Source organism: Doryrhamphus excisus, linkage group LG9, assembly GCF_037039965.1.
Source record: "Doryrhamphus excisus strain RoL-2023G ecotype Guam linkage group LG9, RoL_Dexc_Guam_v1.1, whole genome shotgun sequence".
Taxonomy (NCBI): domain Eukaryota; kingdom Metazoa; phylum Chordata; class Actinopteri; order Syngnathiformes; family Syngnathidae; genus Doryrhamphus; species Doryrhamphus excisus.
Genome location: NC_136365.1, coordinates 22,075,969 through 22,362,563, shown reverse-complemented (window position 1 = coordinate 22,362,563; position 286,595 = coordinate 22,075,969). Strand labels below are relative to the sequence as shown.

Here is a 286,595-nt window from a genome sequence, read left to right as displayed (position 1 = left end):
CAGGCGGCGAACGAACCCCAGCTGGTGTCCACCGTGCCGCTCAAGGTCACGCTGGAGGACATAAATGATAACCCCCCTAAGTTCGTCCCGCCTAATTACCGCATCAAAGTGAGGGAAGACCTTCCCATTGGTACGGTTATAATGTGGCTAGAGGCCCACGACCCCGACGTCGGCCCATCTGGTCAGATCCGCTACAGCCTGATCGATAACGGGGACGGGAATTTCGAAGTGGACAAACTGAGCGGCGCCGTGCGGATTGTGCAGAACCTGGACTACGAGGCCAAACAGGTGTACAATCTGACGGCCAAAGCCAAGGACAAAGGGAAGCCCATGTCCTTGTCGTCCACCTGCTTCATCGAGGTGGACGTGGTGGACGTCAACGAGAACCTCTACAGGCCGTCCTTCCGGTGGTTCGTGGAAAAGGGATTTATTAAAGAGGACGCCGCTGTGGGGACTTCGGTAATGACTGTTGCAGCCGAAGACGAGGACAAAGGCAGAGATGGAGAGATTCGATACTCCATACGGGACGGATCCGGCCTGGGGATATTCGCCATTGATGAAGAAACCGGTGAGTTACTTAGCTTTTCCTCGGGTTTGTCCCCCGTGTGACGCCTGCCTTTGCATCCGCTTCGAGTGATTTGCATTAGAAAAGTTTAATGAAGTGGAGAAGCGGACTTGGTTAATTCAGCGGTGTGGAACAATGAGGGAACGGAGTGTTCCTGTAAACCTGATTCCAGGCTTCTTTTTTTCTGGGGGTGCATGGAGGGCAGGGGGAGCAGCTGTTTCTCAGACCTGAGTGGACATTCTTAGCGGTCGCTGTGGAAGGACGCCTCTCACTGGCCTGACCTCTTTTCTTATTTTCTCCTCCTCTGTGCTGCGAAGGCTTGAAATATTCCACTGCAGGACCAAAATATGTTCTTTGAGCATTCTTGGCTCGCCAGAAATCATTTTAATCGTTGATTCAAAGCAGACTGGAATTCCAGGAAACTAGCAATCACCTGATGTTCTTGTTTTGGTCTTGGTTCCTCGCTCCCTCTGTCCCAGTGCAAGATACTTCACCCATCATGTTGGTTGGTGGTAATGTGGGGGAATTTACCATTTGCTTTGAGAAATTGAACAGTGTCAACTATAATTCTAAATAATATATCAGTATGTAACTCATTAACTGTTTGAAAAAGTAACGTGTATCGACTTTAGCCACGTTTACATGGACCCAAATATTCCAATGTAACCTTTGTATACACATCATTCCCAAAGAAAAGTGCCAATCCCAATGAATATATAATCAGATTCACAGGGGTGGAATATTCCTTTCCCCAATCCGATTGAGGTATCTTTTCCTGTTCCCGGGTGCGTTCTTTATATATGACATAACACGCAGCTCAAGACGTTTTTCGATTTAATAAAAAAAAAAAATAAAAAAAAAAATGGAGGCGAGCAATCGGCACTGGACTGCTGCGGAAAGTTTGTTTTTGATTCAAACTAAATTTCAAGACTGGACGGAGGAAAAACTGGCAATACGGAGTTATTCTAACAAGTGAAAGAAAAACTTGGGGAAGTCGGTATCACGTGATGTTGGTGTTTACGTTTCACTGGGCATGCCCCATTGACTATTCTGGTTGATTTATAGCGGCGCATGGAATATTTCCATGTATACCATTGTTTTCGGAAAGGTCATTCGGAAAGATTCTATTCGGAAAGAGAAAAACTCCTCATGTAAACGTGGCTACTGTTTGCTTCTTTGGTGGGAGCTCCAGATCAAAGTCTTGGGCATCTTGTGTGGGAATTTCAGATTTCTGGTATTTCTGTCCTGTCAGGCAGCAACAGCTCCCATATGAAGGAGACAGAAGTTGCTGAATTGCACTCTGACAGAGGAAATGGTTGCAAATCCAAATCCAAAAGCTCATTTTCTCAGTTTTTTGGTGAAAACCAGGTTTTGGCTGTTCTACTTTATAAAGACCCAAAAAGGCTAGAAACAAACTATCTTTTTTGTGATGAAAGAAGTGTTCCTTGACATAGTTTCAGTGTTGAAAAAAGTCGATATTCTGTGGGTCTTGGAAGTTTGCCAGTATGGAGCTCTCGTCTCTGAAGATGGCTGCCAGTCAATAAGGTTAGAAAAGTAGATGACTCCTGCCGGGGAGCTTATAAGGTGAATTAAGAATCCAGTACATTTATCTCCAAGTGCTTTCCTTTCCTCTCGGGTGCTATATTTAGCATGGGATGATGATGGTTGCTAGCAGGCTGTGTTTTTGTTTCTGTGGTGATGTGCTGATTACTGACCTTCGCAGCTCCGTCTCTTACCGAGTGGTTGCTGACCTGACTGGGCCATTGTGGACCCGTCAGGCGGGACTGTATTGTAGCGTCGGGTCATTTATCGGGATGACCGGCATTCCTGCTCAGCTCTAAATCCAGATCCATACAGCCCGGTTTCATCTTCATGCTAATCCCCAATGTTCATATTGTGCCATTGATAGGATTGGGCCTCGTTGTCATGGATTCTAAATGCAGCCAAGGTGGTAAAGCCTCTCCTGGGGTTTCACTAAGTGACGGGTGTGGTTTGTTTGCCGCTTGCGTTATTACGGCTTTAGCGCGGAAAATAAAACAAGTGGTGTGCAGCATGCTATATACGGGGCTGCAGCTGCAGCTCCAGAATGTTTTTAAATGGTTCAAAATTAGAAAACCAAACAAAAGACGTGCCAGGACCCACACACCTCCTCACGATGGTGGGGGTATGCTGGAGCCTATCCCAGCCAATCCCAGGGCACATATAGACAAACAACCATTCCCACCCACATTCATACCTATGGACAATTTGGAGTGGCTAATGAAGCTAGCATGTTTTTGGAATGGGGGAGGAAACCGGAGTACCCACGCATGGGGAGAACATGCCCAAGCCGAGATTCCAACCCAGGTCTTCCCGATCTCCTGAATGTGTGGCCAACATTCTCACCACTCGTCCACTTGTATTGAAAAAGTGTTGAACTGAATCGCACCATGAATTTTGTGTATAATTGCACCCCCTACTGTTTTAAGGTCTTTCTTAAGTTTAGAATATATAAAATAAACAAGAGGCTAACTGGTTTGCTTGCTACTTTGCTACTGGTTAAAGCCATGGCCTTCTTGTGTCCCTGCCGTGATCCCATAGCCTAGCATGTGCATTACAGTTCAGCAATGTAGTCTAATCAAAGAATAACAGGATGTCAAGGTGAATATAGGGGTGTTATCTCATGCTTACAGGGCTCTAATAATGTTAAAGATGGTATTTAAAAAGTCAAACAGTTTTCCATGCTTTGAATTTCAAAATGTTCCATCATCTATGCCGCTTATACTCTCATGGGGGTATGCTGGAGCCTATCCCAGCTGATGACCTTGGATTGGCAGAATATTTTTTTGTACCAAAAATGAATGAATTTCCGTGCATTACAGTTTGGCAATGTAGTGTAATCAAAGAATAATAGGATGTCAAGGTGAATATAGGGGTGTTGTGTCATGTCTACGAGGCTCTAATAATGTCAAAGATGGTATTTAAAAAGTCAAAGTTTTCCATGCTTTGAATTTCAAAATGTTCCATCATCTATGCTGCTTATACTCTCATGGGGGTATGCTGGAGCCTATCCCAGCTGATGACCTTGGATTGGCAGAATATTTTTTTGTACCAAAAATGAATGAATTTCCGTTGGTGTGCCTGCTGGTGCCCGGACATCTGCTCAGGATGCTGGGGAGGTTTTCAGGGCATGTCTGACCCAGTAGGAGGCCTCGGGGAAGACCTAGGACCCTTCTGAGAGACTCTCAACTGGCCTGGGAACACTTTGAGATCCACCAGGGGAGAGGCAAGCCTCCTGAGGCTAAGCGGAAGAAGATGAAGTGACGTATGGGGAATGCTAAGTCGCCAATATGCGGGGCGGTTTCCACTCTAAGGGTTTGACCCCATTTCTCCCACTAATGATATTCGAGTCCCTCAATCGTCCATTAGGTGATATTTTCTTTTTACTGCCACTGACTCGCATTTGAGTGGCCCTTCCACTAAAGAACACCTTTTCATCCCAAACCCTGGAAACCGCCAGACTTTTCCCTTGTATTCATAATGAGCACACAAAAGGTCAGTGGAAAATAGAGTTGTGCATCTTTAATAACCAGGAATGTGGAGTTGAGATGGCTGTGTTAGATTGGAGCGCCCGGCGGTGAGAAGCGGCTCGTGGAAGCGGCTCGTGGAAGCGTGTTGAGGACGTGTGGATTTATCTTGTGTAAAAGGTGACGAGAGCGGAATGGGAAAGAAACAGATGCTGACTGTATAATGTATGCATTGGCCTTTCTTGTCAGATAATGTATGCATTGGCCTTTCACTCCACGCTGTGCGCAGAAGACGTTCTCGTGAATGCAGCACTTTGATAGAAAATCAGGCTATTGTATGTCCCATTTCTGCCCCCCTCTCCCACCTCATAGGCGGCTGTGAAACTTAGCACGATGGAAAGACCCGTGCTTAAAAGAAGGAAAGCTTTCCCTTCTTTTAGTTTGCGTTCGCGAGATAAAAGCAAGAACGGCAAAGTGGCACCTGAATCCAATCCAAACAGTCCTCACGCTTGAGCGCCGTTACTGTGGAGACGGACGCAGGAATGTGCAACGGGACAAAGTTGATTGTCTGTCGCTAAACGAAAAGCACACTTTGGCCATTAAAGTCAGGATGCTGTGCTCCGCGCTCTCATTAAAGCCGCTTGAGGAACTTGGGAAGGGTTTGTTCATTTACCTGTTGCTTGATAAGAAGTCATCCATCTAAGCTTCTCCGTACAAAGAATAAATATAGCAGATTTCTCCTTCTCGTGGGTACTCGGCCTGGGATGATAAATAACTTCATTCATCCCACAATAATAGAAAATGAACTGCGTCATTTTTCCGGCCGTTTTTCCTCAAAGAAGAGGTTTCGCTTTGTGCATTGGTTGCAGCGCATAGAACAACAGCATGAACAGAGTGAGCCCTTTTTGGCTTGGTGGCTGGGTGCGGGGCTGATATCACACACACATTGCAGAAGAGTGTAACGTAGTAGAAATGAAACCAATATATTGTCCTATACTGTATAGTACTTTTCTTTAAAATCGTGTATCGTCTTGTCTCATGACACGCGGGCGATAAAGTGATGCAAGCGGATGCCAGGTTTGACAAGTGAGTCGCTGTATCTGTATCGGTAGCAGCCTCCCGGGTGGCTAAGAATCAGCCATAAATCCTTAGATGAATGGATGGTTGCCGGTTTGATCACCCGGTCACTGTTGTTGTGTCCCTTTACATTCATCAATTAGCAGTTTTATATCTTTAAATGCGGCTGCACGGCGGATGAGTGGTTAGCACGCAGACCTCACAGTTAGGAGACCAGGGTTCAATTCCACCCTCGGCCATCTCTGTGTGGAGTTTGCATGTTCTCCCCGTGCATGCGTGGGTTTTCTCCGGGTACTCCGGTTTCCTCCCACATTCCAAAAACATGCTAGGTTAATTAGCCACTCCAAATTGTCCATAGGTATGAATGTGAGTGTGAATGGTTGTTTGTCTATATGTGCCCTGGGATTGGTCCAGGGTGGACCCCGCCAGCTGGGATAGGCTCCAGCACCCCGTGCGACCCTCATGAGGATAAGCGGTAGAAAATGAATGAATATCTTTAAATACACAGAAAAAAGAAAGGATTAGGATGGTGGATGACGGGCCCTTGTGCCCTTTTCCTTGAAACAAATAATAACGGGTGCACCCCGACCAAAAAGCTTTTCAACGTGTTAAACTACACGAAAAAGGAAAACCAATCTCCCACGGCCTCTGGCTGAATAGTTTATTAACAAAGCACATGTAAGATGAATCTGAGGAATTCCGTTGCCGCACCCAGTCCCCGTGTCTACCCTATCCTATCCTGTCCTGAACGGGCTGTAAAAAAGCAACAATAAAACGCTGCCCTTGGGCCACAAGAATGGAACTACTAGATTTGCTTTCCGCTTGTTTCACCTCCACCTGTGCTCCTTTCTTCGCCCTTAAGGCTTTGTTAGTCAACTTACTGGGAGCAGCCACCATGCTAACTGTCATGACCTGAACGTTTACTTTTTTACACACACACACACACACACACACACACACACACACAATGGGCCTATTCAAACAACCCACATACGTGTTATGTTTGCTTGGGTTAAAAGGAACTCGTACACTCGGGGTGGCCATGAGGTGGCCCCGCCCTGGTGTGCACCAAACAAGCGTCCTCAGGTGGTCTGGGTCGGCTTGTGAGTGGGCACGGGGCCGGTATGACATCTCCATATTTGGTGGGTAATATCTGGGCACGCCTGTGTTAGCTACACCTGACATATGGCAACAAGGCACACGCCTGCGGTTTCAACACACGGACGCCCACTTCCGACTGCGTGGAACAACACGGGGCGTGACGAAGTATTTCCACGTCCTGGCCATGCCGGACCTCCACTTTCTTGGTGTGACGCAGAATTGTAGTGGTTTTGAACCCGCGACGACTAGCCCATGCCTCCTTGCGAGTCGACCTTCATTCATTCATTCATTTTCTACCGCTCTTCCTCACAAGGGTCACGAGGGTGCTGGAGCCTATCCCAGCTGTCTTCAGGCAAGACGCAAACAACCATTCACACTCACATTCATACCTATGGACAATTTGGAGTCGCTAATTAACCTAGCATGTTTTTGGAATATGGGAGGAAACCGGAGTACCCGGAGAAAACCCACGCATGCACGGGGAGAACATGCAAACTCCACACAGAGATTCCCGAGGGTGGAATTGAACCCTGGTCTCCTAGCTGTGAGGTCTGCGCGCTAACCACTCGACCGCCGCTAGTCAACCTGTTGTCTGAAATATGGCCGTCGCACAGACCGGTGTTGAAATGACAGCAAAAAGCTTGGCGAATAATAAGAATGGAAGAGAAAACTGGGCTGCACGGTGGTCTGGTGGTTAGCATGTGGGCCACAGGAAGACCTAGGATGTTTGTTCTCCCCGTGTGTGGTGGGGTTTGCTCTGGGTAGGCCGCTTTCCTCCCACCGTCCAAAAACATGCATGTACATTGTACTTTGGTCACAGTTAATTCCTAGTTAACTCAAAGTTAATTAGTTAGTTGATTAGTTGCCAGCCAGACAGGTGGCCATGTTTGGTGATCAGTACCAAACCGCTGCTGTGTGTGCAGCTTTAAGGTCGCACCAGAATGGATGGATGAGCAACTGACCCCCCCGCCCCCCCTAAAATGTCCAATGTGAAACACAAAAGTGCTTCCTTGTCCGGGTTGTCTTTGAACTAGCCACTGTTCTCATTCCACTCCCCGCTAGGCCGCATTCCCCAGACTTCTCAGGCCTCTCACATGCTTCCATAAACTTTCACAGCCATTCTCTTCCCTCTATTCCGCAGACCTGATGGAATGCTTCAAATTCCTCACTGGGCAAGAGCAGAGGGTCCTCGTGTTTAGAGAAAAAAAAAAGTCCATAACCGAATCTCCTGCGTTACTCGGCAACTTGACATAAGAGCGGCCCAAAGTTCCCAGACGTTCCGAGCCAAGATCCGTGCTTCAAAGATCTTAATCCTGTTGGGATTAACGCCCGTAATTCCAAAAGATGTGATCTTAACAACCAAGAACGTTGTTGTTATTGCCCGAGGTATCTCGGGGGCAATCCTTTCAAATAGTTGCTATCCCAGCGCAGGAACATCTTCGGTTTGGGTGGTCAGATTCTGGTCAGATCCAAGACCGTTTCGAGTGCTCGTGAGACCAGATCCACCAACGAGCTGTCATGGATAAATACTTTGGCACCCCCCCCCCACATGTGAGTCTCTGAACCTCCGCCATCTTGGCTGTGACGCCATTCCGGTCGTGGAGGCACAGCCGAGCGAGGAAAGAGAGCGATATCTTCTGACCTTCCAGACTGTTCTTCCGCAGTTGAAGACTTGTTTTGAAGTTGGCACCCCCGCCCCCTCACCCCCCGCGCTCAAACAGCTTCTTGGTTTTGGACTTTTGTATTCCCGTCTGCGCCGCAGCTTTCGTTTTCCCTCGGCAAAAATAGTCAAAGTATTTGCTTATTATATTTCTTATATTTCATCACACTGCAATTTATTTTCTTTGCTTCCTGCCTCCACCCCCCCATGAATATATACAGTATGAGTATATACAGTATATATATTTGTCCACATGTCCCTGAAAGCTCTTTTGTTTGCTCAGCTGAAGGTTGCTCCCCCCCCGCCCCCCCCTTCCCTCCTGGCTAATGTAAACAACACCGCTTGTTGACGTCTTTCACCTGGAATCTCCTCCCGGCTTCCGCTTCTGAAAACCCCTCCCATAGTTTGTTACATGGTATACACGGTATTTTGGATGGGGGGGCACAAAGCAAACCGTGGGTCACATGACTAAGCCGGGGGTGTCCAGACTTTTCGTCCAGGAACGAAAGGATGCCAGGGCCACTTTGATAATCTCATCTCAGCTTTGTCGTATCCCATATCCCAGCTGTCTTTGGGGGAGAGGCAGGGCCAATCACAGGGCACATGTAGGCAAACAACCATTCACACTCACATTCATAATAATCATTGTAAATTTTTTTGTAATATTTGGACTTTATTCTTATAAGTTAATATAACGCACCCTAACTTTATCTGGTTTTGTTGGATTTTTTTTTCAATATTGAAAATAATTGTTGAATAATTATAATAATAATAATAATATTTTTTTATTCTGGTAAAACTTTTTTCTTGTGAGAATCTGACTTTTTTCTTTTCATATTTTCACTTTCTCTTTGTAAAATGTTAGCTCTTTTTTAATTTTGTAGTTGTTTGAACTCACTCCTCCTTGTAATTATTTAAATTTATTCTTAGAATATTTTGACTTGATTTTTGTAACATTCAAACTTTTCAAAAAAATACAAAAATGAGATCAATGAGTCCCCATAATATTTTGTATTATAATACATAATACTTGTTCTCGTTATGACTGCGGATTCATCCATTTTTGCCGTTGTAGTGTTTTATGCTTGTTAAATGATATTTTTAGAAATAAAAAAAAAAAACCAGCAGCGGGCCACACATGCCCCCCCCCCCTTTTGGACACCCCTAACCCTCCAAAAACTGACCCTCTCCCGACTGACTGCGCACTCTTCTTTCCTCAGGCGTCATCCGGACCCAAGAGCCGCTGGACCACGAAGCCACACCCCACTACTGGCTGACGGTCTACGCCATGGACCGCGGCGTGGTGCCGCTGTCGGCCTTCGTGGAGGTCTACATCGAGGTGCAGGACGTCAACGACAACGCGCCGCAGGCCTCCCAGCCCGTCTACTACCCCTCCGTGATGGAGAACTCCCCCAAGGATGTGTCCATCATCCAGATCGAGGCGGTGGACCCGGACGCCAGGGCCAGCGATAAACTCTCCTACAGGATCACCAGCGGGAACCCCCAGGGGTTCTTCGCCATCAACGCCAGGACAGGTAAGACCGCTGCTTGACGTCTTATTAGTTGACGTGGCTTGGCCAGCTCCGTGTTTGATTCCCAGCTTCTGAAACCTGGGGCTCATCCACGGAATAATCAGGCTCCAAAAGATGAGCTGTGAATCTGTGAAATCAATGATCCCAGGAATGAAGGAGTTCCGCTGATGTCTAAGATGATAAAGTATGTCACAGTACTGCAGTATTAAATGTTATCATGAGTGTACCGGTTACTGCATGCATAAAGACCCATAAACCTTGATGGAGGTTCGTTAGCCATCTTTATAGCGGTCATACTAGGTGTGTCCCGTCATGCTTATTGTTGGCCCTCTTTCTTCCGCTACAAAAGACGGAGACGGGAAAGGCGTGTGCTCATGTTTCACATCGAGATTGTGGATGACTGGCGTTCTTCCTTCCAAAGAACCACACTCTTTATTGCTATCTGTTTCTACCATACCTTACTTATTGTGTGAAATATGGGATAATAACTATAAAAGCAATCTTCACTCGCTAAATGTACTGCAAAAAAGGTCAGTAGGGATAATTCATAATGCCGCCTACAGAGAACATACTAACTCCTTATTTCATTTCCGGGATTTCAGTATGTGGAATCAAACTATGGAATGGATTGAGTCCTATACTGTACTTCCTATGGTACCCATTATGTCATTGTATGGGCATATCACCTTGTACTTTGGTACGTGACAAAAAAATGTAATTACATTTTTTTAAAATTAATAAAATAAAGTAAAAAAAACAGGAAAGCAGGAAGTGAACAAATGTAACAGTAAAATAAATGGATAAAAGAAAACAGAATAAAATAAAATAAATAAATAAATATAAGAAAAATTGAAATAAAAACATTTTATAAAATAGTTTTAAAAAACTACTTAAATTATACTAGGAAAGCAGGAAGTGAACAAATGTAACAGTAAAATAAATGAATAGAATAAAAGAAAAAATAGAAATAAAAACATTTTATAAAATAGTTAAAAAAACCCAACTTAAATTATATTAGGAAAGCAGGAAGTGAACAAATGTAACAGTAAAATAAATGGATAAAAGAAAAGAAAACAGAATAAAATAAAATAAATAAATAAATATAAGAAAAATTGAAATAAAAACATTTTATAAAATAGTTTTCAAAAAACTACTTAAATTATACTAGGAAAGCAGGAAGTGAACAAATGTAACAGTAAAATAAATGAATAGAATAAAAGAAAAAATAGAAATAAAAACATTTTATAAAATAGTAAAAAAAACAACTTAAATTATATTAGGAAAGCAGGAAGTGAACAAATGTAACAGTTAGTGATTGTAAAAGTACCAGATGGAGGGGTAGGATTTAATAAGCTTTGCTTCTTCCTACTCCTTTTGGACATGTGGAACTGGGAACTGATTATTATGGGATGCACTCAATTGGAATGTGATGCATGTTCAAATGAAATAGAACCATTACCAATACCATTACCAATACCATTACCATTACCAAAGAACGTTAGCGGAAAACCGGCAACGCTGCAAAAGTTTTGTGGTGCAGGAATGATTTGTTTTTAATGGCACTTTCCGCTACGTAGTTGTGCGAGGATATTTGACTAGCAGTGGGCTGGTCCTGCTCGCTTCCCTTCCATTCCGTGTGGCACGCTGGAGATGCTGCCATGATTCATATTTCATGTGCTACTGATGAAGTTGTCCATGTTTGGCAGCGTACAAAGTCAAGCAGTCCTGGTCCCTGGTCCCTAGCAGACCTCTGTAGTCCCGCCTATGTTGATGTTTGACAGTCCGCCAGCGTAGGCCGTAAAATCATGATGGAAAACGTGCCGCTTCTCCGACTTATCCGAGAGCACTCTCTTCCGGCTGTGCATGCGAGCTCTCATTAATGTGAAATGAGGAACGCTAAGTGAAGCGAGCGAGCAAAGCAGTTGCTCCAATTTGCCCGCCGCTGATGTGTGTGGTCCTTTTTTCCCTCCCCAAGGTAGTCGACATCAACAAGCGAGGTTATTTTCGTTTAGAACTGGCGCTGTCAACTTTCTGACCAAATAAGGATTCGGCCTCGCAGCGAGCCGACCCCCAGAAGCAGCCTCACACAGCCCGGCAGGCTGACTTCCCAAATGAATGCGGGACTTGCATCTTTTCCGTAAAGCGGGAATATGTAAGGTTGAATAAAGGCAAAGTAAATGGCGTGGAATTTGGGTGCTTACGGATCAGTTCGGTGATAGCATGATTATTCTATTCTTTCTCTCTTAGCGTAAAGAGCTAAAAGATGGACGACGATGATAAACGAGATGAAAAAAGGCCAAATGTGTCTCCGTGCTATCAAGCCAACAGGACCCAGGACCGCATATTGCAGGCTTTGCCGAATGTTTAAATTTACTACACGCCAGCCTCTGTAATTACACCTTCCAAAACGGCGTCGGACGCACGGGCCCCCGTCTTGGCGCGTCTACAAAGCTCCACCAAAGGGTGGGAAAAAGGAAAAGAAACCAAAGCTTATGTTTTGCGAGCTAACAAGCTAGCCTTCTGCCATGCTTTCCTAAAAACGAAGCCCGTCAGGCTCCAAAGACGTGACGGCTATGCTCGATGCCTCGGATGCGGTTTTATTTTCTTCCCCGGCCTCGGGCTACGGGATTTCTGCAGAGTAAACAAGGCAGGCCTGCCTCCTCTGACATAAGTTTGCTGTTAAATTGCGAGAGAAGCTCTTCTGCTGAGGGTGCTCTTTTGGAAAATCAACACCTGAGAGCTTACGACATAACGGCTGGCTTTGGGGGGGCGGGGGCGGGGGTTTGATTTATTTGTATTTACGGCATGTGCGGACGGCAGCCGTGATAAATATGCTTGGCTGGGAAATGTTACGGCCATATAAACTGGTATATAAACTGGCATATAAACTGGCAAGGAGGAGATACCCCCCCCCCCCCCACCAGACGGCAGATGACGTCCATGAGCGTGTGGCCTGGCCTTATAAGTAGCGATGGAGGATCAGTTCATCAATTCTCCAGATTTATTCATTCATTCGAATGGGGGAGGAAACTGGAGTACCCGGAGAAAACCCACACAGAGATGGCCGAGGGTGGAATCGAACTCGGGTCTCCTAACTGTATGGCCTAGAAAGTAAAAAAAAAAAAAGTACACTGACAAGGAACTCTCTCAACGTTAACATGTGAGAGTCTGTATTATGTCTTATTTATGTCTTATTTTCTCTTTTTGTCTACTATCTTGGGTAATAGGAGGGTAAGGGTGACTGTAGGGGTGTTATGTCATTTATGGAGGGCTCTGATGATGTTAAGAAGTGTATTTAGAAGGTCATAAAAAGTAAAAAAAACAAACAAACAAGGGATTACTCTACTGTCAATTGAGTAATGAGGTGGAATTGAACTCTGGTTTTCAAGCTGTGAGGCCCGCGCGCTAACCACTCGTCCACTGTGCAGCCCCTAAAATGACATTCCACATAATGAGTTTATTCTTGTAAAATTGTGACTTTTTTTCTTGACTTTTGCCTCTTAATTTGACTTTATTTTGCAAAATTTGCTTAAAAGAAATATTTGTATTACAAAAATATCCATATATTGTCCAGTAAAAGTACTCAATTTCAGTACAATAGTTTGTGTTCATCCAAGTTGTGATCGTCCAACTCCCCTGGTGCATATTTGTGGACTAGAGGATCAGAAGCTCCCAGCAGCGTGGGTTAGTTGGCTGATTGTTGGTGATTTGTTGGTGGACGCATCCTAGCATATTTAGTCCCACACGCACTTACTGACACTTAAAGACACGCAGCCCACTCGCTGTCTGCTGTTTTCTTCCACTTCATCAAGGATTTGTTATTAAAGCTCGTGCCGCCCACCTGCGGCTGTGGGAAACTCCGTCGTGTGCTTGGACTTTGAACCGTGCGCTTGTAAATGGAACCCGAGCACGACGTCGACGCCAAACAAGGGACACGTTTCGCTTTGCCAAAACATGTGTTGATGGATCATGACAGGAAGCCTTCGTATCTGAGAAGTGAAGCAGTGAAGAAGCCTTTGGGATTGAAGGTAAAAGAAGAGTCCAGTTGCCTCCATTCGGCCTTTACGGATCCCGATGACCCGGATGACTGAAACCACAAAGATGTATTACCTGCTACTGCCCCCCCGCTAATCTCCATCCCATCCACAAGAATCAATAATGGCCGCTTGCGGTTGTTTAAAGCAAAGCAAATAAAGATACAACAGAGGGGATTTCATTACACTTCTTTTTTTTTTTAGAGTTCCGCATTTGGAGCCAGAAGCTCTTTGTCAGCAGTGGAAAAGAAAGGAGCCAGGAATGCTTTGCTAAGCACGGTTACTTTTAAGGCTGTTTGCTCGCCAGTCGCCCCGGGCGGCGGCGATATAAAACCAAAGCCATCTGGATCAGGAGTCTGCTTCAGACGCACGTTTATCAGGGCTACCTTGAAAACCAAAGACCACGTCCGTTGTCACGGGAAGTGTTAGAGGAAAGGAATACTTTCAATGACTTCCTGGATCTTTTCCGGAGGACAAACGGCACTCATTCATTCTTGCAGGACCACAAATGAGGCCTGCGGCACGCCCCCCCCCACACACACAGCAGACGATCCAGATGATAGAAATGATCTCCAACAAGTGGGCGTCTTGAACAAGCTCGGGGACCTGAGCTGTCCGGCACGTTCTGGCTGGTCTGGAAGCTAAATCCGAGCAGCAACCCAACCACGTCCTGAACTCTTTAACTCCCCGCAGCCTCCCTTTTGGAGCCAGCGGACCGAGTCTTGAAGGACATGCTTCACAGCTCCTTCCACCCCCCCCACCGCCTTCTCCATCCAAAAGCCACAGCTGTAATTACTGTCAACCCGGCGCAGCCCACGCCTCTGGACGCCTTTTGTGCGAGCGCGCATCTGTGCTTCGGGGACAAAGGCCTGGTGTGTTGGAAGGGCGGACGTCCTTGGCGTCCCAACCAATCATTTGACAGAGTCTTAACTTTTCAGGCGGCGATGGACCATCGGCCGCACTGACATGCGAAAGACTATTCCTGTTTCTCGCAAGTAGTCATTTTCAGACAAATAAAGCAATATGGAAGTCAAAGGTTTTGAGGAGGATGAGTTGAAATAGATGAAAGTGTGGTCTTCAAGTGGAACGGGTGCTTAGATGTTGGGGTTGGCCGCACATCCTGTGGCAGACGATCTTATGGTGGACATGTTGGACGAAGCGAGGACTCCGTGCCGTTGACATGCATTCACGCGGTGCTAGCATTTGGAAGGTCGGTAGCAGCCAAGCTAACGTTTAGCTCAACATTTTCTCTAACGTTGACTACACCGGCCGTTTGTCCAAAGCACATCCAAAATAGAATTTAACAAAACGAAAAATAATATGTCAAAATATTAAGAGAAAAAAAATAGTAGCAGTTTTACAAGAATGAAGAAAAACAACATTTTAGTAGCACAAACCTATAAGGACAAAGAAAATAAATTTTTTCAAATCATAATATACATATTATGAGAAACTAATTTCTGGCAAATTAGGTTGGGGAAAAGTTATGTTCTGGGAATAACTTTTTCACTTTTTTCTTTTCTATCCCCTCCTGCTCCGTAAATATTACAAAAAAATAAAAATTTACGACACTAAAGTAAAATGTGAAGAGAAGAAAAAAACAATTTTACCAGAGCAAACTTGGAATATTACGAGGAAAAATCACGTCATTTTAGTCGCATTAAATTGAATTGTTCTGGATTGAAATATTATGCTAATATTGATATGATATGGTGACATTTTATTCATTTTTCAGGATGTGGCCCTCCTGGGAAAACCTTTGTGATGCTGTTCTAGGAGTGTTGTAATATAATTATAAACAATATTTAGCATTGAAGCAAAGTTGATGAATCATATTTCAGCCCTAAAGTCTAACCTTTGACCTGGTGGGCGGTCCCTTCCACGTTCCTTCTGGGGCGGAATGACCTACCGTCCATACATTGGTGTGCGTTCACAAGTTCTGAGGCGTTAGGGGCTGAACGGAACCAGGAACTAGGAACGCCATGCTGGGAACGCTGACTGGCGAATACGCGGCGATCCAGCATATTGCTTAAGTATGTGGTGATCTCACGCTGAGATGTGCTCAGCATTCAGCAGTTGCTTTTTCTAGCGCTTTGACTGGAGGTCCGTCGGCGTAACCGTGTCCTTCCTCACGGGCAGCAACCGCAGTTTGGGGGCCGGCCCATGCGCTGCGTCCAGAAAGGGAACAAACAAAAGCAAGAGAAGGCAGTAAATCAGGACCTAAAATATCTCCACTCAGTCCACACAATGTTTTTTTGCAGCGCTTCTATATTTGATCATAACCAAAAAGCTTGGCTTTCATATGTTTTTCATAGTAGAAAATAACAGCATGGAGGCCGCAGCCTGAGCTGGGGTAGTAGTTTCCCATTTTTGGGCGCCTTAAAGGGAAACGGCATGTGGGCGGGGCATGGCGACTTTGATGGTCGGTCTGAGGATGTGCCGCCAAAAAGATCAGGGGTCTCATCCGTAAAGTGACGTAGAAACACGCAACCCTTTAGGGAGACACGCCCATTTTAAGTGGCGAAGTGAAATCTTGGTCAAAGTCGACCAACGATTTTTCCATCGTTGCATGAACACATCACGCCGTCATTGACTTCAAAGAAAGTGTTATTCGGCATGACACTGATGTCATTTATCCCGACTAAAAGACAAGTAAACACATCACACCCTTTGAGTAGTTCACCATTTTATTTTAATATTCCAATCACATTATGTGATTGATGGGGGTCGGCCATGTTGGTTCGGGGAATAATGGTTTCTTTTTGTTGACTTTTCAATGTGACAGTCTTTCTATTTGTCAGCTAACGCAGCAGTACTAGCGTTAGCATGTGTAGTAGCAAAGTTCCATTGTGGCTGTATTTTGTTAGGAATTGAAAAAACAAACGCACTAAGGGGATGAACGGAGTGAGACCAGTAAAGTGTTTGCATAGTGACGCTACCACCCTAGTGGCCTTTCTAGGTACTGCTATAATGTGTTAGACATTCTTTAGCATGTATTTGTCTGTTAAAATTAAAATGTGTTTGGTGCAACTCACTTCCTGTTCTATGGTAGTCATCACACTTTCAGGTTGCACTGTCCACAGTGTTGAGGGTAGGGTTTGTTTTCCTAGAATATAAATCAGCGGCGGTGTGCGGGATGAAAAAGGGCCAGCAGAAGAGGAGAGGAAAGCATGTGCGAGTACGCCGCCTAAGTGGCTGTCTTCTGTTTCCTAATTGCAGTGCCGTTGAGCAGGACTATTTCGGGCCTCTGTAAGTTGTGGCCCCCGTCTCCTCGCTGCCGGCATGTGCGCCACCGGTGGCTTTGGGGTTTCGGAAATCCTTTGCTTTTTATGCTAATCGGGCAGCCGCGTGGCGGCCGGGCCGCTCTGGTGCGGTCCCAGCTTGCCTGCTCCTCTCGGTGTGTTCGATGTCCCTGCGAGCCTTGCAATTATACGCTGGCAGGCGGGACGGGAAGCTGCTTATAACGCGTACGTTCGCTAACCATCCCGTGTTTATGAATGGTGAATGCCAGCGCTGCTTGTTTTCCTTAGCATTTGGTTTAACCCTGCGAAATCCAGGCAAATCTCACACTTGGAACACCCCCGTTTCTCTGTGATTTGGTTTGGTTTCACACCAACATTTGAGCTAAACATTTTTTTTGTTATGCCCGTCATCCACAATGCTAATGTGAGACAAAAACACACGCGTCTTTCTCGTTTCTCTGCATCCTAAGCGGCGAAACAGAGGCAGCTGGGAATTTACCCATCGGCCAAAAAGCCTCAACTACCCTCCATCTACACCACCTGAGTTGCATATTAACCACGCTACCAGGAAAGGGGGGGGTCGGAGCGTGGTGATTTGGACATGAACACTACTTACACTTTAGGGGCGTATGTATGCGGAAGTACCAAATTCCCTAAAAAAAGCAGTCATGGAAAAACTGATTCCAGCAGCCTTCTTTCTTCAGTGTAGTTCTTCAATGCCTGGAAGAGGGAATGGAATATCGGGATGCGTTTCAACTGCAGTAACTACAATAATTCCTTTAACTGTATTGTTGACTTCAACGCCACCGCCAAAAATTCCCAGAGTGCCAAATTTGCTTTCTGCAATCGGCAGCCTGCACTCTGACCATAATTAGGCAGTTGAATGTGACTGACACATGAACAGCCCCCCCCCCATATTGTTATTCACACCAAAATAAAAATTTGCATCAGTTTTGGATAATTGGCTGAAAATGTTAGACTCCTTTTTAAAAAAACTCCAGGATCCAGATGGCGTTCCTGATCACCCCAAAATCACTTCCATATTCCATTTCTGACAATCCCTGAAAATGCCACCCAAATCCATGAAGACCTTTTCAGGTTCTTTTGAACACAAACTAAGTCTAACCAGGTCTAAGAGATCCTCTGGTGGACTGTGGTCTCCCAACCTGAAGGTTGCTGGTTCCATCCTTCATCCTTCCATGACCATGCGGAAGCATCCTCGGCCAAGAGGCTGATGCTACTGATGCCACAACGGTGTCCAAGTGGAATCAATGCCACCATGGAGGCGTTGGCGGCAGTTTTGCGGCCGGAATGAACCATTGGCATCGTGAGGAGGGGGGGGGGGGGGTGGTTAGCACTTTGACTCCAAAGAGAAACCATAGAAACTACGGCATATGTATCCATTCTTTGTTTGTCGTTAGCCTTTTAGTTGGCAGGGTACCATTGGTATTTAGCTAGCTAACGAAAGCAACCACAGGATGTTCTTGTGTTCTTGTGCCTCGTTCTCCGACTGCGACCAGCGTGGCGTGGTTTTCCATGTCGGTCTGTTGCTTCAGCTTGCATAACAGGAATGAAACGCTAGCCAAGCCGAAAGCCGAGCCGAGCTGGAAGCTATTTGGGCCTCGTCTTTGCGGGACTTTGCTAAATTTCACGTGTGCGAGCTAGCATCAGTGACCCTTCTGGCAGTTGGTGCGCCGCCCCGAAGAATGGCGAGAACTCGCCGGGAGTTATTTCCACAGTTGGCTACAAGCACCGGCACCTTGACTAATACTTGCTGTAAACCAGGGGAGCTCCAAAGTGCGGGGTGGGGGCCATTTGCGGCCCGCAGCTGTTCTTTCATTGGAAGAAGTAAAAAATAAATTTGATGGAAAAGTGGTCTCAAAAGAATGTTGACAATAATATTTCTTCATGGGCCTTGCAAGTACCGTCCATGGAGACCGTCAACCATCCCTGAATGTCCTGAACTCCTGTTTACCATAGGGCTCCTTCAGGCAATATCAACATTGACCAATCCAAATTTTTGGGAATGATTTAGGAATGAATGTTTAACGTTTACTGAACGGAGTTTAACGCTGCTCGTGTCCTGCAGGTCTGGTGACCACCACGTCCAGGAAGTTGGACAGGGAGCAGCAAGACGAGCACATTCTCGAGGTAAGCACCCGCTTTTATTTTGAAAAGGAAGCCATTTGGGATGGATGTCATGTGTTCCCGGGATGGAGAGTGAGACCTCTCCCATCCTTTTGAAGAGCAGGAACAGGAAGCCGCAATGTTTTAAACGTGTGGCTTTTAATTGACCTCCACTTGCGTTGGAGCCCCGCCCTCTCGCCGCACAAGCCGGGGTTGGTAATGGGGCCTTTTTTTAATTGCCTTTCCCGGGCTTTTAATTACAGTCATTAAGTGCTCGCCAGTTAATCCCAGTACATCTGGTGCCAGAGCAGGGATACTTTTCATCACTGGATCTGATTTCGTGGCCATCGTGGCATCGTGGCATCATTGTCTTGTTCCTTATCATTTTCCAAACATATCATCTTTCTTCATAAATAATCTTAGAGTTTTTGGTTAATATTAATTAACTCTATGCTACTAAAATGACATCATTTTTCCTCACCAAATTAGGAATTGATTCATCTAAAACCGAAATGATTTTCTCCTCATATTTTGACTTGAATCTCCTTTTCTGTTGTTTCTTCTTGACTTTATTCCATATCTGCAACCTAATTTTCCAACTTCATTTCTTTTTCACAATATGACTTTTTTTAAAAAAAGGTCTTGCCAGTGTTAATATTTTGACAACTAAAATAACTAATAATTACTTTTTTCTCTATATTTCTAATATTTGTATTTCCTCTTCTCAAACTACTGCAGATGTTCCACTTCCATTTTCTTTTTTTAGTCTTGTTGTCCAAAGAGATCCTTAGACCGAGGCCTCCCGTAGTCCTGGCTTTGATGACAACGTGAAGTTAATGTTATAGAAGTGATACAGGTGGTAGAAGTGGTAGTGTAATAGAAATGATGTCGATGTGGTAGAAGTGTGATGGAAGTGTGGTAAAAGTGGTAGAAGTAATAGACGTGGTAGAGGTGGTCGAAGTGCTAGAAGTGTGACAGAAGTGGTAGAAGTGTTATGAATGTGATCGAAGTGATGGAAGTGTGGTAGAAGTAATAAAAGTGATAGAAGTGGTAGAAGTGATAGACGTGATAGAAGTGTGGTAGAAGTAATAAAAGTGATAGAAGTGGTAGAAGTGATAGACGTGATAGAAGTGTGGTAGAAGTAATAAAAGTGATAGAAGTGATGTTGATGTGATAGAAGTGGTAGAAGTAATAGACATGATAGAAGTGATGGAAGTGTGGTAGAAGTGTGGTAGAAGTGTGATGGAAGTGCTATAAGTGATGTTGATGTGGTAGAAGTGGTAGAAGTAATAAAAGTGATAGAAGTGATGTTGAAGTGCTAGAAGTGTGATAGAAGTGGTAGAAGTAATAGAAGTGGTAGAAGCGTACTCCAGGTACTGGTAGGAAGTACTGCATATGTAACTACCAATAAGGTCCTTGTCCCAAGACCGAAAGGTTGAGTGCAGTCATGTTGCCAATCATATCACATTAGGCAACACCCTGTTACAAGGTGGCGTTGCCATGGCGATGTAAGGTGTTTTCTTGTTTTGGCATGTGATGCTTATGTGGAATCCGGAAGCTATTATCACAGTCTGCACTTTCCATGGGTGGTGGGGGGGGGGGTTACACTCATAAAACACCCCTAGCTAGCAGTGTGTCCCGAGGGCAGCTGGCTGAAGAAGAGGAATGCTAGCACGTGCACGTGCGCGTGCATGGAGGGGGTGCAATCACGGCAAAGTGCCCCCGCATTGTTTTGCCACTAAGCTAGCTCGCTGAAGATAGCCAACATGCACGTGCAGCCATTGGGACCATGTGGAGCAATTAGGGTGGGGGGGTGGGGGCATTGTTTGCACCAAATGCCATCAGGGGGTTGTCGCTGGTGGCAGGGGTCGTAGGTGGTGGGGGCTTACTGGGACCCAGGGGGCCTTCGGCTTTTACAACGACACAGACGTCTGTGGTGGGGGCTGGGCTTGGGGGGGGTGTAAGAGACAGATAGCAGAAAGGCCAGAGTGGGTTGGGGGGGGTGAATGAAGGCAATGTGGGACATGCCTGGACATGCAGAGGAATCTGGAAGAGACGGAGTGGGGGTGGGGGTGGGGGGGTAATGTACTGTAGCATTCTTATACATTCTTAGTAATTATCTTTTTAAAAAGTTAGCATATTTTCCGCACCATAAGGCGCATGCTAAAATATGCGGCCTGAGCGTAAAGTGATCTTTATAATCTGATTGATGTTGCTGCTGCCCCCCCCCCCCAAGATACATATTGCTGTGAAAAGATGTTTATATAAGATGTCTTCTTTGTCCTGTGAATAGCATCCAAAACGCATTTCTAGCATACTTTCAGTCCAAATCCTTCATAGCAGTCACCAGTGAAATGATCACTGCGAAGACCAGACCTCCAGGTAGGCGTCCATCCGTCCCTCACAGTCTGCACTTGTTTCATCCATTTTTGTGTTAAATTTTCCTCTTTTGGAAAAGAAAAGAAACTTAGAGTATCACTCCGACATCATGAACATCCAGCAGCAACTCAACATTTTAGCATGGCTGCTATTTTGATGAAAAACATAGTGAACCAAGTCTACCATCTACCTGGAGAAGCGTTTGTTTTATGTGCTGTAGGTGAGAGGTGTCACCCTGGTGATCACCCTGGTGATGTCACTTCCGGAAAGGAGACTAAGCAGCGAGAGCTAGGTCATCATAGCTAGCGCCATCAACTACAAATGTAACATTTGTGATTCCGAAGAATATCTACCATATTTAAGCCAAGTTGATGAATAATTGTAAGGAAGATTCCAGCCTCTATACTAGTCGGACACGATGGCGCAGTGCTGGAAGAGGAACCAAGCCTCCTTCAGAGAGACATTTTGCTTCCCGCAGTCTAATTAACGGCGCCGGTGCGTATTGCGGCGGACATCTGCAGACGTGGCAATAGAATGAAATAGTCTAAAAACACATTAGGAGCGTAATTGAAATGACGCCAGCGAATGTTGCGTGACGGCTCTTCGCCGTCTTTATGGGCGGCGCTCAGCAGATGGTTTTTAATGACGCCGACGTTTGTTCTGCCCTTGCCACACCGGAAGCTTAAAAACGCGTCACGTGTGTGGGCGTTCTTCCAACACCTTGTGCTCACGGTGTGTTCAAATGTCCAAAGAGGCCGGGAATTTTTAGGTGGCGTAATCAGTCGGGGGGTGTTCAAACTTCTTCCATCTGCATGCCGCAGGCCACTTTGACATTTGGTAGAAGGCATTCAACAGTCAAAAATGATCCATTTAACTACAGCAAAGCATGCTGGGAAGTGCATAATCTGCTCATTCCACAGCTTGGAGGCTAGCCTTGGGTTTTCTTTTTCTTCTTTTCTATCCCCTCCTGCTCAGTTTCATTCATTCATTCATGTTATACTGCTTATCTTCACAATGGTCGTGGGGGTGCTGGAACCTATCCCAGCTGTCTTGGGGCGAGAGGCGGGGTCCACTCTGGACTGGTGGCCAGCCAATCACAGGGCACATATAGACAAACAACCATTCACACTCACATAGGTTGTCATGTCAACATTGAAAGTCTTTGTTGCCCGCCAGATGTTGGACACCCCAGGTCTCTAACATATCTCCACGTTCTCCTCTTCCGTCTTCATCCCTTCAGATTACCATCAGCGACCACGGCGTCCCCGCCAAGTCCACCACCGTCCGCGTCATCGTGCGCGTCCTGGACGAAAATGACAACCGTCCGCTCTTCCTGGAGAAGATCTACAAAATAAAACTGCCCGAGCGCGAGCGCCCGGAGAAGGAGCGGCCGGCCAGGCGGGACCCCGTGTACCGGGTCATCGCATCCGACCGCGACGAGGGCGCCAACGCAGAGATCTCCTACAGCATCGAGGAAGGCGACGAGCACGGGAAGTTCTTCATCGAGCCCAAGACGGGCCTGGTGTCGTCTAAGAAGTTCTCGTCAGCGGGGGAGTACGATATTCTCACGGTGAGTTTTTCATTTATTTTCAATCATGTGAGGAATCCTCGCTGGCCTCGCCGTGAGATTCTCTCGGGGAGCGCTAAGTCAGTCCAGCACTTGGTGGAATATTTCTATTCCTGGTTGATGGCGTCCTATGTGCTGCTGCTGCAGCTTCTAGAGTCCCTGGACTAGTTCTAGGCTTTATTTTCAATGCCCAGCTTCTATGACTTTATGGAATAGTTCTGGTCTTATTTGGGGTCATTTTTGGGATTATTTTCTTTAAGGTTGGCACGGTTACTCATTTCCAAGAGGAGTGAAAGCGTCATTAAATGTACGGTACTCTGCTATCCCTACAATTTCTATGACTTTTTGGACTATTTCTGGTCTTCTTCTGGGTTATTGTGGTTATTTAGTGCAAGGTTGGCACTGATCGATCATTAAATGATGGTTATATTCTGCTATTGTCAATTCCATGCGAGAGGAGCAATTGCATAATGACAGGACTCATTCTTCTATGGTCCTGCTATCATTTCCATTATTTTGTGGACTATTTTGGCCTTACTTGGGGTCATTGTGATGATTTTGTGCAAGGTTGGAGCTGTCATTAGTTCCATCCATCCACCAAGAGGAGCGATCGCATCATTAAATAACCAAATGATGGTTGTATTCTGCTATTGCTGCAATTTCTGTGACATGGTAGAGTATTTCCAGGTTTTTTTGGGGATCCACATTCACTTCTTGCAAGAGCAGCAATCACATACCTTCAATGATAAGTTGTATTTTGCAGTACTACTGCATTTCTATGACTTGGTGGACTATTTCCAGTCTTATTGGGGGGTCATTGGGATTCTGTGTTTTGCACAATGTTGCCTGCTTAAACCTCAGCAATAGGAGAAATTGCGTGAAATGTCAATTTTTTTTATTGTGCACCTGAATATTGATTCATAACTTGGGCTATGACTAAGAATCTGGAAGGAGTGGAACCATTCCGTGGAATGGTGCCGCTTTCCAGATACGGGACTCTGTATTGGGAGGGGGACCCCAGCAGGGCGGCACGGCATTACCTTTGCTTGTTGCCAGGAGGGGGGCGGCATAATGGGGGCTTTTTGTAACAATGTTGTAGCGCGACCTCTTTCACAACAGTAATTGAGGGGTTAAATCCCAAAAGGGGAGGGGGCGGGGGGTGCCGCACAATGGCTTTTTTGTCATTGAAAATGTCAGGTTGGAGTCTTTCATCGCATAAAGTTGAAATATTCAAGAAAATTATCTATTTAAAAAAACGTAATCTTATGAGGAACACAGTGGTTATAGTTCAATTTAATTTCCAGGTATTCCTAAAAAACATGTTTTTGATATTATGCCATTCACATTTTTAACTTACATATATATTTATACTTTTATACTTTTTAAGAAATTGTAGTTTTTGTGTTACTACCCCAACCTTCCATAAGTGGGTCAAAAATGACCTGCATGTATTTTCTATGAAATCCAATAGGCACCTTTGATTCTTATCAACTCCTAAATATAATACTAAATATCATACAAGTGATTATTCCTAACCAAAAAAGGCATTGATTCTAGCATGGGTGATTTTTGAGCCACTTATGGAAGAGTGTAGGGTCCAGTCACTCGGGCATCTAAGGGTTAACTTGTGATTTTAGGAGAATAAAATGTAAATATTATGAGAATAAAATCCTAAAGACTAGCATCTCCTCACGTTCCGCCGTGTTCTCTCTCCAAAGATCAAAGCCGTGGACAACGGGCGCCCCCAGAAGTCGTCCACGTGTCGCCTTCACATCGAGTGGATCCCCAAGCCCGAGGTGCCGCCCGACGCATCCCCGCTTCTCTTTGAGGAGTCGCCCTTCTCCTTCTCGGTGATGGAGAGCGACCCCGTGGCGCACATGGTGGGCGTGGTGGCCACCGAGTCCAGCGACGTCCCCGTGTGGTTCGAGATCACAGGTACGCTCGCCGCCAAACAGGAAGCTGCTCGGCGCTAACCTCACTTTCTGGAGTCTTTTCTGCTTCTATTGATCTGACCTTGAAAATCCTTGCCTGGCTTCTCCCCCCCCACCCCCCACCCCTCTTGATCAATGACTGACACGTCTTTTTCTTCTCTCTCTCTCTTTGCGCTTTTTATCTTTCCCTTTCCGCCACTCTGTGTTTGCTCGGATTTGTGAAGCCGGCACAGAGGATACGGAGATGTTTTACATCCTTCAGATGGCTTGCGACCACAACTGTACAGCAGAAGGTAGCTGCTGTCAACCGCTCCCCAAAATCAATAGAGGCCTTGCTGTGTGACAGAATCATCCCCATGTCGCTGCCTTGATACTGGGACCCCCCCCCACTTCAGACATTCTCATGTTCTTTTACGTTCTAATTCTCTTCTGTGATGTTCCACCTTGCCGTCACCGCGACGACGATGCGACACAAACACGGAATTTCCTGACCAAAATCACCCAAAATGGCGTTTGCACGCCAGGCTAGTAGTTGGCGACGTCGCACTTTCACCAAGCGCTATGCAAACGTACAGCTGGAAGTCGTTCATCCCAAAGATGTTCCATACTTTTTACCCTTTAAGGTCTCAATCAGGGTGTCCAAAGTGCAGCCTGGGGGTCCTTGTTTTTTTTTTTTTTACTTATTTACTGAATTAGATACACAAATACATCAGCGGTTTATGCTAGGACGTTAGCCGCCGCCATTGTTGTTGACATGAGAAAGGCCCTTTAACAACGTTTCCTTTCAAATTCCCAATCAAGAATTATTTTTGATAACTTCTGATACTTGAATGTTCTTAACTCCTGTTTCCATGGCAGCCTTTCAGAGTCACGTTTAACGCCACCTAGCTGTCAGTTATCTTCGTGTGTGTTTTAGCCGTGGGGAACACGAGTATTTCGAGCCGAACGTTGCGAACTCCTGTTTCAATGCTAACTCTGCATAGCTAGCATCATGGTGACATCTCGTCAACGCCATTTGGTTCCAGTACACACGTCGTCAGCGATCACTTCCACATTTTCACAGCAACTGTTTTTGTTGAGCATTGTCATGTTTGTCATTGTCATGTCAAGAAATGTCCAAAACAACTTTTTTTTAGTCTTTGTCAGGGAAAACGGATTTTAAGCTTCTTGCTGTTTCATGACCTGTGTGGGTGTTGTTGTTGTTGTTGGTGTTGTTGTTGGTGTTGTTGTTGTTTGTGTGGAAAGCAGGGGTGGCCCAACCTTTCATTGTTCTTCACCTTTTTGTCAAATATGCTAAATCCCATCTGGTGTGTGAGGAGACATGAGGGTAGACACTTGAGGGTATTTTAAGAACAAAACCTCCGCCGGCCAACTGGGACAGACACGCGGTAACATCCAAACACAGGAATGATCCAAAATAAAACATCGTAAAAAAAAAAAAAACACAACAGGAACAATGCAGCAAACTGAGAAACAGGAACAAAAAACAAATCCGAAAAACACACAAAAACTCGCAAAACAAAACAGAAGTTAGCCACGCCAACTTCTTGCTAGCCTGGCTAACCACCTGGTAGCCTCGTAGCTTGGCTAACTACCTGGTAGCTAGTTTGGGTAACTAAGTGTTAGCTTGGCTAACTAGCTGGGCTAACCACCTGGTAGCCTGGCAGCTTGGGTAACTACCTGGTAACTTGGCTAATCACGTGGTAGCCTGGCTAATTATTTTGTAGCCTGGCAGCTTGGCTAATTACCTGGTAGCCTGGCTAACCACCTGGTAGCCTCGTAGCTTGGCTAACTACATGGTAGCATGGCTAACCACCTGGTAGCCTTGTAGCTTGGCTAACTACCTGGTAGCCGGGCTAACCACCTGATAGCCTTACTAACTATGTGGTAGCCTGGCAGCTTGGCTAACTACCTGGTAGCCTGGCTAACTACTTGGTAGCCTCGTAGCTTGGCTAACTACCTGGTAGTCGGGCTAACCACCTGGTAGCCTTGTAGCTTGGCTAACTACCTGGTAGCCGGGCTAACCACCACTAACCACCTGATAGCCTTACTAATTATGTGGTAGCCTGGCAGCTTAGGTAACTGGCAGCTTGGCTAACTACCTAGTAGCCTGGCTAACTACTTGGTAGCCTCGTAGCTTGGCTAACTACCTGGTAGCCTGGCTGTTTGTAGCTTATGGATGTTCCATAGTGTTTGCCCCCGCTAGCCGTGGTAATAATGGTGAAGCAAGTAGCTACCCTAATATTAGCTGGATTTCTGGTCCTGGGCTTTTCTCATTCTGAATGAACGGCCCAATAAAAACCAAGCTGGCCGGTGTTTGGACACCCCTGTTGGACTGTCAAGCGGCCATCTTTCATGATAGAGCGCTAAAGTGTTGTTTGTGTTGGTGTTCAAACTCCTCCACTGAGCCACGACTCCGTCACTCATCCTTTGCTCTTTGCTTCCCAAAAACAACAAAACCCGCAGGTGGGAATTATGACAGCCGCTTTGACGTGGGCAAGGCCAGCGGGACCCTCATCGTGGCGCGGCCGCTGGACGCCGAGCAGAAATCAAATTACAACCTGACGGTGGAAGCCACGGACGGGACGCGGACCGTCAGCACCCAGGTAATTGAAACACTCGCCACGCCGTGGGGGGGGGGCTGATGAGGAGAGGAAATGGGCGAGCAATGAGTGACGCCGCCTTTGGCGTCAGTTGGCGGGTGATGATGATGATGATGATGATAATGAGGCCATGATGGTTTCGTGGCACGGCCTCATGTGATTTGCTATGGCGGTTCATCAGCGCTGGTTTGATGACCAATTAGAAGGAATAGGAGTGCCTGCTAATGCTAACATTTCACCTGCTCTGATTAGCGCCAAACACAAATAATCACGATGGACGAGGACGTTTGACCTTCCATTGCCTGCCAATCTAACCTTCCAAGCCATGGAAAACCAACCGACGTCTATTCTATTATTATGTCTATTTTCTATGATATTTATCGCTACTGTATTGGGTAATAGGAGTGTAAAGGCGACTATAGGGGTGCTATTTCATGTCCAGAAGGCTCTAATAATGTTTTAAACAGGTTTTCTGTGCCATCAGTTCAAAAATGTTCTATTAATATGTGGCTGGAGGAGGTTGCCTACAGCCACAGCCAACTTTTGAGACAGGCTAGCTTCTTTTTAGCCGTGTATGGTAGTTAATAATGTTGAAATCAGACCGTATGGGGCCACAGTTGGACCCTGGAATTGTGTATTTTGGTATGGAAATGTACGTTTCTCCACTTTGCGTTGAAGCGCTTTGTTTCCGTTCACACGGTCACGCCTTGTCCGTGAGATTTCAGCATGTTTCTCCATGGCGGCTTTGGTCGGGTGTATACGACACGACGCCGCAGCGGCTCCAAAGGTTTGCCGTCCTTTTGTCCTCAAAGGGGAGGAGGGGGGGAGGAGGAGGAGGAGGCAGCTTCGGCGGAGCGAGGCCGCGAGTGAGAATCCCATTTGTTGTCGCCGGCTATGAATGCAGCCTTTCATCATGCGGCTTGTATTCGCCGCTCCAGCCGCCTCAGATGAAGCGCGGAGAGCCGTCCGAGCTGCGGAGAAAGAAGCGGCGGCGGCGGCGGCGGCGGCGGCGGCGGCGGTAGCAGCAGCGCGTCCTTTCATTTGGACTTTTAAGCTATTTTCACAGCCGGGATGGTTTTTTTCACCCTGGGAGCATTCGCCATGAACTTAAACGCTCCTGTCGTTTGAAGTCCGAGCTTTCACGCCACACTTGCGCTCACGTGTGTCGGGCACTTCACTTTCCGGGTCGTTTTCAGCCTCGGTGCAGTTTTTCTCGTGGCGATGGGTCGTCTATTGACCGATGAACGGCAGCAGCACTCGTGCAGCCCCGGCCTATGCAAATGTATACATACACTGGAAAAGATACCATTCTTAATATTTTCACTTTATTAGAATATTACAACTTTTTCTCCAATGTCATTTTTATAAAATTACAACTACATTTATTTTGACTTTATTTTTGGTTGTTTCTTATATTATTATGGCTTTCTAAAAAAGCTGTATTTTTCTTTAATATCTGAAGTCTGTGCTACTAAAATTCGAGCATTTCCCTCGTTTAAAATTTTGTCTTTTTTTCTTTTTTCTCTTGATATTTTGACTTTGATTCGTAAATTTCTGCTGTCATTAAAAAAATATATATTTCAACTTTTTTTTTGTGTAATTCTTACTTTATTCTGGCAATATTTTCACTTTTTCTTCACCTTCATTTTCCAAAAATAAATGCTTTTTTGTTTTGTTTTTCATTTTTTCTTCCAGATTTCAACTTTATGCTCCTCAAATGACATTCTCTTATTTTTGTCAAATTTTACCTTTTGTCCTTACATCAACTTATTCCTCTTTAATATTTTGTATTGATTCTTGTGAAATTACTGCAGATTTTTCTAAATTTGTGCTGCCGGCCCCACGTGGCCCCGGGCCACACTTTGGACACCCCTGCCATGTCCAACCCAACACGTTCCCGTTGAGGAGAATGGAAAAGTATGGAAAAGGTGTCAAATCCAAAGGTTGTTGAAATGAGTCCCTCGTGGAGGTGGCTGGTGGCTGTTGATGTTCCAGTTTGTACGTTCCTCGGAGAACATGTGAAGAAGTTTTCCATGCAAGCGGGATTTACTAATCCGGAGATGAGGAGGCGAGTCGAAGCCGACGGCAAAATTGTCAGTCGTCAAACATTGTTGTTTCCTGGGGGGGGGCGCGGTGTTGGCGTTTACCTTCTAACCATCTCGCTGGTGAAACTTTCCTCAAATGTGGAAGCTGTGCCGCCGGATGGGATGGCCTATTTTCCTTGTCGTTTGGAACGCTTGACGTTCTCCCCCCCGTTGGCTTTTAAAGACTAAATGTCTCCGTGTTTGCCGAGATGATTGCGTCCGACGGGGAACTTGTGTTTGTGGTGGGGAGCGGCGCTAATCCTGTTTTGGGAACATGTGTGCGTGCTCGCCGCCATCGGGCCACAAGCTGCCACCTGGCGGGGGGGGGGGCTTCCTCTCCAACGCACGGCACCAGACCCACAAAAGGAACGCTGCTTCTTTTCCATCAAAACCGCCTCATCACACCGACGGTTGCTTCCTGCTGGGGTGGGAAACTCGTCATATACTGTAGTACTCCTACACATATGATGCCCTGTGGTACTCCTACACGTGATGTACTGTGGTACTCCTACACGTGATGTACTGTGGTACTCCTACACGTGATGTACTGTGGTACTCCTACACGTGATGTACTGTGGTACTCCTACACGTGATGTACTGTGGTACTCCTACACGTGATGTACTGTGTAACAGTGGTACTCCTGCTTACACGATACCCTGTAGTACTCTTACACATGATGTACTGTGGTACTCTTACACATGATGTACTGTGGTACTCTTACACATGATGTACTGTGTAACAGTGGTACTCCTGCTTACATAATATCCTGTGGTACTCTTACACATGATATCCTGTGGTACTCTTACACATGATGTACTGTGGTACTCTTACACATGATGTACTGTGTAACAGTGGTACTCCTGCTTACATAATATCCTGTGGTACTCTTACACATGATATCCTGTGGTACTCTTACACATGATATCCTGTGGTACTCTTACACATGATATCCTGTGGTACTCTTACACATGATATCCTGTGGTACTCTTACACATGATATCCTGTGGTACTCCTGTACATGTTATACTGTGTAACAGTGATACTCCTGCTTACATGGTATACTGTGTAACAGTGGTACTCCTGCACACAGTATGTACTTTGTAGCAGTAGAGGTTGGTGAGCCTGTACTGTATCGGCTGTACTGTAGAGTCGCTCCAGGTTGAAAAAAAAAAACGGTGTCATAATTGTATCAATAATCCTACTGTAAAGTTGGGTGAGACACACAAGCACCAGACTCAACAATCCCTACCAGGGATTCGCCTCTGATTTGCTGACCTGCACAGTACGTCTCACCCACCCTCGTTAAAGTATGGGTTATCTCAGCCATTTTTAATATGATCAGATTTATCATAACATCCCATAATTATCATGTACTCCTAATTGCCCGCCTCCAATGATTGTCCCGCCCCCCTTTGATCAAATAAACATCCCCCTTAATAAGTAGAGCATAACCAAAATGCTACAACGTTTAGTTTAGTTTGCAATTCTGGGTCAGCGGAAGCCCGATCAGCAGGGGGGGGGGTGGGGGGTGTTGGGGGGGGGGGTTGTTAGCACGCGTGTTGCATGGTGAGCATGAGGGATGCTGTCTGATGTTTGGCGAGACATGAGAAGACACGCCTGGAACGCTCATGCCGTCAGGCTGCTCGGGGGAAGCAACCCTGCAACAGAGGCCCACCGCTGCTCGCCCCTTCTGGGGCTAAAGCATGTTTAGCACCCCACAAGCGCAGGCCCCACAATCCAGCCGCACGCTATCGCTCTTGTCAGGTTGGGGCGTCGGCGGCTTTGGAGTGCTTGTCATCTCTAGTCCGCCCCACAAGGGATATCACCCCCTGGTGTCTGGTATTCAGGTGTCTAATCGGGCCTGATCCCTTTGTTCCCCGTATTTGGCCACGCTGGAAACACCCCCAACCACCCCCAAATCACCCCCGCTCTGGGAAGTGAGAGATGGCATTCCAACAGCTCTCCATAATCCTCTGACGGAAGTCCAGTAGACGAGTGGCTGCTGTTGATAAAACATTCTCCCGCTTGGTGATGATGTTGGAGTGTTTGTGGTTGGGGGGGGGCGCTGAGGGGGGGGGGTCAGCTGCACTTTTCTGCTGATCAGAGTGAGTGGAAAGACGTTTGGGTCGCAGGTTTGACTTCATCCATTCAGCAGGACAAGTGATTGGCATGATAATTGTCTTTCCTCCAGTCACGCACGAGTGCCGCCGACACCGGGGAGCTGCGGTTCACAATGAAGAGAAACAATGAACGAGGCCAGAGAATAATTATAATTTGAACATGTCCCACCCCGTTGTCCCCGCAGGTGCTCATCCGCGTCATCGACACCAACAACCACCGCCCGCAGTTCTCCCGGGACCGCTACGACGTCAGCGTCCCCGAGGACACCCCCGTGGGGACCGAGGTGCTGCACATCGACGCCGCCGACCAAGACGAGAAGAACAAGCTGACCTTCACTCTGCTGAGCAGCACCGATCCCTTCAGCCTCAAGAAGTTTAAATTGGACCCGGGGACGGGGACCCTGTACACCGCCGAGCGACTGGACCACGAGACCATGCATCGCCATATCCTCACTGTCATGGTAGGGAAGGACTCGCGTCCGATCACGTTCATCCTAGCGGTAACGTTCTACACTATATCGTCGACATTTTCTTTTCGGAGAAATAAAAACCTATTTCACAGCAAATAAAATCATTTTTAGAAGGCAGCTTTCGTGCCAGAAAAGTCCAAAATCACTCAAACCTTGGCCAGTTTTGGAGGAAAGTGTATTTCCAGACATTTAAATTTCATTTTATGGAATTTATTTTTGACAAAATTCCTTGAGTAAGTACAGTAGATGAGTTATTTATTATCCCCACCACCGTACAAATGTTTTTACGCCATGACTGTTCAGCATATACAACATAGTCAAAATTATACAATAAATTTGCATAATAAATTAATCATTTTTTATTTAAATACATTGACAAATAATTTAAATAATTGTTATTAAAATATATTCATGACAAATAATTTAAATAATTAATAATTACTTTGTTATTTAAATATATTAATGACAAATAGTTTGAATAATTAATTTTTTAAATATATTAATGGCAAATAATTTAAATAATGAATAATTACTTTTTTATTTAAACATAATGACAAATAATTTAAATAATTAATAATTACTATTTTATTTAAATATATTAATTAACAATAATTTAAATAATTAATAATTATTTTTTTAAATATACTAATGACAAATAATTTAAATATTTAATTTTTTATTTGAATATATTGATGACAAATAATTTAAATAATGATATTTTTTTATATTTTTCACTTAAATATATTAATGACTAAATAATGCTGTTTGGGGGTTGACTACAGCCGATTATTGGTCAAAAATATGCCCATGTTTTTGTGCCTAAATGAAGCATAAAAATGTCTAAAGGAAGCAAAATACAAAATGTACGGCATTGCACTGGTTACTCATGGTCAGTCATGGTACTGTATTGTTGGCTGAGACACACAAGCACCAGACTTGACCGCCAGAACAGCAGGCACACTAATCCAAAACTCAACTCTGAAACTACGAGGTCACTTCCTGTCCGTCACGTGTTCAGACATGAAGATACCCAGACAAGTATAACACCTCGTAGTCGTCACGTTGCAGCAAAGCCTGTTCTCATTGGTTCTACACATCTTGGTGCCAAACTGGATTTGGGGTGTCTTTCATTTCCAGGTACGAGACCAGGACATCCCCGTAAAGCGGAACCTGGTCCGTGTCATCGTCACTGTGGAGGACGCCAACGACAACGCGCCCTGGTTCATCGACACGGCCTACTCGGGCCGCGTGTTCGAGTCCGCGGCCGTGGGCTCAGCCGTGCTGCAGGTCAGCGCCCTGGACAAAGACAAGGGCCAGAACGCTGAGGTCCGCTACAGCATCGAGTCAGGTACTGGGGTCTCCGTGTCACCTTTACTGATGGCCTTTGACTGCGGAGGACCGCCAATGAAGTCAGCTCGCTAAAATGCATGAGTCACGTCCACGTCTGCATCCTACTGGATCTTCTTCATGAATGGAATATTTGAGTCCAAGCTGGGCTTTGTCTGGACTTTCCAAATATGTCAGCCATTTCATCCGCCCTCCGTCTTCTCCCCTACTAACCTTTTGAGAATGAAACAAAGGCAGCCATTGTTTGGACGTCTTATTCTCCACACTAGATGATCAGACCCAAGTCATTTGTTGTCAGTATCATTATCAGTTGGTATCGGTAAGGAAGTAGCCAGTATCCATCATCTCTACTTCGATGGCGTTGTGCCTTCAGATTATGTTTACTAGGAACTATTCATTCGCTTATCCTCACGAGGGTGCTGGAGCCTATCCCAGCTGTCTTCGGGCGAGAGGCGGGGTCCACCCTGGACTGGTGGCCAGCCAATCACAGGACACATATAGACAAACAACCATTCACACTCACATTCATACCTATGGACAATTTGGAGTGGCTAATTAACCTAGCATGTTTTTGGAATGTGGGAGGAAACCGGAGTACCCGGAGAAAACATGCAAACTCCACACAGAGATGGCCGAGGGTGGAATCGAACTTGGGGCTCCTAGTTGTGTGGCCTAGAAAGTAGTGTTAGTCAGGCAGGTGAAAGAGTTGAACCGTACCAGAGTGCTCCCCGTACCAAAGCCGCCACTAAACTCTGGTCTTCTTGCAGGAAATACGGCGAACTCCTTCGCCATGGACCCCGTCCTGGGGACCATCTCGGTTGCCAAGGAGTTGGATCGCAGCAGAAAGACTCAGTTTGAACTTGCCATCAAGGCGACGGATAAAGGAACGCCCCCGCTGTCCACCACCGCCACCGCTCACATCCTGGTGACCGTGTCCGACAACGCCGCCCCCAGGTTCACCCAAAAGGACTTCTCCGCCGATGTCAGCGAGTCGGCCGTCCCGGGAAGTTTCGTGAGCTCGGTCACAGCCGTCAGCCAGTCGTCGGTTTTCTACCAGATCAAAAGCGGCAACGTCAACAACGTGTTTGACATAAACCCCAACTCTGGCGTGGTGGTGACCCAGAAGGAGCTGGACTACGAGACGGCGGCTCAATACAGGCTCGTCATTCAAGGCACCAACATGGCCGGGCTCGCCAGCAACGCCACGCTCGTGGTTCACCTGAAGGACGAAAACGACAACGCTCCCGTTTTCGTCCAGAGGGAGTTCAAAGGCGTCATCAGCGAGTCCGCCCCCGTGAACAGCATCGTCCTGACGCAAGAAAACACGCCTTTTGTCATCCGTGCCTCGGATGCTGATCACGACCACAACGCCATGCTCATCTATCAAATCGTCGAGCCTTTCGCTCTCAACTATTTCGCCATCGACTCGAGTACCGGCGCCGTCAGAATCACGACCTCTTTGGATTACGAGCAAAGGAGCGTGTACCGTTTCAGCGTCCAGGTCCACGATCTGGGGATGCCACGCTTGTTCGCCGAGACGGCGGCCAACGTGACAGTTGAAGTCATCGACGTGAACGACTGTCCGCCCGTGTTCAGCCAAGACCCGTACGAGGCCAGTATCGTGGTGCCCACGTACAAGGGGGTGGAAGTGATCAAAGTCAACGCCACGGACTTGGACTCTGGACCCAATGCCAAACTTCTGTTCTCCATCTCGGAGGGTAACATTGGCGAGAAGTTCCAAATGGACGCCAACACCGGCGTCATCTCCATCCAGAACGTCACCCAACTGAGGAGCAGATACGAACTGAAAGTGAGGGTTTCGGATGGTAGATTTGCCAGCGTCGCCACGGTCAAGATCAACTTAAAGGAGAACAAGGAGAGCAAACTGAAGTTCACCAGAGAGTCCTACAAAGCCTCGGTCCTGGAGAACTCATCCGAGAAGAAAACCCTGGAAGTCATCGCTGCCGTCGGGAACCAGGTGAACGAGCCCTTGTTCTACAAAATCCTGAATCCCGACAGGAGATTTGAAATCGGCCAAACATCCGGCGTCGTTTCAACCACCGGGATAGCGTTCGATCGGGAAACCCAGGACACCTTTGACATCGTTGTTGAGGTTTCCAAAGAGGACGCGTCTGAAGAAGCCGCCCACGTTCTGCTAACCGTGACAGTGGACGATGTCAATGACAACAAGCCGACTTTTGTCAACCTTCCCTATCACGGTCTGGTTCAGATGGACGCCAAGGAAGGCCAAGTCATCCGGCAGGTCACGGCGGTGGACAAGGACCAGGGTCCCAATGCGGAAATCCACTACGAGCTGAAGGGACAAGAGGAACACTTCCACGTCAGTCCGTCTGGGGAAATCTCCATCAAAAGGACGTTTGAGAAAGAATCGCTCGACACAGACTTTGTCGTCGTCGTCCTGGCGAGGGACAACGGCGACCCGCCGCTGTCGGCAGAAGTGCAAGTCCCGATAAGAGTGGTGAACAAAGCCGTGCCCGTGTTTGAGAAACCTTTTTATAACATCGAAATCCCCGAGAACATTCAGGTGCACACGCCCGTCCTCCACGTGCAGGCCAGCGATTCTGAAGGACCTCGCATCGTTTACACCATCTCCGAGGGAGATCCCCTCAAACAGTTCTCCATCGATTTCAACACAGGTGTTCTCCACGTTGGCCAACCTTTGGACTTCGAGACGCATCCCGCCTACAAATTAAACGTGAGAGCCACCGACTCGCTGACTGGGGCGCACGCCGAGGTTTTTGTAGACGTCATACTGGAGGACATAAACGATAACGCCCCGGTGTTCCTGTCAAAGTCCTACCACGCCAACATTTCCGAGGCCTCCGTCATCGGGACATCGGTCCTGCGAGTGGCTGCCAAAGACATGGACACTGGGAACAATCGGGAAATATTCTTTCAGTTGGTAGAAGAAAAGGGAAAGAGCTCGGATTATTTCACTATCGACCGTCAAACCGGAATCATCTCCACAGCCCAAGTGCTCGATCACGAGGAGTTCCAACAGCACCGTTTGAGGGTCCGCGCCACCGACGGGGGAGTCCCCGCCCTCTCCAGTGACGTTATCGTGACGGTCGATGTCATGGACCTGAACGACAACGCTCCGACGTTCGCGGAACCAACGTACCAAGCCACCATCAGCGAGTTAGCCCCACGCGGACACTTCATCACCCAGGTCCAGGCCTCCGATGCCGACGGCTCCGACGCCAACAAGCTGGAATTTGCCATCATCGCCGGAAACGAGGATCAGAACTTTGTGATTGACAAGCAGAGGGGCGCCATCGTCGTTTCCAACCACCGCCGGCCGCACATGCAGCCGCTGTACCGCCTCAACGTGTCGGTGTCGGATGGCGTTTTTAGAAGCTCGGCCCTCGTTGTGGTCACGGTCACTGGTGCCAACATCCACAACCCCACCTTCTCTCAGGTGGAATACGTCGTGGAGCTGGTGGAAAACTCCCCCGCGGGTACCTTGGTGGCCGAGGCTAAAGCCACCGATGACAATGAAGGCATCTACGGCCAAATAACGTATCACATCGTCAACGACGTCGCCAAGGACAAGTTCTCCGTCAGCGAAATCGGAGAGGTGTTCACCTTGGAGAGCCTGGACCGTGAGAACTCCATCGACAAAGTCATTCCCATATCTCTCATGGCTAAAGACGGCGGTGGAAAACTGGGCTTTTGTACGGTCAATGTGGTTCTGACGGACGTCAACGACAACGCCCCGCAGTTTAGGGCAGCCGACTACAAAGTCACCATCCCGTCAGATGTCCCGAGGGGAACGTCGGTGGTTCAGATTGCCGCATCGGACATGGACGAGGGAAGCAACGCCGACATCGAGTACTCCATTGAAGCAGATGTGGAAAATGTGGCGGAAAACTTTGAAATCCACCAAACCTCGGGAGTCGTCGTGACCAAAGAGAGTCTCATCGGACTGGAAGGCGAGCTCTATGCGTTCTTCGTCAGGGCCAAGGACACGGGGAACCCACCCAAGCATTCGGTTGTCCAGGTTTACATACGCATCGTGACGCCCGAAACGCCAATTCCCAAGTTCGCCGAATCTCATTACCGCTACACCGTCGCTGAAGACCTTCCCATCGGTACAGAGATTGACGTGCTGCAGGCGGAGAGCGAGCAGCTACTCCTGTACAGCCTCGTGAACGGCAACACTCCGGAGAGCAACGGGAACGAGGTGTTTGTTGTGGACAGGGACACCGGGGCCTTGAAGCTTCAGAAGAGCCTGGACCACGAGACGACTAAATGGTACCAGCTCACCTTGCGAGCGCAGACCAAGCACGAGAGCTACGAAATTGGCGCATCTGTCAACGTGAACATCCAAGTGAAAGATCTCAACGACAACAAGCCCGTCTTTGAGTCCGACCCTTATGAGGCGGTTGTGGTGGAAAACCTCCCGAGCGGGGCGCAGGTCATCCAAGTCAAAGCCACCGACTTGGACTCCGGCGCCAACGGCCACGTGGTCTACAGCCTGGACCCCAAGCAGGACTCCCAGGAGATCTCTGAACTCTTTGCCGTCAACGGCGAAACCGGCTGGGTGACCACCTTGAAAGAGCTGGACCGTGAAAAGCAGAGCAAGTACACCGTCGTGGTCTTCGCCACCGACCAAGGCGATAAAGTCCAGCACGTGACCGACACCAGAGTGGTAGTGACGGTCGCCGACATCAACGACAACCCGCCTCGTTTCACCGCCGAGGTCTACAAGGGCACGGTCAGCGAGGATGACCCTCCGCCCAGCGGGGTGATCGCCATCCTCAGCACCACCGATGACGACTCGGACGACATCAACAGACAAGTCAGCTACTTCATAACCGGTGGGTTTTGATGCGGATAAAGTTTTCCTTTGGTTGTTCCCAAAGCCAAAAGGTGTCATGTTGATATTTCTTTGTGTCCAAACAGCGGGGGACCCTCTGGGCCAGTTTGCCATCGAACACGTCCAGAATGAATGGAAGGTGTCGGTCAGAAAGCCGTTGGACCGCGAGACCAAAGACTACTACCTCCTGAACATCACCGCCAGTGACGGCATCTTCACCGCCAAGGCGGTGGTGGAAGTGAAGGTGCTGGACGCCAACGACAACAGCCCCGTGTGCGACAAGGTATGTCTGCGGCGTTAGCTTTAGCTTTAGCTTCAGCCAATCCGCCCGTGTTGTCTTTCTCACTCCACCGCCTCTCCGCCCCCAAGCTCCTCTACAGCGAGAGCGTCCCCGAGGACTCCCCGGCCAGCCGACTCATCTTGCAGGTCTCGGCCACAGACGCCGACATCCGCTCAAACGCTCAGATTTTCTACGAGCTGCAGGGGGCGGGATCCGAACTCTTCTTCATGGACTCCGACACAGGTTAGCATTTGTACAGTTCCCCTCGGACTACATCAGCCGTGAGGGAAATGGACGTACAGTGGCGTCTTGGTTAAGGTCGCTAATCAGACTCAAACCAAGACGGACTTAACTTTTTCATATAATATTTCAATATTATGCTCATAATTTAAAAAACTATATTGTGGTTTTATTCTTGTCAAATGACTCCATTAGAAGTTTTCTGAAGTGTTTTCTGACTGTGCCACGGGACGATAAAAGAACCGCTGCATTCCAAATTTGGACACCCCTGAGCTAGACACATTCTTGTTTTTTGTTTTTATGTTTTTTTTATCAAAACCTCCAACGCTAGCCCCGCCTTTCTTTCTCTGTGGGCATCTTTTCTTTGTTTGTCTTTGAGATGTTCCACACGAGGCCAAATTAGCATCAGCTGCCGTGGAGCCAAGCACAACACCCTGGTGCCCACTTGTTTATTTACTACTTCATTCTTTTGATTTATTGATTTTTTTCTGCATGGAGCCAAGACTATTTCCCTGCAGGGCCACTAAGGGGGGGCGGGGCGTTCGGGGGGGACTGAGGCTGGCAAGGCGGCACTGAAATACAGACTTGCACACTTAGCTCGAATTTATGACGCCGTTGCTACTTGTTGCCTGCAAATAACGAGAGAGAGTCCCTAAGTTGCATGCTCCACCCGGCTACTTGGAAGGGTGGAGGGGGGTGGAGGTGGGGTTGGGTGGGCTTGGGTGGGGTGGGGGTAAAAAGAATAACAATAACAGCTCCTTCATCTGTTTGGGTTTTTGTCTGGAAATGAATGTCGGGATGTCGGTTCATTTTTTTTATTAATTATTAATAATTATTTTTTAGTAATGTATATATTTTTCATGTATTTATTTTTATTAATTATAAAAAATAATTATAAATTATTGAAATTAATCAATATTTTAAAAAATCCTGAAATGAATACATCAAACAATCAATACAAATGCAGTGAAATAGATCATTACAATTGAATATAAAAATGAAATAGCAAAATGATAATAATTTTTTATTAATGTATATATTTTTATTTATGTATTAATTTGTATTAATTATAAAATAATTATAAGTTATTAAAATAAATCAATATTTAAATTATTTTAAAAATCTTGAAAAATGAATACATCAAACAATCAATACAAATGCAGTGAAATAGATCATTACAATTGAATATAAAAAAATTAATAGCAAAATAAAATCCATATGAATATAAGAAATATTAAATTCAAGTTTCAATGTGATTATTTATTTCACAATTAGATGAATAAATTGATCATTTCAAATGATTTCATATTTAAATTATTATTAATTATTATTCATCAATCCATTTTCTATATCACATGTCCTTATATTTCCATTTTTCTTTATATTTCAATTTAAAACTTTACATTTTTTGCACATTTTCAATGGATTGGTGAACTGAACTGAACTGTTGATTCCTGATTCTCCTGATTTTCCTAATTCCCGTGTCTCCCATCCCAGGCGAGCTGAAGACCTTGAAGCCGCTGGACCGCGAGGAGCAGGAGGAGCACAGGTTCAAAGTGCGGGCGGTGGACGGCGGCGGGCGCTACTGTGAGGCTGACGTCCACATCGCCGTGCGGGACGTCAACGACAACGCTCCGGAGTTCTCAGCCGACCCGTACGCCTTCAGCGTCTTCGAGAACACGGAGCCGGGGACGCTGGTGGCGAGACTGCTGGCCAGCGACGCCGACAGCAGTAAGGAGCGCTCCTCGGGACAGGAAGGAGGCGGTGAAACGCCTTCTTTTAAATCTTGAGGTTACCACAGCCCGTTATCGTCATAAGCAGGAGGGAAAGGAGCGCTTGATTTGCTTACCTGCACAGTACGGGTAGTCGTGCCTCATTTAAGCGTTTTTTTCACAAATGGTCGATCCTTTTTGGTCTTTGATTTTTAATGTTATGGGGTTTATCGGTATGACATCATAATTCAGTCGGGTGATTATCGTGAACCCCACATTGCCTCAATGGCGCCCCCGCTGCCTGCAGCCCAGTAGCGCACGCTATTCTTCCTCCATGTTGGCTGCATTCTTCGTTCTTGTCAGTTTTCTCAGTGCTTGCTTCTTGATCCTCCACGGGTGTTTGACACACGGTCTCGACGTGGACGACTCCTCCTCGGCTCGGGCCGCTAGCGTCTTAGCCTCGTGGGCGCAGTTAGCGCCTCTGACAGACAGACGGCACGGCTGGCCTCCATCGCGGATGAAGTTCAGCGAGTCCACATTCCACGCCTTTGGCTTGGTCCTTTATCGCTCCTCGCTCGTATCCCGGGATCTGACTCGCCCTCGGTGCGGTCTGGCTCCGCTGATATCATGTTGCTGTGTCTACCATCGTGACTTAGGAATACTCTGGGGGTCTTTATCCAAAGACCATCTTGTAGGCTGGCAAGGCTGGACAGCTTTCTTCATTATTTTAGTTGTGGATGTTGTTTGGCACCCGCTAGGATTCAATTCTTTCGAAATACATTTGATTCATCTTTCATCTTTTATTTATTTATTCTTTTTAAACGATTTCTGTCCCAACATCATAGTGCATCATGCAAACATCATGCAACATATTTAGTCGCAACATCATAGTCCCATTATCTTCATGTTTGCGGTTTGGGATTTTGGGGAATTTTCACCAGATGGCGACAGTTTTCCTAAAATGCACGTTTGGGTTCATCATAGCCTCCAAATTGTCTTCATTTTGTACCAAAATTTTGGTTGCATGTCTGAAAACAAATGTCATGAGGTGTTTTAACACGTGTTAGCATAGCGACTGTTAGCATATTAACATTTCGTTGGACTTTAGAAACGATACATGGATGCTCGGATTGATATCAAATCCCGCGTTATTCAGTTGTGTTGTTATCGTGCTGCATGTTAGCTTAGCAACGGTTAGCATGCTAGCATTTCAGATATCTTACCCCCGTGCCAGTGTTCTTGAATGCATGATTAGGAGCGAAGGCGTAGCGTGTGTGATGATAATAAATGGCGGCGTAATGGCGTATCCCAAAAGCACCTGCAGAGATGCATTATGATTATTATCGCCATCCGTCTGTGTCTCGTTGCCAGCGGGAGGACGTGAGTGATGGCGATATCGTTGGCGGGCATCACAGCTGCTGTTTGGAAGATGATGATTTCCTCATGATTGATGTTTGGGTGTAAGGGGGGGGGCGGAATGGTTCAGGAATCAACGATCAATGTGCACCACCACGTTCCGCGTTCACTCCTTTTTTTCTTTGCCTCCCAGGCGTCAACAGCGACATCGTGTACTCATTGGTCGATTCCGCCGAGGGCTTCTTCTCCATCGACGAGCTGACGGGGATCCTGAGCCTGGAGCGCCCCCTGGACCGCGAGGTGCAGTCCGTGTACCAGCTGAAGGCCCGCGCCAGCGACCAGGGCTCGCCCCGCCTCTCCTCGCTGTGCCACGTGGTCGTCTCCGTCCTGGACATCAACGACAACCCGCCCGTGTTCGAGCATCGGGAATACACGGCCACCGTGTCGGAGGACGTGGCCGTGGGCACCCAAGTCCTCAGGGTGCAGGCGGCCAGCCGCGACGTCGAGGCGAACGGGGAGATCGCCTACAGCATCGTCAGCGGCAACGAGCACGGCGTGTTCAGCGTGGATCCTCGCACGGGTAAGATACCTCCTACCGTCTCACCTGGTCCGCAGCAAAGGCAAGTGGTCGGGAAATGGATGTTAGATGTGTTGAGGACTGAACCATCTTTGGTCTATACGGAACAGTGTGATTATTTTTACTGAAAACCTCCAATTGTTGTTTTTTTTTGGACGCTGAGTCTTTGAGGACTCCAAGTTGTCTTTGGTTTTTACGAAAATGTACGTTAGATGTGTTGAGGACTGAACCATCTTTTGTGTTGATGTCAAAATGTGCTGTAACTTCATTGAAAGCCTAAAATGGTTGGTTTTTTTGGACTATGGATAATTCCAAAAATTCAAGTTGTCTTCCGGTTTTTACAAAAGCATTCGTTAGATGTGTTGAGGACTGAACCATCTTTGGTCTATACGGAACAGTGTGATTATTTTTACTGAAAACCTCCAATTGTTGTTTTTTTTGGACGCTGAGTCTTTGAGGACTCCAAGTTGTCTTTGGTTTTTACGAAAATGTACGTTAGATGTGTTGAGGACTGAACCATCTTTTGTGTTGACGCCAAAATGTGCTGTAACTTCATTGAAAGCCTAAAATGGTTGTTTTTTTTTGGACTATGGATAATTCCAAAAATTCAAGTTGTCTTTGGTTTTTACAAAAGCATTCGTTAGATGTGTTGAGGACTGAACCATCTTCGGTGTATACAAAGAATGTGCAGTCATTTCATTGAAGACCTAAAATGGTTAGTTATTTTGGACAATTTATTTTATCAAAGACTCCAAGCTGAATTTAGTTTTTCCCAAAACATATGTTAGATGTGTTGAGGACTGAACCATCTTTTGTGTTGATGCCAAAATGTGTAACTTCATTGAAAGCCTAAAATGGTTGGGGTTTTTTTGGACTGTGGATAATTCAGACTCCAAGTTGTCTTCTGGTTTTTACAAAAGCATTTGTTAGATTTGTTGAGGACTGAACCATCTTTGGTGTATACAAAAGAATGTGAAGTCATTTCATTGAAGACCTAAAATAGTTAATTTTTTTGGACGTTTGATTTGTCAAACACTCCAAGTTGTCGTTGGTTTTTATGAAAATGTACGTTAGATGTGTTGAGGACTGAACCATCTTTTGTGTTGACGCCAAAATGTGCAGTAACTTCATTGAAAGCCTAAAATGTTTTTTTTTTTATTTTGATGGACTATGGATCCGTTTTTTCCTCAGGCGACGTCTTCGTGATCGAGCGTCTGGACTACGAGGTGTCTCACGAGTACTACATCACCATCGAGGCCACGGACGGCGGCTCCCCGCCGCTCAGCGACATGGCCACCGTCAACGTCAACCTGACGGACGTCAACGACAACAAGCCCGTCTTCAGCCAGGACGTCTACACGGCCGTCGTGGGCGAGGACGCCGAGCCGGGAAGGACGGTGCTGACGGTGAGACGGGCGCTCGCCGCGTGTTGACGTGCCGGTAGCTATCGCGTCGCAGCACCTGCGCTAATCCTCATCCTCTTCCTCATCCTCACGCCGGCCGAGCTCTTTGAGGAGCAAAGCCGCTTCACGCCGGCTCAACCTTTTTGTTGTCTGGCGCTCGTCATCACGCGGCTTCGTTAACGATGACGTGGAAGCTCGTCTTCGTGCTCCAGCAGCACAAACGCTGACGCAAATATTCACGAGACAGACAAAAACAGAAGAATTACAATATCTTACATTACCTATATCTTACATTAGAATATATATGTATAATATATATGTAATATATGATATAGCCATATCATATGTCATGAATTATTCAGAAACATTTGATGATTTTTTTTGCTTTGATATTTTTGAAAGCTAAAAAGTTTCTTTTATTCTTTGTGGAATAAAATGATGTGATTGTGACGTGAAGGTGGTGGCGGAGGACGCTGACGGGCCGTCGCACGCCAATGTGCGCTACGCCATCGTGGGCGGCAACGGCGGCAGCCCCTTCATCGTGGACCCGCTGCGGGGCGAGCTAAAAGTGGGCCGGCAGTTGGACCGAGAGCAGGTGAGGACCCGGGCCGGGCGGGGCGGGGAGCCGTCGGGTAGGTTTGGAGCTGGTAACAACCGTCCCCCCCTCCCTCATCCTCAGACCTCGGGGTACACGCTGACGGTGATGGCCTCCGACAACGGGACGCCGCCTCTCTCCAGCAGCGCCGTCATCAACATCGACATCTCCGATGTCAACGACAACCCGCCCCTCTTCTCCCAGGCCAACTACAGCATCATCATCCAGGTGGGGGGAGGAAAGGAGGGAGTAGCGGGCCAAACTCCGGCCATCCTTTTTGTTCACAACTGCCATTAAAGTGTAAAAAGAAGCTAAGCACTAAAAAAGTTGTGGTTTTTGTTTTTTTAGAAAAAAAAATGTTATAGGAATAAAATATTCTATGCTAAAGTCCTGATTCCCAGCCTCCTCAAATGCATCACCACGCCTGTTGCTGTTGCCAACCATCTCTGTCCATTCCGTAGGAGAACCAAGCCGAAGGAACCAGCGTCCTCCAGCTCCTCGTCTCCGACCGGGACGCGTCCCACAACGGGCCGCCGTTCGCCTTCTCCATCGCTGACGGCAACGAGGGCGAGGCTTTCCGCATCGACCAGCAGGGGGCTCTGCTCTCGGTGGGGGCGCTGAGCAAGAAAGTGAAAGAACACTTCCTGCTGAGGGCGCTGGTGAGTTACACTAATGATACTGGCTGATATTGTAGAATTATGAAATTATTAAAAAGAGGAACAGAAATGATAATAATCAATAAATAATAATGTTGTTATGGGATTTTATCTAATTAAACATAACATAACAAAAATAGGAATGGAAATAAAATATTTTCTATTCCGCTTAATCCTCAGAAATAATCAATTCAAGAAATGAAGAAATAATAATTTGTATGATTTGGATTTTCATTAAATTGTATAATTATTAAAATAGCAAAAAGGTGAAAAGAACTAATTACAATTATTAGTATTTTTACTATTGTGTAATTATGAAAATCATGAACAAATTTCAAAAAAGAAGAGAAATAATAATAAAGAAATAATAGTGATTTTTTTTTAGAAAGAATTGTAATCGTTCATTCATAATCAGAAATAATCTACAAAATGTTATTGTGTAAATAACTATTTCTATAGATTTATTTGTAATAATATATATGTTAATAATATTTTTAACATGTTTAAATATGGTCTGATGGTGAACGGTGGTTCCCCCAAAAGCCTCGTACGAGTTATGGATATTCCGAGTGGGCCGTGTTGTCCGGTGTTTGTGTTCCAATGTGAGTGGGCGGGATCACGTGAGGACAGAGAGAGTGGACAGATTGGACGCGGGACATACCGTAGGTGTGATGTCTCCTTGTTGGACTCCCCCCCCCCCCCCCCCAGTAGAGCTGTTGACCATCTGTGTGAACGTTGGAGTGGTTCCTAGTGCCGCCGTGCCAGTTATAGAATAGAATAGCAGCAGTGCCCCCTAGTGGGCAAATGCGTCAGTGCATCCTGAATGTTTGTCTTTGCTTTTTGCAGGTTTCCGACAGCGGCAAACCTCCGCTCTTTTCCAGCGCTTTCATCAGCGTCCGCATCATCGAGGAGAGCGTCTACCCTCCCGCCATCCTCCCCCTGGACGTCTTTGTCTCCACAGCCGGGGACGAGTACGCGGGCGGCGTCCTGGGAAAGATCCACGCCACCGACCAGGACGTGTACGACACGCTGACGTACAGCCTGGCCCCCGCGTCCTCCCCCGGCGAGGCCTTGTTCTCCGTTTCCGCCTCCGACGGCAAAGTCATCGCTTTGCGGCCCCTGGACGTGGGCCACTACCCGCTCAACGTGACTGTGACCGACGGCCGCTTCACCGCCGCCGCCGACGTCAACGTTCACGTCCGCCAGGCCGTGCGCCAGGCGTTGGACAACTCCATCGCCGTGCGCTTTGCCAGCATCGCCCCCGAGGAGTTCATCGGGGACTACTGGCGCAACTTCCAGAGGGCGCTGAGGAACATCGCCGGGGTGAGGAGGAGCGAGGTCCAGCTGGTCAGCCTTCAACCGTCCGAGCAAGGAGACCTGGACGTCCTGCTGGCTCTGGAAAGATCCGGAAGTCCGTACCAGTCCCAGGAGGTGAGAGCAGAGAGGACGTCTTAGGATGATGATCAGGAATTGGACCTGCGGTATGTTGCTGGACTAACGGGTCTTTGTCCGTCCTCCTTCAGGTGGTCTTCAGGAAGCTGAACTCTTCGGCGGCCGTCATCGAGGAGATGACGGGGGTCCGCATCGTGCGTGTGGTCCAGAAGCTGTGCGTCGGCCTGGACTGCCCGCTGCGCTTCTGCGACGAGGTGGTCTCGCTGGACAAGACGTCCATGTCCACCTACAGCACGGCCCGCCTCAGCTTCGTCACGCCGCGCCACCACAGGGACGCCAGCTGCCAGTGCGAAGGTCACGTGCCGCATCGGCGTTATTATCTGGACTTACATAACTAATCCAAAATGCAGTCACTTTTGTTCAAAAATGGTACGATCCAGATGTCTTACGTCGCCAGGAAGTAGCCTACAAATACACTTCCTGTCTAGACATCCTCCGGTTTTGACGCCTGTCCTTCCAACAGGTGGCAGATGTCCTGTCCTGAACAACGTGTGCGACAGCAGCCCCTGTCCCGAGGGGATGGCGTGCGTGGCGGACCCCCACAGAGACGCCGTCCACACGTGTGTGTGTCCCGACGGCAAAACCACCAAATGTTCCGGTAACTTCCTTTGGACTTTCTTTTAATACGTGATCATGATGCCTTTTAGTCATCACTTTTATTGCAAATGTTGATCTGAAATCTGAGAACGTAGTCAACGTTTTAATTTCCGTACCGCCATGGCTTCGCCCCAGACGGCCACTCGCTGACGTTCAGCGGCAGCGGCTACGTGAGGTACCACCTGATGGACAACGACAACAAGGAGCTGATGAAGATGTCGCTGAGGCTTCGCACCTTCTCCAGCCACGCCACCGTCATGTTCGCCAAGGGAACCGACTACAGCATCCTGGAGGTGCGTCCACGCCGCCTTTAGCGTGCATCCACGTTTGAGGTCTCTGGTCACCAGTACCAGACCCAAGTGACTAGCTCGCCAGTCTTCCCAGCGCTAAATATGCTAGCATGTCTCAGCACAGCCAATAGGGGGCGCCACGCACACCATTGACAGTCCTCTCCTCTGAACCAGATCGTCAACGGCCGCCTGCAGTACAAGTTCGACTGCGGCAGCGGTCCCGGCCTGGTGTCGGTCCACAGCGCCCAGGTGAACGACGGCGAGTGGCACACGGTCTCCCTGGAGGTGGACGGGAACTACGCCAAGCTGGTGCTGGACCGCGTGCACGCGGCCTCGGGCACGGCGCCGGGCACCCTGCGCACGCTCAACCTGGACAACAGCGTCTACTTCGGCGGCCACGTCCGCCAGCACGCCGCCGCCCGCCACGGACGGACGCTGCCCGTCACCAACGGCTTCCGCGGCTGCATGGAGGCCATCGCCCTCAACGGCCAGGAGCTGCCACTCAACACCAAGGCGCGCCGGGCCCACGCCGTCATGGAGGACATCGAGGACGTGGCGCCGGGGTGCGCGCTGGCCCCCGCCGAGAGCTGCTCCAGCAACCCCTGCACCAACGGGGGCTTGTGCACCCGCAGGCCCAATGGAGGTAGCCGCCATCTTTAATCATCCCCGTCCAATCAAATGCCAACGTGACGTGTACTTTTTACTCGCCAGGCTACTTCTGCAAATGTCCCGCCTCCTTCATGGGCGCCCACTGCGAGGTGGCCATCAGTCCCTGCGCCTCCAACCCTTGCCTGTACGGAGGGACCTGCGTCCCTCGGGGGGCCGACTTCTACTGCCAGTGCAGGGGACAGTACTCGGGACAAAGGTGAACCCCGGCACGGCCGCTTCCTGGATTGGGATCCTGGATTGGGATTGTTTGATATTGGTCCATATTGGTATCATGTCCCATATCGGTATGCTGGTATTAGTTAATACCGATATCGATTCCCTATCAGTATCAATGGTGAAGTGCTGTTTGATATTGGTCCATATCGATATCATGACCACTATTGGTATTCTGGTATTGGTTAACAATACCGATATCAGTAACAATATCAATTCGCTATCGGTGGTGAAGTGCTGTCTGATATTGGTCCATATCGATATCATGACCAATATTGGTATTCTGGTATTGGTTAACAATACCGATATCAGTAACAATATCAATTCGCTATCGGTGGTGAAGTGCTGTCTGATATTGGTTGATATCGGTATTATGTCCAATGTTGGTATGGCGATATTGGTTAACAATACCAATATCGGTATCGATTCTCTATCAGTATCGGTAATAAAGTGCTGTTTGATATTGGTCGATATTGGTATTGTGTCCAATATCGGTATGCTGGCATTGGTTAACAATGCGGATATCAATATTGATTCCCTATCAGTATCAATGGTGAAGTGCTGTTTGATATTGGTTGATATTGATGTCATGTCCGATATCGGTATGCTGGTAATGGTTAACAATACTGATATCTGTATTGATTTGCTATCAGTATCGGTAATGAAGTGCTGTCCGATATTGGTTGATATCGGTATTATGTCCAATGTTGGTATGTCGATATTGGTTAACAATACCAATATCGGTATCGATTTGCTATCAGTATCGGTAATGAAGTGCTGTTTGATATTGGTCGATATTGGTATTGTGTCCAATATCGGTATGCTGGCATTGGTTAACAATGCTGATATCAATATCGATTCCCTATCAGTATCAATGGTGAAGTGCTGTTTGATATTTGTTGATATTGATATCATGTCCGATATCGGTATGCTGGTAATGTTAACAATACTGATATCGGTATTGATTCCCTATCAGTATCGGTAAGGAAGTGCTGTTTGATATTGGTCGATATCGGTATTGTGTCCAATGTGGGTATGCCGATACTGGCTATGACTATTGATATCGGTGTTGGTGGATATGGGCGTGTGATGTTGGTAAGAGAGGCGATACGGGGCTGCTGTAACGATGTATCCTGGTGTGGGACTGCAGGTGCCAGCTGGGACCGTACTGCACAGACAACCCGTGTAAGAACAGCGGCAAGTGTATCGACAGTCTGGACGGCCCGGTGTGCGAGTGCGACGCCGGTTTCCAAGGCGACAGGTGAGTCCCCTGGAAGTTACGAAGCCGATGATGAACAGGAAGACAGCCGAGATGGTTCTGGTGACGGGGGCGGGGTTTACTTTGGCGTGACCTTGTTGATGTTGTCCAGGTGCCTGAGCGACGTGGACGAGTGCGTGAGGAACCCGTGCGCCAACGGGGGGCGGTGCCAGAACACGTACGGCTCGTACAAGTGCAACTGCTCGCTGGGCTTCGCCGGCCGGGCCTGCGAGCTCCGCGCCGAGATCCGCAACGAGTTGGTCTCCACCTCCTGGAACATCGGCCTGGAGGAGGTGGTCGGCATCGTCGTCTTCGTGTCCAGCATCTTCATCCTGGTGCTCTTCTTCATCATCATCCGCAAGCGGGCGTGCCGGGGCAAGTCGGGGGCGGACGAGGACGAGGAGGACAAGCGTCCCGGGAGCTCCAACTTGCCCCACGCCTTCCTGCAGAGGCCGTACTTCGACGCCAAGTTCAACAAGAACGTCTACTCGGACGTCCCGCCTCAGGTTCCCGTGCGGCCCATCTCGTACACGCCCAGCATTCCCAGCGACTCCCGCAACAATCTGGACCGGAACTCCTTCGAGGGCTCGGCCATACCGGAGCACCCGGAGTTCACCACCTTCAACCCGGACTCGGTCCACGGGCACCGCAAGACCGTGGCCGTGTGCAGCGTGGCGCCCAATCTGCCGCCCCCGCCGCCCTCCAACTCCGTGTCCGACAGCGACTCCATCCAGAAGCCCAACTGGGATTACGACTACGACGGTGAGGCGGGACGCCGTGACGCCGTGATGTCACGCTGGAACCCCGCTGGTGTCTCAATCAGGTGTTGTGTTGCTATCACAGCTAAGGTGGTGGACCTGGACTGCGGGGGCAAGAAGCCGGGGGAGGACGTGGCGGCCCACCCGTACAACACCAGGGGCAGCATGTCCGAGGTCCAGTCGCTCAGCTCCTTCCAGTCCGAGTCCTGCGACGACAACGGTACGCCGCTACACTGTCCTACTGAAGTACCAGCAGTACTGCAGTAGAGTAGTACAATTACACATGTCAGCTAACATGAAGCTAAGCGCTAACAGTAAAATGCAGGTTTAAGACGTGTAGCGAAGCCTGCTTCTTAACATCAGAAGAAACGTTGGTCTTTCATGTCCCGCCCACCGCGTCCACGGCCCCAAGGTGGCGTCTGTCTGGGTCACATGTTGTTTTTCTCTTTTTCTCCCCCCTCCCCTTTGGCTGCGGGGGCGGGGCTCAGCTCCCATATGGATCAAATCGGTCCACAGGTCCAGAACTCGCTTTTAAACACAAACGGGTTCCAGCCGTGTAAGCAAATGTCCTCCTGAGAGAAGAAAAAAAAAAGCATGATGATGATGAGGATGATGATGATGATCATGCCCCCCCACTGCCACCCCCCCATCCAGTGTTGTTGCATGCTGGCGGGTGGTTTCCATGGCAGCATGAAAAGCATTGAAGCCTTTTGTCTTTGTTTCAAGCCATGACGCCATGACGCCATGACGCCCATACAAGACCTCCATACCAAAGTCGGCCTTTTTAGAAACCATGACAGAAGTCGCTCCTCGCCGTTTCAACCAAGCCATGGTTGTTGCGTTCATACCGATGGAGGCCTACACGACCCTTCGGCGGCCTCATAAGAACCGTTCCTCACGCTTTCACGCCGCTTTCGTGACGAGGACGTCAAAATGGCATCCCGAGGGAGCACAGCTGCCCTGCGTTAAAAGCGTCATGGTTTTGATCCAGGTCTTGTATTGGCGTCATGGCGCTGTGCCCTCGTGCGGTTCCACCTCATCCTCCACGCCGTTCGTTATCAGTGGCCACGCCTCTCATCCTCCCCCCCCCCCCCCTCCGCTTTTTGGGGTGGGATTTCATTTCTGTTGAGTATTCCCACATCTGTACTGTCAGTAGCGCCCCCTGGTGTCTCCTGGTGTGTTGGGGGAAATGGAATGGACGCCATTCGGGATGGCCTTTTTATACTGCAGGGGAAATTCATTATTATTTGCACCATTATTATTATTATCAGTACTATTATTATTATTATCACTTATTGGAATTATCAGTATTATTACCAGTACTATTATATTATTATTATCAGTATTATTATCAATACTATTATTACTATAATCGGTATTATTATCAGTACTATTATATTATTATCAGTACTATTATTATTATTATTATCAGTACTGTTATTATTATTACAACTGCCAGAATTCACCAATATGGCGGCCTTGCTGCCCACCCGTAGCCCCCCCCCCCTTCAACTATTGCTTGTTGTTTTCATCCTTTTGGAGCCTTGATGCTAATGCTACGTCTTTTCCATCCAAGCCTCCATAGTGACTGTCGTCCATTTTGCCACGCCGTAGTTGGCACGGTGGAAGGAGAAGGTACTTTTCTTGGTGTTGTTGTTGTTGTTGTTGTTGTGGTTGTGCGGCTAGTCGAGGCGCCATTGTCTTACACCGCTAGCTGGCTAGCTAGCGAACAAGTACAAAGTGTGTAAGAAAATGGCAGCAAAGCCGTAGAAATGCTTTCCTTCCAGCCCGACGTTAGCATGGTTAGCATGGTTAGCATCCTTGTTATTTTAACCTGTTTTCTCTCTTTCTCCTCCTCCTCGTTCAAAGAGTCCTTTTTGGCTCACCATGTCAAGAACCCGAGAGGTGATTTTTATATGGTCTCCCTTTGCCTGGTGTGCCCCCCACCCCCCCCCCCCCCCCCCCATAACCGCTAACTCCCCCAAAGCTACAAGCTAACGCTAACCCAGCTGTGAAGGCGGGTGGAGATCAGATTCTTTTGGTTCTACATTGAAAGTTTTGGCGATAAAATGCATGCTAAAAGTAACGCTAGGTGGAAACGAGGCTTTTTTGTGTTTATTTGGAAGACATCGCCAGACGGCGTGTCGTTTGTTGTCGTTTGTTGTCGTTTGTTGTCGTTTGTTGTCGTTTGTTGTCGTCTGTTGTCGTTTGTTGTGGTTTATCCTCAAAGACGTTGTGTTGCATGCCGTTTGACGTTAACACGGAAGAAAGTTAGCGATGGCTGGAAAAGGCTAACGCTTGTGCCCCTCCCCTTTTGGGACCAGGCTACCACTGGGACACGTCTGATTGGATGCCGAGTGTCCAGCTGCCCGGCATCAAGGAGTTCCCGCAGTACGAGGCGGTGGAATCGCCGCCCGCCACTTTGTACAGCGACCCCAGCGCCATCGACACCGACTACTACCCGGGCGGCTACGACATCGAGAGCGACTTCCCGCCACCGCCGGAGGACTTCCCTTCCGGCGATGACCTGCCGCCGCCCCCTCCGCCCGAGTACGGCGACACGCTGCGGCCGTCTGCCGAAGGCGTCCGCCAGCGCCCCGCCCTTCCTCAGCTGTACGCCCTCAACCAGTACCTGCCGCAGCACCCGTACCCGGGCGACGCCGCCAACGCCGAGCCTCAGAGCGCCGCCGACGGCCCCGCCTCATCCACCTTAGCCACCGCCGGCTACCGGGGCGGCTTCCCGTCGGGTTGCGGGCGGGACTTCGAGTCCTGCGCCCTGGATGAGCTGTCGGTGTCGCTGTACGCGTCCACCGCCTCCTGCTCGGACATGTCGGCGTGCTGCGAGGAGTCGGAGGCCATGATCAGCGACTACGAGAGCGGCGATGACGGCCATTTTGAGCGGCTGTCCATCCCGGCGCTGGGCTCCCAGCAGCACACTGAAGTCTGACACTGGATCCAAAACGCAAAGTGCCTGAAGCCGCCTGAATGCATCCTCCTCCGGTCTTAGCCCCGCCCACGCCATCCCACACACGAGCACGCCAGTCGCCACACGGGAAGCGGACGACACGTTTTTCTACATTTTCAGTGTAAATGTCGATGTACAGTTTTGATTTTGAAAGGTAGGTTTTGTAGATATGCTTTTATTTTGTGTGACATCATCGGCCTTACTGTGCAAATACATAAAAAAAAAACATAAAAATGTTGGGGGAAAAAAATCAATAAAAGACTTTTTGGTCTCCTGCTCATTAAAAAGGGTCTTCAGTGAACGACTCCATCGTTCGTATGTTTGGGTTTTTGTACATTTTGACTTCTTTATTTCCACCAAATGGGACCTGATGATGATGATGATGAGGATATTTATAGTCGTCATGGATACGGAGATGTGTCCGTGTTTGTTTGTGTGTCTTGTTGAGGTTTTTATTGAATACTGCCAAGCTCACCTACTGGCTTTCCTACTGGCAATAAATTATTCCTACAAAATACTTCCTCTTTTTTATTGACTTTTTAAATTTTATTTATTTTTATTATTTATTCATGCATGCAAATACATTTGACTTCATTACTTTATTATGACTACTTTACGTATTTTACTGTAATCTGATCCAATTTATTTTTCATATTATATATATTTTTATATACATTACATTTTAAAACGTTTTTACATCATATTACGTCATATATATCAAATATGTATTTCTTCCACTTGTTCATATTCCAAGCATATTTTAGAGAGATTTTGTGAATTCTTACAATGTATGAAAATGTATAAATATATATACATTTCAAACATAGTTTTTAATAAATGCATTTCGGTTCCATTTTAAATCTCGAGGTAATTTCACGTGCCATAGATCGGCCATTGTTTATTGGCTGGTGTACTTCCGATGTGACCTCTGATTGGCTAAGACATGTTTCTTCCGGGTGTTGTTTCCTCACGATGGGCGGGGCTATGCTAATTTCTTTAATGCTACATTTTTCCTCTAAACGAACAAAACAAGTTTTGTTTTTGAGGTCATTTTGAATATGGAGGTCAATATAAAGGTCAATTATGCCATAAAAATACATGGAGATAAGTTTCTTTATTGAATATGTAAGCAGTATCTCGGCGAGTAGAAATACGTTGAATTTGCATGGACACATACGGCTTCCGTAATGGCTTGCTCCGCTTCCACGAGGTTTAGATGATTGATGAGTGATTGATGAATGATTGATGAATGATTGACAGCGGCGGTAATGCAGCCGTGGGTTCGTTGCAAAGTTAATGATCGGGAGCAAGTTGTGCCGAAGCAAAGCCCCCGGGTAGGTGAGCCGTCATATTCCCGCTCGTTTCCATTGTGGTGCTACACAATTAGGCTTTTAAGCTAATGAATGAATTAACATGCATCCGCTTGATGATGTGAGCCACTTTACAAGCAATCACCTCCGCTGGAATCAATCACGCTTGACGAGGGAGCCGATCAAGGGCAGTACCGGCGTTTAGCCACAAGATGGCAGCCCCGGACAGGCCGACGGGCCATGATAAACTGCAACATTCATACTCGTCACAATTGGGGGGAAATAATATGCTGTGGAATTGAAATTGAAATAAAAAAAAAACAGCAATTTTCAAATTTCAATTTTCAGCTAAAAAATGCTGTTTCTAATCTAAAATGAAAGATAAGAAAAAAAACAAATAAATGTTAAATTTTATTAATATTAAATTTAAAAAATTAGATAATAAATAATTAGCTAAAATAAGAAGTGTTGATATTATACATAATATCATTAAAATTATTATATTGACATTTAATATAATGTAACTTTAATTAGATTCATGTAAATGAAAAACATCATAATAAAACTAATAACGATGAATATGATTAAAAACAAACAACTGTGTTGTAATTTCATTTGTAAAAAAAACCAACAAGATATGATTGTGTACAATATCACACGCACAAACACACGTCGATGAATGACCTGAATAATCCCGGCTCTCCATCTCTTTGCCGGGGCGGCGCTCCGCTGTTGTCATGGTGACTGATTCGGAGCCGTGGGGGCGGAGTTAGGATCCAGCGAGCGAGGATGGAGGACTGTAGGACTGTCCTTGCGGCCTCCTCCACGCACGCACGCTCGCCTCCTCCACTGGTCACATTGACCTTTCACCCCTAGACGCATCCACACAGCGGCTGAGGAAAGAAAAGCTTTTAGAAAAGTGATTTAACGGCGGCGTAAAGTGGCGCTCCGTGCGGCTTTGACTTATTGGAATGTGAAACACAGGCAACTTATACCCCCCCCCCCACCGCCAAGAAGTGCTTTTATTTTGATAACGATGTCACCTTCCTCCTAATGCGAGGCCACGGCGTGTCTGCTCGGAGTTCAATCTTCACTGATGTCCATTTAGCTTCCAGTGGCGTCACTCGGCACGCTCTCGCCGCTAAAGCCTCCTCTTGTCTTTCCCTAAAAATAGCCCGCCGTCCTCTTGTGCCGCTTCTCCGCACTTCCACCATCATCAAGCATCATCTCCGTGCATTTATGATGGAATACTCAACAACAGTAGGAACACGCATGCACGTAGCAGATAAAACTATCATGATTGGTCCCTTAAAATGATCAAAACATGAATTCTAAAGTTATACAAACAGCTAAAAAACATAGATAGCCTTATGAAAATCCTCCAAAAATCCATCATGAATGTTTACGCCTAAGAACTACATCCCAGGTGTAGTGACACCTTGTCATGCTGCAGTGGCTAGCAACTAGCCGGCTAGCTTGGCTCACCAAGCCAAAGCTTCCTTTCTACGTTGCCATGTGACATCTGCGCACCCAGGAAGGATGTACGCTATGCTAACATGGATGCTAAACGGACAGAAACCTTTGGGAACGCTTTTAATCGCCCCCTTTCTAGCGGAATGGTTGTGTCCCATAACGTGCATTCATTAGCGGCCTCTTTTTACCTGTTTGTATACCTTTATAGGTATTCTATCTTGGTATTATTATGGTATTATATGTCTTCCTAGACATATTCCTCAGGGTGGGGGGGGGGTAGTTTAGTTAGCATTAAGTTAGCTTAGTTAGCATTAAGAAGTCCTAAAAGTAGCCATGAAAACATAGCAGTCATATTTGGCGGAAAGACCAGGCAGACCAGACGTGGGAAGGTTCGGCAGACCTTCCACTTTCGCCTCTGCCAGTCGTGGCATCAAACCGGACGGCGGCCATCGGGGGTCAGGGCCAGGATTCGTACGGAGCGTGAGTGCTTGGAAGGGTTAAACAAACACGTGTCATCACCGGCGGACCAGGAGACGCTTTAGCTGCCGTCCGGTTTGGCTTTCTTCACCAAAGAGACAAAAGCATGAATGACGGCGCCATGTTGGGCTGAATGGCTGTCTGGCCTAACCCGCATGAATGAGCACGTATGAATGAATGAAAAAAGCTCGCACTTCCCCCGCTCGGCCACCAGGTGTCAGTGCCGGTCACTCCCTCAAAGAGCGCAGCCTGCTCCCGGCTCGAAAGCGCGTCACCGCCCGCTGCCACCGCTTGGAAGTTGTCACACAACAACACGCGTGGACGCCGTGGAAGAGAGACACGCAGCGCGGGGAAGAGAGAGTGACGGAGGAGGAGAGAGGGGGAGGCGATGGTGGCGCCGAGAAGAAAAAGTCCACGCAGCCAAAAAAGCTGGAGGACGAGGAGGGGAGCCGCGCCAGGATACCGACCCCCGGCGCTCGCGGCATCCCGCCTCTAGCGCACCGTGCCCGGCCACACTTTGAGAGAAAAGTTGGGCGGCCGCGCGGTGCCGTTCCTGTACAATGGTCACAAATGGGTCTGAGCTGAACAGCACCGCGCCGGACCCCGACGACACCGACCCCGCCGGCGCTCTGAGCCGCCCGGCGTGGGTCACCACAACTTTGGGCTGCTTCCTCATCTTCACCATCGTGGTGGACATCCTGGGCAACCTGCTGGTCATCTTCTCCGTCTACCGCAACAAGAAGCTGCGCAACGCAGGTGGGTGCTCGACCCGGAAGACGAGCTGCGCGCGCAGTTAGGCGGCGAAAATACCAACTTTTTCTTCCGACGTTTCACCGAGATTTAATTTAAACGTTTGTCTTTTTAGTGACGTGATAATGACTCTCTTTTGGTGATTTCTTGCCATTAAGTTTCAATGAAGTCAAGTCAAAGTCCCGAGTCTTGACTTTTGATGGTAACCGTAGCAAGTGAACTAGCTAACTTGTTAAAAAGAAACAAAATGGCGGTAATAAACATGGCTTGTTTTAGTTGGGAAAATGTATCTAGTCATTAGTTTGGGCGCTTTACTCGGTAGTCAAATGTTTTGTCTACGTTTGTGTACAATTTGTCCTGTTTTGCTGATAAATCCAAGTCGTTAAATGCGAGTAAGATGAAAGCTTTTTGCTGCTAATGTACAGTTTGTTTACATTGGAATGCAGTTGCTGACGGGAAATAATCCAAAAGTACTCATAAAATGTAGTTTTTTTTTGGTCAAACACTGCTTGTAGAAGAATGTAAAAACAACAAATATGGTAGTATTGTTGTAGCAGTTCTGTATTTAGTGTATGCTTTACTGGATTGTTGCGATTTGGATGAAATTAGCTTTTTCGTTTTTTTACTGATAAAGGCAAGGCATCGAAGCCAAAGCTCAGTTTCACGATGGAGTATTTGTGTTTTTAATATTTCTTTTCTTTAGTGCTGCAATTTGGCGTTAAATCTGTCTTATATGATTTGTTTTTGCAGATAAATCCAAAATGTTGACGCTGGTTATGTCATATTAGCGTTCAAGTTCCCATTTGGTGATGTTATTGGTTCTTTAGTCGCTTGATTTGTAGCTTGAATTTGTGTGATAGTTGTCATGATTCGGTAAGAAATCCTCTCATTTGGCTCCTCACTGGAGGACGTTGGTCAGGTTGGTGTCCTAACTACGATGTTTTTGTGTGTAATTGCATGCATCAGGGAAGACATGCCTTAATTAAAACAGAGTACAAAAAGCATAGAAAAGTACGGAATCCAAGTCGTCCAAACGAAGACGTCGTACGTATATGCTAGGATTTAGCAAGTAAGCCAAGCCAGCTGTCAAGTGGCTCCAACGCGATGCGGCGACTCTTCACGTGAAAAGGGAATATATTTGCGGCGTTGTTGTGTCAGCGAGGCTCACACGGAGCGGCCGCAGCCTACTTTTTCAAGCGGATGTAATTTCAGTGACCCAAAGCGAGTGAGCGTGCTTAGAGGGGAGGCGGGCGAAGAGCAACAACTGAAGCAATTATTGACAGTCGGAAGCCGAAGGGGGAAGCCCACCGCCATTGCTGCTGCCGCATCCTGACATTAATGCTTTCTTTGCCGTTAAACCCCCCCAAAACCCCCACCCCTGTTTCCACTATCAATGATACGCCCCGCTCGGGGGGGTGATTTAATGGTAGAGGCTGTTTTTGTAGGTATGGTGGTGATACCAGCACCTTGAGTAACAGGAACCAGTTTGCCAACTCCTCAATTTTCCGGTTTGTTTTCGGTATCATTCCATGGGATGGAGAACCCAAAGTGTGCATTTTTTTTATTTAGTGCAACTGCGACATTACCTGCCATGGCGCCTAAGAAGGTTGCGAGTGCCAGCACTTATGCTCCTTCTCCCGCTGCGCTACTCGCCGTTACCCGTTCGTGTATTCCTTTATGTTTCCTTGAAACCAAATTGATGCTGGTTAAAATGGATTATTATTACCTCAGCCAAGCATGGAGGTTACAGTATGGATTTTTGGGGAATGAGATATGGAAGAAGTGATTCCGTTTTGATTGTGATCCGGATCACCGTCTGGATTCGGGAATATTTTTACAGGATTCGTTAGCCTAATGATAAGACCATTTTCGCTATTTGTGCATATAACTGCAAAAAAAACTGGTCAGAGCACTTTGGGAAAAATTATTCTCCTGGTGGGGGGGACTATGGCGCTTGGCGCAGGTCTGTGCTGACCAGTTTTGTTCATATTTTGGGTATTAATATGCCAATATTTATTTTTTCTTGTATCGTAGAAATCCAACAGAATGGCTGAAAATAAGCCACAAAGTCAAAAGTCGAAATCCAGCATTAAAATTCTGAACTTTTACTTTACTGTGTGCTCCCTTGGGTCAGGGTTTGTTTGGTTCTGATTGTGACGCGGCCCAGCGGTGCTATGATATCATGGCTGACCTCATTTAGAGACCGCCGCTCCGGTCATTCTTGCTGATGCTATCCGTTGTTAGCATGCTAAGAGATCTCAAAAAATGAGCACAGATCCAGATACAAGAGGTACATTTAGGGAGCGTTGAATTCCACCCGTGAATGAGGCCTAATGGCGTGGGAGGGGGCGGTGTAGCATGTGGCTAACTCGCATGTCCAATAATGAAATATTCCGACAGGAAAAGTTGTGGCCGTTTTGAAGGCGGGTGATGGAATAATTGTGTAAATGTGTCTAGCGGGGTCGTGGTCCCTGGACTGCGTGTCTCCGAGGTGGCGCTTTCCAATTGAGGACGGGAACGTGTGCGTGTCTAACTGGCTGCTGGCACATTCGGGTGTTTGGTAATGTCGGATTCTATGCTAATTGGCGTACTGCTTCATTGACGTGGAACAAGTTCCATCTCCACTTTGGGTTGCTGGTTCTTACGTGAAGTGTTTCTGATGTGCTGTACGGTCTACAAAGAAATTATTTCATTTCTGGTTAAAAAAACAAACGAAAAAAACAGACCCCCCCCTCCATTCTTGGCCAGTGTTGGTCCCTTCTGTGATGTCATGAGTTAAAAGCCAAAGAAAAAGCAAAAGATCCAGTGGAATTTCAAATCCAGGTCCGTGCGGTGTGACATTGGAGGCGTGTTTTCCCGGAATATTTGGGCGGTGAATTAGTGACCGGGTTTGCATTATGCTCACATGGTAGAGCGCTGTCATCTTGGAGCCTTCGTTTGGTCCCTCCTGTGATGTCATGAGTTAAAATCCAAAGGAAAAGCAAAAGATCCAATGGAATTTCAAATCCGGGTCCGTGTGGTGTGACATTGGAGGCGTGTTTCCCCGGAATATTTGGGCGGTGAATTAGTAGGACGTGACCGGGTCTGCATTATGCTCACATGGTAGAGCGCTGTCGTCTTGGAGCCTTCGTTTGGTCCCTTCTGTGATGTCATCAGATAAAAGCCAAAGGAAAAGCAAAAGATCCAGTGGAATTTCAAATCCAGGTCTGTGCGGTGTGTGACATTGGAGGCGTGTTTTCCCGGAATATTCGGGCGGTGAATTAGTGACAGGGTTTGCATTGTGCTCACATCACATGGTAGAGCGCTGTCGTCTTGGAGCCTTCGTTTGGTCCCTCCTGTGATGTCATGAGTTAAAATCCAAAGGAAAAGCAAAAGATCCAATGGAATTTAAAATCCAGGTCCGTGCGGTGTGACATTGGAGGCGTGTTTTCCCGGAATATTCGGGCGGTGAATTAGTGACCGGGTTTGCATTATGCTCACATGGTAGAGCGCTGTCATCTTGGAGCTTTTGTTGGTCCCTCCTGTGATGTCATGAGTTAAAATCCAAAGGAAAAGCAAAAGATCCAATGGAATTTCAAATCCAGGTCCGTGCGGTGTGACATTGGAGGCGTGTTTTCCCGGAATATTTGGGCGGTGAATTAGTAGGACGTGACAGGGTCTGCATTGTGCTCACATGGTAGAGCGCTGTCGTCTTGGAGCCTTCAGCCGCCTTTCCCACACCAGAAAATCAACTTCAATGTACCTGTTACGCTGCAGATAAGGATTCCTCACATTCAAGCGTAAAAGGGAGTGTGGGGGTGTAGGGGGGGGGCTCCAAAAGAAGCCAACATTCAGTCGTCACACCTGCCAATTTGTGGTAACGCTGTGCCCGGGGTGTGACATTAACTGTGGTATCTGTCGTTTAGATGCTATCTGCGTCTGGCGACTGCACAGAAGGCATATCTGATGGCGTGGAGCTCGGCCGCCGTTCTTGTGAAAGCTTCTCCTCTGTGATTTCACTGTTTGCATCTCAAATGTCAAAGAAAAGCCAATAACTGTCAGCCTCGGGCCCTCGCTGGCCACTTCATTAGGTACAATGCTTCCTCCTCGGCAGGCCTTCGGAAAGACACCAGGAAAAAAACGCAATGGATTCGATTAACGGTCGTGTCCACAAAAGGCTCGGCGATACCGTCTGTGGCTGTAGACGACCTCAAGCTGACATTTTGCTTTGACCCTTAATAAAACTAAAGACGATGTTGGAGTTTGGCCTGACACCATAACTAATGTTGCTAACTGTTCGACCAAGTATTGACGATATTATTGATATTATTGCTATTATTGATATTTGGAAGAAGTTACGCATAGCTCTGAACGCTCGCTTTCATGCCTGGGTACAAGCTGTTAGCAGTACCAACTGAGTGGGACCAATCACAGTGGAGTGGGCGTGGCCAGAGGCTGGAATAAATGAGAAAAAAAACAGTCCATTTTGGAAATCCAAGCTGGACTAGATGCAGATCCTGGAAGATCTACAAAGCTATCCGTGCGGGTTATTGTGTAGAACCCTCTATCGGAGTCCACGACTCAACACAAAGGGACGACAATGAGCATAATCGGTCCTACAAGAAAGTTTCAAATCTGTGTAAAGAGAATGTTACACCAGTAAATAATTATTATTATTATTATTATTGTAAACGGTACAAACATTATTCCTTAACTGGGAAGCTAATGGATGAAGCCATGGGCAGACGCCTGCCGTGGTGTGGCAACATGCGGGACCTTCGGAACGGGAAATATAAATACACGCGTACTCGCTGGCGACCCCGCCTCCACCCATCGAGGTTCACTCCCTCCATTATAGAACCAGACAGATGCCCAGAGTGAACCCTCCTGTCATCCAGCCTGTAGAGAGAAAGGATGAAAGTAAAATGATCCAGCTGTTTTTTATTGATGGGGCGCTTCATTGATTGATTGATTGATAACCGTGACAGGCCTCGCTGGAGTTGATCATTGTTGTCTCCCGTTTGGTTCATTCCATTGCGTGACTTGGCAGCGTGCCGGCGGAATGTTATTTCCGGCCCTCCCCGTTCGTTAAAACCTTTGACATTATTATTGCTCTCGGCGTAATGAATATTTCAAAATCCCAAATGCAGAATCAAGTGGTATTTGCCGACATCCCCATCCAAAAGGAACCTTTCTAAACATCCACCGGCTTTGTTTGGGAAGACTCTGGATGGAAATTGGATCAGCGGCATCAAGCCCCGTAAATGGATGAGTGAAAAGAAAACAAATCCCCCCGCTGATGTTCCGCGGCGAATGTGGGGCTCCCGCTTGATTTGCCGTGCGAGGAAAGCCATTTAAAAGGCGGCTTTTGTGGGGAACAGTCATCCATTACACCTGATTCTATCTGCCTGGCGCACATCAATCCATTTTACACGCGTGTGATTTCTAACTGCACAACCAGCGCCATCTTTGCTGGGGGAGCAAAGCCCGTGTTTAATTAAAAAGACTCGGGGCGGGGAGACGCCTTTTCTTGGATACCTCCACCAAGGAGGTCACGTCATGGTTTGGGGTTTGGGTCTTTGGATGGCACAAAAACTACGTGGCTCATTTTCCACGCTTGGTTTGCTTTTATTTTTACTCTGCAGCAGTTTATGAAAATAACGTCACAATATGAGGAAAAATAACATTATTTTAGTTTGATTGAGGGGTGACCACAGGGGTGACCACGAGGGGTGACCACGAGGGGTGACCATGAGGGGTGACCACCGGCGGTGACCAAACGGGGTGACCATGCGGGGTGACCACAAGGGGGGTGACCACGTGACCATGCGGGCTGACCATGCGGGGTGACCTTGAGGCGTGACCAGAGGGGGTGACCACAAGGGGATGTCTACGGGGGGTGACCACGTGGGGGGTGACCACGAGGGGGGTGACCACGAGGGGGGTGACCATGAGGGGGGTGACCAAACGGGGTGACCACGAGGGGTGACCACGAGGGGTGACCATGTGTCCGTCATGGAGTTCTCCCAGCTAGCGCTGCTGTGCACGCGTCCAGCAAGGATTCCAAGATGGAGCACGAGGAATGCCAGTTCCCACTGTGAGGAATAGGTATTCCCACACCTCCACTTCCTCCCCCATGCTAGCATGACGGCATGACGGAGCATTTTAGCGCTTTTGAAAGCGTGGCTTTTTCATCCCTTGAAAGCGCTAACCGTCCTTTGCCTACTTCAGAGGTTCTACTGAACTCGGAATGATTTCCACGGAACGCTGAGGTGGCTTGAGGCGCCGGCCCGGGATAATCCCGTTAAATTTTGGTGGCCGTTGGTTTGCCCTCATAGCGAGATTGGGCATTTTCCTGGAGCTGGGTGCACTTTGGATTTTCTGCCTCCTTCTTGCTCCTTTCATATCCAGTTGTGTCTCTCATCCTGGATTATTTTGTCCGTGTGTCTCCCAGATGAAGGAAGCTCGTCGTGGAGTTTATTCATTTGTGTTTGGAAAGCCTGGCAGCCATTGTTCAGCCGGACTGCACAACTGGACCAGCGCCAGCGATGGTGGTATAAGGGGGAGCGTGGAGGGGGGCGACGGCATGACGACAAGGCCCCGCTGGGACCCCTGAGACGTTCCTACCAGACTTGCTGGGGCAGCTTGGAGACTCGGAGCAGATCGCAAACGTTGGTCTTCCGTCCTTTAATCTGACTTTTTGATCTCTGCTGTTATGATGGGCGTGGTCATCAATTCAAACCCGGTAGCGATCCAAGTGAGGCAAAACTGGGATTATGCAGGATTATTTTGCTGAATGACTTTGCTTTGAAACAGGAGTTCAGAACAGAGAACATTTCTAATTCAATAAAAAATCCACGTTGAACAAATGTATTAATCCGTCTTTGGTATTGAAGGAGTTAATTTTGCCCGCCACAGATGAATTTGGTGTGGTTCGGGATTCTTTGACCAGTCGTACGTAAGAACTGTTATTGTTCCTAAGCTCCATCTGATACTATTCCCCTTTGGTTCGAAGGTCATCAAGGTCACCTGTGCTCCTGAAAATAGCTGAAGCCTCCTCTACGACCTTCTCAGCCTTTTCAAGGGCAGGCTGACCTTGACGGCCGAATTGACTCCTACGGTCCACTAAAAATAAATGTCGACATAACGATACTTGTGGAACATAACGGTGAAGATCTCAAGACATGATCAAGATCCTTCAAGATCCTTCAAGATCCTCGTTTAGGGTTAGAAATCCTGATCCTGATCATCCTGATCCCCACCAACATCAGAAACCCGGGAGGCCAGGAATGTCAGTCCAAGTCCAAGCGCTCATGCTAATGTTAATATTATTATTATATCACATCATACTGCTCAAATAAATCCAAAGGCGGGCACCCCGCATGCCAGTCCTCGGGAAATATTGCTTCAGACTCTGACACCACCGTAGGTGTTTATCCGCACGGAGGCTAAACGGAAGGTATGCAGACGTTTATGCAAAGCTATTTAATTAAAAGTCCACATTATTCCGACGGTGTCCCATTATGCATCTGCCGCTGGAAGGGCCCGCCTGGCCTGAGCGTCCATCAGAGCGGCGTGGGGCGGCGTGGGGCGGCGGCTTAATAGCAAGACAACAGACAGGAGACGCTCAGCGGGCCACAAACTCCAGACTAATTGGGGACCCGCAGGAGCCGGCGGGTCGCGACTCCGCAATTCATTTCCAGTTTTCCCTGCGGGTGAATGAATGGAGTGTGAGACGGACGATAAGGATCTCCATTCTTTTTCCCCGCGAGGCGTTTAATTCCACACTATAGATTGCTTAATAGCCGGCGCTATCGGCCCGGTCCTGATGGCCGCCGTGTCTTTGCACCTGATAATGCGGCCAAGCATGGGAAAGGTTTGCACTAATGATGTCTGCCGCTACGGAGCCTTAAGGATTGAAAGTCAAACATTCTTGATAAGGCCGAGATCTAATTAAGGTCGCTGATCTTCGGCTCTGCACTTTTCCCGCACTGCTCGGCTGCCGGTGTTTCCTCTACGGCCCCGCTGTTTGGACAACCTTGGCCCCGCAAAACCAGACGCGCAATGAAAGCCGAGACGACCACGGCGTGTTGGCGGCTCTCAAAACAGACGAGCAGCGCCTACGTTGTTGTTGTTAGATCCCTTGGAGGATTCCGATGCTTATATACACATGTTGCCGTGTGTATGCTATATATATACACGTGTATATATATTCCACATATTCTTTCCGTATGCCGAATTAAGGACCACATTCCAAGAGCATCTACTACATTGTAAATTCATTTTCCAAAAACATTGTGGGACCGCTGACACGTATTTGTGTCAAATATGGGGGCCTTTAAGTGGCGTCATTAGGACTATTTAAAATAAAATAAATATAAAAATATTTATAAATATAAAATTAAAATGTTCTTAAGCCCCCTAAATAATTTTATATTTTTTATTGATTTTTTAATTTTTTTATTCTTTTTTTTTTTTTACAAAAAAAAATCTCTGACAAATTTCATATAATAGGGAAAAAGCAGGCTAATAAGAAAGCCAATAAGCAGGCTAATACTAGCCTACTACATTGTACTTACAGTGTATACTGTACCGAGTGGAGGAAGTAGGGGAGACACACAAAATGGTATCTTCCAAACAGGGCCGATAAATTCATTTTCCAAATACATTGTGGGACCGCTGACACGTATTTGTGTCAAATATGGGGGCCTTTAAGTGGATACACTGGCGTTATTAGGCCTTTTTAAAATAAAATAAATATTAAAAATATTTATAAATATAAAAATGAAATGTTCTTAAGCCCCCCTAAATAATTTAATATTTTTTATTGATTTTTAAATTTTTTTTTTTTTTTTACAAAAAAAATATCTCTGACAAATTTCATATAATAGGGCAAAAGCAGGCTAATAAGCAGGCTAATTCTAGCCTACTACAAGTAGTAGTAGTAGTAGTAGTAGTAGTAATAATCAGAAGAAGAATAATGATGATAATAGTAATAATACTAGGCTAATGAATAATATAATAATGATTATTATATTATTGTGTGTACTTGTGTACATTTAATGGTGGCCTAAAACAATTGAGTATCTCTACTAAATCTTTCCAAAAGTGGGAAAGTTATATCCCGGTTATTTGTTTTTTTGGATTTTTGATTTTTTTTGTCTACTGCATTCATTCATATCCTGTTCATCTCCAGGGGGCTAAGCCCCCCCTGTCCTCAGAACCTAGTGACGCCCCCGAGTGGATATACGGTGCGGTCCGATCGCTGGTGCGGTCGGACCGCTGTTGTCTTTCCAGGCGTTGTTTGACAGGCGGTATTTGAGTTGGCAGGTAGCACGTTGCCATGCTAGCACGTTGCCATGCTAGCACGTTGCAATGCTAGCACGTTGCCATGCTAGCACGTTGCCATGCTAGCTCCCGGCTGCTTTTCCAGGTCATCTGTGAGGGGAAACGCCGAGCCAGCACACGCTCCTATCAGCATCCCAGACCATTTGATGATTTTCTCGTATTTGCAGGATTATCTGTACACACGGCGTGCCCGCGGTAATCCTGTTTTAAGATATGGTGTGCACCCCCCACTGCCGTATTACGGCCCGTGCATTTCTTCCCCGCCAACATATTTCCTGTGAGGAAACGTCTCGTCTTTTTATGAACTGACATTCTGCTGAGAGTTTAGTAGCTCCACCCCCACCCCCGCCCCCAACACCTCCCCGAACCTTCTCTCAAATTTGGTGCCTCGGCTTTCATTTTTCCCTTTTTCACTTGAACTTGACCTCGCCGGCTTCATATTCCGTGGCGGCCTGTCCGTTTGCATCGCCGTGATCCAACACCCCCGCTGTGGTCCGTGTTGTCAGAACGCATACCTGGGGAAGAAGCGGCCAGACGCTCATCACACAAGACCTTCGGATCGTTCCATACTGCAGGGTGCCTGCTTTTTAAGGAAAAGTGCACTTTTTGTGGGAATTCATCCACAATCCTTCCAAAAAGAAAGGCAGCTGGTAAAACACCTCCAAAAACCTCCAACAAGGTTTTGTACTTTTCTAACCATGTAGTAGAACATGTAGTAACAGGTAATACTTACAGTACTTTGTTCACTGGAAGCATTAGCGGAACTTATTACAAAGTTGTTTTATGACAAACAAAACTACGACAAATATTGTAATGGTGGGGGAACTAATATTCTAATAATAATAACAAAGTTACTATTATTATTAAAATGTTATATTTTATAATTATTAACAAATAAAAATATATACCCCCAGAAATAGCATATTAATTCTACGTTTTGCACTGATAACACAAAGCTTAGTTGCAGGCTGGTTTTATTTTTTATTTTTTTAAAAATGTTTTTTTGGAGGTCTCATGTGAGAGTGAAGAATTTTAGGTTTTTTTTAATTTGAAATATACTTTTAAAAAATATTTTTCTCTTTTTTTTCAAATGAAAAACAAACGAAACCGTCAACTTGAATGTTAACCAGAAAACCTGCTAACCGGGGCGGATGTTAACTGAGGTATGACCACAACCCCCCGGGGGTGGGGGACGGGGGACACATCGGTTATAAATGAGAATACCATGGGGTGTCCTTTTACGTGTCTGTTACGCCTTGTATTTCGCTGCGATATAAATGGATGTTAACCAGGAAACTTGCTAACCGGGGCGGATGTTAACCGAGGTACCACTGTGTTTCTCATTCTGTTTATGTGTAACATGAGTTGCGTTAATCATCCCTCCATCTTTTATGCCGCTTATTCTCCCAAGGGTGAGAATGACCACAACCCCCGGGGGGGCCACAACGGTTATAAATGAGAATGGGGTGTCCTTCAAAGCTAACGTCCATTTTTGGAAAGAAGTTTGACAAAAAAGGACAGAGGACGTAAAAGTGTCGGGATGAATCCTTCTGACGCTCGTTGAGCCGAGGTCTCACGAGACCCGCCGCTGACGTCTGCGGCGACGTCACGCGTGACGTCATCATCATCATCCTGAGAGCGTCGTTGCGCTTTTTTTTATGTTTTGCATAAATTGCTCCACAATTTCTAGCGCTTAATTTGACACCAAAGATGTGTCTGGACTCGGATGTTGCGGTCATGAGATAACGAGGCCGACCCCGCTGCCCCCGCTGCCCCCGTTCCCTTGTTCCCGCCCGGGCTATTTCCCGCTCATTTTGTCCGCGGCTGAGAAAATAGTTCTTTTGATTCCAAAAGATTGTCATAATGAGATGATGCATCAAAGAGATCATCCACACTTCCAACGAGCGCACCCGCCCCCCCCCCCCCCTGCGCCCCAGCCCTCCTTTCCCTGCTGTACTATTTTTCTATATTTACAATACTCCACAGTGAAAAGTTGCTTCTGCTTGACGGGGGCTCGGGATGACGCACACGCTGATGCTCGGGGCAGTGAGATCAAGTAAAAAGTGAATGCTCATCCGAGGGGAAGTGTGCATAACGCATGCATAGTGTAGAGCGTTAACGACTTGATTGCATGAACACGCACGACTCCGGCAGCCGCCGCGGCAGCTTGGCTCGCTTTGGGACGCCGCTTTGAAATCCGCTTGAGAAAAAGCCGTGGAAGCAAAGCGCCGTCCTCCTTTTTGGTTTTTGTCATGTTCAAGGTGCCCTTGAATGCAGCACTTAGTCCGCCGCTGCTGCTCCAGTGGCGGGCAGTGGAAGACGGCGCTCGCTCTTCGGCAGCTTCCAGCTGTGAATGCGTCACATTGCATGACTGTTAAAGCCGGGGCACTCATGAAGAAGAAACAAATGCGGCCTCCTCCATCTTGGATCAGCTACTTTAGACGTGCTTTTAGTTTGGGGGGAACTGGGGAACCGGGGGGGGGGGTGCAATGCAAAGCCCCTACAGAAAGGCCCAAAGGTCTTTTTGGTTTAGATGCTCTATGGCATGGGTGTCCAAAGTGCTTCCCGGGGGCTTCTTGTGGCCTGCTGCTGTTTTTTATTGGCTCGAGCCACATTGTAAAAATATCATTTAACAAGAAAAATATCTTTAAAATAACACTACAGCGGCAAAAATATTAAAACAAATGAGAATAATGCCATATTATGAACATAAATATTGTCATTTTACTATCAAAGTTGCCATTTTTGGAAAATTAGGTTTTACTGTTACATTTGTTCACTTCCTGCTTTCTGTAATACAGTTTTTTTTTTTAATTTTGTAATTTTTTTGTCCCGTACCGAAGTAGGAGGTGATATGTATTGTTTCAAAATAGTCAAAATATGAATCGGAAAAAGTCCTATTCTCTGGAGAAAAAGAGGCAGAACATGAGTGTGCTACCTGGCATCCACCTGCAAACATCTCTGGCGTTGAAACAGGAGCTCAGAACATTTGATCATCTGAGCCGTGGCGACTCGGTAATGTCATGGCCATTATTACGGCGGACACATGACTGTCATTGGATGTAGCCCCCCCTTGAACGCTGCTCCATTTTTGCCCATCTCTTCCGGCCTGTAGAATGGCGCTATTACGCTCTCACAACGTTAGCGCTGGATTTAGCCATGGCTATGCTAAGGTTGTGGAGTTAGCTTGAGCTAACCGTATGTGAGCAACCGTATGGAGGGAATGTTGTTGATAATTTGGGCCTTCTTGGACATTTCACGTATCATACTTGCACCAAAACACAAAGATCCCTTTTGGGAATCCTGGCATTACGCTCCAACAGCAGCTGGGATTCGTTTTGAGAAGTTGGGATGAGCTCTCTCCGAGTGAACCCCATCTTTGTTGTTGGATCATCTCCAATAGGCAGTCAAAATCGTACTAATATTTTTAGTCCGATTTTCCAAGTCTTTTACAGACTTGGAAAATGGACCTCTTCCGCCGCCGCAACCGACGCAGCCGTGCGGTCTTTTTAATAAAACCGGATTTGTGTCTTGTGCAAATAGCCTTCAGTTCAGCATCGGACAACTCGGGTTTATTAAGTCGTGTTTTTCACATGCTCTCCAAGAACCTTTTCATTGTAGGTCTGGGAATGACACCTGCTATATGGAAGCGGACATATTCCCAAAGCCCGACTAACAACACAAAATACTGGCATTGGACAGCATCAAGACTGGGAATGGGTCGGATACCGGTTTCAGGGTCTACCACGCTACCACGTTTTGGTTAGAGTCGAGCCTTCTTGGTCTTCTAACCGAGGTTCCGCTGTGTTTGCGAGGTTTGCATGGCATACACGTGGGAATTTGTGGGAATTTATCAAAAATGGCACGATAATCGGTTGGGTTTTTGGTTAGAGAACGTTTTGGTTAGAGTCGAGCCTTTTCGGTCTTCTAACCGAGGTTCCGCTGTGTTTGCGAGGTTTGCATGGCATACACGTGGGAATTTGTGGGAATTTATCAAAAATGGCACGATAAACGGTTGGGTTTTTGGTTAGAGAACGTTTTGGTTAGAGTTGAGCCTTTTCGGTCTTCTAACCGAGGCTCCGCTGTGTTTGCGAGGTTTGCATGGCATACACGTGGGAATTTGTGGGAATTTATCAAAAATGGCATGATAATCAGTTGAGTTTTTGGTTAGAGAACGTTTTGGTTAGAGTCGAGCCTTTTCGGTCTTCTAACCGAGGTTCTGCTGTGTTTGCGAGGTTTGCATGGCATACACGTGGGAATTTGTGGGAATTTATCAAAAATGGCATGATAATCGGTTGGGTTTTTGGTTAGAGAACGTTTTGGTTAGAGTCGAGCCTTCTTGGTCTTCTAACCGAGGTTCCGCTGTGTTTGTGAGGTTTGCATGGCATACACGTGGGAATTTGTGGGAATTTATCAAAAATGGCACGATAAACGGTTGGGTTTTTGGTTAGAGAACGTTTTGGTTAGAGTCGAGCCTTTTCGGTCTTCTAACCGAGGTTCCGCTGTGTTTGCGAGGTTTGCATAGCATACACGTGGGAATTTGTGGGAATTTATCAAAAATGGCACGATAAACGGTTGGGTTTTTGGTTAGAGAACGTTTTGGTTAGAGTCGAGCCTTTTCGGTCTTCTAACCGAGGTTCCGCTGTGTTTGCGAGGTTTGCATGGCATACGCGTGGGAATTTGTGGGAATTTATCAAAAATGGCACGATAAACGGTTGGGTTTTTGGTTAGAGAACGTTTTGGTTAGAGTCGAGCCTTTTCGGTCTTCTAACCGAGGTTCTGCTGTGTTTGCGAGGTTTGCATGGCATACACGTGGGAATTTGTGGGAATTTATCAAAAATGGCATGATAATCGGTTGGGTTTTTGGTTAGAGAACGTTTTGGTTAGAGTCGAGCCTTCTTGGTCTTCTAACCGAGGTTCCGCTGTGTTTGCGAGGTTTGCATGGCATACACGTGGGAATTTGTGGGAATTTATCAAAAATGGCACGATAAGCGGTTGGGTTTTTGGTTAGAGAACGTTTTGGTTAGAGTCGAGCCTTTTCGGTCTTCTAACCGAGGCTCCGCTGTGTTTGCGAGGTTTGCATGGCATACACGTGGGAATTTGTGGGAATTTATCAAAAATGGCACGATAATCGGTTGGGTTTTTGGTTAGAGAACGTTTTGGTTAGAGTCGAGCCTTTTCGGTCTTCTAACCGAGGCTCCGCTGTGTTTGCGAGGTTTGCATGGCATACACGTGGGAATTTGTGGGAATTTATCAAAAATGGCACGATAATCGGTTGGGTTTTTGGTTAGAGAACGTTTTGGTTAGAGTCGAGCCTTTTCGGTCTTCTAACCGAGGTTCCGCTGTGTTTGCGAGGTTTGCATGGCGTACACTAAAGCCACGCCCCTCAAGCCTTTTCCTATCTTTTTTCCAATCTGCCTGTAAGCTCCTAAGATAACTTCTACGTAAGCTTTTATGTTCTTTTTCTCCAGGCCAAGTTTGGAGAAACAGGTTGTCACCGACTGTTGGTATTTTTATTCTCCATGACTTCCTCTTGGGGATGCTGGGGCCGGGACATAAAGCCCGTACTGTACTGGATCAGGGTCGCATGTGGACATCAATGTAGGAAATGTGACCTCGTGGAGGAACTTGGAGTCACATGGCGGCGACAACGTGGCTCGCTCTGCTTTCCAACATGTTCTTGTTGAGTGTTTAAGCCATGTGATGTATCCTGACATCCATACATACGTTCACATTTCAAAACATTTGAGACGATAATATAGTCGTTTGACTATTTCTATATTACATTTATTGGCATCAATGACATGTTTTATAATAATACATTTCACCTTTTGGCTATTTGTGCTACATATGAACAAATGCTAATTAATATACACCGTCCCTCTTAAAGGAAGCAATAAGTAAGGAAAAATAAACTATATTAACTGACTCGGTTAGCACACAGGCCCCACAGCTAGGAGACCCGCGTTCAATTCCAACCTCGGCAATAATAATAATAATAACAATAATAATAAACAAAATTATTAATTATTATTGAAATATATTTTTTAAATAAATCTATCAATTTAATAATAATAAATATAATAATTAAATAATTTAAAATGATTATTATTAATTATTATTATTTAAATAATTTTTAAAATAAATCAATTTAATAATAATAATAATAACAACAGGCTGTGGTTAGCACGTAGACCTCACAGCTAGGAGACAAGGGTTCAATTCCACCCTCAGCCATAGTAATAATAATATAATAATTAAAATGTATTATTAATTTTTTAAATAATTTTTCAAATAAATCAACCAATTTAATAATAATAATAATAATAAACAACAACAGGCTGCACGGCAGTCAAGTGGTTAGCGCGCAGACCTCGCAGCTAGGAGACCAGGGTTCAATTCCACCCTCGGGAATCTCTGTGTGGAGTTTGCATGTTCTCCCCGTGCATGCGTGGGTTTTCTCCGGGTACTCCGGTTTCCTCCCACATTCCAAAAACATGCTAGGTTAATTGGCCATTGACAGTAACATGACTGACACCTAGTGGCCAGGTTAGAATACTACATCATCACAACGTCTTCGAATGAGTCTCCTCCAAGCCAAACTCATCCGTTCAAGGTTGCATAGTGACTTTGACCTGTCTGTCGTTTTTATCGTTTGTGTTTTCATTTGTGTCGTCTGCCGAGTCCTTGGGTTTTTACAAAGGAGCGTCTCAATGAAATGAATTATTATTATGATTATTACTGCTAATAATAAATGCTAATCATAAAATGTCTGGAATCATGTCTGAGTGTTCAAGTTGTTCTATTCAACCGTTTGATGTCCTGTCTTGATTACACGCCACTGGTTAAAAACAATCATGTCCATATTTGATGGTTTTGTCTGTCTCACCTTGAGTTGATTGTGCCGCCATCCTCTCTTGTTTGTGTTGTCTCGCATCTCGCCGTGCGGAGGCGTGTGCGCGCGATGATGACACAATCATGTTTGCAAAATATGCAAAGTAACGGGACGAGTCCTCGGCGTCTACCCGCCACCCCTGGGGGGGGGGGCATGGTACCTTCTTGCCTGTTTGTGGCTTTGATGGGAATTAGTGTCAAAATGAAGCATTCATGCGATTGGCTGCTGGGACCCCCGATAGGGAAAAGCCAAACCCGAATGCGGCTTGGTGACCTTCTCTCAGCTTCACTTTCTCCAAGAACGTAAAAAGCAACAGCGTGACATGCATTCTATTTTAGGGGGGGGGAATTAATAATAAGGAGAACGTCATTAGATATGATATCAGTGATGCTGCAGGAAGTTCTTTGCTGACTCGGCGTCTGCCAGTTCCTTTGAAATTTCCACCCAGCAGACCGAACGTCGCATCAAACGGTGGCGGAAGTCGGCCGAGATAAGCACATGGACGTGAAAGCGGCAAAATGGAAAGCGTTGCGACTTTGCAAGCGGCCGGCGTTCCCGCCGTGTGGGCCGACGCCGCGTCTGACTGGGGGGATATTTTATGGAATATCGTTAGGAACGCACCTTGCCAGCTTTTTTTAACCCTTAGATGCATAAGTGGGTCAAAAATGACCCGGTCAGGTTGTTTTCTTGAAATATCTTTGTAATGAAATTTTTTCATAATTTCATATTCCAGGTATTCCTAAAAAAAACATGTTTTTGATATCATTCACATTTTTAACTTACCTTTTATACATTTTAAGAAATTGTAGTTTTTGTGTTACTACCCCAACCTTCCATAAGTGGGTCAAAAATGACCCGGTCAGGTTGTTTTCTTGAAATATCTTTGTAATTAAAAATTGTTATCATTTCATATTCCAGATATTCCTAAAAAACATGTTTTTGCTATCATACCATTCATATTTTTAACTTACCTTTTATACATTTTAAGAAATTGTAGTTTTTGTGTTACTACCCCAACCTTCCATAAGTGGGTCCAAAATGACCCGGTCAGGTTGTTTTCTTGAAATATCTTTGTAATGAAATTTTTTCATAATTTCATATTCCAGGTATTCCTAAAAAAAACATGTTTTTGATATCATTCACATTTTTAACTTACCTTTTATACATTTTAAGAAATTGTAGTTTTTGTGTTACTACCCCAACCTTCCATAAGTGGGTCAAAAATGACCCGGTCAGGTTGTTTTCTTGAAATATCTTTGTAATTAAAAATTGTTATCATTTCATATTCCAGATATTCCTAAAAAACATGTTTTTGCTATCATACCATTCATATTTTTAACTTACCTTTTATACATTTTAAGAAATTGTAGTTTTTGTGTTACTACCCCAACCTTCCATAAGTGGGTCCAAAATGACCCGGTCAGGTTGTTTTCTTGAAATATCTTTGTAATGAAAATTTTTAATAATTTCATATTCCAGGTATTCCTCAAAAAACATGTTTTTGCTATCATACCATTCACATTTTTAACTTACCTTTTATAAATGTTAAGAAATTGTAGTTTTTGTGTTACTACCCCAACCTTCCATAAGTGGGTCCAAAATGACCCGGTCAGGTTGTTTTCTTGAAATATCTTTGTAATTAAAAATTGTTATCATTTCATATTCCAGATATTCCTAAAAAACATGTTTTTGCTATCATACCATTCATATTTTTAACTTACCTTTTATAAATGTTAAGAAATTGTAGTTTTTGTGTTACTACCCCAACCTTCCATAAGTGGGTCCAAAATGACCCGGTCAGGTTGTTTTCTTGAAATATCTTTGTAATGAAATTTTTTCATAATTTCATATTCCAGGTATTCCTAAAAAAAACATGTTTTTGATATCATGCCATTCACATTTTTAACTTACCTTTTATACATTTTAAGAAATTGTAGTTTTTGTGTTACTACCCCAACCTTCCATAAGTGGGTCCAAAATGACCCGGTCAGGTTGTTTTCTTGAAATATCTTTGTAATGAAAATTTTTCATAATTTCATATTCCAGGTATTCCTAAAAAAACATGTGGCAACGTCGCCACAACATAGTAAGAACTTCCATACTCAGTATCTTTTAAGACCAAAACCTTATCCAGATATATTTTATGGAAGTCTACAATATGAGGTCACATCGGAGGAAGAGACGGGAATCTCTCCAGCTGGGAAACTTTCCATGATCTTTTTGTGTTTTGCTGCTCGTTTAGCGCCTTAGCCCGAGGGGGTGGGCGGTAGATGCTGCCATGATGCTGCCAGAGGAAGTGAACGGCTCTCCCGCTGACAGTAAACAATGTCTGGCTGAGCCTCATTTTGTTGTGAAAGCAAAAAAAACAAAACAAAAAAAAACAAATAAATAAACGGCAAAAAATGAGCTAATACATCCGGCGCTTCTTGTGGAAAATGAATTCAATTAGTTTATGTAAGCACTGCCGCACGACTGTTGCTTATTATGTGCAACTGAGATGATTGGATGGCAAATGAATTCAGGTTTTTTTGAAGCGCCACGGGAGGGGGCGGGGAGGCAATTACCTCCACGTTCCCGAGGCTGTAAAAATGGAATATCCCTGCAGTTCATACCTTTTCCACGGAATCACAAATGGAGGATTTTTGGAATGGATGCCAAATGAAATGATGCGTATGATACAGTAGCACGTTTGTGTCTGGTCACGCCGCACGGGACCGCCATACCAAGAAGACCAGGCGTCACGGCTGAGCTGGAATTGCGAGGCCATTTTTCCCGCATATTTGACCAGCATGAAGCGGTACATGGATGGAGCAGTAAATATTCCATCAATACATCCTTACATGTATTGGTGGAACACCCAATGGACATTATTTCAATGGACAACAAGGGGTGTGGCTTGGCTAGCTGTCATTTTTATTCTTACTGTTATTATTATTATTATTATTAAATTGATTTTTTATTATTTCAAAAATAATAATAGATTTCTAGATTTATGATAAGATTTATTATTTTTTTAATAATTGTTTAAATTATTATTTTAATTATTTAAAAAATAATAGATTTATAGATAAGATTTATTATTTTTTTTAAATAATCTATTATTTAAAAAATAATAGATTTAAAGATGAGATTTATTTTTTTTAGTAATTAAAAAAATAAATCTATCAATTTAATAATAATAAAACATTTTAATTATTTATATATTATATATATTTTTCCCATTATTATATTATTATTAAATTACGCAATCAGCATGAAATTGCGACCCGAGTGCCCTTAAGCAACGGACGCCACTTGTTTCCACGCAGTAGAGGAGCAGACGTCTGCGTAAAAAGTGCTAACAATACAGCAGCATCATGCTAGGTTAGCCTGTTTGCTATTTTAAGCGATAAAATGATCAAACTGGTCGCTGGTGTCACGTCCACAAGGAAGGAAGTTGTTCCTTTTTGACATCCTGTTTGTGCCCCTCTACTCCTACAAAATAAAGTACAGTAGTGTGGGAGATGATAGATGTGTACTATGCGGGTATTTGGTACTCACAAACGGGCTCACGCGTGACTCGAAGGACGTGATCTAAGGAGTGGAGGTGTGATGTCTGCAAGACACAAACGCACCATTGCATGCTAACAGTTGCTAAACTGGAGCGTAAGACCACCGCAAGGTTTATCTGTGAAAAGTGCTAACAATACAGCAGCATCATCATCTAGGTTAGCCTGTTTGCTATTTTAAGCGATAAAATAATAAACTTGTAGCTGGTGTCACGTCCACAAGGAAGGAAGTTGTTCATCCTGTTTGTGCCCCTCTACTCCTACAAAATAAAGCAAAGTAGAGAGCGAGATCATAGGTGTGTACTCACGTTCTACGTGCGTCCTGCATCCGAGCCCGTGTTCGATCCTGCTATTAGAGTAACGACAGGAACGGCGGTTGCCGCCGCAAGATGTCTGAATACAGAAAATGCCGCCGATCCCTAAAAGTGATAGCGGCTTTTTAATAAAAGGGATTATGGAGGAATATGACATCGTTCATACGCTTTCTGCAACTTTTGAGGCCAAGCAGTTACTGCAGTAAATAGGAAATTAGACGCGTGGCCAAAGCCTGCGATCCGAGACATTGTGGGGTGGGGGGGGGATCATGTAAGATTAAGACGACGATAAGCGGCGCAATAACATGGCGGCTCATCCGTGGGAGGCCTTGAAGATAATGGTATGTACGGCGGGAAAGACGTTGAAAACACGTGGAACTTTGGCGTAAGAAGATTACGTTGAGCTCTTGGGGGGTCAATTGGGGTGAAAAAGCTGCAGAGAATAATCGTACTCCACGCCGCCCAGCTCCGCTCATGCTGACCTCCATTTATACGCCGCGATGACGCCGCGTCAACGTATACAACAGATTGTTGCGGGAGGCCGACGACCTGATTGGTTCCGTCGTGCTGCCATTCTTAAAGCTGCCCTGCTGTTTCTTACTTTGGGGTAAAAGTACTCACGTGTGGACCGGACCACCAAGTGTCTCCTTGTACTGTACTATAAAGTACACACACCAGGCAGTACAGTCCAATTTACCTTGCTGCACTGTGTGTGTATGCTGTAGGCCCCGCCTCCCCCCGCAGAGACATTACTGACAAGAGGTCTCACTCCAGCACTACAAATAGCAGTACAGAGCCCCGTCACCACCGTTATTAATATTAATAGACAAATTCTAAAATTCCACTTCAAAATAAAAGCATGAGATGTAAAACACTGAAGTAAAAGCGTTCTTGTAACTTCTGATAAAGCTCGTCTTGTGTCGGGTGTAATCGTGGAATGAATCAATCAAACCCAAAAGACGCACGGTGGCGTAGTGGTTAGCATGTTGACCACACAGATATTGGTTTGAATCTCGATGTGGAGTTTGTGTGGGTTCTTTCCAGGGACTCCGGTTTCCTATCCCTATTCCATAAACATGTTCGGTATGAACGTGTGAATGATCTGTAGTTGGCTGGAGACCAGTCCAGGGGGGACCCCGCCTCCCCGTCATAGTCAGCTGGGATAGGCTCCAGCATACCCCGAGTGAGGACAAGCAGAAAGTAGAAAAATAAAACAAATATAAACAAATGAGGCTGCACGGCGGTCTAGTAGTTAGCACAGGCTAACCAGTAGTCACTAGTCAATAGTGTGCTGGGATAGGCTCCAGCATACCCCAAGTGAGGACAAGCAGAAAGTTAAAAAAATAAAACAAATATAAACAAATGAGGCTGCACAGCGGTCACTAGTCAATAGTGTGCTGGGATTAGCACAGGCTAACCACTAGTCAGCTGGGATAGGCTCCAGCATACCCCAAGTGAGGACAAGCAGAAAGTAGGAAAATAAAACAAATATAAACAAATGAGGCTGCATGGCGGTCTAGTGGTTAGCACAGGCTAACCACTAGTCAATAGTGTGCTGGGATAGGCTCCAGCATACCCCAAGTGAGGACAAGCAGAAAGTAGGAAAATAAAACAAATATAAACAAATGAGGCTGCACGGTGGTCTAGTGGTTAGCACAGGCTAACCACTAATCACTAGTCAATAGTCAGCTGGGATAGGCTCCAGCATACCCCGAGTGAGGACAAGCAGAAAGTACAAAAATAAAACAAATATAAACAATGAGGCTGCATGGCGGTCTACTGGTTAGCACAGGCTAACCAGTAGTCACTAGTCAATAGTGTGCTGGGATAGGCTCCAGCATACCCCGAGTGAGGACAAGCAGGAAGTTAAAAAAATAAAACAAATATGAACAAATGAGGCTGCACGGCGGTCTAGTGGTTAGGCTAACCACTAGTCACTAGTTAATAGTCAGCTGGGATAGGCTCCAGCATACCCCAAGTGAGGACAAGCAGAAAGTTAAAAAAATAAAACAATAAACAAATGAGGCTGCACGGCGGTCTAGTGGTTAGCACAGGCTAACCACTAGTCAGCTGGGATAGGCTCCAGCATACCCCAAGTGAGGACAAGCAGAAAGTAGGAAAATAAAACAAATATAAACAAATGAGGCTGCATGGCGGTCTAGTGGTTAGCACAGGCTAACCACTAGTCAATAGTGTGCTGGGATAGGCTCCAGCATACCCCAAGTGAGGACAAGCAGAAAGTAGGAAAATAAAACAAATATAAACAAATGAGGCTGCACGGTGGTCTAGTGGTTAGCCTGTGCTAACCACTAGTCACTAGTCAACTGGGATAGGCTCCAGCATACCCCGAGTGAGGACAAGCGGTATGGAAAAATAAATCATATATAAACAAATGAACATTCTGGTCTGCTGGGCCAAAGCTGAGTATGTGCCGCTCATCACACATACATGATGGCGTGTTATCAAGCCCCCCCGCCCCCGACCCCCCCTGGCAGACAGATGGCTGAAAACGCTGGATTCGTGTTTGCTGATAGCGTTTGCAAATATTTCACCTAAAACAGGATGGGTGAGGTTGCACAGCATCTGTCACCAGAAAGTGGGGCAAAACAAACACACCCTTGGCATCAGCTGTGCAGCGGTGCGGCCGCCCTGGCCGCCACCCACCGCCCGCCCCCACCCCTTCCACCATACGCCAGGCAGATACACGCGCAGTAACCTCCGCTCGACCCACTCCCCCCCCACGTATGCTCAGTTAGCACGCTTCATGGGTATTATGGGATGTTGATGGCAGGGGACTTAGCTAGTTGTTTAAGTCGGGGGTGACCACAGGCTTTTCCCACGTCACACGTTCCCATTTTTGCGGATTTGTACTCGCTTTTCTTAGAGTTGTGATTTGTGGGCGTGGCCTATTAACCTCCATCACCTTGAAACATGATGAGTGTGCTGCTTCCTTAATGAGTGGCAGTTGCTCCTCATTAGACGCCCCCCCTCCCTGGGACCTAAATGACATAAATGGGAAGCTTCCCATCTTCCGACGGGATCAAGCTGCCTGCTAATTGCAAATGGGATCCAAGACAGACATTTATTGGGAGGACGTGTGCGTGATGGAGGGAATGGCGTACGCTCCTGGATTCGGTCTCCTTCCATCTCCCTGCTCGTCCATCTTCGGCCGCTGCGGAGTGATGGATGCTGAGTTTGGGGTGGATTCTGGTTGGGGGTCCTGGGATAGGCCGCTGATTTTCCGTGGACTTTCTAGTTATTTCATGTCATTCCGATACGTTTTCCATACGTTGACTTCCTTTTGTTGTGTTCTTCCACCTGAGTGACCCCAAAGCCTTTTCAACAATTCACCGCTTGATTAAAGACGCTGGCGTCGCTTGCCAGCTGGGGCGTCGCTGCGTCCTGGCGACGGCGTTGGATCCCAAGGGAAGTGAGAATTGTCCAAATACCAAACGTTTACAATTTCATTCCGATGAATTTGGCTAAATTTTAGCTAGCTTGTGAGCAACGCACTTCCGGTTATTTTCACAAAATAAAACACCCACTTACTTTTCTCATACAAAAAAAACCATAGTGATAAATCACTGCTTTTACTTTGAAAACAGGAAGCCAACCAACTGGCAATATATCCTGCTTGACACCGCCGTTTTGGACTGATCTTGTAATTTGGGTATGAGTAGTAAGCTGATCATACATACTCAGTATACATCCGGCAACTTTGCGCATACTCAAAAATGGCATACTGCCAGTGTAGAAATACTGCATACTGAATAGTTAGTATGAGTAGTAGATAAGTATGCGGTCTCGAACACCGCCAATGTGAATGACATGATGTCATTGTGAGGAGAAGGAACATTCACGTGGGGAAGTATTTCTACGACGGACCGCTCAGTTCCATTCTGAACTTAACACCGGCAAAAGTCGTCTTGAAACCGAGCTTAGTGTAGCCTGCTCGTGTGTTTAATGCCAGCCAACGTTGTACCATACCCGCTGATATCATGCAAGTTTGTAGTGAAAAACGACCAGAGGCACGTTTGTTCTTGTCTTGACCGTCCTGCGTTCTCAAGACACACAACAGACTTTCAAAATAAGACGACAGCTAGCCACATCTCGTCTAATTGTGTAAACAAAATAAGGGTGTCCTAGAATGTCTCGGTTTCCGGAGTGTACATTATTAAATAATGCCAGTTTGTTTCTTCCTGTGTTCCTGTAAAGGGCAAAAAGCCTTGGCTGCCCTATCAGAATAAAACTTCCTTTATCATTTTGCTGGCTTGCATGAATTCCAGCAGAACCATCGGAGGGTGAATCCATTCCCAGAATGACCGTGTAATCATGTGATCGACCGCATGCTGTCACGGCTCCTTTCTCCAGCCGAGGATTCAACCCGGCGCCACGTCGGGGGCGTTGTTGTTGTTTGAACTGCGAGGTCGGAGGGCAGCCGCTGCTTTTTGGCCTTTGCGTGTGTTAAAAGACGGAAACAGCGGTCACAACACTACACGCTACACGCTACACGCTACACGCTCCTAACTGGGTCAACCTGTCAGCCCCCCTGCTGGGCTCGGCCTTTCACGCAGCCACGCTACCGCCCAGCCCGCCAAATAGCGAGGCAGAGCGGAAAAGGGATAAAAGTGGTTTTGATTGGGGCAGGTGGCGCTGAAGACCAGCAAGTCTGTTTCCAGCAGATAATTTTACTGCATTGTCTTTATTTCGCTGTGTGCGTTTGTGTGTGTGTGTGTGTGTGTGTGTGTTGGACACACAAGCACCAATTCATACCCTCCTCTTCATTATTTTTGGCAATTTTGTGTGCGGCATGCAGCAGGTTTGTTTTTGCGAAGCCTGATGTTTTTGTCTGCGGTCTGTGGAAAAGCGTGACAAAGTATTTGCCTCAGCGTGGGGCAGAACGGAGTGGCCGTGTGATGTCGGCAAGACACAAACGCACCATTGCATGCTAACAGTCGCTAAACTGGAGCGTAAGACCACCGCAAGGTTTATCTGTGAAAAGCGCTAACAATACAGCAGCATCATGCGAGGTTAGCCTGTTTGCTATTTTAAGCGATAAAATAATAAACTTGTGGATGTGACACCAGCTACAAGGAAGGAAGTTGTTCCTTTTTGACATCCTGTTTGTGCCCCTCTACTCCTACAAAATAAAGCAAAGGAGTGAGGGCGATGATAGATGTGTACTATGTGGGTATTTGGTACTCAAATCGGCTCACGCGTGACTTTTAAGGACGTGATCTAAGGAGTGGAGGTGTGATGTCTGCAAGACACAAACGCACCATTGCATGCTAACAGTTGCTAAACTGGAGTGTAAGACCACCTCAAGGTTTATCTTTGAAAAGTGCTAACAATACAGCAGCATCATCATCTAGGTTAGCCTGTTTGCTATTTTAAGCAATAAAATAATAAACTCGTAGCTGGTGTCACGTCCACCAGGAAGGAAGTTGTTCCTTTTTGACATCCTGTTTGTGCCCCTCTACTCCTACAAAATAAAGCAGAGGATTGAGGGAGATGATAGATGTGTACTATGTGGGTATTTGGTACTCACAAACAAGCTCACGCGTGACGTGTGATGTTTGCAAGACACAAACGCACCATTGCATGCTAACAGTCGCTAAACTGGAGCGTAAGACCACTGCAAGGTTTATCTGTGAAAAGCGCTAATAATACAGCAGCATCATGTTAGGTTAGCCTGTTTGCTATTTTAAGCGATAAAATGATCAAACTCGTAGCTGGTGTCACGTCCACAAGAAAGGAAGTTGTTCCTTTTTCACATCCTGTTTGTGCCCCTCTACTCCTACAAAATAAAGCAGAGGATTGAGGGAGATGATAGATGTGTACTATGTGGGTATTTGGTACTCACAAACAAGCTCACGCGTGACGTGTGATGTTTGCAAGACACAAACGCACCATTGCATGCTAACAGTCGCTAAACTGGAGCATAAGACCACTGCAAGGTTTATCTGTGAAAAGCGCTAATAATACAGCAGCATCATGTTAGGTTAGCCTGTTTGCTATTTTAAGCGATAAAATGATCAAACTCGTAGCTGGTGTCACGTCCACAAGAAAGGAAGTTGTTCCTTTTTCACATCCTGTTTGTGCCCCTCTACTCCTACAAAATAAAGCAGAGGAGTGAGGGCGATGATAGATGTGTACTATGCGGGTATTTGGTACTCACAAATCGGCTCACGTGTGACACTAAGGATGTGATCTAAGAAATGGCGGTGTGATGTCTGCAAGACAACATTGCATGCTAACAGTTGCTAAACTGGATCGTAAGACCACCTCAAGGTTTATCTGTGAAAATTGCTAACAATACAGCATGTCATGTTAGGTTAGCCTGTTTGCTATTTTAAGCAATGAAATAATAAACTTGTAGCTGGTGTCACGTCCACAAGGAAGGAAGTCGTTCATCCTGTTTGTGCCCCTCTACTCCTACAAAATAAAGCAAAGTAGGGCGCGAGATGATCGATGTGTACTATGTGTGTATTTGGTACTCACAAACGGGCCCACGCGCGACTCTAAGGACGTGACCTTGAACTGGACTGCAATAACGCTAAGTAAAGCACGCGGCGTGTTCGCGGGGACGAAGAGGTTAAAAAGGCAGCGCGTCCGCGAGCGTCAGCAAAATAAGCGACTGCCATATTAGCCAGACTTTGACAGAGCGACAACTCAGCAGAAAAGCGGCGTCCCACTCCAGATGAAGTCCCGCCATTGTCCCACTTAGAGACCGTGACTAATCCGCGCTCCGACGCTGCTAGTGAGGCTTTCTGGGGAGCAGCTGGATGACTGCAAATGTTTGCAGCACCAGTAGCTACAGGAGCCACGGCCACATGGTTCGCCCCCGTCCCCCTCCCTCGGTCCTCGGGCGCTGCGAGTACAGTGTCCCCCTCACTCGTGACCGGGACCAGTGTGGTGGAAAGCACTACTCCCCGCACAGTAGGGTCTTTCTTTCTCCATTGTTTTGTCCCTGCTTGACGGCACATCGGAAGCGTGTAAGCAGATTGACAACATGACATCGGACAAGTCGTCCGGGGGGGGGCTTCGTCTGGAAGACGTGACTGGACCTGTCAGGCTCTGTCAGACCACCAGCTGTGGAGGTCTGGCTGCGATCCAGTGTGACACCACCCGTGGTGTTTTGTCATGTCGGGGGCCGTAGCGGAGGGGCTAAGCGTGCCGGACAGGTATTTTAACACCGCACAATCGCCAACAGCGCTGGGGAAATTGGAGCCGTGGATTTTCAGGTGGAGGGACGGTAACCTTGGTCATGGCTTCCGTCTTCGTCCTCTTTCTGTCTTCTGTGATGGTCCGCCATCCTCCTCCTGGATCCCGACCAATCAGCTCCCGGCCTGTCCTCGTGTCCTACCACCTGATCCTCGTCCTAGGATGCCCTACTTTGTACACTTTTGCAAGTACAATAGTCAACGCTAATGATTAGCTTTTGCATTGTGGAGTAGTACGCTAGTAGTACGCTAGTAGTACGCTAGTAGAGTGGATGATGCTCCACTTCACAGGAAAGTGCACTTTTTGCCATTTTTTATATTTGGAGTTTGGGAGTTGACTATAGGGGGGTTATGTCATGTCTAGAGGGCTCTAATCGTGTTAAAAACACATTTAGAAGGTTATTAACAGATTTTCTATGCCTGGTTTTTCTTATCATGTCTACTATATTGGGTAATAGGAGTGCAAAGTGACTGTGGGGGTGTTATATCATGTCTAGACTGCTCTAATAATGTTAAAAAACACATTTAGAAGGTTGTAAACAGATTTCCTACGCTTGATGCGTCCTAATTTCTCTTTCTATGTCTACTATATTTGGTAATAGAAGTGTCAAAATGACTATAGGGGTGTTATTTAATGTCTAGACTGCTCTAATAATGTTTGAAAAATACATTTAAAAGGTTGTAAACAGATTTTCTACACTTAATGTGTCTTATTTTCTCTTATTAAGTCTACTCTATTGGGTAATAGCAGTGTAAAAGTGACTATAGGGGTGTTATTTCAAGTCTAGAGGGCTCTAATCACATTTAAAAAATACATTTAGAAGGTTGTAAACAGATTTTCTACACTTAATATGTTTTATTTTCTCTTACTATGTCTACTATATTTGGTAATAGGAGTGTCAAAATGACTATAGGGGTGTTATTTAATGTCTAGACTGCTCTAATAATGTTTGAAAAATACATTTAAAAGGTTGTAAACAGATTTTCTACACTTAATGTGTTTTATTTTCTCTTATTAAGTCTACTCTATTGGGTAATAGGAGTGTAAAAGTGACTATAGGGGTGTTATTTCATGTCTTGAGGGCTCTAATAATGTGTAAAAAATACATTTAGAAGGTTGTAAACATATTTTCTACACTCAATGTGTTTTATTTTTTCTTACTATGTCTACTATATTGGGTAATAGGAGTGTCACACTGACTATAGGGGTGTTATTTCATGTCTAGGGGGCTCTAATAATGTTAAAAACACATTTAGATTCACCCTTCTTTTGTAAGTCCACTGGCGCCTGATTCATGTTTTTATTCTGGCCTTACCAAATAACCGGATATTGTATTACTTTTATGTAACTGTCACAGACTATCACCAAAAGTGGTAAAAACATTTCTCACCTTCATTCATTCCCGTCTCAAAGCAAACAGCGTCTCTTATTCCCGCCAATGCCGACTTCATCGTCTCGTCGCACTCGTACAAGAAAAGGAAGACATTTAAAAGCGGCGTTGACTTCCTGCGTGTTTTGACAGTACCCGGGTTTGAAATGTGGCGGCAGGTAATGGAAGGCGCCGAGCTGTCAGATGATGAGCCCCGGGCGATGGGCGTCGCGCCTGTCAGCCAGGTGACTCTTCTCTCGCCGCACCCCGCTGATCCGCATCAAGGCTGGAACTCACGCTTGTGGAAAAGCGGCATCTTAGCGAGCTCCGACCAAAGGAATCTGCCTCCGTGCCGATGTTGTGGAATGGGAATCTGGTGCGTCCTGGCGTGCTACGATAAAGCAGAGCCGTGAGATGCCGCCGTGTTTTGTTCCAGGAGGATTTACGTGTCGGGGGATTTGGCAAGTAGCGCTTGATTGGCTCCAGACGGCCATAAAAACATTCTCTAGATAAGATTCAATGTTCATAAAGGGAATATTTCAAAGAAAACGTACATGTCAATCCTAGCAATAACGTTGTGTTTTCAGCACAACAACGTCGATTGAAATGTTAGAATGCTAACAGTAGCTAAGCTACCATATAGCGAGATAATTACTCGACTAGAACTGCAGACTTTCAAACTTAAGCCAAAAACTTACCACTTCCACACAGAATGGGAGGATGTCTTTTTTCCACTCTATGAGGGGAGACTGTAGGGGTGCTATGTCATGTCTACAGGGCTCTAATAATGTTAAAAATCAGATTTAGTTCTTACAGTTCTTCTATGCTCGAATTGCAAAAAAAATATTATTATATAATATTATATAAATATTAATATTAAATGTATTAATATTTAAATAATATGAATCCATCAACATTGAATCCTACTTTGCAGGAATTCACTTATCGTAGCGTCTGGAACCGGGTATGGTTTAAGTATGGCCATGATATGGTTTATAATATGGTAATAAAATGCTTTATAATATGGTAATAATATGCTTCATAATATGGTAATAATATGCTTTATAATATGGCAATAGTATGGTTTATAGTATGAAAATAGTATGGTTTATGTGTGATGGCAATGATCTCCTGCTGTGATGAAGAATATGGTGGATAATCTTTGCTGCTGCTTGCAGCTTTAAGCAAACTCCACAAGGTCCAAATATAGCCCCCTAATGGAGGTCAATTTTTAATTTAAAGGAGGGATGTGCCCACCGGGAGTCCCCACCCTGGAGGCTGGCAGGCTCCGCGACGTTCCCATTATTTCTCCATGTAGTGCAGCCTTTCTACTGGTAAAGGTCTCCCATTATGCTGAAGGGACTTTTTAATGACGTTCTAACTGTAATACGTCTTCATGAGCGCCAAATGGGATCCTAACTCATCACCTGGCTTCGCTTTTCAGAGACCGGATGCTCCAAGTTGCATCTTTTCATGACGTCGTGAAGGAACCCCCCCCTCTCCATCACCTCTGACCCGCCCCCAGCTAGATGGATGCGCTTAGGATCGGTATGGTTTATATATGATCCCAAAGCGGTGCCAAATCGGTACAGTGCCGCTTTTTGTATATTTTCTGGTTGCCTCGGTTCAAGTACATTTCCCGGTTAGCGTGCTAGCGTCTTGTCGTGTTATTAATACCGACCTAGAGTCCGGCTTTGTTGCTAACATTTTTCATCGCATGCCTGTTAGCATGCTGGAAACAAAGTCCACCAACATGACGGTTGACTGCGGTTCTTTGCTATGTACACCGTCACACCACGAGTGGTCATGGAGCCAAAATGGAACCAAAATTGAGCCAAAATTGAGTTAAAATGGAGTCAAAATGGAGCTAAGATGGACCCAAAATGGAGTTAAAATGGAGCCAAAATGGAGCTAAAATTTAGTCAAAATGGAGCTAAAATGGAGCAAATGTGGAGTCAAAACTGGAGCCAAAATGGAGCTCAAATTGAGCCAAGATGGAGTCAAAATGAAGCCAAAACGGAACCAAAATTGAGTCAAAATGGAGCTAAAATGAAGCTAAAATGAAGCCAAAATGGAGCCAAAATGGAGCTAAAATGAAGCCAAAATGAAGCCAAAATGGAGCCAAAATGGAGCTAAAATGGAGCCAAAATGGAGCTAAAATGGAGCCAAAATGGAACCAAAATTGAATCAAAATGGAGCCAAAATGAAGCCAAAATGGAACCAAAATTGAGTCAAAATGGAGTCAAAATGGAGTCAAAATGGAGTCAAAATGAAGCCAAAATGGAACCAAAATTGAATCAAAATGGAGCTAAAATGAAGCCAAAATGGAGCCAAAATGGAACCAAAATTGAGTCAAAATGGAGTCAAAATGAAGCCAAAATGGAACCAAAATGGAGTCAAAATGGAGCCAAAATGAAGCCAAAATGGAGCCAAAATGGAACCAAGATGGAGTCAAAATGGAGCTAAAATGAAGCCAAAATGGAGCCAAAATGGAACCAAATTTGAGTCAAAATGGAGTCAAAATGAAGCCAAAATGGAACCAAAATGGAGTCAAAATGGAGCTAAAATGGAGCCAAAATGGAACCAAGATGGAGCCGAAATGGAGCAATGATGGAACCAAAGAAAGTTCCGAGTGGCAGCATTTCCGTAGTGAAGGTGAGGAACGCCATTGAATTGAGGAAATATCTCCGATGCATCGTTCCAGTATTTCCTATGGGGAAAAAGGATTTGGTTAGAGTATGTTTTGGTTTGAGTCAGACCTTCTGGAAAGGATTAATGATGCTAATCAGGGTTAAACTGTGCGTATATACGTTGTAAAATAAATAATCCACATCCTGAAATAATCCAGCTATCCCATGTGGGAACTGTGAGTTTGATGGATGAGTTTTTTTGCCAGCGACTATGCTAAGCTAGCATGATGTTGCTGTCCCCGAGCATCTCGATTGCCAAGAATAAGAATAAGAATACAGTGGAGTTAATCACTCCAAAACAAGATACCCCCCCGCCACCCCCAGGTACTCCCCAGTGTTGCCTTCACACGGTACTTCCCCATCGTGGGGGCGGTTCAGGTCAGCCACGGGATGGGCTTCCACCTAAATCCACATCCTTTTCCCTAAGTGGAGTAATGGAGATGCTATGGACAGATGTGGTCTTTTATTATTAATATGCTGTATGTTGGATCTGGAAATAGATTTCTTATAAGGGGGGGGGGGGGGGGGGGTGAGGAGACCAACCCAGGCTTCATTCATAAAGATAACATCTCTCCATCCACTCGTGAGAAGCATCCTCTTCTCTCTTCCACGGGTGCCACTGTTTGGTCCCCATCCTTTTTTCCTTCGTTCTCCTACTTTTCTGGCTGGCGGATATTTTTAGGGAATTCCACGGGACCTCATTAAATGGCTGTCGTCCTTGGACGTGTGGACGGGATTTCAAATTGGCTCCTTCCAAATTTGGACTGTGACTGCACTGAAGGCCGTAGAAACGTTTCTTTCTTGTATCGTTCTCTTGAACCCAATATCATGCACAGTCTAGTCTTGTGACTTGTATCATGACACCCTCACTTATTTATGTCTTATTTATCTTATTATCTCTGATCATGTCTACTATATCGGCTAATAGGAGTGTAAAGGAGACTATAGGGGTGTTATTTCATGTCTAGAAAGCTCTATTCATGTTAAAAAGTGTATTTAGAAGATGATAAACATGTTTTCTATGTCTTATTTTGTCTTACTATGTCTACTATATTGGGTAATAAGAGTGCAAACGTGACTATGGGGGTGTTATTTCATTTCTAGAGGGCTCTAATCATGTTAACAAACACATTTAGAAGGTTGTAAACAGATTTTCTACGCTTAATGTGTTTTATTTTCTTACTATGTCTACTATATTGGGTAATAGGAATGTTAAAGTGACTATAGGGGTGTTACTTAGTGTCTGGAGGTCTCTAATCATTAAAAAAACACATTTACAAGGTAGTAAACAAATTTTCTTTGCTTAATGCATCTTAATTTCTCTTACTATGTCTACGATATTGGGTAATAGGAGTGTAAAAGTGACTATAGGGGTGTTATTTCCTGTCTAGAGGGCTCTAATCATGTTAACAAACATATTTAGAAGCTTATAAACAGATATTCTACCCTTAATGCGTCTTAATTTCTCTTACTATGGCTACTATATTTGGTAATAGGAGTGTCAAAATGACTATAGGGTTGTTATTTCATGTCTTGACTGCTCTAATCATGTTAAAAAACACATGTTGAAAATTGTAATACGATTTTCTACGCTTAATGTGTTTTATTTTTTCTTACTATGTCTACTATATTTGGTAATAGGAGTGTCAAAATGACTATAGGGTTGTTATTTCATGTCTTGACTGCTCTAATCATGTTAAAAAACACATGTTGAAGATTGTAATACGATTTTCTACGCTTAATGTGTTTTATTTTTTCTTACTATGTCTACTATATAGGATAATAGGAGTGTAAAAGTGACTATAGGGGTGTTATTTCATGTCTAGGAGGCTTTAATAATGTTTAAAAAACAAATTTAGAAGGTTGTAAACAGATTTTCTACGCTTAATGTGTTTTTTTCTCTTCCTAGGTCTACTATATTGGGTAATAGGAGTGTCAAAGTGACTATAGGGGTGTTATTTCATGTATAGAGGGCTCTAATGTTAAAAAAACACATTTAGAAAGTTGTAAACAGGTATTTTATGCTTTAAGTCATAAAATATTCCTTGTAGAACTTGTAAAAGCACCACGATGAAAGAAAGCTCCTTTTCACCAGAAGAAAGTATTGTCATAAATTGTGAATTGAATGCAAAGCGCAGCAAGGCATGAGACCAAGAAGCCATCCAACCGTCGTCCCGCCATGATCACAAGAATACTCAACGCCGCTGACCTCAGTGGCGGTTGAAAAACATAAATAAATCACCAAAAGCGCCTCGGACTCGCTTCTTCACGTCAGCAGTCCATCAGCGGCGGCGTGTCTGCAGACGCTTGTGACGAGGCTGATGATGTATGGAACGCGTGCGGCTGCTCGTGACATTTAGGCGGGGCCATGATGATGATAATCGCCGCCATTACTCACGCCACAGTTTGTCTCGTAGTATTCCACCGCTGCTGATGCGTGAATCCCGTCATTGAGGTTTGGAACATGCTGAGAAACCCTTGGGACGTCCCGACGGGAACATTCTATCTTGCTCCATTTTTATTCTTTGTCTTATCTTTATTGTTATCATATGAAATCATATAATAAATACTATTAGAGCCTCCATTGGAAAGATGTTCCTTCAGCATCGTCCTTCAGGGCCGTCAGCATCTTCAATCAATAAGTGGCAGAAGATGCAACGAGCGTGAAAAAGAATAGAAATGCTTGCTTTTCTGCATCCATGAATTCTTTATTTTGCTTTGCAGGCGTTCAAAGAAGAAAGAAGTTTGCCGCTCATCAGACCAGCAGCATCCAAGGAAGCAGTGGAATAACCTCCACGCGTTTTGGAATGGAACATGTTCCCTCTTCTTTGAACGAGACATGTTGATAGCAGACGGAAGATGTTCCATTCCTAATACTATGCTAGCTGGATATTTGCACATATTTCAAGAAGAAAGGTTCCAGCACAGCAGCTTTGTTATTAATATTAATAACTAAGGCTGCACGCTCCTTTGACCACTGATAATTATCCGGCTGATATGAGGGAATGCTAATGCTAATGCTAATGTTACACTCTCTCCCAGAGAGGTAGTCATACGTTTTATACGTCTTTTACTGTGAGATGCAACTGCAGACCAAAAGAAGTCCGTTTTCTAGAAGTTTGAGGCTATCAAAGACCACCAGGTGGCAGGAGTGCAGAGACATGATTCATGGATCATGGATCATGGATCATGGAATGATGGATCATGGATGATGGATGATGGAATGATGGATAATGGATCATGATTCATGGATGATGGATGATGGATCATGATTCATGGATGATGGATGAGGGTTCATGGATGGTGGATCATGGAATGATGGATGATGGATCATGAGTCATGGACGATGGAATGATGGATCATGGATGATGGATCATGGATGATGGAATGATGGATAATGGATCATGATTCATGGATGATGGATGATGGATCATGATTCATGGATGATGGATGAGGGTTCATGGATGGTGGATCATGGAATGATGGATCATGAGTCATGGACGATGGAATGATGGATCATGGATGATGGATCATGGATGATGGATCATGGAATGATGGATGATGGATCATGATTCATGGATGATGGGTCATGATTAATGGATTATGGATCATGATTCATGCATCATGATTAATGGATGATGGATGATGGATCATGGATGATGGATCATGGTTCATGGATGGTGGATCATGGAATGATTGATGATGGATGATGGATCATGATTCATGGATGATGGAATGATGGATCATGGATGATGGATCATGGAATGATGGATGATGGATCATGATTCATGGATGATGGAACATGGATGATGGATCATGATTAATGGATGATGGAATAATGGATCATGGAATGATGGATCATGGAATGATGGATGATGGATCATAGATGATGGATGATGGATGAGGATTCATGGTTGATTGATGACAGATTTTGGGTCATGGATGATACTGTAGTTGTTTTCTCCCCTTTCTAGTGGGGAACGGATATTTCCCAGAAACGTAGCTATGTTCTACTGTTGATCACTGAAGAACGGACCAATGTAGAACATGTTTTGAAATGATGAAAGAAGAGAGTCCAGTATTTCTTCATCTTATGTCGCCATAGAACACAATCATGTGTGCCTCGGAAGATCAGGTTGTGCCTGAAGAAGATTTTGGATGATGCCTAAATGCTGATTCCTAAAGCTGCCAAGGCGGATGTCCGCCAGCCTCTTTGCAGCGGAGCTCATGAATCGCGTCCTAAGCGTATGAATTTCACGTAAGAGCGTAGTTTGCTGCTTTTCATCGTGGGCTTGGTAGCTGTTGACCTAACCAGAAATGAGCAGCCAAAGGTCAAAGGTGGCAGCGCTCAGAGGAACCTGCCACAATCGTGAAAGTCACGGCGGCGTGAAAACAGCACGACTCCGAGCGCAAAACATTGGCCTAACGATGTTGTGATGCGGCGCAGTCCAGCGGAAGGAGACAGCTCAGCACCGGTCTAACAACATCCCCGCCGAGACGCATGGAGGTGGGCGTCACGTGCGCGCTGCCGTGCAAAAAAAACAAGGAAGGGATAAGAATAACGAAGCTGAGGTTGCTTACAGCCACGATGCTCACGGATGGACGAGATGGTTGTGAAGGACATTGTGTTTTGGCTTAGGCTTAGTTTGGACCTCATGTCTAAATTACGGTCTCCTGGGTGGGGTCATTAGGGGTATGGGGGGGGCACCCCTATATTGACCCCCCCCCCCCATATTGACCAACGTCAATAAAGACCAAACATGGATGAAGCAAATAGCTGTCATGTTCTCTAAAGCCGTGCCTTCACTGCTGAAGCCTCAATGGGCTGGGGTAGGCAAGCTGTGGCTCTGGAGCCCAAGGCTGCTCTCTTCACCTGCAGGGGGCATCTAAGCTAACCGTGGATGCATCCCGTAATTTAATAATAATAATTTGATAATGGGAAAAAAATTATATAATAATTAAATAATTAAAATTGATTATTATTATTATTAAATTGATTGATTTATTTTTTTTTAAATCTTTAAAAAATAATAAATCTTATTATAAATCTATTATTTAAAAAAATAATAGATTATTTAAAAAAATAATAATAAATCTTATCTATAAATCTATTATTTTTTAAATAACTAAAATAATAATTTAAACAATTATTTCTAAAAAATCCATAAATCTAATCTAGCGGCTTCGCCTCCACCCACGGAGACAAAGAGACTCACTCCGTTCTTGCCGTTGTTGTACGGACCAAACGCACCAAGGTGCTGATGTTTGTATTCATTTATCATGTCATTCATTGATTGATTGATTGTCTTCCGGGCCTGGTGCCTTTTATGATGTTCTATTTATTACATTCATCTTTTCATTCCCCCACTTGGACTCGTGTATGTTGATGAAGGGAATACTTGGATTCTCTTGTTTTAGTGGGGAAAATCAAGGCAAGACTTGTGTTACATTGGCGGTACATTGGCGGCTCCAGGCTATTTTTCTTGAGTATAAGAGAAGCTTAAATGCGTCTTTTGATGCCAAAGGTTGCTCTAAATCCTCCTCGGGCGCGGGAAGTCGCATCGCGCGACCTGCTGGGATTCCTTTCTTCCTGTCTTTCTTCCAGGAAGAAATGCTAGCGTGTTGATTTTAGCTTGCTAAAGCGGCAGGTAGCAGCATGCATGAATGGATAGATTCTTACATAAACATGTTGTGTTAGCCATGTTTACCTTTTAGTGCTCGTGTGAATGGACTTCCTTGTGTTTGCGTTACATGCAGTATGTGAATGGACAGACGTTGACTTGATGTTTAGCGTGTGTGTGTTTTACATCGATATCGATGACATGGGGATGCTAATGGACAGCTTAGTGGTGGATGTGAACGGACCGACATTATTAAGAACGTGAATGGACAGACTCATCTGTTTTTAGTAGCATTAGTAGCAGTGTGTGTGACTGGACAGACGCATGTTTACACGGTGTGTGTAGGAGTATTTAGTTTGACTGCATGCAGTGTGTGTGAATGGACAGACAGAATGTATGTGAATGGACAAACACGTTTACGTTACCTGTGCATTGACAGACAAATTTGATGATTGGATGGATATACGAATGGATGGACATGTTTGCGTAATGTGTGTGTGTGTGTTTACATTGGGTACGTGAATGGACATCCAGCTGTTTCTGGTATGTACAGTGTGTGTGTGAATGGACAAACATGTTTTCATTGTGTGTGAACAAATGTCCGTGTGTCCAATTGGCCAGGCATGTTTGTTCTCCACAATGTGTACGCGAATGGATAGACGTGTTTACATAATGTGGGTATGTGAATGGATAGACAGTATTTGCGTGAATGGACTAACACATTTACATTGGACAGACGGGTTTGAAGATTTGCTGAGTGTGTGAATGGACAGACATGTTTGTTGGATATAGTGTGTACGCGAGTGGATAGACGTTTGAATGGACAGACGGATACCAACTGAAAGTGAAATAGCCTACACACACACACACACACGTCGCGAAGGCTTTTCAGCCCCCCCCTAACCCCCCCCAACCCCCCCGGCTCACATGACTGACAGCGGCGACAAAAGCCTCTCCCGGCGGCCTGGCGACACGCGACAAACGGCGCCCACGCCAGGAGATAATGACACGTTTTGCAGACGCGCGGCGGGCTCGGTGTGCCAACATGTAAGACGTGCGGTCCAACCATCCGTGTTTTTATGTTGCGGCGTTTTTACATCCAAGACGGGGAAACAGCCTTTCTTTCATCTTTACCGTAAAGATCAGAAAAGAGGCGCACTTACTTTTATTGTACTTCTATCCTGTCAGCATTTTAGCCGATAATTGGAGCGTGGAAGCGGCAATGGGGGGGTTACTTAACTTCCTGTTTGTGGAATGGATGCTTAGCTATCACTTTGGGTAGGGGAGGGGTCGACTGATGATCCCTCTGTCTTAAATTAGAGCCACAAAAATGGCAGAGAATTCCCCAAAATTTGTAAATACTCGTTGTCTTATATTCGAAGCGTCTTATATTTGAGTAAAGCATACCTGAACTGTCAATTAAAAACAAAAAGAATGAAGAAAGAATTAGGTTTGCATACTGTATTGAAGCAAATGTAAGATGCTCGATTTTTGTCTTGAAAAAAACTCAAAAAAAGTTGTCTTATATTCTTACACTAAAACATGTCCTGTTTTGCTTATCAACAATCCACAACAGTGTTAGTGGGTTTGACTTCTTCATAGCGTGGTACACCTTGAGAGCGGTCACCGGCCTTTGCCTAATTTTGCACTCTGTGTATTTGTAGCGTCTTATATTTGGGTGAGTACAGCATATCTCAACTGTCAAACCGTTTAAATAAAATGGAATGTCATCAGGTTTGTGTACAGTATTCAACCAAATGGAAGATGATAGTTTTCCTTCTGAAAAAAATTTCTGAAAATGACTAGTTGGCTTATATTCTGGGTGTCTTATATTTGGCTGAGTCCTGCATATCTGAACTGTCTTAAGAATGTAGATCCGTCTGTCTGGTTTGGGTACTGCATTGAACAAAATACTCGTATAAGGTGGAAGATTTCTCTCTTGATAAAAAAAAAAGTGGGAAAATGGCTAGTTGTCTTATATTCTTTGAACACAACGCGTCCTGTTTTGACTCTCAGTATCCCACGACATACAATTTCAGTGGTTTTGAAAGGGTGGCTTTTTCATAGCGTGGTACACCTTGAGAGCGGTCACCAACCTTTGCCTAATTTTGCACTCTGTGTGTTTGTAGCGTCTTATATTTGGGTGAGTACAGCATATCTCAACTGTCAAACCGTTTAAAAAAATGGAATGTCATCAGGTTTGTGTACAGTATTCAACCAAATGGAAGATGATAGTTTTCCTTCTACAAAAAATCAGAAAATGACTAGTTGTCTCCTATTCTGGGTGTCTTATATTTGGCTGAGTCCTGCATATCTGTCTGTTAAGAATGTAGATCCATCTGTCTGGTTTGGGTACCGTATTGAACCAAATGTAAGATGGAAGATTTCTCCCTTGACAAAAAAGTGACAAAATGGCTGGTTGTCTTATATTCTTTGAACACAACGCGTCCTGTTTTGCCTCTCAGCATGCCACGACATACAATTTCGGTGGTTTTGAAAGGGTGACTTCTTCATAGCGTGGTACACCTTGAGAGCGGTCACCGACCCTTGCCTAATTTTGCACCCTGTGTATTTGTAGCGTCTTATATTTGGGTGAGTACAGCATATCTCAACTTTCAAACTGTCCGTTTAAAATAATGGAATCATCAAGTTTGTGTACCGTATTCAACCAAATGGAAGATGATAGTTTTCCTTCAGAAAATGATAGTTGTCTTATATTCTGGGTGTTTTATATTTGGGTGAGTCCTGCGTATCTGTCTGTTAAGAATGTAGATCCGTCTGTCAGGATTGGGTGCCGTATTGAACCAGATGGAAGATGTCTCCCTTGACAAAAAAGTGGCAAAATGTTTGGTTGTCTTATATTCTTTGAACACAACGCGTCCTGTTTATATACAATCAAATACAATTTCAGTGGTTGTGAAAATGGTGACTTTTTCACAGCACGTTTGTGTCGTAATCCGCCGTTTTTTCGGCGAGCAACGGCATGGTCTCGGATTTGTTGGTCTCACCTGACCGGCGTTGCGTCTGTGCGTGTCCCTGCAGGAAACATCTTCGTGGTGAGCCTGGCGGTGGCGGACCTGGTGGTGGCCATCTACCCGTACCCGCTGGTCCTGACCTCCATCTTCCACAACGGCTGGAACCTGGGCTACGTCCACTGCCAGATCAGCGGCTTCCTGATGGGCGTCAGCGTCATCGGCTCCATCTTCAACATCACGGGCATCGCCATCAACCGCTACTGCTACATCTGCCACAGCCTCAAGTACGACAAGCTGTACAGCGACAAGAACTCGGTGTGCTACGTGCTGCTCATCTGGGCTCTGACGGTGGTGGCCATCGTGCCCAACCTGTTCGTGGGCTCGCTGCAGTACGACCCGCGCGTCTACTCCTGCACCTTCGAGCAGTCGGCCAGCTCGGCGTACACCATCGCCGTGGTCTTCTTCCACTTCATCCTGCCCATCATGATTGTCACCTACTGCTACCTGCGCATCTGGATCCTGGTCATCCAGGTCCGGCGCCGCGTCAAGCCCGACAACCGGCCCAAGCTGACGCCGCACGACGTGCGCAACTTTGTCACCATGTTCGTGGTCTTCGTGCTCTTCGCCGTGTGCTGGGCGCCGCTCAACCTCATCGGGCTGGCCGTGGCCATCCGGCCCGAGGTGGTGGTGCCGCTCATCCCCGAGTGGTTGTTCGTGGCCAGCTACTTCATGGCCTACTTCAACAGCTGCCTTAACGCCATCGTCTACGGCGTCCTCAACCAGAACTTCCGCCGCGAGTACAAGCGCATCGTCGTGTCCGTGTGCACGGCGCGCATCTTCTTCCAGGACAGCTCCAACGACGCCGGCGAGAGGCTCAAGAGCAAGCCGTCGCCGCTCATGACCAACAATAACCAGGTCAAGGTGGACTCGGTCTGAGCGGCCATTAAGGGACCGAGAGGAAGAGCAAACCAAATACGAAGAAAAGAAGCCTCAACTGTCCGCAGACTGTGACACGGTGCTAACGGAGCTCTCACAATCACTACAGCAGGGCTGCACGGACCGCTTTGGACCGCTTTGGACCGCTTTGGACCGCTTTGGACCACTTTGGAGCTGTGGTCCAGTTCCGGTGACTACATGATGTCCCCGTGTTCGGGTTTACGGTGATGATATCAATGTATCCTTATTATTCTATTATCATCATCATCGATGTATCCACTTTTCTATCCAACAACGTAGATGTATTAGTAAAGGGAAATACTATATCAGGTTCCAGCTAAGCTAAGCCAAGCCAGACGAGGCCTACAAGACCAGACTTTGGGAAAACTCTGCAACAGGCGGTCCTCCGCTTCCGGGCTGCCACGGAAGTCCGCTTTTAGTCGAAGTCACGAAATACGTATCTCGCATCCTCCCAGACCTCCTGGTTACAGCCCTCAGAATCCACAACCCCCCCCCCCCCCCCCGCTCGGGATGTCTTTCCTTTTCATTGGCGCACTTCCGCCAGGGCAAAATTAAAAATAAAATTCAACAGGAAAATGGCAGTCATTTTAAGAGAATATGAGCTATAATCATCCAAAAGAATGTTGTTTCATAGTCACGTCAAATTATGACGTGGGGGGGGGGGGTCTATTCCCAAATATTTAGGGATAAAACCGTGAGGGGAAAAAAACATGGAGTGTAAGAAGAAAATTCCAGACTAAAGATCGACTTTTCTAACATGGGTTGCGATACAAAATGTGCAACACCACAGTGGCCCCCGCCTTTAATTTGTCAATATCGGTGGCCCTCCTTCACTCGGGGGGGCATCATGAAGAGTGTTAAAAACCGCATAGCAACGTGGTAAACATATTTTCTTTTGCCTATTTTGTCTTATTACTTCATCTATATTGGCTAATGAAGTGTAAAGGTGACTATAGGGGTGTTATTTCACATCTGGAGAGCTCTAATATTAAAAAGTGTATGTAGAAGATGGTTATATATATTTTCTATCCAATCCTACTTTGTAGAAATTCCCTCATCACAGCCATAAAGGAGGGATAACCACGGAATTTTATGTCCCACAAAACGTAGGAACTCGGAATACGGTAAAGCGAGGGACCGCCTGTAAGCGCAGATGACGTCTTATGACTAACCCCCCGCCCCCCCTCCCAGCCCCTGCATTAAGTGGAGTATATCTTTTAGTAAGGGGGGGTCCCTCTATGCCCCCCCTTCTCTGCCATCCTGTGATCCCGTTCTATAGCGTATGCATGGATATCAGGAATTGCTAAATAAAAAGTGGACATTTGAAAGAGAATGTGGTGATTTTGTTTCTTTTCCTTTGATTGTGTGATGATAACCCTAGAACTGGGTCTGACAGGATGAATGATGTGTAGATGTGAAGAGACTGGCCTCACGGGTATGCTTGCCATCCCAGTTAACGGGGAGCCCGTTTATTTGGCGTCTTGTTTGGACACGTTTGTTCCGCTTTAGGATCCGATGCTGCCCGACGTCTTCAAAAAGGTGAGTCATGTTCTTCTTAGTTTGAGCAAATTCCTGTTCCACACTACTGTCTGCAGCCGGGTGGCCCCGGGGGTGCCAGACAAGGCACCTCAAGAGACCCCCAGCGACCCCCAGGTCCTGGAGGTGCCAAACCTGTAGATGTTCATGTTAATCCTGCATGAATGTGTCAAGATAAGAACTCGCAAAACAATAAAAGTAATGACTCTCACATACACACACACATAGACAAACAAATACAGCTCGTGCAACTGCACCCCCCCCCCCCTTAGAGTTGCACAACCATGTAGTACGGACCCCCGAAAAGAGATGTCACTAGGTTTGTGGTTTCACTCTCCTCGCTGCGAGTAACTTTGAATATTGTTTGTGTCTGTCTCTTCTGTATTTCTGTATTGAAGTGTTTTTTAAAAGTGTCACAGGAGTTTGAACCTGACACCCCCACCTCACTCCAAACTGCTCATTTTTTGTGCTAGGTGTTAGAATAAAATGTAGATAGAATAATTATAGTATTAGTTATCACCCTTATATCCATTGCTTAGATAATAGGAAGTGTTTGAATGTTCTGAAGAAGAAATGTTCCTGTGACCCTGATCAGAGACCCCCCAGCGACCCCCAGGTCCTGGAGGTGCCAAACCTGTACATGTTCATGTTAATCCAGCAAGAATGTGTCAAGATAAGAACTCATAAAATAATAAAAGTAATGACTCTCACATATACACACACATAGACAAACAAATACAGCTCGTGCAACTGCCCCCCCCCCCCTTAGAGTTGCACGACCATGTAGTACGGACCCCTGAAAAGAGATGTCACTGGGTTTCACTCTCCTCGCTGCGAGTAACTTTGAATATTGTTTTCTATCTCTTCTGTATTGAAGTGTTTTTAAAAGTGTGACAGGAGTTTGAACCTGCCGCTAAGTTAGGCAACTTCACGTCGTCGTCGTCGCGGTCGATGAAGACGAGCCAGCTAAGAATGGCAAAGCGCGCCTTCAAACGGGGGCTGTACTTCTACTGAAGGTGTTATTTTTAGAAGGTACACACTACTGGTATTCATTATGAGGGGGGGGTGTGGGGGGGCGTTCATGGCGTGACTGTGTATCGTACAACAAATGGCCTCCGGTACGAGCTGATATTTTACACGTTTCCAGCTTGTTTGCAAACAAACTTTAGTGTCGGAGGCACGACTGTGTCCTTGTGAAGAAAAGGCTACGTGTGTACATTGTGTGTGTGTGTGTGTACATTGTGTGTGTGTGTGTTGTGTACTGGTTAGTGGGACAACACCATCCTGCATCCTGATGACTTACGTAACAAATGATGACCATCATCCTCAAAGCACAAACGCATAAAAACACTACTCCCACAGGACCCCCCCCCCGCCCCCATCCCCCTCTCAGGCTTTAATCCCAGAAGCAATACGCGTGCACGTGCGCGTGTGCGTGTCAGGAAGGGAAAAAGCTTGAATGGGCATCAGCGAATGGGAAACATCCCGGGGATTTACACGCTAATCTGTGGGCCAAAGATTGCTTTTATTCTAGCAAATGTTGTTTTCCGACTTAAACGTTTTATGTATTTGTACTACATATATATATATATATATATATATATATATATATACTTTTTACTCTTTTATTCATGTATGGATTTTTAGGACTTTTCCTCTATACTCATTTCTTCCTTTCTGCATATTTATTCATTTGTTTAATTCTAGCTTTTATTGATGTACTTAGATATTTATGTACATATTTTATATATTCATTTATTCTTTTCTTTGCAAAATTGTTTTTTTCTTTTTGTCACATTTTATTATTCATTCATGGGTGTCATTTATTTTGTTCGTCTTTACACATTTATTTCATTATTTTTTCAATTTGAAATGTATTATTCATTTTCTTAAGACTTAACACTTTTATGACTGGAACCACACACTACACTACATGCCTCACTACACTACACTACACCACAAGCTATACCACACACTACACGACATGACACTACACTACACTACACTGCACTACACTACACTACACTACACCACACGCTACACTACACTACACTACACTACACCACAGGCTATACCACACACTACACGACATGACACTACACTACACTACACTACACTGCACTACACTACACTACACCACACGCTACACTACACTACACTACACTACACCACAGGCTATACCACACACTACACGACATGACACTACACGACACTACACTGCACTACACTACATGACACACTACACTACACCACATGCTACACTACACTACACTACACCACAGGCTACACTGCACTACACGACAGGACACTACACTACACTACATGACACGCTACACTACTCAACACTACACCACACGCTACACTACACGACACTGCACCACACTACACAACACTACGCTACACTACGCTACGCTACGCTACACTACACACTACACTACTACACGCTGCATGAGATGAGGCAGTTCATACGTGATGGTGAGTAAGGTAGTGATGGGGAGGGGGGGTCCTACGGCTAGTACCTGAGTAGGTTGGCATGCATCCATACAAAGTCAGCTCAACCACACACACTGAGAGAGGGATAGAGGGATAGAGGGATAGAGGGATAGAGATAGAGGGGTAGAGATAGAAAGGTAGAGCTGGAGATATAGAGAGAGGGTCTTAATTGCTTTGGGCGTCTGCGTCATTAAAGCAAACTTTTCTAGGAGTAAAAGAAGGCAGACGTCTGGCAGCTGTTTGCATTGCAGCTTTTCTTCTTCTTCTTCTCTCTCTCTCTCTCTCTCGTCTTTTCCCTCATTGTTCTTCTTCTTCTCATGGACATGACACCGTAATGTACACAGTAGTACATACACAGTACACTAGTCCCTCCTTGTGGCCGTTCATCTCTACCAGAACCCACCCCGATTACTCCATTCACGCTAAGTAGCATTCCTGATTTACAAATATTATCTTTTGCTGGTTAGAAAAATGAAAACCCATTTAGCACCTTCTAAATGCACTTTAACACGATTAGAGCCCTCTGGACATGATATAGCACCCCTATATTCACAATTACACTCTTATTAGTCAACATAATAGACATAATATGAGAAAACAAGACATCAAAAACTCTTTTAGCACCTTCTCAATACACTGAAACATGATTAGAGCCCTCGAGACATGATATAGCACCCCTATAGTCACCTTTACACTCATATTACCAAATATAGTAGACATCATAAGAGAAAACAAGATCTCTAAAACATAGAAAACCTATTTACCCCCTTCTAAATACACTTTTCAACATTACAAGAGATCTCTAAATGTGAAATAACACCCCTATAGTCACAGTTACACTCCTATTACCCAATATAGAAGACATAATAAGAGAAAATAAGACATAGAAAACATCTTTAGGACCTTGTAAATACAATTTTTAACATCATAAGAGACCCCCAGACATGAAATAACACCCCTATAGTCAGCTTTTCACTCTTATTTCCCTATATAGTAAACATAATAAGAGAACATGAGACATTAAAAACTTGTTTACCATCTTCTACATGTGTTTTGTTACATTATTAGAGCCTTCTAGACATGAAATAACACCCCTATAGTCAGCTTTTCACTCTTATTACCCAATATAGTAAACATAATAAGAGAACATAAGACATAGAAAACCTCTTTACCATATTCTACATATGTTTTTTTTACATTATTAGAGCCTTCTAGACATGAAATAACACCCCTATAGTCAGCTTTTCACTCTTATTACCCAATATAGTAGACATAATAAGAGAACATAAGACATAGAAAACCTCTTTACCATATTCTACATATGTTTTTTTTACATTATTAGAGCCTTCTAGACATGAAATAACACCCCTATAGTCATATTTACACTCCTATTACCCAATACAGTAGACATAATAAAAGAAAATAAGACATATAAAACCTGTTTACCATCTTCAATATACACTTTTTAACATGATTAGAGCCCTGTAAGTGTGAAATAACACCCCTATAGTAACACTATCCAATACAGTAAACATATTAATAGAATGGGTTGACTTCCACGTCGTTCAACACCAATAAAAGAGAAAGTGAAAGGTCAAATGTTGGAACGTGGATATTTTGCTGGCGTGTCGCATAAACGGAGCAACGCGGCACGGCGGGATGCCAAACAACACTTGAGCGCTTCCAGGTTGGACTGGAAGCGGACTTCCAAGTTTTTGTCCCTTTTTGCGTGTGAGGACGTGCAAATAAATAATAAGTCAGCGCTGCGAGCGGAGGGGCTTGTCTGCGTCTCTGCATTATTTACGTCTGATTTCATTTGGTCGACATGACTAACTTGGCAAAAACACACGCGGCACAGACACGCAAGCCGTGGAAGCAAATACTACAAATACTACAAGTACTACAGGATGTACCCCGGCAACATCTGCTTTTCTTCATTCCAAGGTTATTGTTGTCATGCCGAGGCATAATAAACCAACACGATCATATTCATCAGAGAATAAAGCTACAATCTTACCAGGAAGGAAGACGTAATATTACCAAAATAAAGTCTCCCAATTAAGAGAATAAAGTCCTCATTTAAAAAAAAATAAAGCTGTCATTTTACAAGAATAAAGTCAATAAATGACGAGAAAAAAAGTTGAAATATTTTGAGAATAAGGTTGTAAGTTTATGATGATAAAGATGTATATTTAGGAGGAAAAAATAGTAAATTTATGGAAATAAAGTGGCAAAAAATGTGTTTACAATTTTACAATATTTGATGATTAATTTGATAATTTTAATGGATGTATTTTTTTTGTCACTGAAATTACGACGTATTTATTGTGTTTGAATTGATGTACGTATCAGGTTTGTATTCCGATGGGGACTTTGCATGGATTTCATGTACTCATGTACTTCATGTACTGTATTTGTAGTGTTTCTGTCATTTCAATCTTTTCTATTGCTAGTATTTTTGTGGCAGTTTTTTGGAAGTATTTTTTTATACATTTTTAGTATTTCTTCATTTTTACTTCCACTGTATTTATGTATCACATTTTTAGTTCGTCAACTGTAATTATTGAATTTATTTATATTTTTGTATTTATTTTTTCATGTGTCAGTTAAGTTGCAATATTGTAGTTTATTATATTTATTTATCATATTTTTTGGCTCTACGGGGGCTATTGCCACCTAGTCAAAGCACCCAAAAATTGCAGAAAAGTAGAAAAAAAATCAATGTGTAGTATTTTTCTTAGGTTTTATATATATATTTATATTTTATTCTCTTCTTTTTTTCAGATATTTTTTCCTCAAGTTTTTGTATTCAAATAATTTTTATTGTTTGCATATGTACTTTTTCCAATTATTTTTAAAGTTTTCTTTAATACTAAGGGATTTGGAATACTTTTAATTCTATTTTTAACTGTGCTGTGTCCCCCCCCCCCCAGCGCTGCGGCCGCAGCCAGGGCTCGCGTGCGATCTTCCGGGCGTGCGGTCCTGACGTTTGTGCCACGTCGGAGCACGTTAACCTCGAGGAAAATCCAAAGAAAGGAGAGACAGCAGCATGGCCACAGTACCAACACAAGGAAAGACAAACAAACACAGCAGTTCTAAAAATAGACACCAGCCTTCTGCTCCCACACTGCTGGGACTCCAATACTTCATTTGGAAGAAATACATTGTCTTGTTCTGATAAAACTGCTTCTACGTTAGCGCTCGTGGAAAGGAAAACACATTAGAAAAATCATTACCGTCATTTCCAAACTATAGAAAGATTTAAGAAGGCCAGACCAACATGTTGGTCCATAGATACTGGAACTTGTACTGGTCTACAAGTTACAGGCCTCCACGTTGGGATGAAACAAATACTAACAAATACAACAAATACTAATAACTTACTTTCTTCTGTGGCTCGTCTTTTTTGTAGCATCCTTTTCCAAAATGTGTTTATAGCGTACTCTTTAGCCAAATGGTGTTCCTCCATAGCAGTCATCGGTGAAATGATCACCCAAGGAACAGAACTCCAGGTGGGCGTCCATCTGGCTCTTCTTCTCTGCACTTGTGGCGTACATTTTTGCTGAAACTTTCCTTTTTGGAAAAGAAAACAAACTTACAATATGACCGGGATACTGTGAACATCCAGCAGCAACACGACATTTTGGCATGGCTATTGTTTGTACTGAGAATAGAAATATATTACAAGGAAAAGGTTTTTTTTTAATTGTGTTATGTTACACATATCACCATCGGCTGATATCGGAACTTGAAAGTTGAACAATATCGGCATATTTGGACATGCCTTGTCGGAATAACGTCAATATAATGAGAATAAAAACATACTACAAGAAAACATAAAGATAACGAGAATAGCTAAGCAAATGTTATGAAGAACTAATACATAAACGACACAATAAAGGAAGCAACAAAATAATGAAACAGGACTAATTTTCGATGTATGAATATAGAAATAATATCCACAGCATGTAGGTGATGCGGGGTCGCCGTGGCAACAATGCCGATGCTGTCCTCCTCATTCCAAGCCAGAGTGTGTCAGCACGATTGGCTTTTTTTTGCAGGTCACATGATGACATAGCGTGGCTCCGTATGCGTCATACTTCACGACCGTCCCTCGGAGCGCGTTGGTGAGAAACGAGACGGCGAGCAGCAGGAAGGATGTTTGGGAAGCCTGGAAACAAAGCTTGTCAGTCAGCAGAGGCGGCGCGGAATAGTTAATCTCATGCATATTTAATGTAGGGGATATTAAAAACGTGTTTACGCCGCTATTTTTAGAGCCCCTCCTCGGCCGGCACGTGAAGCCGGCGAATGTCACCAGACGGCCGCAAATAATAACGCCAGGCAAAGCGGGAAATGTCAGCGATGACCGAGGAGCCGGCAGAATTTCCCTCCGAATGTTGTCAGCATGATTAGCGTCAGACGCGGAGGTGAGACGTCGGCCTTTCGCCTCCGAGGCAGAAGAAGGCGACGCTGGCTTATTTAGCGTCAACGTTCCCGTTCCTGCGGTGTGAGGATGACTGGGAAAATGCTGTCGCTATTTTTAGGACACCGGAGTCAACAGACATGAAAACACAACTCCTCGACAAGACGTTAGCTGCCGTTTTATGGGGAGTTTATTGAAATTCAACCCAAAAAGTCGTTCAACATTTTATCCGGGCCGGATAAAATGCAGTAAATTACTTTTTCACAACAACATTTATATAAAATCCCGCTAAATTCTCATAAAAACAATTTTCGGAAGATCTACTTTTGCCTTTTACTGCCCCCAGTGGACAAATGTATTCATTACACACCTTCAGCCAAAATACATAATGAGTACAATAAATGACTTGTCATGCAAAATAATGAAATTAAATGAAACAGAATACTTCTCTTTGTGTCAAATCTGATTAAATTGTGATGCAAACAGTCCTACAATACATTGTAAACAATGCTGCTTTTGACCTTGACTGCCCCCAGCGGACAGACCAAGTCATTACAAACCTTTTCCTAAATACTGTATATTCTTTTTACTGTATATTGTTTTTTTTTTTGTTCTAAATGCAACTAAATTAGTTTTTAACTGTCAGTATGCACTTGTATGAAATTCTGCTAAATTATACAATGGGCAATTGTACATAGGACATATATAGTGGTAAGTAAATAGCGCTTAGTACTACTTTTACTTTGAAATCTATTTGATTTTTTGACATAAACAGATTTAAATGTGACGTGTATTTGGGCCAAAGACGGCGGTTTCACATGATATGTGGGTTAAAGTTTTAAATAAGTTGCTATTTGCTCAATAAATAGTGAAGAATGTATGGTAAAATAGTGAAATAGCTATGGGTAAAAAGTTAACAAAGTGGGATATCTTCACTGCGAATAATCGTTTTTAATGACAGCACAGTGAGTGCTCCTGTCGCTATTAGACCATCTTTGACGTTTCCTCTCCGCTCTCTCCGTCAGGCTGCTAGCAAGAACAGAAACAGGTCTGAAAAAGCTTATCGACACATCGTATTTGCTGTAAAACATTTCAGCCTTGGGGTAACTGTACACCAGCACCTAAATAGACGTCCTAAATGGACCCGAATCATTACTCGTACTCGTTAATCGTAAGTCGACGCCGTGCTAGTTGCCGTTACTCCTGTTTTGGCTAGGTGTTTGTGATTAGCGTGGAAATGTACATCTACAGAGAGTAATGGTATTGTTTGTATGTTACAGGGACTGCAGGCACACATGCATGTCAAAGAAAGCTTCACTGAAGTAAGAAAGAAAGTAAGTAAGTAAGCCTTGTGTAGAAAGTTTCCTGTTTGCCTAACAACGAAGAGTCACGTGTTGTGAGGACTGTGTAAAATGGATTCCTATTGGACAATATCAATAAACATGTCCACGCTTTACTGCCCCCAGTGGACAAACGAACTCATTACAGATCCTCTTCTAGTTGATCATTAAATGCCCAAATATGAAATTGTACAAATAATATGCCAACCTACAAAAACATTGTGGAAACGGTTTTAAAAGAGTTTAAACGAGCCAAAATGTGTTCTGAATGTGACTATAGGGCTGCTATTTCATGTGTGGAGGGTTCCAATAATGTTAAATCTATATTTAGAAGGTTGTAAATGATTAAATGTTTCCATTTATAAATAAAGAACCCTGCCCTGCGTCAATTCCCTTGTAGGACTAATGAACTGCAATAAGCGAGGGATGACTGTACAACTTTGTGAAGGAAATTCTACTGAATTGCAATGTAAGCAGTTTTAAAAAGAGTCCGAAAGGACAATAAAAAAAAAACAGTTAATGCTTTTTGCCCTTGACTGGCCCCGGTGGGGAAACCAATTAATTACAAACCGTGGCGGCCGAAATGTATTCTTAAAACAGTAAATATATATATATATATTTTCCAAAATGCTACACAATGACATGATGCTAATATAATATCATGTAGTACTTTTAGTTTGAAATCCTTGTCAAGTGTACTGTGATGTAAATAAGTTGGAATAGAGTCCTGGAGGAGAGTATAAACACATGTAAATGCTTTTGCCCTTGACTGCCCCCGGTGGACTGAAGCAATTTGCCGTGTCGCTGCGTTGTAGCGTGTCACCTTGCGTTTCCAGCTAATGCTGACTTGGACCCCCCAGCCCCCATCCCCACCCCCCGTCCCCACGCTCTCTGGTGGTCGCTGCTGATGATGTAGTCAAAAAAAATAAAATCACGTATGTCTTGTTGGTACACATGCTCCTCAAACATCCCGCCGACAGGAAGCGCGTATTCCTGCTGAGCGGCGAGACGTCAGTGCTAACGATTAGTGATAGCGCTGTTGTGCTGCTTCCGACTTGACTGACTGGATTGAAGCTCCCAGCTCAGATTAGATTAAGAGCTAAAGCGTGAGCGACGGCAGTCAGATGACCCCAATATTTGGAGGGCGTTATCATCTTCTCAAAGTTACAGTATTGTATATGTTCTTCCATATTTGTCCTAAATCCATCCAGCTCCGTCTGCCTCGTCTCTCTGTGAGAGATATATACTTTTTATTTTTCAGTCCTGTCAGTCTTATCGCGGCGCCCTTGGCTTTCATTTCTGCAGGGCGTCGATGGGCGCCGCGATGGAGAGATGATGGACAGGCCGAGCTGATCCTCACACACTAATCATCGTGGCATCGCCGCTCGGCACAACAGGCTGATTGCAAAGGGAGGGGGGGGGAAACAGGCACCCACCCTCCGCCCTCTTTGCTCCCGCTCCCATATGCTGTTTAGGAATGATGCAACTCTCACGTACTTACATAACATCACGCATGGAAGTAACACATTCTGCTGCAGGACTCAGTAAGTTCAAATTCTTATCAAGTACAATGCCAACCTGAATCTGCCCTTGATAGGTTGCCATTAGTACAGTAGTGCAGTTATTGAGTGGTTTGCCATTAGTGCAGGTAATAAGATGGATTGATCATATTAGTACATTTCATTTTGTAGTTTAATTTTGTTCAAAATAAAGTATGACAAATAATTTTATAAATATGGAAAAATAATTAATATTCCCAATAATATTTATTTATAATAACAAAGAATAGTTTGTATAATAATAAATAAAAAATTATAATAATAAATAATATTTTTATAATAATAAAAAATAATTTTATAATAAAAAATAATATATTTATTTACATTTAATTTTGTTCAAAATAATTTTACTAATAATATATTTTATAAATATTGAAAAATAATTAACATCCCAATAATATTTATTTATAATAATAAATATTTTTTATAATAATAAATAATGATTTTTCTAATAATAAATAATTATTTTGTAAAAAAAATCATTTTTAAAATGTCTTCTAATGTTAAGAAAAATATGTAAAATAAAACTTTTTTTTTTTAAAGTAAAATATTCCAGACACATGAAAGTTCTGAAATGAAGTTAGGAAATATACGAGAGAGTTTGACTTCCAGTGGTTTGAGAAAGTGTTTACCCCCTTCCTGAAGTATTTATTTTTGCATGTTTGTCAAACTTAAATATTAATGATGCCACAACTTAACACAAAATGCAGTTTTTATGTGAAACCTTTTTATTATTAAGAAAGAAAATCAGAACGATACCACCCAGAAATCAGCCGATACCACCCCAAGTTTGACTCTGTATCGGCCGGGAAAGGAAGCCAGCGCTACAGCACGTCACTAAGCACAGCCCTGCACGGGGAGTCATGCTCCAATATGGACGCTTGTCTTTTGCCAGGCAGGCACCGCGTGCCCGCGCGTGTGTGCGTGAAAGTGCTCCCCTTGTCGCCTCGCCGTGGACTGCGAGGCTGCAGTTGGCAGAGTCGGCAGCTCGCTCGTGTTGCAGCCCGCCTTTCATCGGAAGGACATTTGAAGGGCTCGGCGCCACTCTTTGTTGCATGTTTGGACGGTTATGAACAGTTATTCCGTGACGGATCCTGCGGCTTTCACGTTGCTCATTTGAACAGCTACCACTATAAAACAACCTTCCAATATATGAATATGAATATGGCTGATTTTTAGCCGCATTCAACAGCTGCCAGTGTGTGTCTGTTAAACAACAACAAACAAGTCGGAAGGACATGTTGGGGATTGTTTGGCCTTGACAGAGGGCCGAGTCTTCCAGAGTTCTACTCTACTTGATTACGTGACTTGTGGCACTTAGCGCCTGTGTTATTTTAGCGTGATGAGAGCATATCATCTCTTTGACACTCAAGGCTGCCCACTCAACAACAAAGGGGATTATACTGTTTGTGTGTGTCCTACTTTAAAGCGTCTTCCAGCAGCAATCCACCACACACACGTGCGCCTCCTGTTCTGTTTCCCCAGTGGCCGCCGGGTAGGATTGGACCGCCATCAGCCCACCTGGCCGGGCCCGGGATCCATTCCCCGGCGCCACTGAAGAGGCGGACGCGGAGGCGGGGCGGGATTAGCGGAGACAGGTGGGCGAGGAGATGCCACCGGGAGGGCTCGCCGACGCCCGCGTGACTGACACTAATGGCTGCGCGGTCACGCTCGGATTGCCCACCAGGTGAGCTCGGAAGGGCTGTGCTCGGCGCCGTCATGCTTCCAAAATAGCCAAATAACCTTTAAAGTATTCCGTGTGTTGATGTGAAATGCCAATACTGCTACTGTATATACAGGAGCTCCCTAAAGGCTACCACTATTTCATGTATTCCATGTATTCTTCATGTACTAACAACCATTTTCCTTTCATTAGAATTTCCATACCAAAAACATTATGCAGTATTAACAATTAGGTTTATTTTACCATGTTAGTCACTTGTTGCTAGGCAGAACTCAGGATGCGCTCGTTTTACTGTTATTTTGTAGTAACTTTTGCACCCTGTGACTACATTAGAGGGATTAGACGGATTCCAATACCGATCAACCAGGAGTGAAATCGGCCATACTGATTACATGGATGAATTATTCATTTTTCTATTTGCGTATGATAAATACTATTGGCGATGGGTGGGTGGACAATTCCAAGGTGCCCCAAAATGAATTATTAATTAATTAAAATTGGGGCCCAGTATTCCTGGGTTAGGTTAGAGGTTAGGTTAAAGGTTAGACTCCATCTTTCATCAGAAAACAGGTTTGTTTGTAAATCAACATTAGTAACCAGCAGACGAACATAGGTAAGTTTCAGGAAACTATCAGTTCCTGACTAAAAAGTATATTTTTGTGAAAATATACATTTCAAGCACAACTTTCACTTTGACACAAATTTAGACAAAATATCTAAACAACTATGCCAAAACATAAAGAACACAAAATAAAAATGGTGTGGAGCTCCTTTAGATGAGAAAATGCATGCGGAGTGCTTCTAAAAATGGACTTCTGGCACCTTGTGACCATTTTGGCATCTTCAAAATGCACTAAACATGCTCTCTTTTAGTGTGCACTTGCATCATCACCTCTTTTTTATCAAAGATGTATAATTCCATCTTTGGGATTGGGTTTTGGGGTGAAAAACCGTATACATCCGTACACTGGTGGAGCTCTAGCACGACTTCAAGGTAAGCACATAGCTCCTCTCGTGCGATGGATTGGATGAACCCGATGAACCCGATGAATGAGCTTATCCTTCCGGCTGTCAATCATATATGGGTTGTGGTCATTATTATTGAATTCAATAGTTGTATTTTTAAGTAACGTAACTTTGCCTAGCAACCTGTCCAAATGTGCATAGTTTGACCTGCGGTATCTGACCTGGTATCTGAACTACCTGGACTTTTGAGTGAAGATGACATTTCAGCAGCTAAGGTGACCAAACGACAAGCCGAGCTGACTGTATCGATTTGATTCATGTGAATGTGGAAAGAGGATTTTTCATGATCAGTTCAATTTGCTGCCAAAAAGCACAAAAGAGATCAGATCCGGCTTATTTTTGTTTTTTTGCACGGCATCTCGTGGCACTGCCTACACATTTAGATAAGTTGTATACATTATTATTTTTTAAATAGGCTTGTTTTTAAAATCACATTTGAATGAGAAGATCCTTATAAGAATACCTTGCATCCGTGTTAAAATATCAAAAAGTACACACACATGCGCATAAATCAGCCCACGCTGAGGCAGAGAGTCGTACCTTGGCAGAGGTAATAACCGGCTTCCTGCTTCGCCCCTCCGCTGCCAACATCAGTCCTTCCCAGCCAACTTGGAGGATTATTGGATTTTTTTTGTGGTGTTTCTATTTCTATTTGTATTTGTCTTTCAGAGGATATTTTCAGCCGCTTGATGCACGTGAGCCTCATTGGTCCTCATTTGGGGATTCCATTCTCATAATGTGGCGCTTTGTAGTCATCCAAAGTCTTATACTGTCCAGTCCTCCACCTTGGTAGTCCTCATAGATCAGGTCCACTTTAGATGGCTGAGAAGGTCAACACACAAATGTGTGTATGTGAATGGACAGACAGATGTGGGCAGATATATCTACATGATGTATGTGAATGGACAGACATTTCAACATGATGTATGTGATTGGACAGACATCTACATCATGTATGTGAAGGGACAGATATCTACATCATGTATGTGAATGGACAGACATTTTTAGATGATGTACATGAATGGACAGACATACCTGCATGATGTATGTGAATGGACAGACATGTCTGTCCATTCGCGTACACTGTGTAGATATATCTACATGATGTACATGAATGGACAGACATATCTACATGATGTATGTGAATGGACAGACATGTCTCCATGAGGTACGTGAATGGACAGACATCTACATGATGTATGTGAATGGACAGACACATCCACATGATGTACGTGAATGGACAGACATATCTACATGATGTATGTGAATGGACAGACATATCTACATGATGTATGTGAATGGACAGACATATCTACATGATGTACGTGAATGGACAGACATACCTACATGATGTACGTGAATGGACAGACATAGCTTCAGGATATACGTGAATGGACAGACATATCTACATGATGTATGTGAATGGACAGACATATCTACATGATGTATGTGAATGGACAGACATATCTACATGATGTATGTGAATGGACAGACACATCTACATGATGTACGTGAATGGACAGACATATCTACATGATGTACGTGAATGGACAGACATATCTACATGATGTATGTGAATGGACAGACATAGCTTCAGGATATACGTGAATGGACAGACACATTTACATGATGCACGTGGTAGGGCATGCATGAAATGAGGAGTTGGGCGGAGAGAAGCTTTTCGTTTCCTTGTATCATATCTGTGACATACCTCCTGGTGTTGTCGGCGGAGGCAGGATGAATGTATCTTTACGTGGAGCATCAATATTTGAAAAACAACAGCATCCCACCCCCCCTCCCCGGAGCGCCACGCAAGCTAACTTTAGCACACTTGTTTTCCAAAAATAGCAGCACGTCTGCAAACAATGAATAATTCCATCACGTATTTAAAAGGCACACATGTGCGTGTTTTAGCCAATCGGGAACCAAATGTGGGCCACATCCGGAGGCGGACATGATAAACACGTTGCCGGTGGACCTCCGTGTTCTTTTCCGGGATCTTTCTGCACCTCTTCCCCAGCAGTCAAAGGACTGACAAGTCAAATTATTGCCACCTCCGGTTCTAGAAAACGCCTTTCTATAGTAGCCTGGACCTCGGAACGTGCATACTTTGTTTTTCTGATGGACACATGCACCAGGCGTGCTCACACTTTTTCAGCATGGAAACTACTTTTAAAACGGCCGAGTCCTCTTACAATGACTATATATATTTGCTATATTTATAAATATAAGTATTTATGTACTTTGTGCATAAATATCATTATTTGTAATCGGCATAACAAAGCTTCACATCAGCCGTCTGATGTCATGTGACATCTACAAAGTGACCAAACCAACTTTGCCATCGAGCGCTAGCTCTTAATGGATGTAATGGGCACCCCGATCTACAGGAAAACGCAGTTCTTGTACAGTTTGTATTTGATTGATCGTCCTGTGGGAAAGCTCTTTGGACGGAATTTGTCAGACGAGCACGAACAAACGAAGGACAAACCAAATTTGTTCCGTGACAAATGCTTCCCGTGAGGTGGCAGCCCTGCTGTGTTTGACATTGCGTCTCCAGCTTCTCTTTTTGCTCCTTTCACCTTCGTACCTTGAAGAAGATCCTCTCTCCCTGGTGGACGCAGCAGTAGTAGTAGTAGTAGTAGTAGTAGTAGAAGTAGTCGCCGCCCCTCAACAGCACGTTGCAGCCATTTCTTAGCAGAGAACGAAACCAAAGCAGGCACTTTGTCTCCAGTCGACAACCACCTCAGGTTCTCCGGCCTGGAGCCAATAAAAAATGGGATCAATCATCGTTGTCCTTGGAGGAGGTTGTCAGGCTATGAGGGGAATATCGCACAACTACCACGATGGAACGACTTTCAGGATGACATCTGAAAGGTTACGTTTTGGGGGGGGGGGCAGTCAAGTTCCTCCTCAAGATGGTCATTGGGACACTAAAAAAATCTATTAAAAAGTTATAAGGTGCGGTCTTTCCTCGTTTAACCGACATAGAAATAATCTGTTCCAGGGTCAAACTGCTGCCATCATAAACTCTTTAAGTGTCTGGAGTCACATTGTAACTGTCATACAAGTGTAAAAAGAAGTTAAGTTAAAAAAAGCTCTATATTTCAAAGGCAAGTGTTTGTCTCTTGATGCGCGGCCATGCTAGCTCGGACTCCCTAATGGGTTTTCAAACGAGCCAGCTAAACAAACGGACACACAGTTGCCAGTCCTGTGGGGACCTTGGCAGCCGTGAAGGTGAGAACATATGTGCCACGCCGTCACCACTCCTTCCTCGTCATCTGGTCAGCGCCGCTCAGGCGCATGCGGCCCGGCTGCTCTCATGGTGGACCACAAAAGGCATCTTTTTCCTAAAAAGAACGTCCGGAGCGGCAGCGATCTGATGTGTTCGCCCATCTGCGCGTCCCACTTGGCTCGGTTGATCTCCGCCTCCTCCCGAGACCTCCGCCGTCGGAGCATCCGTGTGCAGGACTTCACGCAGCTAATTAAATGCTTAGTTAGCTTCCGCGGCGTTGCCGTGGAAGTGGCAGCTTGCACAGGACATCCAGTTTGGATGGCGGTTGGATCGTTTCCTTGTTGATGGATACAGCTTTGTTGTTTTCGTTTTAGCATACCTATGCCGATTAAAATCCCACCAAACGTAAGAATAACATTTTGGTGAGGAGACTTTTTTTTTTATAAACTCAAAATTCAGGCACAGGTCAGACACCTATTTTGTGTCCAGTGTAAAAATGTAGTTAAGACACAAATGATACATGAAATATGGCTGTCAAAGTTGTTACGGCGTTAATGGAAGGTTCCTTTAATGGCGCCATTTTTTATCTGAGTTGTCACGTTGTATGTCTGCGGGAGAGAAACGAGAAGTTACTGCATAAAACGTCATTTATGCAGTAATACCTTAGCATATGAGCGTCCCAACTAACAAATGGTTTTCCCCCGGGAAAATGTTCCCGCCTTCTTTCCGAATCCGCCCACAACGCCGCATCCAACCCAAACAAACAATGAAGAATACAAGATAATGACAGTTAGTCATCGGCGAGGAAAGAAACGCAGCAATGACTCAACATTTATTCCAAACGACAACAACAACTCATGCTCGCTCATCAAACGGGAGGCAAATATGCTGACATGACAAAAGCGAGCCACAGTGCAGGCTAATACGCTAAATGTTGCTGATCATTTATCGGCCTTAAAGCGTAGACGTGCTGTTTTTACTGTGCTGTACAACCCAAGTATTGATCCGGTGTTCTTTTACACCATTGGATTTCCTATTAAGCATCCAAAGAAGGCTCATCAAAGAAGGCTAATCGGAATGTCGTCTAATCAAGGACTTTAACGCTCACCTGTTACCCGAGCAGAGGCACGGCGTGGCGCGCCATGCTTTGTCCCGCTCAGAGCGTTGGCGACCCTTGACGTTACCAGCTTTTGATCGCTGTTGACCGCAGAGAACAGATTGCATGAGTGGGCTGCGACAGCATCTCCGCAACTGTTCCTCTCCATGCCTGAAGGAAAATATCCAATAACTTAGAATTAAGATTAGATATGCCTTTATCAGACCCACGAGGGGGGAAATTCCAGAATCATAGCAACTTCATCAGTAGACATGAAACGTCATTGGTAATGGTAATGGTAATGGTAATGGTAATGGTTTCATTTCGTTTGAACATGCATCAGATTCCAATTGAGTGCATCCCATAATCAGTTCCCAGTTCCACATGTCCAATCAGTAACTGTTACATTTGTTCACTTCCTGCTTTCCATAATACAGTTTGAGTTTTTTTTTTGTTTGTTTTTTTAAATAATTTGTTGACTGAACATCCTAGATTGCTAAAGATCGGATTTACGATATGAGAGAGCCAGTTGAGAGACCACGGTCTCTCCAACGTGTCCTGGGTCTTCCCCGAGGCCGTACCCTGAACACCTCCCCAGGGAGGCATCCGGGAGGCATCCTGACCAGATGCCCCCCAGCCTCCTCATCCGGCTCCTCTCTGGATGAAGGAGCAGCACTCGTACTCCCGGATGACTTGTCACCTTATCCGGAAGGGGGAGTCCAGCCACCCAACTCACTTTTGTCCTTCTGTAAACTTCTGGCCACGACTGTACATGTCTTAGCGGGGGAGGGGGGCGGGACGTAGCAACTAATTGGCCATGAGTCATTGATTTTTGTCACGTGGCTGCACTATTAGAATGTATCAAGTGGGAAAAATATCGACAGAATATTGAATAATGTTAATCTGAGTGTCCCGAAGGTGACAGATGACCAAAGCCAATCAGATTATTCCCATCATATCCCCGACGTGGAGCAAAAAGCGGTCTGATCCGCCGCGTCTATTCCGTCCTTCGCCCAGCCAGCTTCTATTTATGGCCGCGCTATTTTTAGCTGCAGAGAAATTGACAAATTTAAAAGCGGCGCACGTGACACACTTAGCTCGTGCGCTTTCTTCGCTCCCCCCGCCCCCCCGTCCCTCCGCTTCCTTTTGCCTGGACGTCGTCTCGGGCTCATTTTTTTTCATTCACATTGTTACTTCCTCTGTCTCGCTATGCGCCCACACCCCCCGCCTGCCACAACATCCACCATCATGCCGCCTCCAGCTCGCTTCATTCAGCGGCGCTAGCGACTTCACAGTCACGTTTTGCTTCATACTTCCGCCGAGCCCCGAAGGCAAGCCATTTCGGGATATTTCACAGCACGGCACCGCAGCACACCAAGGCTGTCACTCTAATAGATGTGTCCACGTGCGCCGACACACACTTCCCTCGTGTGCTGCTTTATCCTCGCCACTTCCAGCTTTAAAGGCAAAACCAGCCAATGCTGTTCTTTCCTTTGGACATGCTTAGCAAACTTAGTTCCATTAAAGAAGGTCACATGTGGACACCATTCAACACAAGGACCAGGAACACATCATTCAATGTTGCCATTTTTTAATCCGAACAGGAAAGATTAGAGATTTGTTCATAATAAATGGATGCGGGTGTCCAAAGTATGGGCCGGGGCTTTTTGGGACCACATCTTGCTTTTTAGTGGCCCCAAAAATTAAATGAAACAAGACAAGAAAACGAGAACGAGTTGGCACTAAGAAAAAAACAAAGGAATTATTAGCATTACAAAAGTACTAATAGTAGTAATAATAATTAGAATACTCCCACATCCTTTGTTTTGCTCAACTATTAATTAAAAAATATATATTTTAATTTAAAAGAAAAATAGATAAGTCATAAATTACAATTATTAGATTTTTTTTTTATAGGTGTTATGTTAGCTGTATTAGATCAGAAGAGTCCAAAGTGCCGCCCAGGGGCCATTTGTGGGCCACAGCTTGTTTTTTAATGGGCCACAACTACAATTTAAAAAGAAAGTCAAACAATGAAAAATCAGAAATTTTACAAGGATAAAGTCAAAATAAGAATAGGAAAAAAGTCATATGACAAGAATAACATAATATGAAGAATGATAACACCATTTTAGTAGCGTATTGTTCAAAAATTAAAGACAAAAGATGCTATTTATTTATTTTGTAGTTGAAATATTATGGAAAAACAAACAACCAAAGTTGTAAAAAGTTGGAACATTATGGGAAGAAAGTCTTAATTTCCGAGAAAATTTTTATTTTTTTTATTTAAGAAGAAAGTTCACCAGACTGAGATGTATTTTTTCTTAAAATATATACAGTATAACGTCTTAGCATAGTCCTTACAAAATATGTAAAATGGTTGTCCTTCCTTGTGGAAAAAGTTTGGACTCCCCCTGTATTGGATGGAGGATAAATGAGTCGACAGAAGAAATATAATCCTTAAATCGACAATAAACATGGTTGTCAGCCATGCGCCGTGGAAACACCATATGCTTTATCCCCTATTAGCATTCACGCCATACCATAATTTAGCTTGGTGCAGATGTTTTAGTTTGGGAACAAAGCTTGGCATCGCAACGCACGTATGGATTCATAAATGCATGAATGCAGCCCTGCTAAAAATACGTCTATTTATTTATTTACCTTCTTTTACACCCACTGACCGCCGACCCCCCTCCCCGAGCCCGCCACCGCCATAATCATTCAGCTCATGCGCCTGCCTGCCCTCCCGCCTGCCCGCCTGCCTCCTCTCAGAAGAAAGCTGCTATAAATAGAGGTGTTTCCCGTGCACGTTTCAGCGTTCGCATGGTTGCCCTCCTCCTCCATGCTTCCTAGCCCTGCATTCTCCCCCTTACTACTTTCTCCATGTAAACATGGCGCCAGCTACTACTGCCTTTAATGCGTTCACTCAACACACACAAAACACACACTTGGTTGTGGGCGACAATACATTTATTGCATGTGCGCTGCAATGACAGTGCTGCCTTTTATTGCAGAAGATTTTCTATTATCATCACCTGCGTATGAGAATAGACTGACTCAAGGTTGTAGGCTGTGTGTGTGTGTACGGACAGTCAATAGACTGATGGAGGTTTGCACGAATGCACACACAGGAGTTCCGTTATGTGTGTATGTGAATGGACAAGCAGAGGTTACATGATGTGTTTATGTAATTGGATAAACAGAGGTTACATGCTATGTTTATGTAAATGGATAAACAGAGGTTACACTATGTGTTTATGTAAATCGACAAACAGAGGTTACATGCTATGTTTATGTAAATGGATAAACAGAGGTTACATGATGTGTTTATGTAAATAAACAGAGATAAACAGAGGTTACACTGTTTATGTGAATGGATAAACAGAGGTTACATGATGTGTTTATGTGAATGGATCAACAGAGGTTACATGATGTGTTTATGTGAATGGATAAACAGGTTAAATGACGTGTATGTGAATGGATAAACAGAGGTTACATGATGTGTTTATGTGAATGGATTAGCAGAGTTTACATGATGTGTATGTGAATGGATAAACAGAGGTTAAAAGATGTGTCTGTGAATGGATAAACTGGTTACATGATGTGTTTATGTGAATGGATAAACAGGTTAAATGACGTGTATGTAAATGGATAAACAGGTTACATGATGTGTTTATGTGAATGGATAAACAGGTTACATGATGTGTTTATGTGACTGGATTAGCAGAGGTTACATTATGTGTATGTGAATGGACAAACAGGTTACATGATGTGTTTACGTGACTGGACAAACAGGTTTATGTAAATGTATAAACAGAGTTTACACTGTGTATGTGAAAGGATAAACAGTGGTTACATAGTGTGTTTATGTGAATGGATTAACAGAGGTTAGACTATGTGTGTGGGTGAATGGACAAACCTCATATGCTTATGGAAATTGGCCAATTAAGTGTACCCTAAATTGTGTGTATGTGAATGGACAAACACAGGCTACGCTGTGCTTATGTGAATGGACAAACAATTACAATACAGTCGTACGGCTATTGGCAGAGCAGGTTTACAGCACATTGTGTAAGTGGATAAACAGTGGTTTGTATGTTTAAGTATAACCAGAGGTGACATGGAAATTGGTACAACATGAGTACATTTGGTGTATGTGAATGGAGAAACAGGCTGTACATACAGTACATATTGATATATAGGGTTATATATATGAAATAAGCAGACAGGCGTACGACGTATCCCCCTTGTGTATGCTGGTTACATGGCGACAAGTCGCCTCTTCTTCCCCCTAAAAGCACTTTTTGAGGGCGTTAAACGTATCAAGGCTCAGTCATGTCCTCTCTTCCCCTCGGCTTTCATCTCGGGAGACGGCGCTGCCAAACTGCATTAGAATAATCCCCATTTATGAAAAAGGTTTCATCCTTTTGTCTGCCTACTTTTTGTTTTTTTATGTTGTTGCTTCACTCAACAAAACCCAGCCTGTGTCCTTGAGCCTCGGCAGGTTCGCCAGCATTCAACCGTCGTTTCAAGCAACGTTATTGCTTTTTCGGCTCTGTGGTTAACTTTAAACAATGTTTTAGCGGTCGGTTGATGGAGAAACCTTCTTTGTACATCATTTCCTGTTTGGGAGAAGACTTTGGATTGGGAATTTTGGATGTGGGTAAGCAGGAATTTGAATTATAAAAGCACAGGTTAGCTTTCAGCTAGTTTTCAAAGTAGTCACAAACACGGTGTTAGCTCATGCTAACTCTGTTCTGCGGTTGCTTTGACTTTGACGCATCCAAAATGCGTTTCTAGTGTACTTTTAAGCCAACTGACTCCATAGCAGTCATCAGTGAAATGATCACTGCAAAGAACCGACCCTCCAGGTGGGCGTCCATCTGGCTCTCCTTCTCCTCCACTTGCTTCGTCCATTGTTGTCTTCTTCTATTTTGGAAAAGAAGCCAAACTTACAGTATGACCGGGATACGGAACATCTGAACATCAGCTCTACTTACAAGTTCCTCAACAGCTAACATGCTAAATGCTAAATGTACATTCTTGTTTGGTAAAGTTCGACAGTATGTGAGAACACGCGTGACTTTGCGACAACAACATCAGTTCCAAGTCGACTCATTACGCTCTTTGAGGTGGGTGGAATGATTCCACTCCCACACTTGACGGAGTAAAAGCTTCCCCTTTGGACCCCCGTCCTTGTGTGACACCACCACGAACAACAACAACAAGAATTCCAGCAGTGGTTGATGGTAAAATCCCTGATTATGGATGAAATGTGTGATTGTGTTTGGGTCAGCGGGCGTGGTGATGTACTTGCTGACACGGGTCCTCATTAGAAGACGCTGGCGTTTAAAAACAAGCCTGGGCTCGTCGTCCCCCTTCTTCTTCTTCTTTCGTCCTCCTTTTCCCGCGCGCCGTTGGTTCGACATCAAAGGAGGAAATTAGCATGAAGCAAGATGGGGAGGGGGGGTGTGGGGGAAGAGTGCCAACCTTGTTGTTTTTTTAGCCTCTCCACGTTCTGCCTGGGCTTAATGGCGACCGATACATGAAAGGCAGAGCGAAGGCTTGACTCAGAAAGGTAAAGTAAACCACGAGCTCCATCGCTTCCATTTACGTCCTGCGATCGATGAGCTCCTGGTTGTTGTTGCTGTGATGACCCGGTACACGAGTGCCACCTCCATTACTGTCATTTAGCACTTAGGTGGCGCTTCCCCATCAAGTGGTGCTTGCTTTAGCGGTCATACATAAACATGAGGCCGATCAACATCCATCTGTCACTCTCCTTTGCGCAGAACTTGGCCAACGCTCAGCCTGTCCTTCCGACTCACGACGTTGAAGCGTGGTGATACCCCACGTGATGTTCCACTCCAGTCCTGTAGGTGGAAGTAGGTAGACGCTAGATCTGGTAGAACAAAATCATCGCTATAGAAAATGGATCTTGAACTGGGATGTTGAGACTTTTGCCACCTCAAACACTTTGATACATTTTGAACATTAACGATGATGGATATATTTTTGAATATCAGTGTTTCTTTTCAGCATGATATCAAAAACAAGCATATGGTTCATCGATACGAATTTGGAAAGTTCATTCATTCACGGCTCCATTGTTTACACTCGGGACCAGCTAACCTTGAGCCACACGCCCATTTGTTACGCCAAAAGCCCGGAGATTCCCGTGCAGATACGCACGAAGAGAGGCTGTATAGCGGGAATGAACAGCGGAAAAGACGGTATACAGGTTGCTGTATCGTTGGCATCCATCAGTCTCCAGGAAGTACAGCAGCACTGTTTGTGGCTGTGTGGTCCTATACGAGAGTGGCAATCACGGTTGCAGCGCCTGCGGATGTCGGTGCTTGGTCGTGGTGTCTTCCGAGTCATATCTCCAGCGGTTTTGGTTGTCTGCAGTATTGATATTCAACCTAAATATATGGAGATATGGGTTCCAGCCCGTATGGTCCAGCACTATTGACGATGATAAAGGCAGTCCATGGTCTTGCGTGATGAATGACAAAAAGACATATGTTGGAAAGACTCCCCCCACGCCCCACCCGTGACCCTGAGCAAGATAAGTGCAATAGAAAATAGTCAAGTGTCTGGAGTATGTATCTGCAGACAAGAAGTACAATGTACTGTCGTGGTTTTATCTGGCTGATACTTGATTTACAGTCCGCCTACGGGGACCAAGCTGGTCTAGCGCTCTCACTGACTTTGAGTGGCTCTCCTCCCCCCGGCCCACCTCTGTGGATTTGGACTGAACCAAAGCACTTTGCTCAGCCTATTACTGAATGCCCCCCTCCCCCCCACACACTCACAGCGGGGGTGTCACCTGTGAACACTGGGAGCAGACCACCATTATTCCGTATTTGACAGCCGTCAGCGTGTCATCGCTGGCAGACAGTTAACTGGAATTGTGTCGGGGGTGGGGTAGGGCCGGGGATTACCGGCGTTGATATCCTTGACCTTCATCACGCCCCCCCCCCACACACACACAGGAAACGGCAAAGGCGAGCACAACCGGCGCTGGCGTGTGTGCACCGGCAGACATGTGACTCTTCCCACAAGGAGGTCCGCCGATGCACCTCGCTGCCTCCTCATCCTACTCAGGTTATTTCTGAACTTTTGCTAGATTTCATTCACCAATGCTGCATGCCTCACGTGAGGACGGGTTGCCTGGCAACTGGAGCCAACAGCCCACAAACCGCAAGCTTTGGTGTTTTCCCTGCAATGAAGCGAGGGGGGCTTCTGAGAGCAGCATACGCCCGATATAAATAAAATCATAAATACATATACATAGTTGGCTTCTGCAGTTGTACTTTTTTTAAAGCCTTCCCCGAACACAAGACGTACAACCCGTAAAGCCAAGAAGTCATGCATGAAAGTGTCATGTTCCGCTGTTACGTGTAGGGTAAAGTAACGCTGTCATCGGTCCGGTTGTTGGCTCTTTTTCTGTCTTTTTCATGAACTGGTGGTTAGGGACCCCTGATCTTTTTTTTTTATTTCTTTCAATCCTTGCCAACCCCTTCAATCGTGGCCATTTTAGATCATTTGGACTGATCTTTCAAGGCACACAGAATATATGATGTTCTGTTTATGGATGTACTTCAAATTCAGAGCATCAAAAAAACATTTTCACCACCTTTAAAACTTGGCACTAACGTACCATTATGAGGAACGTAGGAAGCTGCACACTGGCGTCTCGCACTACGTCCACATTGTTGGGATCAGGCCTTCGGTTTTTGAAAAGTGTAAATACGTCTTTGGTATTGAGTTAGGAGCTAATGCAAAACTAGCCAATCAAAGATCCTCTATATGACAAGCGAGCTGCTTACTACTGGACTGTTGCTTCCTGAAACATTCCAAATGTGTCAGCTAGCAAGGGCCCGTCCCGTGCTCGGCCCACTTTTTGGTTTGGTTTGTCCAGGCCGTGATCGAATTCGACAATCCCGTGACTAATCCCTGCTAATCTCGATCAGGTAATGGCCAGGTTGGGAAAACAAAACCTTTAGCGCGTCACATTGGCAGCAGAGACAGAGACGAGCCGGGACTTCTTTCCGTCCTTCCCGTGTGATTCCAGCGTCAGCGTTCACACCTGCTGTCAAAGTACGACAGACGACCAGTGGCTCACATTTTGAATCAGCTTTGTCGTCACGCCATCTCCTCTGCAACTCGACGGCTCGCCGGCAGACGCAGATGCTGAGTTTCGCGTTGCTATTCGCCGACCATCTGGGCTCCACCAGACGAGGATGACCTCTGAACTTCTCCTCAAGCAGACGCACGGGCTTGTGCGGGCGGATCGCAGTCTGTTCTATCGCAGATCCGCTCGGACTTCGAAAAGGAACCAGAAACTTGTTGGCGGCCTAAAAAAAAGTTCAGGAGTTGGACTTCAAAGTCCATGTTGTCTCTCTCAAAGACCAAAAGCCTGTTTAGAAGAAGACAGCAACCTATACAGTATGTAGCCGTAAACGTGGTACATCGCACCGCACCGGATTATTTATTGATGTTTTCAAAGTAAGTCATAAAAATATGTGCATCATCCATGGAACATTTAGTGCAAATCCTCGCTGAAATGCCGCGTGTGTCCAGGCTCAAGTCATCGATCCGTCCATCCATCAATTTTTTCCCATAGCGTTGTCCTCGCAGGTATTCTTTGGGCGAGAGGCGGGGTACACACTAGCCAATCACAGCGCACCTATCCGCAACCAATCACACGCTCGAGTGATTGGTTGCCCTGAAAATGACAACATCACGTGATTCGTCGAAGATGGCGGACGAGAGTGTGATTACCACGTTGAGCAAGCGCTGAAAGAACTCACCCTGACAACTTTCCGATTGAGCGGCTACAAGATACCTCAATCGGATTGGGGAAAGGAATATTCCACCCCTGGGAATCCGATTATATATTCATATATCGGATTGGCACTTTTCTTTCGGAATGAGGTGTATACAAAGGTTAGAGTCTTTCCGTTTGAGGAACAGAGTGGACTTTGATGAAGACTCACTCTTGTGCCGATGTACTTTTCCACAGGAAAAGTCTGATCCGAGGTCACTTTGTGCGGATATCAGCTCCGGTATCAATTGCTTGAATGACCTTTTCAAAGAAATAGAAATGAATTGAATGTAAAAAGAGATTTATAAGACTGGAATTGTGCAGCAGTTAGCGGAAAAAGAGGACACGGCTGCGTGTGGACGACCACGCCCCGTCCCAAAGCGCCGGTAGCACTTTGCGGTGTTGCTATTAGCCGTCCGATTGTAGGACATTTACCGCTTAAACGGTCAGCGCTCGCCGGGGGATTTCAACTACATCGGCCTTCCAAGCGGACATGTCGGATGCAACAACTAACGAGCGCAGCATCTCAACTTGTTGTGAAAAACAACTTTCATGGCCGGAGGGCAAAAAAGAGATCACGGTCGTGTGCCCGTTTTGCCAGATCGTCACATCTGTCGGCTGCCGTTACCTTTCATTGATCATTTTCCACATCTGCGGGACGATGCCGTGCAAAAGCACCTCAAAAAACATCTGTCACGTGTGACTCCGGTTGCCGTGGTGACAGTGGCACGCCCGTGCTGAAGGTTGGGGGGCAACAGAAGCTTATTTGGAGAGGAGACACGTTGCAGCCTGTGGTGTGGAGTGATTTGTTGGCCGTCCTTTTCCAACACGAAGCGTCTCAGGATAAATGAATGTGATTTTATTTTCCCCGTGGCTGCTGGAGGGCACACATCCCTCTCTTGGTAAATATAGCTCCCTTTTTGCCCCGATAAATAAACTACATACTTTTTAGGGAACTTGCATTCACAACTTCTGCAAAGTTCTAGCAAACTTCCTGTGAATTAAATGTTGAAATGAACCCTGCTTTCACCCCGTGGAAGTACCAAAACGAGCTAACTTGGCATGGAGTTAAAATGGGGGTCCAGTTAACATGGGATCCTGCCCCGAGTGGAGGAGTTGGAGTACCTAGGGTCTTGGTCACCAGTGGGGGAAGGACGGAACGGGAGATGGGAAGGATGGAATGGGAGATGCCAAGGATGGAAAGGATGGATCAGGACATGGGATGGATGGAATGGGACATGGGAAGGATGGAACGGGAGATGGGAAGGATGGAACGGGAGATGCCAAGGATGGAAAGGATGGATCGGGACATGGGAAGGATGGAACGGGAGATGGGAAGGATGGAACGGGAGATGCCAAGGATGGAAAGGATGGATCGGCACATGGGAAGGATGGAACGGGAGATGGGAAGGATGGAAGAGGAGATGGGAAGGATGGAACAGCAGATGGAAAGGATGGAACAGGAGATGGAAAGGATGGAAGGGGAGATGGAAAGGATGGAACAGGAGATGGGAAGGATGGAACAGGAGATGGGAAGGATGGAATGGGAGATGGAATGGATGGAACGGGAGATGGAATGGATGGAACGGGAGATGGGACTGATGGAACAGGAGATGTAGATGGGAAGGATGCAACGGGACATGGGAAGGATGCAACGGGAGATGGAGATGGGAAGGATGGAACGGGAGATGGAAGGATAGGAAGGATGGAACGGAAGATGGAAAGGATGGAACGGGACATGGGAAGGATGGAACGGGAGATGGGAAGGATGGAGCAGGAGATGGGAAGGATGGAATGGAAGATGGGAATGATGGAACGGCAGATGGGACTGATGGAACAGCCCCTCGCTGGATGTGAGCACTTTTTTTTTATAAAAGCAGGCTTTGCTACACATCTTAAAAGAAAGCTCTATCCGTCAGCCTGCTGCCCCAAGTAGCAACATGCTTTTTGTCAGCTAAATCAGTGCGGTGCTTACTACTCTCTGCGCTTGAGTAAATACACGCTGCTGTATTTGCAGGCTTGGAGGAAATGGGATATTCCCTTTCACCGCAGCTCGGGAAAGAGTGAAAAAGTGAAATCCTCCTCCCTCCCCTCCTACGGGGGCAGTAAAGGTAATCTATGTGGTGTATTTTATTAAATTCCATTAGCAGCTATAATTGTCATGACACGGGGTGCGCACACACACACACACACACACACACACACACACACACACAGCTCTTAGCAGAGCAGGTAATAGTCAGTGGTGTTTTTTTTTTAATTACAAGCCGCAGCGAGTGGAGAGAGCGAGCGCGAGTGATATACTGCAACGTTATTGCAATTTAATTAAAGAATTAATGAATAGGAGAAGTCAATTTTCTCCCGGTTAAGCACCCCTGTGCGGCGGCCGATGTACCGCCGCCCACAGACACAATACATTTCATTACAAGGTAGACGAGCGAGGCGAGGAAACGCCGCTCTTCCTTCCACGGAGCAGATGTCGACTTCAGCCGGGGAAATTAGACGGACTTCTCCTAGTCAGGAGGAAGATTTATGCGGAGGGAGATGAGGCACTTAGCGGGCCGGCCGACAAGGCTGTGAAAGCCTAACAGCGAGGAGGGAGTGTCGCCGTATATTCTGGAGTAGAACTTGCGCTTTTTGTCATAGTTTGGTTGGCCCTGCGACATGAATATATGGATATGATTTAACGTGTGCTGCCTTCAAGTTCAAATTGGGTGGTGGTTGTTTCTTGGCGACACCTAGTGGTTGAGTTTCTCATGCAGTTTAGTGCACAAGTTGAAAGCAGTTCCAAATACTTTCTCTCGTGTCTGTAAGTAATGTGCAACTACCCATGAGGCTTGACAAATCTGCTATTTTAGACAGCAGTGTTGTGTCACCGGGAAGCTAACTACGCTAACTATGTCCACAACTTGGAGGTTGTCGCTGCTGTATCAGCCACTGGCTAACTAAACTCACGTATGACTCAGTCTATTTTCATACATTTATGAATGCAAAAAGGACGTTTTAGTGTTTGAACACGGCACTTTGATGCATTTCTAAGTGTCTTCTTCCACATCACTCAGACATTTACTAAGCGGGAACGTTTTATTGTATATTTATACTTCAAATCATGTCAATTTGAATTGAACACTTTCTAAAGATAGACTTTTACAACAACAAACAACAGCAATTTTGCAAGAATTAAAAATGTTTATCTTGAAAAATTTAGAAAATTGGTGAGAATAACAGAAAAATAACATCATTTTAGTAAGGTAGAAAGAAAGGCAGAATATGTTTTTTTAAACTCATAACATTGTGAGAAACAAACAAAGCAACAAGTAGAGGTGTCATTTTTCCAAGTTACAATATGAGAATAAAGTCAAAATATAATGGGAATAGTAAAAAAAAAATAGTCAAAAGCTACAAGTAGAAAATCCACAAGAAGATAGTTGAAAAAATTGTTTTTTTAGGAGTCAATAAAGTCAAAATAGATGAAAAACAATTTGTATTGTAAGGAGAATTTTACAACAAAAAACAACAGCAATTTTGCAAGAATTAAATTTATATATTAACAAAAAGGCAGAGGACGGTATTTTTAAAATTGTGAGAAACAAATAAGAGGTCATTTTTCCAAGTTATAATGTTATGAGAATAAAGTCAAAATATTATGGGAATAGTCAAAAAAAATGGTCAAAACTTACAAGAAGAAAATTCACAAGAAGATAGTTGAAAAAAATGTTTTTTTAGTAGAATAAAGTCAAAATACATGAAAAACAAATTGCTTGTAATATGACCAAAAATAATGCCCTTTTTGTAGCACAGACAAAAAATATGCAGCAGTGAATTCGCTGAAGAATAAGTTATTTATATACTAATACAAAGGAAGCTTGGTTAGCGTACGCCCCGGTTAGCGTATTCTTTAGTTTACCTTGAAAATTCACTCTGCTCGGTTTGCATACATTTCCCACTCACAGTTATTGATCCGCTGTGGATCAATGGCGCTAACCAACATTCCACCGGACAGGCCACTCCAGTCCATGGAGTACCTGATTCACCTGGTTCTCGCGGTCGGCTGCCGCCGGGATCAAGCGGCGCCATGATCCACCAGATCCAGCACATGGCGTAACGTGCATCACCGCCCCTGGCAGGACCGTAGAGGACCAGCATCAAGCGTTGTTTGGCCTTGGCGGAGGTCTGCCATCTACCCAGTGACATTTTAAAAGATGTCGACTGATTTTCAGATCCAAAAAAGCGCAGCATAAAACCGTTAATTACACCAAGCGGACCCCCTCTGCGGAGACGCTCTTAGCTTCCTAATTAACATTACGAGAGTAGTAAAACATGCTAATTGCGCTAATAAACCACATGAACTTCCAGTCTGCTAATGAGTCACATGTCATTTTCCCGATGATACCGTGTCAGCAGACTCGTGGAGACGAGGGACGCTCGCTTTGGACACGTCAGCAGCCGTGACGGGTGGTTCTTTTTTTTGAGGAAATCCACCAGCAGGCCTCGGGGCAAAAACAAGCACTCTGTTCCTCTGGGAATTTTCAGTGTAGCCAATTGGTTATGAAACACAACACTTGTGCACATTTGATGTTTGGCTACGGGGTGACGGGGATGTCTTTGGACCGCCGGTCCCCGGCTGGCTTCAGGACCAGAGGTCCTGTGTTCAAACGTCAGGTTAGTTTGGACGACATAGAGCAAACGTCAACGTCACGTTGCTCTTCCGGATGTTTCTGCTAACTTGGTGTTTTATTATTGATATGGTAGATTTCCTTGGGACTATAGCTATTATAGTTACAGTTACACAGATCACCCATGGATGGTAAAGGTAACCCGAAATGGTCAGGTCCACCCATAGGAAATCTAATGATGTTAAAACATGGTTAGAAAGTGACCGTCTAAATGAATATGTTGTGCAAATAGTATGCAGATATTTTTTCCATCTCCGCCTCGGTTTATTTCTCGCCAGTGAGCTTTGAAACGTGCCCCCCCCCCCACTGAAGCAACAGTCTGGTCCAGCTCCGATTAGGCGCTCGTGGATCTCACGGTGCCAGTCTGGCGGCCTCCCTGCCCTCGCTCACCGGCCGGCTGGAGCTGTCACAAAGTCAGCGGAGAGCGGCTGCAGATTGTCGCTGGCATATCTCCGGGCGGCCGCTCCCCGCATCAAACATCAGCCGGGGTTCATTTGCATACGGCGAGCGCGGCTGATTGCTCCAATCAAAGGCCTTTTTAAAATGGCAAACATTTTAGCTAAAGTGATCCCCGACTGGGACCGGGGATGCGGGTCTGCCGAGGTGTGAGATGGAACAAATAGTCATAATGGCGGCTTCAAAGTCAAGTCATTCGGAACCAAGCGCCGCGACACGATTGCTTTGCCATCAACATGAGGTTGCATTCATGCAAATGTCCACTTCCCACCAGTCCATTGACCATATTCCCGCTGTCCATTGACTTGGAATTCCAGCGAAATTGGAATGAAAAACATCCAAACCAGGACACGACGAAGCTCTAGAGCCCCATGGTGTAGCCAATGCCATCTATATGTACAACTCAAACATTAATAACATTGGTCTTGGAGAAAAAAATGACCATAAAAAATAATAATAATAATAACCAACCAAAATGGTACCGAGATGGCCAGCATTATTGAACTCAGCTGGCAGCCATTTTGGACCGCAGTTTTCTGTTTCAATTCTGTTTGGCTGTACGGCCGCAATACACATTATTATGATTATTATTATTGGATGGTGGACTTTGCATAATAACTAGTCCAAGTCTGTTCCAACATGGCCGACATAAAAAAATTAATTGGGAGCCATTTTGGGCCCAAAGTTTGGCTTCAGGTTGAATCCAAATACAAATATGGTGATGTTATGTAGTGCTCTACACTGGTCACTAGATGTCAGTGATATGACATCGATGAAACAGGAAGTACCTACTGCTACTGCAGGAAGTACTGTACAGAAAACTTTCTCTGATGCCTATTATTGGCTAATATGAGTGTAAAGGTGACTATAGGGGTGTTATTTCATGTCTACAGGGCTCTAATGTTAAAAAAGTGAGTAGTATTCAGACACATGTGACTCAACTGGGTCTTCTCCGAATCGTTCTACTGGAACGTAGATCATCTGGTAAATTCAGATCTTAGAGTTAAATACAGAGGTTAGAATACGTTTTGGTTTGAGTTGGACCTTCTGGAATGGCTTGGATTGGAATGGACGATGCTAACCAAGGGTTCTAAATGCTACATCATCTTTAGAACCAGCAGCCACATGGTCGGCCATGTCGCTGACGGTGAGCCAAACAAAGAACACCCCTGCACTAATCCCAGGCTCAATGAGAATAGAAGTCGCTGATCTTCCGCACATCGTGCAAAGTCAAGGGCAGCGTGCGAACGCAGCACGGCCGTTCTCTCGTCCTTCCACATCCATGTAGCGCTTTTATGTGGCGTATCCCCTCTGTTCCCCCAACCCCCTCCCCCACATTCACCCTGGTGGTTCATGCTGCACTTCACGCTATGACACTCATAACGACCACTTATCCCCTTCAAAGTTATCGATGCTGGGAGTCAGCGAAGCAATGTCAGAGCGGAGGAGAGAGAGTGACAGACGGCGGCGAGAGCATGCTAGCTGCTTTTTTTTTTTGAAAGCATGGCGGTCTGTGCAAGGACACGCGGCAGGAAAGTGTAAGGTAAGCACGTCAATAAACGTCACATGCACCCCAGCGCCTGCTGACAGCGAATGTTTCACATCCTTCATTGGTTAGTGCGAGTGGCGCCACAAAGGTCAAACGCCAGTCCCGCCTTTCATGCCTTATCTTCGCTATTTGCAGACAATTTTATCGGAATATCCTGAAGGAAAACAAAATGTCAAACGGTCTTGACGCACAGCTTGGTTCCAAGTGTTGCATTAGACCAACAAATGTTTGATTTTCCTTATTGTAGCGACACACACTTAAAGCGGCACCGCTTCCCAAGTAGGACACCCCGTGGGGGTGGGGGCTGGATTTTGTGGTAACCCTTTTATCTGAAAAATAATAGCACGGGCAACACAGTGGGGGTGCATGTTTTGGCAAAGTTTCAACCGTTTGAGTGCAGCGCTTCCGGCGGTGGCGGGCTGTGAGGTTCACGGCTGGTGAGGCGCTGACTCCTATGGAATTTTTAAAAAATGTTAGTACAGGTTTCTCATTAAGGGAATAACAGGAAAAGGAAAAATACTTTGCTTTGGTTAAAAACAATGTTTGGAAATAGTTTTTAAATACAGTTCCAATTATGCAAATATACAATCAATCAATGATTGCTGGACAGTGGTGGACTTAAGCTGGGCTCTTTTTTTCCTTGACAGCATGACGTGATGTGCTATTGGATAGTGGTGGAGTTAAGCTGGGCTACTTTTTTCCTTGCCAGCATGACATGATGTGCTATTGGACAGTGGTGGAGTTAAGCTGGGCTACTTTTTTCCTTGCCAGCATGAAGTGATGGGCTATTGTATAACGGTGGACTTAAGCTGGGCTCCTTTTTTCCTTGCCAACATAACGTGATGTACGATTAGACAGTGGTGGACTTAAGCTGGGCTCCTTTTTTCCTTGCCAACATAACGTGATGTACGATTAGACAGTGGTGGACTTAAGCTGGGCTCCTTTTTTCCTTGCCAACATAACGTGATGTACGATTAGACAGTGGTGGACTTAAGCTGGGCTCCTTTTTTCCTTGCCAACATAACGTGATGTACGATTAGACAGTGGTGGACTTAAGCTGGGCTCCTTTTTTCCTTGCCAGCATGACATGAGGTGCTCGTAGGCGATGGTGGACTTAAACTGGGCTCCTTTTTTCCTTGCCAGCATGACATGAGGTGCTCGTAGGCGATGGTGGACTTAAACTGGGCTCCTTTTTTCCTTGCCAGCACAACAAGATGTGCTATTGGACAGTGGTGGAGTTAAGATGGGGTCCTTTTTTCCTTACTAGCATGACGTGATGTGCTATTGGACAGTGGTGGACTTAAGCTGGGCTCTTTTTTTCCTTGCCGACATAACGTGATGTACGATTAGACAGTGGTGGAGTTGAGCTGGGGTCCTTTTTTCCTTGCCGGCATGACGTGATGTGCTAGTGGACAGTGGTGGAGTTAAGCTGGGCTCCTTTTTTCCTTGCCAACATAACGTGATGTACGATTAGACAGTGGTGGAGTTAAGCTGGGCTCCTTTTTTCCTTGGAACGTGCCAGCGTCCAGTATGTAGAGTTGAGTTTGTCTCCTTTCCTTTGGGTGTTTAATAACATCGCCACCATGCGGTGGATCTGTTAGAAAAATAATAGCATGCATATGCTTTGCCACATTCCCATCGTTGAATGTGCAGCGCTTCAGGAGTAGAAGCGTTAAATCACGCAGCGTCCTCAATCGCTCACGTAAGTGTCGCTCATGCATGAATAATTGACACTTTTATGCCTCAAATCTTTGAAAGAAAATGGCTGACACCGTCCAGCGATACGCGGCCGTACGACATATCATGGCTGCCAGGCTCCGTCTAAGCACCTCGTCTGGATGGAGTCCTGACAGGATGCCCTTGAGTGGTCAATACGTGTTTGTGCATACGTTGCGCTAACGTGGATCCCAAAGCACATTTGGCTTCCATTCCTGGCCTGAGTGCACTTATGAGGATTATACCAGGATTTTTCAGTTGTCCTCCGAGATCAATGTGCGTTACATGCGGGGACTAAATATCAAATCAATCCTTCAATGAATAAAATATAAGTGTTGTGTGATTTCAAGGATGTTATTATTAGAAGTGTCTTTTATTTTGGCGGGTCGGGCATTGGCCCGCCGCATCCAGGAGATGGAGCCGCTGGGAAAAGGCAGAGCTTGCATATTTTTCAATTTTATTCTTTTCATGATATTATGATTTTATATCCATAATATTGTGACTTTATTCCCGGCTGATATGATTATTAATATTTTGACATCATTCTCATAACATTGCAGCTTTTTCAATATATGCCGGGGTGTGTATTCACCTTTTTCATTTATTTTGTTCTAGTCAATTTCCTTCTTGTAATGATGATTTTATTGACATCATATTTTGACTTTTTCAGCAACCTCATTTTTTACAATTTTTTAATGCTATTACGACTTTATAATGTCTTTTTTCCGTAATCTTTCAATTTACTGCTACTAAAGTGACGTAGTTGTGGACTCCGCCATCTGCTGGATTCAGGGTAGCGTTACCTAATGCAAACGTAAATATGATTTATTAGTCATTGGCTTTTAAAAGGTGTCTTTAATGGAAGACGTGGCAGCAACAATATCAACAATTAGGACTGTAAAGATACCCCCCCCCACCCCCCACTGTGAGCGTCATCAACTGTCGTCATCAGCACTCGTGTTTTCAGACCTCTTTGGGCATTCTCTACAACGTGATGGATGATTCTCAGATCCCCCCCCCAGCCCCCACACCCTGCCCCACGCCTTCTGCCTGACCCTTTAAACGGCTCTACGCCTCCCGAGCGAGCCGCCATAAAAAGGCCACGCTCGCTTCATAATGCTGAGGTGGCAGCTTTTTAGAGGGGGGCGAGGGGGGGCGGCGATGGCTGCACAATCATCTTCATGGCTTTGGTCTCTTATTATTATTATTATTATTATTTCATTTGACTGAAAATGATGATTAAGATGTTGTTTTGTATTATTGTGTTTCCTAGTGTTGAAGTACAAGAGCCCCATGGTGTAGCCAATGCCATCTATACGTATGTACAACTAGATTATGAATAAAATTGGTCTTGGAGAAAAAATGACCATGTAAAATAATAATAATAATAATAACCAACCAAAATGGTACCGAGATGGCCAGCATTATTCAACTGAGCTGGCAGCCATTTTGGACCGCAGTTTTCTGTTTGGCTGTACAGCCGCAATACACATTATTATTATTATTATTATTATTATTATTAATATTATTTTTGGATGGTGGACTTTGCATAATAACTAGTCCATTTTGGGCCCAAAATTTGGCTTTTGGATTTGAATCCAAATCCAAGGGAGGATACAAGTGTAGTACTCTACTGTGGTCTCTAGGTGTCAGTGATATGACAACAATGAAACAGGAAGTACCTACTACTAACGCAGGAAGTACTGTACAGAAAAGGAACAAGTATGTGTATTTTTCTCCGATGCCTATTATTGGCTAATAGGAGTGTAAAGGTGACTATAGGGGTGCTATTTCATGTCTACGGGGCTCTAACGTTAGTATTCAGACACACGTGACTCAACTGGGTCTTCTCTGAACATCTTCACCGCTTTTTCCGAGGTCAGTTAGTTCCTCCTAACGGATTCCGAGGCGTTCCCGGACCAGTTGGGCAACAGTCTCACCAACGTGTCCTGCGTCTTCCCGAAAAGACTGTACAGAATTATTGGTATTATTGGCTAATAGAAGTGTAAAGGTGACTATAGGGGTGCTATTTCATGTCTGCGGGGCTCTATGGTTAAAAGAGTGAGTAGTATTCAGACACATGTGACACGCAGATGTCATTTGCAGCCGAGTCTGGGCAGCTAGCTAGCGCGGCTAGAACAGGCTCATTAGGAAAAGGCAAGGCAGCTATGTCATTAGTTGGAGCGGTGCTAATTAGCCGGGAGATTTATTATTAATCGGGCCATTAAGAGGCTAGAGCCTTGCCTCGTCCCGTGGCCTCTACGCCTCCCTTTGCTGGCGTTTGATTGACATCGCCGCGGGGAGGGGCCATTCAGTCAAAAGGCAACCTCGGCTGCTCGACCTTGACATCGGTGGAATGCTAAAAGGGCGGATGTGCGGCGGCGGCGGCGACAGAGGATTAGCGTACGGACGTTGCCGTGTTGAGTGGAGTTAATGAGCTGCCGTGTCACTCACCACGGCTTCATTTTACCTCCATTTTTTTTAAGTGTCCTGTCTCCTTCTCTGCCGCTTACCCACAAGCCCCTGCTGTTATCCCGTTAGAGTGTATTAAATTAATCCTCCTCTGCTGTCTGACCCAGAATGCTTCATCCCGCCCACCCCTTCCTCTTAGCCTCATTGTGCCACCTCTGCTTTTTGACCCCACTCGTTTGTTTTACCCACGACTCCTATTAGCCCAAAGTGTCCTTCCGCTGATAGCCTTGGGACATTTCATTTCAACGTGCCTCCCCGGGGGGGGTCGGGACTCCAGGCAAGATGTCTGCTGTAGGACGCCAAGAGTAACTTCCGTGTCCCTGCTTTGGCCCGCATTTACATTTCATCCGCAGGGGAAGCTTCCAAGATGACCACGCCCGACACCTCGGCATGCCCCCTTTGAGAAGCACCGCCAGCCACCAATTCCACGGGGGCAAGGGTGGGGGTGGTAGGTCTTCCTCAGGGGCCATCCACGCCCAAACCTTTACGGGTCAAAACAGCAAAGTATTTTGTCCTTTCGGCCTCTCATCCAGACTGAAACCGCGGTCCGGGTGCCCTGAAACTGTAGTTTTTGAAAACTGGTTCCATCCATCCATCCATCCATCCTGGTTCCATCCATCCATCCATCCTGGTTCCACCCATCCATCCATCCTGGTTCCATCCATCCAACCATCCTGGTTCCAACCATCCTGGTTCCATCCATCCATCCATCCTGGTTCCATCCATCCATCCATCCATCCTGATTCCATCCATCCATCCATCCATCCTGGTTCCATCCATCCTGGTTCCACCCATCCATCCATCCTGGTTCCACCCATCCATCCATCCTGGTTCCATCCATCCAACCATCCTGGTTCCATCCATCCTGGTTCCATCCATCCATCCATCCTGGTTCCATCCATCCATCCATCCTGGTTCCATCCATCCAACCATCCTGGTTCCATCCATCCTGGTTCCATCCATCCAACCATCCTGGTTCCATCCATCCTGGTTCCATCCATCCAACCATCCTGGTTCCATCCATCCTGGTTCCATCCATCCATCCATCCTGGTTCCATCCATCCAACCATCCTGGTTCCATCCATCCATCTATCCTGGTTCCATCCATCCATCCATCCTGGTTCCATCCATTCATCTATCCTGGTTCCATCCATCCATCCATCCATCCATCCTCCTGCCGCTTATACGTGCCTTGGACACCCCCCAGGGATGCTGACCAAACGGCCGAGCCACCTCATCTGGCTCCTCTTGATGCAGAGGAGCAGCGGTTCTACTCCTTTTTTGAGGGGAGGAACCTTGATGGACCAGTAATCAATATCATCAATAGTCCATCCTGAGTTGAAATATTGGATATTTTGACCTACGGAGTTTGTGTTCTTCTGGATGAAAGTGGATGCTCGAGGATTACTTTGTCGTATTTCTATTTTTGGCATTGAGGCCCAAGTGGAGCTGACCTGTCAATCAAAAGTGGTCATTACCGACTTTGGAAAGGGAAGGAGATCATTAGGTGTACCTAATAAAGCGTCTCGTGCAGCGTCCCAGAAAGCGGAGGAGCAAACTTCTTGGATTTACTCCTCGAGATAATCAGCTCCTTAATGAGCATTTTCTCACCCTGAGGGGGGGGGGTGCGCTTCTTTTCCCGCTTGCACGGCTTTGGGTGTTAAGTCCGGCGTTCATCTCCGCAGGCCGATGGTTTGTCGTGAGGAAACACACCGCCATGACGAGCAGCCTCGCCATGCAGGAGACAACCACACTCTTCCGCTAAGCTTTGTCTTGGGTGGGGTGGGGTGGGGTGTATTTGGATGTATTTGGCCAGGTGGGGGGGGCATGGATTTTTTTAATGTAAAGTTCAATGAAAGATGATGCATATTAAAAATGGCCACTTAGAGGACAGACAAGGTTACTGTCATTAGACACATTACAGTACTTTATTACAATCAAATTCATAAAAAAAATAAAATAATGGTTCATAAATAAACCATTGCAGCAAAAATAATAACATAATAAAGATATATTATTTGTATTATTACAAAGGCAGAAATAATAAATCACGAAATAATAATAATTAAAGCCTATAATTATAACAGAAGTTGTAATTATAAGTAATAACACGGTTGACCAGCTTATTGATCAGAAGGTTACAATTGGGGAAATGCTTTTTTATTCATTTTTCATTTATTTTAAATTAGGTTTTTTATTTTTTTTCCTGAAGACGCAGCTTTGGTATTTATTTTTGCTGAATATTTCAGTGACTATAATAAATATAATAAAAGTACATGGGACTTTTTCAGTCCAAGCTTTAAGTGAAGCAGGAGACGAAGCGTCATGAAGGTCATCCAGCGGACCATCCTCCTCCTCCTCCTCCTCCTCCTCCTCCTCCTACACACGAGGGCTAGGCTAGGCTAGGCTAGGCTCCGTCTTAGCGCTGTCAGACGAGGATTAGTGATCTGAAAGGCCGAGGCGTGAGAACCGTTTCCTCTCACCGTGTGTCTGCGTTGATATCGGTCTCCTGAGTGAAATGACATCACTGCGGCTCAAAAAGAAAGAACCCCCCCCCCCCCAAAAAAAAGCTAGCGCCACGTCTTCAATAAGCTCCCACGTACTGAAAGTACACGGGTCACGCCGTGTCTTAATGCCGCCTGTGGGGGGGGGATGGGGGGGTGTTAAAATGGTCTCTAATCAATGACGAGGTTCTCCATGCTACACCTGTGTGGGCTGAGAGGCTCACCTGGTCACATCATTAGGTACGCCTGCACCGTCTAATGAGCTGCGATGCTAGGAAAGATAATAAGCCTCCTCGCTACTACTACTAACAACTACTAGCTAACCATCCCGCTTCTGACACCAGTTGAGTTTTCAGAGAGCTGTTTGAAGTACTTTCCACAGGACGTTTACAGCGTGGTACATTCTAAGTGTACTTAAGGTGGTAAAAGTCAGATTTTATTGTCATTAAGTATTTTTTAGGAGCATCTTAGTTGCATTAGCATCTTAGCATCAGGTTGTGCTGCTGATTCCATTTCTATGGTTATCGTCACATTTCTGCATGTGGTTGCTTTTGATTGAAAATAATATTAATTATTATTTTCAATAATATAATAATATGCCAAGTGGGGCCAGTAGGTGGCGGTAATGCTGGTAATGTTTTTGTTTCTCAAATATGGTAATACCGACTAAATAATAAACACAGGGGCTTCAGTATCTTGGAATTATGGTATTTTGATATATAAATATATTTATATAAAAAAATAGAAATATATAAATATAAATGCCAAGTGGGGCCAGTAGGTGGCGGTAATGCTGGAAATGTTTTTGTTTCTCAAATACGGTAATACCGACTAAATACTAAACGCAAGGGGCTTCAGTCATGTGGAATTATGGTAATATGATATATAAATATAAATATGTAATATACCTTCCAAATACATTTTTTACAATTTTTTATAGTGCCCTCCAGACATAAAAAATAATTATTTTATTTTTGCAGAATTATATATTATTTAGTTTATTTGGTTTTTATATAAAGAAATATTTATTTACATTGTTTATTTATATTTAATTTCATATATAAAAATTAATATATAATAAATATTTTTATTTATTATTAAATTTTTATTTATTTTTTCAAGTGATTGTATTTATTGATCAATATTTTGGTTTTCTTGAGGCTCACCTTTGGAATGAAGTGTGGTTGACTTGACTTCTTACTGCCTGCCGTGGATCTAGACGCGATCTCCAAGGTTCCCTACAAGGAGCGAGTGGGTAAAAAAAAAAAAAAAAAAATCTCATTTCCCATTTGTTTGTGAGCAGGATTCCTCCAATTTGAACTTCCCGGTGTCAGGGTGCGGGAGTGTGATCCAATTTGTCTCTTCTTGTTTATTCTTCCACTTGTTTATCCCGGCCCGGCGCCGGCGCCGGCGTCACGTCGCTAACAAATAGCTCCACCAAATGCAGAAAAATCCCGATGCCAAAGCCGAGGCCAAACTTTGCTCTTGTTGGACTTCTCATCCATCACGGCCGCATCCGACTGATATCCTCGGATTCCAATCTTTCCCTCCCATCCCATCCCACCTGCTTCCTTGTGTCTGTCTCTGGAGGATGTGGTGACCTACTTTGGGAAGCCATCAAGGCTCTTTTTTAACCATCTGCTGTAAATACGCTCTACCTCCACCAGGACTTTTAACTCCTCTCAATTATTTTCAGCTTATGTCTTTGAGTCCCTCTGTCACGCGCTCGCTTGCCAAACGTATGGGCAGCGTGGCGCGGCGTGGCGCGGCGTGGCGCGGCGGGGGGCCGGATTCATCTCCTTCCCACGCCGTGTCAGCAGTCAGTTCTTATTTCTTTTTCAACACATGACATCGTGCTAATTTAACGGTTACCACTTGCAGATGCGGATAACGTTGGCTTTCTACCAGTTGACATCATTTTAGGGCCGTGTGATACGGAATGTTAACGGCAGAAACCAATGTCCTTCATGAGAACACGTGGGCGTCTCTCGGCGGCTGAAGGGCCCCCGTAGCGTCCCCTCAGTCACACAGATTCTGCCGATTTATTCTGAGCCAAACACGTCAACAGTGCGTATCTCCGACTCTCGTCAGCTCATCCTGGGAACCACACCTGCTCTTTGTCGCCTGAACCTTCACTGACGCTCCGAAAATGCTACCTTTAAGAGCCTCTCTCCGCATCGCTCTCCGGTTGGAAGTCTTCAATTGATCAACTGGTCTCTCCACATAATTGACAGATCTTCTGTACGAGAAGATCGGGAATGCCCTGACAAGAACTTCCCACCTGTGCCGATTCTTTCCGTTGAGGACATGGAAGACGTCTGGCCATAACAGATCTGTTGCCATTGGGTTAGACACCGCCCTGATGTAGTAGGAAATTGGGAAGGCAGGGAAAGCATTCCGACGTGCCCCAACAACAATTCCCAACCAGGAGTCCCAACAAGGAAAACATCTTGGCAAAGCTTTCAGCTCTTCAAGAACGGACAAACAAGAGTAGCCGAGTCTTTCGGAATGCGGCTACTCGCACTAACCCGAACAATCTAAGGCACTGACCTTGACCAAGGTCAATCCCTCCCCCTTCTATCATGGACACGTTTTGATTGTTGACCCTGTCTGGGTCACGGTCATTCCTTTGCTCCAGCTAACAAACCCGAGTTGCTGGAATGAAGAGAACTTTCCATGGTTGGAGAGTGAAGCCCATTCCCATCATTGATTTTTTTTTTTGTTCAGCAAAGCTGCCTCAGAATTCCTCACTCAAGCTCTTGTCTAGTGAAGAATGAGAGAAGCCATTTGGAACAAGAGGGGACCAAAGGAGGTCCAAACAAAGGAACATGTGGAGGATAATAGCTACAAGGTCCATCTGGAAGAACTGGAAAGTGGGCCAGGGACGCGGCAGAAGAAGAAGACGCGTCAAGACAAATAACCCCACGGAAAGAAAAGAAGACATTTGCTAGTTTGGAGCCAAAGCTGAAGAACAAGAAGACGATGCGGCGAGGCGGAGGATGCGGGGGACTTCTGTCAAGTGTGACCTATCGATCACGCCGTGGGCGGAGCTTACACGGTCGGCTTAGACGGCACCGGGGGGGGTTTTCGCTGATGGCACACGGCGAGTCGCCGGGGGGAAGGTGACAGCGGCCATGACTTGCAATTACAGTGATAGCCAGCAGAGACCGGCCCGGGGGGGGGTGAAGGTCGTCCAAAGTGGGGAGGAGCGAGAGGATGGGGGGCGGGGGGCGTCTTCCATTAAGTACGCGGGAAGTCCACACAGTGGCTTTGGACGGGACTTGGCTTTGTTAGCGGTTTTTGATGCTAATGTTATATTTGCCGCTACTTGGGTGTACTACTACATTAACTTAAAGGCTCCCTGACTTAGCGTAAATACCTTGTATATTAATATTAATATTAATGGTAATGGTTTTATTTCATTTGAACATGCATCAGATTCCAATTGAGTGCATCCCATAATCAGTTCCCAGTTCCACATGTCCAAAAGGAGTAGGAAGAAGCAAAGCTTATTAAATCCTACCCCTCCATCTGGTACTTTTACAATCACTAACTGTTACATTTGTTCACTTCCTGCTTTCCTAATATTTTATTTTATTTTATTCATTCATTTTCTACCGCTTTTCCTCACGGGGGTCGCTGGGGTTGCTGGAGCCTATCCCAGCTGTCTTCGGGGAGAGGCGGGGTACACCCTGGATTTATTTTATTCTATTTTGGTTTGTTTTGGTTTTGTTTCATTTTGTTTGGTTTGGTTTTATTTGGTTTGTTTTGGTTTTGTTTGGTTTGGGTCCGTTTCGTTCCGGTTCGTTTCGTTTCGTTTTGTTCCGGTTCGTTTCATTCAAAATGAGCTGGATGATGTTTGATTCCCTCGTCCCCGCCTCCAAACAGCCAAGAGGGTTCCAGCTAGCTTCCATCTCCTTGAATTCAGGTTTTTTGTCCCGCATCCAGTGTACATACCCCACTATGGAGGTCGTACTGCACTAAACTTGCAATTTAGCAAATTCCTCCCAGATTGACGGTAAACGCTCTCACGCCAAAGTGTGAAAGACAAATGCTACGTCGGCGCATCCGGAGCCCATCAAGCACTAGCTTAAGCACGGTGTTGTTCAATTAGCAGCATTTACGGCGGGAACACATTAGCGGGAGTGAAGTATTTGCGTCCGCCAAGGTAGCGCGTTGGCGCTTAATTAACTTATCACCCTCTCCAAATGTTTCTTTTGACAAGCTGGCTAATTGAGAAATAGGGGCCGGGCTACGCCGCGTCTTGTTTCGCCTGCTCCCCCCCCGGCACGCTAACGACTCCCTAATTAGAGCGGCCATATAAATGCCAGCGTCGCCTCGGGGGCGGTTGACACTCACGTGAACAATGGCGAGTGTTAAATGGAGTGGAAGGCCGCCGCCGTGTCTTTTTCGCCGTTCAACCGGCGTCTCTGTGAGCCGAGTGGAAGAGGATAAAAAAGGATGAGAGCGTGACACCGCGCCCGATTTGGGGGGGGGGCGACACTCAGCCGGGTTCAGGGGGGCCGTTTGACAACTTTACTTACGGGAAAAGTGCACTTTGGGGGTATTTTACCCGTCATCCTTCTGTAATCCTCATGTGAAACAGGAAACATATTTCTTTCCTTTTCTCTGTGGGTTCTAAAGAGAGAAAAACAGCTAGCATGGGGGCGCTAACAATGGCTAACAATCGTGTTGATGCCATCGAGGTGACACCTCTCAGCTAAAGTAAACAAACGCTTCTCCAGGCAAATTAAAATAAAGTAAAAAACAAAAAAAAACTTAAACTATATTGGGAAAGCAGGAAGTGAACAAATGTAACAGTAAAATAAATGAATAAAAGAAAAGAAAAAAAAAAAATAAAATAAAATTTAAAAAGAAAAACATTTTTACAAACATTTTATAAAATAAAGTTAAAAAAACAACTTAAATTATATTAGGAAAGCAGGAAGTGAACAAATGTAACAGTAAAATAAATGAATAAAAGAAAAGAAAAAATAATAAAATAAAAAAATAAAAAACATTTTACAACCATTTTATAAAATAAAGATAAAAAAACAACTTAAATTATATTTGGAAAGCAGGAAGTGAACAAATGTAACAGTTAGTGATTGTAAAAGTACCAGATGGAGGGGTAGGATTTAATAAGCTTTGCTTCTTCCTACTCCTTTTGGACATGTGGAACTGGGAACTGATTATGGGATGCACTCAATTGGAATCTGATGCATGTTCAAATGAAATTAAACCATTACCATTACCAATACCATTACCATTACCATTACCATTAAGGCCTCGCGCCCACGAGAAATCTTGTCACATTTGAATCTCGTGAGATCTTGTGACAGTGCGGCTGTACGGTCTGCCCCCAGCCAGCAGACCTATCCGTGCGTGGCGCGTGTCGTATCCAAGCGCCACACGAGGAGAACGGCGTCTCATCGGGAAGAGTTGACTGCACAGCGCCTCATCTCATTGGCCGCCACACTCGACAGCCCCGACAGCCCCGACAGCCGCGACAGCGTCTGAGATGCAGGAGGGGGAATTGGTGATCCATCATGTCGGCCCCTCCGCACCTCCCGTGCCTGGTCGGGGAGCCCCCCCCAGGGGCACCCAAACACCTATCTCAGGGCTTGAGGCTGTCCAACTCTGAGACTAATGAAGATGACGTGACAGTGAACGCACCGCTCACGGGGTGCGTCTCTCATTCCAAATCCAAACTCAGTCAGTTCAGCGTTGCATTTCAATGCCTTTTGTACTGAGCAGCCAGGACATGCAGATCTTCTTGTGCTCATTCAACTCAAGTCCGATCCAAGATGGCGGGCCATTAAAATGACACTAATGACTTCTCTTCTTAAGAAACTTGGGACTGTCCGGTCTCTACTTCCCGATGGGATTGGGTATCCAACACATGGCTGGATGGCAAAAGAGGACATTAAAAAAGATAAATCACCTTTATTATCAACTTCTATACCGTTTATGAACTCCTATTAAGTTGGGGTCGCAGCTAGCGGCACAAACCGGAAGTCCTTCTAAGCACTCGGGAGTGTGACCAACCAACCACGGCAGAGTGGGCGTGTCTGGAGGCGGGCCTTGGGTGGAATACATTAAAACAGACCGTTTGGTGCATTCATTCATCCATTTTCTACCGCTTATCCTCACGAGGGTCGCAGGGGGTGCTGGAGCCTATCCCAGCTGTCTTGGGGCGAGAGGCAGGGTACACCCTGGACTGGTGGCCAGCCAATCCCAGGGCACATATAGACAAACAACCATTCACACTCACATTCATACCTATGGACAATTTGGAGTGGCTAATTAACCTAGCATGTTTTTGGAATGTGGGAGGAAACCGGAGTACCCGGAGAAAACCCACACATGCACGGGGAGAACATGCAAACTCCACACAGAGATGGCCAATGGTGGAATTGAACTCGGGTCTGCGTGCCAACCACTCGACCGCCGTGCAGCCCCGTTTGGTCCACGAACCATGAAATCCAAATAAATGCAGCTGAATAGGTGCAGATTGTGGAAGATCTAGAATGCTTTGCGGGTTATTGTGTGTATCTGCTCTATAGAAGTCCACAACTCGATACAAAGGGACCCCAAAATGAGCATGATCGATTCCCTTTCAGCAAAGTACAGCATGGAATACGTCATGGGGATGCAAATGGAACCGAATTGTGGGAATGACCCAGATGATTCCTTGTCATGGTGGCATCTCCAGAGGTGGGTTTTCCCTGGATTGGAGGTTTTTAGCGTCCATAGTGAGCCGTGGTCATGAAAGGGTTGTGCAATCTGAGGATGGCTGTGGACTAAAACTGATAAGTACCCCCAGTGACCCCCAGGCAGCGGAAGCTTTAACACGCCTCTCCTCTCAGTCAGTGCCTTATCTGGCGCCCCCCCGCCTTGACCGTCGTCCCCTCCCCGGGCCCCCGGTGATCCCACGGAGTCCAAAGAAAAGGGCTGAGGAGATGAGGAGCAGCGGCAGCAACAGGCAGGAAGGATGAGGCTGCATATGAAATAGATGAAACAGTTCCAGGGCCGGGAGGAGCGGCTCATTAGCATTTCCAGGGCACGGGGTTGCCTTTCAGAGAGGCAAAGGGGCCAATCATTGGGGGGGGGGGCAAGTCCAAGCTTCACCAAGGTTAAAAGAGGTCCGTGCAGGAGGTCTTCAGGAGACCATTTTGGAATAAGAATAACTTCCTGGCTTCCTGAAGTTCTTAAAGCTCCCTGACATTACTTAGCAACTTAGCAGCTTACGTACTGTATGTTGTACTATTTTTAGATTTCTAGTATACTATATTGTTTGTAGTATACTATATTTACATTTCTAGTATACTATATTGTTTGTAGTATACTATATTTAGACTTCTAGTATACTATATTTAGATTTGTAGTATACTATATTTAGATTTGTAGTATACTATATTGTTTGTAGTATACTATATTTAGATTTCTAGTATACTATATTGTTTGTAGTATACTATATTTAGATTTCTAGTATACTATATTGTTTGTAGTATACTATATTTAGATTTCTAGTATACTATATTGTTTGTAGTATACTATATTTAGATTTCTAGTATACTATATTGTTTGTAGTATACTATATTTAGATTTGTAGTATACTATATTGTTTGTAGTATACTATATTTAGATTTGTAGTATACTATATTGTTTGTAGTATACTATATTTATATTTGTAGTATGCTATATTGTTTGTAGTATACTATATTGTTTGTAGTGTACTATATTTATATTTGTAGTATACTATATTGTTTGTAGTATACTATATTTATATTTGTAGTATACTATATTGTTTGTAGTATACTATATTGTTTATAATATATTGTTTGTAGTATACTATATTGTTTGTAGTATACTATATTGTTTGTAATATATTGTTTGTGGTATACTATATTGTTTGTGGTATACTATATTGTTTGTGGTATACTATATTGTTTGTAGTGTACTATATTGTTTGTGGTATACTATATTGTTTGTGGTATACTATATTGTTTATAGTGTACTATATTGTTTGTAGTATACTATACTGTTTGTGGTATACTATATTGTTTGTGGTATACTATCTTGTTTGTAGTATACTATACTGTTTGTGGTATACTATATTGTTTGTAAGGGAGAAACGTTTGGAGATGAAATGGAGAACTTTTAGAACATAGACCTACAGGGAATCTATCATGCTGACTTTGGGGCCTTTTGTATTGAGTTGTGGACTCCTGTAGAGCAGCTGCACACAATAACCAGCTCACATAGCTTTATGGCTCTTCCAGAATCTGCTGGATTTGGTGATTCCCTGGTATTTCAGAAGTTCCGTGGCAGGTGAAGGAGTCGACCCTACCCAGCGTTTCTCACTCAATTGATGTACGTCACGTTGCAACCAAGCTGCTTCTTCTGCTGGTGGACAGTTAGTGTTGTTTGACTGGCGGTGGTTGGTATCTGAACTCCAATCGTAATCAGCGGCATCGAACGTAAAAACACAAACAAGTGCAAGACGAACTGATCCTAAGCTCATTCCATCTCCACTTGTCTGATCCGATGTAGCGTCTTGGCACAAAAGGGCAAATGATGGGAAGCCAACAAAGCTGGATAATAGTCAGTAGAACATCCTTATTAACGCCCCATCCATATAATAACCATCATGGCAAATTCATGATGTGACCGCCACATCCCGGCCATGAATATTCAAACCTGGAGTCGGGCCAAGTTAAAGAGAACGTCCCGCGGAAAAAAAAAGACACCTTTGCCGTTGGTTTCTGGCAAAAGGCCTCATTGGATCAATTTGGTTTCAAGGTCATTTCCCCTTGACGCCGCCAAGCATTAATCACATTAAGTGACGATACTAATTGCGACCTACGAGCGGCGCCCAAAACTGCTGTTTGCTGCTCTCTCCGAGCTTTATTTGTGCCAGATGACAAAACCAAATCAGGACCCCAAATGCTGGAATGATGGCTCCTTCAAACACGGCGATAATTGCTCTGATTTTTCATCATCACTTGGAGTGCATGAGGAAGACGAAAGGGTCACATTTCTTTATAAGTGGGAACTATAAATGTAGTTGGAATGTTGGAATGTCGACCTGGCTGACTTTAAACAACGTTTTTTTTTTGGTCACCTTTCCATGACCAACGTTGTGGAGTTAAGTACGTCAACACAACCGTTGTTGGAAGGAGCAAAGTGTTTTCAGGGTTAGAGCTTGATACAAAATGCAGGCCAAAAATGCATATTTAGGTAGAAAAAAGCATACATAAGTCGCACAAGGCCAAAAATGCATAATTAGGTAGAAAAAAACATACATAAGTCGCACAAGGCCAAAAATGCATAATTAGATAGAAAAAAAACATACATAAGTCGCACTGGAGTATAAGTCACACAAGGCCAAAAATGCAGAATTAAGTCGAAAAAAGCATACATAAGTCGCACAAGGCCTAAAATGCATAATTAGGTAGAAAAAAACATACATAAGTCACACTGGAGTATAAGTCACACAAGGCCAAAAATGCATAATTAGGTAGAAAAAAAACATACATAAGTCTCACTGGAGTATAAGTCACACAAGGCCAAAAATGCAGAATTAAGTCGAAAAAAGCATACATAAGTCACACAAGGCCTAAAATGCATAATTAGGTAGAAAAAAACATACATAAGTCACACTGGAGTATAAGTCACACAAGGCCAAAAATGCATATTTAGGTAGAAAAAAGCATACATAGGTCGCACAAGGCCAAAAATGCATAATTAGGTAGAAAAAAACATACATAAGTCGCACTGAAGTATAAGTCACACAAGGCCAAAAATGCAGAATTAAGTCGAAAAAAGCATACATAAGTCACACAAGGCCTAAAATGCATAATTAGGTAGAAAAAAACATACATAAGTCACACTGGAGTATAAGTCGCACAAGGCCATAAAAGCTGCTGGTGGCTGACCAGGGATCACACGTCAAAGGCAATCTACGGCCATCGGAAGGTTGCCTACAGCCACAGCTGTTGATATCAGTGTTTTTCGGAGCATTTCTGAGCTAAAACACGAAGACTCTGCATGGCGTTTCCTCGGTTTTGCTGCCACACACAGCAGCGAAAGGACGGGGAGACGTGACAAGGAGACAAGGAAGCTAATGAAGTTAGCACGCATGAAGTTAGCACACCTTTATACAGTGGATCCACTTGTTTATTTCATCTATTTTAGTGGAAAAAGACCAAAACTAGCAAGATTTGCCTGAAAATGGACACGTTGTGAAGTTTGTCGTCTTTTTGTTTCTCGACGTTTGTCGAATGAGCAGCACAGGAAGTACTAAACAAAGGAGCAGTGGGTCAAATCCGTCCGAGACGCTGTGAATAACCGGAATGAAACGCTAATTCTCCGAGGTCCCGACTCCACGTAACGTACGCTCATCGAGGCCGAGTCTCATCCTCGCTTTCTTCCCGTGTCGCTTTCACATTCCCAGCGCGTCTCACGCCGACCTCGCCGTGTCCCCTCGATGCTCATAAAATCCAATTTTGATGATTTTTTCCGGTGATTAATGCGCGTCAAGGCGCATCGCTCTCATTTGGCCGCATTAGTTTTGATGTTTTGTGTACGTTGGTCTGACGCCGCCATATGTTATTTCCTGATTAGATTTCTCCTCTTGTTGTTGCTCACACCTTGCTGATTGCAGTCGCTTTGCCGCCGCAATTAGAGGCTTCGTTTTTAATCCTCATCTTGGGCCCCCCCCCTTGCTCCCCCAAGATTAATTCACCCATTGTTTTGGCACGGATGGAACCTCAAAGGCGGCTTTTTGCAAACTATTTCCATCTTAAATGAAACATTTGCGTCCTGATGGCGTCATAGGAGCAGCATTGTGTTGTTCGTAGGAACAAAAAGGATCTGGGAATTCCTCCTTCCTCCGTGAGCGGCATCAAACGTGTACACTGCAGTATCGCGTCTGGCCAGATGCTGACAAACCTTACGACTGTGACCGATGGGGGCTGAGAAGTTACCAACACCTAATTACATTCAAACTAAACTAATCATAAACTAATTACATTTACACCACCTGGAAGGGGAATGTACCAAATCCCAGAGTGAACAGGACATGATGAACATTTGGACCAATCAGCTGCCAGCCTTTTCTTAAATACCGTATTTTCTGGACTACAAGTCGCTCCGGAGTATAAGTCTCATAAGGCCAAAAATGCATACTTGGGCAGAAAAAAACATACATAAGTCGCACTGGAGTATAAGTCACACAAGGCCAAAAATGCATATTTAGGTAGAAGAAAACATATATAAGTCGCATTGGAGTATAAGTCGCTCAAGGCCAAAAATGCACACTTAGGTAGAAAAAAACATATATAAGTCGCATTGGAGTATAAGTTGCTCAAGGCCAAAAATGCATACTTGGGTAGAAAAAAAACATGCATAAGTCACACTGGAGTATAAGTCGCACAAGGCCAAAAATGCACACTTAGGTAGAAAAAAACATATATAAGTCGCATTGGAGTATAAGTCGCTCAAGGCCAAAAATGCATAATTAGGTAGAAAAAAACATATATAAGTCGCATTGGAGTATAAGTCGCTCAAGGCCAAAAATGCATACTTGGGTAGAAAAAAAACATGCATAAGTCACACTGGAGTAAAAGTCGCACAAGGCCAAAAATGCACACTTAGGTAGAAAAAAACATATATAAGTCGCATTGGAGTATAAGTTGCTCAAGGCCAAAAATGCATACTTGGGTAGAAAAAAAACATGCATAAGTCACACTGGAGTATAAGTCGCACAAGGCCAAAAATGCACACTTAGGTAGAAAAAAACATATATAAGTCGCATTGGAGTATAAGTCGCTCAAGGCCAAAAATGCATAATTAGGTAGAAAAAAACATATATAAGTCGCATTGGAGTATAAGTCGCTCAAGGCCAAAAATGCATACTTGGGTAGAAAAAAAACATGCATAAGTCACACTGGAGTAAAAGTCGCACAAGGCCAAAAATGCACACTTAGGTAGAAAAAAACATATATAAGTCGCATTGGAGTATAAGTCGCTCAAGGCCAAAAATGCATACTTGGGTAGAAAAAAAACATACATAAGTCACACTGGAGTATAAGTCGCACAAGGCCAAAAATGCATACTTAGGTAGAAAAAAACATATATAAGTCGCACTGGAGTATAAGTCGCTCAAGGCCAAAAATGCATACATAGGTAGAAAAAAACATACATAAGTCACACTGGAGTATAAGTCACACAAGGCCAAAAATGCATACTTAGGTAGAAAAAAAACATACATAAGTCGCACTGGAGTATAAGTCACACAAGGCCAAAAATGCATACTTAGGTAGAAAAAAAACATACATAAGTCGCACTGGAGTATAAGTCACACAAGGCCAAAAATGCATACTTAGGTAGAAAAAAACATACATAAGTCACACTGGAGTACAAGTCACACAAGGCCAAAAATGCATACTTAGGTAGAAAAAAAAACATACATAAGTTGCACAAGGCCAAAAATGCATACATTTCCATAATTTATTTTGTTTTGTTGGTTTCTGAAAATATGACCACTTTTTTAAAAATATTTTTCCTCAATATTTAAATTATATGTTACTTAAATTATTAATAAATTAAATAATACTAATAATTATATTTTTAAAAAATAATTTGTTTTGGCTTTATTTGTTGTTCCCTTTTAGCATCTTACTTTAAGGTTGTTTTTATTGGGAATGGGCCACCTTAGCGGGCGCGGGATATTGGACTGTTTGGCGGCTGAGTTAGCACACGGGGAGCGCCATCGCAAGTTAGCAGATTTGTTTCCCGCAGCGCCGGTTTAAAGAATCGGGTAAGCGTTTCATCATGCGCCCCGTCATTCACATTCATACGGGATTTCCACTTCCTTGGGAGTATTTTCCGGCCTCTCATTAAGCCTGTTTAGATGTTTTTTTGATGTTATTTTGAAATCCCACTGCAGTCGTCGGAGCGTCGGAATTGGGGGCACGGGGGGTGTTTGCGTGCTAGCGCACGGAGGCTGCATCGCTAATGACGAGTGGGCAAGTCCACTGGGCTGACGGTATTCTAATTCTGACCCACTTGTGCGTACGTGCCGAGCCGCCGCTGATTATGTCTCCTCGTTTGAAGGAGCGGCTTTCACACATCATAAAGGGAGATCATCCTCTGACGTCAGGCCTCTCCCGGGAATTTCCGGCATTGAGCGGGAACCATCAGGGGACGCCGCGATGCCGCGCGCTCGGGTTTCTCCTCATTGACAAAACCTCAGACTGCTAACCTGACACACAGCCATGGCTTTTTGCTCGGGTAATCCACGTGGGAAAGATCTGATAGAAGCTTTCTGGAAAAGGGCGGGCGCTCTTCATTCCGATAAAACTGCTGCTGCGTTAGCACCCATCCCGGAAGCCAAAACTCCAAGCCGACTGACAAACTGGACATTAGTCTGCGGATATATTCTCTCCGTGTCAGCCTCAAGCTGCCGTGTTTTATACCAACACAAACAGCCACGGGTTTGAATCTGTCCACTTTACCCAGCATGCTTTGCTGTCGTTCCAATCATCACCTGTGCCTTTTTGAGGTGTTGGTTTCTACAGACGGTGTAATAGTTCACATCATCACGATCTGCTCTTTTTAGTCGGATGAAACCGTAGTGTGGGCTGGGTTCGGCCCGCGGGCCAGAGTTTGGGGCCATTTTTGCTGACCTTTCCAGAACCACACAATATTGAGTTTCGGGACTACATAAACATTTCAACTGTGTCAAGAACATTTAGGCTCTCTTTTTTCATCAGAAAAAAGTTAGTTTTTAGCCTTTTTGGGTCTTTATAACTGGGCAATCGAACCTAGGGTGGTTTCAGTCTCGACACCTGATTTTCACCAAAAAGCAAATTCAAGAAGAACGGTGACTGGCGTCAATGCAGTTTTCCAAACAGTTCCGCGGGCCGGATGAAACCGTAGTGTGGGCCGGATTCGGCCCCCGGGCCAGAGTTTGGCGCATATCTGCACGGATCCGGCCACCCAGAAGATGAGTCCCATCCCGCTGTCTGCCATTGATGACATTTGGATCCCATTTGCTGCATCAGAAACTCTTTCCCTCGGCTCGCATTTCAACCAGGCTGCATAATCCCTGAAGGAAGAAATACGTGACGGCGTGCACCTGCCCCAAGGTCACCTTGGCACTACGCAACGAGCGAACAGCGTTTTCCATTTTGCTCCCATCAGACGTGAAACGTTTGCGACTTTCACAAAAACATATTTCTCTCAAATGAACACTTTAGTCCATCCATCTCATGCGTGCCCTAGGCTGGCCACAATAAAAGGCCACGGATTCAGTGTGGATGGGAGGCTGAAACCATGGAATACTAGTTTTCCGTGTGGATGTGATGTTCTTGTTGAGCGTTTCTACTCATTGCTACTATTGCTACATGTTTGTATATTTGTCAGTCACACATTTTAAGTTGCTGTGTGAGGAATTTAGGGTTGCGGGACTGCTATCGCTATATGTGTGTATATTTGTCAGTCACACATTTTAAGTCGCTGTGTGAGGAATTTAGTGTTGCGGGACTGCTATCGCTATATGTATGTACTATATTTGTCAGTCACACATTTTAAGTCGCTGTGTGAGGAATTTAGTGTTGTTCCCAAAGTGTTCTTTGAAAAACGAGTAAAGCCTTCACCTGGCGGCCATATTCCTGGATAAAGATGGCATCAGCACCCGCCACTCATCTTGGAGTTGAGGGAGATAAACATTTTGACACTTTTAATGGCGGCCTGGACGAGGTGACATGCAGCCAGAGAAGCGTCCCGAGACAAAGTAGGCCGGCCTACAGAAGGAAAGCAAACGGGGGCAGGCGGAAGAACAGAACAAGCACAGACACTTTGTGTGTCCTTGGCGGGAACTAATGACGGGTGGAGGGTGGGGTGGGGGGGGGGCAGGGGGGACAGGACAAGCGCTGCCAAAGTTACCTGCTCTCAGCTGGACGGCTGATTTAGCCTGAAAAGGACGACACTTGTCCTCCCAAAGCAGGACGAGGTGTTTGCAACTTGGCCGCCAACGTCCCGGTCCCTGAAGGCGCTCAAACACAATTCTACCCCCCCCCTCATTTTTACTTTCCACTCTTGTTGTCACGTACTGTTTGTCAGCAGCAAACTCGATAGTTCAAACATTTAAAACCATCGATTTTCTCCCCTGAACCTGTTAAATGTTTGACAGCTCATCTTCTGTTGGAATAATTACTGGCAGACATGCTAAAATGCTATGCTAAGCACGCTAACATGGCAAATTCCATGTTCACTTGATAGGATGCTAATTTATTGTTCAGATGCTTGGGGCATCTCTGTGTGGGGTTTGCATACCCCCCCCCCAAAAAAAACCCCAACATGCTAGCTTCATTAGCCACTCCAAATTGTCCATAGTTATGAATGTGAGTGTGAATGGTTGTTTGTCTATATGTGCCCTGGGATTGGCTGGCCACCAGTCCAGGGTGGACCCCGCCTCTCGCCCCAAGACAGCTGGGATAGGCTCCAGCATAGTGAGGATAAGCAGCATAATCCAGTCTGGCCTATTATTAGCCAAAAATTATTTTAGCAATGTTTACATACTTTTGGCCTAAATGAAGTATTTTCAAGCTGCAAAATGAAGTAATATGTCAGTGTCGGTGTCAGTAATGTTACATTACAAGGTGACTATAGGGCTGTTATTTCCTGTCTAGAGGTCTCATAATGTTAAAAAGCGTATTCAGAAGGAAGTAAACAGGTTTTCTATGCGATAAAATATAATTAAGCAATCCTACTTATCGTGATCGCGTCTACACCCAATTACTGTACCGTTACTGTACAGTCAATTCAATAATTCCGTCGTCAAATGTTTATTTTTAAGTTTTACTTTCACACAACTGTACGGTAAACGTTGCTAGCTTAGCTGCCGGGTGATCTTTGTGCTTTGTGCTAGCTAACCGCCAAGCTTGCTACTTTACGCTTTAGAGGGCAGAATACTACATATATATATATTTTTTTTTTTTTAATTCGAGGGGGGGGGGCACAACAGGTTGATAAATGACCGAAAAGCCAGGGTAATAAAAATAGCCCCCGGAAGGTCGTTTCAAAGATTAAAGCGGCTAATTCCTCTGCAGACTCATTAGCACTTTCAGCAAATGATTTTCGACCCGAGCTCAGCTTTTTGCGTACCTGCTAACTGCTAACCGCTAACTCGGGTAAAGTCAAAGCGTACATTCCAAACGTGTTTGTTGACACGGTGCAGCTTTTCTTCAGTGTGGCTCGTAGGGATTCGAACGATAAACTGATGCCAGCGCATATTGTCAAGACTTGGGTACTGTATTTATTATGTATTGTGTTATACTGTATTGTACGAATACAGTATAGTAGAAAAAGATGGCGCGTTCAAGGACTGCTGCTGCTCACACAAAATGTGGGACTGCTATTGCTATATGTTTGTATATTTGTCAGTAACATATTTTAAGTTGCTGTGTGAGGAATTTAGTGTTGTTCCTAAAGTATTCTTTGAAAGATGACTTGTGTTATCATACTGTTATTTAGTGTTGTGGGACTGCTATTGCTATATGTTTGTATATTTGTCAGTCACACATTTTAAGTTGCTGTGTGAGGAATTTAGTGTTGTTTCTAAAGTGTTCTTTGAAAGATGACTTGTGTTGATTAGGGGCAAATAAAAATGGAGCTGTGACCCACATGTGAAACAATTTATCAGTGAGATGACCGACTGGAGAAGAACCAGGCCTCGGTCGCCCGCAGCCGCGCTCAGGCCGAAACACCTCCTGATTGACTGGTCCTTTTGTCTTGCTGCCTTCCAGGACGCCGCATGGAGGGTTTTGTAGCCCCGCCCAGTCCGCCACACACATGGAGGTCTTTTGTCGGGATCTTTGTGCCGGCAACCCGGGGAGACTGCGGCGTGTCATGATGCTCCGCCATGTTGCTCAGTCAGGTCGAGGCGCTGTCACTTTCCATCCCACTCAGCGCTCCGACGTGCGTGCGTGCGTGCGTGCGTGCGTGCGTGCGGCAGACGAGAAAGTGCGAGATAGCACGGCGTGCAGACGTAAGTACGACGCTGTCCGAGCGACACCTTCCCTTAGTGCCCTTAAGCAGCCGTGCTGACGCACTTGGACGCAATGTAGCTTAGCGCTTTAGGAGCCAAAGTAAATCAACCAACCAAAACACTGCAAGCGCCGTGTGCATCATGTTTGGGTTTTTTTCTCTCAGCCCCCATTACCCCCCCCCCCCCCCCGCCCTAAAAAAAACAGATTTTTGGAGCCTATTTTGTGTTATGATCACAAACTGTACTTCCCTGCGTGGGGCGGGGCTGCTTCAAGTATTCCACTCATCCCTCGCTGTGTCCGGGTTCCAACATCACCCCCCCTTGCCTCCCCCAATCGGGTTTTTTAAAGTTCAATCGTTATTGATCACTGTTTTGTGGTTGACGACATCCTATTATTAGTAATAAGAAATGCACATTTAAGCAGCTAAAAATGACTTAAACTACAAATATTAGTCATTACGCAATAATCTATATATTATATATATTGGTGACGAGGTGTCAGTCATCATTCAGTGAGACAACAGCAACAACAGGCTTTATTGCAGGTTGGAATTCATTCACTAGCGGGCGCAATAACAACAATAGTAATATTAATATTATAAAATAATATTAATAATAATTATTATAATTGATAATTATAATTATTATTATTATATATTAATAATATAAAAAATATATAATAATATTAATAATAAATAATAAAATAAATAAATAAATAATACATATAAATATAATTAATAATAATAAAATAATACAATTAATTAATATTACTAGTAATATTAATATTACTAGTAATATTAATCAAATGAAGTAATTTTATAAAAGACAACCCCTGCAGTAGCGGCCACTTGAGATAATTCGGTGATCCCACAAAATAATAACAATAATATGAATATATTAATAATATAATATTGCATTCTATGGCCGTATAAACCTACCCAAAGAAAGACCAGACTCCCGTCTTTCACCAGAGTTGGCTTCTACCTTTTTTTTTCTTTACTGATCAGCAGTAGAACATAAGCACGTTTCAGGAAAATATCAGTTCTCCACTAAAGGAATATCTTGTTTGAATAGATGTCTTGACAAGTTGCACATGTGTTAATTATGCAAAATGTTTGAGCATAAATATTGAAATAAATGAGTTCCTCCATTAACGTGCTATTTGTGACATCCTTAAATATTATCAATAATAATAATAGCAACGGCTGCTGTTTCGGCAGAAAAACAGTAGAAAAAAAACTGTAGAAAACTGTAAAAATAGGTTTTCTCACTTGGGGTCCGGTCTGGAACCATATGAGGGATTATTGAGGTCCCCCGTCCCCCAAAAGGCAGACCTGATCAGTCTGGGTGGGACTGTGTGAGGACGCTATTGTGGCTCCGGCTTGACATGGTGCGTTCATGACGCTAAAGATGTGAGTAGTTCATGAAATCGGGTTTTTATCAGCAACACAAACTGAAGTCCAAACATTGAAAGTGTTTGTCATGCTGGTCCAAACACACACAAACACACAAACACACACAAACACACACCAGCGTTATAAGAGCATACATTGCTGCCTCCTTGTGGACATCAGAGGGAACTACTAAAAGTAATACTACAGTATTATTATCATTATTATTATTATTATCGTGATCACGTGTTCTCTTACGGTCTTTAAGACACATGCTTGAATGAATAATGTGGAGGGGGGGGGGGTGCTGTGATTGACCAGGGTTAGCAATCACCATTTCCAAAGAAGAATCAATTTGGGTGGGGGGTGGGTGGGGGGGGGGGGGGGTGCTGATGAGGAATCTATCATCATTTTCAGCCTCTAAGTGATTCCATTTTAATTTAATCACAAAGCCTCAAGGGCGTGCGCGTGCACGTGCACGTGCATGCGTGCAGGTTAGATTGACGTGTGTGCTTTTGAAACGTTCCCTGTGATAACATAGTGTGGGGGGGGGGGGTTCTCATAAGAAATCATGGAAATAACAATGATCCGTTCCAGGGTCAAACTGTGTCCGTCCTTAAAACATTAGCACAATGTAATGTGATTGGCATGCTAACTTCAGTCATCTGAACTTTGCTTACATATGTTTTATTGTTAGTAATTATGTATTATATTATTATATATAGTACTATATATATATATATATATATACTATGTAGTCCAGCCTCATTTCTGGAAGTGACATCATCGGGGGGGGGGCGAACCTCTCACCTGGAGAAGAGGAAACTAACACTTCAGGATGTAGATGGTGGACTTGGCTCAGTAAAGTAGTCATGCCAAAATGTTGTGTTGCTGCTGGATGTTCATCATGTACTTTGTTTTCTTTTCCCAAAGCAGAAAAGGATGAAGCAAGTTCATGAATGGATGAAGCCCACCTGGAGTTCCGGTCGTTGCAGTGATCATTTCAGTGATGACTGCCGGGAAGGAGCACCTTAACAAGAACCATTTGGCTTGAACGTACGCCCTGAAAAACTTTATTCTGCTGGTACACGGACGAGACAAGACAAGAAGAATGACGGAAAAGTTGCCACGGAACAAAGTAAGTCATGTCTTGTTGATTACATAATGTCAGGGGACTTTTATGATTAGCAAATAATGATAATTGGCATTATTGGGGGGGGCTCCTCCCCCCAAAACTTCTGCCAAAGTATGTTGCGTAACGTAGTCCATAATTAGAGATTTCAGAGATGAGTTAAGTCTGGGCGCTTATTAATAGCCCGGCCACCTCCGCCCCGTCCGACCATTGATTAGCGTATGCTCAATAATTCAAACAATAACGCGTGTCATTCATCATACGCGGCGTCAGTCGGGCGTGCGGCCGTGACCCTTATGGGCCTGCCATCTTCATCACGCCGCCACGTTATGGATGGCGCTCATTTGTAACCCTGTCACGGCGCGATGACTACTTCGTCACCATTGATCCCGCTGACCTCGATGGCCACTTCGGGGGAGTCGGGACAGAAGGCGAACTTGACAAGTCAAGGAGGACAAGCAGGCTTCGCTACGCATCTTAAAACTTTACGTTTTCCTCAATGATGACATTTTTTTTTTTCATGACGAAAACATGACAAGCGAGGGACCGTCACATGTTTGAAATGAAACGTAGCAATGCATCCTAGCTTAGCATGCAGCACGTTTCCTGTATTAGCCTTAGCGCCATATTGGAACACAAAAAATGGAGGTTTTAAGAATAAAGTCGGAAGTTTAGGAGAAAAAAAGTATTACATTTATGGAAAAAAGGGGTTAAATTATTATTATTATTAAAGGTTTTTTTCTTAAAATGTACAATTTTATCCAAATTTAGGACTTTATTCTTGTAAATGTATTTTTTTTTTGGGACATTTCTGACGTTATTTTCAAAGAATTTATGAATTTATTCAAGTAAATGTATTAATTTTTCTTGGACATTTCTAACGTTATTCTAGAAGAATTTATGAATTTATTCACGTAAATGTATTACTTTTTCTTGGACATTTCTAACGTTATTTTCAAAGAATTTATGAATTTATTAATGTAAATGTATAACTTTTTCTCATAAATGTTGGACTTTTTGCTTGTAAATTTACGACTTTACGATATTCTCATAAATATAGGAATTCATGCTTGTCAATTTATGACTTTCTAATTTCATTCAAATTTCCAATTTTATCCTCAAAATTGAAGATTTTTTTTCCCCAAAATTTCCCAGAATTTTTTTTTCATTCAAACTGAATTGACTAAAAATGGTCAGATATAGAAGTGAAAAACTAAAACAAGAAGTCTAAGACTCCAAATAAAATGGCCGCCAAAACCAACACTAACGTGATCGTTTAGGCTAAGCCGGCATTCCAATGTCAAACAACCAGCGCTAGCGCTAACTAGCATGGGCTTTTTGTTTCATCCCGAAAATAAATGTGCTCCTAAGTAGGATGTAACGCTCCGTTTAACCCCCCCCCCCCCCTCGAAGTTCTCCTATTTGCCGGCTGACTAATGGCTTCTTGCAGCGCTCATCAAGCTGAGCCGAGTAAAAGCATTATTTATTATTAAGGCTAGAGAGTGTTGGAATTGGACCGGGGGGCTCGGGGGGGGGGCTGGGTTAATGAGATTGCCACCACCCCACCACCCTCCCGACCCCCCCGTGTGGGCAGATGCTCAGCTTTAAAAGTCATCACATGGTTTTTGGGGGCCTGGTGAGTCTTTGGAGTCTTTGGAGTCTTTGGAGTCTTTCCCACCGCCGACTAATGGAATTTTATGAATAAAGTCGGAAATTTAGGAGAAAAAAAGGGGTTAAATTATTATTAAAGGTTTTTTTCTTTCATTTACAATTTTATCCAAAGTGTACTGCAGTATTTGCTCCATGCAGGATAACATGTAGTATTCCAGTATTTTGGGAACTTCCTTCCCGGCTGCATTCCGCTACACGGATCCTCAAAAACAAAAAGACACCATGGAGGTAAAGGGTCACACCCTTATGATGACGCCCGGATGTGGGATACCGGGGGCCTCACCCTGGGGCCAGGGCCCGGGGTGGTCGGGCCTTCACCTGTGGGGCCGAAGAAGCCAGACGGGATCTCCCCCTCGTAGACCCACCACCTATGGGGGCAAGCATAAGGGTGGCGGTCAAGGGCGGATGCCTGGGCGGATGCCTGGGCGGATGCCTGGGCGGATGCCTGGGCGGATGCCTGGGCGGATGCCTGGGCGGATGCCTGGGCGGATGCCTGGGCGGATGCCTGGGCGGATGCCTGGGCGGATGCCTGGGCGACCCGGTCAAATCCGGTTCTCGGGACACGGAATGTCACTTCTCACACGTTTTTTATTTGCTGAAAAATTAAACATTTATTAAAAAATGTCCATTTTAATATTGATATTAAAATGGAGAAATTGTCATGCATTTTATTTCAAGGCACGTGATCAATTTTGGGATGGATTGGACCTGTCTACGTCCTGGAAAACGCCCATCGTAAAGGGATGATGCACGCGGATCACGATGACGACGCACGCCGCCACCAGCTAGCACATGTTAGCATTAGCGGTATCTGCTATACAGGTATGTCATTGCACAGGAAGACGTCTATTTGACAATCACGAGCGCAAAGATGGCTGCCGGTCGAGTGTCGGGTAATGGCGGTCGTACCGTAGCGTAGCGTCTACACACAAAGCCGTCCCAACAATTTTGAAAAATGATTCATGATTCATTTCCTGTCGGAAAAATTGCATCAGTTTCTCGTCAACCCGAGGAACCGCAGGAGAACACATCCGCGACTTCCTCCTAGCACGGACTAGGAAAAGAAAGTTAAATGAGAGTCGGTTCTGGCAGAACCCGTTTTTCCAGTTCGATCCAGATTCCGCTCTCCGGTCGCAGGATGAGCTCGCCCGTTGGCCTGAGCTCCTCGCGCTGCTGGCAGGCTTTGACGTTGAACTGGCGCAGGACGGACGCCAGGACCACCTTCTCCTCCATCAGTGCGAAGCGCTGACCTGCACGGCAAAGCGCGGCGTCTGAGATCAGCGACTTCGCCGACGTTTTGGCCGCAGTTCTTACCGATGCAGTTGCGGATCCCCGCGGAGAAGGGGATGTACGCGTAAGGAGGCCGGCCCACGCAGTTCTCGGGCAGGAAGCGCTCGGGACGGAACTCCTCGGGTTCGGGGAAGTATCTCGGGTCTCGGTGGAGGGCGTAGGTGATGATGACGGCGTTGGCGCCTTTGGGCACGTAGAAGCCGTCTGCACACACGAACATCAGTATAAAACACTGTTGGATCTCAGGGAGCTTCTCAGCAGAGCTTCACAATGGGAGTGGGACAGAAGAGTGGATCATACTGGTGACCACCAGAGAAGATGTTAGGTCTTCAAAGCTCCTTTAAGCCCACAAAATGGGGTGTTGGGAATCAGCAGGAGGGCACCAAACATGGAACATTGAAAGGTGGACCCAAGATTTGTTCTCCTTTCACGGTCCTCATGAACCCACATGAGATGTTTTCCTCATCGTGATCCTTGGATGGAGCGATGGAGCTGGCAGACGCCGATGTGGAGATGCAGGGTGCATCCATCATGACTGAAGGCCCCGGTCTGGATGGAACACAACCTGCTCTTCACAAAGGACGTCTTCCAGAAGATCCTGCGTCTTCCCCTCGTCCTACCTGGGCCTGTTGTAGTATTGAAAGCGGCGTGGGAACCTACTGATGTTGGCGTCTTCACAGAGGCAGCGAGCGAAGAAGGGCACGGAGGGGAAGAGCCTGAGGGATTCCTTGACCACGCACTCCAAGTACTTCAGCTGCTTCAGGTCCTCCATGCTGGCGGCTCGCTGCGACGCACCTTTGTACACCACACCGAGGGAGGGGGGGGGGGAACTGTTAGAATGTTAAGTTTGCAGATAAAAAAAAAAACACCTCTTGACTTTTGCTCCACTTGTCCTGGCTGATAAGTACATGAGAGTTGAAGCGCCACGCCTTCTAAGCGTGATGTGGCGTTGGAGGTGCTGGGATAGATAACGCTCACGCTGGGAAGGTCACGCTAGGAAGGTCATCACACATTTGCCTACAAAGCAGTTATCTTTTTGGGCGAGGATTTTCACGGCGATATCACCCCCCCCCCCCCCCCCCCATAAGCTTCAAAGCGGCAACAAAAGATGAGTTCAAAGGCCTCATGGGCAGAAAAGCACTAAGATAGGGGAAACGTGGGGGGGGGGGGGGGCGGTGCCTTTCTCTCACCAAACACGTCCTGAAGCTCCTGCTGAACTTTGGCGTGCACGTCGGGGTGAGCGCCCAGCAGGTAGAGGGCCCAGTTCATGGAGGCCGCCGTGGTATCGTGACCCTGCAGCACCAAAACACCACAACAACAACAACAACAACAACAACACACCATGGTTAACTTCCTTTGTGAGCTTTGACTGTACGCTTGCTAAGGTCGTGCTAACATGCTAACTGGTCATTTCATCCAAAGTATACAGAAGTAGTACAGGATATGATGTACTTGGGGAAGTACACTACGTCATACTAGCGGCTCTTTCTAATGGCTTATTCAGCCACATGAAATATACAGGAAAAAGTATGTTTTTTAGTTTTTCTATATTTATTATTTTATTGATTTATTTTGTAAATATTTCCATTTTTATATTACATATTTTAAATATTTTATACACGTAGATGTTTATTTTCCTTGTATTTCTAAATATTAGAAACATTAATAAAAATAGGTTGAATTGATTATACTGTAATATTTTTTAATAAATGTATTTATTTTGAAATGAAATTATTATTAAAATTAAATTATATGATATTATATTACATTATATTATATAACATTATATTATATTATATTAGAAATTATTATATTAGAAATTATTATTGTTAGTGAATTAAAATACTATTTAGGTTTTTAAAAATTCATCCTAAATATTTGATCATTTTGTGTGGCGTTCAAAGCACACCTGTCTTAATATGTTTTTTATTTTGAAATAAAATTATTATTTAAAATTAAATTATATTAGAAATTATTATTATTATCATTAGTGAATTAAAATACTATTTAGGTTTTTAAAAATGAATACTAAATATTTGATCATTTTGTGTGGCGTTCAAAGCAGACCTGCCTTAATATATGTTTTTTATTTTGAAATAAAATTATTATTAAAATTAAATTGTATTATATTAGAAATTATTATTATTATTATTATTAGTGAATTAAAATACTATTTAGGTTTTTAAAAATTCATCCTAAATATTTGATCATTTTGTGTGGCGTTCAAAGCAGGCCTGCCTTAATATATGTTTTTTATTTTGAAATAAAATTATTATTAAAATTAAATTGTATTATATTAGAAATTATTATTATTATTATTAGTGAATTAAAATACTATTTAGGTTTTTAAAAATTCATCCTAAATATTTGATCATTTTGTGTGGCGTTTAAAGCAGACCTGCCTTAATATATGTTTTTTATTTTGAAGTAAAATTATTATTTATATTATATTATATTACATTATAATACTATTTAGGTAACATAAATGCAGCATAGTGGTATGATGATGGTGATGATACGGACGATGAAAAGATACGGTATGTTGGTCTCAACTGGGGAAAAAAAACCTTAATTTGCCAAAAAAAGCGAAAAAGGCAAGAAGAGAATCCACGTAGCAACGGCGCCAACCCGAAACATGAAGGTGTCCACTTCCTCCTGGATGTCCTGATGGCTCATCAAGTTGCCGTCCTCGTCTTTGGTCTGCAGGAGCATGTCCAGAAACGCTCGTCTTTTCCTCATCCCGGACGCCGCTTTGTCGTCCTTTCCGTCATTCTCGTCCTTCAGACCCTCTGCTCTCTCTCGGATCACCTGAGTGGAATTCACAAGGAAAACCTGCTGTGTCTCCGCTACACCATCGGCTGCGGAACGCTGACCGATTTGCTTATATTTCATTTTGAAATGGCCGATGTCAACACGGATCTGGACGGGGTCTTGTCCAAATCCAGATCCCGGCTGGCACTCACCTCGTAGGTGAAGGACTGCAGAGTTCTGAGCGTCCTGTCGTGGACTTTGCTCTCGCCAAAGTATTTGTAGAAGAAGTTGGGCCAGAACCATGGCGACCTCTGTCTGCGGCTGATGATGTCACTCATCCTAAGACCAAACGCCGTGAGATCGTTTTGGGTCGAGCCGCAATGCGTCAACGTTGAGCTAAGCTAACGACTTACTTGTACACGCTCTTCACGTACTCAGACTCCGAGTTGCTTTGGGCGTAAACTTTCCTCCCCATCGCCGTTTCTGGAAGGCACGCCAACGTTGCACACGAGTTTAAAAACTGACCAACTTCCTTTTCCTGCCGCCTCTCCCTGTCCTTTCTTTGTTGTCTGGGGCAGTGTAGCCCTCTGCCCCACAAATCCCGCCTAGCAACAGGAGATGATTGTGACTTCTTGCGGCTACGCGTACTGACCACAGATGATGTCCAGGGCGCAGAGCGTCACGTAGCTGAAGCAGTTGAAGGGGCCCCGCCCCGCCTGCGAGGCCAGCCTGCCCACGAGGACCTCGGCTTGCTCGTTCATGACTTCCAGGAAGTCCTGCAGGATGGTGAAGTGGAACGTGGGTGTCAGCATCTTGCGCCGCTCACGCCACTTTGGACCTGTGCTATCAGAAGTTGACAAATGAGCATTTGGGAGAAATTGAACCAAACTTCCGGTTGTTAAGGCTTTGGCAAAACAAAACAATGCCTGACATCAAACAAATGGAGGATGGCCACTGGAATACGTTGTGCTGCTCTACAACCTTCATCACCTAGCATAAGTGCATCTCTGAAAATGATAAAATGTTGATATAAGTATATTAGCATGATAACATTAGCATGCTAACACCTACCATCACAGCCAAAGTTCTTAATTTCATATTCATGAAAATGCTAGTGTGCTCATGTTAGCATGGCATCAATGCTAACCTTGTAACTTTAGCATGCTAACACCTAGCACAAGATTGTCCACTTGGATTGAAAATGGATAGGTGTAAGCATGCTAACACCTAGCATGATAGAGCTCAGTGTTCATGTAAGTGTCTAACCAAGAAAACGACTAAAATGCTACTTTGCAAATGTTAGCATGCTAACACCCAGCATGATAGTGCTAAGTGTTCATGTACTGTGTCTAACCACGAAAACGACTAAAATGCTACTTTGCAAATGTTAGCATGCTAACACGCATCATGATAGTGCTAAGTGTTCATGTACTGTGTCTAACCACAAAAATGACTAAAATGCTACTTTGCAAATGTTAGCATGCTAACACCCATCATGATAGTGCTAAGTGTTCATGTACTGTCTAACCACGAAAACAACTAAAATGCTACTTTGCAAATGTTAGCATGCTAACACCCAGCATGATAGTGCTAAGCGTTCATGTACTAAGTGTCTAACCACGAAAACGACTAAAATGCTACTTTGCAAATGTTAGCATGCTAACACCTAGCATGGTAGTGCTAAGTGTTCATGTACTGTGTCTAACCACGAAAACGACTAAAATGCTACTTTGCAAATGTTAGCATGCTAACACCTAGCATGATAGTGCTAAGTGTTCATGTACTGTGTCTAACCACAAAAACAACTAAAATGCTACTTTGCAAATGTTAGCATGCTAACACCCAGCATGATAGTGCTAAGTGTTCATGTACTAAGTGTCTAACCACAAAAACAACTAAAATGCTACTTTGCAAATGTTAGCATGCTAACACCTAGCATGATAGTGCTAAGCGTTCATGTACTAAGTGTCTAACCACGAAAACAACTAAAATGCTACTTTGCAAATGTTAGCATGCTAACACCTAGCATGATAGTGCTAAGCGTTCATGTACTAAGTGTCTAACCACTAAAACGACTAAAATGCTACTTTGCAAATGTTAGCATGCTAACACCCGTCATGATAGTGCTAAGTGTTCATGTACTAAGTGTCTAACCACGAAAACGACTAAAATGCTACTTTGCAAATGTTAGCATGCTAACACCCATCATGATAGTGCTAAGTGTTCATGTACTAAGTGTCTAACCACGAAAACGACTAAAATGCTACTTTGCAAATGTTAGCATGCTAACACCCATCATGATAGTGCTAAGTGTTCATGTACTAAGTGTCTAACCACGAAAACGACTAAAATGCTACTTTGCAAATGTTAGCATGCTAACACCCAGCATGATAAGGCAAGGTTCTGGGAAGGCTAAATGTCCCTGGCTAAGTGCTCTGTGGCAAAAATTGTCCTATTTTAAAGTATCCTTCAAAAAAATGTTCCTGGATTCAGATGGTGATCTGGAGGGAGGGAGGGAGGGGCTTTCTAATTAGTTTGCCCCATTTAGGATAAGAGAGGGTCAAAATACAAGTTTTATCTATTTGCTTTAGCTTGATGTAATACCCTTCAACTTCAACCCTACAAGCGTGGCCCAGCACGGCGGGATCCAAAGACAGTGCTCCCCCCGCCCCGGTCCTGTGCTGTAGTACTGCATTGTAGTAGCGTGCTTTGGTATATTATGATGTTTCTGTACCTGGTGAGCAGACCGGTCCCCAGCCAAGGATGGAGGAAGCTGTACATGTAGGATTTGTCCATGTGAACAGGATTGGCCACCACTGGCTGTAAAAAAAAACACAACAGCTACTGTATACTGTATACTGTATACTGTGTACCGTATGTGGTAGTAAGCAATGTACTGCACCTCAACCGTCTCAGCGTGGAACAGAACCACGAAAGGCACCGTCCCGATCCACAGTTTCAGCAGCGGCTGGTTACAGAACTCTTGCGTGTATTCATGAATTTGGCGGAAGAAATCTGCAAAGCAAAAGACGTGTTCTCTTGTTGCCTCGCAGGCGACCTTGGGGCGTCAAAGCGGTGACCTCTCACCTCCCGCGTTGGTCTTGAACTGCAGCGCGTTGCCGACAAAGGGGTACGTGCCCCCCACCTCCGGGATGGGCTTCATCTGGATCCACGTGCGCAGGTAGCTGCTCAGACGCTGGTAGGTCAGGACCACCAGGACCAGCAGGGCCCCCAGGCCCAGCAGAGGCGTGGACGCGCTCGCCGGCAGGACCGCCATGTTTGCTCACGGTGTCACACTGTGGCGGAGGGGGCGGGAGGGGCGGCTTATGTAGTGGGTCGCTGGTGGGAGGAGCCTCTCGGTTGACATGCTTATCTTCTAGTTGACCTTTTTTATACTAACCGCTCGTATAGTCCCTGAAACTATACTATATCAGTCCTTAGTTAGTTCACATACTATACTGTACTGTAGATACTACATACGTACGTACATACAGGTATCTGGGTAACACATACTATACTGTAGATACTACATACGTACATACAGGTATCTGGGTAACACATACTATACTGTAGATACTACATACGTACATACAGGTATCTGGGTAACACATACTATACTGTAGATACTACATACGTACGTACATACAGGTATCTGGGTAACACATACTATACTGTATATATACTACATACGTACATACAGGTATCTGGGTAACACATACTATACTGTATATATACTACATACGTACATACAGGTATCTGGGTAACACATACTATACTGTAGATACTACATACATACAGGTATTTGGTAACACATACTATACTGTATATACTACATACAAGTATCTGGGTATCACATACTATACTGTATATACTACATACGTACGTACATACAGGTATCTGGGTAACACATACTATACTGTATATACTACATACGTACGTACATACAGGTATCTGGGTAACACATACTATACTGTAGATACTACATACGTACATACAGGTATCTGGGTAACACATACTATACTGTAGATACTACATACGTACATACAGGTATCTGGGTATCACATACTATACTGTATATACTACATACATACAGGTATCTGGGTAACACATACTATACTGTAGATACTACATACAGGTATCTGGGTAACACATACTATACTATATACATACATACAGGTATTTGGTAACACATACTATACTGTATATACTACATACAGGTATCTGGGTATCACATACTATACTGTATATACTACATACAGGTATTTGGTAACACATATTCTACTGTATATACTACATACATACAGGTATCTGGGTAACACATACTATACTATATACATACATACAGGTATTTGGTAACACATATTCTACTGTATATACATACATACAGGTATCTGGGTAACATACTACTATACTATATATACATACATACTGGTATCTGGGTATCACATACTATACTGTATATACATACATACAGGTATTTGGTAACACATACTATACTGTATATACATACATACAGGTATCTGGGTATCACATACTATACTGTATATACATACATACAGGTAACTGGGTAACACATACTATACTGTAGATACTACATACATACATTATTTCAAAATTGTAATATATTCAATTTTTGTGAAATTATATGTACCATGAAAAAACTTTATTTTGTAAACTATTCATAAAATGTTTAGTAATGTCTATTTTAGTGACTACATTATGGATTTGTATTAATAACATACATATATTTACATATTTTTAAAAAGTTTTTGATGTACATGAAATTATTATATACTTTTTTAAAATGGTTTTAAAATAATTAGCCATTTCCAAAATATCAATAAATACAATTTAATTTGACATGATTATACATTTGTATAAATAACCTCCTGTATGAGTACTATATACTATTTAGTTTTATAGTTTTATATTATGCCATATTGTGTACATATGTTTTATAATGAATTTAAAAACAATGTAGAATGGTGAATGAGATATTGATGAACAAATATTTAGTATATTATAAACATACTTTGTAAGCACTACATACAGTTTAATGTATTACTTACATAACTTACAAACATTTTGGAATATTTGTATTACACAATGACCAGAAGTAGTTTTATAGTCAATAATACCATCTTTATTTTACTATTGAAATGACAAAAAATGATGTAGTAAGACCGCACGGCCACTAGATGTCACTGTGACTGGCCAGCATGAGGCTGTCCATCTGAGCGTCTCACGTGGAAAATGACCAGGCTGACATCTTATATATAATAAGTATATATAAGTACAAGTAAAGAAATGACAGTGTCATGGTCATTCACACATTCATTCACTCCTGGGGGACACAATCCAAGGTCCACGCAAGACTGACTTGGATTTTTCCTTGATCCGTCTTGTGTGGAAGCAGTATGATGACTTCATGATGCTAATTGGGAAGCTAACACAAAAAAACTGCAAAATGGTCCTCCTTGGATTCTGTAAAATCCTTAGCCTAAACTTTTCAAAGGTTGGGAAGGTCCACCCATGCCGGAGCCTAGCCATGTTGACTTTTTGGGCAAACATTCCCAAGCATTCCCACCCATATTCATACCTATGGAAAATTTGGAGTGGCCAATGAAGCTAGCATGTTTTTGGAATGTGGGAGGAAACCGGAATCCTTGGAGGAAACCCACGCATGCACGGGAAGAACATGCAAACTCCACACAGGGATACCCATACGGAGATCCCACAGAGGTCTCCTAGATCCCCTGACTGTGTGGCCAACACACTAACCACTAGGACACCGTGCAGCCCTTCAGCACTCCAGGCTCAACTGTGAACCCGGTTGGTGAGTCCGAGGGCGATCTGCAACTTCTGGCGAAAGGCGGCCACCCGTTCCCTCTGCACGGGCCAGTGGAGGACGCAGCGTGGACGCAACATTCCCCGGCGGAGGAAGAGCGATCGGGAAAGCTTGTAGTCGTGCACGTCCTGCAGGAAGACCAGGATCACGGAATCTCTGCTGGCTTCGATGACCTGGTGCAGGGCGTGATGGGCCTTGAACCTGCACAGTGAAACAAAACGTAGGACAGGGAGAAAGACGGATAAAGCGTGATTTCCGGTATCTCCAATGGAAGGCCGGCATTCCAATCTAAGGGAATCGAACAAATATGTCAAGGGGGGATTTACCTGCTGCACCAGGGGTCACTGAGAAGTTTCTGGGTGACGACAAACAGGATTTTCCGTGAATTTCTCATATTGTCCACGATGGACTCCAGCTGGGACATCCCTGGAACGGAATCCCGATAGTCCAGGCAAAATCTACATCCCTCACTTTCCAGAGACTTGACCACTCGGTCCACCCAGCCGCTGTCCTCCTCGGCATGGACCACGTAGGCGTCGTATTCAAACTGTCGCCCTTCTTCCACTCCGGCGTCGCTGAATCCCAGCACGCGATTGATGACAATGTTCCAATAAAACCGGAATCTCCAGCCGTGGAATCGCACCATCAGGGCGCTCCCGGTCAGCAGGACCACCAGGGTGCTGCTCAGGATGAAAAGAGCCTGGAATGGCGTCATGTCCTTGCAAAAGATGGCTTTGAACTCCAGGACCGAGTGGTTGAAGTACGCCATGGGGGTGTTGCACAGGTACTGGTCCCGGAGACCCGGAACGCCGGTGGTGTTGGTGTTGTTCAGCCACGTCACAAACCACAGGATGCTCTCGCAGGTGCAGTCAAAGGGATTCCTGCCCATCACGAGCAGGCTGAGGTTCCTCAGCGGCGTTCGGAACACTTCCGGTCTTACAGCTGTGATCAGGTTCTTGTGGAGGTACAAAACCTTCAGGGATTTCAGACTTTCAAAGACCGGGTCCTTCAGGTTGTTGAGCAGATTGTTGCTGAGGCTGAGTTCCTGGAGGTTCTCCAGTCCTCCCAGTGCCTGTGCGGGGACCTCATCCAGGCCGTTGCTGTCCATCTGAAGACTCAGCAAGTTCTCCAGACCTTTCAGGTAAAGCACAGGACCACCAAGGTTCGCGGCCTTCCACAGTTTAGCCAGGTTGTTGTGCTGCAGCTTGAGGACCTTCAGGTTGACGAGTCCGTCCAGGAGATCGGCGCGGATGTTGGCGATGTTGTTGTTGCTCAGGTCCAGGTAGGTGATCTTGGACAGGGGCTTGAAGGGAGACGGGTCCAGGTTGAGAGCCGTGACCGTGAGGCTTTTTGCTAGCGTCAGGACCCTGAGGTTGGGTACGCTAACAAACGACACGGAGTTCAGGTTGATGGTCTGGCGGTTGAAGGACATGTTGAGTTCTCGGAGTTGGTCCAGGCCTTCCAACTCCTTCCCGGTCAGAGTTTGCTTGATGAAATTGAAATCCAGAGCGATTCTTGTGAGGTTCCTCAGATGGGAAAAGGCTCCGGATTGAATCTGGACGATTCCCGTTGCGGTCAGGTTGAGCTCCAAGAGAGGAGAACCGCCGAGTGAGACCAGTGTCGTTTTATCGATATTTTTTAGCGACGCGTACCTGCACCAGCTCATATCGAGGTGCTTCAGGCTCTCCAGGCCTGAGAACGTGTGTTGGGTGATCTCCCGTACGGAAGTCCGCCGCAAAGACAACCTCTCCAGACTTGTCAGTGGCCGGAAGGAGAAGTTGTCGATGATGGGCGTGGACGAGGTGTGACTTTTCACCAGAGCTTTGATCAAGACCAGGTTTTTCAAACCCTGAAGCCCCTCAAACGTGGACACGGTCAAGTGCTTGATGTTGTTGTCCGATAAAACCAGAGTCTGGAGTTTTGGCGTCCACTGAAACGAGTCGTCTTCAATCTTGCCCATCTCGTTGCCGGAAAGATCCAGGAAGCTGAGGTTGGTATGCAGCAGACCTTTGAAGGTGCCATTGGTGAGAGTGACCAGCTTCATCTTCTGCAGGGACAAGCTCTTGATGGACGTCCTGGACAACTCCAGGCACAGCTTGGAGACCACCGTGGTGCCCACGTTGCTCCCGTCCATGATCAGCGTGTGCAGTCGGGAAATCGGCCGGAAGGAGCCCGGCTCCACCTGCAGACCACAACGTTGGATGTTAATCTTCTAGATACCTTTGCTGATGCTCTTTTGGTCGGCTTTGCTGATCTTCTTCTAGCTACATTGGCTTTGCTGATCTTCTAGCTACATTTGCCCATATATCTTCTGGCTTCCTTTGCTGATACTCTTTAGCTTTGTTTGCTGATATTCTTCTATCTTCTTTCTACCGATTCTTCTAGCTTCTTTTGCTTTGCTGATCTTCTATCTGCATTTGCCGATATATCTTCTGGCTTTGTTTGCTGATATTATTTTAGGTACATATATGTATATGTAGTATATGCTGATGTTCTTTTGGATGTGTTTGCTGATCTTCTTCTAGCTACATTGGCTTTGCTGATAGTCCTCAGGCTGTGTTTGCTGATATTCTTCTAGCTTCCTTCTACCGATTCTTTTGCTTTACTGAGCTTCTAGCTACTTTTGCTGATAGTATTCAGGCTGTGTTTACTGATATTATTTTAGGTATATATATATATATATAAATATACATACATACATATATGCTGATGTTCTTTTGGTTGTGTTTGCTGATATTCTTCTAGCTACATTGGCTTTGCTGATATTCTAGCTACATTTGCTGATATTCTTCTGGCTCCTTTTGCTGATGCTCCTGAAGCTGTGTTTGCTGATATTCCTTTAGGAATATTTGCTGATGTTATTCTGTTTACGTTTGCTGAGAACAAGCAAAAAGCATGAAAGTAGAAACTTAAATTTAGAATCTAGAGTTGAAATGTCTAGAGTTGAAATGTCTAGAGTTGAAATGTCTAGAGTTGAAATGTCTAGAGTTGAAATGTCTAGAGTTGAAATGTCTAGAGTTGAAATGTCTACTAGAGTTGAAATGTCTAGAGTTGAAATGTCTAGAGTTGAAATGTCTACTAGAGTTGAAATGTCTAGAGTTGAAATGTCTAGAATTGAGATATCTAGAGTTGAAATGTCTAGAATTGAGATATCTAGGCGGTGAGAGACAGTTTCAAAGGTCCGTGACGCTGGTATTGGATCTCGGTATCGCTAATGGAGGGGTTCTTCCCTACGTGACGCTAGCGTACGGATACTTCATCGTGTTGGAAGGAAGTTGCCAGTAATGTCGTCTTCTTGCCGTCTTGATGGAGGCGGAGGCGAGGTTGAGGACTTTGAGGGCGTCGGAACGGCTTAGGAAGGCAAAGTCATCCTTGGCCAAAGTGGTGAACTTGTTGAATCCCAGACTGAGCTCCTCCAGGTCTTCCATCTGAGGCTTGGTGCCGAGCCGAGCCGAGACCAAGTTGTTCTTTGACACGTCCAGGAATTTCAGGCGCTGCGAGTTAGGAGGAGACAATGTGGTTTAAGCGAGAGGAGACACGGTGGAGATGTAGGACACCAGATTGTGGATCTGAGTACCTGTAATCCAGAGAAGGGTTCCCCTTTCAGTTTCAGTCTGTTGCTGGACAGGAGAAGCCTGCTCAGGTTGCCGCAGGCTCTCACATCCTGTTCCCCAATCACGGACACTTGGTTGTGGTCCACGTTGAGGGTCTGCAGCAGGGGCAGAGTCCGACACAGCCCCCCGTCCAGCCTGCTGATGCTGTTGTAGCTGACGTCCAGGTGGAGGAGGCCGGCGTAGGGCGCCATGGACGAGGGCGGGATCAGGTCCAGCCTGTTGTGGGACATGTCCAAACTGGTGATGTTCCCCGGAAGGTCTGTGGGAACGCCGGTGAGGCTGAGGCGGCTGCAGTCGGCCTTGTTGCCTTGGATGTGGCAGGAGGTCTTCTTCTGGCTCGTCTGACCGCACCCGGCCATCAGGAAGCAGCAGAGGAGCATCGCCTTGGGGGCGCCAAGGGAAACAAAGAAAAAAGATGGAGGAACTGCCAACAAAATGTTCAGTCCTTAAAGTCCAACCCGTAAAAATGATGCAATTTTGGGTGTTCGGTCCTTAAAGTGGAAAAATGTGCCTCACTTTAGGCTTTTTTATTTGGAGATGCCCCCATAGAAGGATCGTGGCAAAGTGGAGAAATCATGATGATAACCATAGAAATAGAAACGTTTGGGATGTGATCACATGATTAGGATTGACTTTTTATTCTCGCTTTTTCTCATAAGTTTATTTCGGTAAAATTAAGTTTTAATTTTGTTTTTAAAAAAAACATTTTAACTTTTTCTGCAACCTGACATCCCAACAAAAACATACAATGACTTGAAAATAAAACATTTTTTAATTTTTTGACTTGCTTCTAAAATATTATTTTTCCTCAGAAGTATGATATTATTCTCATAACTTTTTCTTGTTAAATGACAACTTTTTATTAGAATATTGTAATATTTGTAATATTGTAATAATATTGTAACACTTGTTAAATGACAACTTTTTATCAGAATATTGTAATATTTGTAATATTGTAATAATATTGTAATATTTAAAAATTTTTCAATGTGAATATGTTTTTTTATGTTTTTAAAATGTACTTGTGGGCCTTTTTAAAAAATAAAAATAAGAAAACATCTTTGGGCCACCACCAACGTGCACCACTGTTAGCTGTTAGCTGAATAACCAAGTCCCTGAAGGGGTCATCCCTGAAGGGGTCATCCCTGAAGGGGTCATCCCTGAAGGGGTCATCCCTGAAGGGGTCATCCCTGAAGGGGTCATCCCTGAAGGGGTCATCCCTGAAGGGGTCATCCCTCCGTGATTCCACCCACGGTAAAAACTCCAATAATCATCAATAATCATCTTCATCTTACCAGCTTTCCCCCGTCGAAGGAGCTCATGGTTTCGGCTGAATCACTGCTGATCACTCGGAAGACGTCAGTCGTGTTTCCCCGACATTGAACAAGAGTCGCATGATGGAGACCCAACACAAAAAGGAAATGAAAGCTGAAACTCCGGTTTCACTTCTTCACGACACCCGGGATGAAACCACTTTTATCATGTGACGATGGCCGCCATGTTCATGTCCGAGTCCAAGTCCAAGTCCAAGTCCAAGTCCTAGTCCTCCTGTCCAGACGAGGAAGGTGTCGCCCTGTTAGCTTCTTCTTCTTGTCTTTTCATGACCTGAGACCTGTTAGCTGCTAGTTACCAGGTTTGATGCCGGTCCAAACACTCCGAGTCATTGAGAAGGTACGTTTTATTCATAACACACCGCCTTTCCGGGTAAGTACATTTGTGTCGTTCATTGTTTATTTGGAACTTTTGGAACAGACAGCACTTCCTGTATTGGAGTGGGCGGGGCCATCTAAGCACACTTTGCCAAGTTCACTCACTTGTTAATGAACACACTATTATACAATCATGCATGTATATTATATAAATACATATATAAGTATACGTAGCACATATATATATTTATGAGCATGTTGCCGTATGTTGACAATACAAAAGGAGTCTTCCGTATTTGTAAAGCAGATCAGCAAAGCAAATACTGTAGAAACACAAGCTGCATGGTTGGCTGGTGTCCACTAGAGGGCAGTCATGCTTTGCCTTGCGGCTGGTTGCAAACACTTTCCGGTTTTGCTTTCGTTTCACTGAATGGAGGGATGTTTCTACTTCAAACCTTATCAAAGATGAAAGGATGGGACTCTATATTGGGGGGGGGCATCTGAGCTTAATGATTTAGGTGATATAGCCCATTATGGGGAGTATCAACTTTGCTCCTTTTGTCCCATTTTTGTATTTTTTCCCAATAATATTTCAACTTCTTAAATAATTATAATAATTCAATAATATTTTTAATAATCATAATATTATAATGATATCATATTATTATAATAATATTATTTTTATAATAATTTCATATTATTATAATATTAATATTATAATAATATCATAATAATTCAATTATAATAATTCAATAATAATTTTCTTTTAATTTAATTTTCTCATTTTTCTTTCCAAAAATGACAGCTTTATTTAGTTTAGCTTGAGTTTTATATCCGTATAAACATAGTTTGAAGAGGGCCCGAGCCAAATGCTAACACGTCTGTGACTTTGTCATGATGGGCCCTGAGTGGACCACATGGGGACACCACGTGGGGACACCACATGGGGACACTCCTGGTTGGCGGTGTAGCAACGTGACCGGTCCAGTCAATGATCTTTCACCATGGCCACGTGTGATTGATTGCCTGTTCCTCATCCATTGGTCAAAGTGGTGTCATGCGTGCGGCGCCTTCACCCGTTTTCCCCTCTTCGTCCTCCCTGCAGATCGTTCTGGGATGGAACCGGGCACCTGAATCCTTCAGCCAATGAGTACTAAGCTGAGGAAGCTGACAGGGTTTTGGTCCCACGACGTAGGACGTAGGGGGGCAGCTCTCACCAGGACGTTATTATCCTGAGTACAGCGCATCGATACAAGGTGACACCTTTACAGTCTCTGCAGCGTTTATACCAGCCTGCAACCCCCCCCCCCCCTTCCCCCATCCTGCCTGCTGACCCTCCATGTTTAGAGGTCATGCCCGTCGTCCTGCCCACATGCATCCGCCATTTTCCATGTAATGGTGTGTTTTTAGGAAGTCATTGTTGGCTGACTCCTGGCCATACGTTACATCAGGGCTGCCTATGTATATATTTATATATACATATATACGTATACATGTACTAAGACGTCATACCCTATATATTCCATCCATATTCCATCAGCCATGTTTATAATTTCATTGTCGTAAAAAAGCGGGGTCACCGTGGCGACCTGACAACCTGCTCCTGTCACAGACACTTAAACGTCTCGTGGATGCCAACACACAAATTGGATCACCATGAGAACTTGATCCTTCCAGAGTGGATAAACAAAAGAAAGACTAAAACCTGAAGACGTGTCCTCTGGAGGAACAACACAGATGTTCTTCTGGGTCAAATGATTTCATTTTCGGGTTCAAGGACCCGGGAACTCCTTGCGATCTGCCGGGAGGAACTGGATGAAGTCTGGGCGGTAGAAGATGGATGGAAGTGTGGCTGAACAACAAAAGCTGAGCAGTTTAGTTGAGCATTTTCTTCCCTTGATGTCCCCAAGATGAATCCTTAAAGCCGAGGAACATCCCTAACCGTGATTGCGGGGTGCAGTTTACCCCCATGTGGCTTTATTTTCATCAGGGATACAAAAACCCTGCAAGAGTTTTTGTCCCGTATCGGCAACCTTGCCAGCGTGTTCAAGTTGGAAGCTGTGAAAATAGCAAAACACATTAGGAGTAAAGCACTACTGTTTGCTACATAATCGCCTTCTGCTGGGCCCCTGCAGGCCCCCCCCCCTGCCAAACGCAGGCTTTATAGGATTAATTGGCCCATTTCTTAATTACAGAAGCCCAAAATCTACCAATAGGATTTGCAGCTTTGCCTCCAAAATAAAAAGAAGGATGGAATTCCATCGATTTGTTTAGATAAGTACTTTCCTCCAGCGAGCTCATTAGGGAGTCGAGAGAAGCTAGCACCAACAGCTGCTTTCTCCTCGTGCTGAGAACTGGAGGAAATGTTTGTTTTCAGCACTTTTCAAATTGGAAAACAAACCAAAGCTCCAAACCGCAGCCTCACCGGACACGCGTGTTTATTCATAGTAACGCGACAGTACCCCCCCATCTGTCTGTCTGCGCTGGCGTCTTTTCATGGACACAACGTGGGGAAATGTCACATGTGTTGCGTAAGGCGCCGCCGGCTTTCTCTGCCTCGTGCCCTCATAAGGAGAAGACGGAGAGGAGCGTGGCGGCGGCGGCTGGACCAGGGGTCGCTGCTTCGTGACGAGACGTACGTTAGACGCGCGATGGGAGCAACAAACGGCCGCAAAAACTCATCATCTTGCTCTACTTTGGGGAGAGAAGGCTTTTAAAATCGGGCTTTTTCATGTGCCCACCAGCTTTGGGAAAAAAAAAACAAAAAAAGGCTTCGCTGCACATCTTAAAAGTGTAAAAGATAATATTAGACATGGTCAGGATTAATTTTTTGCCATTATTAGGGCTGTCAATTGATGAAAATATTAATTGCACTTTATCTATTTATTATGTATAATAAGTATTATTATTATATATATGATATTTTTAATTGTGGGAGTAGAGTCAAAATATCATGGTAATAAGTCATATTACCAGAAGAAAATATACAAGTAAATGAGGATAAGCGGCATAGAAAATGGATGGGTGGATGAAATGTTGAAATATTTGAAAAATACAAAAAACAAACAGCAAAAATGGAGGAATGCATCTTATTGTAGAAGTTGTTAGCATACTGTATCTGCATGTGCTTATTTACTAGATATCAAAGTGGCAAAGGTTTAGACACCCCCGGCTTGGACAGTGAGGAGGCGTGGCTGGATGATGATATGATATGTTGCCATTGCCAGACCGTGACTTCATGCACTGGTCTTGTACGTCCTCGTTCAGCGCCGTCGCCCTGCCGGCTAACACTGGCCAGATCCGTGGACCCACTATCAGGTCTTCCAAATGTAGACCCTTTGGAGTGGAGAGATAAAATGTTGAGTTGTTCTCACGGCGGGGCGGCCTGATTCACCTTGATGGCTTGTGGGCCCGTGTGATCGAACCCTGAGTCCAGCTGGGAGGATGATGATGGGGCTTAGGATGCTGCTGGCATCAGGTTTCTCACCTTCTTTATCAAATATATATACAGTGTTTATATTTATACAGTGCTGCAGCTCGAAGAGTGTGTCCGACTACAGTGCACCTTTCTGGGCAATGCCAAGTGGCTCCACCTGCTGTATATTCTGCTTCTACCAACCCCCTGGATGCTTGGAAAGTGTGTCCGACCGCAGTGCACCCTGCTGGGCCACGCCAGGTGACTCCACCTGCCCTATATCCTGGTTCTACCGACCTCCGGGGCGGCACATGGGCTACTTGGAGAGTGTGTCCGACCGCAGTGCACCCTGCTGGGCCACGCCAGGTGACTCCACCTGCCCTATATCCTGGTTCTACCGACCTCCGGGGCGGCACATGGGCTACTTGGAGAGTGTGTCCGACCGCAGTGCACCATGCTGGGCCACACCAGGTGACTCCACCTGCCCTATATCCTGGTTCTACCGACCTCCGGGGCGGCACATGGGCTACTTGGAGAGTGTGTCCGACCGCAGTGCACCATGCTGGGCCACACCAGGTGAGTCCACCTGCCCTATATCCTGGTTCTACCGACCTCCGGGGCGGCACATGGGCTACTTGGAGAGTGTGTCCGACCGCAGTGCACCATGCTGGGCCACGCCAGGTGACTCCACCTGCCCTATATCCTGGTTCTACCGACCTCCGGGGCGGCACATGGGCTACTTGGAGAGTGTGTCCGACCGCAGTGCACCATGCTGGGCCACACCAGGTGACTCCACCTGCCCTATATCCTGGTTCTACCGACCTCCGGGGCGGCACATGGGCTACTTGGAGAGTGTGTCCGACCGCAGTGCACCATGCTGGGCCACACCAGGTGACTCCACCTGCCCTATATCCTGGTTCTACCGACCTCTGGGGCGGCACATGGGCTACTTGGAGAGTGTGTCCGACCGCAGTGCACCATGCTGGGCCACACCAGGTGACTCCACCTGCCCTATATCCTGGTTCTACCGACCTCTGGGGCGGCACATGGGCTACTTGGAGAGTGTGTCCGACCGCAGTGCACCATGCTGGGCCACACCAGGTGACTCCACCTGCCCTATATCCTGGTTCCACTGACTGTGGCGTACCAAAAGCAAGCGTTGACTGTGTGCGCACCTGCAGCACCCCCCCACCCCCCTTGGGTCCTTGCATTCCAGACCCGAGGTCTATACGGTCATGGCGTGGTCTTCACGAAGGCCGATGTGTGGTGGCTGACACGCCTCCTAAAATAAGACGCCTACTTGACAACGGTGAGATTACTTAAGAGCTGGCGATAAAAGAGCAAAGGCACGCACGCGAGCGGTATGGATGAGGTCGCAGAAAGGTCAAGCATCCATGATGGACAAAATGTGAAACACTTCCTGGCTGGAGACCAAACGGTGTACGTATATGAAGTATGATCTTTGATTATTGCATGCTGCGGTGGAAAGATGGTTGCAGCAAAGCTGTGAAACATTTTTGCTGCAGATTCTTAAAAATAGCGGAGCCCATCTGTCATATCCACAATCTTTGACTCGTGATTGTGCAGAAGGTCCTTTAAAAACAGTAGAAACACTCCTGTTTTATTGAGGATCTTTGAATTGCTTTTTGCAGCGGGTCCTAAAAAACAGCAGAACACCCCTGTCTTATAGAGGATCTTTGACTGGGAAAGTCCTAACTAATCTCCAGTACAGAGGATCTTGATCTGACTGGTGTTATTGCTGCAGGTACTTTGAAACAGCAAAACCCTCTTGTTTTATAGAGAATCTTTGAATTGAATGAATTGATGACAACAGAGGCTGCTGTTTCATAAAGGATCTTTGACTGGTGGTTTTGCAGTCAGTGCTAACAAGCAGAGCACCTCTGTGATATAGAGGATCTCTGCGTAAACATATAGCTTGTTTTAAAATCTGAGACTTTCTAACTTGATTTATGGCTAAATTCGGCATTTGTTATGATTGTTATGATTTAAAATACGAATAATTGTGATGGGATTGTGCTTTTTAAAAACGTGGTTCACAGAATAGTTAGCGTTAAAGTGCAGTAAGGAGGAAGACGTGTTTCTCTGTTAGCATTAGCAGCAAGAAGCTAACAGGTGCTCCTGTGGGTCAGGTTGCCATGGTTACCCGTTCCCGGGCTCGCAGGGAGGCCATTTTGCGCACTAAAGCCGCAGTGTAGCGGTCAATACCAATACAAACACCACAAGGAAGGCGGGGGTCAGGTCCACTAATGCGGGCTGACGTAAGCGTACAAGCCGCCGCGTTACCGCGTTAACGCCGCCTCCTCCTCCGGGGGTGCTGGGTAGAGAGAGCGCGACGAGGGCGGAGGAGCGGGCCGGGGGCATCGGACAATTTAGCCGCATTGCTATTCGATCCCACCCCGGTGATCCGGCCCCCCACCCGCCAAGCGTGAGAGCGGTGCCCCGCCTGGGTGAAGCCACCGGCAGGCAGCCGGTGCTAGCGGGCAGGTGGACGGATCCCTCGCCGGCGTGTTACCGTGTGTTATTGTCATCCGCCATGGAAGTGGCCGCCTTGCTAGTCGGGAAGTGGCAGCTTTGCTAAGGTAAGGCACTTTTATCACCTAATTGGACATCTACTCGGACATTTTTGTCGACTGTTAACGGAAAGTCAACCACCAAGAGAGCGGGGCAGATGAGCACGGTCAGCCGGCTTAGGTGCATCCGAGTGAGCGTCCTCCTTTCCGGTACATTTATGGATGATGACGTTATTATTATGAAAGGACAACGTGGAATGATAGCACCGCTAGTCAACAAAAGCCCCCCAATGGCCACAGTTTAATCTCCATGCCGCATAATCTCTGTTGTCTATCGTGCAGTATGTATATATGTACACAATAAGTGCAGCGATGCATTTTCTGTGGTAAAAGTACTGGACGTGTTTATGTTTTATCCTCGCTGTACTAAGATCAGCTCAACGTTTATTAAAGATAATGAGATTAGAAGCAAATAGAAAACATTACAGCAAAAACATGAATGCAATGCCTCTTGACAGCAGTGCCCGGCTATTTTTAAAGATGTACTGCACAAACTTTGGTCAAAGATCCTCTGTGTAACAAGAGTGCTCTGCTGTTGTTAAGGACCTGGGGAAAACACTACTCAAAGATCCTCTATATGACAGAAGTGCTGTGTTGTTTTTAAGAGCTTACTGCAGAAATGTTAGTCAAAGTTTTGCCATAAATGAGCGTCAAAAGATCCAAGATCCTCTGTTTGACAGGAGTCCTGTGCCGTTTTGAAAAACCTGCTGTAAAAAATGTGAGTCAAAGATCCTTTATATGACAGAAGTGCTGTGCAGTTTTTAATGACCTACTGCAAAAAAAAAAACCCTAACCAAAGATCCTCTATATGGCAGGAGCAGAACTCCAGTCAAACATTGTCTGGGACGGAAGCGCCCTGCAGTTTTTAAGTACATACTGCAAAAACAGTTTCCAGAGGAAGAACCGACTGTGGGAATGCTAGTCCAAGATCCTTTATTTGACAGGAGTGCTCTGCTTCAGAAACATGAGTTAAAGATCCTTGATATGACAGGAGTGCTACTATGCAACTTTTCAGGGCCTACTGCAACAATGCTTTTCAAAGATCCTCTATTTGACAGATGTGCTTACTGCAGAAACGCTAGTCAAAAATAGACTTAGCATGTTTTTAGCTGAATGACATCATGGATATCGATGTCCTATTTTGCGGCCAGCATGGTGTTGGTACGCCAAAGCAGTGACGTGCAGCCACCTGCGTACTGGTTAAACTGGTATGAAGAGATGTTGGCCAAACAATGAAACAAGAGGCTTCTCTCTCCCTGTCGTCTGAATGCAAAATGACGGTCCAGGAGGGTGGGAAGTGAAACATTATCCCTCCAGGATGGTCACGCCACTCCCAAGTTGTACAGGCCTGTCTCTTGCTAGTTTGCTACTCTGGACGATACCAGAGTTGTATCGTTATATAGTATGTAGTTGTATTTTTATATAGTATGTATACTAGTTGGGTTTCTTTTGAGTAGAGAAGGAATCAACAGCACCCCTGCTGGTTGCAGTCACCTACTGCGCTTCATTGCTTCAACACGATGAATCAATGTCTTGGTTGTCATACAAGTGGATTTTTTTCTCCTCCTGGATGTCGTGGATAGCGGCGCTTGAAACGCTGGCAGACTCGCTGACATCAGTAATACTGGATGAGCTTTTTTTTTTTAAATGACCTAATCCGTCCTAATCATTCTAGATTAGACTGCTGACCGTCCACGCTGGCCGGAATGGCGCAGGCTCTTTCCTCTTGTGAAGATATTGATCTGTCTTTGGCAGCAGGCACGATCAATCAATCAAAGAAAAAGAACTGAACAAAAGCTGGTTGTTGCTCCGGCTAGCCGCCAGGGTCCTAAACGGGTAGCTAAACTAGCCCTGTTTTATTGCTCCCCTGATAGCTCTTGGGTCTCGCCCCAAGGTTACATCATTAGCAGCCATCACTTGTCAGCTTTTCGCCATTCCGTTGTGATCCTTGGCACGTGAACGGGGGGGGGTCTGGCCAGCAGCTGCTCCTGCCGCCGTCGCCGCCGTCGCTTGGCCGGAGCACTGGCCCTTCCGCCACCTGTGCCCGCTTGTCGATTTGATTCCTGCATTACCGCTTTGTCACCTACAACACGGGTCCCGTCGAAGCGGGTGACGCGGGCTAGCAGCAGCTTGGATCATTTGCATGTTTAGCTTCTTGTTCCGTCCCATCAACATTTGCATGGTGCCTTCAAGCTCAAACTAGGACTGGGATAACCTGTTAATAAAAATAACAGTATTGTGGCCTGCCATAGCACTTTGAAAGTTTAAAAACAAGATGCCCGGTGCGGCACTGTGTGGCACGGTTGTCTTCACGTTCACGCTGGTGTCTTTTCATGGAACCGAGGTTGGGCTGGGCAGCCTTTGTGACGTAAGTCCAATATTCCAAACTTTTTGGAATTTATTAGCATTCTTTTTTTTTTTACCTTTTACACTTCTTTTTACTAGCACAATGTGTATGATTACATATAATTAGATGCCAAAATTCTTACATTTATTAATGCAATACATAATTGACCAATTTAGGCCAGAAACTGAGAAATGCATGTAGGCGGCTGACTCTTCTAATGGGATGGGATGTCCGCCTCTGCACACATAAACTCTAAACATCTTCATCATGTCAACAAGATGTAGGGACGATGTAGTCATCGAGGTTCCACTGGAGTTTGATGTTGGACATTCAAAACCCCGAAAATTTTGACCAAGGAAATGACTCAAATTGCACCATGACAAGGAATGTGAAATCCTAACTTGTGAACTGTGTATGTCCAGCGCCCCCTTTGTTTGTATTAATGTTGACGTTTTGTTAAAAAAAAATTGGAAAAAATAAAGTTGAAAAAAAAAAAAACTTTTTGGGAAAATGTTGGATGTACAGGAAGTCTGCATCCACAAAAAGATCCATCCATTCCTCATTTATAATTATGTTGAATTGTTTTCTGCATGTAAGATGATAATTAATCTCTGTTAAATGTATTTTTTATCAATATTATTTTCTACTTGCATAAAATTTCCTCAGTTTTTGCACATTTTTTCAAGGAATTGATCATGAAAAGTGAGGTTGCACTGTACTTAACGGGATAATTCCATGTAGTTTGTATTTTGTAGCATGGCGAGTGGAATTAACCAAATATCAGAAAATTACATGAAAAAAACTCCTTTTGTCGCCTCCATTGCTTAGTTTTGTGGGAGATAAGTTAACTATTTCCTGTCCGGAAAGCATGCTGCACAGTAGCTGCCCGGGCTGGTTTTAGGTGTCCGGGTTGAAACGGTGAGATGTGAATAGCAGGGCTTACATCATCCTTCTGGGAATAGCTGCAAGTCAGGGGTCTTGGTGCTTGCGGTTGGCCCCCTTTTTTTTCTTCTGATGTATATTCAGACTGTGTGTGGTCACGTCCAAATATACGGTCCCGTATGAATTACACAGCAGTAAAGTCAGATGGATAGATGTGACACGGACTGCATATGTATCCACACCTTGGACCACCTCAGATTTATATGGCCCGACTCTGAGATGTTGCTTGGAAAGATCCGTCTTTCACGGAAAACCGAGACAGTGTCCAAAAACTGGCGCTGCAACATGAGGTGATGGTTTCGGGTGAACGACACAACAATGGCCGTCAGGTTCTCCACACCATGAGTCTGTACATTCGGAATACCTAATAATCAATCTTTGTTGACCTGCCCATACCATACGCCCACGCCCACCACGGACAGTCGGTCTACAACACCCAGGGCAGCATACTAGCATACTCATCGGACTTGTTGCCCAGTGAGCGTATTTGGGATGGTCTGGGTTGGCGTCACACCAGACACTCATACCAGTGCTACCACTGGAATGCCCCCCAGGCCCACCTTTATGTTGCCAACCAGTCTAATCAGCATCTTGCCAGATTTGTGCCCAATATTGGTGAGAGGCCTTGACGTTTGGCGTCTTACGAGTGTTGTGTTGATATTTTTGTTGAGTGTATATTTATATTTACGACGACGGTGTGTGTCACGGACGTTTGCGCGTCTCTCTGCGAGGTGACCCCCGTTGGGCGTCCTGACAGGTGATCAAAGTGTCAGCGCCAGAAAAGTGAAAGAAAATCTCGGCAGAGGAATTTGACAGTCTTATGTGGAGTCATACCCCCCCCCCCCCGGCATAGCCCCACATTGACGACATGCATGGACTGTGTGTGCAGCAGTGTTTGTGTACACTTCAATGACACAAACTGTTTTTTTCATGATTTTTTTGAATAATAAAAACATGTTTTGCTACTCCTGGATGTCTCCTATAGTTTTATAGTTTAGTGCATTTGTACTGTACTGTTTCCTCCCACATTCCAAAAACATGCTAGCTTCATTGGCCACTCCAATGAATGTGAGTGTGAATGGTTGTTTGTCTATATGTGCCCTGTGATTGGCTGGCGACCAGTCCAGGGTGGACTCCGCCTCTCGTCTGAAGACAGCTGGGATAGGCTCCAGCATACACGCGACTGTATAGATGAAGAATAGATGGATGGATGGATTCACCAAAAACCAATAATACAGGAACAGAGGTGTAGGAACATGAATTTTGACTGTAGTTTGGTACATGTTGTGTACGTGAAACTGAGACATTGTGTGAAAAGTGAGGTAAACTATTTGTGAAAATATTTGTGGAAAACGGGGGTGTATGAAAACCAAGGTTTGATGTAAAAATGTGTTTTGTACGGAAAACTGAGGCAGAGCTTTGGAGAACATTTCCAACAACATATGCAAACTGAGACAATGCACAAAAACTGAAGCAAAATTTTGGCAAACATTTCCACCGAATCATACCGAAACCTGGTGCTGACGAAAACCAAGACAGTGTACGAAAAACCAGGCAACATTTTGATGAAAACCAGAGCGTGTGAAAACCGAGGTTTAATTGTGTCGATGTGTGCGCTATATTGGAGTGTGTGCGTGTGCGTGATAAAATAGAGTTAGTCCGGCCTGTCACTTAGCCCCCCTCCCACCCGTCAGTACTGCGGTGGGGGGTAACTTTCCAGTGTCATGGACCAGCATGCCTGAGTCTGTAAATAGCAGATCTGATCACGGCTTCACCCAAACAGGGAAGTCTCTCTCTCTCTCTCCTCTCCAAACTTTCTCCCGTGGTCTCAGTGCTTCCCAGGCTTTAACGCGTGGCGGAATACGACCCGGCCAACGGGGGCGACTCGGGAAGACTGGGAAAGTAACATTTCAAACAAGACCGTAGAAAAACCTGCAGCGGATCGCGACTCATCTTTTTGCCTGTTCTGTCAAAAGCCTCCCTCTCATCCTGTTGGGCTTTTATGACGGTAAGAGTTCATCTTGACGGAATGTTGCACCTGCACCTTGCTGCCTGGGGGGGTCATTCTCTCCGGTTAAACATTGCAAACAATAGCCAGGCTTCTAGGTGGGATTCAATCAGTCACTAATTAGCAGCGTAAGAAAACATGGATGCCAGCAGAAGTTCACCGCTGAATGGAGCCAGAATGGAGAAATGGCGTCCAACAAAACAAAAGGCTTTCATTTGAGCTTCGATTGCGGCGTGCGACACTGAAATCTCTTACAGCGTGGCAGAGCTCATTGTTGGGGTTGCTGGAACAAAGCTACTGAGAAAGGAAAGCTAGCTTTCAAATGTGCAGGCTAGGGTTAGGGTTAGTCATGCGTATGATGTACAGTACATCCAGCGTGCGTACTACAGTACATCCAGCGTACTGTACAGTACGTCCAGTGCTGGATGTACGCTGGATGTACTGTACAGTACGCTGGATGTACTGTACAGTACGCTGGATGTACTATATGTAAGATACATACCACAAATGCTCCAATAAATGCAGTCCCCTACAGTCGCCTATGGTCGCCGGGTGCTTGGTTTCAAGAAAGCGGCCATGTTGTACTTGTTCATAAATGATGTTTTCCTTTCTCTTGTTTCACCCTCAGAAGCATTATTTAAAAAAAATAAACTTCTTGTGTATCATGAGATTTTACATTTACATTAAAATAACGTTGGCATAATCAGCTGTGGCTGTAGGCAACCTCCTTTTTTATGAACTCCACAACGAGGTAGCTCTTCATGCTTTAAAATGTTGTGACTCCGCTGTTGGTGGGAAAGTCACCTGTGTTGAACTTTATTCCAACATTGGTTGTGTAGTTCCCTTTAGTTCCTGTTCCACTTACTCGTGAACTTTTTGTCATTATTAAAGTTAAAACGTGAACGGAAATGTCCTCTTCCCATTGTGGTCCTCTGTGAATCCTGATAGTATTTTCTTCCCACTTTTTACCCTGGAAACCCCCCAACCACCCCCCCCCCCCCATCGTCCCATTTGACTTGCTTCCATCTCTTGTTACAAACTTTGTCACGGCCTCTCCTTCCCCCCCGCTCAACAAAAGCCACCCATCCCTCCTAAAGGTGTGGAGGAATGTCACCTTGCTTCCGTTGGGTTCCCACAAGAAGGTGCTTTGTTTGTTTGTTATCTGCTAGCTTCGCTGGGGAACCGTTCGTTCTTCTCACCCAAAAGAAACTTCCAGTGGTTGGCCAAAACGTGTTGCACGGATCATACCATGAATTTGACGTGGACACAAAAATTGCATCGACACCTGAGTGAGTCAGTGAAACATCGTCTTTGTCGGGTGCCCAGGAGTCAGCCATTTTTCTATTTTGTGTCACACGGGTGAGTTGGTGATATTTGAGTCATTGTCCATCACCTGTGAGTCACTGATAGTCTTTGGAGTATCTGTGAGTTAGTGAGGCTTTGTTGACCGCTTGAGTCGGTTGTTTTTGACTCAGTGAACCTCAAGTCATCATCCAGCACATGAGTCACTGACTCTGAGCTCCTTGTGGCGTACCAATGAGTCAGTAACACTTACCTGTGAATCAGTGAAACCTAAGTCTTGTGAGTCAGTTAAACTCGAGTCTTAGTCTAGTACCCGTGAGTCAGTGTGATTCACGTCTTTGCTGAGTACCCTTGAATCAGTGAAACCCGAGTCTTTGTCAAGAAGCTGTGAGTCAGTGAATTTCGATTTTTTTGTCTAGTACCCTTGAGTGTCTCTGAATCTGAAGTTTTCGTCCAGTACCCATGGTGCAGCTCGTGCGGGAAAAGGAAATGAGGACCAATTTGTGACATGTCACCTGGTGTCGTCGTTTGTTTGTCGTTGTTGTTTAGCTGGCGCTAGCGGAGTTGAGATAGTGAAGGAGTTAACGAGCAGAGTCCCTGTTCGGGACTTTGTCCAAACAGGCTCAGCCAAGTTGCCGTTGTAGATTTTTAGCATCAAAAAGTGTGTGTTGTATTTGGGCGGAACGTGTGATGCTGGCAGATATGTTCCTCTTGACAGGCTTAGAGGGTAAAGGGTCTTATCTAATGGCAGTAAATATAGCAGCCCCCGCTAATCAACTTGCTCTTATCTCCGCGCTCGACACTTACGCTCGGTACCTGGGGAATCCGGACTATGTGTGCGGAATGAGGGCCCACTTGCTGATAGGCGTTGACTTTTAGGGGCGCCTCCAATGACAAACTGTTATTGGAAATATGTTGTTTATGTCTGCAGCCAACATGGATCCTGGAGGACAAAGATTGTTTTCAAACAGAGTGAGTGATTGACGGAAGATCTAGCAAAGACACGTTTCATTTCTTTTTCACTTCTGTTGTTTGAACGACTTTTATTCCCTCAAGCAAACCTCATTCATGACAAGTAGCGTTCCTGCTAGTAGCAGTCAGGTAATTCATCAAATGATAGTCATGAATAAAAAACACTACGCTGAGGCTTTACTGCCAAGCCCTAGTCAAAGATCCTCTATGAGACTGACATGAACAGGAGCCCTGTGCTGGTAGTAGGAATCTACTGCAGAAATGCTAGTCAAAGATCCCCTATATAACAGGAATGCTCTGCAGTTTTGAAGAATCTACCACTAAAGTACGAATCAAAGATTGTTGATATGACAGGAGAGCTTTGCTATTTTTAAGGATCTCGTGTAAAAACACCAGTCAAAGTTTCTCTGCTGTATTTTGGCGTCTGCCTCATAATGCTCATCAAAGATCCTCCATATGGCAGGAGTGTTCTGCTCTTTTGAGGAATCTGCTGCAAAAACACGAGTCAAAGATCCTCTATAAGAGAAGTGCTCTGCTGTTTTGGGGGATTTACTACAAAAATGCTACTCAGAGATTTTTGCCAGGATTTTTCTGCTGTTTTATGGAATCGGGTGCAAAAACACGAGTTTGAACTTTCCACACGGGTCGCTCTGATGTTGTTTAACGGGCAGGTTTGGCCCGCAGGCCACCAGTTGAGTAGTGTTGATGAGGTTTTTCTTTGCGGACGTGTCCTTGCCAGGAGCTACATGTATCCAGCTTCGTCCTTCAGCTGGTCTAATCTTTGGTGCTGTGAGACATGCTAGCTGTGTGTTCAGCGGGGGCGGTGTTGGGTGGGTGGTGGTGGGGGGCATCAGGGGTTGTCTTCTGATGTCCTCATGTGGCCTCCCACAGCCATCTTTAATGATTCTGCATGTTGATATCAGCTTTGAAGCACTGGAGTCTTTTCATGTATCGTTGTTGTTGTTATCTGGGATAGAAATAGCAAGACACAACGCCACAACGTTGCCACATCCAATCCCGTCTCCTCCCGCGCCCTCCTCTCTGGAGCATTGCGGGGGCTGGCGTTGCATAATTACACGAGTGCCGTCGGCCCGCCGGCTCGAGCTCGTTAGCGGCGCTGTGACGCAATCTGCCAAACACACGGGCCTCTGTTGATGGCAGCATGGGCAGCGAGCGGGCACGCAGGGTCACCGTATTGGCCTCTGCCCCCCTCCCCCATGCAATCAGAGAGCCGGCGGGGGTCTGCTAATGAGTGGCAAGGTTGAACAAACAAGGCAGATAACAGGGACTTCTGTTGGACGTGGTTGTTGTTCAGCTAGTGATGATGTGTTGGTAGAACATGGCACCCATAGTAAACGTATTGCTGTGAGAAGATGTTTATCTCGCATATGTCATACTTTACAGCCTTGTTGCTACCATGGAATAGTGTTTAGAAGACATTCTGGAAACAAGACTTATTCTGTCCTGTGGCAAATTTGACGTCATTCATCTTGTCTTTTTTATCTGTGAATTGGAATAGCATCCTTTTTCTAGCGTACTTTCAAGCCAAATGCTCCTTGTAAAGGTGTTCCTTCGTAGCAGTCATCAGTTAAATGATCACTGCAAAGAACTTGCAAAGTATTTGCTTCTCTGTACTTGCTTCATCCATTTTGGCCTGAAACCTTCCTCTTTTGGTAAAAAAAAACCTTACACTATGACCGGGATACTAATGAACATCCGGCAGCAACACATTGTTTTGACAGGATGACTATTTTGATAAAAAATATACCAAACCAAGTCCACCATCTACCTGGAGAAGTGTTTATTTAGTCTGCTTTAGCTGAGAGGTGTCACCCCGATGGTGTCGCTTCCGGAAATGAGGCTGAACTAGCTAATTTGTCATGGGTGGGGCCATTAGCGATTAACTAATTTTGATCATGTTGTTTCTCTTCAGTAAATGGCTAACCTTGCAGGATGTTGCTGCTAAAATGTAATGTTAGCACTTTAGCTCATATGTTGCTAACGTTTGTGCCCACTACACATATGTATTAACAATGTGTAGTATAAATAATATGATATACTGTATATGTACAGTACATATACAATTGCAGAAAAAGATTCTAACAGGGCACAACTCAGCAGCTACCAGCTTTTTTTTTTTTTTTTATACTTTTGGAGCGTGTCTGCCGTATATTTGCATCAGCGGATAAGGTCAGGGTTCTCCCTCTGCATGATCGTGCATAATCTTGCAAATCCTGCTGCCTCACAAGGGAATGTGTGGAAGGCGGCAGACGTGGAGGCGGAGGCAGAATGCTAAAAACGCCTCTCAGTTTTGCCAAGCGTGCTTTCCGCAGGTCCTCCAACAGTAACCACTGCCTTGTTAAATCAAACTTTATTGATAAAACGCTTTTCATACCTATTAAAGTACTTTACAGAGTGAAAAACACACATGCATTTTCCCCTAGAATTACCATGAGGAATTAAAAATGGCTGAGCACAAAGCAGGACATAGGAACCCATCAGACCACAGCAACCATTTGTCCACTTCCTTTTAAGTTCTCTTGTTAAATCAGATTTTGAGAACGTGTCAGTCATGGACAAAGAAACAAAAAGCATCAGGCCGCAAAAGGCCCTTGGGCCGTGCATTGGATACCCTTGGTATAATCTACCCATGGCATAGACTTTCCTCTTGCCGGACATACTTTGAATCCCAAGCCTTGTTTTTAACCACAAAAATGTTCCAGCCATGCGGTGCAGGAGTTAAAGAACGAAACCTTCTGCCTTATTTGGAAAGGTTGGCTTGTTTTCAGGCTGGCCGTGTCTCAGTGGACTTTACAGGTCAGGGACATTTTGTGGCCCTATGGGGGAGATATTTGCTCTCGCTGCTTCTAAATATAAGATCCTGCACCAGCATTTCATGGGCTTACTTCCATGGAGTTGTCTGTGCAGAAGCTGCTAGCATGCAGACTCGCAACGCCGGCGTAGAAAACGGCCGTTAGAATTCCTTGTTGGCAAAGTCTTGGAATACATTTGCTAATGAGCTTAATGTGTTGACATCCTTTGACTATGTCTCCGTCCGAGGGAGCGCTCAGGGGTCAGGACCCCCGAGGCCATGTAGCTTATCTCCCGTGTTCACAGCGGCAGCACCCATACTGGCAGTATTGGGATATAATTTCAACCAGTAACCAGTTCTTCATTTATTTAAGTTCATTTGTTCAGTTTGTTTCGGCTTTGCTGCACGGCGGTCGAGTGGTTAGCACACAGACCTCACAGCTAGGGACCCGAGTTCAATCCCACCCTCGGTCATCTCTGTGTGGAGCATGTTCTCCCCGTGCATGCGTGGGTTTTTTCCGGGTACTCCGGTTTCCTCCCACATTCCAAAAACATGCTAGGTTAATTGGTTAACACTCCAAATTGTCCATAGGTATGAATGTGAGTGTGAATGGTTGTTTGTCTATATATGCCCTGGGATTGGCTGGCCACCAGTCCAGTCCTCTCACCAAGATAGCTGGGATAGGCTCCAGCACCCCCGCGACCCTTGTGAGGATAAGCGGTAGAAAATGAATGAATGAATGAATGTTTGGGCTTTTTCAGCTAAACAAGCGCATCGAAGGCTGGGGTCGGGGTGTACACGGGGGCGGTATCACGTTTGCGAGGAAGGAGGTTTTTCCGAGCATTTGAGCGTCTCTTCTGTCAAAGTGAGGGAAAGGATTTTGTCCCAGACTGGAGGGACGCATGCTAGCGTTAGCGCATGATGAATCTGCATATAACTGTCCTGTAAAAGTAGTCCAGGGTGTATTTAGTCCTTCATTGGACTAACTCTTATGTAGCTTGTGACTTTTGCAAGCTGGTGGTTATTGTGCCGGCGTGTCATTATGGACTCTGGTCTTCGTTGTGGCCGACCAGTTCCCAAATTACAGCCGCTGGATAAACCACCGCCAAACGAGGCCTCTCTCTTACTCAGCGAAAAAAGACTCAAAGCAGATGTCATCATGATTTAGGATCTTCTGTCCATTGTCAGGTTTGTGCAGTCATTCCGTAGAACCACAACCTTTGACCTCCATCCGTGTAGATGACGCGGCGAGCTCATGACTGTCCGGTGTGAGAGGCGTGTCTTTTCCAGTCGCGGCGCAGCCATAACATCCAGGCCTCCGACGCAGCTGCTGTGACGCCGCAGATCTGCCCCCAAGAAACACGATCACGTTTGGAAGCTGACCGTCCTTCGGATGCCGACACCTCGCGACGCCAGACGCATGATTTAGCCGACGCGTGTGCGTGCGCGTGTGGTGCTCGGAGATAGATTTACGAGGGACGGCGGGTAAAGGTGAGGATTGGGTCTCCAGAGGAGGAAGGGATCCCACCACACGCTTGATATAGATGTTATATAACTATGTCTGGACATGAAATATTGATATTTAGCCCTCGTCATAGCTCCGTATTTACTTTTATTTTATGTCTGGAGCACTAATGCCTGCTATGTGAATCACTACACTGACTCACCTGTCACCACAGAATATCCTGGTACTACCGTATGCAGTACAGGGGAAAATAATAAAAATAACTTAAATAAAAAGGCAAAATGAATACAAATAAGATTAAAAAAGGACTGTTAGGAGCTAACAGGAGTTAGCTGAGTTTAGCATGCTCGTGTGGTTGCATGTGTGTGTGTGACTCGGGTTGAGTGTGTATATTATATATATTTTCACGTGTTGTGTTTCATGCTTTCATGGAAGGAAGGTTTTACAAGGCCCGATGACGAAGTGCTGGTTCGCAATGTAAAAAATATGAGAAGCGCGTTTATTTTTGAACGCAGCTCATCTCAGCCGTAAACAGACATTCCCGCTTCCGTTTTTTTCCCGTTTACTTTCCTATACAGTATGGTCTCTACTGACCTATACAGTATGTCCTATACAATATGTTCTATACTGTCCCATGCAGTATGTCCTATATAGTATGTCCCATACTGTCCTACACAGAATGTCCTATACATAATATTCTATACTGTCCTATACAGTATGGTCTCTACTGTCAGTATGTACTGTCTACTATACAGTATGTCTATACAGTCCTATACAGTGTGCCTGGGTTATTTACACGATGGATGCTGGTATGCTTCCATCCATGAATGGAAGTCCATTGTGATCAGGATGTAGTAGTAATCGTGAATTGTGTACTTGTGCTGTGTGTTTACAGGAAAGCGTGTCTCCCAGCTGGATATCAGTAAGAAGTACCAGCCAATATGAATACAGGTATGACACACAGCGCCACTTCCTGTGTATTCATTTCAACAATGGCGTCTGTTTGGGGCCCCGTCTCAGCGTTCTGGCAGCGTTGCGTGTTGATCTCGGGGTTACGTTATGAACTGTTGCTCCCAGCCATGTATTCCTCCATGAACGCTTGCATAAAGCTGCGCTTGGCAGTCGTCCCGAGTGGAGTTGAGCATTGAGCTGCTGCCAGCCCGACATCCATTTCATCTTTTATTCATCTTTTATTGAAAAACAGACAAAAGGAAAAGAGAAAAAACTCCACGTCACTCGCCGTTCTGCAGCGCTTCGGCGTGACACGCATGATTATGTCGGGCCCTGTGATTTCCATGTTAACGGAAGCTGGCCAATCAAAAGGGCGACCTAAAACACCCTTCCGTAGTGTGACTGCATCAACCCACGCAGATGCTGGCACTTGGCCCCACCCCTGAAGGGGCCCCATCAGCTCATTTTGGGCCCCTTGTGTCCAGTTGTGGACCCCCAGAGCAGCTACACACTTGATCTTTGAGATCATTTGATATGAAAGGTTAGCATGGTTTAGCACCAGAACCCAACATTCTAACTCCATTTATAGGCCGGACACGTGGAAAAAGGTCATAGGTCCCCTTTAGTCATAGAGTGCTTCTATTGCGTTCAAGTTCTGGCGATCGTATATACGTTCCGCAAGACATCGGTTTTGACGATTATGGAATATTGTTGCTATATTTAGCACAATGTATGCATATGAGTGTTTCTTGCATCATGTATTTATGTGCTAATTAAATACAAGCCGTCAACAAAGGGGAAGTACGTGCCGAGCAGGCGAGCGGGAGTGAAATGCATTTATGAAAGCTGTCAAAGAAAGAGCTTGGACACACTCTCCTTGCTAAAAAAAAAAACAAAACAAAAAAACACGCATGGGTGTCCAAAGTGTGGTCCCGGGCCAACTGTGGAACAAGGCTGCAGAAATAAAAATAAGCAAAAGTGGAAAATAGAGTAAAAAGGCATAGTGGAAATGGTGATACTGATAAAATGTCAAAAGATTACAAATTTAGTCAAATTAATTACAGTTTGCTTTTTTCAGCAGGAGCTACAGATCAAGTCTTAGGCGTCTTGAATGAATATTAGACGTGTAGCCAATGTATTTCTGCCCCAGCAGGGGGCAATGCTTGTATTTGTGAATCCAGCTAAGAGATAGCACACGTGTGAAAAAGTGTTTGCCCAACTCTTTCATCATGGCAGCATTACACCGCACACAAAGTGTTGCATTCAAAGACACTGCATGACTTTGGAGTGTACTCGTGTCCATGTGCTTTTGTCCATAAATGCTTGCAAACGTGCGTGGCCGTACCGCATGTCCGTTGTCCGTATGCATGCTTGTGTGTTTAGCCGCACGTGCACGTGACCGCCCGGCTGGCTCTGCTATTCCTCAGATAGCGGAGGACGTGCTCGCAAAAGCGTGGCCTTGTCACTCACGCTCTCGCCCGTGAAGAGGGTCCAGAGCTCACCAGATCTAGCCTCAGGTACCGACACAGCACGACCACGCAGCATGACACACCACGGGGAGGAAGCACCAATCAGGGGAGACCAGAAAGGCCGCTTCACGCATTCCTGCTAACGCTTCGCTGCTCAATGTTTGCTTATGCAATCTTCCCACCGCTGGGGCTTTCTTTGCTTGTGCTCGCCGTCACCAACCTGTGGGGGGCTTTTTCTTTTCTAGTCATGTCCTTGTTGTGCTTGTTGTGCAAGAAAAAAAAGTTATCATCTTAGGAGAAAAGCGGGAAAATGAGGTTGAGGGAAAAGTTAGCATATTAGCAGAATCAAGTCAAAATGGTAATTATAGGGACAAAAAAGGGAGAAAAAAGTCAGAATGACATTGTAGTCCAATGAGGAAGAATAAGGTTGTTTTAGTAGCATAAAGATGACATATTCAAGAAAAGAAATTGTAATAGATAAGGAAATAAAGTCACAATTACTTGGAAAATTACAACTACACAAAAACTCAGCAGAAAAAGAAGAAATATAAAGTCAAAATAATACCACAATAAAGTTGTCATCTTATGTCAAAAAGTGTCTCTTTTACAGGAATAAAAAAAATGATTATAAAATAAAATAATAATAATGTCATTTTAATAGCATAGAGGGGAAATATTTAAGTCAGAAAATATTATATATTATGCTGTAGAGGATGTTCAGGTTTTTCATCTGATACTTAACATTTAACGTTCCTTCTCTTCTTATTCCTACTTTTACCAACATTATTTCTCTTCTTATTCCTACTTTTACCAAGGTTCCTTCTCGTCTTATTCCTACTTAGTTCGTCTTCTGCTGCTTGTACTGTAAAGGTATCCTGTTTAGCATATCTCGTAGTCGGCGTAGACAGGGACGCGGCATCTAAACACGCCATCATGTGACGTCCTGTCGTTGTCTGCTTTTCCTCAGGGACCGATCCACGCTCGTCCGACTTCAGTAAGTCTCGGCTGTTTGCTTTCTCTCCTGTCGATTGGACCGTCTGGCCGCACTGCTTGTCTTCCTCCTAGACTCCTGGCGCTCCCACAGTGTGACGGATGGCCTGAAGAACGGAGACGCCATCAGCTCCTCTCTGGCCGCCAAAGGCTTCCGTAGCGTCAGACCCAACCTGCAGGACAGAAAGGTAGGAGGTCTCACTCGTGTACCCTAAAGCCCAACCTCCGGGCCGCCAAGGGGTCTCAAAGACTTTGTCAAGATGTTAAGGAAGTACGGCTGGAATTTTACAAGAGTAAAGAATATATAAAGAATAAATAAGTATAATAGAAGTATAATAAAATGCAAAATAAAATTGAAATATTCAAGAAAAAAGACCTACTTTGTAAAAGCTGCACTATTAGCAAATAAAGTTATCATTTTACCAAAATAAAGTCAAAATTAATCGGGGAAATGGGGGGAAAAAAACTGCATAAAGCATACAGTTAAACTATAATAAAGAAAAAAGACTTTTTATTTTGGAAAAGGTAGAATCCTACCAAAATAAAGGCGCGGTATTAAAGAAATAAAGTCAGAATTAATTGGGTGGGCAGCAGAAATGTAAAAAAAGCAAGTATATAATTGAACAATGATGAACTAATAATGAAAAAAGTCTTCATTTTGTGAAAGGTAATATAAGTTTTTAGTTAATATTAGCAAAACAACAGATAAAGTTATCATTTGGTTATAATCTCAGCAGAATAAAGTCATCATTAGTTGGGGATAAAGCGATTTAAATAAAGAATTTAAATAAATATAGAACAGAAACTGTTGTATTTTTTCCAAGAATATAACCCAAATATGAAGAAAAGAAAGTTGCCGTTTTAGGAGAATGACGTTAAAAGGAAAAATACGCTCATTTATATGGCATAAAGTTGAAATAGTTGAAAACGTTAGCAACTGCTAACTGTGCTGTGTTGCTGTTCCACGTCGTTTGCTGTGAAAGGATGCCGACCACGCCCCGCCCCCGCCCCCGAGAAGAGATAGCTTCCATTTCACGCCCGCCGCTTCTAACGCACCGGCCTCCAGCTCCCTCACTGCGTTAGCTAACGATCCGAGCCCCGGGACTCAGCTAACGTTCTCTCAGACTGAGCTAGCGGTTTTTAGCAGCACGTCCTCCTGCTCACCCAACCCCGCTGACCCGCTCCTGATGCCCTCGGCTCACACACAAGCACCAGAACGTAAGGTGTCCTCCCTGAGACTCATCCCCGTCACCATCCCCGACCCCCCTGAGCACCTTCACGTCCCCCCCGACCCCCGCTCTGAGACCGTATTCGACCCTTCACCCCCTCAGCCCTCCACGCGCACCTCCTCGCTCTCTGTCACTTTGCTCCCTGAGGGTGCCAGGCAGCGGGACGCTTCTCACGGCGGGACGGATCTCGAGACCGCCATTGAACCTGGTGAGATGACCGAGGCTCCTCCCACAGTTCCACCCAGACCTTCTCCTGCCGAGCTGTTGGTACATGGACGAGCAGGCTGCAGAAACTTGACTAAAACTTCATCTTGGTGGCATCAAGGGGCAGAAAAGAGCAACACCTTCTCACTTACTGGGGGGTCCCGAGGAAGCATCATTGGAGGCTAAAGCACATGTGTGGCGCCCCCTGCAGCTTGTCTCAACAAGACACGCTAGCATACATGGAATTATTAAAAACACACATTAGGGATGGAACGATTAGCGCTGCTACGCACCTACTCCAAAAAAACATGCACTTTTTCTTGAAGAGAAAAGTTCAAACATGGTAAACATAAACCACAAATGAGGTTGTGGGGAAAAAAGTTATAATATTACCCAAATTACATCCAAATATTATGAGAATCAGTACAAGAAAGTTGAAATAGTTGGAAAAAATGGAAAAAAACTGCTGTAATTTCACGAGAATAAAGCCAAAATATTACAGGAAAAACAGTTGTATTCAAGCAAGAAATATAGTCACAATTTGATGAAAATGAAGAAAGAAAGAAAACAAATAAAGTTGCCATTTTATGGAAAATTAGGTTGGGGGAAAAGTTGTAATGGTACCAGAATAAAGTCCAAAATATTCTGGAAATAAAGTCATAATCACAAAGTCACACTATGAAGGTGATCAATGTTGGTATCGTTACGTCTCTTAAGTTCTATCATCATCACACAACGGCGCCACCATGTGGTGTATTTTTCAGACTAGCAATAGCGCAGGTAAAAGGGTGGGTGTGCACGTTTTGACCAGTTTTCCCCCGTTTGGCGTCCAAGCATCATCTTTCATCAGCCATGCTGTGTGTTGCTCTTTTGTTTTTTCAGTTTGGGTGCTGCCGTTTAAGCCAGTCGACTAACTCTGGTTTTCCTCATGTGTGAGCAGCCGCTGTGACCGACTGCTACCCGGGTGGCTGTAGCGTACGCCATAGCGTACGCCATAGCGTACGCCATGTGGACAGCAGTGCATGGAAGTGCTGAATGATATACTTTTACTTTTACATACTTTTTTCACGATCACGTGTTGATGCTAAACGTCTATCAGCTTGTCGCTGCCACCCTTCCATAGAGAGGAAAGGACAACAAGGCAGGCGGGAGTCGGCTACAGTCGCGGGAGTCAGTTTAGCGACTAGGTTAAGCTAGCATGCTGCCGCTGTTCAAATGTGAGTGCCATGTTAGCGCTTTAGCTAGGTACTGGACTATTACGGTACAAAGGGTCAGGGTCTACTTGTGTCCACATGGCGTATTCTCGGCTTGGACTAACAATCTTCTCCATCCACAGCATGGATTAACGAGGACGCGCCGCAGCGTCGTGACGCCTCACTGCGTTACTCGCAGTCGTCTAACCAGCGACACTAAGCTCTCTCCTCTCCCTCCCTCCAACACCAGGGGGCCTCCTGCCCTGACTCCACAGCACGCCACTCCCCCTTCCTCAGCCACAGCTCCGAATCCCTCGAGTACCTGTCGGGCCTAATGTCCAAGGCCATGTCGCCCAGCCCGTACGCGGCTAGCGGAGCCGTCCTGGCGTCCGTCAGCAGCTGCGCGTCGCCCGTGACGGTCTCGGCTCTCAGCCACTACTCCTCTTCCTCCACGGCGGGCCTGCTGGACGAGCTGCAGATCTGTAGCCTGGACTCGCCCGGCGCCTCGCCCACGCCGTCGCCCACCCTCAGTCACGTCTCGGCTGCTGCTGTCGCCACCGCCGGCCTTGACGACGCGCTAACAGCCGCTGTCACTAACGTAATTATCCCAGCCAGTCACCGCTGTAACGCACATGTATGCCCAAACTGAGCGTCCGCCTGCTGGTTTGGATGGCCACCCCTAAATCTGCTCCGCATTCATTCTCCGCTCCCTACCTGATTCCAGAGTCCCGCCCACCACCCTGTCATTTAACGCCTCTGCACTCTTCCTCACTCTGCTTGCTTGTTTGTCTTCTCGCTGTTGGAATCCAGTCCAAGCACACCCTGGTCGCATGTGCAAGACTTCCTGCTTTGCCTTTTAGTGCTAAGCTACTGAGGATGACGAGCAAAGCCGCTTCTTTAACGACCTTAATGGCGATTACCTCGTACCCCCACATCATGCAGCTCCTTCGCAGGGTCTCACGGATGTGCAGCAAGCTCAGACTTGATCGGACGGCGCAAGGCAGTTACACATGCTACATAGCATGGCGTACGTTCAAAACTGAAACCTACCAAAATCAGTCCAGATTTGATCAGAAAGGATCATGTAAATCCAAATCAGCCCTTCCAGAATGATAATGATTTTAGTTTTACGTAATTAGAAACTACAGGAGCTCCTCCACCAAGTTCCATAGCCTAAACGTTAGTATGCTAATGTTAACATGCTAACAACGTTACCAGGAAGGCTAAATGTCCTGACCATTTTTTTCTAATTCATGAGCACGAATTCCAAAAATGGTCTTATTCCACAACGTTAAATGATCCTTTTAAAAAAAAAAAAATCCTGGAATCAGACGGCAAAGAATTTAATCGGTTCTGCTAATTACAATTCCTGAAATGGTCATCCAAATCCATTCCGAACTTTTGAAGTTACTTTGACCACAGACAAACACTTCTGGAAGTAGATGGTGGACATGGTTCAGTATATTTTTCATCAAAAATAGTAGTCATACCAAAATGATGTGTTGCTGCTGGATGTTCACAGGATCCCAGTCATACTATTAGTTTGTTTTCTTTTCCAAAAGAGGAAGGCCTAAGATAAAAACAAACAAATCAAGTGCAGAGAATGAGAGACCGACGGACTCCCACCTCGAGTTCTGTTCTCTGTCAACCGATTACGTTTTTTGCGATTCCCGGTGCTTGTCTCCACATTTGATACATCTCAAGATTTGTCAAAGCGGACATGGCGTCGCATCGGTTGATCTGTCACCACCCTATTGTTGTACCCTATACCGACCGCCTGCCAAAGAACCGCCTGGTACTCTCTGCAGTTGAGTACTGGAGCGTGGCCATGTTTACTTTTCATTGACATAATGAGTGACAGCCACTGTCCTCATTTGCATGAAACTAAATTCTTTCTGTTTTTTCAATGTGCTTGTTGTTCTTAAACCTCCTGTATTTGTTGTTGTTGAAATAACGTGTGTGTACCCCCCCCCCCCGAGGAAGCGTCTTCCATCGTGTCCAATGTGTAACTAAGCTAACGAAGCAGTTGACTGATTTGAGGTGTCCCTGTCTAACTGTCCTCACCCCTGGGAATCATATCCGTCTCACTTGTAGAATCACTAAAAAGTGTCGTTACGTCGCGTTATCTTGTGTTGCTGATTATCTCCTGTGTCTCTGGCTCGCCCCCCTCAGGGCGCGGTCCTGTCCCACGCTATGAACGGGGGCTCCGCTCACGCCCAGAGACCCCTCTCTCCTCCCGGTTACCCTCCGCCACCCGCCTCCCTCCGCCATACGGGCCTCCTGAGGCACAGTCGGAGCTCAGGTGAGGCGCTCAGGATGCCGGCGAAGGAGTGTAGTACCTCTGATCACCACACGCCTCTGCTCTCGTGTGTTCAGAAGGCAGCGAGTCCTTCTCCAGAGAGTCGGTGGCGTCGGGCTTCACCAGCGTTGGCGGCACCGTGCCCCTTGCCCGCTTCTCGGAGGAAGAGAAGAAAGTGTCCGTCATCAAAGCCCCCCACTATGAAGGTATCGGACCTGTGGACGAGTCCGGCATCCCCATCGCCATCCGCACGGTAAGATTCGTACATCACCAACTCTCAACTACAGATGCTTTATATTTCCTTTCGTACCCACATCCCATACAGCAATGGCTTACTTGTCACATTTTTAACTTGTTGTGAAACTCAACAATGTTCGATTTACATAACGGAGCTGCTCATGAGCGCCCTCTGGTGGCTGCTGGGAATCATGGATTATGGAAAAATAACTGTTTTTAGTCTACAGTGGTGTTGGTACTTGTCTTGTATGTTTCTTTGCTACCTTTGGAGTGTTAAGTTGCTGTGTGATGACCCAGTGAGTTAGACCTCCCGTGATTTCCGATGGCTTGACAAGCTCCTAGGCCACACTTTGTGCACCGATGTCCTAGGGGCTGCAGAAAATCAGAAGATGTGGGCTTAAAAAATTGTTGCCAAAAAGTTGCAAGAGCAGCGAGGACACAAGAAGCTTGGGTGAAAAGGAGAGAAAAGACTCCATTGTTGGACATTATTGTAAGCAGACAAACATTTTTGCAGCCTCTCTATTTGGTAACCGTGGAGAGTGAAGTGGTAATTGGACCCCCCCACCACCCCCCACCCGGCCAGCCAGCTAGCTAACAACCGGGCCAACACTGGCCTTCTCCTCTGCGGAGCCTCTTTTCTGAGCCCAGGCCAAACACAGTATTTAGTGGCAGTGAATAAAGACAGGATTAACTGCTGGTGGCGCTCTCGTCTATGGCGAGTACACAAAGACGCACATACCACACACACTCGCTGATGTGTGTGTGTGGGGGGGGGGTATGTGTCGTTAAATGTCAGCGTTGCTAATGTAAACGCATGCCTGCAGATGTTCCTTTGTGTGGCGGTGTAGGTACTGGCCTACTGCAAAGTACTCTGATGGCAGTTTCATGACATATTTCATGAGATACTGTATACAGCATATACATTTATGTATACTATATATATATACAGTATATACAAATATGTATATACAGGATGCAAAGCTCAAGTACTAACTTTACATTTAACACTGATGAATAAGTAAAGGTTCAGATGTTGTTTTAAGATGTGTAGTGAAGCCTGCCTTTGGGTCTACACGCAGGGCGGGTTGATGTAGCTCGTGAGCATGAAGGATTTGAGCGGCTCTGATGATATTTCTTCGGTATTCGGTGCTCATAAACATGCTGAAGGGACACATATTAGGACTAGACCATGATAAAAAGTCAGACTAGGGGACCATGAAGTCTTTCTCTCCCCACACAGACCGTAGACAGACCCAAGGACTGGTACAAGACCATGTTCAAGCAGATCCACAAGGTCCACAAAGCAGGTATGTGACCCCGGTGTCCCCGGGTGCCTTCTCACGCTTCCATCTCATTAACGGCGACCCTAAGGAACCCCCCCCCAAACCCCCAACTCATTAAGCCGCCAACAAGGAGCAGAAACGACGAGCGCTCGCTAATAAAGACACAATCCGCGCTGGGAAATGTGCTCCAATTTAGGAGGTTAGACGGCGAACGTCCGTACAAGGCTCGTTTGTTCCTGACTGCTCAGGCCGCGTCTGACGCAATCAACGCTCAAATAGCAACACACGCTATGCCAAACCGAGCTGTGCACGGAATCATCCCAGACGGCGGTCACTCAGCACGGTCCAAGGCCTCCAAAGCAACACGCTTGCTTGGGATGGAGACACCGCGTATGGGGGGTCGGGAGGGGGGTCCACATGGCCACAGAAGAAAGGATGCAACTTTGATATTTTGTACAGATATGCTAGTATATGGTGCACATCAGAAACAACAAAAAGTACCCCCCCTTGGGAGTGCAACAGTGAGGGCCAATCCAAGCCTCCTGTGGGCGCTCCACAGCTGGCTGATTGGGGCGGGGACGGGCGTGGATGTTGGTGGGCGTAATGCTAAATATAGAGCGGGCCGATGGGAATGTCACGGACACACAACGTGAAGTCTTTTCATACTTGCTGTGGTGAAAGAACCAAATGGGAGCATGTCTGAGGGACGTCTGCCATTTTTTTTTGTAATATTGTCGTAAAATTCCTATATTTTTCATGAATATTAGGACTTTATCATTCTAAAATTACTGCTGATTTTTCCATTTTCTTGTGAAATAATATTTTTAATATATGCTGCAGGCTAATAAACAAATGGCACCTCCAAAAAAATAGTAAAGCCATGTTTCAAATATTTATTTTCCGTTCATTATTTAACATACTGAGCATGACTTTCATGTGTCACACATATGATTATTATGTTATTTCACATGAATATGCATCATTACAAACATGCAATACATTTATTTTTGCTTGAGTTTGATTTCCAGTACGAAAAACTGTAAGCCGCCCAGTGGGATACATTGTGGTCTTCTAGTCCGACTTGCATGAATGGTCATTTGACGTCATGTGACTGCAATTCCCTGCAGATGATGATTATTCAGACACCTACAGTGCAACGTACGCCATCATCAACAACGGTTAGAGACGCTTTATCACATTTCTTAATCTTGTCATTTGCTTGTGAGTCCAATACTTTGTCTTATGTGACAGATGACTACAGCGTGCCCCCCAGCGCCACCATGGCCCACCCGGCCCCAAGGACTCACACGTACAGACCTCTCTCCAAGAGCCTCTCGGACAACAGCGGCCACCTCTCCGCCCGGGATCCCTCCCCGTCGCCAGTCCCGCCGCCGCCCCCGATGCCGTCCCTGCTGCAGCTGAGGGCTCGAGACAGCGACAGAGACACGCCAGATATGTGAGAGACATCAAGGAGACCGTTTTACCGCGCTGATCGTTGACAGAAGCGGTGTTCCTGTGTTGTTGCAGGAATGAATGGGGCCCCCCCGACAGGAAAGTGGACACACGGAAGTATCGTGCCGAGCCCAGGAGCATTTTTGAATATGAACCGGGGAAGTCCTCCATTCTGGAGCATGAAAGACCTGTGAGTATCTTTTTATTCACGGCAACATGCAGACCATCTGCGTAGGTCAACAATCGCGTGCCGAGTGCATCATTTGCATCAGCGTTTGCACTTGCGCTCGTGACAGTGGAAGTAGCCGGGAAGCAGTGGGAAAGAAAAGGAAGTACGAAGAAAAGCGAGTTTAGTCATGAAGAAGCGCAGCAACACACCAGTCACCCTGATAGGCCGACAAGAAAGAAAGAAGGGAAACAAAAAGCTGTGAGGATAAACGCTCAACACTCTGCTGGGTCCTTCACTATAACGCCAAGTCAACATCTTTTTGGGGGGGGGGTGCTGTCGCACTCCTTGTGGTGTCTTTTATTGCAGATGGCTGTCGGGAGATAGCTTTAAGCCGCTTTGTTTTTAAGGCTGACTCATCTTTCCTAGAAGCGCAGCCTGGCATCCGCCTTAAAGGAAACCGCCCGTCATCCACAATCCGGACATGAGACAATCCGTGCGTTCCAAAGAGAGAAAACGGTTACCACGAGGGGGTACAATACACGTATTTTTCCATGTACACACTTGTTTGCCAGTCAGTACAGGTTGGGGTCCTAGTGCATCCTTTTGGGGCGTTGTGTCACTACGCCAGAAAAATAGTTCTTCGTGTTCGCTGCCACAGCTTGGTTGACATGCAGGCCACTTATGTCAACACAACACTTTAAAGTGGAAGTAGGCGTGTCCCATTACATGCATTACTAGCGCCCACACGCTAGCTGTTTTCTCTCTTTGGAACGTCCAGGAAAAGACAAAGACGTGTGTGATGATATTTCACATCAGGATTGTGGATGATAGGCAAAAGTTTTATTTTCCTTGAAGGGAATATTTTTATTTTTTCTACATTTAATGTCATTTAGATGCATGTCAGTATGGTGATGATGGGGAACGAGTCCCTCACAAGAGAGGTTGATTGTCGACAATGAGTGACCTCTGATGCATGCATACTCATGTTGGTCATATCCATTTCTCCACAGCATTATTATTATTATTATTATGGCCTGTCAAATTGATTTTCATGTGTTTTTCATAGTGCAGTGGACACTCGAAACTCACCTTGAATTAATCCTTTATCCAACCGTCAAAAAAAATTAGGAATAATAATTTGAATACTAGTGGTTCACAATAATTATTATATGTTGATATATGAGGGGAAAAACCTAATCACTTGAAATGCTAGCGCTGCTACGACGCTTGAGGCTTGTTGCAATGCGGCGCGTGAAAAGTGCGAAAGCTTTCCCAGAGACCTCCGTGGCAGCACATTGGGTACTCGGAACATGTGCCTGAATACAGTACACCTTGCTGGGCTATGCCAGGTGGCTCCTTCTGTTGTCCTGATAGTAGTGATTTGGTAGCAGTAATGTCCATCCATCCATCTTCCATATCCCCTTCTCTCTTCGTTTGCCATTGTTCCCTCGTGACACAACCCAGGTTGAAGCCTTAAATGTACAGAAACTCACCACGAAGGAAGTTTTACATCCAATTCCGTATCAATCTTTGGAGTTGTCGGACCACTGACTCGTTAGAGTTCCAAGGGTCCATTGTACTAACCTGTCCTTGGTAAATATGTTTTTATATTTCATTTTTTTCACGCTCATTGCAACCGGGTGCGTGTCCACGTCCCCATCAGGTCCATGTGTCTTCTTGATGTGACTTCTCTCCATCCTTTGTTTATTCCACCTGCTCTCTCTCTCTCTCTCTCTCTCTCTGTCACTGTCACGCTCTCCCAGACCTATGATGACATAGATTTAGACAACGAGCCTTGGTATAAGTTCTTTTCCGAGCTGGAGTTTGGCCGCCCGGTAAGTCAGGGCCTTGTGTAGCCGCGTAAAAGCAAACCTCGCCTTAGTAAACCTGCACCCACTTTTCTCCACGCCACCCCTGTGGTTTTTACTACTATGTACTCTTAGACTGGGTGGGGCTAGCTAGCTAGCTAGCTCGCTGTGTGGGCATGATGTGTAGTACTTGTTGGGTGCTGTGACTCCTGTACTCCCACCACCGACTGCACTGTGTTGCTCTGTTGGCAAGTACAGAAGACGCTGTGTGGCCTGTTGGCATGAATACTAATTATAGCCGGGGGTTTGATTTATCCAAAGCAGCAAATGAACGGGCATGAGCATGGCTGGAAAAGTCATATTCAGTATACATGAATACTGTATATACGTACGTAACATATCTTTTAATAAGGATATGGAGTCCTTGAGAAAGTGGGAAAACTCCCCCATCATTATTTTTCACCACAACAAGTATATTGCACAACACAGCAGCAACAGAGCCAATGTTGTAATAGCATCTGTGCGTGGGGGGAGGGGGGTGTTACCCTGCACTTAATGACTTGTTTTCGAGCAAGCACCCGGCGACTGTCACCTTTCCAGCCAGTTAGCCAGCATTCTTCCCAATCGGCACACTAACACTTTAAAGCGCATGCAGAGCTAGATGAATGATTTGCAGTGCATGAAAAAGCAAGAGAAGGAAAACGTAGATCTCTTTGACCGCACAGTCGTTCAAGAACAAGTATATATTGCGTTTCAAAACAGCAACAGAACCAATGTTGTAATAGCATTTTTGTAGGGTAGGGCTTGGGGGGTGTTAACCGGCAGTCAGTAGCAAGCCCAGCGGTTATTTGCTTGTTCTAGACCAAGAACCCCGCCAGTAAGCAAAACACCAACAGCTGAGTTGGCACACCAACACTTTAAAGCGCATGCAGAGCTTTTTTTTTTCCCAGCACTAATTAGAGACACGAGCGGTTATTCAATGTCATTAGACCAACCCCAGGCGACTATAACCGGTGACCATGATGAGTTCATTGTAAGCAACACATCAACACTTTAAAGCGCATGCAGAGCTTTTTTTTCCCCTGCACTAATTAGAGACATGAGCGGTTATTCAATATCATTAGACCATCCCCAGGCGACTATAACCGGTGACCATTTTGAGTTCATTGTAAGCAACACACCAACACTTCAAAGTGCCTGCAGAGCTAAATCAATGGTTGGCAGTGCATGGTACAAACTGTTTCACTTTTCCTTTAAAATGCAGCCGCTGCCATCTTGTGGTGGTAATAAAAATTTGTAAAGACACAGCACCTTGCCAACAGCCGCAGACAGTATTTTTTTGACCCGGTGCTGCAAATTGGACACCCCGGCGGTGGATTGCTTTGGCAGCTGAGACATGAATGAGTGTGTAAACAGTAATAACAGTTAATGTATAGGCCAATATGGCCGCTCATAGGTCAGTCACTTAGTACCTCGGTGGGCGCCGTATCAGGATGGGTTTTCGCTAATGAATGACTCTGCTGGAATGCTTGGCCGTGTTAGTCCCCCATGGCAAGATGCCTCTCCCGTGGAGCCGCAGCACCCTCTGCTGGATGTGCTTGGTAGTGCAAAGCGCTGAAAGTAGCAACATTGAGGTTGTCGTCTGCTTTTTTATGAGTGGTTTACATCACAAGCACACGGAATGTTTAGGGATTTCTCATCACTGACCTCGTAGGACATCACTTTATCACAATACTTCCTCAACAGTACTCCCTCATCAGTACTCCCTCAACAGTACTCCCCCTCTAACTCACCACACTGCAGCTTGTTGTGTGTAGATTGCGGAGCCTTTGTCTGCTTTTCACAGCTTGCTGTCACAACGCACGGGCATGTCAGTGTGTGTGTGTGTTGTGTGTGTGTGTGTGTGTGTGTGTGTGTTTGTTTGAATTCACTGGACACTTCATTAGGTAGACTTGCTGAATATGACACCCAATACAAGACCACTATATCATAATTCATCTTTTACACCCACAGAGGAAATGGGTGGTATTTATCAAATTATACGTGGAAAAGGTGGAATTAAATATATCATATGACATATGGTAAATATAATGGTAAAATACTGAAAAGGAAAAAAAATCATTGTCCACAGTCAAGTACTACAATTGTTTTTATTTCATATTTATTGACTGAACAAAATAAAAATATATTAGTCAGGGTTACATTTTGATTTGACAAGTATTTTATTTAGTAATTTATTTTAAAATGAAATATTGATTGATTATGCATGGCTAAATGTTATGTTTACATGGAACTTATTCAATGTATTATTTAATATTTGTTTATTAAAGAAGAAAAAGCTTTCCCACAGTTACACTTTGGTTTTCCAAGTATTTCTTTGATCTCTAAATGACCTATTTATGATATCCAGGGTGTAGCCAACCTCTGGCCTGAAGACAGCTGGGATAGGCTCCAGCATACGTCGCGACCCTGAGGATAAGCAGCATAGAATATGGATGGATACAAATAATAACTTGCTATGGTTAATGTTCATTTTTTTTAATGTTGGATTTTTTTAGATTTCATTTAAGAATAAAATAATAATATATATATATATATTTAATTTTATATAATATAAAGTATATATTATCATTATATAATATATATTATAAATATAACTTTCTTATGATTACACTTCAACTTTCCAAGTATTCCACTATTGTAAAAAGGTACAACATTGTGTTTATTATTACAGATTATTATTATTATTACAGATTATTACAGATTTTGTGGTCCAGGTGTTGTGTTGGATCTCTTCACTTGGTTTATGTCATGAAGTGGCCAGTTTTATTTCACCAAAACCGTGTTTTCCTTGGTCGTAGTAATATTTATGGATGCAATGTGTGTGTGTGTGTGTCGTACGCCATGTATTACTCAATGCTGTGCCCTCTAAGGTCTCTAACGGGGTGTCCACTCTCTCCACATGTTCTTCTCCCTCTCCCCATGATGTCACCGCTGCTTGTCCTCCTTCACCTCATCTTCACCCTGCTCCTCTTCCTCCTGCTCCTCTTCCTCCTGCTCCCCACGCTCACTGCCGCTGCCGCTCAAGCCTCCTAAAATACGACTGGATTATAATCCAGACGTCTCGGCTCGCCAGCGCATGGAGGTAAAGTCACGCCCACGATGAGCAGCCATTCCATATGAGTATGAGTTTATTGTTTTCCAAGATTACTCCAGCAGAATCATGTGAAGGACGTTGTCACTAACTATAAGACCAAAAAAGCAAAACTAATCCAGCGCCCGTGAGTCGTGTAAGTCGTTCTTCATCGAGCACCCGTGAGTCGTGTAAGTCGTTCTTCATCGAGCACCCGTGAGTCGTGTAAGTCGTTCTTCATCGAGCACCCGTGAGTCGTGTAAGTCGTTCTTCATCGAGCACCCGTGAGTCGTGTAAGTCGTTCTTCATCGAGCACCCGTGAGTCGTGTAAGTCGTTCTTCATCGAGCACCCGTGAGTCGTGTAAGTCGTTCTTCATCGAGCACCCGTGAGTCGTGTAAGTCGTTCTTCATCGAGCACCCGTGAGTCGTGTAAGTCGTTCTTCATCGAGCACCCGTGAGTCGTGTAAGTTGTTCTTCATCGAGCACCCGTGAGTCGTGTAAGTCGTTCTTCATCGAGCACCCGTGAGTCGTGTAAGTCGTTCTTCATCGAGCACCCGTGAGTCGTGTAAGTCGTTCTTCATCGAGCACCCGTGAGTCGTGTAAGTCGTTCTTCATCGAGCACCCGTGAGTCGTGTAAGTCGTTCTTCATCGAGCACCCGTGAGTCGTGTAAGTCGAGTCTTCATCAAACACCCTTGAGTCGTGTAAGTCGAGTCTTCATCGAACACCCGTGAGTCGTGTAAGTCGTTCTTCATCGAGCACCTGTGAGTCGTGTAAGTCGTTCTTCATCGAGCACCCGTGAGTCGTGTAAGTCGTTCTTCATCGAGCACCTGTGAGTCGTGTAAGTCGTTCTTCATCGAGCACCCGTGAGTCGTGTAAGTTGTTCTTCATCGAGCACCCGTGAGTCGTGTAAGTCGTTCTTCATCGAGCACCCGTGAGTCGTGTAATTCGAGTCTTCATCAAACACCCTTGAGTCGTGTAATTCGAGTCTTCATCAAACACCCTTGAGTCGTGTAAGTCGAGTCTTCATCGAACACCCGTGAGTCGTGTAATTTGAGTCTTCATCGAGCACCCGTGAGTCGTGTAATTTGAGTCTTCATCGAGCACCCGTGAGTCGTGTAAGTCGAGTCTTTATCGAGCACCCGTGAGTCGTGTAAGTCGTTCTTCATCGAGCACCTGTGAGTCTTGTAAGTCGTTCTTCATCGAGCACCCGTGAGTCGTGTAAGTCGAGTCTTCATCGAGCACCCGTGAGTCGTGTAAGTCGTTCTTCATCGAGCACCCGTGAGTCGTGTAAGTTGTTCTTCATCGAGCACCCGTGAGTCGTGTAAGTCGTTCTTCATCGAGCACCCGTGAGTCGTGTAATTCGAGTCTTCATCAAACACCCTTGAGTCGTGTAATTCGAGTCTTCATCAAACACCCTTGAGTCGTGTAAGTCGAGTCTTCATCGAACACCCGTGAGTCGTGTAATTTGAGTCTTCATCGAGCACCTGTGAGTCGGTGAAACACAAGTCTTCATCGAGCACCCATGAGTCGTGTAAGTCGAGTCTTCATTGCACACCTGTGAGTCATGTAATTTGAGTCTTCATTGAGCACTCGTGAGTTGTGTAAGTCGAGTCTTCATCGAGCACCCGTGAGGCATGTAAGTCGAGTCTTCATCGAGCACCCGTGAGTCGTGTAAGTCGAGTCTTCTGTAAGCATATTACATTTATTTAGTGGAAAAATATGAGTTTTCATCAAGCACCCGTAAGTCGGTGAAAAGTGAGTCGGTGAAACACAAGTCTTTCATGGAGCACCCATGAGTGGGTGAAACTCGCGGCTGAGTCTGTGACTTGGCTTGTGAGACAGCAGTCTCTGCTGGATACAAAGTTGCAGCGCTCTTTTTTTTTTTTTGCCCTGCAGATAGCGCCATCAAGCCACTTTCTATTTAAGTTATCATTAAAATGCAGTCAGCTGAGTGGGTAGCGCGCAGGCCACACAGCTAGGGGACCCAGCTAGGGTTTTCTCCGGGTACTCCGGTTTCCTCCCCCCATTCCAAAAACATGCTAGGTTAATTGGTTAATACTCCAAATGGTCCATAGGTATGAATGTGGGTGGGAATAGTTGTTGGTCTATATGTGCCCTGTGATTGGTTGGCCACCAGTCCAGGGTGGACCCCGCCTCTCGCCCCAAGGCAGCTGGGATAGGCTCCAGCACCCCCACGGCGATAGAAAATGAATTGGCTTCTACTGACTTGTTTATTATCTCCAAAGCAGTGGAAGTGGATGCGGATATGGGGGCGTGTTTCATACGTTGTGTTTTGAATCCATTCCAGAAGTCCAGGCCGTGTTTATTAGGTAACATTTGCCCCCTCAGCTGAGCTCCTTTGCTTCTTCACCTTTGCCTCCATTCTTCCGAGCCGCCGAGAGAGAGAGAGAGAGAGAGAGCAAGGATGTGTTTTTAAGGCTTGCTCCTGTTCAGGTGCGCCACGTGGAACCATCGTTGCTCGGTACGCGGGGTGGGGGAGCGTTTTGAGCGTAGCACAAGGAGAGGCGCGTGCAGCCAGATGGGGGATGCGACGTCGTGAGCTTCTTCCTCTCACCTCCGCTCTTTTGTTCACTTCTTCTCTCTCCTTTTTGTCTTCTGCTGTCTTCCAGACGTCCCTGCCGGTCGCCCCCGCCGACAAGCTCCCCGAGAGACCTGCGAGGTAACCCCTCTGTTTCTCCCCTCCCCCTGCCCCTCCCCCGTGGTGTCAACATCACTGGTCCACGCCGCACGCTTTCAGCTCCTGGTCTTGTTAGCGCTCGGCTTTTCATCGTTTTGGTTAGGAATTAATTTGCCGACTCCTCGCTGGTGTCCCGACTTGGTGACTTAGTGAGGCAGAATAAATGAACGCAGTGAAAGCGCGGATTCCACCCTTCACCCTTCCTCCCCTCGCCTCAGCAAGCGCCCCTCCTCCTCCTCCTCCTCCTCCATCCTTCTCTTGTCCTCTGGTGCCATTCATCGCTGGCCTGCTTATTCCTCTGGGAGCACAAATGGCTTTTGATGAAAAGGCATTGGAAGCTCGTGGATGACATCCCGCTGGTGTCATCCATTGGATGAGCACTTCCTGTGTCCGATAGCCGCAAATAGCAGGAATAACTCCATGTTCACTACCGCTACCTGCATGCTTCTTAAAACATACATAAGTCACACTGGAGTATAAGTCGTACAAGGCCAAAAATGCATAATTAGGTAGAAAAAAAATACATAAGTCGCACTGGAGTATAAGTCGCCTTTTTTGCAGGTAATTTATTTATTTTCCAAACTACTTGACCAAAACAGACATTACGTCCTCTTGGAAGGCAAGTTCCAACATTATTAAAAGAATAGAGAACAGGCTGAATAGGTGTAAGATATGCTAACACAATGCTTATTCAGCTACACAAAAAATAAACATGAACACAAAAGGTGTCCAGTGTTTATGTAATATAAACACCTTTTTCATTCACAAGTCGCTCTGGAGTATAAGCGCAAAGGAATTGCCAAAAAAAGTGCGACTTATAGTCGGGAAAATACGGTATATACAACTATGCCACAACATAAACACAAAAAAATGGCCATTTGACATGAAAATAACAATTTATTTACAAATATAACATCATAAGATATTTACAGTTTTTACATTTTGAACTGAACAGTGTATGCACATGTTCCCTTGAATGCCAAGCCTTCTTTCTACTTCCTGGATGCTATGGCATTGACTTACATATATACTTACTATATGGGGAAGATGCACTGCTGCCCCCTTGTGGCCGCTTTTATGGTGTAAAACTGCACCAAACATGATCATCAACTCTTTTTGTCTCTTACACCAAAAGACATGGGATTGAAAAAAACATACTGTATACTGTATAAAAATGTCTGCTGGGATTTTAATGTCAGCTGACCTCATGTCATGTGATTTCTTCAGCTGGGATAGATAAATAGACATAGACTTCTTTTATCGTCATTGCACAATAACACAACAGTGAAATTGCCAACGAAATGTCGTTGCCTGGCTCCTGTATTATAATAAATAATAATATTAATAATGTGGAGTGTATATTGCTCAACAGTAACAGAACCAGTGTTGTAATCGCCGTAAGGAGCAAATTGCTGAGTCGGCATAAGTCGGGCTGATGAGTAAGCGGAACACACATGACAGCTGAGTAGCAACATTTGAAAAATGGTTCTGCCTTTCTGTTGATTTCTTTGGACGTCCGAGGTCGCCCACAGTGGGATCAGATCCGTTTTGGCAATTAGGTACCCAGTGAGGATAGGAGAGTCCGTCCATGGCTACATTTGTGGTTGTAATGCTGACCATCTTTCAGCGCCGCCAGCGACTACAGGAAGAGAAGGAAGTCCGAGCCTTCGAGCTCCCAAGCCAACGCTCCGTCCTGTCAGAGCCGCGTCGTGACCGCCCCCAAAGCCTGGGACGCCAACAGGCCCGGCAGCAGCAGCAGCCTAAAGAAACCTGTCATTCGCTCGTCGCCATCCTCGCCCTGCAGAGCCAAAGGTAAACACCGGCGTCTCCTCAGCACTTTTCTCTCTTTTTTGCCTCTCAGGCTGTGGCGTGCGTGGTCTTTTTCTGCTTTGAAATGATGTCTTGAGCCCTTGAGCACTTTTTCTTTATTCCTCCCTCCTTTCTCTCCTTCCACTTTCATGCTAGCTGCTACTTAACACGCTTTCCTGCTTCTTCTTCTCTTCCCACCACGCTGCTCTTTGTGGGACGTCTTAAAAGGTGGGGCCGCATGCGTCATGTATTCAAACACTTTGACCTTTCCGGGTCCTTGCCAGCACCCCTCTCTGCCCCCTACCCCTTCTGGGCCGGATGGCGGCCCCTCCTCTTGGCGGGCGAGGCACCCGGACGCGGAGGAGGCGCCGCCTCCCGCCGGCAAGCTCAGGTCTCGCAGCTGCGACGACTTGCTGAGCGACGACGGCCCAAGCAGGCGCCGCACCTGCCGCTCGGAAAGCGCCGGATCGCTGCTCTGCGACGGGAACAACTCCGATTCCAACGGATCCGCCTCGGTTGGGTCGGCGCCTCGTCTCCACAGGCGACTCCCGCGCGATTCCCCGGACTTTTTGAAGCTCTACCGCAAGATGCATCACATCGACAGATCCCATCTCATCTCCTCCGAAGTCATCCGCTCGGTCCGTGCCCGAATCCTGGAGCTGGAGCAGCAGCCTCACCTGCATCTGCATCGCCTCGCTCCGTGGTCGCCCGCGAGCGGCAAGGAGGTCCCGCACGACACGGTGCCGCACCGCATTTCCGAATACGAGCACCTTATCCAGAAATCCAAATCCATGCCCAACCTGGGAGACAGCGAGGTTCCGTCTGGTGCTACAACGCCGGGTGGATCGTCGTCCCGAGCTAGCAGCGGCGGTGGCGCCGGCACCCCCAGTTTCCCCAAACGCCGCTTCTCCATCGAGTCCCTGCTGGAGGAAGACGACAATGTCAGCAGACCGGGACCTCACACCGTGGATCACTCGCACAAGCCTCGAAGTCCACCTGAGGGCCAGCCTCGCGTCGGGCCGGAACCCACCCGTGGGCGTTCCTATCTGGCTCCCCCCGTCCCCCGAGCCCCGCACGCCAACCTCGACTACTCTGACAGCGAGCAGGACGCCATCGCCTCAGACCTCAGCGACTTCATCCAGGTGGAGGGATCCTCCTTCTGCAGCGAGAGCGACTTCGACCACTGCTCCCTCACCTCCTCGGAGAGCCTGTACGGCTCCACCACGGGGCGCCGCCCCCTCCGCCACCACCACCACCACCACCCTGGCCACCAGAGTGTTGGCCAGAGCCAGGGCTACCAACACCGACACCTCATCAGCTCTTGCAAGGGCCGCTGCCCCGCCTCTTACACCCGCTTCACCACCATGCTCCGCCACGAGCGAGAGCGAGCACGCCAGGACCGCCAGAGACCTTCGCCGCAGAGTCGCGGCAGCCGCTCCCAAGTCCAAAGCTCCCAGTCCCAGCAATCCATGTCCAAGCTGGCCTTCCTGGTCAGCCCAGTGCCTTTCCAGAAGAAAAAGGGCTCGCCGCCGAGTTGCAGGAGGAGCAGCAGCACCGCAGGAGGTCGAGGGAGCAGACCCAAGTCCAAGCAGGCCATCTACGAAGCGTTGGACGCCGCCCTCAGAGACATCTACGAGCACATCCAGGCCGAACGGGGCCACAGAGGCTCCAGGCCTCCCGACGACAGCATCCTGAGGAGAATACTCTCGGAGCTGCTGCCGAGCGTTCCCGAGCGAAGCTCCTCGCTGCCGGGGAGGAGGGGTCACTGGCACGACGGCGGACGCTCATGCGCCACGCCGTACGCAGACGTGAGCCCCGCGGGGTACGCCTCATACGGGGGCGATCCGCCCACGCCGCAGTTACAGTCACCACGGATACAGTCGCCCATCAGTGCCTGTTACGCTCGCCATTTGGACGCCTCCAACGGCAACCATTACGGGGAGGAGCATGGCGATGGGAGCGGTATCTGTTGTTCAGGTGGAGATGATGCACGTGTTCGCTTTACATTTCCATGTGCTCGTTGTCTGCTTCACCCCCCCACCCCCCACCCTCAGAACACCCGTCAGTACGTGTTCACCCGTACCTGATGTTGACCACCGCTTCGTTATCCATATTGTTTCATCACATTTTCCAGCATAAAAATATCAAAATGAAAGAAAAGGTATTATGGTATGTACTATTCTACACAGATAGTACACGCACTACACTATTGTACGCAGGTCACTGTAATGTTGGGTGCGACAAACCAGACTCAACAGGCTGATTTTTGCACAACAAGCGTCGTAATTCCTAAGACGGGCTAACTGTTGCCGCCGTAACCGACGCTACGCCGAAACGCAGCAACGCATTTATAGCAACACAAATGAGCAGGACGCTTATTTATGTAGTAATTTCTCATATTATGTCTGCTCTGTTGGGTATTAGGAATGTAGACGTGACTATAGGGGTGTTATCTCATGTCTAGAGAGCTCTAATATTAGTAAAAACCTGTATTTAGAAGATCATAAGCATTTTTTTATGTTCTATTTACAAATGTTCCATTTATAAATAAGGGATCCCACTTCGCTAAAATTCATTTATCACTGTCAGGTCTGTCTCCAACCATAAGGAGTTTTAACCTCCGCAGTTTGTGGTTATGTTGTCATTTTTATTTTCTTATTTGTTGGATGAGAAGCATGTCTTGGTGGAATATTGTGGGAATCCCTTCATGAGCATCGTCATCACACCCGGCTTTGCTGCCGTATTTCTGAAAAATCAATCATGACTAGCATGCTAACGTTCCTCCATTTGTCTCCTTTTCCAATCACAGAGCAGGATGTGCCTCGGAGTTATTCCACCATGGATGGGCGACACACACCCCAGAGTAGAAGAGGCCCTCCCGACAGAGAGGTACGACCCTGCTCCCTTCAGCATAGTTAGCGTTAGCATGCTAAGTTCACTGCGTTGCTGTGTAGCATCCACCAGCATCATTGTTTGTGTGTGCTTATGAGAGAATATGCCGACAAAAAAGTCAGTTTTCCTACAGAAGACACGTCATTCATTCTGTGTGGGTAAAAATGTACAATCGGGCGACAATGCAGGGTCAACTGGGGGGCATAACTGGGCGGCATACATGCTAAAAAAAACCCTTTGTAGTGTTTATGGCTCTATGTGTCACTGATCAGGGTTTTTCCTGTTTGGTAGTCCTTGAACTCAGCACAGTCAGGTCAGGCAAAGAGGAAAAGATCCTTATCCGGTCATCCTTTTGTAATACCGTGGTTCGATTTTCGCTCCCTCGCTACGTCAGGCCCCACCCACGCCCACGCCCCCAGAATGCCAAACGATGTCTTTGTGCTTATGGCTGCCTTTCTTTCTCTCTCTGACTTCCCAGGTTTCCCATAAGCAGATGACACAACTTATTCTCTTCTCTCTCCTCCATCAGAAGCAGCCCGCCAGAGCCGTTTACGATTTTAAGGCCCAGACAGCTAAGTGAGTACAGACAAAGCTTTCACGCATGAACGCCGCAACCGAACACGGGCAACCGGCACCGTTAAATCTCGGATTGGCTTACGGCTCCTCATCCTCACGTCAGCACATGATGCCGCGCATGCACGTGTCGCCGATGCTCATTGGCTGCTTCACGACGCATCCCGCCCACCGACACACACACGGAAAAGGCATGCCAATGACCCGCCTGTGTTGCAGGGAGCTGACGTTTAAAAAGGGCGACGCCGTCAACATCATCAGGCAGATCGACAACAACTGGTACGAAGGCGAGCACCGCGGCCGCGTGGGGATTTTCCCCATTTCTTACGTGGAGGTACGTGCACACCTGCGAGGAGGAGCGCACGTCACACGGCGTCGATAAGCGTCTCGTCACCACTCTTTCATTCATGCAGAAGATGGCGTCCGTGGAGAAGCAGCAGCAGCAGCCCAGCCGCCCTCCCCCGCCGGCCCACGTCAGAGAGATCGGCGAGGCGGTGGCTCGCTACAACTTCAACGCCGACACCAACGTGGAGCTGTCTCTCCGAAAGGTAGCTTGGAAGTGTAGCGGAGCCAAGTGGAAGAAGAACATGTAGAAAGATGTCAGAATCTGATGCGGTTTAATAACTGCACATTTCCCAAGCCGCATAGGTCGGTAACACAGCTAGGTAACACAGCTAGGTAACAGCTAGGTAACAAATAATGCAGGTGGGTAACACAGCTAAGTAACACAGCTAGGCAACACAGGTAACGCATGTAGCTTAGCATTATAGCTGCGCATTACTTACAGGCACATGGTCCCCAAGCTAGGACAAAGTATTCCGTAACAAAAAGTGTCCTTTATGCTGTTTGTCATTCCATTTGTGTGCCTAACTGCATCATCAACTCAACTCAGGGAATTATCACGACCACTAGGTGTCGCCAAAAAACCAAGAGCTACCCCACATGAATGCTGGAGGTTCACCCAGGTTCACCCAGGTTCACCCAACATCGTGTGTGTGTTTTAGGGCGAAAGGGTGGTGGTGATCAGGCAGGTGGACCAGAACTGGTACGAGGGCAAGATCCCAGACTCCAGCAAGCAAGGCATCTTCCCCGTGGCCTACGTCGACCTCATCAAGCGCTCGCCCTCCAAAAGCTCTTCCCACCACCTGGACCACCACCTGGACCACCATGGATACCCCAGCAGCAGGACATCAAGCTCCACCCCCGTGAAGGTAGGGACCCCCCCTTCCATGATGGTGAGAAGTTCCTGACGGTTTTATGACGGCGTTGGCGTTGATCACAGAAGCTTTTCATTCACTGTCTCCCCTCTTTTCCACTCCCCCCTTGGAGCCTTTCTACCACCCACCACCTCCACCCCCCACCCATGACCTGTCCTCCCCCCACGCCCTGCCGACGAGGCCTGACCTGCAGGGGGTCACCCACGAGTGGCTCTCTCTCACAGTGGACGCCGCCCCATCCGCCCCGCCTCGCTCTCTGTCCTCTACCCCCGCTCCCCCCACGCCGCCCCCGCTTCCGACCGACCTCACCCCTTTCCTCCCTTCCGCAGCCTCCCTCGTGCCACCTTCCCGGCCCCGTTCCCGAGTCTCTCCTTTCAAAGAAGACATTTTACGCCTGCCTCTGTCCCCGCCCCCCCGTTCCTTCGCCGCCTCTCCACTTCCCAGTTCGGCGCTCAGAAGCGACCGGGGGCTTAGCGTAAGCGAACAGTCGCACGTGGTGAAGTCGAAGGAGTTGTCTCGAGCGGCGTCAGAGCCGGTGACGTCGCCAGGTCGCTTTGCCGACGTGGAGCTGCGCGTCGGAGACCCCTATGACGACACGCTGTCCGTGGTCCTGGGTGGCCGCCACCGGCACCGGGACGCTTCCAGACTGGCGCTGGAATATTCCACTCCCTCCCTCGTGACAAGTCAGGGTGGGTCTCAAGTCAAAGCAGCCAGCCAATCAGAAGGCAGGCCTTTGTCAAAGTCGCACAGCCACAACGCCGTGGCAGGGGGGGTCCACTACAAAGCCCCCACTCGGTCTGAACGGAAGGCACTTATTGAGTTATTCATTGAGGAGGAGGAGGAGGAGGATGATGAGGCTAGAGAGGAAGAGGAGGATGTGTTCACAGGGAGACTCAGTACACAGGTAGAACACATGTGACCTACGACCTTGAAAAGCCACCTTTCCACCCAGCAGTACAGTCGGGTACGCTAATGAAGCTAGCATGTTTTTGGAATGGGGGAGGGAAATGGAGTACCCGGAGAAAAACTACCTAAACTACCGTAGGTCTCTACAGATGAAAAACTGTACTGCTTGGTGGAAACATGCTTGATGTCCTAAAGCGCTGCAGGACCTTGTGGAGGACATGGAGGAAGGTCTTTTTCATCATCATCATCATCATGTACTTGGATAGGAGACGCTACATCCTCTTTTCATGGTGTGGATATTCAGGCGGTATTGCTAAAGACAAGTACAATGGTACCTTGGTTAACATCATTAATCTGTTCTGGAAGGCCTGACTCAAACCAAAACGGACTCTAACCAAAGCACATTTTCTCATGGAAAAAATAATGTAAATCCAATGCTTCCATTGCAGACAGCCAAAAATGTTAACACAGATTACATTTCACATACAATCCAATCATCAAGAGAAAGTGAAAAAAGTCTGAATTTTTACAAGAATAGTATCATAATAATATGAATATCAATAACGTAATTTTCATAGCAGAAAGTTGAAGAAAAAATACTAAGAAAAAAAGAAGAACAAAAAACTAAGTATGAGAAGCTAAACAAAACAAAGTTGTAACAGTGGTGCCTTGCTGGTACGACTCAAACCAAAACGGACTCAAACCAAATAAAGTGTTCCCATAGAAAATAATGTAAATTTAATTCATCCGTCCCAGACTCCCAAAAAGGTGAGCACAAGACACGGTTGATAGACATTAATTGTAGTTTTATAAAATAATTACAAATGACAAAGAATGAACAAGTGAAGATTTAGCATTCATCACAATAAATATAATAAATCATTTTTCACGATTTCAACAAACGCTAAAGTGTGACGCGATTTCATCTTCGGGGTGGGATCCAAGATGGCAGGCGGTTGGTTGGACCTTAAACAAGGGGCCAAACCACATAACCACATAATGCCTTAACTGGGGCGGATGTTATCCAAGGTACCACTGGATGTTGCACACGCAGCAGCAACACAAGCAATGTTGTAATAACGCTCAGGAGCCAATTGCTGGATGCTGATCGTGGTGCAACTACCATCTTGTGGAGTTTTAGGAACTACATCAGGAGGTTGCCTACAGCCACACCTGTTTGAATGCTTATTTGGGTCAGCTTGGAAAGGATGTTTACTCTCCATGTCCTCACAAGGCTTCACTTTGTTTGCTGTGGAAGACCCTTGTAGCTACCATGTATATTCAGTGTTGTGTCATTGCCCCCCCCACCCCCACAGGCTGACGTCTGCCCCCTCCCTCGGTCACCTTCTCCTTCCACCGGCCCCTCCTCGCCACTGTCCCCACGCCCCTCGACCCCGGCGTCTCCTCCCGCCTCGCCCCTCGGCGACCAATCGGCCACCTCCCCTCCCCTCGGCGCCTCCCCTCGCCCCCCGCCGCTCCCCCTCTTCTCCACACCGCCCCCCTCTTCCGCCTCGCCCCCGTCCCCTCCTTCGTATGACGCTCACCCCCAGCCTGCCACCTCCTCCTCTCACCCTTCCGTTACCTCCCGTCGCTCCCCCCCTGTGCCCCACCCGGGCCGCAGGTCTCCCAAGGTGAAGGTAAAGGTGTGCAAATGCTGGTGCTGGGGCTGAATGCTAACCTTTGCTGTTGGCTTGGCGCGAGATGGAATGATGAGTAAAAAAGTAGAATTTTCCATAAACGAATAACCGAACCTAATTAGCGTGCAAATAAATAAACATCTGGGAATGCTGGGAATTTATGAAGGTAAGGGGGTCCCGACCAAAAGGGGGGGCGCTTTGGTCATTTGTCCCGCAAAGTTTTCCAACGTTGCTGACGTGTGCTTTGGAGTCATGAGCACTATGGAATACACTAACATAGTACATAGTACATAGTACACAGTGTGAATACACTAATCTAGTATAATAATACACTAACAGATGTGATGGAAGATAATGAGCCCGAGGCGTGTGCACGGAGGCGTGTGCACGGAGGCGTGTGCACGGATGCGTGTGCACGGATGCGTTGCATCGTGTTTTCCGGCGAGTGGTGTGCGGCCTTTAGCACGTCGCCGGATGGAGTGCTTTTTGTGGTTGCTATGGAAACGACTCAGGCAGACATATCTCCTTCGGTTGTTTTGTTTTGTGTCCATCAAACAGGATCAAGTTGTGGGTGGTAAGCCGCCACGTAGCCCCATCTTGGCTCGGAGGCCCGTTAGAGGTCGAAGGGTAGGGGAAGACGTGTTCTTCACATGCATGCTCACGTTCAATATGGGAAAATATTGACCTGGAAATGGATTTTTTTGGTCACTTCATCGGGAGTCGTGGTGGTACGGTGGCTTAAACGGGGAACCAAAGTCTTTACGGCAAGTTCATGTACTTCCTGTTTGTGTCTTGCAGAGATTAGTCCAGGATGCTCTTCATGGTGGCGGAGACCCGTAAGTTTTATTTACAATTATTCTATATTATTTTTCATGTAATAATAAATTATTTTTGTTACCTCAAAATTCCACACAAAACACCGCATCATGACGGCAGGAAAAAAGATTTTTGGAATTTTTTTGCAAAATGATAAAAAATAAAAATCACATGTTTGTAAGTATTTACAGCCATTGCTCAAGGTTCAATTATTAGTCATTTTCCCTGAATTAATAAATTCCTTTTTTCCCTCAGAATTCCACACATAACATTGCATCATGATGGCAGGAAAAAATATTTTGGGAATTTTTTGCAAAATGATAAAAAATAAAAATCACATGTTCATAAGTATTCGCAGCCATTGCTCAAGGTTCAATTATTAGTCATTTTTCCTGAATTAATAAATTCATTTTTCCCCTCAGAATTCCACACATAACATTGCATCATGACCGCAGGGAAAAATATTTTTTGAATTTTTTTTGCAAAATGATAAAAAATAGAAATCACATATTCATAAGTATTCACAGCCATTGCTCAAGGTTCAATTATTAGTCATTTTTCCTGAATTAATAAATTCCTTTTTCCCTCAGAATTCCACACATAAAAAATAATTATGTTATAATAATATTATATAATATATATATATTATATATAATATAATAAAAAATATTTTTGGAATTTTTTTGCAAAATGATTAAAAAAAAAACACACATTCCTAAGTATTGACAGCCATTTGTGGATTCTTACCTCATCCTGGAAGTCCGCTTCTGAATGTCATTTGGCGTCTGCCGCTGCGCTTGGCCCTCCTTAACCAAGGCGACGGTTGAAGCTTGAAGAATATTCCCTGCTTTGTTCCCGCCATTCCCAGGTTCCAGGCGGTGTACAACTACGCGCCTCGCAACGAGGACGAGCTGGAGCTGAGAGAAGGCGACGTCGTGGATGTGATGGAGAGGTGTGACGACGGCTGGTTTGTCGGTAAGAAAAGCACACGCGTGATGATGCAAGCGCACGGTAACATCCTGGTCCTTCCTGCCGAACGTATAGACCTAGCTTATTTCAGACGCAAGTGTTTATTATCTCACTACTACCGCTATGTCATATTCCATATTTGGAATCTGCCATATTTTTTTCTGTTTTTGAGAAATTTTTCATGCCGAAAAATCAACTTACTGTAACAGTGTTGGTTTGAGTGTCATTACGAAAGGAGCCACAGGATGGCGCTCCATTACAATTCTAATCATAGTATATAAATACTGCAATAAAATGATTGTAATGCAGTTAGTGAATATTGACTATTGAAGCCAGGAGATGCTTGAGCGTCGTCTCCATCTGATGTTTCCCAAAAGGGACGTCTCGGAGAAGCAAGCTGTTCGGGACCTTCCCGGGAAACTACGTCAAGCAGCTACCGTGATGGATTCCCTTGCCCGTGTGGCCCTGCCCCCACCCTCGCCATTGACGCCCTGACCCCGCACCCCACTCAGCACAGCAGGAGAGGTCACCTGTGGACCCCTGCCCCACGTGTGTGTGTGTGTGTGTGTGTGTGTGTGTGTGCAGCGCTCACTAGCCATCTTCAACAGAAGATCTCTGAAGGACTTTTTTTTTAGGTATATCTTTGTAGGCTTATTTTTCTATCACACCAAACCCACAATAGTCGCAAAGGATGGACACCGATGGAATGGGGGGGGGTTACGTTTTTGTTTCCACCCCTCAAAGACGATCAGGACGATGAGTTTGGAGGATTTTGTTGCACGAAAACTCGTAGGAAAATCAAGAACTTTTTATTTCAATACAGTAAATCCCTGCCTTTGGGTGCAAATTATGGATGCACGTTTATGTTATTTGAAATAATAATCCATTACTAAATTTTTTTTTCCTCCATGTTGGCTGGGGGGTGGTAGCACCTGCTGTGGCCCAGCATGGTGCACCGTATTCGGGCACACACTCTGACCAGCCCTGGTGTGCTATGGAAGTCAGGAGGAGCCACTCAGCAAGGTGCACTGTATTCGGGCACACGCTCCGAGCAGCCCTGGTGTGCTATGGAAGTCAGTAGGAGCCACCCGGCATGGTGCACTGTATTCGGGCACACGCTCCGAGCAGCCAATTTACAAATACCACGATGTTGGCGTTTCTGGTGGCACCATGGGGAATCTTTTATTCTCGCATCGCAGCACAGTTGGTACAGCTAGCATGCGGAAACGTCTTCCACTAACGCCACAGGCAGGACAAAAATTGGGTACACCCCTACTTATTAGGAATTAGAAATGTCCAAATGGGCGGGGATTTACTGGATGAAAAAAGGGCGTGGCTGTTAGGATTTGTTATGCACTTTAACTCAACTTCTGATTGGTTGCAAATTTCACCAGAACTGTAGAGCGTGTGTGCTGTTTATTTTTATTTTGGGGGGGGGGGGTCGCTTGGTTGCATCCAGCCCAGTCGAGGACTGTGACGTCATTTCGTCTTTCAAGGCCACCAATTAACGCAGCTGTTGAAGGATTGTAGGGAGCGTGAATGAGTTTTATTATTTATAGCAGTGGTTGTCCACCAGGGGGCGCCATTTATGACTATCGTAGCTAAATAGGAGCATCTAAGAAAGGTAGGCTTTTATTTGTCACGTTGGTTTAAGCACCTTAAGATATATTTTTAATCATTAATAGTCACGTCACGTGTTTGTCATCCTGTGTGTGTGTGTGTGTTTTGTAAGGTTTTTGTATGTCCAGAATCCACATGCTTTATAAAATCATCTTTTTGTCACTCCACTCCACTCGGGTTTCTTCTTCATTTCTCCTCCACCCTTCCTTCCGACTTGTAGCTTTATTTTTAAGCCAACAGCGCCCTCTGCTGGACTTTTCTTTTTTCTCCCCTTGTAACAAATGTATGTGACGCTCGCCTTAGACCCGCCCCACTGTTGGCTGGGCAGCCACGTTCATGTGATCGATGCAAAAAATAATCAATATTATTGATGATGATGATGATGATGATGTAGGGTAGAAAGAGTTTTGAAAATAAATCCGTTCCAGCGTATTTGTACCACAAAGTGTACACCAAACGTTTTTTTTCCTCCTAGGATTTCTAATAAACGCTTGGATTGATCGTGTCAATCACGTGGCTTTTTTTTAAACCAGGCATTAAAGCCACAATGTGTGACTGTAGCTAATGTGATGCGTTAGCATTAGCTAACCTGACAAGACCTGTTGTTACTTAATGGGGCTTTAAATGACTTTGCAGCAACTCCATCAACTTGAGGAATGACCAAGCTGTTACTTAATGGCACTTTAAAGGACTTTGCAGTAACTCTAGGGAGACCCCAGTTGTTACTTAATGTGACTTTAAAGTTATCAATTATATGAACACAAGGAACAACCCACTTGTTGCTTAATATGACTTGAAATATGAACAACCCAATTGTCAGCTTTATGAAGTGAAGGAGCAACCCGGTTGTTACTTAATGTGACTTTAAAGTTATAAACTATATGAACACAAGGAACAACCTGCTTGTTACTGAATGTGACTTTAAATGACTTTGCATCAACGGTATAAAGTTATGGACAAACCCAGTTGTTGCTTAATATGACTTTAAATATAAACAACCCAACTGTCACTTATTGTGACTTTAAATAACTGCTGCAGCTTCATGACGTGGAGGAGCAACCTGGTTGTTACTTAATGTGACTTTAACTGTATGGCCTCAAGGAGCAACCCAACTGTTGCTTCCGGTGACTTGCAGGAAGGATGCGAGCCGCATGTTGGAAACCTTGGTGATTGGGTTAAAAAGTCCTACTGGGAATTGAAGGAGACGTTCCTGGCTGGGTCCGGTCCACATCAACACAGCCGGAATGTTCCTTTGGGTCTTCCGAGAGGCAGCAGACAGTTCTTCAGACCAAAAAAGGAGAAGCAGCAGCGGGGGCCCTTCAAGCAGAGTGAGCGGGGGGGAATGGGGGGGTCAGCCAGGACCCGGTCTGTGGGGATGCTGCTGCTTTTTCTGAAAGAAGCACTTGAAGTCCTGCTGTAGCAACCAAACAGCGAAGAGGAGCGGTGAGTAAGTCCGGCCAAAATCTGACCAATGACCTCACTGCTGGGGAGGGTCCTGCCCCCCCCCCCAACATGCTTCCAAAATCAGCATCACTTTGATACGTCTGCTCTCTGACTCTGTTGCCTTCAGGGTACAGCAGCGGGAAGACGACGTCGCCGTGGTCGCTATGCCGCTCCAAGTGGTTCTGACCGGGCCGCCCCCCTGGGGCTTTCGTCTGGTGGGGGGCAAGGACTTCAACCAGCCGCTCACCATCTCCAGGGTAAGGGCGGACAAGGTTTTGTTGTCTTTTGGGGAATCCAAACGGGTGGCGTCTGTTTGCTTTGCGACGGAGGATGGCAGGGTCCGAAAGCCCCCCGGCCCCCAGCCCCAGGGTGGGACTTTGCACCTGTGCTGCAGTAAATACAAGAGGCTTAGATACAAATAGCAGCTTACATTATACACGCACGTATCTGGCCCACTGTGGGCCGGAAGAATTTGGGCGCGGGGGGGGGCTTCCAAAATATTGTCTGGGGGGGGTCATCCAATCCCCAGACACTAAAGTTTCATTTCAACATTGTGAATATTATTATTATTATTATTATTATTATTTCTTTCAACTCATGACACAAAGGTGTCAAACTCAAAGCCTGGGGGCCGGATGTGGCCCCCCCCCACGTCATCTTATGAGGCTCCTGAAAGCCACTTATTTATTTTCATCATACATTTAAATATTATATGTCAATATTTATGTGTATTTACTGTATATTTTCTATTTATTTTTCCTTTTATACACATTATTTATGTTTTTAATATTGTTATATATTTGTATTATTTTTATGATATTTCTAATATAGTGCAAATTATTTTCTTGTGAAAAAAAATTATATTAATATTATCAAAATACATTCACATTATATTAAGGAAAGCAACATAATTTCATATATACATTACATATGTTAATGTGAAAATATAATTTTAGTCTATTTTGTAATTATTGAAATATGATATCAATATTTTTAAGATAATTACATATGTATAATATTGTTATATATTTAAATTCTTCTTTGTTCTTGGAAAAATATTTGATTCATTTATATATATTGGGGAAAAATCAGATTACATTTTTTATTATTTATATATATTAAGAAAGACAAAATAATTAAATATTTGACATATTTGAATGTCCAAAAACAATTTTCATCCATTTCTTTTTTCAATTTTTAAAATATATTTCTATGATATCAACTTTAATAATGATTTGGAGTGCATGAGAAAGTGGCAAGCACAACATGCATTGATGAGCCAGTGTATTGCGCAACACGCCGGCAACAGGACCAATATCGTAAGGAGCAAACTGAGGCCACGTGAAACGTGCAAACCACAGCGGGAAGTTGCCTACAGCCACATGGGTTTATGAAAGTGTTCCCTTAGTGATTCCATCCACTAATCTATCTACAACGTGTACGTCTATATTTGGACAACACATCACTAACACTCTATGTGTGTCTTTGTGTGTGTCTTTGTGTGCGTCTTTGTGTGTGTGTATGAGGATGATGATGATGATGATGATGATGATGAGGTGTAGAAGGAATGTGCTTTAAAACAACAACAAGGACATGAAGGAAAAGGAAACAAAGGAGGTGACAAAGGAAGGAACGTCTACTTGCTTCACTTCCTTTTTAGGACAGGAACATCATCACCTCGTCTTTACAGCCATCTCTAGTACTCTAACTCTGACTACTATACACTACTAGTACCCTAACTAAAGCCTCTACTACACAGTACTGTACTCTATAGTACCCTAACCCTAACTACTATACAGTACTGTACTCTATAGTACCCTAACTACTATACAGTACTATACGCTATAGTACCCTAACTACTATACAGTACTGTACTATACTCTATAGTACCCTAACATACTCTATAGTACTCTAACTAAATGCTCTACTATACAGTACTATACTCTATAGTACCCTAACGTGCTCTAGTATACAGTACTGTACGATACTCCAAACTATAGTACCCTAACATACTCTATAGTACTCTAACTAAATGCTCTACTATACGGTACTATACTCTATAGTACCCTAACATACTCTACTATACCGTACTGTACTATACCCTATAGTACCCTAACATGCTCTAGTATACAGTACCGTACTATACTCCATAGTACCCTAACATGCTCTACTATACAGTATCGTATTGTACTGTGCTGTACTTCATAGTACCCTAACATACTCTACTATACAGTATCGTATTGTACTGTGCTGTACTTCATAGTACCCTAACATACTCTACTATACAGTATCGTATTGTACTGTGCTGTACTTCATAGTACCCTAACATACTCTACTATACAGTATCGTATTGTACTGTACTGTACTTCATAGTACCCTAACATACTCTACTATATAGTACAGTATCAGTGGACGGGGGCTCTGTGGGTGGCATGAGGCGTCCCCTCAGCCCCCTCCCCGGCTTATTTATAGTCACATGACCTCATGGGCCCACTTGGCCACGGGGTAATGCAATAAGGTCACACCCTGCACAGCGGGACCGGGGGGGGGGGCACTCGGGGGGGTCAGGAAGCCTCACTGGGATGCCAGTCTTCCGTCCGTCAACGCTTGGCTTTTTTTGAACCCGCCCCTTTGACCCCATGTCAAGACCTACGCCCCGCCCAGTCTGTCACTCACGTTCCCTGACGCCCCGCCCACAGATCACACCCGGCAGCAAGGCGGCCGTGGCCAACCTTTGCCCTGGTGATGTCATCGTGGCCATCCAGGGCGTGGCCGCCGCCCACATGCTGCACTGCCACGCCCAGAACAAGATCAAGGAGGCGGGGGGACAGCTCGCCCTCACCGTGGAAAGGTTCTATCTCTCTCTCTTCCTCTCTTTCTTTCTTCCTCTCTTCCTCACTTCTTTCTTCCTCTCTCCTCACTTCCTCTCTTCCTCCTCTCTTCCTTTCTTCCTCTCTTCCTCCTCTCTTCCTCACTTCCTTTCTTCTTCTCTTCCTCTCTCCTCTCTTCCTCTCTTCCTCTCTCCTCACTTCCTCTCTTCCTCTCTCCTCACTTCCTCTCTTCCTCTCTCCTCACTTCCTCTCTCCTCTCTTCCTCTCTTCCTCTCTCCTCTCTCCTCACTTCCTCTCTTCCTCCTCTCTTCCTCTCTCCTCTCTTCCTCTCTTCCTTTCTTCCTCTCTCCTCACTTCCTTTCTTCTTCTCTTCCTCTCTTCCTCTCTCCTCTCTTCCTCACTTCCTTTCTTCTTCTCTTCCTCTCTTCCTCTCTTCCTCACTTCCTTTCTTCTTCTCTTCCTCTCTCCTCTCTTCCTCACTTCCTCACCTCCTCTCTTCCTCTCTTCCTCTCTTCCTCTCTTCCTCTCTTCCTCACTTCCTTTCTTCTTCTCTTCCTCTCTTCCTCTCTTCCTCTCTCCTCTCTTCCTCTCTTCCTCACTTCCTTTCTTCTTCTCTTCCTCTCTTCCTCTCTTCCTCTCTTCCTCTCTTCCTCACTTCCTTTCTTCTTCTCTTCCTCTCTTCCTCTCTTCCTCTCTCCTCTCTTCCTCACCTCCTCTCTTCCTCTCTTCCTCTCTTCCTCTCTTCCTCACTTCCTTTCTTCTTCTCTTCCTCTCTTCCTCTCTTCCTCTTCCTTTCTTCCTCTCTTCCTCTCCCCCTTTCTTCCTCTCCCTTTCTTCCTCTCTTCCTCTCTCCTTCCATTCTCCTCTCTTCCTCTCTCTCTTTTCCTCTCTCCCTCTCTTCCTCTCTATAATAATAATAATTATTATTATATCTATAATAAAATAATATTATGAATAATTACATACTATTAATACTAATATTCTTAAGAAGTAATAGATAATACATAGTGTACTTAAACATACATAATATACAGTATAAATAACTTCCAACATATTCTCTTCTATTCTATGAAATACTAAAAGAAATACTAATAATACTACGTTATTTGTCCATCTTGGCCTCTTGGGTTCCTCTTGGGTTCCTCTTGGGTTCCTCTTGGGTTCCTCTTGGGTTCCTCTTGGGTTCCTCCTCTCTGCTCTCAGAAATGAAGCCAGGCTGTGGTCGCCGCGGGTGACGGAGGGCGGCAAAGTCAGCCCGTTTAAACTCGACCTGCAGGCGGAGCAGCAGGTTTGGACCCCTGAGTGCATCCCGTTTTTGCGTGACATCGTCATGACGTCCTGCCCCCCCCCCCCAACACCCCCCCCCCCCCCATTCAGGAGTACAAACCCATCGGCGTGGCGCACAACCGGCGAGCCCAGCCGTTCGTGGCGGCGGCCAACATCGACGACAAGCGGCAGGTGGTCAGCACGTCCTACAACACCCCCATCGGCCTCTACTCGTCCGGAAACATCCAGGACGCCATGGAGGGACAGATGAGAGGCTTTGTCCAGCCCAAGGCCGAGAGGTGAGGCGTGGGAATGGTCTGTTCCAGGGTCAAACACGGTAAGTGTGGAGGTTTGTCTGAAGCACGACGCGTCGCGGCGACGTCGGATAACCCAGCTTTGTGTTACGTAACCCCCCAAAGAGGAATAAATCGGTCCAAATCAGCTTTGCGGTGGCTGGCGTCAAGGCCACTTCCTGTTTAGAGGCGCCACGCCGAGCATACGTTTTGCTCTTTATTGTCCCTGGAGGAGGACACTCTTACATCACTGCCAGGATGGACCACCGCTCGTGTTTAGTGGAAGGGAGAACAAATGAAACATATTAGCGTGGATGCTAACACGTCAACGTGACCTTTGACATCGTGTTCATTGTTCCCAGCCCGAGGACGTTGGCGAGCATCGAGGACTCGGACGTTTATCGTATGCTGCAGAAGGATGACGAGGAGCCAGCCGAGCCTCGACAGTCGGGATCCTTTAAGGCGCTGCAGGACTTTGTGGAGAGCGACGGTCAGTCGTGGGTCTTCTAGGGGTCCCCAAACTAAGGCCCACCTTTGACCCGGGCCCCTGAATAATACATAAAGCTCTCCGTTATGGATGAGACTTCAAGTGTTTTTGGTCGATTATTTGCTGTTACACTTGAGTGGTTGACCCTGGACCCCCACCCCCTGACCCCCACCCCCATGCAGGCACCCGGCCCCTGGTGACCCGGACTGTTAAAGCTCCAACAACCAAAGCGTCCGCACCAGCAGGAAATCTGCAGAAGCTGCCCATCTGTGACAAATGCGGCAACGGCATTGTGTGAGTACTTTCTCAGTACTTTCCCGGCGGCCATCTTGCGTGGCGTGTTTGTCCACGGCGACAAACACGCCACTGTGTGTCTTGACAGCGGGACGGTGGTGAAGGCCCGGGACAAGTTCCATCACCCGGGTTGCTTCGTGTGTTCCGACTGCGACGTCAACCTCAAACAGAAAGGTTACTTCTTCGTGGGAGGTCAGCTGTACTGCGAGGCTCACGCCCGGGCGAGGACGAGACCCCCCGAGGGTCACGACCTCGTCACCGCGTTTCCCTCCGCGTAGTTTCCTGTTCTCCGCGGTTTGTTCTGTGACGACGGTAACGCTAATAAAGACACGCTGGTATCATTGCGTTGATGTCATCCTTGTGTGTGATGGTCATGTGATTGTCATGTGATTGTCATCCAGGGGCGGAGTCAGAGGAGAAGGTGGCAAAACACGCCGGTGGTCCAAAGTCCACGTTCCACGTTGACGTCATTCCAACACTGGAACATTTCATTTCCACCTTTTTTCCTTCCACGGGTCCAAGTACAAAGTTCAAAGGTCAAGGTCAGGGCAATGTCAAACGCGTCTGACACCAAACAGATAAATTTCACCCCATCCTCTCCAAAAAAAATAATTTTGATTGAGATTATCTTTGACCTTCAGGGTATGTCCTGGGGTCAAAGTTCACGGGTAAAGAGGGGAAAATGAAATAGCAACAAATGTTCGTACCTCAAATGAGCCGGTGAGGTGAGGCTGTGTTGACCTTTGACCTTGGACCAGTTCAGCATGTCATCTTATGGTCTTCAACTGCACACTTGCCCTTTATGTGAGAAAGACATCATCAGATGAAGCCAGGAGGGGGCGCTGCAGCATCAATTATATTAATAATAGGATTACATATCAGCCTCAGGTGTACACAAGCTGAGTACAAGTGGGATTTATTGTTTACTACTTGCTTTACTACCCATTTCTTTCTAGTATTTTTAAGTATATGTATATTTTTTTATTTTATTTTTTTTCCTAATCACAATCTTTACCGTTATTAGAGACCCGTGGGCATGAAGTAACACCCCTACAGTCAGCTGCTGGGACACAAGTGACCGCCAAGGCTTGAATTAGCAAGCTAGCGAGCTAACTAGTTAGCATTCAGTTGATTTACTGTGTTCTAAAAGGTAAGAAAGGGTTTCAGACAGAGCGGGGAAAGAAACCAAAAACTTGGTGGTGATTAATCTTGATTAATTTGAAACCTGTGATTAACCCAACCAAGCATTTTAATCATCATTTGACATTTAACAGAGACCATATATTTGAAAAATTCCAAATAATGGTATGTATTTTCTGTGTATCGCCATAGAGGTTTTCACTAATTGTATTCAGGAATGATTTGATTGATTTTTGCTGATCTAATATATTTAAAAATATGAATTCAAACGGCTCATATTACAAATGCAAACGGATGTGACATAATCCTAACTGCATCTGCAGTCCATCTCACCAAGGATGAATATTATTGACTTTATCATTTTTCAAAGCACCCTTTTTACGTTCTGTCTGCGAGCCATCTTGCCGAATACACAATCTTTGTGTCATTACCTCATTGAATATCTTGGTAGAGAAAATAGTACTTTGCTACTATTAAATGAATACTAATGTGCAGAGAGAAATATTTGATGATTATTTAGTCTAAATGCTCTCTCTCGTGAACGTTCACGTTATCGAGGCAAAATGTACGCTCGTATAAACCCACGTTTGGCTGAAAGAAAACAAATATAAGGCGTTTAGAAGATATTCTAGCGAGTGTAATGTATGTGATGTTGTGTGTACGCCTTTAAGAGGCGGGGCCTGAGAAGTCACATGTGGGGGAAAAAATAACAAATGAAAGTATTGTTTAACCAAAAATCTGCCATTTTGTTGTGCCGTGAAGCTATCACGTGAACATCTGCTCGCCGTAGTCCCTACCGGAGTCGATGTGAGGTGGTCTTCACGGCAAGCCGGACTGGATCAGGATTCGTCGTGAGCCCGGGATCAACTCGCCACAGTCGTTACTGGACTCAAATAATCCTTACTGGTATTGTAACGTCTACCCGGACGTGGTCCATCGACAACACATATACATGTAGTCAGTTCATGTTACGTTCAAAGACCTTCAGAAATGACTAAACTCTTTCACACTGGACATAAGTATCCTTGAGCATGTTGAAGGATCTGCTCCTATGAAAATAACGTAAACAGTGTATTTACTTGAGGTAACGTCTCAGCAGTCAGCCCAGCAAGCTTTTGGATCCAGAAGGCGTGTGAATAAGTCCTACGACGGGCGCAGGCAGTGAATGCAACACCAGCCGCAACCTGGTGGCTCATCCTTTCATATGAACCTCGTTGTGCTCGGACACAAAGCAAAGCTCCTCCACTGCAGGTTGGAAATCAATCCTCGGCAGAGCTGGACTTCGTTTGTCATTGGGAATCAAAGACAAGCAACAGATGTCTCGCTGTGAAAGAAGATCCGAGCCGCAGTCCGCCACGCGGCTCACATGCTGGTTCAAATCGATGAAGATGTGCGTTCATGTCAGGGACGGTCGGCACTGATGTCATTGAAAACCGTAAGGTATCTTGAGCTGACGAATGGGAGAAAAAATTCGCCATCATGCGTCTCACGTTGTATCTCATGGTGACAAGACAAAGAAAGTCAATAGAAGAAGAATCAAATCCCTGTAGGATTTAGGAGGGACTACGTCCGTCATTCCAAACCCAAATCAAAGGATCATGGATGTGACTCAAACCTTGGTGGACTTGGAGACGTTGTGTCCTCGCTTGCTCTTGTGCGTCCGAGCGCAGTGGCAGACGGACAGGAAGGCGTTCCTGTAGTTGTTGTTCATCCAGCCATAGAGGATGGGGTTGACGAAGGTGGAGCACATGGCGACCACGTGGAAGGCGCTGAAGAGCAGTTTGAAGTCCTTCATGTAGACCACGCTGCTGTCGATGTCCACCGCCAGCTGGAAGGCGTGCAGCGGCAGCCAGCTGATGGCGAACACCACCACCATGGTCACCAGCATCTTGGTGGTCTTCTTGGGCCGCCTGCCGGGGCCGTGGCGCGCCGCCATGCTGCTCTTCATCTTGGTCCAGATGCGCACGTAGGCCACGCAGTTGATGGCCAGCGGGAGGCCGTACTGCAGCAGCAGCATGGAGACGCTGTAGACGCTCCCGTTCACGCCGCCTTCCGGCCACTTCTCCGCGCACACCTGCAGGGACTCCACGGGCGAGAGGTCCAAGGTCGCGTACTCGCGGAATATGGCTAAGGGGCTCGCCAGGAGGGCGCTGACGGCCCAGGTGAGGGCGATGACGACGGCGCACACGTCTCTGGACATCTTACTCTCGGCGTGGTGGACGATGCTGCGGTGGCGGTCCAGCGCGATGACGTTGAGCGTGATGGTGGACACGTGCACGGCGGCACCCTGAGCGCACGGCAGGACGAAGCACAGCACCCGCCCGAACATCCACTCCCCGTAGAGCGTGTAGGCCAGCGTGAAGGGCAGGCACAGCGTGTTGACCAGCAGGTCGGCCACCGCCAGGTTGACGATGAAGAAGTTGGTGACGGTGCGGAGGGTCCTGAACCTGTAGACCACGTAGATGACCAGGCTGTTGCCCGTCACGCCCAGCACGATGATGGCGCTGTACGCCAATATCAAGACCACCTGCACGCCCAGCAGCTTGGTGCTGTCCTCCAAACCCAAGGCCGCCTCGCCGTCGGCCGGCGCCGTCCCCAAGCAGCAGTTGGAGGACCCGGACATGTTTAGTAGTCGCTGTGCGGTGCCCCCATCGGCCAGCCTGTGGAACGACAACAAGTTCTTACAAAAAAAAGTACAAGATACCAAGATACCGGACTTATGACAAACACGCGGTAATTTGGCCACCTAACATGTTAGCATCACAAACCCTATCTATCAGCATCACAAACGCTACCTCTCATGACAGCTAACATTTCATTAGCATTAAAAGACTGCAAAGCTTCTAAATCCCCGCGGATTTACCACCAACGGCCCTGCAACTTGGCAATCTAACATGTTAGCATCACAAATGCTACCAATTAGCATCGCAAACACTACCTACTGTGACAGCTAAGAAGATTTCATTGGCATCTGCACCTTTAAAATCCTGCTAATTCATCACAACCTCCCCCCTAAATTGGCCACCTAATGAGCTAGCATCACACTAGCTATTAGCATCACAAAGGCCACATCTTATGACAGCTAACAAGATTTCAAACTGCAGAACCATTAAAACCCTTCCTTTTTATCACAACTTTTCGTAACTTGCTCAATTAACGTGCTAGTGTCTCAAACACTAACTATTAGCATCCCAAATGCTACCTATTAGCATCGCAAACACATTTCTACTGTGACAGCTGAGAAGATTTTATATGCATCTGCACTAAAAAACTGCAAAACCTTTAAAATCCGGCTAATTCATCACAACCTCCCCCTAAATTGGCCACCTAATGAGCTAGCATCACACTAGCTATTAGCATCACAAAGGCCACATCTTATGACAGCTAACAAGATTTCAAACTGCAGAACCATTAAAACCCTTCCTTTTTATGGCAACCCATTGTAACTTGCTCAATTAACGTGCTAGCGTCCTAAACACTTCCTATTAGCATCACAAATGCTACATCTTATAACAGCTAACAAGATTCCATAGGCACTATGAACGCAACACTTAAAAACTCATTTATCGTGAAAAAAACATAACTTGGAGACCTAATGTGTTAGCATCATAAAAGCTATGGATTCCATTGCATCAGCTTTAAAAGGCAGCACTCTTTACTTCTTTATCTAAAAAATATGTTCATATCACATACGCTATTTATTGAAGATATTTGGGAAACTTAGTAAATTTGAGCGCTACCTATTAGCATCACGAATGCTACGAATGCTAATTATCTCCTTTGAGATAATGGCGGACAACACAAACTCTTCTCCATCCTTGATGTCCTACTACACCTTCTCTGTATTTCTATCACAATGTAAGTGTATTGAATGTATATAATGTGTACATATGAATACTATAATCAACATGTTTACTGCTGCCTACTTGTACATGGACAAGCTTTGTTATCTGTCAATCAATATATTCGAATTATTTATCAGTTTATCTATGCTAAAATTAGCTTGCAAGCTACTAGCTAGCTATAAATTTGAAGGTGTGAAAACTATACAAAAAGTACAGCTAGGAAAAAAAACAGGCACGTTTCCTGATTCGTAGTCATAAGAATACTTTTAAAAACAGAACAATTACTATATTTATTTGTTTTAACGATATTTTTTTTAGTTTTTTGATGCGTGTTTTAACCACATTTCGCCGCGCACGTTGTCTGGGCAGGTGCAGGTGAACATGAGGTCAAACAAAAACACCTGCAAGACAACGATCAGCTTCTATTTATTGCAAATATCACTTCATCAACTTGCACACCGTGCAGCCTCGACGGCGCCGATTTGAATTGATTTAGTTGTCAATCAAGTCGTCATCGACAGTACAGTATGTGTTTCAATGAGAGGGAAGACGTCAAGTGGTAAAATGAAGCAAAATGATGATTTTGTCAGATGAAAAGTGTCATTCTTACCTCGGTGTGCAGTGAAAGGATGCCCAGGCTTGTGTCTGACATTCGGATGGAAGTGAAGAAGAGGAGGAGGATAAAGGAGAGAGAGGATGGTGTACCTCCTACTGCACGTCATCGTGTGACTTTGTGGGTAAGAAAGCTCTTTTTTTTCAAATCTATTATTATTGTGACTTTCTATTGTTGTTATTATTATTTGTTATTGTTTTCTTCTTAGCAGTTATACAGTCACACAACTCCTGAACCAATTACAATAATAATCATCTTCAGAATTTGCATAATTAATACCACTGATGTTGTGCTTCACTTTATTACACAGCAAGCACCGTGCTCATTTGTGTAAATCCGTTCAGATACACATTCATATGAAGTGTCACTTCATTAGTAGGGATTATAGTCAACTTTTGTGTTGTGCAAATGTCACTGTATACGACTGTTGATGGTAAACATAGTACATGACACCAAAACAGCACTTTAAAAGTGACTTAATGTTGTGTTTAGGAGCATCAGCTGTGATAAATATTTATCTTCTCCCTCATTTGTTTGCTCTAATTTGAGAGATTGAGTAAACAAACATACGGTGGACTTGGTTCAGTATATTTTTTTAATCAAAATAGTAGCCATTCCAAAATGTCGTGTCGCTGCTGGATGTTCATAACCTCAGAGTGAGACTGTAAGTTTGGTTTCTTTTCCAAAAGAGAAAGATTTAAGACAAAAATGTGCAAGTGCAAGTGCAGGGCCAAAATGTAACACAAATCAGGCTGTAAAGAATCATTTACGCTCATTAAGAAGTCAATTTAAAAGTATAATTGAAGCATAAGTAACTCCTGAGTAACTGACACTTACCATTCTGTGTTTTGAAGGCGACCAATCTTCATCTCCATGTCTTTAGGCTTAAGTCCATGTTCTAAAAGTCCTCTATTTCATCTCCAAATAATTGGGAGTCTTTTTATTTTATTTGTCTCTAATGTGTCGCTTTGTGTGTAGCTTATTGCTAAGCTAACTATTCCGCTCGTGGGGCATATTTTCAAGAGTAGGGAACAGGTGGAGGAGACGCTAGAAGAGTGGAGCTTTGCCCTAGAAAGGAGAGGAATGAAGATATGTGTGGGGATGAGAGGTGACCCAAGTGGAAGAGTGAGGTTACAGGAAGAAGAGCTACAGAAGGTGGAGAATTTGGGGTCAACAGTCCAGAACGATGGAGATGGTGAAAAGGAGGTGAAGAAGCGTGTGCAGGCAGGATGGAACGTTGTGATAGAAGAGTTTCAGCTAAAATGAAAGGAAAGGTATACAGAGACCACTGGGAGTGACCAGGATGGATAGGATCAGGAAGGAGTACATCAGAGGGACATTAAAAGTTGGAGACCTTGGAGTTAAAGTCCTTTAGGCCAGACTGAGATGGTTGGGACATGTCTGGAGGAGAGCTAGTGAATCGACCAAAGACGAGGGTAGTTGGTGTGAGAGACGGATGCAGAAGACAGGATTGGATGGAGGAGATTGATTTGTGTGGCGACCCATGAAGGGAAAAGCCCAAAGAGAAAGCAATATGGATGGAATAGACCAGGTTTCGAAGATTAACGAGCCTTTCTAAATGGAAATAACGTCACCAGATAAAAGGCCTTTTTTTAAAAAAAAATACACGTAAATGTAACATTGATGGATGGGACTTGAGCATAAATAAATCAAGCCATGGGCTCCTTTTTACAAATGAAGCTGTGCAAATGAGGTGTTTTACATCCCATAATGTGGTGTTACGTGTCGCAAATGGATGAATGAATGTTTTTGTGTAGGTACGGTGTCATTTGTTACGTACACGCCCAGCAGATTCATTTGCTGCCACGCTAATGCGTTCCTCCGTACTGCTACGCTCTGCAGCTAAATACACTTCATCTTGCACGCCTTTGGGTGGCAAAGTCTGCATGGGAACATCTTCCTTGAGAAGTTGGAAAAGTTAGAAAAGCGCACATGCTAACGCTGCAACAATGCATTATCCACTTCAACTATTTTGATATTTGACTCATCGTTTTTTTATTGAAGTATGTAAATATTCTCTGAGTTCAGCTTCTTCAATGGGAATCTTTTTCATTTTCTAAGTCAGCTGTGAAAGCTAGGGGGTGCTAAATGACCTACACTGGAGAACCCTGGGGGCACCAAATGACCAACATTACCGTGGAGGGCCTTGGGGAACCCTCGGGAATGCTAAATGACCATCACTGGAGAACCCTGTGGGCACAAAATGACCAACATTACAGTGGAGGGCCTTGGGGAACCCTAGGGGGTGCTAAATGACCAACACTGGAGAACCCTGTGGGCCCCAAATGACCAACATTACAGTGGGGAGGCTTGGGGAACCCTTGGGGATGCTAAATGACCATCACTGGAGAACCCTGTGGGCCCCAAATGACCAACATTACAGTGGGGAGGCTTGGGGAACCCTTGGGGATGCTAAATGACCATCACTGGAGAACCCCGGGGGCACCAAATGACCAACATTACAGTGGGGTGCCTTGGGGAACCCTAGGGGGTGCAACACCGGACATCCCTGGGGCACCAAATGACCAAAATTACCGTGGAGGGCCTTGGGGAACCCTCGGGGGTGCTAAATGACCATCACTGGAGAACCCTGTGGGCACCAAATGACCAACATTACCGTGGGGGCCCTTGGGGAACCCTCAGGGTTGCTAAATGACCAACACTGGAGAACCCTGTGGGCACCAAATAACCAAAATTACCGTGGGGGCCGTTGGGGAACCCTTGGGGGTGAAACACAGGAGAACCCTGTGGGCACCAAATGACCAAAATTACCGGGGGGGCTTGGAGAACCCTAGGGGGTGCAACACCGGAGAACCCTGGGGGTACCAAATGACCAACATTAGAAGTGGGGAGCCTTGGGGAACCCTAGGGGGTGCAACACCGGAGAACCCTGGGGGCACCAAATGACCAAAATTACAGTGGGGGCCCTTGGGGAACCCTCGGGGGTGCTAAATGACCAACACTGGAGAACCCTGGGGGCACCAAATGACCAACATTACAGTGTGGAGCCTTGAGGAACCCTTGGGGGTGAAACACAGGAGAACCCTGGGGGCACCAAAGGACCAACATTACAGTGGGGAGCCTTGGGGAACACTTGGGGGTGCAACACCGTGGAACCCTGGGGGCACCAAATGACCAACATTACAGTGGGGAGCTTTGGGGAACCCTAAGGGGTGCAACACCAGAGAACCCTGGGGGCACCAAATGACCAACATTACAGTGGGGGGCCTTGGGGAACCCTAGGGGTGCTAAATGACCAACACTGGAGAACCCGGGGGGCACCAAATGATCAACATTACAGTTTAGTTCCCCGGGGAACCCCATGGGGTCCAAAATGACTAATGTCACAAAATACAGTGTAATGTAATGTAACGAGCGGCTAGCATCTTTTTGCGCTTGTCTGATAGTTCCGTGCGTTCTTAAACATCGCCGCTACAGATCATGCAGAATTTATAATGGCCACAGTTTGACCTTGGAACAGATCACTTCTCTTGCCATTCATTCCTGTCAGCACTGCTTTTAATTTCCTGTTTGGCGCCATTGATAACGTGCTGTTTATAACTTGAGCCAAGTATTGCAATCAAAGGAGGAAGCACCAAGCTAATTAGAGAGACTGGATGAAGATAAGAACGGCAGACTTATCACTTGTCCAGATTGCCCCCCCCCCCCCACACACACACACACTTGGGACACCCTGCCGAACGCACATCCTAATCCCCATGCAAATGAGCTGGAAGTTTGACGACGACGATGATTAGCTCATTAAAATGCATGAAAGACTTCATCATCGTCATCATCATCACATGAGCTTTCAGAGTCACCCTCACCGTTCAAGGAAAACACATTTAATTTGAAGTACCGGCTAATGTCTTTTGCTTTGTTTTATGGATTTATTTATTGACATGTGCAGCTTGTGTTCCTCCTCCATTGTGGAGACGTTTCTCCACAATTTCAGTACAATGCAAGATGGCTTCGAAATAACAACATCTCACATTTTTTACATCTTGGAGTAAACAAGACCATTTGTGATCAGCTGTGGGAATATTCCCCGCTTCCTTTGAGGCTGCGGTTTGGGTACAAAAGCACATGGGGTAAAAAAAACAAAAAAAAAATCAAAATACATGAGAAAAAGTATTTGGACTCAAAGTAGAAGAACGTGGGTGGAAAAGCAGCCTTGAGGGTGATGGACAAAAAAGGCCCATAAAACACGCGTGTGGCGTTCACAACTGCGGCGTAACACGGAAATATGAGCATGCAAGGCGGATTTGTGGCGTTAAAATCTGCTTTGGAGTGCATCCATTTCATGTTGAGGAGCCGGTCGCGCGTCTCTTAAATCGATACTTGGTGCTTCGTGCTGCCATTTAACAGCTGTGAACTCCTGTTCCTCAGGTTCAAGGCGCGCTTGATTGATTGGAGGCCGCTTGATTGCCGTGTCCCTTTTTAACGGCGCAGCATGGCGCCCGTCGTCAGCGTCGTTTATGAAGGACGCTGGCACATGAGGTTCAAACCGTGGCCGTCATGAAACTTTTATTGGGTTATTCAGTGTTTTAACATTATGTTCAAGTGTAAAAAGAAGCTAAGCGTCAGACGAATTTGAGGCGGTGGACTTTTAAGGTTCCACTGGAGGACGTTGATGCCAGCTTGAGCCACTAGGGGGTGCTGTTGTTACAGGAAATGACATGTCTATAGAAACTAATACTTTTTCTACAGCTGATCCTCACTAGGGTCACACGTATGCTGGAGCCTATCCCAGCTGGGTCCACAATGGACTGGTCGTTAGCCACATTCATACCTATGGACAATTTAGAGTGGATGAAGCCGATGAAGCTAACATGCATGATTTGGAATGGGGGAGGAGTATCCGGGGCAAACCCACATACGCACAGGGAGAATGTGCAAACTCCATACAGATTCCAACCCGGTCTTCAGGCGAGAGGCGGAGTCCACCCTGGACTGGTGGCCAGCCAATCACCAGGCACATATAGACAAACAACCATTCACACTCACATTCATACCTATGGACAATTTGGAGTGGCGCTAAAGTCCACTATGAAGAGGACCTGTGTCATGAATCGTGGATTAGCAGAAGACAAAATGTAAACAAAAATGTTAATTTTGGAAGATGAAGGCACAAAAAAGGTACATTTTTATGGAAATAAATAGAGATTTAGAGTTAACAACTGGCAAAATAAAAAGCCTTAGGAATCCATTTGTGGGGGGCAAAATGTGTCTTTAGATGGGGCTGCTCTTTGAGATGAATTTGGACCAGCAGGCGTAACGTACTTTAGATCCTTCTTGTCGTTGTGCAAGCATCTTCACTTGAAGCAGAGTCCTTCCTCCAGGGGGTTGGCTGGAGGGGGGGGGTCCACTAGGCGGCCATCCAGATGGTGAAGGACACCAGCAGGGTGGCCAAAACCGTCAGCGGCGTCACGCATCCCAAATACAGCAAGGCCGCCGCGCCACACAACGCCGTCAAGTACGAGTTCATCCGGCTGCAAACGATCTTGCGAAGCGTCGTGCAGAACTGCAAGAGGACATGCGGAGAGAAGTTAGTTCTTCGTCGGGCGCCATAATCGCTTTTTTTTTTTTTTTACACCCGCCGCCTGGAAACAAACGACGGCATTTGGAGATCTTTAACCGAGCTTTAACCTTCTCACCTTCCGCATGTGACCTCACTCGTGCCAACGCGACTTAAACTGAGATTAGAGCTCACGCTTCCTCCAGAAAAACCTTGCCTTCGGATCGGCGTTTCAACATCAATTACTTCCTGTTCCAGCCAACTGCCGGCCATTTTGGATGATTTTGACTGGTCTTCCAGGCACACGGGATTTTGTGTTCTATGGCCATCGAAACATGGACGCTACCAAAAGAGACTCCCGTCTTTCATCAAAAAATATGTTTCTTTTTTTTCCCCATTTTTCAGTTATCAGCAGTTCAGGAAAATATCAGTTCCCAACTAAAACAGGGCTTTTTTTCAAGCATAACTTTCACATTGACACCATTTTTTGGGGCTTTTGTGACAGCTCAAGTATGTAAACAACCACAATGTAAACAACCACAATGTAGACAACCACAATGTAAACAACCCCAATGTAGACAACCACAATGTAGACAACCACAATGTAAACAACCGCAATGTAGACAACCACAATGTAGACAACCACAATTTAAACAACCGCAATGTAAACAAGCGCAATGTAAACAACCAAAATGTAAACAACCACAATTTAAACAACCACAATTTAAACAACCACAATGTAAACAACCACAATGTAGAACAACCACAATGTAAACAAGCGCAATGTAAACAACCACAATTTAAACAACCGCAATGTAAACAACCACAATGTAAACAACCACAATGTAAACAACCAAAATGTAAACAACCACAATTTAAACAACCACAATGTAAACAACCACAATGTAAACAACCACAATGTAAACAACCACAATGTAGACAACCACAATGTAGACAACCACAATGTAGACAACCACAATGTAAACAACCACAGTGTAGACAACCACAATGTAAACAACCACAATGTAGACAACCACAATGTAAACAACAACAATGTAAACAACCACAATGATAAAACCGCAATGTAGACAACCACAATGTAAACAACCACACCAACATGAACACAAACAAGGGGTCAATGTCGATGCAAAGCCTTCGGAAAGTAGCATACAAATTTGAAGATGCGTAGCTCAGCCGGTCGAGTACTTGGCTCTTAACCCCGAGGTTGTGAGTTCAATTCCAGTACCAAGCTCAGCTAAAACTAAGCTAAAATGAAGTGGAAGTTCCCCGTGGACGGATGTTGGGGTGCGTGTGACCGTGTAGTACCTGGTACGTCTGGTAGCTGATGGCCATGCCGTATCTGCAGTACATGACGTAGTGTTCGCAGTTGTACCACAGCAGGCTGTAGGTGACCGAGCCCAGAAGCTTCTCCGCCCTTTTGGCCACCTCGTCCCCGTCCAGGGGGGGCTGGCTGCACACCCTGTCCATGTGGTTGACCAGGATCTCGGAGCCGTACGCAAAGTCCACCACCGAGTCCACCCTCACGCTGGCCGCCTTGGTGATGACCCCCAGCAGCAGGCGGTTGTTGGTGACCATCTTGGCGATGGCCGACTTGTTCCTGGTGATGACGGGCAGGATGTCGGGGATGAGGTGGGCCACGCGGTTGTCCCCCAGGTAGATGCCAAAGTGGGTGAACAAGGTGCGGGGGACCTCCAGCAGGTCGCCCCGCTTGTAGAGGGAGAGGTCGTACTTGGAGACGTCCTCATTTTTGGAGGCGCTGAAGAAAAAGTTGAGGAGCTGAAAGAGGAACATGATGGCCCGACCGTCTGCAGCGACCGGCTCGCACCTGAGCCTTTTATTGATGGGACAGGTGGGCGGGGCCAGGGAGGCTAGTCCGCTTAGACTTTTATTGGCCAACATCTCAGTGTGACTCAAATAAAGGAGCTTTCTCTAAGAACTTTCCAGCACGTCTGGAATGTGAGATTCGGGCCTAATTTCCAGGGTATTAAGGTCAGGAGTGCTCATTAGGAACAGAAAGGACGGAAAATCCTCATCCCGAAAAGGTCAGAGATATTGAGCCATCAGATCGGCGCTTCTCATCGTTATTCAGCACTTTATTTCCCGTTGTTTAAGACAAGACGCGTTGGTAAAAATAACCTTTTATTATTTACATCACAATATCATACACAGCTGCAAACAGAGTCCACTATAATGCTGTAGAAATCAGCCACTTCTTGTCGCTATAGCAACAAACATCATCAGGATGCATTAGATGCCAAAGTGGAGCCAACTACAGCCACTCATCCAGCCATCCACAGAGTGAAGGGAATAAGGATGGTGGGTAACGTCGTGGAAGGAGCGATGCCGAAAAACAGCATGTAGATGATTCCCAGCGTTCCAGAGACCAAGACGCTGCGCTGGTCTCTGATGGCGGATTTCAGGCACTCGCAGAACTGGAAGGGGGGGGGGGGGGGAGAAAGGCACTTTTTTTATTGCACGCCGATGCCACGGCAAAGTAGCGTGGGAGTTCTACTTCAATTTCCAGTGTTTCAACTAAAATTGTACAATTTGGGAAACACAGAATAAAAAAATATATATTTTTTTCTTTTTACAAAAATATATAAAAATTTATTTGTTGCACCGTATAAAAATTTTTTGACTTGTAATATTGCCCAAAGTCAGTCATACCACCACCAGAACAAAGACGGAACATTCTAAGCATTTCTTATTTCCATCCATTCATTTTCTATGCCGCTTAACCTCATTACGGTCGCTGGAGCCCATCCCAGTTGAGCCCACGCGAGGGGCGGGGCACAGCACGGATTGGTCGCTAGCCAATTTCAGCCATTGGTTATTATTGTGAACAAGAATAAAACCATAACATTACGAGAATATCTGGAAGTTCCGAGAATAACATCACAATATTACAGCATTACTATGCCAAGAAAGTCAAGTCGAGAAGAAAATCAATGTCAAACAGAATGTGGCATTTTAATGACAACATCGTCACCGCTACCATACTATGAAAAGAAGAATGTTAATTGAATAGTCATAGTAGTACAAGAGTAAAGTGGTATTACTATGCAAAGAAAGTCAAGTCGAGAACAAAGTCAAGTCGAACAGAAAGTGGCATTTTAATGACAACATCATCACCGCTGCCATAATATGACAAGAAGAATGTTACTTGAATAGTCATAGTAGTACAAGAGTAAAGTGGTATGACTATGCAAAGAAAGTCAAGTCGAACAGAAAGTGCCATTTTAATGACATCGTCACTGCTACCATACTATGACAAGAAGGATGTCACTTGAGTAGTCATAGTAGTACAAGAGTAAAGTGGTATTACTATGCGAAGAAAGTCACATCGAGAAGAAAGTCAAGTCGAACAGAAAGTGGTATTTTAATGACAACATTGTCACCGCTAAAATAATATGACAAGAAGAATGTTACTTGAATAGTCATAGTAGTACAAGAGTAAAGTGGTATTACTATGCGAAGAAAGTCAAGTCGAGAACAAAGTCAAGTCAAACAGAAAGTGCCATTTTAATGACAACATGGTCACCGCTACGATAATATGACAAGAAGAATGTTACTTGAATAGTCATAGTAGTACAAGAGTGAAGTGGTATTACTATGTGGAGAAAGTCAAGTCGATAAGAAAGTCAGGTCGAACAGAAAGTGGCATTTTAATGACAACATTGTCACCGCTAAAATAATATGACAAGAATAATGTCACTTGAATAGTCATAGTAGTACAAGAGTAAAGTGGTATTACTATGCGAAGAAAGTCAAGTCGAGAAGAAAGTCAAGTCGAACAGAAAGTGGTATTTTAATGACAACATCATCACCGCTAAAATAATATGACAAGAAGAATGTTACTTGAATAATCATAGTAGTACAAGAGTAAAGTGGTATTACTATGCGAAGAAAGTCAATTCGAGAAGAAAGTCAAGTCGAACAGAAAGTGCCATTTTAATGACAACATCATCACCGCTAAAATAATATGACAAGAATAATGTCACTTGAATAGTCATAGTAGTACAAGAGTAAAGTGGTATTACTATGTGGAGAAAGTCAAGTCGATAAGAAAGTCAGGTCGAACAGAAAGTGCCATTTTAATGACAACATTGTCACCGCTAAAATAATATGACAAGACGAATGTTGGACTGTTACTAGAATAGTTGTAGTAGTATAAGAGTAAAGTGGTATTACTATGCGGAAAAAGTCAAATCGAGAAGAAAGTCAAGTCGAACAGAAAGTGGCATTTTAATGACAACATCGTCACCGCTACCATAATATGACAAAAAGAATGTTACTTGAATAGTCGTAGTAGTACAAGAATAAAGTGGTATTACTATGCGAAGAAAGTCAAGTCGAGAAGAAAGTAGCATTTTATAAAAATAATAATTTTCTGCAAAAAAAAGTTGTACCTCTATGACAACATTATTACATTATTTATTATTTAAGTGTGATGTTATGAGGAGTTTATTCTTGGACTATAACTTCATAGCTGTACAAAATACCCAAGTGGCCAAGTTGCATCTTTTCTTTTTCACTATGGAGGAAAAGGTTTGACCCTGGAACAGATCATTTGCCTTTCCCTTGCTTCCAATGGGGACAACAACGTGGAAGTCAACATATAGAAACGGTACCAGAATGAACGTATATGAGATGTTTGGACCATATTGTCATATTGAGGGTGGGGGGGGGTCATACCTGCTCGGTCTGCCTGCTGGCAGCGCGTCCATATCTGCAGTGCGTGGCGAAGTGCTCGCAGTTGTTCCACAGCAGGCTGTAGGGGACACCCCCCACCAGCTCCTCCGCCCGGCGAGCCACCTCCTCCCCGGGCAGCGCCTTGGCTCCGGCGCCGGCATCCATGTGGTTGACCAGGATCCGGGAGCCGTAGGCGAAGTCCTCCAGCGCGTCCACTCGCACCGTGGCGCACTTGTACACGCAGCCCACAATCAGCCTCTTGTTGGTCACCACCGAGCCGATCAGCCGGCGGTCGTCGGTGAGCGCGGGCAGGATATCCGGGATGAGGTGCGCCACCTTGTTGTCGCCCAGGTAGATGCCGAAGTGCGTGAAGAGAGTCCTGGGCACTTCCAGCAGGTCCCCCCTGCGCAGGGGGTGTCCGCGCTGCGCGGGTCTCTCGTGGCCCTGCGCGGACGCGGACTCGAAGAAGACTTTGAGGTTGCAAAGGAGGGAGAGCTTCTCCACCAGGAACGCGAACAAGTTGATCATGTTGACGTTCTCTCATGTTGGCCTCCCGTCGGTCCTTTTATTACGGACGCCCCCCACCCACTTACACGCGCGGTACCTCACACGTGCATGCCTGCACCCCCCCCCCCCCCCCCCCCCAACACAAGCAGCAATGAGAGGGTCGTGTGAGCCAAGCATCCATTCCACTAATTAGGCTGATCTCCAGAATGAGGCCCACGGAGCCACCAAGCTTAATGCTAAAGTCACGTTGGTTTCTTTGGTTCTTTGGGTTCTTCTCTGCTTTTCTAAAGCCCCAAACCACAAAAATGTGTTTTTTGAAAACAAGAGCCTCTTTCGCTCAAGCATGCATGCTGTTGTTGTTCTGTTGCCAGGCGCACACGGGTGGGGAGGGGAGGGGGTCTAAATATTTCTTCACAAAGCTGCTCTGTGAGCTTGTGCAGGTCTGGATCAAGTTTGTTTGTTTGCTTCTTATTTAGGATTTAGTTTAGTTTCTGTTAGTTCTGCCGGCGCAAAGACAAGCCAGATAAAGTTAGATATTTCTTTGATAATTAGGTTGGGGTTGGTGCAGATCCGGGTATAGGGTTTGTTCGTGGAGAGTCGCATGAATATTGTTTGTTTGTTGTGTGAAGATGCAGATGCAAAGCTGATGAAGATGAAGCTTGTTTATTTGCTTTATTTACGTCCTAATAAAAGCCGCTAGTTCCTCCCAGGTGGGTCTCCAAGTAGAAAAAGATTTACTTAGAAATCCTCCACTTAGACAAAAAATGTGTTTTTGTTGTTAACAACATTGTTCACCAAAAACATCATCCAATTTTTGGATTGTTAACCCAAAACACGACAGGGACAAACTTGGGCTTATTTGTTTGTTAGCTGCTGCAGAGTCGGATAAAGTTGACTTTGTGTTCGTTTGTTCGGTAGTTAGTTGGTGGAGAGTCGGACAAAGTTTACGTTATGTTCGTTTGTTCGGTAGTTTGTTGCTGGGGTGTCGGATAAAGTTGACTTTGTGTTCGTTTGTTCAGTAGTTAGTTGGCGGAGAGTCAGATAAAGTTTACGTTATGTTTGTTTGTTCGGTAGTTTGTTGCTGGGGAGTCGGATAAAGTTGACTTTGTGTTCGTTTGTTCGGTAGTTTGTTGCTGGGGAGTCGGATAAAGTTGACTTTGTGTTCGTTTGTTCGGTAGTTAGTTGGTGGAGAGTCGGACAAAGTTTACGTTATGTTCGTTTGTTCGGTAGTTTGTTGCTGGGGAGTCGGATAAAGTTGACTTTGTGTTCGTTTGTTCGGTAGTTTGTTGCTGGGGAGTCGGATAAAGTTGACTTTGTGTTCGTTTGTTCGGTAGTTTGTTGCTGGGGAGTCGGATAAAGTTGACTTTGTGATTGTTTGTTGAGTAATTAGTTGGCGGAGAGTCGGATGAAGTTTATGTTATGTTTGTTTGTTTGTTCGTTAGTTGGTGCAGAGTCGGATAAAGTTGACTTTGTGTTCGTTTGTTCGGTAGTTAGTTGGTGGAGAGTCGGGCAAAGTTTACGTTATGTTCGTTTGTTTGGTAGTTTGTTGCTGGGGAGTCGGATAAAGTTGACTTTGTGTTCGTTTGTTGAGTAGTTAGTTGGCGGAGAGTCGGACAAAGTTTACGTTATGTTCGTTAGTTTGGTAGTTAGTTGGTGCAGAGTCAGACAAAGTTGACTTTGTGTTCGTTTGTTTGGTAGTTAGTTGGTGGAGAGTCAGACAAAGTTTACATTATGTTCGTTTGTTCGGTAGTTTGTTGCTGGGGAGTCGGATAAAGTTGACTTTGTGGTTGTTTGTTGAGTAGTCAGTTGGCGGAGAGTCGGATAAAGTTTACGTTATGTTCGTTTGTTCGGTAGTTTGTTGCTGAAGAGTCGGACAAAGTTGACTTTGTGTTCGTTTGTTCAGTAGTTAGTTGGCGGAGAGTCGGACAAAGTTTACGTTATGTTTGTTTGTTTGGTAGTTAGTTGGTGCAGAGTCAGACAAAGTTGACTTTGTGTTAATTTGTTCAGTAGTTAGTTGGCGGAGAGTCGGACAAAGTTTACGTTATGTTTGTGTGTTCGGTAGTTCGTTGCTGCAGAGTCGGACAGAGTTGACTTTGCGTTCGTTTGTTCAGTAGTTAGTTGGCAGAGATTCGGATGAAGTTTACATGATGTTCGTTCACGTAGTTAGTTGGTGGAGAGTCGAATAAACTTCACGTTATGTTGGTTTGTTCGGTAGTTAGTTGGTGGAAAGTCGGTGGAGAGTCTGGGATAGGCTCCAGCATATCTGGGACCCCAGTGAGGATAAGCGGTATAGAAAGTGTATGGATGGTTGTGCAAAGCTGGGTAACGCTGTTAGTTTATTGTGGTTGCGCACACGTGGATTAAGTTTGTTTATTTGTTGGATGGTTCAGCCGTTATTTAGCTAGTTGGTGTCAACACCCACCGCCTTGTCGTCTATGTTAGCCAAGTAAGATTACGTTGGTCCACTTGGTAAAGTGCTTTCCACGTAAGGACCAATGGAATCCACATCTGCGTAGATTCAAGTGCTTTACAGCTTGCACATTTTCTAATAAAATGGGTTTGACTCTCGTTTAGGTGTGTTTTGCGAGTAGAAAAACATGTAAAAATGCATTCTTTAACTTTTATAACACCCCTCCCCCCACCCACACACTTTTTTTTGCTTTTGTGACAGCTGAAATATTTCAACAACTCTACCAACAGAACAAAACAAAAAGGGCTTCTTTCACATCAAAATAAACGTTCATTCACGAATACAACTATCAACACTTTCACATTCCAACCACATGTGAAACTGCACACGTGCATGCATGCATGTGTGTGCATGTGCATGCATGCATGCATGCGTGTGCATGCGTTAAAATGTCGCAACGCACATCGCCCTGCTGAGCTTCTGCCACCTTGTGGTCGTTTTTATGTATTAAAACTGCTCTAAAAGTGACATGCAGCCGTGCTGTAGCCAGCCTGTCTGGAGGAAATAGATGCGGGGGAGGTTTGGGGGGGGGGGGTTTCGGGGGCTCAAACTTGGACTTTCCCAGAAGAAAGAAAAGAAAAAAAAAACATTCCCATGTCCTGGTTACCTAAATCCTAAAAGGTTTTCACGACACGCTCTTCGTTTGACCCAGAAAAGAAAAGAAAATCCTCTTCTCGCTGCTTTCACTGACCGACATAGCCTTTTAGACCCCCCCCACATACCCCCCACCCCAGAAAAACAGGCATGAGCAGCAGCTTCCTTGGCAGGCTGTGAGAAGGCCAGCGTGGTGCAGCGTGGGGGCGTGTGACGCCTGAGCAAACACCTAGGGTACATCTGGCAACCGAGCAACAGCCACGTTTTTTTTATAGCGGCACAACATTGACTCATCTTTTCACCTTTGGATGCACTTCCTGATACCCCCCCCCCCCCCCCACACACCTCCCCCCGCCCTTGCTGACGTGGGGGGGGGGGGCACATAGTGAAAAATGAAAGGATGCAACTTGGATGACTTGAAGTTTTTCTGCAACCTAGTTTTCAAAAAATTACAACTTTATTTTGTTGTGCTTGTTTTTCATAATATTACAACTTTGGAAAAAAAAATATTTTTGATGTAATATTTCAACCTAGTATATTACAAGTTTCAACATTTTTCTCTCGTTCAAATACAACTTTTTATCTCAATATTTTGACTTTATTCTTGGATCACAGTTGGTTTTTCCCACTTGGAGCATGGAGCCTATCGGGCAAGAGGCGGGGCCACCCTGGATTGGTGGCCAGCCAATCACAGGGCACATATAGACAAACAACCATTCACACTCATATTTTTGGCATGCATGTTTTTGGAATGTGGGAGGAAACCGGAGTACCCGGGGAAAACCCACGCATGCACGGGGAGAACATACACACAGAGATGGCCGAGGGTGGAATCGAACTCGTGTCTCCTAGCTGTGTGTGCTAACCACTCGAACGCCATGCAGCCCATGATTTTAATTTTCTTTAATTTAATTTTTTCTCATAATTATGACTTCATATATTTTGACTTTGCTGCACGGTGGTCGAGTGGTTAGCGCGCAGATCTCACAGCTAGGAGACTCGAGTTCAATCCCACCCTTGGAGTTTGCATGTTCTCCCCGTGCAGGTGTGGGTTTTTCTCCGGTTTCCTCCCACATTCCAAAAACATGCTAGGTTAATTAGCCACTCCAAATTGTCCATAGGTATGAATGTGAGTGTGAATGGTTGTTTGTCTATATGTGCCCTGTGATTGCTGGCCACCAGTCCAGGGTGGACCCCGCCTCTCCCCTGAAGACAGCTGGGATAGGCTCCAGCACCCCCACGACCCTTGTGAGGATAAGCGGTAGAAAATGAATGAATATTTTGACTTTATTCTCGAAGGTTAATTGTCAAAAAATTCTGCATCACTTCCTGTTTCTATGTTCTTATTTTGTACTTGCTTCCTGTTTGGCCTGTTCTGTGTTTGGGCAGCTTTACTGGTCTTTAATCATTCCCACCTGCTGCTACTTTAGCGTTCCATTGTTTGTTGGTACTGTTAGCGGCACTCGGGTCTGGTCTCTGCACAACCTGGCTGTCAAGGTCCGTCCGCTGTTGTTGGATTAGAAGCAGACGTTGGCTGAAGTGAGTCAGCATCTGCAGGTCATGTGACCGGCGTCAAGGCTGCGCCGCACGTACAGTACGCAGCAACAAGCACCAGTCGTCTCCTTGTTGACTTTCCGTGATAAACCTTCCGTCTGTGTGACCTGCTTTTACGACGCGTTGGGAAGGCGGGCCCGAGACCAGGCCCGAGACCAGGCCCGAGACCAGGCCCGAGACGGATGTAAAGCCTCGGTGACCCGAGCGTGAACCGCCGGATGCCTGGCCTTAAACACTGCTGAACTTTTGCTGAACCGGCGGCAGATGGAAAGCGTCTCCTCCTCGCTCGCGACGCTCCTCCAGGATCTGCGAGACGTGTTCTGGGTTTGTGATGAATTGGCACGCCGGTGCCGGGCCAGTTCCTCCAACTTTGGCTGAACCGCAGCCCCCTCAAGGCCAATGTTGACTCAGATGTAAATCAAGGGTGAAACGCTGCTGAGTCGCTACTTTTCTGCGGTCCACAAGGGGAGACCGAAAGGTTCTGAACCAGGAATTCAAAGTAGACCCCCCCCCCCCCCCCCCCTCCGATGACCACAGTTTTAAGTCAGCAGCGTGTTGGGCGTGGTGTAAATCTCCCCCAAGCAGGAGAAGGGGGCAAAGGGCGGCGGCGCTGCCGCCCCGGGGTTCAGATAGAGGTCAAAGACGCTAAGTCGACTCAGCTGAAGGTGGCGTGATGGTCGGAGAACCCCCACTCCACTTTGGATGCCAAAACAACTTGCTCTTCGTAAACAAGGAGGGCTAAAGGGGGTCCTAAAAGTTGGTTCTCAACTGGTGGGGCGGGACCCAAAAGCGGGTCATGGATCCATTCTGGCCATCCATTCACGAATGAATGAATAAATAAATAGAAAAATAAAAATGACTGAAATAAAAGTTTTAAAAATATTTAAAACTTTTCAAGAAAATTATAAAAATAACAGTGACTTAAATAAATATGTAAAAAATAACAAAAATGATGGAAAAATAATTAATAAAAGCAAATAAAAACAAACAGTGATTGAGTTAAAATAATTGAAAAAAATAAAAATACATTAAAAAAATGCAAAAAATAAAAAAAATAATAAAAGTGACTTAAATACTTTTTAAAAATGAAATTTTACAAATGACTGAAATAAAAGTTAAAAAAATATTTAAAACTTCAAGAAAATTATAAAAATAATAACAGTGACTTAAATGAATATGTAAAAAATAAAAATGATTGAAATCAAAATTTGAAAAATAATTAATAAAACCAAATAAAAAACAAACAGTTATTGAGTTAAAATAATACAAATAAAAATACATTCAAAAAATGCAAAGAATATAAAAAAAAAAATATGTGACTTAAATACTTTTTAAAAATGAAATTTTACAAATGACTGAAATAAAAGTTTTACAAATATTTAAAACTTTTCAAGAAAATTATAAAAATAATAACAGTGACTTAAATAAATATGTAAAAACAGTGATTGAGTTAAAATAATACAAATAAATAAAAATACATTTAAAAAAAATAAAATAAAAGTGACTTAACTTATACTTTTTTTATGAAATTTTACATATGACTGAAGTAAAAAGTTTAAAAAATGTAAGAAAAATCCTTTTGAAAATAAGAAATGACTTAAATAGGTAAAAAAAATAATATGTGTGGCGTGGAGTGGGGAGGGGGTGCACTGAGCTCCTCTGGGCATTGCACAGGAGGCCATGCAGGTCGGGAGGGGGAGGTCATTTGGAGCTTGGCATGCTGACCTTGAGCAGGGGCTGTCGGGGGCTACCCGCCACCCAAATGAAGATAAGCGGTATAGAAAATGGATGGAGGTACTTTTTGTTATGCATTTTACGCGCATGCGTTCTTTCTTCTTCTACAGTTTCTTCTTCTACGTGGTTCCGTCTGTTGGCAGCACCACACATAGGTGTTCTTCGTTCCTCGTTCCTTTCCACCCAGTGAGCCGTTCCCATCTGATAGTATGTACTAATCCGGCACAGTGGGAACACCAATCGTGCCACTTTTTGAAGGGGGGTCACCAAGAATGGTACATTCGACACTCTGCCCATTTAGCAATAAGTCCCCGTCAACATCCAAATCTGGGAAGTGATCCGAGCGTAGCGTTGAGTCACAGAAGCGTCGCTATGTTTGCTTTTGCGTGAACTTGTCAAACAGGACCTTGTCCCGATAAATATCCCGTCCCGCCGCGTCAAAGGCCGTACACAGCAAACGGACAAAGACCGCATCAAGTGGCGACGAGATGGCTTCATCAGCGGCGGCGAGGGCAGGCGGACTCCTGCTGTTCCTTTTCTCCCTTTCGTCCGCGGTAAGATGAACCCCCAACCTCCTCCCGCCGTCACCGTCTTCAACGTCTTCAACGTCTTCTTGTTTTGCAGCAAATCCGAGGAGACAGCATTGCGACCTGCAGCATGAACGATGGATTTGTGAGTGCGACGCATGCCAAGGCCGCCCGTGGTAGAACACCGTCACGGATCTCCTTCCCGTTTCTTGCAGGGAAAGTACTGTCCCACCACATGCGGGGTGGCCGACTATATGCAGAGGTACACGTCCAGGATGGACAAGGAGCTGGACTCCATGCTGAGGGATCTGGAGTCCGTCGCTAACTTGACGCAGACGGTTGAAGAAAAGGTGGTGGACATGAAGGACAGCATCAACCTGGGCCACAAGAATCTCCAGCCTGGTAAAACCAGCATGGCGTCCTTTTTTACCAGTCTTTACCATCCTTTTACCTGTTGGCTCGTCACGACAGCAGCCAATCAGCAAGAAGATCTTGACGTCATCCAACATGAAAAGTAGTAATTGCAAAATAATAGATCATATTAGGAAAATAATGAAGACACGGGCGGAAAATGTAGAAGATCTTTGGTATTTATTCTTGTAGCCAATCAATCAGATCATAAATAAAAATAAAATTATATAAAATAAAGTCAAGAAAATGTACGACATGTAAAAATCAGCCATAGAATAAATTTTAAAAACACAGTTTATTTATTATTATTTTTTTATATATATTTTTTTTTTCTTATATTTTATTTGTATTATTTGGTATTCAGATATCATGTATTATATGTATTATAATTTTTTGGTGATTACTATAATATAATACATTATATAATAATATATTATATAATATTCTATAATATAATAAGTTTTTTTGAAGTGAGCAGAAGTAGAATATTGAAGGTGCGACTTTGTCTTGCAGAGGTTCACTTCAAAAAGGCGTCAAGTATGCTGGATGACTTAATTCACTTTGAGAAGACAGTCATTACGCAAGAGCAGCAAATATTGTAAGTTAACCCCCCCTGCCCCCCCCCCCCCCCACACACACACACATACAGCTACACTACATGTTTATGGAGTAAAAGGTTTTAATATTACAAGATTAAGATTGTAAACATATGAGTATAAAGTCTTAAAAAATTCTTTTTAATAAAAAAAAAAATACAAAAAAATGTATGACAAAAAAGGCGTACATTTCCAAGAAAAAGTTGAATATTTAGGAGAAAAAAAGTTGTAATCATAATCATAATCATAATCATTGTTGTCCCGCTCTGCAGTGAACTGGAGGACATCATCGCCACCAACGACAGGAGGATGGCCGACTTGAAAACGCTCTCCCTCCAGCTGCAGCAGACGTGCGGCAAACCCTGCATCGACACCGTGACCATCCAGGACCTCACAGGAACAGGTAAAAAAAAAAAAAAAATCACCACGTTGACCTTTAGATTGTTGGAGATGTTTCTCAACATCCGTCCCCTTTGCAGTGTTTGGTTAGAGGGAAAAATCAATGCTGGGCATCAGGGAAAGTAAACACTTCTCTGTGATGTCTACTCTGTTCTACGTTCCTCGTTTTGGGTGGGTTCAAGTGGCCGGAATAGGTTTTCTCCGTAAGGTGGCTAGGCTCTCCCTTAGAGAGAAGGTTAGAGGTCATCCGGGTGAAGCACTGGACAATGAGGTGGCTCGGGCATCTGGTCAGGATGACTCCCGAACGCCTCGTTGGGGAGGTGTTCAGGGTACGGCCGACCCGGGACACGTCTCCCAAACTGGCCTGTGAAGCCCAGACTTCCCTGCTTAGGCTTAGGCTGCCGCCCCCGCGGCCCGACCTTGGATCAGCAGGAGAAGATGGATGCATGGATTTTGACTTTATTTTGATAATATTAGAACTTTTTTCCCCAACCTAATTTTCCCCAAAATACAACTTTATTCATTGTTTTCTTTGTTTCTCATAATATGACAACTTTTTAATTTGTATTTTGTATTTTTTATATTTTTTTATATTTTTATTTTACTTAATTATTATTTTTATTTTTTATATTTTTTTATATTTTTATTTTACTTAATTATTATTTTTATTTTATATTTACTTAATTTTATTACTTTTATTTACTATTTTACTTAATATTTTTAATATACTTTAATATTACAACTTCCCTCATAACATTAAGACATTATGGTTTCTTTTTGTTGTTGTATCGCAATTATGTTCTGCTAATATTTGGACTTTATTCTCGCAAAATATTATCGTTGTGGGCTGCACAGTGAGTGGTTAGCACGCTGGGTTCGAATCCACCTTGCGCCATCTCTGTGTGGAATTTGCATGTTCTCCATGTTTTCTCCGGGTACTCCGGTTTCCTCCCACATTCCAAAAACATGCTAGGTTAATTAGCCACTCCAAATTGTCCATAGGTATGAATGTGAGTGTGAATGGTTGTTTGTGTATATGTGCCCTGGGATTGGCTGGCCACCAGTCCAGGGTGGACCCCGCCTTTCGCCTGAAGACAGCTGGGATAGGCTCCAGCATACCATAGCATTTAAAAACCGGAACCATTCCAATTGGCACCGGATGCTAATGGATGTTCATGCTAACAGAAACAAACATGTGTGTGTTATCATCATCATTGAGAGTGTGTGGACAATACCATGAGGCGCTAACGCTAACTCTAATGCTAACTCTAATGCTAACTCTAACGCTAACTCTAATGCTAACTCTTTTATTTTCCAATCCGTCAGATTGCCAGGATATCGCTAACAAAGGCGCCACCGCCAGCGGCCTTTACTACATCAAACCGGCCAAAGCTACCGAGCAGTTCCTGGTCTACTGTGAGATTGACGGCTTCCGACGAGGCTTCACCGTCATACAGCGGGTACGCTACATCCTAATCCTGCTCGAGAAAAACCTAGCCTGGTATTTTCTCAACCGGACAAGGCAAACCCCAAATATCGCAAACTGTCGAGAACTGAAGCGTAGAGGCGAGGTACACCCTCCACATAGACTTGATCTCAGGTCTCCTAGCTGTGTGGCCTGCGCACTAACCACTCGTACGCCGTGCAGCTCAAAGTAGGTCATGTTTATATAACGTCTTGTAAACACAATTCCATGATAGTGACAAGGCTAGGAAGTATTATACATCTTACATAAACATCTTCTCACAGCCATATGTACGTATCTTCATCTCCGTGTCTTAAGGCTTAAGTCCATGTTCTCTATTTCATCTCTATTCTTTTCTCTGCAAAACGATTAACGCATGCTGGGATAGGCTCCAGCATACCTGCAACCCTGGTGAGGATAAGCAGTAGAAAATGGGTGTATGGAAGTACATTAAACAGTACACGTTTTGGATGGTAATGATGCTAATTCATCAGAACGGCGTTTAGTCGTCACTTATACAACGGTACAAGCGAAATTGTGGGACAAATTTTTTTCAATTTTTTTTTAACAAAAAAATGTACGACAAAAAAGGCGTGCATTTCCAAAAAAAAGTTTAATATTTAGGAGAAAAAAAGTTGGAATAATAATAATAATAATTATAATCATAATAAAGTTGTAATAAGAGAATAAAGTTGTAAATATGCAAGAAAAAAGATGCAAATTTACGAGAATTACGTTGTAAATTTACAAGAAAAAAAGTTGTTAATTTATGAGAAAAAAGTCAGAAAATTACCAAAATATAGTCGTCAATTTACAAGAAAGACATACATTTTTGAGAAAAAAGTTGTAAATTTACAAGAAAAACAGTTGTACATTTGCCAGAATATTCATGAAGAAAACCTCAAAATACTACAAGAATAAAGTTGTAAACTTATGAGAAAAAAGAAAAAAAATTATGAAAAAAAAACTTTACCAAACAAAGTCGTAAATTGATGATGAAACCGTCAAATTATTATGTAAATAAAGTCGTATACTTTGGATAAAAGAAGTTGTGCATTTTAATATTCCGGGATCATAGAATGTTTATCCATTCTCACTTCCGTCTTCCTTAAGCCGCCCCGTCCACATGCCCCAGGCCAAAGGTCACACCTCTGGACCTGACACATAAGCACACTTTACAGCATAAGAACTCAAAGACTTGCACCTTACTGGAACGTACTAGAATTCATACGAGCTTCACTTTCTTGTGCATCCGCAGAGGCGGGACGGTAGCCTGGACTTCAACAAGAACTGGGTCCAGTACAAGGAGGGCTTCGGATACCTCTCCCCGGACGACACCACCGAGTTCTGGCTGGGCAACGAGAAGATTCACCAGCTGACCATCGGCTCCAACATCCCAACCGTGCTGAGGATAGAGCTGGTCGACTGGCAAGGCAACAAAAGGTACGCCCGCCCCAACCTGCCCCCACCTGCCCCAACCGGCCCCAAAGCTAACACCGTCCTCTGCAGGCACGCCGACTACGCCATGGTTCGAATCGGGGCGGAGGCCGACATGTACCGTCTGCAGTATGGCTACTACATGGGCGGCGACGCCGGCGACGCGTTCGACGGCTTCGACTTCGGCGACGACCCCAGCGACAAGTTCTTCACGTCGCACAACGGCATGCAGTTCAGCACCTTCGACAAGGACAACGACAAATACAACGGAAACTGCGCCCAGCAGGACGGCTCGGGCTGGTGGATGAACAAGTGCCACGCTGCCCACCTCAACGGCAAATACTACCAGGGTGAGTCCACGCCACCGCCGTTTGGAACCTCGAGGAGCCGTGGCGGCGCGGGCTGAGCACGCTCTCTTTTTCCAGGTGGGCGGTACACGGAGAAGGACGCCGGCGAGTACGGCTTCGACAACGGCATCATTTGGGTCACGTGGCACGACCGCTGGTACTCCCTGAAGGAAACCACCATGAAGCTCATTCCCGTAACGCACATCGCGGCGGGCGGCGGCGGACAGCAGTCGGGGGTGAAGCAGTTTGGGGTGGTTCCTTAAAAAATAGATAAATAAGATAAATAAAGATAAATAAAGGAAGAGTCTTGTCTTGTTCAGTGTTAATAAATGTTTTCTTTTTTTCCCAAAGTGGTCTCTCGTACTTGTTGCTGTTGTTTTTGGTCGAGGTACTATAAAAGTACAGCCCGACTGTGTACCAACGTGTTGGTTAACCAATAATAGTTGTACTCGTTTAGCAAACAGGGTTAGTACATATAAGCAGGAACATCAAACTTTGACCTGTGCAACAAACGTGGGCGGATGAATCCAAATAACATCAAGATCTGTCGATATTGGATCAATGCTAACATAATAAGATTGATACTTTTCACTTTTGTTTTACAAATCTCAGTTTTTATGTGTTTTTTATATACAGTACTGCACAGTGGAACCTCGGTTAGCGTCTGGTTGTTGGTGTTGCTAGCTGTTATAAAATGTAAATGTTTCTTCATCTTCATTAAATTGCCACTCATTGCACTCGAGCCTCATTCAGACTTAGAAAATAGGAAGGCAAACATAGTTAACATTCGATTATGCTCGTTTTCCAACAATTATATGTATACATCGCTCTCTCAATGATTTAGAAATACAATAAACCTTGTATTATTATATGTATGAGGGACTTCCACTCCCGGCCGCTAGATGGCGCAAGCCCAATTCGTGAGTTCTTCGTAGCTAATGTTTACTTCCGGTGTGTTATTCTATGGCGCGTGCCGGCGTGTAATACATCGTGAAAGTTCACATTAACACTGTTAATTTTCCCGTAAAAATATAATTTATTCGGCTGTGATTCATCAGAAGTGTGTTTATCGACACGATGACTGAGGTAAGATTCATTTCTAAAGCTTTTTGGTGGCGCTTTTTCTTGTCGCTCTCGATCATCTAACTCGGGCTCGGCTAATTCCTGGAGTGCAACGATGTTGCCTCTGTTAGCTTACTCATTTATTGCATTTTGGTGGACGTTTGTGTGGCTTTAGTGGACGTTTTCTAAGACAAACATACACCTTGATTGTGTTCTCAGGACGTCCAGAAGCACTCGGTCCACACTCTGGTCTTTAGGTCGCTCAAGAGGACTCATGACATGTTTGTGTCCGACCAAGCCAAGTCCATCGCGTTGGATGAAGAAAGGTAAAAAAAAACAACACATCGTTGCTCCAATTTATTTTAAAATTGCTTAAAAACATTTACAATTAACTATTTTTTGTTGTTATATTCTTAATATAAATTCGGGAAGTTCCAAGTTTATACGGTTTTTTTTACGTCCTTTTGTGTTTATTGCTATAATTCACCTTAAAACTGTTTGTCCTGCCTCGATGGCTTTCCTTTGCTTTAGTTCCTACATGACTACAGTTAAACCCGTGTTTTTCTTGATAATCTCTTCCAGAATAAATAGTAAATATGAGAAACAATGAGAAATATATATGAATGACTACTAAAATTGAAAACATTAACATATTTTTTGAACAGAATTGTTAATCATGCCACGAATACACGGTTGTGGACCCCTGAGTGTAAATACGAATGGCTAATAAACGAGAGTTTGTGTGTTGAAATTGCCCTGCTTGTGTGTGCAGTCACAAGCTGAAGATGGCGGTGAAGCTGAAGGCGGATTATAATGCCGTTCTACACATGCCGATCTTGAAGGAAAGCAAGGACAGAATCCCTCAGCCCCCCAGCAGCATGCAGACCCAGCAGAGCTACACTCAGCCAGGTGACCAGGCCAAGTTCACGCGCTCCGTTCATTCCGCTATAGAACCAACACGCCCGGGTGTTAAGACGGGGAGAGAAGCTTTTTTTCTTCATAAAGTGGTTTTTTCATACAGAGAGTGGGTTCATCTAACTAGGGAGGGGTCAGAGGTCGTATCGTGTCCATGAGGAAGGGTTTTTTTCCTGCATTTTATCATGAAAAGCCACAACTTCAAGGCAGCTGATATATATATATATTTTCATCACATTTGGTGTTCATAAACAGACTGTAGTACACTACTGTTAAAAGTCAGTTTTAAATACTAATTAGTAGTAACTCTTATTACTCTCTTATCAACATCAGATGAACCAGAGTACATGATAACTGGAACACACGCTTACCCCTCTGGACCAGGTAAGTTCTGTTTTATTTGTTTTATTTATTTAGTTTTACATGTTACACGTTCAATTTTAAACCAAAATGTCGTGTATTTTCCCCCACAAGGAGTGGCGCTCACCAAGGGCACAAAGTTGCACAGGAACCCCAGCGATGCCGGAGTCCACTCCATGGCTTTGGCGCTGCCGCCTTCACAAGCCAGGTGACAAAAGTCTCTTTCGCAGACAGACATGTCGGAATGATCACAGGATAGACGATGCAGCACTCGTACGCCTCTGCTTTTTAATACGGTGAAAAACTTAATGCGGCTCAAAAATACTAGATAGGACAGCTCTACTTTGGTATAAAGCCTGCTCGAATAAGAGACAGCTGATTCAAGACTTCACGAAGACCCCCCCCCCATAACATTATCTGTAATGTATTTTAAAAAAATTGTTCCTCTCAGCCAAGACAGCAGCCGCACTGCTGCCAGCGTTTCCGACATCCATCGACATGCTGGTGCCACCGAGCGCTCTCACCCGCCTTCGAGCGCGTTGGTACGTCTCACCTTACTTCCTTTCATGATTTTTTTTTGGGTCTACTCAAACTGATGACTTTTTTTTCGTCTCGCTGTAGTCGATGATGGACGGAGGCGGCACCAGAAATAACTCTCTCATCAGAAGAGCAGCGATCATGCCCAAACCTCAGTGGCATCCGCCGTGGAAACTGTTTCGGGTGAGTCAGGAAGTGATGTACGGAAGGAGTCGCTCCTGTCATTTTCTACCAGTGATGATGTTTTTTCACCTGACAGGTCATCAGTGGTCACCTCGGCTGGGTGCGCTCCATCGCCGTGGAGCCCGGCAATCAGTGGTTTGTGACCGGATCGGCTGACAGAACCATCAAGGTGAGTGACACTGATGTGGACGTTTTTATTCCTTATACTCCCACATGTGCAATGTGTTAAAGGGAATGCCATAAAAAACATAATTTCAGAAAATTAATACTACGACATTGCAGAATGGTGCATCAGCATTTTGAAAAATGCTCTTTTATTGTCATTTTATTATCAACGAATGGCAATAAGCTTGTTTAGTTTTTAACCTATTGACGTCCTGACAGATCTGGGACCTGGCGAGCGGGAAGCTGAAGCTGTCGCTAACAGGACACATCAGCACGGTGCGTGGCGTGGCCGTCAGCAGTCGCAGCCCCTACCTCTTCTCCTGCGGCGAGGACAAGCAAGTCAAGTGCTGGGATCTGGAATATAACAAGGTTGGGTCAGATGGCGTTTCTTCTTGTTGTTCCCCCTGAAGTAGTTTTGCAATTTTGATGAATGGTCAGCTTCACGTAGCTCTGCATGCACTTTAAAATGTTGGTGTGAAAGTCATGCCTGTTAAAGAAAGCTATGTCGTCCAATGTACTTTCTCATGCACTCCAGATCTTTATTAAATTCCAGCAGTGACGGTACTTAAAGTGTGCTTGTGTTCGGCAGGTCATCAGGCACTACCACGGCCACCTGAGCGCCGTGTACGACCTGGACCTCCACCCGACCATCGACGTGCTGGTGACGTGCAGCAGAGATGCCACGGCGAGGGTAAGCTCCGCCACCGCGGCACGTTCGCTACGTTGCCGATGCGAACAACTTCCTGCTCGTGTTTCCTTGTTCAGGTGTGGGACATCAGGAGCAAAGCCAACGCGCACACGCTGACCGGTCACACCAACACGGTGGCCACCGTCAGGTGTCAGGCAGCCGAGCCTCAAATCATCACTGGTAGGATGATAGCGCCTCTTCCGCCCTCACTGAAAGTACTGGGATCCTGATCCGTGTGGCGTGATCTCCCGCAGGCAGCCACGACTCCACCATCCGCTTGTGGGATCTGATTGCCGGGAAAACCAGAGCGACGCTGACCAACCACAAGAAGTCCGTGAGGACCGTCGTGCTACATCCCAGACAGTGAGTGACCCAGCTTCTTACCGATCCTAGTTCCTCACAAACCCTCCGGTCCGCCCCCGGTCTCCCTCCAACTTCCCGGTTACTCCCAAAGTTCCCACTCAATGGACAGGTTCTCTTCCAACATGCCAGGAATTTCCCACTTTCCCCATTTCCCAGGTTCCTGTTAAGCTTCAGACATCCAGAGGCTGGCGAGTGTTGCTCAGTGCTGCTCTCTGCTGCCCTCAAGTGGACATACCACGATGGTGCTGTTAGTTGGTTCTAGAACTGGCCATGATGAGTCAATTCACGGGGAATAGGATTCAGTATTAATAAATCAAACATTTTCACTGTTTTTATTTATGATTTCTACCATTACCAGAGCCCTCTATAGGGGTGAAATAACAACCCTATAGTCACCTTTACACTGCTACTATGCTTTGTTTACAACACCTTGCTTAACTGTAATGCCCCGGCCACAGGATCACTGCAGGGACACAGGACTGTCGATGCTTTAAACGCTGCATGCTACTCAACAACTTAGCCTTTAATTGACTTTTATTCTAAACTTAAGGAAGGGTTTCAATCAAAGTGGGGAAGAAGGACAAGGCAAGAAGCCAAAAATGTACCACTTCCACACGTAGCGGGAGGCAAACTTTATTTCACTATGTCATGTCGGACATTGCCATGGCTGATGCATAATATAGCGAGGTTGCAGGTGTGTTTAAACCTAGAGACGGGCTCGCTCCTTTCTGTTAAACCTGATGACCTCTCGTCGGAGTGTTAAGGTGACTATAGGGTTGTTATTTCATGTCTTGAGGACTCTAATGTTAAAAACTCTATTTAATTAGCTTCTCTATGCTTTCAACTAGGAAACTATTCCATTTATGACTAGGGTTGGGCATCAAGTCTAATATTCTGATTCTCCTGGAATTGTTCAAATGTTTTGATTGGCTGCCCTGTATGTCAATCAAGTGACAGATGTTGATCAGCTGTCGTCTATTTTCTGACAGATACACCTTCGCCTCGGGTTCAGCTGACAACATCAAACAGTGGATGTTCCCCGACGGCAAATTCATTCAGAACCTCTCGGGACACAACGCCATCATCAACACTCTGGCCGTCAACTCCGATGGCGTGCTGGTCTCCGGAGGTATGGCTCGATGAGATGGGGAAAAAGGGGGGGTGTTTTTGCCGGGCGAGGCAGTGACATGGTGGCTATGTTGTCGTTGTCGTCGCCATGCAGCCGACAACGGAACCATCCACATGTGGGACTGGCGGACCGGCTACAACTTCCAGCGCATCCACGCCGCCGTGCAGCCCGGCTCCCTGGACAGCGAGTCGGGCATCTTTGCCTGCCTGTTCGACAAGTCGGAAAGCCGCCTGATCACCGCCGAGGCGGACAAGACCATCAAAGTGTACAAAGAGGACGACACCGCCGTAAGTCTCTTGTGTTTATTGTCATCATTCATAGTACAGGAATATTATCCACTATTGCAATACATGTACACAATACTACTTTTTAGTGGATACAAGCTGGATACTGAATACTCTAGTACATCCTAGCAGTATCTTTCCTTTAAAATGATGTCATAAAACTATCATGGCTGTACAGTCGTCCCTCGTTTATGCCGATGAATTGCTTCTAGACCTGAGTTGTGAATTTCTGCAAAGTAGGATTCAATATTAATAAATGGAATATTTAGAAATACTTAAATCTATTTATGCAGAAATGTAGCAAGAGACGACTGTACTCCCTCTATTGGCTATTGTAGGAAAATAAAAGCAGTTTGTCCTTCTTACAGACGGAAGAGAGCCACCCCATCAACTGGAAACCAGACATCCTCAAGAGAAAGAGATTCTAATCATTTTACCGTTTTTATTTTTTTAACATTTCTTTAGTTAAAAGTGTCTCTGGTCAGTCTAAAAACCATTTGCATTTGTCGCTGTACTCGGTAAGTCCGATGAAACGTCCATGATGGACGGCCAGGAAGCGACCACTGTGCTTGTTCTTGATGACCACGGCTCTCTGGTGAGCGCGCTCCGTCTGGTCAACCAGCAGGAGCCACTCCTCTCGCTCGGAGGGTCCCACCTCGGAGCGGACCTCGTCCCTCTCGGGGGCGTACCCTGCACGCCACGGCCACTGCTTTTCATTTTGTATTTCCACACAACAACACCACTGTTCTCTGATTTTGATGCGTCATTAAAGAATTTTTCACTAAAGCTCACCCAGGTATCTCTTGGTCACAGCGTTCCTGTAGTGTTTACAAGCGCTGCCCTTCATCTCCTCCCAGTAACAACCAGCATCCAGCGCCTCTTTCAGCTGGACCGGACTTCCTGTTCCGCTCACTGGGTCCATCAAGCGCTCGCCTGGGGATTCAAGCAAACGCCCTTGATCGCCTCATTAGGTACACCCGCTTGACTTTAACATAAAAATGCTGACTTTTGATATGTTATTACTGTAGTTGTACTGCAGTACTATGTCATACTCGAGCTGTTTCTAATATTCCCGTCCTCTCCAAGAATAAGATCGTCAGGCTTGTTGCTAGCATATTGCTTAAACAAACATGTTTGTTACAACAGTGCCCTCCGGTGGTCACCCTGCGTGGACAATTTTTACAATTTTCCTGTCATTTACCTTCTTTTGCCAGTTGGCCGATTAAGTCCATCTACTACGGGTTCCTTTCAACTGCTACTTTGGTGACCCTGACGAGCTCTAAAGTAGCAGTTTCAAAATTTAGCCTAACAAAGATTAAAATATTACAGTTTTGATCTTACAAAAATATGATTATTGTCCTTGTAGTTTGCACGGCGTTCCACCCACATATTGTAGTTCTCCTTCCCTCCATCAGAGGGAGCCAAAGGTTGGCTGCTACAGTCTCTTAAAAAGGCTCATCATTTATTTGAGGAAATGTATATTTGTACTAGCTACAGTTAATCTTTGAAGTTTTTCCGCACCCGAGTCGTGGATGTGAAGCCTGGACAGCGCGTGGCAGAAGGCACGGCCTAGTTTCTTCTTAATGTGGTCTTTGGGGTCTTTGGCTTGGTCCTCCTCCAGTGTCAGCAGGTGGCCCACATTGAAAAGGATCTCGTCCCGCAGAGAGCGGACACACTCCTCAAAGTGCTCCCCGTCCTTCTCTGCGTCTCTACAAGACCAAACCCAAGGTTTAGCCATTCCGTGTTTATCCCGGTCTGGGATCTTCTCACCTGAAGTCGACCCACAGCAGGCCGGCCGTGATGAGCCCCAGCCACTCGCTGGCCTCCCAGTCCTGGGCCAGCATGACGGGGACCACGGCCACCCCCCTGCTGTCGGCGTAGTTCAGCTCCTTCTTGCAGCTGCGAGATGCCTGGTATGCCGGCGTCATGAAGGGACAAATGACGGCCGCCTCCTCCACGGCCGCCGCCATCCTAAAGTGGAAGGATGACACAAGCCCCGGGCTACTAGGTCGGCCATCTTCTCAGGTATGTGAACGCTTCATCACCAGGACATATTTGGGATCCACCAGTTATGAGAAGTTACCACTTACGCGTCATTGATGTTACCCGTCACTCCTCCTTCCTGCACGTCCATCCACACTGACAGGCCGTCTTCTCTGAGGCGTTGGTAGATCTTGGCGACCACGGCCTGGTCGTCCCACTGGTAGGAGAGCATAACGTGACGGGAGGACATGGCTCATGAAGTTGGAAGCATCTGTTGGAGTTGCTTCACACAAACGTTTAAAGACTTGGTATGCTTGGTAACCATTTGTTTTCCAAGCGGCTCAGGTTGCATCTCCGATGCTCGGCTGACCAAACGTCATTGTTACTAACATACAAAGAAAATATTCATCATTAAATATGATGGGTGACACCGTCAGAGATTATATGGATTATATTATATTTTGAATTATTTAACATGTATTGTTTGTTTATTCACAACAGACCAAGTAGTGCCTGTAGTTGCAGTTACCTTTATTTCCACCAGAGGGAGCCACAAGACCGCATTTACTAGTGCTGGGGCTTTTTTAAAAACCAATCCATTACATTGTTTCCACTCATTAATTCAGAAAAGCACAACTTTTTTTTAATTAAGAAAATATAAATATTTAGAAATATAAAATAGTTGCAAATGAATAAATAGATCATTTATTTAAAACATAGAAATATCAAACAACCTTGTAATGTCATCCAGTATAATGTACAATATATTTTTGAAACAAAATGTATATTTCCCCCCACAAAATGTGTAAATATAATAATATAAATTCAATAATAGTTATTTTTTAAAACTACTAATCATTAAACAAACATTAAAAAAAATAAATAAACTGGTTTATTTTAAAGGACTAATGATATAGAAATAGACATTGTGTGTTTTATTTATTGTACATATACAGAAGTGATATTTACCGTATGTCTCTTGTCCTTTGTGTCTTAGTGGATGTCCTCAGTGCACCGTGACGTCTGGCAGCGTAATCGCCCTCCTCCCGTCCTAATTACCAGACACACACACACACACACACAGATGGAGTGTGTCAGCGCTATGACATGTTAGCCAAAGCTCTGCTAGAAAGGCTGAAGAGCAGCTGGAGATGTGCCATGGAGATGAAGAAAGGCGCATGGAGGACAGGTGTGTCTGAAGAGGACGTCCTACCCGCCATCAGGTAGCGTGATTTGATCTTTTTGCCACTGCAGCTTCCAAAAAAAACAAAGTTGAGGAATGTACCGGCATCGCTTGGCCTGGCTGGTCCTGGCGCTGCTTTACGCCCACTCCCTCGCCCACTCACTCGCCCACCTGTTCAACCTGACGCTGTCCGTCAAAGAAGGCCTACCCGCTAAAACCATCGTCGGGGACCTGGCGGCAGGTCTGAGCGGTCCCAGCACCGGCTTCTTCATCTCGGAAAGCCGGGACTCATACGTCTTCCGAGACCTGGAAATCGACCCGGACACCGGGATCATCTCCACGGCAGTGGTCCTGGACCGCGAGACCAGGGGGCGGTACGACTTTGTGGCGGCCACCCTCACAGGGGAGATGATCAGAGTGAGGCTGGAGGTGGAGGATGTCAACGATCATTCTCCGGCGTTCCCCTCGGAGGAGGTGGACTTGGAAGTGTCGGAGCTGAGTCCACCCGGGAGCCGTTTTCACCTCGAAGGAGCTCGGGATCAGGATGAGGGTGACTTTGGTACCCAAGGGTACAGAATCCGAGAGTCTGAGATGGGGGACACCTTTCAACTGGAGCAGCGAGGTGGTGCTACTGCAGACCATCTCGGTCTGGATTTGGTCCTCGTGAGCAAAGTCGACAGAGAAGCTCGGGATTTGTACTCCCTGACCATTGAGGCCTTCGATGGCGGCATCCCAGCCCGGACCGGGACACTTCGGGTCAACATCCTCATCTCGGACGAGAACGACAACCCGCCCGTGTTCAACCAGACTGAGTATCGTGCATTCGTATCAGAAAATGCTCCGATGGGATCGTCTGTGTGCCGGGTCCACGCCACCGACCCGGACCTTGGAAACAATGCCAGAATCACCTACGAGATCAACCGGCGGCAAAGTGACCCCAACCACTTCTTCTCTGTCAATCAAACCACCGGAGTGGTTCATCTCAGCAAAGCGCTGGATTTTGAAGAGCAAGGTTTCCACGAGCTGATGGTCACCGCCAGAGACAACGGCGCACAACCGGAGTCCAGCAGGACGTTTGTGGTGGTGAAGGTGCTAAACGTCAACGACCACAGCCCCTCCATCAGCGTCCTGTTCCTCAGCGAGACGGGCGAGGCTGTGGTGTCGGAGGATGCTGGGATAGGAGACTACGTTGCAAGGATTTCCGTGTCAGACCCGGACCTCCATGGAGAGAGGGTCTCTGTGGCCCTCCAGGGCGGCGATGGGAAGTTCACCTTGAAGCAGACTGATGACTTCCTGTTTGCTTTGTGTGTGGACGCAGAGCTGGACAGGGAAGACCGGGATCTTTACCAACTGAAGGTCCATGCCTCCGATCTAGGGAGCCCCCCTCTGAGCAGTGAGACGGTCCTTGTCATTAAGGTGTCTGACGCCAACGATTGCCCCCCTGTCTTCGTGGAGGACGTCTTCATTGTCCGCATCACAGAAGATGCTCCAAAGGGGACTTCCGTCATCCGGATGCAGGCTCAGGACAACGACCAAGGCGTCAACGCAGACATCAACTACTCCATCTTCAAGTCGGACCGGGACAGCCTGGTGAGCATCGACGCCTGGTCCGGTCTGGTCACCACAGCAGGACCCCTGGACAGGGAGATCCAGGCGGAGGTGCGGTTTCTGGTGGTGGCGGCGGACCAAGGGGAACCGGCTCTGTCGTCCACGGCTACCGTCACCCTGCTCCTGGAGGATGTCAACGACAACGAGCCCGTGTTCCCGCAGCGACTCTACAACGTGAGCGTCCCCGAGCACAGTCCACCTGGAAGCTGCTTTTTACAAGTAAGGACTTGTTTTGCTTGACGGCGGCCATGTTTGTTTTTGTCCATTGGTCACCCGTACAAAATGTTGATGCGTTACAGCAAGATGGAGAGAAATATGATCTCAGGGAAGAACTAAATCTGAAACACTTCTATGCTAGGACTACGTTATGCTAGCCATAGCATTTCAGTATGTGGAATCAAACTATGGAATGGATTGAGTAAGGAAATCAAACAATGCACAACGATGAGCCAATTCAAGAAACAATACAAGCAGTTGATGTTTGCTAAATACAAGGATGAAGAGTCTTGAACCAGTCATGATGTGCTATATATATCACTATATTGACACGCACTATGGTACCCATTATGGCATTGGATGCTCATATCACCGAGTACTTCCGTACGTGACAAAAAATAAATAAATAAAAATTAAATAAAATAAAAATAATGAAAATTAATAAAATTAAATTAAAAAATTAAATAAAATAAAAATAATAAAAATTAATCAAATTAAATTCAAAAAATTAAAAAAAAAATTATATTAGGAAAACAGGAAGTGAACAAATGTAACGGTTACTGATTGTAAAAGTACCAGATGGAGGGGTAGGATTTAATAAGCTTTGTTTCTTCCTACTCCTTTTGGACATGTGGAACTGGGAACTGATTATGGGATGCACTCAATTGTAATCTGATGCGTGTTCAAATGTAATAAAACCATTACCATGTTCTGTAAAATATAAGATGCTGGTATTGTAGTCTTCAGCATCGGCTGATCCAGATATTGATCTTATCTGTTAGCATGATTTATGCACGTGGTAAGAGATTTTAGGTGTTTCTTTGCTGTTATCAAACCATTATGGGATGTCAATATCAGATCGGGACACTGTCCCAAATGCTGACATGATGCGGGACTGCATAAAGTCGTCCCCCGCTGAGGTTTCAACCCGTACGTCCTTTTTCGTAGGTTGTGGCCGAAGACGCAGACAGTCCAGAGTTCGGCACGCTGGTCTACTCTCTGTCTGACCAGAACCAGCTCTTCCACATGGACCCGCACACTGGAGATCTGTGCGTCTCCCAGGACATCGACAGAGACGTTGGACAGACGTCCCATGACATCCTGGTCACTGCTGAGGACCCGGTATTAAATTCACTTGATGGCTTCGAGAGGCTTTCTAAGACTGTTATCAAGTCTTATTAATTACTATTAATTATTAAGTCTGTTATTGTGATCACTTTGGAGCTTTCTCTTGTTCAGGGAGGCCTGAGCGCACACACCTACGTGCACGTGGACGTGGAAGACCTCAACGACAACACTCCGGTGTTCAACCCCGTGGAGTACACCACCAGCATCGGCAACCACGCTCAGCCCGGCACCGAAATCCTCAACGTCATCGCCACCGACGCCGACTCTGGTCGCTTCGGCACCGTCACTTACGCCGTCCTGCCTGGAGACCTGTCCGCCTTGTTTGCCGTCCGTCCCCACGCGGGTAAGCACGCAAACCGGATTGAAGCGGCCATTTGTTGTGAGTGTCGGAATTGCCGGATAAACAAAAGACTTAGTGCGCATTAAGTCCAGATCATTTGATTGTTAAGGTCAGGGTGCTGCACAGCAGGGAGTGGCGCAGACGCGTCAACATATGGCGCAGGATGCTCGACTTAGAGCCAACACACATCTTAGCAACACAACACATGGATTCACATTAGCAATGGATCCCTTCAATCCTGCATGGTGGAAGTATCAAAGCCCATTACACAAATCTGCCTCCTGGTGGCTGAGTGTGGCATAGCAACAACCTGATGGACACTTGGTGATGATGAAACATACTAACATCATGAAACGGGCATTAACGTCTCCTCCTCTTACATAGGCATGCTTTACCTGACGTCCCCTCTCACCCACCTGGGGGGTGCCAGCGCCAAGCTCGCCATCACGGCGCAGGACGGAGGCGGCTTGAGATCGCCCCGACCGGCGGAGGTGACCGTTCACATTTTAGCCAGTGCTCAGGCTCCGCCCGTGTTCCAGAGATCATGCTACAACTTCAGCGTGCCCGAGGACGCCCCCGCGGGCACCATCGTGGGGACTGTGCGGGCCACCGGTCCCACGGGTAATGGTAATGGTAATGGTTTTATTTCATTTGAACATGCATCAGATTCCAATTGAGTGCATCCCATAATCAGTTCCCAGTTCCACATGTCCAAAAGGAGTAGGAAGAAGCAAAGCTTATGAAATCCTACCCCTCCATCTGGTACTTTTACAATCACTAACTGTTACATTTGTTCACTTCCTGCTTTCCATAATACAGTTTACAGTTTTTATGCACCATACAGTGACATAATGGGTACTATAGTAACTGTCAGGGTAAGCTTGGCTCCTGTGGAAAGAGCAGCATAGACCACCACGATGTATCCCACCCACCCAAGCGATGTCTCGTCCAGACATGAAGAGCTGCACTTTAATCTTTAATCCTCTTTAAAGACGATCTCGCAGACAGGAAATGTCCCAACTCAACTTTTATGACAACTGAAAGATGATTAATATGTTAGAACACAAACACAATACAGAAGAAGCCTGCCACTCTCTTTGTTTGAGTATTAAATGTTGTCCTTGGAATGCTTTAGGCTGGCCTTGAAGCTGGCCACCGTAGACGAGTCACTTAAGGTGTAATGAATGAATGAATGAATGAAGAGATTAAAGCCTCAATCAGAAACAGCAGCATGTGGCCACTTTGGCGGCTAATGCGCCGGTAAGCTGGTGTCTAAGCCTATAAGGGCTCGATGGCGTTGCACCAGGCCAGTTGCAGTTCTCCATCCTGGCAACCTGAAACACAAGTTAGTGCACATTTCTTATGATTTACATTGTATGTGAATGGACATACACAGCCCTCGGCCATCTCTGTGTGGAGTTTGCATGTTCTCCCCGTGCATTGCGTGGGTTTCCTCCCACATTCCAAAAACATGCTAGGTTAATTAGCCACTCCAAATTGTCCATACGTATGAATGTGAGTGTGAATGGTTGTTTGTCTATATGTGCCCTGTGATTGGCTGGCCACCAGTCCAGGGTGGACCCCGCCTCAGCTGGGATAGGCTCCAGCACCGCCCGCGACCCTTGTGATATTAAGTGGTAGAGAACAAATGAATGAATGAACGAATGGACATACAGAGGTTTCTCTTTATACTTACTACTTTATACTATACATTATGTCTACATACTATTGACATGTGAATAGATAGACCGATGTGTGTGTGAATGGATGGACAGATGTTAACATTAGGCGTGGTTATGTGAATACATAGACAGATTGAGTGTGTATGAATGGAGAGACAAATTTACATGACATGTGTATATGAATATATGCTTATATGAACGGACATACAAATCTTTATGTGACTAGATTAACAGATTACAGGCATTTCAATGAATGGACAGACATTGTTCCGTAAATGGGAAGACAAATGTCAACCTTATGTGTGCACATTTTTGGGCAGACAGGTGTTTAGGTGAATGGACACACAATCATTGTGTGAATAGATAAACAGATTACATGAATGGACAAACAGAGGATTTTCCACTCAGTTCGTTCCTTGTTTTCTCAGCAGCCTCCGTCGAGTCGGTATCCTACAGAATCTCCTCTGGCGACCTTCAGGGTTTGTTTGGCGTCCACGCCACGTCGGGCCAGATCATCAGCGTCCGAGCTCTGGACCACGAGTCTCTGCCCTGCGCTCTGCTCTTCCTTCAGGCCTACACTGACTCCTCCCCCATCTACAGCACCGCCCAAGTCAACATCACCGTCACGGATGTCAACGACGTGGCCCCCGCCTTCCTGAAGCCGAGGGACGCCATCACGGTGTCCCAAAACACGCCCCCGGGGACGGTGCTGTTCATCGCTCACGCCCACGACTACGACAGCGGCGCCAATGGGAGGGTGTCGTACCGCCTCCGAGGTCGGCGCTCCAGTGGCGCATTTGTGGTCGATCCCAACCTGGGAACCCTCACCTTGAACCAAAGTCTGCAGGGGGACCCTCGGCAAAGGTACGACCTGGACATCGTGGCCGAGGATCAAGGAGATCCTCCTCTGAGCTCCATGTTGACGCTCACCGTTAACGTGGACCGCACCGCTTCCTCAGATAGCCTCGCCTTCGAGACGCTGGTCTACCAGGTGGAGATAGGCGAGGGTTACCGCCAGGACTCCAGGGTCATCCAGGTCAGGGCGCACCCGAGCCGAGGCCCGTCCCATTTGGCCGTCACTTACTCCTTGGCGGAACATGAAGCATTCCTTCCTGCTCCCTTCCGGATCCATCCCAAGACTGGTTGGTTGTATCTCTCGGACAATCTGGACTACGAGACGGAATCTAAATATCGTTTTGGAGTGTTAGCCACCGCGATGGACATGAACGCCACGGCCACGGTCATCGTTCTGGTTCTGGATATCAACGACAACACTCCGCAATTCAGCAGGGATGCGTACTACTTCACGCTATCAGAGGGACCGACCCCCCGAGGCCTGGTGGGACAAGTCAAGGCCACGGATAAGGACTCTGGGAAAAACGCCCAGCTGTCCCACATCCTGCTATCGGATGGCAAGTTTTTCCGCATCAACGATAAAACAGGTACAATCACCCTGACGTCCTTTTTATTTGTTTAGAACGCACGCCCAACTTCCTCTTCCTGTGCCCCGCCCACTAGGTGAGATCATCACCTGGGTGGCGTTGGATCGGGAGCAGCACAACCAGCACACCCTCAAAGTGATGGTCACGGACCAGGGAAGTCCTCGTCTCAACGCCACCGCCACAGTCCATATCCTGGTCACGGACATTAATGACAACGCACCGCAGTTTACGCACCTTCCTGCTAGCAAGGAGCGCAATGTTCAGGTAGACCTTTTTGTCCAGACAATGTTTAGAATAAACCCCGATTTCTAGTAGGGTTGGATACCGAAAACTGTACCCGTACAGGCACTGACCCAGTTTCTTCAGTACTTCCGAGTACCGACTCATGTTCAGGAACCATGGTCCGGTTCCTGAACGCCAGTCTCCGCGGACTGATTTCTAGATTTCTAATCTCCTTTATTTTCAGATATTGGCTGGTGTACCGTCGGGAACGTTGGTGACAACCATCTTTGCCAAAGACTCCGATTTGGGAGAAAACGGAACTGTGGCTTTTACGCTGATTACCCGTACGTCATTTCAATCATGGGTTGAATCGATAGCGTACACATAATGTACTTTTCCTTTTTTTAGTTGGCGTCCAAGGTCAACGTTTGGGACATTTCGTGATTGACAGTAAAAGCGGCGACATCAGAACGACGTCACTTTTCCAGCACAACGTGGAAGCGGCTTACACCCTGAAAGTGACTGCTCGTGATGGCGGGAGATCACCGCTAGAGGACGCTGCACTCATTCATGTTCAGGTGCACTCCGTACTTTTGATTTACAGCATTTTCCATTTTTATTCTTTGACAAAATATGGTGAGATATGTTAAGAAGAACCACGTGGAACTAAGATATAATGGAGTTAAGATTACATAAATATGATAAATGATATTGGAAATGTCTACTAGTAAGGATGTGAAAAGCAACGCTATAAGATTCTGTTACCGGCGAAACACGCCATGTAATGCACAAGTTGAGCAGCAGAGGGAGACATTGCTACACATTTGTGGTTCATTATGCTTCAATTTGTTTTTTGCTTTCTTCCTCCTATTTTTAATAAATTGCTATAACTGTGCAACAAGCAGCACCTATTATATTATATACATATATAATACATATTTAATTTCATATTTTGATTTGTAGATAATACTTATATGTCTGTTTCAGGTCTATGGAGACCAGGCCCAGTTTGGACATTCCGAGTCACCAGTCGTGAGATGTCTCTCGGTGAGAGAGGACACGCCGCCGGCCACCGTCATCGGCTCAGCCAGCATCTGGCGTGAAGGGAAATTCCACTATTCCATCACAGAAGGAGACGGGAGCGTCCACTTTGGCATTGACAGCGAGTCAGGGGACATCTACGTCCGCCAGCCTCTGGACTATGAGTCAGTTGTGCAGTTCACGTTCACGGTTCTTGCCAAGGACGAGTACGGGACGGGGAACGTGACGGTACAGGTGTTTGTGACGGTGGACGACGTGAACGACCACACCCCCTGGTTCCCGGATGAGCTGGTGACCTTTGCTTTAAGAGAAGACGCCGCTATCGGTTCGCCGGCGTTTGCCTTTCATGCACAGGACGGCGACGGGACATACACTAACAGTGCCCTCCGCTACTCCTTAACCTTTCACCCAGGCCGCAGGTGGGGGTATTCCGGCTTCCCCTTTCAATTGAACCCTCACACCGGGGTCTTAACCGTGGCGGCGCTGTTGGACCGCGAGATGACCCCCGCCTACGCCTTCACCGTGACCGCCAGCGACCAATCCGAGAGCCAGAATGAGCGAAGGCATACATCAGTGACGGCTCGGGTTTTTCTGCTGGACGTCAACGACGAGCGGCCCGCGTTTGTATCGACGGAGGCGGTCCAGGTGATGGAGGACGCGGCGGTCGGGAGTCGCGTGCATCATTTTGTGGCCACGGACGGAGACGAAGGGGACAATGGACTTGTCTCCTACGTCATCCTGTCTGGGAATACCGAGGGCTTATTCTCTCTGGAGGAGGACACTGGTAGGTGCAATTAGCAGACGTCAAAAACAGCCTTTTATTGCAGGTTGAAATGATTTTACAACAGGCACAATAATAACTAAGACTGTCAATCCACTCCAATATTTCATCATGATTAATCACATTTTCTCCATAATTAACTCATTTTTAATCGCAATAAAGGGTGGATAGAAAGAAGGTTTCATCTATCATCCTCTTCAAGCACAGGTTCTTGGCGTACTGTTTAGTCACTGAATAATTAATTAATTCACGAATTAATTCACTGAATATTGGGCAAGAAAGCTATGAATTTGAAAAGATGTCCTCCTGTCCTCACGCAGGCCTCCTGCGGCTCTCAGCACCGTTGGACTTTGAGACGGAGCGTTTCCACCGGCTGACGGTGGGGGCCCTGGACCACGGCCGGCCTGCACTCTCATCCACCCAGACGCTGACGGTGGACGTGGTGGACGTCAACGACCAAACGCCCGTCTTCAGTCGGGACGTCTACGTCGCCAGCGTGTCGGAGAACAGGGAGCCTGGAGAAGCGGTGGTCAGGGTGTCCGCCACTGACCAGGATTCAGGTGGGTTTTAGGGGGCGGACTCACCAGTGACTCAAACGGGACTCAAACGAATCCTGTGTCCTTTTATCGAGAGCTTCACAAACGAGAGGGTCTCCGAAGCGCTAAATCGTGAAAAATTAAATTCTTATTCCATAATAATTTGACATAACTTCCATAATATTTTCACTTTATTTATTTCTTAGAATATGACTTTTTCTCCTAATAATTTGACTTAATTCTTGTAAAATTACATCTTTTTTCCATTTCCTCTTTCTTTCAATTTTCAAAGTATTTAAGCGTTCTTCTTGCACATTTTCATCTCGTAGTTATGACTTTATTCTCAGAATATACAATATATTTTTGTCATTTCCAGCTAAACAGACACATCAAAAAATTTCACTTCCACTCCAATTTTGTGTGCCTAAAATCCTAAATTTCTACCCGAGAAAAAACGTTGTTTCAAATGAGTTTTTCAATATGCTGTATCATGATTATGATAGTGTGATATTATTTTATTTCTGATATTATATTATTCTGATATTCTTATTATTTTTATATGATAACATCGTACCATTATTATTGTCATACTTCATGTTATAGTAATATTTCTATGTAATTTTGAATGAAGGTAATTGTTTAGGTTTATTTTATTATTTCTGTATTATTATTATTAGTAGTATTATTAGTACTATTATTATTATTATTACTATTATTATATGCCAAGCCTCCCCCACCCCAGTGGGTGCCCCTACACGTCCAACTCAGACCGTACATCGTACCTGACCTCAGATCGCACGCGTCTGCCGTGTTTATTTTAGCACGCCGAGCGCCAATCTCGTTTACTTCGTCTCCCGCCGCTGACAGTGCGTCTCTGTTTTGGTGGTGGGGTGGGGGTCTGATACAGGAGGGGTTCTAACATTCTTGAGGGTGAGAAGGGTCCAAGAACAGCAAGCTGGTGGCTCCTCAGGGAGATCTCAAAGGTCTCATGATGATTTCTGTAATCCGAGCCACCTGTGCCAATAAGCTGGCTGTTTTCCTCCCCGGGGTGGAGGGGGGGGGCAGATCAGGCCTGATTGGATCCTACATTGTGCTTCACCATCATACCAGGCGGCATTTGTGATACCTTGCTCATGATTTGCTTGATGATGTTCCCCAGAGGAGAACGCCGTGGTGTGGTACAGTCTCCTGCCTGGACCGGGCTACGAGTTCTTCAGCATCAATCCGTACAGCGGACTCATCAGCACCTCCTCCTTCCTGGACAGAGAGCAACAGCAGCAGCAGCAGTTCACTCTCAGAGGTGGGACCCCCCTCCCACCGTCACCCGCCCCCTTCTCGACTCTGCATTGGAAGCATTCAGCAGGGATAAAGTGCTTTCAGATGTTCTATCAGAATATTAGTCCAGTCAGCGGCACGGCCAACAATTCCACCTGATAATGAAATAATAACAGGAAAGGCCGAATCGCCCTGAGGTGCGCCACAATCAAGTTAGGCTTTCCATCGGAGACAAATTCTTACATACGAGGAGAAGAAGTGAAGGCAAAGATGAAATGTCTCCAAAAGTAAAGGAGGTTCAGCTGCTCATAAAATGTTTTTAATTGTTAATGTTTTCTTTGTGTTTGATTCCCATCCTCAGTCCAGGCTCGGGACAGCGGCCCCCGGCCCCTATCGGGCACCGCCATGGTGCACTGCTCCGTGCTGGACGACAACGACAACCCCCCGGATTTCACACAGTCCTCCTTCCAGATCAGCTTGCCGGAAAACCTGCCCCCCGGGGTGGTTCACACTGCTCAGGCCTTCGACCCGGACCAAGGAGAGAACGGCACCATTCACTACTCCATACAAGGTCAGACCGGCAGGAAATGTCCTGTTTGGGTTCGCTTTCAGGAAGAGGGAACCATGACGAGGCGGGGTCGGCAACCCTAAGGAACACCTTAACACCGCGTCTGTTGATTACGTTGTCGCTGTTGTTTGGTGTGCAGGCGATGACTACAGAGGTGTCTTCGCTATCGACAGCCACTCGGGCGTGCTCAGGACCATGCAGGTCCTGGACCGTGAGGACAAGCAGAACTACACGCTGACCATACAGGCCCGTGATGGTGGCAGCAGCCCTCTCAGCTCCACCACGCAGCTCCAGCTGGTTCTCCTGGACCACAACGATAACACCCCCACCTTCACCCGCAGGAGCTACCACGCCTCCATCCGCGAGGATCTCCCAGCTGGGGTCCAGGTCCTGAGCGTCACCGCCCTGGACCCCGACGAGGCGTCCAACGGGGTTGTTGCCTACTCGCTAGCAGAGGACAGCAGCCGGGGCGCTTTCTCAGTTGAGGCGTCCACGGGCGTTATCCGGACCACGCGGGCGCTGGACCGAGAGAGGGGGGCCTTGTTCAGCCTGAGGGTGATGGCGACAGACAGCTGCACCCGAGGACCGCTCAGCTCCTTCGCGTCAGTCACCGTGCAAGTGGAGGACGTCAACGACAACGTGCCCGTTTGTGAGCGGAATCCCATCAACGCTTTCATCTCCAGCGGGACACTTCCAAACCACGTCATCACCACGGTGACGGCCAAGGACACGGACCAGGGGGCGAATGGGACCATCAGGTTCTCCCTCTCAGATGATGAGAACCTCTTCGACATCAACAGCGAGTCAGGAGAAATTTCACTCAGACGACGGGTGAGGGCGGGGTTGTCCGTCAGGAAGCTTCAGGTACAGGTTTCAGACAGAGGACTTCCTGCTTTGACCTCCAGCTGCTTGGTCCTTGTTCGCCTGAAAGGACAACCCGAGGGTCTGCAGTTCACACACGAGGTGTACAACGCTACTATCCAGGAGAACATCAGGGCGGGTCAGTCGGACCGCTGTCCTTAATTAATTGTCTTGTTTATTGTAGTTAATTGGTCCTGATTGTCATAGGTCAACTTCTGCAAAGTTGTACTCCTTTTAAATCCTTTGTTCCAGGCACGTGGATCACAACTGTCGATGCCAGCGACCCGACCAGCAGCAGACGAGGAATATCGTACGCCATAGTCGGCGGCGATGGCGTCTTTTCCATCGACCGCCACACAGGTAGCAAACATTCAGTGCTAGCCTTAGCGTCCCTCGCAGATGGCTTCCTTATGCAGCGTTCGCTTTGAACTATGCTAATTTCACATTTAATCAGCCGTTTTATTTTCCACAAAAACATCTTTGCCAGAAAATATCTGCTCCGTTTTTGCCAAGAGGCTCAAATTATCTGCTTCATCTCGCTGCCGTGTACTGTACACAAAATTGTTTCCATAAGAGGGCCTGCCAGGCCTACTCCATCATGCTCCAAAAAGCAGATACTCTTGTTTTTATTTCGCCAACGTTCCAAGGGTCATTTTCTGAATGTGGTAGGCGAGGTCCGAGTGCAGAAGGACCAAGTGCTGGACTTTGAGGACAGCCCTCAAATGGAGCTGGTGGTCCTGGCGGACGACGGGGTGCAGACGGCTCACTGCAAGGTGGTGGTCAGTCTACAGGACTCCAACGACAACGCCCCTCTGTTTGAACAGGGCGCCTACGGGGCCGCTGTGTGGGAGGGGCAAGCACGCAACACCTACATCATGCAGGTACGGATCACTGGCGGGTTTGTGTTTCTGTAGCCTGGTCGTTACGGTCGCTTCAGGTAGATCTTGTCTTGTTGATTAGCAACTCTTCGACTAAAATGAACGTCTTTCCTGAACCCGGTGCAGGTGTTTGCCTCCGATGCCGACAGCGGGATAAACGGAGAGGTGGACTTTTCAATCGTGTCTGGGGACCATAATGGCGCTTTCATTTTGGACTCCGTTCGTGGGATCCTGGCTACCAAAGCGCTGCTGGACCGGGAGATCACGCCATGCTACGAGTATGCTAACACCTTATAGCGCAGTGTCCCCTATCCTCCAGTGGTGGGCGTGACCAACAGAATAGATACCATAATCAACCCGATGTCGTCACTTCCGGACATGAGGCTAAAATGACGGCAAACGTTAGCAATATTAGCATAGCTTATGTAAGCTAAAGTACTAACATTACATTTTAACAGTAGCATTATGCTAGGTTTGCCTTAGCTGCCTTACATCCCCCATGTCTGCACAGCGGCAGGCATCATTTAACGACATGTAGCGAAGCCTGTCCAACAAAGTCCACCGGTTGTCCTCCCGCTGCAGGCTGGTGGTACAGGCCACAGACAGAGGAAGTCCTCCGCTCAGCAGTAGCACCACCATCAGGGTCCAAGTGGTGGACATCAATGACAACAGCCCCGCCATCCCCCCCATGGAACCTGCGCTGGTGGCCGAGAGTAAGCTAGGACCTCAAAGCCAAAAAGCCTCTCGCTGTCGATCCTTCACGTCTTCTGCTGTGCTCCAGATCTTCCCGCAGGTTCTGTGGTCACCCGGGTGACGGCCAACGACGTGGACCTGAACTCCACCATCGTCTACAGCTTCTCCCACAGCGCCTACACCCACGGCCCCTTCGCCGTGGACCCCTACACCGGAACCGTCACCCTGACTAAAGACCTGGACTTTGAGGGGGGTAACACTGAGTACAACCTGACCGTCTGGGCGTCCGACTCCCTCCACCAGACATCCGCAGAGGTCCGAGTTCAAGTGCTGGACGTCAACGACCATGCACCGGTCTTCGCACAGGTGTCATACCAGGTAGGGGACACAGTAGATGATTCGGTATTGTGTATATATATATATATCATATTTCTGTTTTTTTTGCTTATATCTTCGTTCAAGGTGGACTTGTCTGAACTGGTTCCAGAGGACTCCTTCGTGGTGAACGTGTCAGCCACCGACAGAGACTCGGGACTCAACGGCAAGGTGGTCTACAGGCTGCTTTCGTCTCCTTTACAAGGCTTTTACATCAACGCAGACACCGGTAAGAAAAACCCCTCCAAACAGGAAATGGCGCTTCCCTAAATGCCTGACCTCTCCATTGATTGATTAATGAAAGATGTCCCTAAAGACTAGGTCTCGTCCCGTAGGGGCCCGTATGACCACTTGTGACCTAGGATTTCTATTGTGTATAGTACTCAAGTACCTAAAGTTAAAATGTCACCCAAAAATCAACAAAAAGAAACCCAATATGGCACTTCCTGTGTAGTACCACGGGCCCCTCAGTTGAGGAACAACAAATAGCAGCAGTGGAAAAAGTGCCAGGCATTATTAATCAAGCCAAGCTGGAGTGGCATTGAAGCGAATCCTAATAAATTCATAACAAATACTGTATGTTCCCGCCACTCAGGTCAGGCTCGTTGCTAGCAGTACACATGGCAGTCATTATGACAATAAGAGCAATGGTGTGTTACTAACTCATACAGTATATCATATGCACATTGTTTTGACTCAAAACCGCTCCTTATTTTGGCAGCTCTACTCGCTCTTGATGCTTTTTCACTGGCAAAAGCAGATACTACCAGGTACTTCTTTTAGGAAGTGTTCCAAGATGATCAATCAATCAATCAAACTTTATTTGTAGAGCGCTTTTCATACATAGAATGTAGCACAAAGTGCTTTACGTGTACAATACTCCTATTAGTTAATTAGAATCATCTGTATTTATATATAGACATAAAACCCTACTTGGAATGGGAATATCGTTCCTTCGGAAATCTGTTGATGATGTGTTCAATGGTCGCCTCGTCAGCTGATGACCTTGCTGTGTTTTCCGTCTCTCAGGATCCATTTTCACCAGCAAGCCGATGGAGTCCAACAGCAACCGCGTGCATCTTCTAGTTGAAGCCCGAGACGGCGGAGACCCAGTACGCTCCACCATCACCTCCATCGATGTGCTCATCGTGGACGCCAACGACCACGCCCCTCTATTCCATCAGGACGTCTACACCGTCAGCGTCTCGGAGGACACGCCCACCGGTGCCACGCTTTTGACGCTCTTTGCCTCCGACCAAGATTGTAGCCCTGAGAATACGTACTTGGACTACGCCATCACGAAGGGAAACACGGGGAAGCCATTTTGTCTCCAAGTCAAAGCGGAGAATCAGATGAAAAATGTTGGCAAACTGGTTCTGTGCGGTTCGTTAGACCACGAGACCACAGAGAGTTACTTTCTCACGGTGAGCGTGTCCGACCGTGGAACGCCGGCGCTGAACAGCTCCGCCATCGTCACGGTGACCGTCACAGACTCCAACGACAACGCCCCGGTCTTTTCCAGCACCGAGTACCACGCACGGGTCAGTGAAAGCAGCCCCGTGGGCGCCAGCGTTGTCCAGGTCCGCGCCCACGATCCGGATTTGGGAATCAACGGTTTGCTGCGTTACGACATCGTCTCGGGGGACAGCGGAGGACGCCTCAGGCTGGATGCTCAGTCTGGTCTTTTGGTGGTCAACAGCTCGCTGGACTACGAGGAAGACTCCGGGTACACACTCACGATCCGGGCGTGTGACGGCGGGGAATCATCGGAAGATGATCGCAAAGTGGCTTTTACCGTGGTTTTTATAACGGTTCTGGACGAGAACGACAACAGTCCCTACTTCCTGTTCTCCACTTTGAACTGCTCTGTGATGGAAAACCTGCCCGTGTTTACGCACGTATGTTCAGTCCACGCTGTCGACAACGACCTTGGCCCCTACGGGCGGCTTACTTACTCCATCCTGTCCTCCTGCTTCACTGACTTTGGAGACAGGAAGGAGGCGTTCGCCATCGATCCCCACACGGGCCACGTTCATACCAGGCAGACGTTTGATTACGAACACGAGCGCGAGTACTGCTTTGTGGCGGAAGCCAGGGACAAAGGCGACAAGACGGCTACGGTGCGACTGCACATCTCCATCAAGGGCGTGGACGAGTTCAGTCCCGTTTTCACCCAGAAGCAATACCGCTTCCCTTTCCCGAAAGACGCCAAGACCAGAGAAACGGTTGGCTTTGTGATGGCCACGGACCACGATGGAGGAGTGGACGGGGTGGTGGAGTACTCCCTCGTGAACCCACCGCCGTTCTTTTCCATTAACAAAACAATGGGTGCTATCTATGTGTCAGGACCTGTAGTCCGCAGGCGGGGCAACGATGAGCTGGAACTGCTGGTTTTGGCCGGTAGTCCCCGACTGGGCTCCAGGACTACTTCCTGTCAGGTTTTTGTCAACATCTCCACCTCGGCTGAGGTGCTTGTCGGGGTTCCTCTTGATGGACATGTGCTCAGTCTGAGCGTCTCACTTGCCATATTCCTGCTCTTCCTCGTCATCTTCGTCACCCTGGTCCTCAGATCCAAAATAAAAAAGTCTGCTTCTGTGACATCAAACATAAAGCGCGGCTCGTTTGGACGATCGGACTGCGCCATCTCTCTGCAGGGGATGAAACCCAGCATCTTGGTGAGCAAGTGTGGCGCAGCTAGCCGTTACACCCCGTCAAGCTCAAGCGGCCGTGGATCAGCGGAAGGGGAGACGGCTGAAGACCAGGAGATCAAGTGGATCAACGAGTACCCCTCAGAGAACCCGGACTCGGCCTTACCTGGGGACACCATGTCCTGCCGGTCTGTTGGTGTAGGTCCACAACATATTTTATCAGTGACTTTTGTCTCAGGGGGGGCCAGCACTGAAGCCCTCCACCACTTTCAAGAGGGAGGAAGTGAGGGACTACTTCCTGCAACAATAAGGGGGCGGGATCTGGAGGGAAAAAGGGAGAATGTTGTTCTTTCTGAAGCTCTTGCATCTTCAGAGTCCCTGTCCTCACTTTTGCGTCCAGATGAGCGTCTGGAAGGGGGCTACACTTGGGACTACCTGCTGGACTGGGAGCCACGCTTCCAGAATCTGGCCTCCGTCTTCACAGACTTAGGGATGCTCCTGGATGAGGATCTTCAAGGTGGCCGCGAGGACTTGGCAACGGACATCCGCGGTCCCATGCACCCGCCGCCGCTCATAACGTCCGTGGCTCAGCCCGGCATCAGGACCGTACCGCCGCGAAAACCACATTGTGCGCCCGGCTTAGGGAGGCGGCCCTCCTACCCCAGATATGCTTACTCCCCGTTGGCGAGGAACACGGGACTCACCCCGACGGCCATGACGCCCACGTTCTCCCCTTCGCTGTCGTCACTCACAATCAGGACTCCCACCGTCTCGCCGGTGGTCTCGGACACCGGGGTCGGGGGTATCAGACTTGACTCGGGGCCACTGACTGCAAGCCTCCTGGAGGCAGAAATACAAGTATAAGAAAAGGCTTGGACTGTGATCCCCGGACCAAGGGTACCCGCCCAGACCCCGGATACCGGCGCCTCACCATGGAAAAGGATCACAGACAATCCGGCGCCTTGTGGGTGGGGCTCAGACTGAAGAGTCAAACAGGTCCCCACCACCCCTGGGGGCCGGGGCGGTGGTCGTCTTGACGTTGTAGTCATACTGTATGTAGTACTGTAGCTAAAACAACAATTTTACAAGGTTTCTTGTTCTTGACTTTTAATCAGCATTCCTTCGTGTTCTATTCAACTTATCTTGGTGTCGTTCCTCGGCCTTGATATACGGCTCTCTTAAAAGGATGGCAATAAAACAAATCATATTTGACGTCCAATATACGTTGGAGGTAACGCGTAGCAGATGTACTGTAGTACATCATGGAGTACACAGCATTTCATCAACACGTTATGTGCTTGCTTTTCACCCTTTTTCATCTGTGTACGATTATTCTATTATGATTATTAATCGAATGTTAATGATGTTGATCATGCCGTGGCGTGTGCCGACTACCGACGTTACGTTATGACGTGTTTTATGGCACGTGAATATTTCTTCATCAGAAACAAATTGTGTTAGGCCGCATGCTGTAAGTGGAAGCTGTTTTTCCAGTCTGCGCTCTAATGGAAGCATGATGGGATGCTGGAGGTTCCAAAGCAAATGTGCTCCTCCTCAGGGAACGCCGGGAAGGATCCGGAGGTCTCCATCAGATGTTTCCAGCAGAGATAATAAACAGCGCGGCGCTGACCCTCGCCATGCGTGCCATCACCCAGAGGTGCCTTTTTCTGCTTTCTATGATTTATTGACTCAGCTCCGTCAGCTTCTCCGCTCTTCACTCCTCCATGCCATTTGTGATTGCAGCAGCTCCCAGGCCCATGGAGGAGATCTCTCAGCGGATCAGGTGAGCTGGCTAAACAGGCTTCCCCAGCACAGCGAGTCTAAAGAGCCCCACTTCTGGAGTGTAAGTGCTTCCAATCCAAAGAAAAACTACATTAAGACGCTTAATCCACAAAGTTCACGGCCCCTTTGTGCCCCGAAAGCTTTTTATCTGCTGTCTGACATTTGCTGGCACAATACTGTACAGGCGTAGTCAAAGATCCTCTACGACAGGAGTGCAGGGGGCGGCGTGTAAGGGGGGAGGCAGCTAAGTGCCCCCCCGCACTGACAGGGGCCTCACAAAATACAACAGCAGTGGTGACAACAGATTTTTGTTTCCATGGGCAGCACCCCCGCAGGAGCGCTGTGTTGTTTTTAAGGAGTTATTCAGAGATCCTCTATTCGACAGGAGTAATCTGCTGTTTTTGAGCACCAACTGCAAAAAGTCAAGTCAAAGATCTTTTAATAACAGGAGCGATATGATGTTTTTAAGAATGTGGTCAAAGATCCTCTATTTGAAGGAGCACTTGGCTGTTTTTGAAGGACCTGCTGCAAAAAGTCAAGTCAAAGATCCTCTACATGACATGTTTTGCCATTTTTAAAGACTGACTGCAAAAATGCTAGTAACAACAGGAGT

General features: G+C 45.5%; 13 protein-coding genes and 1 long non-coding RNA gene across 33 annotated transcripts in view; 7 read left to right on the top strand and 7 right to left on the bottom strand.

Moving 5' to 3' along the window:
* fat1a (FAT atypical cadherin 1a) overlaps positions 1 to 53,447 on the top strand; it is a 57,470-nt gene extending 4,023 nt beyond the window's left edge. The window contains exons 2-32 of one of the 8 annotated variants that reach the window (XR_013628175.1): positions 1 to 568; positions 9,130 to 9,444; positions 18,807 to 18,868; positions 22,464 to 22,793; positions 24,509 to 24,725; positions 24,946 to 25,014; positions 27,188 to 27,327; positions 31,715 to 31,990; positions 33,137 to 33,347; positions 34,114 to 38,187; positions 38,273 to 38,469; positions 38,556 to 38,709; positions 40,204 to 40,437; positions 41,968 to 42,354; positions 43,543 to 43,757; positions 44,212 to 44,349; positions 44,434 to 44,577; positions 44,811 to 45,008; positions 45,852 to 46,436; positions 46,529 to 46,751; positions 46,921 to 47,055; positions 47,190 to 47,347; positions 47,519 to 47,987; positions 48,056 to 48,209; positions 49,377 to 49,487; positions 49,597 to 50,246; positions 50,328 to 50,462; positions 50,731 to 50,798; positions 51,819 to 51,877; positions 52,112 to 52,147; positions 52,567 to 52,615. The exon at positions 1 to 568 is cut by the window's left edge and continues 2,717 nt beyond it. Coding sequence is in view for 6 of the 8 variants with exons in the window: in XM_078793694.1 (XP_078649820.1) it covers positions 1 to 568; positions 9,130 to 9,444; positions 18,807 to 18,868; positions 22,464 to 22,793; positions 24,509 to 24,725; positions 24,946 to 25,014; positions 27,188 to 27,327; positions 31,715 to 31,990; positions 33,137 to 33,347; positions 34,114 to 38,187; positions 38,273 to 38,469; positions 38,556 to 38,709; positions 40,204 to 40,437; positions 41,968 to 42,354; positions 43,543 to 43,757; positions 44,212 to 44,349; positions 44,434 to 44,577; positions 44,811 to 45,008; positions 45,852 to 46,436; positions 46,529 to 46,751; positions 46,921 to 47,055; positions 47,190 to 47,347; positions 47,519 to 47,987; positions 48,056 to 48,209; positions 49,377 to 49,487; positions 49,597 to 50,246; positions 50,328 to 50,462; positions 52,112 to 52,147; positions 52,567 to 53,189 (11,208 nt within the window). In the remaining 2 variants the exon portion in view is untranslated. The other 7 variants (XR_013628176.1, XM_078793694.1, XM_078793698.1 and 4 more) reach the window with 7 other exon arrangements.
* Positions 53,448 to 56,704: 3,257 nt separating this feature from the next.
* mtnr1aa (melatonin receptor 1A a) lies at positions 56,705 to 99,460 on the top strand. Its single transcript, XM_058072202.2, has 2 exons — positions 56,705 to 57,223; positions 97,248 to 99,460. The coding sequence occupies exons 1-2, from the start codon at positions 57,028 to 57,030 to the stop codon at positions 98,114 to 98,116; spliced, it is 1,065 nt and encodes a 354-aa protein (XP_057928185.2). The 5' UTR covers positions 56,705 to 57,027; the 3' UTR covers positions 98,117 to 99,460.
* A 61,103-nt stretch (positions 99,461 to 160,563) lies between these two features.
* cyp4v2a (cytochrome P450, family 4, subfamily V, member 2a) lies at positions 160,564 to 167,328 on the bottom strand. Of its 2 annotated transcripts, none has more exons than XM_058065290.2 (11): positions 167,117 to 167,328; positions 166,932 to 167,044; positions 166,764 to 166,849; positions 164,682 to 164,872; positions 164,443 to 164,512; positions 164,242 to 164,368; positions 163,907 to 164,086; positions 162,469 to 162,571; positions 161,939 to 162,073; positions 161,303 to 161,482; positions 160,564 to 161,238 (listed from the first exon to the last, which is right to left on the bottom strand). In XM_058065290.2, the coding sequence occupies exons 1-11, from the start codon at positions 167,304 to 167,306 to the stop codon at positions 161,057 to 161,059; spliced, it is 1,557 nt and encodes a 518-aa protein (XP_057921273.2). In that variant the 5' UTR covers positions 167,307 to 167,328; the 3' UTR covers positions 160,564 to 161,056. The 2 variants fall into 2 exon arrangements, 1 of the variants encoding a protein (XP_057921273.2); XR_013628174.1 differs by lacking the exon at positions 160,564 to 161,238 and adding an exon at positions 161,579 to 161,827 and having other exon boundaries at positions 161,350 to 161,482; positions 161,899 to 162,073.
* A 1,836-nt stretch (positions 167,329 to 169,164) lies between these two features.
* tlr3 (toll-like receptor 3) lies at positions 169,165 to 175,068 on the bottom strand. The gene is made up of 5 exons (XM_058065289.2): positions 174,787 to 175,068; positions 173,455 to 173,874; positions 173,177 to 173,371; positions 170,204 to 172,059; positions 169,165 to 170,078 (listed from the first exon to the last, which is right to left on the bottom strand). The coding sequence occupies exons 1-5, from the start codon at positions 174,811 to 174,813 to the stop codon at positions 169,847 to 169,849; spliced, it is 2,730 nt and encodes a 909-aa protein (XP_057921272.2). The 5' UTR covers positions 174,814 to 175,068; the 3' UTR covers positions 169,165 to 169,846.
* Positions 175,069 to 180,737: 5,669 nt separating this feature from the next.
* sorbs2a (sorbin and SH3 domain containing 2a) lies at positions 180,738 to 225,058 on the top strand. Of its 10 annotated transcripts, none has more exons than XM_058084847.2 (25): positions 180,738 to 181,155; positions 193,890 to 193,945; positions 195,373 to 195,462; positions 196,382 to 196,408; positions 196,480 to 196,592; positions 199,281 to 199,628; positions 201,203 to 201,332; positions 201,407 to 201,582; positions 202,807 to 202,873; positions 203,977 to 204,027; positions 204,101 to 204,305; positions 204,377 to 204,491; positions 206,234 to 206,305; positions 209,367 to 209,423; positions 212,043 to 212,092; positions 213,738 to 213,922; positions 214,148 to 215,896; positions 216,729 to 216,808; positions 217,341 to 217,387; positions 217,604 to 217,718; positions 217,798 to 217,932; positions 218,389 to 218,595; positions 221,943 to 221,980; positions 222,829 to 222,935; positions 223,307 to 225,058. In XM_058084847.2, the coding sequence occupies exons 2-25, from the start codon at positions 193,936 to 193,938 to the stop codon at positions 223,369 to 223,371; spliced, it is 4,239 nt and encodes a 1,412-aa protein (XP_057940830.2). In that variant the 5' UTR covers positions 180,738 to 181,155; positions 193,890 to 193,935; the 3' UTR covers positions 223,372 to 225,058. The 10 variants fall into 10 exon arrangements, with proteins under 10 accessions (XP_057940830.2, XP_057940811.2, XP_057940847.2 ...); XM_058084828.2 differs by having other exon boundaries at positions 217,290 to 217,387; XM_058084837.2 differs by lacking the exon at positions 180,738 to 181,155 and adding an exon at positions 185,832 to 186,443 and having other exon boundaries at positions 217,290 to 217,387.
* Positions 224,362 to 233,237, bottom strand: LOC144899842 (uncharacterized). The gene is made up of 3 exons (XR_013628173.1): positions 233,101 to 233,237; positions 231,871 to 231,961; positions 224,362 to 226,380 (listed from the first exon to the last, which is right to left on the bottom strand). It is a non-coding gene; the product is annotated as an uncharacterized LOC144899842 (long non-coding RNA).
* On the top strand, positions 225,894 to 231,512 carry LOC131137262 (PDZ and LIM domain protein 3-like). Of its 2 annotated transcripts, none has more exons than XM_058084984.2 (8): positions 225,894 to 225,992; positions 226,120 to 226,249; positions 228,692 to 228,843; positions 230,027 to 230,111; positions 230,201 to 230,388; positions 230,745 to 230,872; positions 231,052 to 231,163; positions 231,252 to 231,512. In XM_058084984.2, the coding sequence occupies exons 2-8, from the start codon at positions 226,157 to 226,159 to the stop codon at positions 231,439 to 231,441; spliced, it is 948 nt and encodes a 315-aa protein (XP_057940967.1). In that variant the 5' UTR covers positions 225,894 to 225,992; positions 226,120 to 226,156; the 3' UTR covers positions 231,442 to 231,512. The 2 variants fall into 2 exon arrangements, with proteins under 2 accessions (XP_057940967.1, XP_057940975.1); XM_058084992.2 differs by having other exon boundaries at positions 225,905 to 225,996.
* A 135-nt stretch (positions 233,238 to 233,372) lies between the features above and the next one.
* npy2r (neuropeptide Y receptor Y2) lies at positions 233,373 to 236,815 on the bottom strand. Its single transcript, XM_078793693.1, has 2 exons — positions 236,759 to 236,815; positions 233,373 to 234,963 (listed from the first exon to the last, which is right to left on the bottom strand). The coding sequence occupies exon 2, from the start codon at positions 234,924 to 234,926 to the stop codon at positions 233,913 to 233,915; it is 1,014 nt and encodes a 337-aa protein (XP_078649819.1). The 5' UTR covers positions 234,927 to 234,963; positions 236,759 to 236,815; the 3' UTR covers positions 233,373 to 233,912.
* Positions 236,816 to 241,392: 4,577 nt separating this feature from the next.
* On the bottom strand, positions 241,393 to 244,296 carry LOC131137271 (lecithin retinol acyltransferase). Its single transcript, XM_058085004.2, has 2 exons — positions 243,627 to 244,296; positions 241,393 to 242,306 (listed from the first exon to the last, which is right to left on the bottom strand). Exons 1-2 carry the CDS (start codon positions 244,218 to 244,220, stop codon positions 242,151 to 242,153), a joined length of 750 nt encoding a protein of 249 aa, XP_057940987.2. The 5' UTR covers positions 244,221 to 244,296; the 3' UTR covers positions 241,393 to 242,150.
* Positions 244,297 to 244,447: 151 nt separating this feature from the next.
* lrata (lecithin retinol acyltransferase a) lies at positions 244,448 to 247,618 on the bottom strand. Its single transcript, XM_058085018.2, has 2 exons — positions 247,017 to 247,618; positions 244,448 to 244,753 (listed from the first exon to the last, which is right to left on the bottom strand). The coding sequence occupies exons 1-2, from the start codon at positions 247,539 to 247,541 to the stop codon at positions 244,601 to 244,603; spliced, it is 678 nt and encodes a 225-aa protein (XP_057941001.2). The 5' UTR covers positions 247,542 to 247,618; the 3' UTR covers positions 244,448 to 244,600.
* A 6,645-nt stretch (positions 247,619 to 254,263) lies between these two features.
* On the top strand, positions 254,264 to 259,404 carry fgg (fibrinogen gamma chain). Its single transcript, XM_058084925.2, has 9 exons — positions 254,264 to 254,426; positions 254,497 to 254,544; positions 254,615 to 254,801; positions 255,324 to 255,408; positions 255,679 to 255,809; positions 257,132 to 257,265; positions 258,529 to 258,713; positions 258,780 to 259,057; positions 259,133 to 259,404. The coding sequence occupies exons 1-9, from the start codon at positions 254,361 to 254,363 to the stop codon at positions 259,315 to 259,317; spliced, it is 1,299 nt and encodes a 432-aa protein (XP_057940908.2). The 5' UTR covers positions 254,264 to 254,360; the 3' UTR covers positions 259,318 to 259,404.
* Positions 259,405 to 259,972: 568 nt separating this feature from the next.
* plrg1 (pleiotropic regulator 1) lies at positions 259,973 to 265,504 on the top strand. Its single transcript, XM_058084913.2, has 15 exons — positions 259,973 to 260,140; positions 260,336 to 260,442; positions 260,889 to 261,025; positions 261,365 to 261,415; positions 261,506 to 261,599; positions 261,843 to 261,933; positions 262,013 to 262,111; positions 262,188 to 262,280; positions 262,496 to 262,645; positions 262,866 to 262,967; positions 263,042 to 263,144; positions 263,219 to 263,327; positions 264,317 to 264,456; positions 264,550 to 264,743; positions 265,109 to 265,504. The coding sequence occupies exons 1-15, from the start codon at positions 260,132 to 260,134 to the stop codon at positions 265,166 to 265,168; spliced, it is 1,539 nt and encodes a 512-aa protein (XP_057940896.2). The 5' UTR covers positions 259,973 to 260,131; the 3' UTR covers positions 265,169 to 265,504.
* LOC144899800 (uncharacterized) lies at positions 265,222 to 267,770 on the bottom strand. Its single transcript, XM_078793284.1, has 6 exons — positions 267,693 to 267,770; positions 266,831 to 266,940; positions 266,511 to 266,711; positions 266,262 to 266,449; positions 265,533 to 265,673; positions 265,222 to 265,430 (listed from the first exon to the last, which is right to left on the bottom strand). The coding sequence occupies exons 2-6, from the start codon at positions 266,872 to 266,874 to the stop codon at positions 265,222 to 265,224; spliced, it is 783 nt and encodes a 260-aa protein (XP_078649410.1). The 5' UTR covers positions 266,875 to 266,940; positions 267,693 to 267,770.
* Positions 265,569 to 285,876, top strand: dchs2 (dachsous cadherin-related 2). 2 transcript variants are annotated; one of them, XM_078793689.1, is made up of 22 exons: positions 265,569 to 265,711; positions 266,362 to 266,765; positions 267,721 to 269,733; positions 270,679 to 270,852; positions 270,970 to 271,201; positions 271,583 to 271,825; positions 273,312 to 274,322; positions 274,399 to 274,586; positions 274,789 to 274,888; positions 274,953 to 275,122; positions 275,532 to 276,369; positions 276,687 to 276,926; positions 278,062 to 278,202; positions 278,539 to 278,748; positions 278,885 to 279,745; positions 279,859 to 279,966; positions 280,276 to 280,487; positions 280,611 to 280,762; positions 281,067 to 281,197; positions 281,266 to 281,555; positions 281,640 to 281,781; positions 282,582 to 285,876. In XM_078793689.1, exons 3-22 carry the CDS (start codon positions 268,003 to 268,005, stop codon positions 285,062 to 285,064), a joined length of 9,657 nt encoding a protein of 3,218 aa, XP_078649815.1. In that variant the 5' UTR covers positions 265,569 to 265,711; positions 266,362 to 266,765; positions 267,721 to 268,002; the 3' UTR covers positions 285,065 to 285,876. The 2 variants fall into 2 exon arrangements, with proteins under 2 accessions (XP_078649815.1, XP_078649814.1); XM_078793688.1 differs by having other exon boundaries at positions 273,309 to 274,322.
* The last annotated feature ends 719 nt before the right edge of the window (positions 285,877 to 286,595 follow it).

Coding starts and splice junctions, on each gene's coding strand:
- fgg (XM_058084925.2), top strand. CDS start 254,361: ATGGCTTCATCAGCGGCGGCGAGGGCAGGCGGACTCCTGCTGTTCCTT. Junction 254,545..254,614: donor GCAGCATGAACGATGGATTT/GTGAGTGCGACG, acceptor CGTTTCTTGCAG/GGAAAGTACTGTCCCACCAC. Junction 255,810..257,131: donor CCAGGACCTCACAGGAACAG/GTAAAAAAAAAA, acceptor CCAATCCGTCAG/ATTGCCAGGATATCGCTAAC.
- sorbs2a (XM_058084828.2), top strand. Junction 202,874..203,976: donor CCACAAGGTCCACAAAGCAG/GTATGTGACCCC, acceptor AATTCCCTGCAG/ATGATGATTATTCAGACACC. Junction 212,093..213,737: donor CTCCCCGAGAGACCTGCGAG/GTAACCCCTCTG, acceptor ACCATCTTTCAG/CGCCGCCAGCGACTACAGGA.
- LOC131137262 (XM_058084984.2), top strand. CDS start 226,157: ATGCCGCTCCAAGTGGTTCTGACCGGGCCGCCCCCCTGGGGCTTTCGT. Junction 228,844..230,026: donor CTCGCCCTCACCGTGGAAAG/GTTCTATCTCTC, acceptor CTCTGCTCTCAG/AAATGAAGCCAGGCTGTGGT. Junction 230,389..230,744: donor GTCCAGCCCAAGGCCGAGAG/GTGAGGCGTGGG, acceptor CATTGTTCCCAG/CCCGAGGACGTTGGCGAGCA.
- lrata (XM_058085018.2), bottom strand. CDS start 247,541: ATGATCAACTTGTTCGCGTTCCTGGTGGAGAAGCTCTCCCTCCTTTGC. Junction 244,754..247,016: donor CCAGCAGGCAGACCGAGCAG/GTATGACCCCCC, acceptor CCCCCCTTCCAG/TTCTGCGAGTGCCTGAAATC.
- mtnr1aa (XM_058072202.2), top strand. CDS start 57,028: ATGGTCACAAATGGGTCTGAGCTGAACAGCACCGCGCCGGACCCCGAC. Junction 57,224..97,247: donor CAAGAAGCTGCGCAACGCAG/GTGGGTGCTCGA, acceptor GTGTCCCTGCAG/GAAACATCTTCGTGGTGAGC.
- dchs2 (XM_078793688.1), top strand. CDS start 268,003: ATGTACCGGCATCGCTTGGCCTGGCTGGTCCTGGCGCTGCTTTACGCC. Junction 271,202..271,582: donor TGCCGTCCGTCCCCACGCGG/GTAAGCACGCAA, acceptor CCTCTTACATAG/GCATGCTTTACCTGACGTCC. Junction 278,203..278,538: donor GCAGCAGTTCACTCTCAGAG/GTGGGACCCCCC, acceptor TCCCATCCTCAG/TCCAGGCTCGGGACAGCGGC.
- plrg1 (XM_058084913.2), top strand. Junction 261,934..262,012: donor ACCCGCCTTCGAGCGCGTTG/GTACGTCTCACC, acceptor GTCTCGCTGTAG/TCGATGATGGACGGAGGCGG. Junction 263,145..263,218: donor CGAGCCTCAAATCATCACTG/GTAGGATGATAG, acceptor GATCTCCCGCAG/GCAGCCACGACTCCACCATC.
- cyp4v2a (XM_058065290.2), bottom strand. CDS start 167,306: ATGGCGGTCCTGCCGGCGAGCGCGTCCACGCCTCTGCTGGGCCTGGGG. Junction 164,513..164,681: donor CGCCCTGGACATCATCTGTG/GTCAGTACGCGT, acceptor CGTGCCTTCCAG/AAACGGCGATGGGGAGGAAA. Junction 162,074..162,468: donor GGAGCTTCAGGACGTGTTTG/GTGAGAGAAAGG, acceptor TGGTGTACAAAG/GTGCGTCGCAGCGAGCCGCC.
- LOC144899800 (XM_078793284.1), bottom strand. CDS start 266,874: ATGGACGTGCAGGAAGGAGGAGTGACGGGTAACATCAATGACGC. Junction 266,450..266,510: donor CTGCTGTGGGTCGACTTCAG/GTGAGAAGATCC, acceptor TTGGTCTTGTAG/AGACGCAGAGAAGGACGGGG. Junction 265,674..266,261: donor GCTTCACATCCACGACTCGG/GTGCGGAAAAAC, acceptor TTGAATCCCCAG/GCGAGCGCTTGATGGACCCA.
- tlr3 (XM_058065289.2), bottom strand. CDS start 174,813: ATGAGCTCCTTCGACGGGGGAAAGCTG. Junction 173,372..173,454: donor AACCCTTCTCTGGATTACAG/GTACTCAGATCC, acceptor CCTAACTCGCAG/CGCCTGAAATTCCTGGACGT. Junction 172,060..173,176: donor CCTCCGCCTCCATCAAGACG/GCAAGAAGACGA, acceptor TGTGGTCTGCAG/GTGGAGCCGGGCTCCTTCCG.
- npy2r (XM_078793693.1), bottom strand. CDS start 234,926: ATGTCCGGGTCCTCCAACTGCTGCTTGGGGACGGCGCCGGCCGACGGC.
- LOC131137271 (XM_058085004.2), bottom strand. CDS start 244,220: ATGTTGGCCAATAAAAGTCTAAGCGGACTAGCCTCCCTGGCCCCGCCC. Junction 242,307..243,626: donor TCAGCTACCAGACGTACCAG/GTACTACACGGT, acceptor GTCCTCTTGCAG/TTCTGCACGACGCTTCGCAA.